General features: G+C 51.7%; 11 protein-coding genes, 4 long non-coding RNA genes and 1 pseudogene across 23 annotated transcripts in view; 5 read left to right on the plus strand and 11 right to left on the minus strand.

The window, feature by feature from the left end:
• Positions 1-2886: 2886 nt before the first annotated feature.
• Positions 2887-11097, minus strand: LOC117090091 (keratin, type II cuticular Hb1-like). Its single transcript, XM_033222001.1, has 6 exons — positions 10753-11097; positions 7948-8156; positions 6153-6213; positions 5013-5108; positions 4204-4368; positions 2887-3985 (listed from the first exon to the last, which is right to left on the minus strand). The coding sequence occupies exons 1-6, from the start codon at positions 10957-10959 to the stop codon at positions 3725-3727; spliced, it is 999 nt and encodes a 332-aa protein (XP_033077892.1). The 5' UTR covers positions 10960-11097; the 3' UTR covers positions 2887-3724.
• Positions 11098-32382: 21285 nt separating this feature from the next.
• On the plus strand, positions 32383-39428 carry KRT83 (keratin 83). The gene is made up of 9 exons (XM_033221997.1): positions 32383-32982; positions 34555-34763; positions 35769-35829; positions 35963-36058; positions 36715-36879; positions 37145-37270; positions 37625-37845; positions 38381-38412; positions 38911-39428. The coding sequence occupies exons 1-9, from the start codon at positions 32599-32601 to the stop codon at positions 39096-39098; spliced, it is 1482 nt and encodes a 493-aa protein (XP_033077888.1). The 5' UTR covers positions 32383-32598; the 3' UTR covers positions 39099-39428.
• Positions 39429-44897: 5469 nt separating this feature from the next.
• Positions 44898-51322, minus strand: LOC117090090 (keratin, type II cuticular Hb6). The gene is made up of 9 exons (XM_033221999.1): positions 50950-51322; positions 49953-50161; positions 49089-49149; positions 48235-48330; positions 47858-48022; positions 47470-47595; positions 46976-47196; positions 45795-45826; positions 44898-45656 (listed from the first exon to the last, which is right to left on the minus strand). The coding sequence occupies exons 1-9, from the start codon at positions 51316-51318 to the stop codon at positions 45475-45477; spliced, it is 1461 nt and encodes a 486-aa protein (XP_033077890.1). The 5' UTR covers positions 51319-51322; the 3' UTR covers positions 44898-45474.
• Positions 51323-61363: 10041 nt separating this feature from the next.
• On the plus strand, positions 61364-66981 carry LOC117090084 (keratin, type II cuticular Hb1). Its single transcript, XM_033221994.1, has 9 exons — positions 61364-61814; positions 62604-62812; positions 63616-63676; positions 64435-64530; positions 64743-64907; positions 65170-65295; positions 65569-65789; positions 66068-66099; positions 66399-66981. Exons 1-9 carry the CDS (start codon positions 61446-61448, stop codon positions 66635-66637), a joined length of 1518 nt encoding a protein of 505 aa, XP_033077885.1. The 5' UTR covers positions 61364-61445; the 3' UTR covers positions 66638-66981.
• A 17841-nt stretch (positions 66982-84822) lies between these two features.
• Positions 84823-87368, minus strand: LOC117090092 (annotated as a pseudogene).
• Positions 87369-95714: 8346 nt separating this feature from the next.
• LOC117090089 (keratin, type II cuticular Hb1-like) lies at positions 95715-104568 on the plus strand. The gene is made up of 9 exons (XM_033221998.1): positions 95715-96408; positions 98328-98536; positions 99182-99242; positions 100208-100303; positions 100808-100972; positions 101200-101325; positions 102071-102291; positions 102494-102525; positions 103928-104568. The coding sequence occupies exons 1-9, from the start codon at positions 96025-96027 to the stop codon at positions 104101-104103; spliced, it is 1470 nt and encodes a 489-aa protein (XP_033077889.1). The 5' UTR covers positions 95715-96024; the 3' UTR covers positions 104104-104568.
• A 1047-nt stretch (positions 104569-105615) lies between these two features.
• KRT7 (keratin 7) lies at positions 105616-120949 on the minus strand. The gene is made up of 9 exons (XM_033222002.1): positions 120017-120949; positions 118291-118502; positions 116076-116136; positions 114866-114961; positions 112852-113016; positions 111328-111453; positions 108932-109152; positions 106327-106361; positions 105616-105946 (listed from the first exon to the last, which is right to left on the minus strand). Exons 1-9 carry the CDS (start codon positions 120338-120340, stop codon positions 105777-105779), a joined length of 1410 nt encoding a protein of 469 aa, XP_033077893.1. The 5' UTR covers positions 120341-120949; the 3' UTR covers positions 105616-105776.
• A 279-nt stretch (positions 120950-121228) lies between these two features.
• On the plus strand, positions 121229-128785 carry LOC117090871 (methyltransferase-like protein 7A). Its single transcript, XM_033223484.1, is given in 4 exon segments — positions 121229-121260; positions 123897-124177; positions 124180-124574; positions 128780-128785. Coding segments are annotated over 4 exon segments (714 nt in total).
• Positions 128786-129830: 1045 nt separating this feature from the next.
• LOC117090094 lies at positions 129831-145300 on the minus strand. The gene is made up of 2 exons (XR_004439889.1): positions 144699-145300; positions 129831-130150 (listed from the first exon to the last, which is right to left on the minus strand). It is a non-coding gene; the product is annotated as an uncharacterized LOC117090094 (long non-coding RNA).
• Positions 145301-161619: 16319 nt separating this feature from the next.
• On the plus strand, positions 161620-184362 carry KRT80 (keratin 80). Of its 3 annotated transcripts, none has more exons than XM_033222005.1 (9): positions 161622-162135; positions 168315-168523; positions 172931-172991; positions 173287-173382; positions 180151-180315; positions 180745-180870; positions 181471-181691; positions 182173-182228; positions 182329-184362. In XM_033222005.1, exons 1-9 carry the CDS (start codon positions 161836-161838, stop codon positions 182361-182363), a joined length of 1269 nt encoding a protein of 422 aa, XP_033077896.1. In that variant the 5' UTR covers positions 161622-161835; the 3' UTR covers positions 182364-184362. The 3 variants fall into 3 exon arrangements, with proteins under 3 accessions (XP_033077894.1, XP_033077896.1, XP_033077895.1); XM_033222004.1 differs by having other exon boundaries at positions 161623-162135; positions 182364-184362; XM_033222003.1 differs by lacking the exon at positions 182173-182228 and having other exon boundaries at positions 161620-162135; positions 182364-184362.
• Positions 178095-181474, minus strand: LOC117090096. Its single transcript, XR_004439891.1, has 3 exons — positions 181203-181474; positions 180739-180891; positions 178095-180425 (listed from the first exon to the last, which is right to left on the minus strand). It is a non-coding gene; the product is annotated as an uncharacterized LOC117090096 (long non-coding RNA).
• Positions 184363-195373: 11011 nt separating the features above from the next.
• Positions 195374-202692, minus strand: LOC117091070. 2 transcript variants are annotated; one of them, XR_004440227.1, is made up of 4 exons: positions 202646-202692; positions 197840-197977; positions 197516-197680; positions 195374-195431 (listed from the first exon to the last, which is right to left on the minus strand). It is a non-coding gene; the product is annotated as an uncharacterized LOC117091070 (long non-coding RNA). The 2 variants fall into 2 exon arrangements; XR_004440226.1 differs by lacking the exon at positions 202646-202692 and having other exon boundaries at positions 197840-199213.
• A 34497-nt stretch (positions 202693-237189) lies between these two features.
• On the minus strand, positions 237190-245021 carry LOC117090097. The gene is made up of 3 exons (XR_004439892.1): positions 244938-245021; positions 241802-241898; positions 237190-237454 (listed from the first exon to the last, which is right to left on the minus strand). It is a non-coding gene; the product is annotated as an uncharacterized LOC117090097 (long non-coding RNA).
• A 493-nt stretch (positions 245022-245514) lies between these two features.
• SMIM41 (small integral membrane protein 41) lies at positions 245515-250538 on the minus strand. Its single transcript, XM_033222006.1, has 2 exons — positions 249549-250538; positions 245515-246861 (listed from the first exon to the last, which is right to left on the minus strand). Exon 1 carries the CDS (start codon positions 249947-249949, stop codon positions 249668-249670), a length of 282 nt encoding a protein of 93 aa, XP_033077897.1. The 5' UTR covers positions 249950-250538; the 3' UTR covers positions 245515-246861; positions 249549-249667.
• A 1728-nt stretch (positions 250539-252266) lies between these two features.
• ATG101 (autophagy related 101) lies at positions 252267-259742 on the minus strand. Of its 2 annotated transcripts, XM_033222007.1 has the most exons (4): positions 259458-259742; positions 259217-259346; positions 255819-256146; positions 252267-252975 (listed from the first exon to the last, which is right to left on the minus strand). In XM_033222007.1, the coding sequence occupies exons 3-4, from the start codon at positions 256068-256070 to the stop codon at positions 252571-252573; spliced, it is 657 nt and encodes a 218-aa protein (XP_033077898.1). In that variant the 5' UTR covers positions 256071-256146; positions 259217-259346; positions 259458-259742; the 3' UTR covers positions 252267-252570. The 2 variants fall into 2 exon arrangements, with proteins under 2 accessions (XP_033077898.1, XP_033077899.1); XM_033222008.1 differs by lacking the exons at positions 259217-259346; positions 259458-259742 and adding an exon at positions 256360-256370.
• A 10448-nt stretch (positions 259743-270190) lies between these two features.
• NR4A1 (nuclear receptor subfamily 4 group A member 1) overlaps positions 270191-279841 on the minus strand; it is a 25173-nt gene continuing 15522 nt past the window's right edge. For 3 of the 5 annotated variants that reach the window (XM_033222009.1, XM_033222012.1, XM_033222011.1), the window contains 6 exons: positions 274806-275683; positions 273858-273987; positions 273372-273523; positions 272757-272959; positions 272486-272664; positions 270191-271006 (listed from right to left, as the gene is read on the minus strand). In XM_033222009.1, the coding sequence (XP_033077900.1) occupies positions 270750-271006; positions 272486-272664; positions 272757-272959; positions 273372-273523; positions 273858-273987; positions 274806-275683 (1799 nt within the window). In that variant the 3' untranslated portion in view covers positions 270191-270749. Of the gene's footprint in view, positions 271007-272485; positions 272665-272756; positions 272960-273371; positions 273524-273857; positions 273988-274805; positions 275684-276752; positions 278383-278463; positions 278650-279841 lie in introns of those variants that run through there. The other 2 variants (XM_033222010.1, XM_033222013.1) reach the window with 2 other exon arrangements.

Consider the following 279841-nt stretch of genomic DNA (forward strand, 5'->3'; position numbering starts at 1 on the left):
GCAGGTGGATCACTTGAGCCCAGGAATTCGAGACTAGCCTGGCCAACACGGCGAAACACTGCTTCTACTAAAAATACAAACATTAGCCGGGCATGGTGGCAGGTACTTGTAGTCTCAGCTACTTGGGAGGCTGAGGCAGGAGAATCACTCAAATCCGGGAGGAGGAGGTTGCAGTGAGCCAAGATTGCACCACTGCACTCCAGCCTGGGCGACAGAGTGAGACTCTGTCTCAAAAAATATGTCTATATCATTTATAATGAGACATTTATGCCACTGCAGTGAGCTTTTTATAAACACTCCCTCCTCCCTCACACCTCTGCACTTTCTGTTCTGTCTCCCTTTTTGTAGCTTCCCACTTCAAACCTTTTTCCCCAGGAAAGCTCTACCCTGCCTCATTCTGTCCAGCTCAAAATACTTCTTCACTCATCTTTTGAGTGAGGATGTATGCATCTGGCTCGGTTTCCTGCCACTCAGTCTGGCATTGCCACAGCCTTAGGACTGTGCCCTTTCAAGGAACCCACAGTACCCGTGGTGGTGCCTGTAGAACCATAATGCTGGCGACAGCTATATCTGAGTTGAGTGGCTCTGGATGCTTTTGTTTTCTTATTTTCTGTGTTAGCAGCAATGAGCATTACTTAATGTAATTAAATTAAGTGTTTTAAATGCCAAGAGGAGGCAGTCTCTTAAAAGGTCAATGGCCACAGTACACATAGTACAATATGCTAAATCAACTTTAAAATCACATGTATTGGGGATGTGTACTAATAATTCTGATATATTAATCCATTCATTATTAGTATCACAATGAAAATCAGTGCAAGTGCCAGCTGCTCACTGAATGCTAGTGAGTGGGTTGGGGCCTTAAGTGTCCAAATGCAGAGAGAACTCCTGTGACTTCACCCGGAGCCCCGAGGAAGCTGACAGAAAAGTGTGTGTGCTTGAGTCAAGCATGGAGCAAGTCCAGCAGCGTGGCCAGGCTGCCCTCAGTGCCACTTCATGGAAGGTTTCTAAAGCCGACCAGGCCTATGAGTTCCCCCTCCACGGGGACAGCCTGGCCTGACCATCATCTCATGACGATCACCTCCTCCCACTGGGGCTTGCTATGTTCCATTAGAACTCACTTAATCCTGCAACAGCCTTACGGGTGGATTTTGTGATTATCTCAAAGCTGTGTTTTACAGCTGAAGACACTGGAGTATAAAGAGGTCACATACTATTAAGTGGTGGAACTGGGATTTGAACCCAGAGTGAGCTCATGGCCTGTGCTCTCCACCTCTATACTCTACTACCCAATCTATCCTCCCCGCCCTGAAGGGACCCAGCTAGAAGCTCTAATGATGTGGCCATCCCAAGTCCAGAGGCCCACGCAACCATCCCAGGTGTAAATACACATCACTCTGCCCTACACTGGCTTCACCTGCCCTCAATTCTTGGCTCAAATTGTCAGCACAGCTTCTCCTCAGCTGTTGAGAAGGTGGCCTCCTTCTCTGACAACTTCTCTGGGCCACTAACCCCAGGCCCTGGAGGACTGATGTATGTCTGTCTTGTCTTCCTCTGCAAGGACAGAACTTGTGCTGCTCATTTCTATTCCCTGGTCCTGAACACCAGGCTATCTAGGCTGATAGGATTCTTTTCACATCCCAAATCAAATGGCCTTTAACTAATTTTCTGAATGATTCCAGCTTTAAGAACCCACTGAAGCTGATTACAGAAACATCCTTTTAGCCAAGAGGGTAAAGTAGTGGCCTTGGAATGAGCTTCAGGTTACAGCCCGAGGGGCTGTGCAGGAGGGAGAAGAGCATCGTTGACCAGCCTGGAGACCGGTACATTTTAGCTGAGCCATTAACTGGCTGTGCTCTTAGGCAAGCCCCTTCCCCTCTCTGGTGTCAGTTTCCCTATCTGCAAAGTGGGGACGTGGTTGGAGTCCATGATTTCTAGAGTCTTTCCCAGTTTGAACATTCTCTTCCTGGAGGATTTCAGTCCAACTCTGAGTAGGGACGTGAAGGGACCCTGGAGCCCCCGTCCTCACCGGATCCCCTCGCCCTCCAGGAGTTTGCGATAAGTGGCGATCTCCATGTCCAGGCCCAGCTTGGAGTTCATCACCTCCTCGTACTCCTTGAGCAGGCAGGCCATGTCCTACTTGGCCTTCTGCAGGGCGCCCTCCAGCTCAGCCAGCTTGCAGAGAGCATTGCTGAGGGCTGCCTCACCCTGCTGCTCAGACTGGGCCACCGTGGCCTCCAGCTTGCAGCGCTGTGGGGATGGACAGAAGGGAAGGAGTTTGAAAAGGGTGCAGGTTGTGGGGACTCTGGTGGGTCTCAAGTGGCCTTGGTCATCCTATTTTATCTCCATTCAAAATGGTTAACTTTTGAATGTAATACTATTTAAAAGAAATACATCAATGGAAAATTAACTAGGCAGGGACATGGCCCATTTGGATTTTTTTTTTTCCTTTATTTTTGTACACTGTATCATAAAACTGATTTGAGTTTGGCAGGTGAGCCATTAGAGGGAGGAAATGTTAGCACTGAAATAGGAATGATCATTATTAGTGATATTACCTTATACTTGTATATACCGTTGTTCATTTACAAGGTACTTTCATAGATGTTATCTTATTTGACCTTCAAAGTTAATCTGCAAGCTTGCCACAACAGGCATTATTATTCCCATTATGCAAATGAAGAAATTAAGACTCCAAAAGGCTGTGACTTGCCCTAAGCTATGCAATTAATTAGCGCCAAGCTCAGGTATTCAAAGGCCACTGTGCAGGGTCTCACTCTTTGGCCTGCTGAGATCATCTTGCTGAAAGAAGCTCCCATGTGCAACAACTACCAACACGCTAATTACTGCCCCTCCCTTCACCCCACTTAAGAAAGCATATCAGAATCAAATGAACAAAAGCATTATTATTACGGGGACAACTTCGAATCTTCTCTAATTTCACATCTAAAAAGTAAACCATTCGCAGATTTCACTACTCAGCTCTTAACCACAACAAATTACTAGTGATACATCCTGCACAGTGATGAAGAACAGCAACTTAGAAGGGAGAAGACAGAGACTGAGCCAGCCATGTGTGGGAGCTCAGTGTCATGCTGGAGGTAGTATTACAAATCACTGGTGAAAGGATAGATTACATAATCTATTTTCTTACAATATGTAGAAAAGTTAATTTAGAACCCTACTCACTGTGTATACAAAAAAAAATAAAATAAAGTTCAGATGGATCACAGACCTAAATGCAAGAGGTAAAACTATAAAACTAATACGGGGGAGAAATTTAAGAGACTACCTCTATTACCTCAAAACCTTCTAAGTCTAAACCATTAAAGGAAGAACTTAAAATGGATTTGGGCACATCCAGCTTAAAGATTTGGGTTCAACAAAGGACAAACAGACAAGTGATAGACTGAGGGAAAGTTACTTGCAACATGTGTACTGACGAAGGCTTACAATCCAGATAGAATGGACAAAGGAATACTGCAAATCACCAAGAAAAAAGAAGGGAGCCACAATAGAAAAATGGGCAGATATATGAGTAGACAGTTCTTAGAAGGGGAATACAAATAACTAGTAAGTGTATGGGGAAAGATTTCCTATCACTGGTTAACCAAAGAAATGAAAATTAGAATAACAATTAGGTGCCAGTTTACACCTATCAGATCCACAAGAATTTGGAAGTTTGGTAATAGCAGGTGTTGGAACAGGAGCCCTTACATGCTGATTATAGTAGTGTACTCTGGCACAGTTCAAATACACGCCTCTCCAAAGATGATAGCAGTCCCTGAAGATAGAAGGGAAGCAGGAACCAGACAAGAAGCGGCAGGTGTATGGAGTGGGGTCTCAGCGCCCCCCCAACCTGCTGCTTGGCGTTCTCCACCTCTGCCGTCAGCCTCTGGATCATCCAGTCCAGCTCATTGAGCTCATCCTTTGTTCTGCGGAGGTTCTCACCCTGCTGGGTGACTGTGGCCTTCACCTCCTCGCACTGTGGGTTGAGAGGCAAACACGCAGAAACAATGGCTAGAGGCTGCTGTTCCCGACCCAATCAGCCAGCCTGCTGTTCCGCAGCTCTCCTGCCTTCTGGCCCTGCTCTACCCGGGACCACAGTGGCAGCCACAGAGTGCAGAAGTGTGTTTCCCAGAGAAACTCGAGGCTCACAGCTATCCTCCTGTCTCAGTGGGACAGTCCTGCCCTCCAGACTACCTTGGTTTGGTACCAGGTCTCGGCCTCCACCCGGCTGCGACTGGCAATATCATCATACTGAGCCTTGATCTTGGCCACAACCAAGTCCATGTTGAGCTCCTGGCTATTGTCCATCTTCACCACTACAGAAGTGTCAGAGATTTGTGATTGAGGGAGGTGGATTTCCTGTAGGAGACAGCAACCAGTGCCCTTAACTCCAAATCCCCTTCTGATCCTATCTCCTCAGGAAATTAAAAAAAAAAAAAAAGAAGTCTCAACTCTGAAATTAGAAAACTACCAGCAAGTCAGGAAAATTTTTAAACTGTAGTTCTAAGAGGAAAAGGCTGGAATTGGGACCGTGGCCTCGAAGCAATGTAACGTGGAATTCTACTAATACAGGGATCAACAGGGCTGGATTTATGTGCATGCCGCCACCCTGGGCCACCCCGCCTCGGGGCCTGAATAATCCAGATCAGCTGTAGCTCTGTGCACAAATCTAATCAGCCAGATCTTGGCCAGAGGTAGAGGCCTGGATTATCTGCTTGGGTTTTTACACTACCTGAATTAACAAATTAATTGTCAGATCTCCACTTCACGACGTGGGAATTAACCACATTATTTCAAATCATCTTAAAGGAAGGGCATCACCCACTTCCACCCGAACAAGATAAAAATCCCCTCTGGTCACAGAAGGGAAAATATCCGAGCCTAGGAAAGTCAAGAATGTACAGTTTTCCCTAGAACCCAGGAACCAGGACAGGCCACACTCAAAGGAAACCCTCCCCTCCCCCCTCTCTCACTTGCTCTTCCAAAGAGGGGGAGAGATTTACCTCCTCGTAGAGGGACTGCAGGAAGACTGGCTCCTCCCTCAGCAGCTCCACGTTGGCCTCCAGGTCCGCCTTGTGCAGATAGGCGCAGTCTACATCCTGGTGGAGACAGACACGAGAGGATGGGAAGTGACCTTTGTCCCCCTTGCTGTGCCCCTGAGCCACAGCACTCCTCAGTGGGCCCTGAGACCACCTCCTGGCCCACCTCTCTGCCTCTGGCCTGCCCCTGCCCAGCCACCCTGCACTTACAAGTCTAACCTAGACTTCTCATCTTCACCTTCAGGGACCCCCTAGAGGGACGGATCCTTTGTTATCTGCCAATGACATTACCTCCCATTGCATAAAAGAGACCACGTGTGGAAATGAAGTGGAAAGAGGTCTGAACCCCTCCAGAGCTGAGGACCTTGCCAAAGAAGGAAGCCTGATGTCACGGCCCAGAACGTCAGGCTGCTGCCTCCCAGCCAGACTGACCCACAGAGCACAAGCATGTGACAATCACAGAGCCTCTCTGTAGATTGTCCTCAGAGCCCAGGTCAGGAAACACCCAGCACTCAAATAGCTGACTCTCCTGCCTGGGACCAAGGCCAAGTCTTTATTGGCAGATCTGTCACCAGCCCCCTCTCCACTCTGTGATACTCACAAAAAAGGAGGCTGGCAAGCAAGCAATTGCTTGTTAAAGAACATTCACATGTGCTTTCACTCAGCAACATGAAACAAAAGGGAAACCATTCACAGTTTTATTTCTCTGGGCTTTTCCATCATCACCAATTGTGCTGAATGATGGCCACACTTTTAAATCATTGACAAGCTGAGAACCAGCCCCTAGTCTGGGATAACAGGTTGAGGCAATGCCCGCAAGAGAGAAACACATAATTAAAATTGAACATTTCAGCCAATCCGGTAGTTTAAAAAAAGCCAAGCAGGTGCATGGTGAAGTTTTCTTTTTATGAAGCCGCCATTGGCACCGTCTGGGTTCCTACATGGGCTCCAAGGTGGCCTCTGCGGCCAAACCCACCTTCTTGTTCCAGGGGCTCCAGTGCCTTAACACCAACAATTGGGCTGATGGGAACCTGACAGGGCCCACAGCATCAGAGCATCCAGTGTCCAGGATTTAATCCTTCCCATGTGAGCACAGTCACTCACCTTCTTCAGCATCATGAACTCGTTCCCAGCTGTGGCCCTCAGGACCAGCTCTTCTTCATACCTGAGGAGAGACAAGCCAGGTGGAAAGTCCTCTGGGACTGAGGACCTGGCCAGGCCAGAGCCCAGGTGTGCCAAACTCCCTGGTTTTCTCCTTTCTCTGTGCCTTTGGAGAGAGGCTTGGCCTCTCTGGACTTCTATTTCCTAGCCACAAAGAACCCATTGGAAGGACACTGGACTTGAAGTCCAGGTCCCTGGTATCTGGTCCCAGCTTAACTGAAGTTGCTGCAAAACCCGAGGCAAGTCATTTAATCTCTTTGTATCTTGGTCTAAATCACCTGAGGTGCAGTGAGGCACTTGGTAAACATTTGTGGAATTATTTAAAAACAGACCGATGTTCCACAGAGCCTTTAAATTCTGCACTGTACAAAACACAGAGCTCTATGAAGCCACCCGCATGAGGTTTTATTCCCTCTGCCCCAATATCCAAGGACTTGAATTCCTAGAAGCAACTTCTTGTTCGAGCCATTCCCCCACCCTCCTCCACCAGCCCAGCCCTCTTCCTCTTGCCTGTGAGACTACAGCCCTGGAGCAGCCCTGCCCCCCACAAGGAAGACCAGAATTCCCAGAGCATGGTTTTCATAACTTTTTTTTTTTTTTTGAAACGAAGTTTCACTCTTGTTGCCCAGGTTGGAGTGCAATGGCGCAATCTCAGCTCACTGCAACCACCAACTCCCGGGTTCAAGCGATTCTCCTGCCTCAGCCTCCCGAGTAGCTGGGATTACAGGCGTCCACCACCACACCCAGCTAAATTTTTTTTGTATTATTAGTAGAGACAGGGTTTCATCACGTTGGCTGGGCTGGTCTTGAACTCCTGACCTCAGGTGATCCACCTACCTCGGCCTCCCAAAGTGCTGGGATTACAGGCGTGAGCCACTGCACCCGGCCTGTTTTCATAACTTTTGAATTACACGGTCATTTGGGGCTACAGTAAGCACTCAGCTCTATAATTACCAGCCCGCACACCCCCAGAGTGGGAGACAGACCTTGATGCCTGCACACTGAGGATTGTGTCTACATTTGCTTCACCCCAAAGGAGGTGAGGACCCACTGCTGGGTCCAGCCAGATGGTAAAACCTGAACTTCCAAGAATCCCAAGGAGGGTTAGAATTACCAGGATTGATTGAGGTCAAAATCACCCTTCACTCTGTCTGTATCTACAAGGTAAGTACAGTGATCCAGTGAGTTTAGACTAGGTAATGGACAAGCCAAACAACTCAGGAAAACCCAGATTTATATTGGTATTTGAATTGTGGAGCCTTGCAGAACAAGAACCTGATGGTTTATCTGCAGAATAAATAAAGGAAGAGTCCAAGTTCGTCAGATACTTGGAATGGCTTCAGCCAGTTCATTTTCGGATATCTCTCCAGAGCCTTTCACTTTTCCCCCGTCCTAGCTCGGACTGCCGCGGGCTCCTCCTCTCCAGCCCTGCTGGCCTTGCTCCTCCTGTTTCATTTGTTCCTGTCTCTTCATGTCTGCGTCAGTCTGTGCCCTGATGTGTGTCCCATCCCTCCCAGACTGGGAACTCTTCTTCTCTATAAATATTTTCCCAGCCCCCAGCACAGGGCTGCAAGAGCTAGGAGCTGACATGAGACAAAGCAGATGGGTAAAGCAGAAGTGTCTGATAGCTCGTCAGGACAACCCTGGCCTTCAGCAATCTCGGCTTCTGGAGGAGTTGTGTGGTCTCAGCTAAGACCGACTCCACTGCCTAGAACCATCCCAGCCCTGTCATGCTCACTTCTTCTTGCAGCCCTGCAGAACCTCCTGCGTGCAGTTGAGCTCTGAGGCCAGCCTGCCGCTGTCAGCCTCCATGCACTCGGCCTCCCGCCGCAGAGTCGCAATGTAGTCCTGGAACAGGGGCTCCAGGTTGCTCTCGCAGCACTCGTGGTTCTGGTAGAACTGCAGCTTGGTCTCCAGCAGTTTGTTCTGCTGCTCCAGGAAGTGCACCTGCCATTCAGGAAGGAGGAAAGAGACTGAGGGGGAAGCCTGAGGGTAGGGTTTGCCTGGTCCCCCAGAGCTCTTTCTGCCCTTGAAGATGGCCCCTGCCCTGCAGCAGCCTGTGACCTTCCCCAGGAGGCCAAATTATTGGCAAAGTCTGAAAGTGCAGGTCACAGGTAGTCCCCAGGTAACTTCCCTCCACCCATCCCCCCTCCCAGAAAGAGCACACTATTTATAAACATTCATTTATTCTACACAGAATGAAATTGACATCTGATCCTGCAGAAATATTTCATACTATGCATAGTAGGCAAATAATGATCCCCCCCAAAGATGCCTGCACTAGAAGGATTTGAAACATGAGAAGGACTCAACTCGCTATTGTTGGCTTTGAAGATGAAGAGGGTGCCACAAGCCAAAGAATGTGGACAGCCTCTGGAAGCTGAGAACAACCTCCAGCAGCCAGCCAGCAAGAGAACAGGGACCTCAGTCCTGCAACAACAAGGACCTCAATTCTGCCAAAAGCCTGAATGTCCCTGGAAACAGATGCTTCCCTGGGGCCTCCAAAAAGAAATGCAGCCCTGCCGACACCTTAACATCAGTCTTTGAGGTAGTAAATTTGCGTTGTTTTAAGCTGCTAAGTTTGTGGGCATTTGTACAACAGCAATTTTAAAATGTACACACCATGACTCTTCCTCACTCTGATGCTGGGGCACTGAAGCCCAGGATGGGCGATCCCAGGCCAGGAATTAGGAGACCTCTCACTCTAACTCTGTCACCAACCACACCACTTCGCCTCATTCTCACTGAATTTCATTGTAAAACAAGACAGGAGAAATACATTAGCAGTGATACACAGGCAGCTGCAGGCCCTATCAGGCCCACAGATATGTCTTACTTGGCTTGCACATTGTTTTATAGAGATCTGATTAGTTGCCAACATTTAATAACTGAGTGGTTTCAAGTAAGAATCTGGATCTCTCTGACCCTCTTGACATACCAGAAGTTCTGGCACGGCTAGGTAGGCCTGTGGCTAGAGTGAGCAGTGGCTACTGCCCTTCTAGGTGGGCATGCCTCTCAAGTTTGGCTTCATTCATGTGACCACCCCCGTTGAAGTCTGCAGTTACCAGACCTAAAGCAGGTGATTTCTTCTCCGACCCTAACCTTTTGGGAGTACGAGCCTGGTACAAACCCTCAACTGTCTGACTGTCCATGCTTGTGGGACAAGGAACCAAAACTCTGATTATCTAAAAGGCATCTGCCTTGGTTTTTAACATGCAGACCCAGGTCATGGGACAGACCTCTGGCAGGATTAAACCCACCATATCAATGCACTTTGTAGTCTGGAGCACAATGCAGTTTGGAGCCTGCAGGAAGAAGGCTGAAGGGAAGAGGGTGGCCATCAGCAACACCAAGGGAGGGGAAAGCCAGCCTGATGCAGTGGTGTAAGTTCCTCTCTCCAGACCCAGAACGGACACCTCTCAACAGAGAGAGCAGCATTCATGGGTTACGCCCAAAGGCCACATGCAGAGACCCCTTTGAGCCTGCACTCTCAGGGCTCTCCCTGTGCTTTTGACCAAATTAGGAAAAGATGCCTCCAGCCCCTTGCCAGGGCCCACGGTTCTGACAGCAAAGCCTGGGCTGGATTCCAACCTCCCCTGCTCTTGCTAGGTGTCCTTGTGCAATGAATAACCTGCCTAACTCTATGGTCAGCTTCTTTGTGCCGATGGAAGGGAAGAGTAATCTGGACAGCCAGCGGTATGTTAACAATGGACGCCCAGCACCTCTGTGTACAGATACACCCTTTTCTGATGTAGCGTTGATCTGAGAGCAGAACTTCCACCCACCATCGCCCTGGTTTGTGCCTTCTTATGCAGTCCCAGGATGTAGATGTGCACACCATTCAGCCCTGGAAGACGAGCTTCTCCTCCTTTAAACTTTGGTGGCTGCCCTCCCCCAAAGACTGTGAGCTCCTAGGGAGGGCATCATTAGGTTAAAGGAAACCAGAGCTATACGCTCAACCCGGAGGACTCTGAAACTGCAGCATCAGAAAAGTACAATTCAACAGCCTCTCTCCGGACCATGCTTTAAGTTTCTCACTCACCGCCTTTAATCTATCCATGTGCTTCAGGGTATAAAGTGCCTCGGACAGAAGTTTTAAGGGTTCACAGCCTTCCTATCATGTCCCCTCCAAGGAGGAGCAGGAAAGGATCCTCTTACCCCTCTGCGTCCTGGCTCCTGCTCCGTGCTAGGGACGGCAGCATCTTCTCTAAGGGGGAGGTGAGACATGCGTAAGCAGAGCTGCCTGCTCTGCCCACACCTTCCTACTGTGTGCCGGTGATATCAGGAAGATGGACAGCGCACACACATCATGTTTGCTGCTTGCCTGTGAGCAGCAGCAGCAAACCCTCCTGTTCTATCTGGTGGTTTCAGATTCATTATTGCATTTGACTCACATGGCAACATTTGAAAGACCCTGATTCAGCCATGTTCTCAAGGCCACATGCTAGTCAGTGGCAGGAGAATTTGAACCACCCCATCATCAGGTTCCAAGTCCCTTTCCCCTTCCTAAACCACAGTCCCAGGAAACAACACACAGACCCACCTTGTCAATGAAGGCAGCAAACTTGTTGTTGAGACACTTGATCTGCTCCTTCTCCTCATGCTTCACACACTGGGCATTGGGGTCGATCTCTAGGTTGAGGAGTATGAGGAGGCTCTCGTTGATGGTGACAGATGTGATGTGAGGCGGTCTGAGCTTACAAAGGGCCCCTGCCCGTAGCCAAACCTGCCTCTGCTGTGTAGGAGCCATCCACAACTCACCGCGATCCGGGGAGACCACACTGTACACAGGATCTGACTGCCAAAGCCTCCCAGGCGCCTGTAGCCTAGCCCCCCAGGACTGCCCCCATGATGGGCCGTGGCACTGACACAGCTGCAATCCCCAGGCTTGGACACAATGGCAGAATGGGAGCTAAAGTTCTTGACCCTGCAGCCAGAGCTGATGCGGTAGGATTGGCTCGCCTTGCCTCTGCTCTGCGGGACAGTCCCCTGGTCTGAGGACTGAAGGATGACACGGTCTCACACTGGAGGCCTGTTATCGCCTTTTATTGGGCAGGGGACAGGCCTCCTGACAACATAAAAGGCAGAGAACGTTATTAATGCCATTTATGAGCATGGGAATCTCCCGCTAGGCAGACCTTGAGGGAAACTGAAATCTGCCTCTTTTAACAGGCATATCAAAGAGACCCTGCATCCCAATAAACCTGCCCCTGCCATTCAAACCTCACAGGCCTAGACACATCTATCAAGCCCCTAATTCCCCTCCAACCTGTGAGAGGACCAGGAATCTTCATCCCACCAGGCAAGTCAAGGCTTGGGCCAGCACATTCTTGAAACTCCAAGGGCCCTATGTCCCACGAAGGTCCCACCCAGCCCATCCTTTCAGGTTAGGCACTTGTGGGGCAAACCCTTCAAGCCTTCCCCTACGATTGCTGTTAGCTACAATTCGTCTTATAGGGTAGCCATTGGACTTTGTGTTGCCTCCCCTTGAAGGCAGAAGTCATGTCTATTCACCTTCATATCCCCTCTAGCAACTAGTACATACCAGGTGTGTTCAGGAGGGAGTGGCCAATATCTGCAGAGCATCTTTATCTAGTCCACAAACACTGACTGACCCTCCACTATGTGCCAGGCCCAGTCACTGGCCTCAGGAGCCGGCCTGGAGCAGATGCCTTCATTTGGCAGGCAAGGTCCCACCAGAACAGGCCCTCAACTACAGGCTGGGGGAAATAAAGCTAGGTGGACAGTTTGCCTGTGAAGAACCTGACCTCACTGGTGAGACAGAGGCAGGGAAGTGTCAAAGCCAGAGAAGGAAAGATGACCAGGTAAGGGGAACAGATAGCATGTTCTTAGCCTTCCTAGGAAGGTCACTTATAGCTGGCCAAAGGGTCACAGAGGAAGCAAGACCAAAGTCATGTTCCAGAGGATGGCAACGTCTTTAGGGAGAACAGAGGCGGGGGTGCAGAGTCTCCAGGCACAGCATAACCCTAACTCCTAGAGAAATTAAGCAGTGCATGAGATCCTTCACAAAGCAGGGCCCTCGGCCAGGGACTGCCCACCCCTGCTTCCCACCCCATCCTGTAGGGCACTTTCTGTGTCACACCAAGAACAGGATGGAAATGGGACTTAATGGGGAAAGTGCCTACCTTTTTATACAGCACAGCAGCAGTCTGGAGGCAATTATGCCAAACCGCCTCAGCCCCAGGCCCTTGAGTAGAGCTCTCTGTGCATGAAGACAAGAATAAAATATAATCTTCTGGAACTCTCTCTCAGAGAAAGAGGCTTCGGGAAGGGGCACAAGAAAAGAGCCAAACACCTCAGGAGAGAGTAGGAGTCTTCCTGGTCCCTTTCTCTCACACACATGCACATGCATACACATCTACATACACACACGTGCATGCATGCACACATTCCTCACAAGAGAAAGACACAGAGGACAGAGTCACATGCTAGGAGCAGAGTGTAAGGATGGACGCAGAGGGAGCAGGTTCCGGCCCAGCCCCAGGAAGCATCAGTCTGAGATGGGGGCCTTGTTTCTGCATCTGCAGCACGGAGCTCCAAGGGGAACCAAGACAGCAGAGGAGGCCTGGGGAGGCGCCCTATAAATTGAACTCTGTAAAGAAACAACGTCCTCCAGCCATTTGTTCTTTTGGCCATGTGGCTACCTCACCGCTTGCTGGCCGTGGAAGGACAATTCCCACACTAACCCTAACCCATGGGGAAGTTGAGTGTGTCTGAAGGTGAGAGGGCTTCTCCATGGTGGACACACTAAACAAGGGAAGCAAAATAGAAACCGGAATTCAAAGCTGATGCTCTGGAGGGGCCTGTCTGGTGCTGGTCTCTATTTGTTTCTTTCAGTCAACCAGCACTTTCTGAGCACCCACTATATGCCAGCCACCTTTAGATGAGCTGGGAATATACCAGTAAATAAAATAGACAAAAAACACATATTTCTGTGGGTTCACATTATAGTGGGAGAAGTGAATGGTAAACTCAGATAAATAAATTATATGTTAGATGGTGATAATTGTTACAGAAAGAAGAAAGAAACAGGTTAAGGGGAGTCAGGAGAGCTGGGAGAAAGAGTGGGTACAATTTCAACTGTGGTTAGAGTAAGCTCCACTGAGAAGGGGACGTTTAGACAAAGGTTTTAAGGGGGTAAGGGCAAGCCACATGTGCCGAGGAAGGAGCCTGTGCAAAGACCCACAGTGGGAACAAACAGGCCTGGTGTTCCCACCAAGAGCAAGGAGGCTGGTGTGGTTTTTGCAGTGAGAGTGAGGGAGTGAGTATGGGCATGGTCAGAGAGACACAGCGATGAGGGGTCTCCACACAGGTCATGGAAGGCCAGTGAGCTGTTGTAAGGACATCTGCTCCCACACAGAGTGTCATGTAGAGCCTTGGAAGGTTTTGTGCACAGGACTGACATGACCCTACTTGTTTAAATGATCGCTCTGACAGCTGCCTGGGAAACAGACTGTAGGCAACATGACAGTGAAAGGAGGGAGAAGGGTCAATCCTAGGAGATGGCAGAGGCTCCTGCCAGGGAGGAGGGCATGAGAATCCCTGGAGGGCGTGAGAGGTGGCCAGCTATGGATAGAATTTGAGGAAAGATTCAACTAGATTTCTTGACTTACTGGATTTGAGATGTGAGACAAGGGGAAGAGTCAAGAATGCCTCCACATTTTCTGGTAGGTTAAAGTTGTCTCTGCAACAAAGATAAGCAGTAGCACAGTGAGACAAGTGCCAAGGCAGGTGCCCCAAATGCTCATCGTGGCTTTGCCAACTCGTGCAGCCTGGCACAAGTCACCTACCCTCTCTGTTCCCCAGTGTTCTCAACTGTACAAGCAAGGGTTGGACCGGCTGACTTTCAACATTTCCTAAGGAAACCATGTGGTCTCCTTTCTGTTGGAAATCCTTGAGAGTCACCTTGGCATTTGTCCTCTTTCCAGGCTTAAGAATCAAGAGATCACTATTTATCCAAACTCAGAGTCCCGCTCTTGTTCCCTAAGTACCAAGATTTCCTTTTTGTTTTGTTTGTTTGTTTTGTGTGTGTGCTTACATTTTTAACCCAGTCTAATTGAGGAATAATTGTCATACAAAAAGCTATACACATTTAATCTATACAACTTAATGAATTTGGAGATATGTACACACCAGTGAAACAGTCACCATAATCTATGCGATAAACCTATCCATCATCTCCAAAAGTTTCCTTCTACCCTCTTGATTTACTATTTATTTATTTATTATGTGATAAGAACACTTAACATATGATCTACTCGCTGAGCAAATTTTTAAGTATACAATACAATATTTTTAACTATGGGCACTATGCTGTACAGTAGATCTCTTGGACTTATTCACCTTGTATAACCAACACTTTTTGGAGTTATACTGTTCTATTTTGAGCTGATAACTTCAATCACATGCAAAAACTCTTTGCTTGTACTCCCTCTCCCCAAAACTTTATGTCAGGATTCACTTCTTTTTATATTGTGTATCCATTAACCAATTTTATGGTCATAGGTTATTCCTCATACTTTTGTCTCTTAACTTTTATACTAGAGTTAAAAGTGATTTACATATTACCAATACAATATATTATTCTGTGTTTGTCTATATAGTTATCTTTACCAGTAAGATTTATATTTTTCTGTGCTTTCATGTTGCTGTTTAGCATCCTCTTGTTTCACTTTGAAGAACTCCTTTTAGCACTTATAAGGCAGGGCTAGTGGTAACAAACTGCCTCAGCTTTTGTTTGTCTGAGAAAGTATTTATCTTTCCTTTATTTTTAAAAGACAATTTTGTCCAATACAGACCTTTTTGGTTGGTGGCAAAGTAAAAACTTTTGCTTGGAGCAAAGTAAAAACTTTGCACACTTTGAGTATATCATCCCACTCTTTCTAGCTTGCAAAGTTTCTGCTGAGAAATCTGTTAATAGTCTTAGTCAGTGAAGAGGAAAGTTCCCTTTACAGTAATGAGTCATTTTTCTCTTGCTACTTTCAAAATTATCTTTTCGTCTTTGACTTTTGACAATTTAATTACAATGTATCTCAGCGTAGACCTCTCTAGTTTCAACTATTTAGGGTCTTTGGGTTTTATGAATCTGGATGTCCATTTTCCTCCCCACATTTGGAAAATTTTCAGCCATTATTTATTTCAGTAAATCTTTCATACATATTCTCTTTTCCTTCTAAAACTCCTATGATGTGTATATTGGTTTGCTTATGGTGTCCTGTAAAACTCCCACAGTTTTTGTCACTCTTTTTTTTTCTTTTTCTTTCGTTCCTCTGACTCGCTAACTTCAAATGACCTGTCTTTGAGTTTGTTGATTCATTCTTCTGCTTGGTTGGGTAGGTTGGTGAAGCTCTCTACTGAATTTTCAGTTCAGTGACTGTGTTCTCCAGCTCCAGAAATACTGTTCGGTTCTTATTTGTGGTTTCTATCTCTTTGTCGAACTTCTCATTTTATTCATGTGTTGCTTTCCTAATTTTGCTTAGTTGTCTATCTGTGTTCTCTTGTCATTCACGGAAATTCTTTAAAACTATTATTTTGGGCCAGGCATGGTGGCTCACACTTGTAATCCCAGCACTTTGGGAGGCTGAGGCAGGTGGGTCCCTGAGATCAGGAGTTTGAGACCAGCCTGACCAACATGATGAAACCCTATCTCTGCTAAAAATACAAAAATAAGCTGGGTGTGGTGGTGGGCACGTGTAATCCCAGCTACTCAGGAGGCTGAGGCAGGAGAATCACTTGAACCCAGGAGGTGGAGTTTGCAGTGAGCTGAGATTGCGCCGTTGCACTCCAGCCTGGGTGATAGAGCAAGACTCCATCTCAAATAAATAAAATAAATAAATAAATAAATAAACAAACAAATGCTATTATTTTGAATTATTTGTCAAGCAGATCGTAGATCTTCATTTCATTAGGATCAGTTCCTGGGGCTTTATTTTGTTCCTTTGATGGCATCATGTTTCTCTGATTTTTCATTATCTTTGTAGCTTTACATTGATGTCTGTGCATTGAAGAAGTAGTCACCTCTTCCAGTCTTTTTAGGCTGTATTTGGCAGGGAAAGCCCTTCAGCAGTCACCCCAGTCAGCCATCTGGGTGGGGCTGGTGCCAGAGTCTACAGGAGGGTGTGCTCAGTGCCAAGGTCCTCAGACAAGTGGGCCTGGTGCTACGGTCTGGAATCCATAAACAGACATAGTGATGGGGTCCTCAGGTGGGGCTAGTGCTGAGGTCCACAAACTGGCAGGTTTGGTGTCAAGGCCCATAGGCCAGGGTTTGTGGGCAGATAGGCCTAGAGCCAGGGTCTGCAGCTGAGTGGGCCTGGTGTTAGGATCTAGGATCCTCAGTTGGGCCTGGTGCCAGGGTCTACAGATGGGCCTAATGCCAGGGGCCAGAATCTATGGGTATATGGGCCTAATGCCAGGGTTTGTAGAAAAGTTAGAAGTTCACTTCACTCTCCCTTTCACAGCAGAACTCCCAGGCTGAGAGGATGTTTCTCTTTTCTCTCTCTCTCTCTCTCCCCGCTCTTTCTTTCTGCATTGTGCTATGTAAGCTTGGGAGAGGGGTGACATCGGTGAAGCTGTCCTTCTTACCCTTTTTCAATACACCTTACGTCTTTTCTTATTTCTTTGCTCTACACAGGTGCTATAATCTCTCACCTGGATTCTAGAGCTCTCATAAAGATATTTTTGTCCATAGAAGGTTGTTAAATTGGTATTTCTCTGGGGAGGTCAAGAGCTGGAACTATCCCACTATCCTGCTGACATCACTCTCCCAAGATTTCTGGTAGTTGTTCTCCATCATTTCTGCATGTTTTTTTGGTCCCCTTGAATGTGATATTATCTGAGCCCTAGGCCTCTAAGGCATCAAGATGAAGCCTCAATGTCATGCCTTTGACCTCTAGCTCACCACCTGACATTCTCCTGCTTTTCAAGAGTGACCATTTTCACTCTTATGAGGAAGAAAGAAGCAAGTCAGGCCCCGAGTGCTTTCCTTTGCTTCTTCTATTTGCTAATGTCACCCTCTCTTCCTCAACCAATAGACCTCCTCCTCACCTTGTGCCCCATTCCTCACCTGTGCATCCCTGAGCTGCTTCTGGTTTCAAGAATCACTTGCAGAAAATAAAAGTCAACTTACTTTGTTGTCTTTGGAATTGATATTATGTAGCCTGCCTTCAGGCTGTTATAAAGGTAGCCTTTTAAAATCTGGATTTAGGCCAGGCGCAGTGGCTCACACCTGTAATCCCAGCACTTTGGGAGACCTAGGTGGGTGGATCACCTGAGGTCAAGAGTTTGAGACCAGCCTGACCAACATGGAGAAACCCTATCTCTACCAAAAATACAAAAAATTAGTTGGGCGTGGTGGTGCATGCCTATAATCCCAGCTACTGGAGGCTGAGGCAGAAGAATCGCTTGAACCCGGGAGATGGAAGTTGTGATGAGCCGAGATTGCATCACTGCACTCCAGCCTGGGCAGCAAAAGAAAAACTCCGTCTTAAAAAAAAAAAATCTGGGTTCAAATAGCTCTCTCTTTAGCAACATTGATTTCTTTACATGCCTAGCTTTTTCCTTTTACATTAAAATTATTTATGAAAGTACCTGCAGAATTTTATTTTCTATTTCTTCCTAGGGTCTCTGTGTCTTACCAGTAATTTCTTGAAATTCAATTGTAAAACATACTTTTCTAGAGTTACAGTAAATATTCATATGTCCAAGAACACTATTCCATTGCTGTGATGGAAAAGCAAGGAACAAGGTCTCTTTCTCTTAGGTTTATCTATTGTCATGTCAGCAATTAGACCTTTTTGGACCAGGAAAGGACTTAGTCCCGTGGATTCCTCTGCCCTCTAGGAGATAAAACGGTTGGGGAGGGACCTCAATAATTGCAGGTGCTCTGTTCCTAACATATGTGTTCAGGTATCTGGCACGTATTCTGATACAGGAAATTCTTCATTCAACAATATTAAAGCCTTACAGTCTGTAGTTTTCAAAGCATCATCTCCATTCTCTGGTGAGGTAGTTTTCTGTGCAGTTTTGCTTCTTTTTCTCTTTCCTTTATCACCACTTAAATACTTCCTTCCTTGATTTCATAACATTTTCAAATGCCTTCTTCATAGTCTGTCCTTAAGTCATGAGTTCCACCCCAACAGCCTATGAATTTACAATTATCTCTTTTTGTTGACCTTCCATGTTAACCTGCTAATTCCCTATATTTGTCATGCTTTTTCAGGATTCAAGGAAGACCCATGTCTCAGCAATTTAGATGATGGGGGAATATGATGAGGCTAACTGAGGACATTAGAGAGAAAAGACATCTATCTCAGCAGTAGCATCAAGTTTCTTCTCCACGGTGTGCAAAGACTAATGGAAGAAGGCTTATCACTGTTCAGTATCAATGGCATCTCCAGTAGCCCACATGGGGTGTCATCTTCTCAGGAGCAGCTCCCCCTGCTTTCTTTGAGGGGGCTGTGCTTGTATATTCTCAAAGATAGAAAACTGGGTTGGGCTAGTATATCTGCATCTCATATGTAACACCCCTGTTAAGCAGAGTCTCCCATCAAGACTGGCTTTCTCCCTGGTATTCATGCTGGTCATGGTTACCTCTGGCCCAGTTTCTGGGCTAATCTTGCTAATCTTGTATCCAGGGTCACACAGCACAAAGCATGGCAGCTTTATATAGAGATAAGCATCTGAGAGCACTTTCCCCAGAAGGACCTAAGTGCAGGGCAGGAAGAATGTCCTGGATTACCAAATGCATTATTGTATTCACGTAGTGTAAACAAAGCTAGCTGCTGTTTAAAAAAAAAAAAAGTGTAATAGCCCAGGTGACAAATCATCAAAGGAGAATGGAGGATGGAAGCAGTCTGCTCTGATGGAGAAGAATTTATTATCATTGACATTGTTTAGAATTGCTGATGATTGGTGATAATGAAGACTAATTTTTAGTTTATTTATTATTGTTGTTAAGTTCTGTACAAAAAACTTACTCCTTATGGTCTATACCTAGGGTGGAACAATTCCACTGCCCCTGCACACAGTCCTATACACCACTGAACGGCTCAAACACAATAAAAGTTTATTCTTTGCTCACTTAACACTACTGAGAGTGTACACTTGTCCGTAGGGCAACTCTCTTCCAAATAGTCGTTGAGGAACAAAGTTCTGATGTTGCGATTCTTTACCTCACCTTGCAAGATAGAGCAAGCCTTTGAGCTGTAAGATGCTGGATAAACTGCCAAAGAAAAGCTAAGAATCTTCTATTCTAGGGACTGAGAGATGAATGCACCACATGGCCTTTCTCTTTTGCCTCCAGCTTAGGGATAGTTGGATTTTTTACTAACATCGGCAACATCATAAGGGTGTCCAAAAAAACAAAAACAAAAAACACAGATGGGTAGATCTCAGTTTGGATCTTCTGATGTGCTCAGCTCCTGAAGGAAAGCTGACAATTTTTGGCCATACTCCTCAGATGGGAAACCACCAGGACTGGAGGTCCCTGTCAACAGAGAACAAAACTACAAAGGCAGTCCCATTCATGGCCCACCCAAGCTGCCCCGCCTGGCATTCGTCTTTGGCAGCCAGCCTTTACTTAGTACCTACCTGAATGTGCCTGTTGATGGTATCATGGCCTTGCAAGCTGGTGCTCTGTGGCCTATAGGGGTGACATAGTGGTCACTGAGTGCCTATCTTCCTCCTCATCCATGAGTCCTTGGCCCAACCTCATCCACTCATCTCCATTCAATCCATATTACTTATCCAGTACCTATTTGTCACCACACTAGACACTGGTGAGACCAAGATAGACCACAGGGAGTCCCTGCCCTCATGTGGCTCACAGTTACCGGACAAGATGGAAAATCAAACATCTGCAGTACATTGTGATGAGTACTGTAACATCTTAATAGAGATGTGCAAAGATACCTGGCTCTGTTGAAAGGAAATGGCCCCCGAACCAAGTCTTGAGTTTCCAGACCCAGGGGATAACACGTACAAAGGTAGAGAGGCATGATCAAGAATGACCCTTGGAGAAGTGCAGTTGAGCATAGTTGGAACAAGGTGTTGTTCCCCGCAGCATGATGAGAAGTGAGGTCGGAAACAGGCCAGGCCAGGACACAGAGACCTGTGTACCACCCCTAGGAGTCTGGACTTTCTCCTGTCAACAGTGAAGAATTTTCAACTGGTAGTGACACACAGAAGTGGGTGGATCAGGATGAATGAATTGATGGATGGGTGAGAAGAAGGAGAGACTGGATGCATGGCCAGATGAACTAAGTAGTGGGGTGAAGAACAGATTGTGGAGCGTAATAAATTAAGCAGGAAATCCAGCTAACAAGCCAACACATGAAATGAAATGAAAAATTACATAGGCCTGAGCTAAGACAGTGTTGGAGGAAATGGAAAGAACCACAAGGTATCTAGAAGGCACATCAATTTATTGGATGTCAGGGTAGAGAAAAGAAGTGGTCCAGATGATGGTTCTCAGGTTGGCAGCTTGTGAGAGAGACTGGGAGGTGGTGCAATCTCACTGCATGGAGAGCAGGAGGAAATGCAGGCATGGTATTTGTGGATGAGTGTCCGAGCTCAGTTTTGGGTATGTCGAGGTTGAAATGCCTAGGGGACATTAAACGGAGAAATATAGAAAACACTAATTTGTATCAAGTATGTGTGAAGGGCAGAATGTGCTCAATGCTTTCCAGGCATTAGCTCGTTTAATCTTCCCTTAACCCAATGTGGGAGGGTGTCAGCTAGGATCAACTAGGCTATTTAGTGGCAAGAAACAGCCCAAAAATCTCAGTGGCTTAAAACAACAGTGCTTTGCTTCTGACTCATCCTTCACATCCACCATTGTTGCCTAAGGACTTTGCTTCTTAATAAACTTACTCCAGGTTCCTGGAACAGCCATGACGGAGCAACTACTCCCTGGAATTTTTCCAGTTGCTGTGGCAGAGGGACAGAGAGGTCTGGGGATCACACTGACAATGCAGCATCAGGACTGGAATAGCCTAGGAAGAGCTAGGCTATTTATCACTTTTGCTCACACTTCACTGACTAGAGCCAGTCACACCAAAGGGCAGGGAAAGGCAATCCTGCCACTTGTCTGGAAATGGGGAGACCTAGAACTATCTGGTGGCCAGGCTAACAACAGTCTCTGGAAGATGTAGTATTCTCACTCCAGAGGTCACTAAGCCTCAGCTAAATGGGTTGGTCACCAGCAGGTGAGTACAAGAGCCAGCTTGCCCAAGGCCAGTCTCCTAAACCCCACATCACTCTGGCTGACTGTCCAGAGGAAGCTGGATGTGACAGCACAGCACCTGGGCAAAGGGGAGTCCTCAGTTGCCACTATTCCCCATTTATGACAAGCACTCAACACGTCCCCCCGCAATAAGGATGACGGTTGTTGGCATTTGGAACCCCTCTGCAAAATGCTTTTCAACTGAGAGCTTGGTATTAAGTGAACTCTGCTTCCCTGGAGGTTGAACGTAAAGCCATCTTGCCATCTGTGTTAGTCCATTCTCACGCTGCTATGAAGAAATACCAGACACGGGGTAATTTACAAAGAAAAGCAGTTTAGTGATGATGAGCATTTTTTCACGTGTCTGTTGGCTGTATGAATGTCTTCTTTTGAGAAATGTCTGTTCATATCCTTTGCCCACTTTTTGATGGGGTTGTTTGTTTTTTTCTTGTAAATGTGTTTGAGTTCTTTGTAGATTCTGGATATTAGCCCTTTGTCAGATGAGTAGATTGCAAAAATTTTCTCCCATTCTGTAGGTTGCCTGTTCACTCTGATGGTAGTTTCTTTTGCTGTGCAGAAGCTCTTTAGTTTAATTAGATCCCATTTGTCAATTTTGGATTTTGCTGCCGTTGCTTTTGGTGTTTTAGACATGAAGTCCTTGCCCATGCCTATGTCCTGAATGGTATTACCTAGGTTTTCTTCTAGGGTTTTTATGGTATTAGGTCTAACATTTAAGTCTCTAATCCATCTTGAATTAATTTTCGTATAAGGAGTAAAGGAAAGGATCCAGTTTCAGCTTTCTACTTATGGCTAGCCAATTTTCCCAGCACCATTTATTAAATAGGGAATCCTTTCCCCATTTCTTGTTTCTCTCAGGTTTGTCAAAGATCAGATGGCTGTAGATGTGTGGTATTATTTCTGAGGACTCTGTTCTGTTCCATTGGTCTATATCTCTGTTTTGGTACCAGTACCATGCTGTTTTGGTTACTGTAGCCTTGTAGTATAGTTTGAAGTCAGGTAGCGTGATGCCTCCAGCTTTGTTCTTATGTCTTAGGATTGTCTTGGCAATACTGGCCATCAGAGAGACGCATATCAAAACCACAATGAGATACCATCTCACACCAGTTAGAATGGCAATCATTCAAAAGTCAGGAAACAACAGGTGCTGGAGAGGATGTGGAGAAATAGGAACACTTTTACACTGTTGGTGGGATTGTAAACTAGTTCAACCATTATGGAAAACAGTATGGTGATTTCTCAAGGATCTAGAACTAGATGTACCATATGACCCAGCCATCCCACTACTGGGCATATACCCAAAGGATTATAAATCATGCTGCTATAAAGACACATGCACACGTATGTTTATTGTGGGACTATTCACAATAGCAAAGACTTGGAATCAACCCAAATGTCCATCTGTGACAGACTGGATTAAGAAAATGTGGCACATATACACCATGGAATATTATGCAGCCATAAAAAAGGATGAGTTTGCATCCTTTGTAGGGACATGGATGCAGCTGGAAACCATCATTCTTAGCAAACTATCACAAGAACAGAAAACCAAACACCGCATATTCTCACTCATAGGTGGGAACTGAACAATGTGATCACTTGGACTCGGGAAGGGGAACATCACACATCGGGGCCTATCATGGGGAGGGGGGAGGGGGGAGGGATTGCAATGGGAGTTATACCTGATATAAATGACGAATTGATGGGTGCTGACGAGTTGATGGGTGCAGCACACCAACATGGCACAAGTATACATATGTAACAAACCTGCACGTTATGCACATGTACCCTAGAACTTAAAGTATAATAATAAATAAATAAATAAATAAATAATTTAAAAAAAAAAAAAAAAAGAAAAGCGGTTTAGTTGACTCACAGTTCCACATGGCTAGGGAGGCCGCAGGAAATTTACAATCATGGCAGAAGGCACCACTTCACAGGGCGGCAGGAAAGAGAATGAGTGCAAGCAGGGGAAATGCCAGACTCTTATAAAACCATCACATCTCATGAGAACTCATTATCACAAAAATAGCATGGGAGAAACTGCCCCACGATTCAATTTCCTCCCACCAGATTCCTCCCACAACATGTGGGGATTATGGGAACTGCAATTCAAGATGAGATTTGGGTGGGGACACAGACAAACCATATCACCATCCAAGGCACAGTTTTGTGTCAGGAATAAGCAGATAAGACAACAGAATGGCAAACACAAGCCAAATGCCCTTCTCTGGGCAGTACCCTCCCTGTATACAGTGTAAGTCAAATAAAAGCATCAAGATTGACCACAGCTCCTCCTGAGCTGGTTGAGAGGATTAAATGAGATAATTGTGCAATGTATTTAGCACAGTGAGTAACATATACTGTACTACATGCTCAATAAATGGTAACTTCTACTGTTATCTCCACCTTACAGTCTCACAGGCATCTGAAGCCAATGTGAACCTGAAAATATCACACACCATGGGGTCCTAATTTAGCATGGCTACAAATTATTCCACCCATCTCACTATCTCTGGTTTGCAGGACAAACTCAGGGTCATTGTGCAGGTCAGATGCAAAATGTCGTAATCAGTGAAGCGCTGCACCACAGTCCCCATCCTGCTGGCTGATGCAAAGATAAGGCAGCAACATAGCAAGGATAGAATGCCATTCCCAGTCCATAAAAGGAGAAACTTGCACAAGATGGTCTCTGAGAGCCCATGGGGGCTGCACCATGGTCCCTGCGACCCTGAGCCTCCAAGTAAACTTCACGTTATATCCAATGTACTTAATGCAGCCTGAAAGCCAGTAATTCACTTTAGAAATATTTTTGTCCCCACAGATGAGTTCTAAGTGAAACTTCATGTATTTAGTACCTTACAAAGTAACACCTGTTTCTCTCGTAATTCTAGATCAGCAGAAGGTCCCTGTCTGTGAATTAGAACCCTGCTTCTAAGATGCTTCCGAACTAAGTGAGACTGATAGCTGAGGGAGAGGACAGAGAGCCCAGGGCAAAATAAGAGCTTTGACCCAGGACAAGAAGAGGGAGGGCGCAGCTACACCTGAGGCAGCATGGAGGCAGAAGCAGTGTTTCTGGGGTGCAGAGTTCTGAGAAGAGGGTGTACATTACCAGGCCGAAGAAAGCAGGTATCTGAGGGAGCGGCTCAGAGTCTCCTACATCTGATGGGGAAGGAAGACACAGGCTCTTCTGATTTCTAGGGTGAATAAGTAGCCCTAAAATCCTATGGAGGGCTATGTACAATAAACTAGGATATTCGCTGTGGTACTCTGTGAGGAAGGGCAGAGAAGATGCATTTTTCCTGTGTTCCCCGATTTGCGGCCAAGGCCTAAAGCTGAGCACAAGAGGTTATCAGCATCCCTCCTCTTCTAAGAGAGCTGCACATACCTGGTCACCACCCTCTTAGCCATAGGCCCAAAAGATGGTCTCTGAGGACAACTGAGATGGAAGGGCCATCCAGCAGCATGGAGGGCAAGATGTGGCCATATGTTGCAAGGCAGCACCAGGGTAGGGGACCTTGTGAAATCAACCCTCCAACAGGCTTGTGGGCCACCACCTAAATTTAGAGGCAGCCACGGAGACTGCTGCCCTAACAAGCTATCACCTAGGCAGGGAGCCCTGCCTGACCGTCCCTCCCCTGACTCAATACATGCTGCAAATCTCAAAAGAGAAGGAAGGTGGAAATGTGTGATGAAAAGACCCCCATCCCACCAGGCCATGAGAGCCCTAAATATGCTAGTTTGGGCATGTGGGGAGGTGGCCTAGTTGGGGAGGCGGGCAGACAGAAGAGGTTTAAATAGAGCTTAAAACTGAAACCTTACAATGAATTTCAATTTTCTTAATTTCTGGAATAAGATGATGCCAATACTCAACAGTGATTGCAAATTATGGAATCCAGGTAAGTCTATTCCACTTTACTACAGCAGTTACTAAGTCCTCAAATTTAGTGACTTTAACAACCAAATTTGACTTACTTGGGGGCTGCAGTCCGAGCAGAGAGAGCTCATTGTGTCTGTTCTAAGGAGCTCCTGCACCCTCAGGCAGCACCCACAGACTCACAGCGTCCGGAGCAGTGGCCACCCTTCCCCTGCTGCTCAGACCCCATGAGGGGAAGAGTGGCCAGTCCCAGCCCCTCACTGATTCCAGAGGACACTGCTGGCCCTGATAGCACCCAGAGGGGTGTCCCACGCACCCAGATCCCTGAAAGCCTGCACTGTGAGGGCTCCTGAGGAGAGCAGGATGGGTGTGTATCTCAGGGGAGTGGGTGGGCTGCAGGGTGGAGAGGACTTGGGAAGCGCTGAGCAAGGCTTTTGGGGGACCAGGTTAATGTGTGGGGCATAACCAGAGAGGCAGAGGGTGATCAACAAGCTCAAGCACGGGGCTTGGCTTAGGGTTCCACATAAGGCCCATTTCAGGTTGCCCAGCCTAGCTAGAGCCTCCCTGTTCTGGAGGGATCCAGCAGGAGTGGTACAGCATGGAGGGTGGGGTGGCACAAGATGCCCTCCAGGACTACCCCCTCCAATCATTCAGAAGGCTTGCGGGAGGAGTGTCAGAGATGAACAGGAAGAAAACCGTGGCCCAGAAATGCTTGTCATTACCCTGGAACTGGGGCTCACCCAGCTGCATCACACCTGCATGATGTGCATCCATTTCATAGAGCAAAGCCCTGAGTTCTGTGGCTCAGAGAAGCCGTGTGAGTCACAGCTCTGCTGCAGAGCGTGCCTTAGAAAAGATGTCCTGGACTGCCAGGATTGCCACAATGTTCCCACCGGAGGGCACCCTAGCCTGGCATCAGGAGGTACCCAGTGCTGCCACCTAGGAAAACCCTTTTCCTACAAGAAGCCCTCCTACATTGATCAGCGTGGAGTGTGACTTTCCTGGCTCTTCCCTGCCTGGATTTTTTTCACTTTCCCAGGGGCTTCCCTACATGTGCTCAGCACTTGGCCGTGTACCCCTCCCTGGGCAGCCCACTGCCACCACCCCAGACATTAACTTTCTAAACAGATATTTTGAGCCAGTCTTCCCTCCTCCAGCCCATTATATGCCTTCGCAGCTTTAGTTCCCAAAAGCTCCACTTTCAAGATGCATCTCCCCAGGCACCAAAGGCTCAGCAGAAGACATCTGAAGGCTCCTGGGCCTGATTTTCAGGCTGGCCCCAGCAAAGCTCTCTCGCTCTCTAACTAATCTGCTAGGGTGCCTCCAACTTCCTTCTGCTACACATAATGCCACAGTAAATAGCCTGTTCTTTGCCTAAGGGCTGCTGTCATATGTGGGGTTGGGTTTCTCTCGGGAGTGCGAGTGCTGGGTCATTTACACATTTACACATGCCTGAATTCATTGAACAACTCTACGTTGCTTTCCAGAATATCTACAACAGTGCACGATCCCAACCACAGTGCCAGAGGGCTCTCATCCTCCCACCCCTCCACATCCACCTTTCTGATCTTTGCCATTCTGATGGTACAAACACATCTCGTGGCCTGATCTGCATCTTTCTAAGGACTAAGGACAGTTGTCATTTCTTCATATTCCTACTAGCCATTTGGGCTTTCCCTTTGATGAACTGTCTGTTCAGATCCCTGACTAGTTTTCTACTGGATTTCCTTTCTTTTACTTGTGGATTTGCAGGCATTCCTTACATATATAGACGTTTCTTATACACACACACACACACACACACACACACACACGTGTATAAGGAATTTCTCTACATATAAAACTTCTCCCAGGCTATCAACTACCAACTAATTTTTTCTATGCAGTCTTTCACTAAACTGGAATTTTTCATTTCAATGTGGTCATGTTGATCCATTTTTTACCTGTTGGTCTTGATTTTTAAGGTTTGCTTAAGAAATCTTTCCCCATCCATAAGTAAGGACATTCTCCTACATGGCCTTCTGCTTGCCTTTTAGCTTTATCTCTCCTGGCCTTTAATTCATCCGAGGCTTCCCATGGGACATGGTATAAACTAGACTCCAGCTCTATGCTTTCCATATGGTGTGTCTATTTTTTTACAAATCTCACCGACTGAAAAAATGGCCCTTTGCTTGTTGCAACCCTCATTAAATACCAAGCTTTACTGATGGGAAGAGGCCTGTTGTGAGTGTCTGTGCTGCTCCATTAGTCTATTGGCATATTGCTGCACACTTTATTATTACTATTTTATCTCGAGTCCTCAGACTCCTCTTTGCTTTCCTTTTTCATAACTGGCTTTGCTATAAATAAACTTTACTCTTTCAGAAAAAAATTAATTTTATCAAGTTCCTCAAAACAAATCCAGCTGGAATTTTTGTTGGGTTTGCATTGAATTTGCCAACTAACTTAGGGGCAATTTATAACTTTAGAATGCTAGGTCAAAGTATTCCTGGATATAGTATAATTCCATTTAATCAGATTTTCTCGGTTTTTTATTATTATTATAGAGTTTTATATTGTTCTCCTACAGATCTTGTGCATATTTTATAAAGTTATGTAATACTTTATTGTTTTTAATCTCTCTTAGGAATGGTATCTTTTTTGAGATGCAGTTTCAATCTTGTCACCCAGGCTGGAGTGCAATGGCACGATCTCGGCTCACTGCAACCTTCGCCTCCCGGGTTCAAGCGATTCTCCTGCCTCAACCTCCTGAGTTGCTGGAACTACAAATGTGCCCAGCTAATTTTTTTTGTATTTTCAGTAGGGACAGGGTTTCACCATGTTGGCCAGGCTTGTCCTGAACTCCTGACCTCAAGTGATCTGCATGCCTCAGCCTCCCAATATGCTGGGATTACAGGCATGAGCCATTGTGCCCAGCCATATTTTCTATATATTTTCTGATTAGCTGTCACTGATAAAGAAAAGCACTTTTGATTTTTGTAAGTTCACTTTGTAACTAGCAGCACTGCTCAACTTTTCCTGTTACTTCTACCCTGTATTGGTTGACTGTGTTGGGTTTTCTACACAACTGATCCCATTGTCTGAAAATAATGCCAGTTCTATCTCTTCTGTTACAATTCTTACACACATTTCTTTTCTTGGCCAGGAATTCTAGTCCTTTACAGCATAGCCTCGAGAATGGACACCTTTGTCTTGCTCTCAGTCTTCACTGGTATGTGCCTCAAGTTCATCCTTTAGGTGTGACATCCTCTAAGCTTCAACCGCGGTATCCACCGCCCTGTGAACACGTCTGTGCTCTTCTTCAATTCACTGCCTAGCATTGCCTCCACCCTTCTGACCTTTCCAAACCCCTCTATCCTTCAAATCCCAGCTCAAGTCTGACTTTTCCTACAAAGCCTCTGACTGCTCCAGGCCAAAGCAAGCTCCCACTCCAAGGAAGAGGAGCCTTGAAGAACTGCTTCATCCAAAATACAACTTGTGCATACTTACAAATCTGCCCAACTACACTGTTGGATCCTTGGACAGGGGCCGTGTATTAAATCCCTCTCCTTCCTCTTCAATACAGAGAAGTTGCTTAGTAAATAGTAGTGAGTATGTGAAGGTGCCATATCTTATCAGCTCTGGAGGTGTGTTGTGAGTTCAAGGACAGAAGGCAAAACTGGAGGTATTAAAGAATTCTTCCTGCCTGGAGCAGGAAGCCGCATGCAGCTTCTGCCCTCCTGGATTGCATGCCTTCCGTGGGCTTCACATGCACTCCCCTCCCCAGGTCATCTTCACAAAGGCCCAAAAGGCCAGTATTAGAATCCTCATTTTTCAGATGAAGACACAAGGCTTACAGAGATTAGCTAATGTGTCACACACACACATAGTGACTGAAATGAGAGCTGCAGCCACATTTCCAGGACTCCCAGATCTAACGACTTCACTGCAGCAGGCTTCCCATGGAAACGTCACTTCCACAACCATGTCAGCAACCTGTGGCCAGGCACGCCTGGAGAAGACCGGAACAGTCCCCTTTGACTCAACGATTTCACCTCCAGGAATTTGTTTTAAGGAAATTACTAGACATGTGCCCAAAGATGTGTTTGTTAATGTTCATCTCAGAGTTGTTTATCAAAAACCCATTAAGAAGGGACAAAAACTGTGAAGGAACATGGATATTAAGGCAAGAAAGAAGTGACAAAAGTCAGAGCACCAGGGTATCAGAAACCTAGCAGACAGGCAGGCAGCCACCAGAAAAACACACAGGAATAAGGCCAGGGGGTTGCACCCCAAGAGATGCAGGTGGGAATCTGAGGACGAGATCAACAGGTCAAGCGGTCGTTCCTTCAGGCCAACCCAAGCCAGGTGTGAAGGGCAGGCACAGAGTCCAGGTCCTGGTGATTGAAACAGCCTGTGGCTCTGCCGGACCCTTTATGGGCCCATGGTTAGGGCAGGAACCAATCACAGCCTGGAGCCCAGGAGGGAGGAGGCAGCCTGGGGATTTGGGTGTTGCTGTCTCTTTGTCAGCTTCCTGTCTAAGTCTGTTTTCAAGGGACTCCTGGTCTGCAGTTCCCTTTGTTCTGAGCTGTTTACAAATAGATGCTCTAATTAAGGCTTTCTGAGGTGGCAATGATTGCCTTGTAAAACTGTTTTCTGCTTACCCAGGAATGGTACTCTGCATCTCACTAGCCGTGTACACTGTCCCTTTGCAAGGCTCTGCCAGGTGCCTGCAACCAAGACCCAGTCACCCTGTTAGCACAAAGTGAGGTGGGGGTGGCGCTTCCCACCACCAGGCACTCGCTCAGTCCTCCCAACCCCCAGCAAGCTGTGGATTGCCATTTATATTTCACAAGTAAGGACCCGGGGGAAAACGCCTGTGCCATGGCACAAAGCTAGTAAGAGACATAGTTGGGCTTCGAAACGTGTCTTTTTATCTCCAGGGTCCATGCTATCTTCAGCTCCAATCAGGGCAGGGGTGGGCATGGTCATGGCTCCCCCACCCCAAGGAGGTCATGTGTCTACACAGAGCCCCTCGGTGGAGGGGTGCAACACGATCCAAGCTTGCTGGATTGAGACAGATGAGCCAGGTCAGAAGACAGCAGCGCAGTTGCCAGCATGGTGATGGGGAAATGCTTCACAGAGGGTTCACTGCCCTGCAGTCCTCAGCATTTCACCAAGAAACAGATCCCCCATAATCATTGGATATGTGTAGAGAGCATTCCAGGTGCTCACTGGTTCCAGAGTGAGTGAAGAGCCTGGTCTTTCTTGGCTGTCTAGCATGTGTTTGACCCAACCAAGACTGAACATGACAGCACCAGCCAGCCCAGCCTCCCTCAAAGATGCCCCAAAAATCCCTCTAGCCACTCAGCTGCAATCAGCCACCTCCAGGCCCCCAGGTACCCCCAGGCTGTGCTCCCCTGGTGTGTCTTTCATACCAGGATCCCCTATCACACAGCCCACAGCCCCAGAGTTCCCACTCCAGACACAAGACTCTGGAAGGCAGTCCACAGGACCCAAGAAGAGGGGCTAAGAGAGCCTTTTTTTTGGATCCATGGCAGATGTCCAGCTCCTGAAGAGACTTCAACAGCACCATCACCTGCCCTCCCTCAGGCCCACAGAATATGGGCCCCTCTTCCTAGATCTCCACTCTGGGATATAACTGGCCCACTCACCCTGAGTGGGAGTGGGAAGGGCAAAAGATGAGAGTCCCAGGAGGGTTACTATTAGCCCAGACTGGGTCAGTGTTGGATTGTGGCTGGGTCAGGACACAGGTCCATCAGTGGAGTCCTCCTCATCCTCTCCTGACAAAAGCAGTCCAGAGATGTGTGTTTGGAAGTGTTGAGGGGCTCAGGTCTTTGGGTTAAGGCAAATCTCCTGGCTCGGTCCCACTGTCCATCCATGAAAGCCATTGCCTGTCCTCACCCAAAGGAACAAGGGCCCAAAGTAAGAGAGCTTGGCTTTGGGAACAGTTGCATGAGCTAGCACCCTTCTCTCACCCAGTACGTTCTCTGAGGTGAGACAGTGATCTCATTTAAGGACCCTGCTGACGTCCCTCACCTCCCGCAGCTTCCCTCCTTCCTGGTGATAACATACACCTCAAGACCCCATCACTGAGCTTCCCTGCTGGGACCCTAAAGAACATCAGTCAGCCTGGACATTGTGGGGGCCTTCCCCCAACCTACGGCTTCTCGTCTTTCCCCCTAGCCAAATATTGGCTCCCCTACATGCATGCTACCTCCAAGCACCCCAGGTCTCTGCAGGATTTCCAGGACCTAGCACAGTGGCTAGTGTCTAGTTGGTGGGCACCAAATAAGTATTTCCTGAATAAATGAATACACATAGTTTAGTCTGCAAATCAGAGCCGGACTCTTTTCTGGTCATCTCTCAACCCTATACTACCCCACCCCAATCCTCCTCAAGCCCAGGTCCCCACTCTCCTCCATGAAGCCTTCCCTGCTCAGTCCCTGGAGCTCTGAGGTATTCCACACTCCCCACTCCCGATCCCATCAGCAATGACACCTGGAACTCTGAAGTATAGCCCCGGCTCTGACCAGAACTCTCTGAATCCGTTTCTTCCATGTCTCAGATAGTGTCCCTGCACTAGGAATACCCAAAGTGCAAAGACCATGCCCTTCTACCACCCCTAAATCTCTACCCCCACTCCCATCCCTGCCCAGGCTCTGGGCAGGAATAGGATAGGAGAGGCCAATCTTGACAACGAGGAAAGGAACCTGCCTTTGAGATGAAGACAGGAAAGCCTACGGCAAGAGGTTGTCTGGGAGGCAGCCTCCTCCTTGGGACAGGCCAGCAACTCCACCCCAGGGCTGGGCCGTGGGTCCAGGGCCCACAGCCCAGCTCTGCCCTTTCAGAACAGGGTTCAGGGAGCAGGCTTCACCCCCGTCACTGCACCCATTCCCCTAGCTTGGAGGTGGAATGCGGCTGATGCTTTCAGGAGCCCCTCTCCGGCTCCACAGCAGTTCCAATGGGAGGGGCAGGAGCAAGGAGTAAGCTTGTAAAGGGCTTTGAAGATGAAACAGGGCCGGTGGCCAGGGATTGTTGATGCAGCCACACTGAAGAGGCAAGCAAGGTTCTAGCTTAAGAGGCCAGGGTGATGCCAAGCCAATAAAATTCAGCTATTGTCTCTTTGCTCCCTCTTTTAACGCCAGCTGCTCCTGGCACATAAAAGGGCTTGCCATCTGCCAGGGAGCACGGGACCTTGGCTCTATCCTCCGCCATCTTCTCCACTGTTCAGACACTTCCTAACCTCCATCATGACCTGTGGCTTCGTCTCCATGGGCTGTGGTTTCCGCCCTGGAAACTTCAGCTGCGTCTCCGCCTGCGGACCCCGGCCCGGCCGCTGCTGCATCACCGCCGCCCCCTACCGTGGCATCTCCTGCTACCGCGGCCTCTCCCGGGGCTTCGGCAGCCACAGCGTGTGCGGCGGCTTCCGCGCCGGCTCCTGTGGACACAGCTTCGGCTATCGCTCCGGGGGCGTGTGCGGACCCAGCCCCCCATGCATCACCACCGTGTCCGTCAACGAGAGCCTCCTCACGCCCCTCAACCTGGAGATCGACCCCAACGCACAGTGCGTGAAGCAGGAGGAGAAGGAGCAGATCAAGTGCCTTAACAGCAGGTTCGCGGCCTTCATCGACAAGGTGGGTGTCCTGGATCACACCCTTCCTGAACCCCTACTCATGTTCAGGACTCAGGCTGGGCACTGACAGGGAAGTCAAAAGCAAGAACTTGCCCACAGAAGTTCCCAGGCCAAAGGGAAAGGTAGTCATATTTCTAGGACACAGACAGAAAACAAAAATAGGGCCAGGAGCTGCCAGACTGATGGGGGAGATTAACTGAAAACACAAAAGCAGAAGGAGAGGCAGAGCCTTCCCTACTGAGTGATAATATCACCTAGTGAGCAAAGGATCACTCTGTGGGCGCTCAGGGCATTTGAAGCCAAATAACTGCTTAAATGCCAAGGAGGTGCTCTCTCCATCAAGGCAGGGCTAGTAAGTGTAGTGCTGGAAGACTGTCTGGAAGTGGGTCTCATGCATGGCACAGAGCTCTTTCTATACCACACAGTGATTTGGCCACTGAGCAGGGGCTAGAGTAATTTGTCCAAGCCACTGCTCCTGGGGTTCAGGATCCCGGGGTGAGCAAGAGACATGGTCCTCGTCCTCATGGGCTTTAAGGGGAGGCAGGCAGTGCAGAGTCTGGATTTGGTTGAACTCATCTGTGGAGTCAGTGTCCAACTCGAGTCTGCAGCCACCTTCCCCACTGAATCCAGGCAACCACCTTGTGGCAGTGATGTGAGAGACCTGGAGAAAAGGCTCTGACTAGGAAGATGTTCTGGGGTTGGAAAAAGCCCTCCAGAGCCAAAACCTCAAGAGAGAAGTCACACTAGAGAGATGCCCAACAGAAAGGATTGGGAAAAAAAAAAAATCTGGAATTTCTAATAGCATGAGAGACCAAGAACAGCATAAGATAGGACTTACTAAGGGTGTGGCCAAGTTATTAGACAAAAATGCTGAGGGGAGTAGTGGGCCAACCTCGTGGCTGGGAGAGGAATGTGAAATTTTCCTGTAATTATCAAAGTGAGAGAAGGCGCCCCCTGCAGAGCAGAAGATGAGAGTTTGAGCCCTTCTCTGCCACTGTGAGCTCTCAGGCAGTCAGGGAACCTCCTTGGCCTCCAGTTCCTCATCAGTAAAATGAGGGAGTTGGAGCATAGGACATTCCTATTCTCATATTCCAGGTGACTATTATTCTAATTGCATTGTTGTTATAGGGTTTGAATAATAACAGTCTGCCTTTCTAAAAAGGTCCACCTGGCTTGGTGTGATTGAGCAGCAGCAAGCGTTCAGTGTGGGGTTCCTTTCTGTTAAAGGGTTCTTTTAATCCTCATAGTAAGGTGAGCTTTAACCTCCCTACTCTACAGAGGGAGTGAGTGCTTTATCCAGGGGCACATTGTTAACAAGTGGCAGCAGAATCTGGACTCCAAGCATTTTCCATGACACCAGGTAAACTGACTTAGAAGAGATTAACTCCCAGGAAGAGCTTCTAGGTGGTGAACTGGTGAAGCCCTGGTGGTGTTTTTGAGAGAGATGACATAACCCCTTCCAGGGAAGACTCTGGGTCAGAGAGTTGGGGGCTTTCAGGCCCTGGTGCTGGGAACCCCTCTTGCCCTATGATGCTGCAAGAAGAGGTTCTTAGGTTCTGCCTCTGGGTGGCAGGTGCGCTTCCTGGAGCAGCAGAACAAGCTGCTGGAGACAAAGCTGCAGTTCTTCCAGAACCGCGAGTGCTGCCAGAGCAACCTGGAGCCCCTGTTCGAGGGCTACATCGAGACTCTGCGGCGGGAGGCCGAGTGCGTGGAGGCCGACAGTGGGAGGCTGGCCTCAGAGCTCAACCATGTGCAGGAGGTGCTGGAGGGCTACAAGAAGAAGTGAGTGAGGGCAGGAGGGATGCTGGGCACAGGAAAGAGCATGGTGGCAGCTCCCTGAGTCCGGAGGAGTGTCCAGTCTGCAGCTGGCATCTCTGCCTGAGAGTGGAGAGGAACCTGTACCCCCTGCTCGAGACACAGGGATCCCTTGGGTGTGGGGGATGGAGGCTCAGCTTGTCTTTCCACCAGCAGATCAGGAAAACAATGCTCTCTCCCTTTCTCCATTCATTTTTCACAAAAACTTGTATTCCTTGGTTCCTTTGAGACCAGATCTCAAAGTCCTGGATATGTGTCTTCCTAAGTTTGCTCTCTCACTCAGCTAACACAATCTGATCACCTACCACACGCCAGCACATTGTGCTGGTGCTAGTGACGCAGGGCCACGCAATCCACACAGTGCAGGTCCTTGTGGAGCCTGCAGTCTGCTGGAAGGCAGGCACGACAGAGTTATAAATCTAGCCCTTCAGCTACAAAGTGTGATATATGATATGAAGAATACGCACTGGATCCTCAGAAGGAATCTGTTTTGAGGGGTGGCCAGCTTCCTTCAGTAACATTCTCTCCAATGGACTCCCCAGGCCCAGCATATCCCTCCCTCCCTATCTTTTGAGCTGCCTCCCACAGCTCAGGCCAGGAGTGGAGAGACAGAGTGAGGATCCCACCACCTGCTGCTGAGTGAGGGTAGGGGAGGGCTCGAAGGAAGAGAAGATGGAGACCTGGGTGAGAAAAATAGCACCTCGCACTCCCCAGCCACACTCATTCACACACTCAGCTTCCAGATTCCTGTCCTCCCAACCTCCGACAAAACAGGGGATTGAGTGCTTCAGTTCTCGAGTGCATCCCAGTAGGCCTGGGCCAGCAGCCTGGTTCCTCCAGAGCCCCACCCATTTCACTTGGGGGCAGGAGATGAGCAGGGGGAGGTCTAGGAAGGAGGCTCCTTTGCACACATGCTTATGGCCAAGATCAAGAGCTGTTCAGACAAGGTCCTGTTCTCCCTCCTCACCTCAGGTATGAAGAAGAAGTCGCACTTCGAGCCACAGCAGAGAACCAGTTTGTGGCTCTAAAGAAGGTGAGTGAAGCCCAGCTGGCACTGAGCTCGCCCTGAGTCCCACCACCCATCCTCTTTGTCCTGCCACACGGCAGCCAGGTCCTCAGAGCCCTCTGACGAGAGCCGGCCTCACAGCCCCTTCTACCCCACACAGGATGTGGACTGCGCCTACCTCCGCAAGTCAGACCTGGAGGCCAACGTGGAGGCCCTGATCCAGGAGATCGACTTCCTGAGGCGGCTGTACGAGGAGGTGAGGGGCTCTCAGTCATGGTGGGCACAGATCCCCCCATGGGATCCCCCACCCCCTGCCCAGACACCCACAGGCATGAACCAGGCCTGCTGACATATGAACCCAGGCTCACGGCTGGAGGCTTGGCAGGGAGCAAGGAGAGGGAAGGAGCAGGGAGGCAAAGGGATGGAGAACCAAAAAGGAACAAATTTAGTAAGGGGCAGGAGAGTGAGCACCCCAGACAACTGTGCCTTGGGAAGCTGCCCTGCGTCCTTCCCCTGAGTCAGTGGACTGCAGCGTAGACCACACACAGCATCAGACAGACTTGAACCCATTGCTCTGGCCCAGGACTTTCTCTGGCAGCAATAGCCTTCCTTCATGGGGCTGGTCTAGGAGAAGGGAAAGAGGCCCCCATACGGGGACTGAGCCCCTGGAAAGCATCTGGACCATGCTGGCTGCACATGGGCCTAAATAATTCCAAAAGCAAGCAGTTGAGAAACGGTTGTGTTTTCCTCTAAAGAGATTTCCTATTTGTGCAGAAAGTTATGCGACTTCATCAGGTTCGTTTCTCCAAACATGAGAGGTTTGCTCCCAATGAGCCAAAAGGATGATAGGCATCCAGGAATTAGGAGGAGCCAGGGTAAGTGAGTTGTCTTTCCTTTCCCCACCTCCTGCAGGAGATCCGCGTTCTCCAGTCCCACATCTCAGACACCTCCGTGGTTGTCAAGCTGGACAACAGCCGGGACCTGAACATGGACTGCATCGTTGCCGAGATCAAGGCACAGTATGACGACATCGCCACCCGCAGCCGGGCCGAGGCCGAGTCCTGGTACCGCAGCAAGGTAAGCGGCACGGGACTCCTGCCTACTAGACATGGCAGTGGGAGGGATGCGGGGTATCTAGTAGAAAAGGCTTCTTTGTCTGGGGATTCCGATCCCTAAGGATGGTAACAGAAAAGCCAATAGCTCTCAGGTTGGGGTGGCAAGGCAGGACTGCCACATGTGGTTGCACAGGCCGAGCACTGCACAATCAGTGCGATTGTCTGTGCTGTCCCGAATGAATGGGATGTCTCATCCTGAGCCTCCTGAACATCTCTGCTTCCTGCAGTGTGAAGAGATGAAGGCCACGGTGATCAGGCATGGGGAGACCCTGCGCCGCACTAAGGAGGAGATCAATGAGCTAAACCGCATGATCCAGAGGCTGACGGCCGAGGTGGAGAATGCCAAGTGCCAGGTATGGGAACCCGGCCCATCTCTCAGTGTAGGAAGAGACTGGAGTTAGCCCTCAGCAGAGGGATTTGAATTAGATTCTGGAAAAGTCTTCCCAGTGCAGTCTCAGGGTGACAGAGTAAGATGAGGGGTCTACTGAGATATTTCTGATTGTCTTGGCCAAGGTGTGTGTGAGTATCTGTGTGTGGGGTGTGTGTGTGTGTGTGTGTGTGTGTGTGTGTGTTATAAGTGAGGAGGGAAGAAAGATTTAGGAAGCTGATTGGGGAGACAGTATTTTAAGATAGAAGTTGAATGATCCTATTGGAGATTGGCTGGGATTTCAGGAAACTAAACTTCACTTTCTCCTCTCCATACCCAGAACTCCAAGCTGGAGGCTGCAGTGGCCCAGTCTGAGCAGCAGGGTGAGGCAGCCCTCAGTGACGCCCGCTGCAAGCTGGCCGAGCTGGAGGGCGCCCTGCAGAAGGCCAAGCAGGACATGGCCTGCCTGATCAGGGAGTACCAGGAGGTGATGAACTCCAAGCTGGGCCTGGACATTGAGATCGCCACCTACAGGCGCCTGCTGGAGGGCGAGGAGCAGAGGTGGGTCCAGCCCAGCCCTAAGCACTCCACTTGCATAGACCTGCCCACCTTTGATTTGTCCCTATCTCAGTCTCAGTGCCCAGGCGACATTCTTGCCTCTATGGATCCCAGATCCATATCTTCAAGTTGTCTCATTCTCAACTCTTCCGATGTCTGGTTTCTAGGACATCACCTATTCCAGGGCAGGGTTGCTGGCCAAACTCCACCCCTGACCTCATCTTCCCAAGAGGGCCTTCCCCTTCTGAAGGTTGAGCCTATCCAGACCTGACAAATATGGTTGTTCAGGTTGTTCACTGCACAAAGACAAATGACAGCTGACAGACAAATGAGAGCTGAAATCCAACCATACTCTGCTTGCTAAATAGTGTGACCTGACATTGCTTCTGCCAGAAAGGCAACTTTTTCTAAGTTGCACAAGGGCATAAATGTAGGTCAGAAATAGCCCTGAGATGACCCATGTCGGCACCTAGGGGAGATTCGATGACCTCATTCTGACTTCTTTCATCTTCCCCTTCCTTACTTTTTCCCCACTCAGGCTGTGTGAAGGTGTTGAAGCTGTGAATGTCTGTAAGTATCTTGAACCCTGAAAAGGAAAATGTAGACTGGGGACAAAGGACTTCTTGACTACGAGTATATGCAGAGACTTCGGGGGGAGTGTTTCCAATAATTCCCCCAGTAAAGAGGATAGATTGGTCATGCGACAAGAGAGACTAAGGTTAGCTCGCAGAAAGAACCTCACAGCATCTATGTGTTAGGGAGGGGAAAAATAATAAGATGTCACTGCAAGAAGGGACCTCAGATGTCACTCATAACCTTCACCCTGTATAGGTGAGAAAGCTGAGGCCCAGATAGAGGAAGGGACTCCCCAAGGCCACAAGGCAGAACCAGGACCAGAACCCTGGTCTGCTGGCTCCCAGGCTAGGGTTCCCTCCACACCTTCAGAATAGAACTGGAGGTTCCTCGCATCCTTCCCTGGATGGCCGACACATCAGACAGACCAAAGGAAGCTGGTTGGATGGGACAGCCACCAGCAGGGGTCTCTTGACCCAGCCCTTGTTCCCACAGGTGTCAGCAGCTCCCGGGGTGGGGTTGTGTGCGGGGACCTCTGTGTGTCCGGCTCCCGGCCGGTGACAGGCAGCGTCTGCAGCGCCCCCTGCAACGGGAACCTGGTGGTGAGCACCGGCTTGTGCAAGCCCTGTGGCCAGCTGAACACCACCTGCGGAGGGGGCTCATGCGGCCCGGGGAGGTGTTAAGTGGCCCAAAAGAGAGCCAGGGGAGCCCCTTTCGCCTGCCAGATGTGCCACTGCCCAACCCTCAACTGAAAACAGCAGCACATCGCTGGCTTTTCCCCTTGTGTTCTGAGAATACACCATCAGCTCATTCCTGCCAGCGGCTCCTCCCTACCTCTCATCCCACTGGAAAGGGGCCTGCCGCTGGGGAATAGACCCATTCCTTCCCCTGTCTCAGCCTTCTGCCCCTCCCGGGGAGAAGGGCCTTCCTTCCCTGGAAGGAGCACTGTGAGACTGTTCCCCCTGCCTCTCTGGCCTCTTGTCTCCCCTTTTCCAATAAACTTGGGGACCTGCTTTCTTGCCGTAATGTCTTGCTTCCTGGGGCCCACCCACACCCACCAACTGGTGAGCACCCCAGCCTGATGATATGGCCTGAAGACTAGAGTCGTTCTGGCCAGTTCTCAGTCTGGACACCGATAGGGCCCCATCCCCAGATGGTTCTGTCATCTCCTGAACAGGCAGTGCCGACTGTGCTCACAGCACCTTCTACCTGTCACACCTATCAGTCTGGATGGCGTGGGGTTTTGCTCTTCCAACTGGCTCTGCAGGTGACCGAGGAGGCCAGAGGATCAGCTGGAAGGCAGTGCACGTGCATGCGCATGCACATGTTTATATGTGTGCACGTGTATGCGTGCTTGTGTGCGTGTTTGAGTTTTGCCCCCTTCTTGCATACACAGTCCCCACTTTCTTTTCCTAGCATATCTTCACTCTGCCCCCCAGCCATCCTACCACATAGGTACCATAACAGCAACTGCCAAAAGTGCCAGCAGCCACCCTCGGGGGCCACCCTTTGTCAGTCTGGACCCCACCCCATGGCCACATCCTCCTCATGCTGCCCACCAAACAGGGAAAGGTGAGAGCCTTGGAACTTGCCCCTGGCCCACCCTTCCCCCATGCACACACCTCCTCAGAACCTGGCAGCCTTCTCCACAGCTGACATGAGGACACCATCTACTCACTCCCTCAACTGCCCCACTCGCTGCCCTCATCTGAGATACCTCACAGCTTCAACCCCAAGGCTAAGAGGCTCTTCTGCCTGCTGCTTGGCCCAATCTCTCCTGTCCTCCACTTGGAAAGCTCTGGAGAGCTCTGGAAGACTTTGAGAAGCCCCTCACCCCACCCTCAAGGAATCAGAGCTGGAACAGTCCTCGCAAGGCTGCAGCCCACCTCCAGTGTCGTGCATTGCCTTCCTTGCTGGCCCTCTTCATTCCTCCCCTTCACCCAGCCCCTGGCCTTTCCCACCCATCTCACCAGGATGTCCTTGGAGGACCCACTCCCTTCCGTTGCTCCCCCTGGAATCTCCAGCCCCGCCAGGGTCCTTTAGCCTTCACCCAAGCTCCAGGGGCTGCCCAGTGCCTTCTCTCCCTCCCACTTCCCAATTCCTGAGCCTCGGGCCTTTCACCTCCTTGTCTCCCAGGCCAGGCTCTCAGCTCCTCCCAGGCAGTTCTGCTCACTGACTTACACCTCACCCTGCACCTTGTCTCAAACATCCAACTACCCCAGGGCCTTTTCCCACCTCTCTGCACTCTCCCTAGGCAGTCACATCAGTCTCTCACCTTCAGCTACCACCCACAGTTAATGTCCTCCCTGGTTAAAATCCCCCACCTGGGCTTCAGAGCCCTGATGATTCTCCTTCTACCCTCCCTCCTCGGCTTAAACCCACCAGCTCCAATTCCTACAAGACAACTCCACTTGTCAGTTTTAGAGATGCTTCGAACTCAGCACACCTTTCAGCTTAACTCATTGCTTCCCACCCTCTCAACTGGAGTCTCCTCCAGTCTCTCTTACCAAGATCATCAACACAGTTGCCCAAACCAGAACCTATGATTTATCCGTGCCTGTACCCTTAATATTCATTAAGCCCCAAGGACTTCTTTTACTGCCACCTAAATACCTCTCCATGCCCCTCTTTCCTCTCTCCCTACTGCTGCCAGCACACCCAGCCACCACCATTTTGCCTAGAATCCTGTTCTCTCTTCCATGCCCCACCTCACAGCAGCCAAAGAGACCTTCATCAAACACAAGGCTGTGCTTTCAGTGGGTCACCACTGTCCCCGGAACAAAGTCCAGACTTAAACACAGTGTACCATCCCCTGTATGTCTAGCTCTGACTGATCGCTCAGTGCCTGTCACAGCTTCCTATTCCTCATTGCCCCCCACCTTTCTCCCCTACACTGACTCAAGATGCCCTGAACACCTGTCAAGTGAGGGGTTGGACAAGAGGCCTTCCAGGGGCCTTTTCAGTTCTGCCTTTCTTGGAAAGGAGCTCTGATTTCTGCTCTGGGGCTTAACACTCCCTTCTCGGGGGTTAAGGAGGATACTGTAAGGACTGCCAGCCTCGGGAACTCATGGAGGTGCCACCTGGGGGAACCCAGAGGCTCCATGCCTCTGGTGGTGACTCATCTCCCTTCCATCCAACCAGCTCAAGGGGCTAGACAAGATTGTTGGAGAGTCTGGTCTTGAGTCCCTGATCCCCATCTTCTCCACCACCACTGCCACCTCTCCACCAAGGAGGGAGTGGCTATGAAGAACCCTGAGCCTTGGTGCTGGGAGAAAAAGAGAATCACAGCCAGAGGATTGTTAAGCAGGCAAAGCTGATTATTTCCTAAAGGAGGTAATATTGAAGCTGAGACCTAAAGGAAAATCAGGAGCTCATTATTCCAACAACAAATCATTATTGAGCTCCTGCTGTGTAGCAGGTATTGTTACACAAGCTTGGGTTCCTATAAGCAAAGAAAATAGTTAAAGATGCTTGTCCCTGCAAAGCTTACATTTGAAAGCAAGAGGCCGGGCGCGGTGGCTCAAGCCTGTAATCCCAGCACTTTGGGAGGCCGAAACTGACGGATCACGAGGTCAGGAGATCAAGACCATCCTGGCTAACACGGTGAAACCCCGTCTCTACTAAAAATACAAAAAATTAGCCAGGCGAGGTCGCGGGCGCCTGTAGTCCCAGCTACTTGCGAGGCTGAGGCAGGAGAATGGCGTGAACCCGGGAGGCGGAGCTTACAGTGAGCTGAGATCCGGCCACTGCACTCCAGCCTGGGTGACAGAGCGAGACTCCGTCTCAGAAAAAAAAAAAAAAGAAAGCAAGAAGTGAACTGAAGTAAGGAGTTAACCAGGAGGAGAGACGTGCTCCAGACATGGAGAATAGTATGTGAGACATAGAGATGGAGCTGGAAATGGAGCATGGGGCCATCCAGGAGCTCTGATGCGTCAGGAAGGCCGCTAAGGAGAGTGGGGGCTGCTCTCCAATGCCTCTAAAAGCTGAAAATGAGCACATCGTTTCTACATCCTCCTCCACGGCCCCTCCTACCCCAGCTCCAACTCCACTCCATGAAAACGTTCTTCACCCAAGGATGTTTCTCATTCCTCCTTCCTTCCAGGCACTTTTCCCATCCTCTTGCAGAGGTAGATGCTATGGGCCAATTCATGAGGCCTTCCATGCTTCACAGAGAGCCAGCTGCCTCTTCTCCGGAAGCTTCCTGCTGGCTGCTGAGGAATGTGAGCTAACTGGATGGTGGATCCCTCTGTGCTGACAAGCCTGAGATAGGGCCAGTGTGGTAGTGCCAGTACGCAGAGTAACAGTGCTGTGACATCCACCCTTCTCTGCACACCAGCTGAAGCTCTCATTCACTCAGTGGGCTGCTGCTATCACCTGCCTTTATCAAGTGGGTAAACTACCAGAGGCTCCAAAAGCTGAAGGAGCTTGGCCACACACTCCTGCTGACAAAAGCTAGGATGCCAAACCTCCAGCTCCCAGTATTTCCTACCAGCCCATTCTGCCCCTGCTATTCAGAGGCTAGGAATGCTGCACTGTTATGATGTCATGATGATAGTAATAACAACAAGAGCAGTCATAAACACTAATTGTTTAGTATCTGTTATATGCCACACTATACCCCAAACTTATTTGTGTTGTGTTACTTAATCTTCCTGTGGTAGCTGTCTTCAGAGATGAGCCCCCAACAGCTCCTCCCTCTCTGTGCATGGCACTGCTCATATCAAAGGTGGAGTCTGTTTTTCCTCCCCTTGATCCTGGGCTGGCCGCATGACTGCTTTGACCAATAGAATCTGATGGAAAGCACCTTCTGCAGCTTCCGTGCCCAGGAGGCCTTAAAGGGATTGGAGCACATAGGGAAGAACAGAGGCCCCGGCCATCAGCTCCTGAACCCTTGACCAGAGCTAGCTCCAAATGCCAACCGTACAAGTGAAGCCATCCTGGACCTTTCAGCAGGGCCAGAGCCCCAGTCAATGATATGAAGCAGAAGACTTACCCGGGCAATTCATACAACTATGAAAATTATTGTTGTTTTAAGCCACTAAATTTGGGGATGTGTTGTTACATAGCAATAAGTGGAGGGCAAGTTGGTACCTGGCAGAGAGATGCTGCTGAAACAAAACTCAAAACCTGTGACATTGACTTTGGGCCCAGGCATCAGGCAGAGCCTAAATGTGCTCAAGGAGACAATTAGTGAAAGCAGGATAGCCATCTCTGGATGCCGAAGAAAAGGCCTGGGGGTAGGGACTGCCCCTTATGGCTGCAGCTCCTGTGGTCTTTAGAGTTCTTGCTTTTTACTGGGCAATCTCTGTTATCGTTAATAATGCTTTATGTTAAACTTTCTCTGTTCAAATTATTATTTTCTGATTGGACCCTGACTGATACACCGTGGCCAATCACGTCAGCTGAACTCCCAGCTGGTGGCCAGCACCAAGTCCAGCCATGTGAGATTTTGGCCATATTGGGCCTTTCAGACATTCTAACCCTCCAAACAGCATTATGTAAAGTAGAACTGCTTAGTAAGCCCACAGAAGCCTGAGGCATGACAAAGCATTGATGTTTTAAGCCTCTCCATTTGGGTGACTTGTTATGTGTAATAGATATCTGAAACACCTCCCTACGGCCCAGTAGATATCATCATCCCACTCTAAATTTGAAGGAACTTAAAGCTCAGTGAGGCTTAGTGATTTGCCTACAGTTACAGACTAGTAAATGACTGAACTGGCACTCAAAGGGCATTAACATAGCCCTTTCAAACACAATCCCACGTAGGGAGCTAGAAGGATCTTAGGAATACTGTCCAATCTCTCCATTCCACAGCCAAGGCAGCTGAAGAGTAGGGGCTGGAAGCAATTTGCCCAAAGTCACACGTGGCAAATGGCCACTGAGGCTCGGAATGAGAAGCCCAGTTCTCCTGACTCTCAACCCAAAGCTCTTTCTCCCCACACAGTGCTTCTCTCACATACTTCCTTTCTCTCAAATACCTTCCTTCCATTCTCACCTGTCTTTTTCCCCATGAACTTTCCCCTCCAGGAAGGCCTTGGGGTGGAGGCAGCAGGTGATCACCCTGGTTGAGAACCCCTAGAAAACATATGGCCACATCTAGAGACATTTTTAGTTGTCACAAGAGGGTGGTGGAGGACCCTTGGCATCTAGCTGATTGAGGCCAGAGATGCTACTAAACGTCCTACCAAATGCACGCAACAGCCCTAAAACAAAGAATGACCCAGCCTACACACTGTCAATAGTGCTGAAGTTGAGAAATCCTGGTCTAGAGAAACCCATGATCCCATAAGACTCCCTGGCTCCCTGAGTCTTCTCTCATTTTCCCCAAGGCCTGGGCTGCTCAAGGACAGATGGGCGGCACCTACGGTGGTCATTTTCAGCTACGGAAAAATAGTGGATAAACAGGTCCTGAGGCGTTCTGGCAGGGAGCCCCTACCACGGGAGGGTCCTGGCATTTTCAAGACTCTGAGACACTAGGCTTGATGCGCTACAATGAGTTTATTGGAAACACAGAGTGAAACAAAGACCAAGGAGAAGGCAGCAGAGTCATTAGTTTTTCAGAAGCTCTTAAGGGCATCCCCCTAAGGGAGTTGCTCTCCCCAGACGTGGGCCTGTCCCTGGCAGAGTCACAGAACCACCATCCAGGGTCAGCGTCTCCATTCCACAGGCAGAAGCGCATGGGCAGAGTCCCAGGTCGTGCAGACAGGGACATTCCCGGGCCTTCCCCGTTCCTCCAAGCTTTGGGGAAGAGGTCAGGCAAGACCAATGCATACAGCAAAAAAAACAGAAGGTAGGCAGAAGAAAAGGATGAATCCTCCGGACAACAAATTGACTACCAGGAAAGGCTAGAGAGAGAGAGACCACGGCGCTGGCCGGGCCTCCCCGGACTCCTGCGACCAGGGATGGCTCCCAGAGCGGAGCGGTGGGGAGGGCACTTAGAGTGCACGAAGCTGGCGGCGGCTCTTGGGAGGCCGGCCAGGGCGGCGCGTTCCGGCGGCCCGAGGACTGGCTGAGTGGAGAGTGATGGCTACAGGCGCTGGCGGAGGCCGCAGCCTCCTAGCACCTCTTACAGCTGCCGCCGCAGGCGCCGATCCCGATGGAGGGGGCGCAAGCGTTAGTGGTGCCCACCACCACGTTGCTGTTGCTGGGGACGCTGCTGACTCTGGTGGAGACAACAGGGGCAGTAGTGGAGGCACAGAGATCGCCACAGACGACGCCACCGCGGGAGCTGCTGACGCCTGCAGGGAGAAGAGACGGAGGCCTGCCTCAGGCGCAGCCGCTGCCTGAGTGGGTGGCTTGCTGTGATCCCACGCGCCCTTTCCCCAGAGGCTCCTAGACCCGCCCTGCGGGAGGAGGGGACGGACCCCACTACTTACAGACATTCACCGAGCCAACGCCCTCACACAGCCTGCGGGGAGAGAAGGGCAGAGGTCAGTGCCTCAGAAAAGGCGCTGGGCCCCCGCGACTGAGGTGGAGGGGATACATCTGTGGCCCTCCATCTGGGCACTAGCCAAAGGGAGGGGGCAAGAAATGCTCTCAGCCAGGAGCCAGCATAGCCCGGGGTCACTGTGAGGGTCTGGAGACAGAAGGCCTGTAAGTGCCTCGCTCTCCACCGCTCCTGAGCTGTGCAACCCCAACTTCAGCCAGCCTCAGCCTAGGCTTCCTCATCAGGAAAATCTACTTCGTAGATCTCTTATGAGGAATGAATCAAATAAGAGGCATCCAGTGCTTAGAGCCTGGCTCATAGCCCTTAAGAGCTATTAGCTGCCACTGCCTGGAAGTTGGCTCTGACTGAATTGCAGGTGCATTTGAGGGAAGCAGATTTAACTTCTGAAATCCAGTCTGATTGGTGTCATTAGATTATAGGAGTCAGGGGGATAGACTTTTTTGTCTATTCCTTTCCCCATCACCTAAAAACAATGCCTGGCTCAATACAAAACTGTTGGATAAACTAATGGGATTTTAGAATAGGCTCAGAGACTGCCCACCACTGTTGTCTCATCCAGCAGATGGAAAGGCTGAGGCCCAGAGGGAGGACATGTCCAATGACAAGGCAGGGCTGTCACCCCAAACACTCATTTCCACCCAGCCCACATTTCCCTCCCACATAGCTTCGTGAGTTGATGCTGTCATCTATCTGAAGCTGTCCTTATGGGATGCATCTGAACTCCCAGGTCTGGAGCTGGGGCCAGGGCCAGACTAGGAAAAACAGAAGAAATCCTGAGAGGCACATGCAGCTACAGCTGGAAGGGAAGGAGCATTACCCAGGCAAGCTGGCCCCAAGCCTTAACTAGGCTTCTCAGTAACAGGAATATCTGCTACCAGATTACTAGATCTCAACTGAGATTAACAAGACCGCAATTTCAGATCAGTGCCTAGGTGAACATGAGGGACTCAAGCAGGGCTAGATCATACTTAAAGGACTTACACAAATTACCTATCTGGTTGCAGGGTGGGGAGGTTAAGAAACAAAACTTGAGTGCTGCCAGGAGTGTGAAGACAGGGCACGCTGAGAACCCTGGCAGGGCTGGGAAAGGGAAAGGTCTATGGGACCCACCTCTGCTCCTCGCCCTCCAGCAGGCGCCTGTAGGTGGCGATCTCAATGTCCAGGCCCAGCTTGGAGTTCATCACCTCCTGGTACTCCCTGATCAGGCAGGCCATGTCCTGCTTGGCCTTCTGCAGGGCGCCCTCCAGCTCGGCCAGCTTGCAGCGCGCGTCGCTGAGGGCCGCCTCACCCTGCTGCTCAGACTGGGCCACCGCGGCCTCCAGCTTGGAGTTCTGAAGACAACAGAGAGAACAAGGTAGATCAGAATCCCTGGGTCTCTCTGATGCTTACCTGGATGACACCATGCTCCCCACCAAGCTGGGAGCACCCCAGAACAGAGCCTCTCGCCTTCATCACCTGGGACTCACTGAGAGACCACAACCAGGGACTCTACATGGACAAAGGGGCTGGAGAATGAATGCTGAGATCCAGATAGGGCACACATAGGCTATGTGACAATGGTTAGGCCCTCGGTCTCTCTGACCTTGGGCACAGATGCCCCATACCTGGCACTTGGCGTTCTCCACCTCGGCCGTCAGCCTCTGGATCATGCGGTTCAGCTCGTTGATCTCCTCCTTGGTGCGGCGCAGGGTCTCCCCATGCCTGATCACCGTGGCCTTCATCTCCTCACACTGGGGGAAGTAGAGATGCTCATGAGGCTCAGGGTGGGACTTCGCATCCATTCAGGGCACCACGGATGATTGTGCAGGTTGTACAGTGCTCAGCCTGTGCAACCACACATGGCAGTCCTGCCCTGCCACCCTAACCTCAGAGTGGCAGCCATCTCTTCTCATCCCCAGGGACCAGCGTCCCCAGAAAAGGAAGCCTATTTAATAGATACCTCACATCCCTCCCACTGCCATGTCTAGCAGGCAGGTGTCCTGTGCCACTCACCTTGCTGCGGTACCAGGACTCGGCCTCGGCCCGGCTGCGGGTGACAATGTCGTCGTACTGTGCCTTGATCTCAGCGACGATGCAGTCCATGTTCAGGTCCCGGCTGTTGTCCAGCTTGACAACCACGGAGGTGTCTGAGATATGGGACTGGAGAATGCGGATCTCCTGCAGGAGGTGGGGGCAGTGACTTTAGTTGAGAACACAGCCCCACCCACCATGTCCTGACTCCACCTTCTCAGGCTTTCTCTGGTCCCCAGCCCTGCCCCCTCACACAGCCTCAGGGACTGCAACCTCTACCCACATCGTGTCCAATACTCCCACCCCCAACTCTCCTCTCTGCTGGCTGCCAGGTCTCTGCCTGGCCCCTGGGCCCGCACCTCCTCATACAGCCGCCTCAGGAAGTCGATCTCCTGGATCAGGGCCTCCACGTTGGCCTCCAGGTCTGACTTGCGGAGGTAGGCGCAGTCCACATCCTGCAAAGGTGGGGAGTGTTGGAGCTCAGAGGACCCTGGTAATGTAGCCCCCAGACTCGTCTCTCTGCCCATCCATTCCATGCAGCCAGGGGAAAGCAGTCCCCAGTGTCCCATTCCCATGCCTCTCCTTCCCTTCTGCCCTTCCTGGGATGAGCTGGCATCCTCTGCCCCTTTGAGGACACATCCTGTTTGCTTTGGGCATGACTCACCAGCCTTTCACCCCTCCTTGCCCTCCTGTCTCTCCCTTCTCCCCTCTCCTGCTCCAGGAAGCCTGCCCAGACTGACCCCCTGCTCTCACACCTTGACCCTTTCCTGTCCTTCAGTAGTGCTCCAAGAACCCAGTTCCTGCTCCTGGTTCTGCTCCATCCTCTCTTAGGCCCTAGGATTGTGTCTGTGCCTCAAGGTCAGACTCCCCAAAATGCTAGACAGACTGCACTGTCTCTCAGCAGAGACATTGTATCTGCTATGGCTCCAGGGGACTCAGCAACAGACCACAACCTCTGGAGCAGAGCAGGACACACAGAGGACAGTGCAGCCATCCCCTCGCCCAAGGCAGGTGCTGGTAGATGTTCCAAGGTCATTGCCCTTTGACAAGACCCTGGATACTCCATCCAATGACCTGCACCTGGGCAGTCCTATCCTGCTGTGGAAAGGTCATTGTGCTCCACACTGAGGTTGAGACCCCCTGTGTCTCCCCAGGAAGAGCCTGTCATTCTGAGATCCCACAGATCTGTGCTTCTCAATCCTGTGTCACTTGCCTTCTTCAGAGCCACAAACTCGTTCTCAGCTGTTGCTCTCAGAGAAACCTCCTCCTCATACCTGAGGCAGAGCAGAGGGCAGAGAGGGGAGGTCAGGGCAAGGCAGGTCTTTGCAGAGCCCCCATCACATCACACTTCATCACAGCCATGGGGACAGTACTAGAAACACCCCCCACAGCCCGGGCCTGGCAAGCTAGCTGAGTCCTTTCCGGTTGGATGTGGGATGTCTCTGGGATTGTCTCTCCACTTTGAACTGGGGAGGAAGAGGGCTCACCTGGTACCTCCCAGTCCTGTTCCCAAAGGGTCTCTGAGGTCCCCCAGGAGGCAAATAGGACTCAGCCCCCAACCCCATCCTGGGAGTAAACAGCATATCCTCCTGGGGCCTGTAGCCCCAGCCTCCCTTCACTGGTATGAATCCCAGCTCAGGTGTGGGGACTCCTGGACCCGCAGACCCTCAGAACTTAGAACCGAAGGCAGTGGGAACACCCAGAGCCCTAGACCTGTCACTCGTGAGAGACCCTGGGCTCACATCTGACAGGTGCTACAGGTGTCGGGGCTGAGGGTCAGGAGAGAAGGCCTGGACCCTGCAGAGGCTTCCTCCCCACCGAGCGCAGGGGAGAGCTGCTGGGTGATGTGGCTCAGGGAAGAGAAGGCTGGAGTGGGATAGAGACAGGTAGTGGGAGTCACAGCCCTCCTCTTACACAGGTGTCTGGGCAAAGATTCCACAAATGAAAAGACCCCGCCACCCTCGGTCAACCTAGTGGTCATGGCCACTCACCCTACCTGGGAGTTCGTATTGTCTGATCCAGTGTATTTAACCTAAACCCCATTCCTGTGCCCAGCATCCCTCCTGCCCTCACTCACTTCTTCTTGTAGCCCTCCAGCACCTCCTGCACGTGGTTGAGCTCTGAGGCCAGCCTCCCACTGTCAGCCTCCACGCACTCGGCCTCCCGCCGCAGAGTCTCGATGTAGCCCTCAAAGAGGGGCTCCAGGTTGCTCTGGCAACACTCGCGGTTCTGGAAGAACTGCAGCTTTGTCTCCAGCAGCTTGTTCTGCTGCTCCAGGAAGCGCACCTGCCATTCAGGGTGGGAAGGAGGGACAGATGGCTTCTGGTGCCCCCAAAGACAGCTCTGGGGACCTGGTGGAGGAGGGATAGTTTAAAGGAAATCCCCAAATCTGGAGCTTATCTGAGATTGAGTAGAGGTGGACTGTGGGAGACAGACAATTTCTGGATTTCCTGGTCATGACCTATGTCTAGATTTCCCACTCAGGAATGGAGCAAGGGCTGGGTGGTGTCAGTGCCTGCTCTCTGGGGAGCTGAGTGACCCCAAGCAGATGAACACAAGTGGAGGCTCCGCTCCTCACTCTGAAGCCAGGTGAGGCAGCATCCCTCACAGGCAGAGTACCCAGGTTCAGATCACAGATGGGATTTCTGGGGACGGTGCCAAGGAGAGGGTGTCTAAATTGAATCATCATCTGGAAGGGAGCTCAGCTGTCCCAGCTCTTCCCCTATGTCATCTGGAAGTCAGTGCACCCTACTTTCTCACCCTGGGGCTGCCCAAACCCCTCTGAGTTCAGCAGCAGTGGTCACATGTCCCCCACCCCCAAATCCCTGATGTCTAGCTTGTGCCCCAGAGCAGCCTGGCCACGCTTTTCCTCCACAAGCTCACCCTATCTGAACTGTCAGCTGAGTCTGCGTCTTGAGTGCCTGTGTGTTGTGTCTGTGTGTCTGAGTGCCTCTCCCATCAGACTGGGATCTCAGGCAGGCAGAGGTCTTTCTGACTCTGACTCCATCCTCAGTGCCCAGCCCTGGCTGTGTAGGTAGTGGGAGTTCAGGAAGGGTGTGATCCAGGACACCCACCTTGTCGATGAAGGCCGCGAACCTGCTGTTGAGGGATTTGATCTGCTCTTTCTCCTCCTGCTTCACGCACTGCGCGTTGGGGTCGATCTCCAGGTTGAGGGGTGTGAGGAGGCTCTCGTTGACCGACACGGTGGTGATGCATGGGGGGCTGGGCCCACACACGCCCCCAGAGCGGTAGCCGAAGCTGCGTCCGCAGGAGCCGGCCCTATAGCCTCCGCACACGCTGTGGCTGCCAAAGCCCCCAGTGAGGCCGCGGTAGCAGGAGATGCCACGGTAGGGGGCAGCGGTGATGCAGCAGCGGCCAGGCCGGGGCCCGCAGGCCGAGATGCAGCTGAAGGCGCGGCCACCAAATCCTGATCCGCAGGTCATGGTTCTCCTGGACGTTTGGGTTGCAGAGGACGGGTAAGGGGACCTGGAGTCCTGATGGAAACTCCAATGTGCTCCTCAGGGCACCACAGCCCTATTTATGCGCAGATTCTGAAGAGGCTTGGCTGTGAAGACGGTGTTGGGGCAATTTGTGCTTTATGGGCTTGGGTGGTTAGCCGGGTCCAACGCCTGTCTAGAATGTGCTTTAATGGTGGAGTGGCCTGCATCCTCTTCTTTGTAAAGGATGTCAGCCTTGGGCTCTAGGGGGAGTCAGCATGTTTCATCTTCAAAGTGTCTTGCCAGCAGGGCATTCCTTCATCTGCAGGTATCGGGGAGGGAAGGGGAAGGCAGAGGAGAGGACGAGAAGGAGGAGCAGGGCCTGGCAAGGGGAGGAGAAGGGAGGCCAGGTGCTGGGAGAAACTGGGAGGAGGAGACCTGTGTGTTAAGTGTGATGTGGGGAGAGGGGTTTCAGGAAAGGCTGAGGCATTCATAAATACCATCCCTCATTTCCATCCCAGCTGTGGCTCAAGTGCTCCTGAAACACAAATCTGGATTTCCCCGTCTCCAGATTTTTCAGTTGGCCGCTGAAAACCGTCTCACTTTCCTACTATGGGAACAATCAGCAGATTATGAAATATTTGTCTTTTATCTTTCTTATGATGAGGGCTTTGAAACATTGAGAAAAATTGGAATAATACAACATGCATGTATTGATGCTCCACCTAGTTACCCCGATTCAACAGTTAACATTATATCATATTTGCTTTCACAGTTGCCCAATTATCTGAGTGGCAGAAAGCATGGCATGTAACCCTTAAATACATTAGTAGGAATTTCTTAAGAATAAGTACTATTTTCTTATGCAGGAAAACTAACAATAATTCCAAAGCACCACTTACTATTCATCTCAGATTTAATTTTCCTAACTGTCCTAAGAATTTTAAAACTAGATTTTACATAATTTAATTTGTGGCTCTTGCCCTTATATTTTCTATAAACTAGAAATTAAATCTTGAGCTGGGATGTCCAATTTGGTAGACAATAGGCAGATGTGGCTACTTTAAGTTCGTAAAAATTAAATAAGTTAAAAATCTAGTTATTCAGTTGCACAGTCCACATTTTGAGACCTCAGCAGTTACCTGTAAGTGGTGCCTACCTTATTAGACAGTGCAAATAAAGAACACTTCTTTATTATTTATTTTTATTTGATTTATTGGTTATTTTCACATAAAATTTTGTTGGACAGCACTGGGCTAGAGGCTGGATTAGGTTTAAATTAAACATTGTTGGGTAGAATATCTCATAAAAGATGCTGTATAACTCTTATTATGTCACCCTAGGAAGCATGAAATATCAGATTGGTGATGCTAAATTGAATCACAGCTGGACGCGGTGGCTCACATCTGTAATCCCAGCACTTTGGGAGGCCAAGGCGGGTGGATCACCTGAGATCAGGAGTTCAAGACCAGCCGCAGTGGAGGAGTTTAAGACCAGAGATGGTGAAACCCCATCTCTACTACAAATACAAAAATTAGCCCAGTATGGTGGCACGTGCTTGTATTCCCAGCTACTCGGGAGGCTGAGGCAGGAGAATCTCTTGAACCCGGGAGATGGAGGTTGGATCACTTGAGTACATTTCCCCCTGTATTTGGAAAAACTGTGTAGAGAATTAGAATTAGAAAGAACTGTGTAGAGAAACATAGATCCTGGTTTGATAATAATATGTTTCTTTTCCATTGGTCACTTACTATGTGATCATCATTATATATCATAAATGATCTCTAATTCTCACATCAATCATATGAAGTATGTACCATTATCCCCATTTTACAGACGAGGAAACCAAGGGTCAGGGAGGTTAAATAACTTGCCCAAAGTCTCCCAGCCGGTAAGTGATGGAGCCAGGAGTTGCAATGCCTTCTTACCTATAAGCTGTGACAACCCCTTGACTTCCTAATCCTTGGATAAGTTCAAGAGAGTAGCGAAAGTTGTTTAGAGGGGAATATCTGTGAATTTAGGGTGGGGGAGAGTCTATCTAAGGAAGACAGGCAGAGTCAGAGTGGGTTGGGATGGTTAGAACCATGAGGGGCCCTTTAGGGACATGTGGCACATGATGATGTGAGGCTATTTGGGGGCTGGGAAGGAGTATGAGTTAGATGTGCAGCACCCCGTGGCTAAGAATTGAAGGACGGGATGGAAAACATCAGTTTTAGTTATTTGCATACCTCTGGTACATGACAATACTTTGATAGATTGTACTATGTTCTACTTACCCAATGAACCACCTCCACTCCAATAGGACAGGTCCTAGAAAAATTAGCTCATAAAGTACAGAGGTTTGCATTAAATTGAGGAGAAGAAAAGGGAAGTGAAATGACCTGGCTTGTAGCCCCCTGGAGCTGCTGTTCTTCAAGGGCAAAGGCAGAAAGAGTAGCCTTAGGGAATGAGAACAGGTAGGATTGATGGGAAAAGAGAGGAGAGGAAAAAAATAGAAGAGAATAGGGCTCAGGGTATCTGTGCAAAACATTCAGAGTGTGGCCTTGTGACAGGACAAATGTGGGAGGTCACAGACTGTGTTGAGCTATCTGGTCACCCTAGAGAAGAGTATGGCACTGCTATCCCTTTGTGAGTTCAGGGCAGCTGGGCCAGCACTTCTGAAGCTCTTTGTACCCTCATCTGCAATTCTGGGCACTGCCCACAATTGCGTAATGATGTCCCCAGCAAACCAGCGGTTGGATGTCCTGAGGAGCACTGTGAGTCAAAGTACTTCTCATCCACACTTCACCTTTTCTACCAGTATAACTCCTTATAAAAACGACATGTATAAACACAAGCTAATTACTAATGGCTGGTCCTTACTAAGCAATTTTAAAGATGTAAGAAGCAATTTAAAACAAGGTATGAAAAATTCAAACGTTGACACCATTTCATTGAACTTCAGGAATTAATTGCTGCTAATTTTTGAAGACCTAAAAATACTTGTTTTCTTCAGAGTAAAAAAACCTTGTCATGGGGAAGGGAGGAGGGGAGGGAAGATGGCAGAGAGGAGGGGAGGGAAGATGGCAGAATCTCCATTCTATGGTCTTGGCTCTGGCAAGGTAAAGAGGAAAGATTTTAACTTTATGGAGGTAACAATTATTTTTATTGTGAAATATTTCAACACAAAAAAATGTATAGGTGGTTAGATCTGTACCAATACCTACCGCTTACAGGAAAAAATAGAACATGTGTATATTTCAGGAGCTTCCTATGCACCTTGTTCTGATTGTACCCTACTCCTTCCTGGCCTAGGGTGACTCCTCTCCTGCATTCTGTGTTTAATTATTCCCTTGCTTTTCTTACAATTTTAGAACCAATGTACTCATCTTGCAATGATATATTGTTTTTTTTTTCCAGCTTTTGAACTTCACATAAATGGACTCATGTTGCATGGATCCTTGTGCACCTGGTTTCTTTCATTAAATGTTGCTTCCTGTAGCTGTCCTGTGATCATTTTCACTGTGGATTTCACTCATTGCATGGCTATACCACAGTTTATTTGCCTTTCTACCTCAATAACTGCACGGTTGTTTTCAGAGTTCTGTAGATTGAGCAGAGCTGCTATGAACATCCTTTCCCATGTCTTCTGGTATATTTATGCAAGAGTTTTTCTGGGGTATGTGGCTATTTTTTTAAAAGTATATAAGTAGTAAGTGTTTCATGTAGAAAACTATTTTATGACTATTCTTCCAAACTTAATAATAACATCTTTTGATGTTCATCTTACACCATGCTAGATTCTATTTTAAGAGTCCAGCATGCATTAACTCATTTAATTTTTACAGTTACCCTTTGAGGTTGGTGTTATTATTCTCATTTTATAGATGAGGACATTGAGGTATAGGGAGGTTAAGGTTCAGGTTGTGTGTTAGTAGAAGAGCTTGCACCCAGAGCCTGTGTGTCTGATCCCAAAGGAAGGGATGCGTTTGTCCCATTGCACTCCCTTCTGTACTCCATCGACCATCAGTAATAAGTAGCTGGTGTTTGTACATAACATACAAACACAAATACTCATCTTGCCCCATGCCCTCTGCAGGGCCCTGGAGGTTGCTGTCAGGGTTCATGGCCAGAGGGTATAGGAGAGCTCACCCTTGTTCTTGGCGAGCTTCCAGTATTAAGAGAAAAGCTGGACACATACCCAGATCATGAACAAAAATGCAAACCCTGCAACACATCAATGTGTACAAAAGTTTTCTTTGTGGATATATTCCAAGGGCTTGGCACATAGTAGGTGCTCAATAAATATTTGTTGAATGAATGAAAAGAATACCAGCTGCATATTAAGTGCTGAGGAATGGAGCCATCAAAGCTTGGTGGTTTATTGTGCAAAGCTTTGTGGTAGGATAGGGTGGGGACACAAGAAGCAGATGATGTGGTCATTCCTGGGGATGGGGGTGGAGACAGGTGACCTTCCTTGCTGGGGCCTGAAGGAAGAATGAAGTGAGTGAGATGTGTCCTTAACCCAAGCAAAGTCCTTGGCTTGGGTTATAAGGGGGTGGTAGGGAAAGTCGGTCAATGAGAGCAAGGATCTTGAAGGCCTTGGGGCAGACTAGAGACCAGGGGCCAGACTGGAGAAGGAAAGAAAAAAGCGAATCAGAGGAGATTTCTAGGAAAAGAGGCAGAAAGAAATACTTGGTCTTAGACTATTATTCTCAAGGGCAACTTAGAAGAAGAGAAGGAGAGTGCTGCATGGGTGGAGAAGAAAATGAGGGAGAGATCTTGGGAGATAATCAGGAAGAGGAGGAAACTGGAGGACAGTGGAGGAAAAGTGGGAGAAGATCTGGGGAGTATGGTGGAGGGGTCACTCCAGGGATGAAAGAGCAGAGGAAGAGGTGGATGGGGGAAGCAGCACAGCACCAAGGGGAAGTGTGTGTAGACCCACTGGAAGAGGTAGGCACCATAGCTCCAGATTTATAGTAATGAACCCTCACAGGGCAGGGACATGGGGCGAGGGAGATGCGGGTACTCAGCTGGTTAGTGGGATGAACGTCACCAGGATGGAGCTTTTGAGTCAGGCTCCAGTCCCACCCAGGCATCCCACAGGAGCCTTCTGGCCCTTTTCCAGTGGGACTCCTCTCTGGTGAGTTCTGATGTATAATTGGCCAGTGTCCTGGGCTCTCTTGGCTGAGAAGGCAGGGCTCTGACTTGGGCCTCTCCCCAATCACCCACCCAACTGGCCTGGGGTCAACTCCATTATCAACATCTCAACAGCCCAGGTGTTGTGTAAGCAGTCTCCCCACTACCCCTCAACTTCCTTCACTGGACCCTGGCCTGCATCTGCTTTCTATGAGTAGAAAGCATGAGCCAGCTGCAAGGTTAGTAAGGGCATGGCCCTCTGGACACCTGTAAATCCGGCATGCAGATGCTCTAGATGTAGAGTTCAAAGGCTGCCTTCCAGCCCACAGCTGTGTAGCAGAGTCTCAGGGATGACACTGTCCCTGCTTATGAGGGCTGTGCCTCAACTGGCTTTCTCCCTCTGTCTCCACTGTCACAGCATCTCAAGATCCTCTCCACTCCTGCAAGGGCCCACAGGATCACCTGTTGTCCACCCACTAGCCCTGTCTCATTGTCTCTCACTGTCTGAAATGCCTGCATGCACATCTCATCAACACTGTCTTGCCCGCCTTTTGCCTAAAGCTTGTCCTCACCCTTTCCAGGAAGCCTTTCTTGCCTTTCCCATCAGACTAGCTGCAATTGCACATTGTCCCAGAAAGGACACTGTCAGCAGTCATTGCATTCCTCAGTATCTGACAGTATGTCTGAAAAATAACCTTCTTTAGACTTCTGGCCTTCCTCATGAATTTGAATATGCTGTACCAGACTGGGAGCTCCAGAACCCATGTCTCCCTTCTCCTCTTAGTGCCTCCTTCCCTCCAAAATTAAGACAGGATTAAGCATAGAGTTAGGAAATATCAGTCACAAAATCCCTGAGTCCCCCAGCTGGAAAATGTTACCTACTCTAAGCGATCAACTATCTTGAGGAGTCTGCCTTATAATACCCTCCAGGGAGCAGAATGAACTGAAGGGAGCACTGAACAAGAACTTCCTAATGTTAAAACCACCTAATTTGCCCATTCTTTACAGGTGCCCCTGAAATAAAGGTCCACTTGGGCTAAAAGAAGAGACTCTGATCTCCAGATCTGAAGGTCTTTTGTTCACCTTATCTCCACAAAAATGGTGGCCACTGCAGAATAAGAAGTGTCTTTCTTTTACATAAAGCCTCCCTAAATGGAAGAGATAATGCAAGCTCCTTTAGAAAATAATGACTACTTGTCTCCTTCTGGGAAGTTCTTCCTCAACTCCAACTTCCATTTGTCCATCTGCAAAGAAAGCTTGCCTTCTCTTGTTCTCATTGGAGCACCATTGTACTTGGATGAATTATCAAGGCCATATCTCCCATCCTCAACCCCATGAAATCCTCTGGCTACTGACCAATCAGGAGGTTTTAGGATCAGGTGAAAATAAAGATGAGTGAGTGTGCCATCATTTGACTTATGACTGAGGATTTCTGATGGTCTGTTAAGTCCAAATAATAAATACACACTTATGAATTATTCACAGATTCAGAATTTTCAGATTATCCAAGCCTCTCTTCTCATCCAGTAGTATGGTTGCCCAAGGATTGGTGATGTGTTGCTTTGCAAAGAGAAGAGATTCTCATTGGACCTTCTCTGAGGCAATCAGGCTGGAGCAGAGCTGGAAGGAGGGGCATTTGTTTTGGTGTTCTTTTCAAGGACAAATGGAGTAACCATGGCCAAAGGTCTAAGATCCTCTGCCCCTTGGACTGGCTCCCATTGTAGAATACAGTAGATAACATTTATTGAGCATTTTCTATGTGCTGTTAAACATTGTCCATGCATTATTTCATTTAATCCTTCTACAAGTTCTTTAAGATAGGCAGAGTTAATGGAAACTGGACACAGATGGCTTAGGCATGTGGGTGAGTATATCCCATCAATGCTGTGGATATGTCAGCAGCAGCAGCAGCAGCAACAACAACAACAACTAATATGATTACACACTTAGAGTGTGCCAAGCTTAGTTCTAAGTGATTTACATGGATTAGCTCTTTTAATCTTTACAACAACTTTATGAGGTGGGAACTATTATTTTCTTCATTTTAGAAACCATGAAATGAGGTACATGGAGGTTTAGTAATTGCCTGAGTTTACACAGCTAGAGAGTGGCAGAGCTAGAATTCGAAACGAGGCAGTTTAGAATCTGAGTCTGTGTGCTTAACTAATATGCCATGTATTCAAACTTTTTATTTATTTATTTTTATGTTTTCTTTATATGGGTACATAATAGTTATACATATTTATGGGCTACATAAGATATTTTGAGATAAGCATAAAATGTGTACTGATCAAATCAGAGTACTTGGAATATCCATCATCTCAAACATTTATTATTTCTTTGTGTTGGGAACGTTCCAAACCTACTCCTTTAGTTATTTTGAAATACACAATAAATGATTAACTATAGTCATTCTATTGTGCTACTGAACACTAAATCTCATTTCTGTTATCTAACTTATTTTTGTATTCATTTACTAACACCTCTTTATCTTCCCCTCCCAATTACCCCTCCCGGCCTCTGGTAACCATCATTCTACTCTCTCTCTGATGAGATCAATTTTTTTAGCTCTCACATATGTGTAAGAACATCTGAAATTTGTCTTTCTGTGCCTGAATTATTTTCCCTAACAAAATTTCCTCCAGTTCCATTCATGTTGTTGCACATGGCAGGATTTCATTCCTTTTTATGGTTGAATAATATTCCGTAGTGTATCTGTAACATATTTTCTTTATTCATCCATTGATGGACACTTAGCTTGATTCCAAATCTTGGCTATAAAGAATAGCACTGCAATAAACATGGGAGTGCAGATATCTCTTTAATATATGAATTTTCTTTCTTTTGGAAGTTTACCTAGTAGTGGGATTGCTGGATCATCTGGTGGTTCTATTTTTAGCTTTTGGAGGACCCTCCATACTGTTTTCCATAGTGACTGTAGTAATTTACATCCCACCAGCAGCGTACAAGTGTTCCTCTTTCTCCACATCCTTGCCAGCATCCATTTTTTTTGTTTTTTTTTTTTGTAAAAGCCATTTTACCTGGCTTAAGATGATAATCTTATTGTGGTATTGATTTGTATTTCTTCGATGATACATTGAGCATTTTTAATATACCTGTTGGTATATGTCTTCTTTTGAGAAATGTCTATTCAGATCTTTTGCCCATTTTAAAATTGGATTATTTGGTTTACTTGCTATTGAGTTGTTTGAGTTCCTTACATATTGCAGCTACTAATTCCTTGTCAGTTGAATAGTTTGCAAATATTTCTTCCATTCTGTAGGTCATTTCTTCACCTTGTCGATTGTTTCCTTTGGTGTGCAGAAGTTCTTTTAGCTCGATGTGATACCATTTGTTCATTTTTTGCTTTGGTTGCCTTTGCTTTTGAGGTCTCAATCGAGAAATCTTTGTCCAGGTCAATGTCTTAAGCATTTCCTCAATGTTTTCTTCTAGTAGTTTCATAGTCTCAGGTCTTACATTTAAGTCTTTAATCCATTTTAATTTGGTTTTTGTATACAGTGAGAAATGGATATTTCAACTTTTCAGCTGCAACTGTAGTAAGAAATAATTTTACATAGTAACTGGGTATGCACATACATATACATATGCCATACAACTGAAATAAAAAGGGCATGTAACAAGTTATTCTGGTGACATATGGTGCAATTTACTATTTTCTGGTCTACTCTGCTCTATTTGATTTTCTCATAATCCATTTCATTAAAATAAAATTCTGGTTGGTTCAATTAGTGGGTCAGAACATGAATTCTGAATAAACACTGCCACTGAGCCCACCACCTCCTAATGATTGTAATGAAGCCCTTCTGCTCTGTGCTCTGGAGTCCACTGAGCATGTACACATCTCTGTAACTCTAAGGCAGTAGTAGGAGGGAAAGCCTTAACCTATTTCCCAGGAGAGTCAAGTGCCTTCCCCCAGATTACACAGGGGTGCTCAGGGCAGAGCCTTGGTTCCTACCCAGCCCTCGTGAGTTCAAGACCCACACTACTTATACTGGATGGATGGCACACACAAATATAGATTTGTTCTCTGGCACCTGCCAAAGGTACTGACAAACTTCCATGCAGGAGTTTCAAGGAGTATAGTGTGGAAAGCAGCAGGGACTCAGGGGATGATGGCAGGGGCTGGATGCTCTCCTCATGTGGCTCTACATGATCTCATATTCTGAGCCAGACACTATACAGATTCATAACAGGGTTAGGGTTAGGGTTAGGGTTAGGGTTAGGGTGTGTGTGTGAGTGTGTGTGTTAAAGAGAGAAGGGGGTTGTGAGTAGGAAGGCCAACATGCGAGTGCATTGTGTGTGAGTGTGTGTATGTGTGTGTGCACCAGAGAGTGGGAGAGAGAGAAAAACATGCTGATAGGTATAGATAAGGGATTTGGGAGTAGGCATGGAGGAATTGGGTTCCTGAGAAGGTGACTAAGTTAGAGATTCTGTAAACGTGGGACTTTTGGGGTTCAGAAACAAGCATCTCGTTCAGAGAAACCACCAAACGCCCCCCAAGTTCCACATCATGAGATTCCCCCTCCCAACATTCCTGGCTAGTCCTATCAGCACCACAGACAGCGGCATCGACAATGTCAAACCTGCAGGACAGAAAGAGCAGCAGCCCCGCCCCTTCCCTGCCATTCCAACCTGAGTCACTGCCCACTCCTTCGTCCAACGTCAGTTTCCTCAACTGTGTATTGGGAGGTTGAGGTGGGTGTGGCGGACGTGAGTTGGTCCTTTGAAGAGGAAAACTGCAGTTTAGGGCAAAGGATCATAAACATCTGGCTGCTTTTGGGCACCAATTAAGCACATTAAGTGAGGAGCGACAGCAGCTACACAACTCAAGCCCATAAAGCCTTCTAATTGCTTCGACCCACGTGGTCACAGTCTCCCTACTTATATAAAAGGCCTACAGAGGTGCAAGCAGTGAACGCCGGACGCCCCGAACACTGTACTCTCCATTCGGACGTCTCCATCCTCAGAACCTCCTCTCTTCCCCAAAAAGCACCATGACTTGCGGATCTTACTGTGGTGGCCGCGCCTTCAGCTGCATCTCGGCCTGCGGGCCCCGGCCTGGCCGCTGCTGCATCACCGCTGCCCCCTACCGTGGCATCTCCTGCTACCGCGGCCTCACTGGGGGCTTTGGCAGCCACAGCGTGTGCGGAGGCTATAGGGCCGGCTCCTGCGGACGCAGCTTCGGCTACCGCTCTGGGGGCGTGTGTGGGCCCAGCCCCCCATGCATCACCACCGTGTCGGTCAACGAGAGCCTCCTCACACCCCTCAACCTGGAGATCGACCCCAACGCGCAGTGCGTGAAGCAGGAGGAGAAAGAGCAGATCAAATCCCTCAACAGCAGGTTCGCGGCCTTCATCGACAAGGTGGGTGTCCTGGATCACACCCTTCCTGAACTCCCACTACCTACACAGCCAGGGCTGGGCACTGAGGATGGAGTCAGAGTCAGAAAGACCTCTGCCTGCCTGAGATCCCAGTCTGATGGGAGAGGCACTCAGACACACAGACACACACACACAGGCACTCAAGACGCAGACTCAGCTGACAGTTCAGATAGGGTGAGCTTGTGGAGGAAAAGCGTGGCCAGGCTGCTCTGGGGCACAAGCTAGACATCAGGGATTTGGGGGTGGGGGACATGTGACCACTGCTGCTGAACTCAGAGGGGTTTGGGCAGCCCCAGGGTGAGAAAGTAGGGTGCACTGACTTCCAGATGACATAGGGGAAGAGCTGGGACAGCTGAGCTCCCTTCCAGATGATGATTCAATTTAGACACCCTCTCCTTGGCACCGTCCCCAGAAATCCCATCTGTGATCTGAACCTGGGTACTCTGCCTGTGAGGGATGCTGCCTCACCTGGCTTCAGAGTGAGGAGCGGAGCCTCCACTTGTGTTCATCTGCTTGGGGTCACTCAGCTCCCCAGAGAGCAGGCACTGACACCACCCAGCCCTTGCTCCATTCCTGAGTGGGAAATCTAGACATAGGTCATGACCAGGAAATCCAGAAATTGTCTGTCTCCCACAGTCCACCTCTACTCAATCTCAGATAAGCTCCAGATTTGGGGATTTCCTTTAAACTATCCCTCCTCCACCAGGTCCCCAGAGCTGTCTTTGGGGGCACCAGAAGCCATCTGTCCCTCCTTCCCACCCTGAATGGCAGGTGCGCTTCCTGGAGCAGCAGAACAAGCTGCTGGAGACAAAGCTGCAGTTCTTCCAGAACCGCGAGTGTTGCCAGAGCAACCTGGAGCCCCTCTTTGAGGGCTACATCGAGACTCTGCGGCGGGAGGCCGAGTGCGTGGAGGCTGACAGTGGGAGGCTGGCCTCAGAGCTCAACCACGTGCAGGAGGTGCTGGAGGGCTACAAGAAGAAGTGAGTGAGGGCAGGAGGGATGCTGGGCACAGGAATGGGGTTTAGGTTAAATACACTGGATCAGACAATACGAACTCCCAGGTAGGGTGAGTGGCCATGACCACTAGGTTGACCGAGGGTGGCGGGGTCTTTTCATTTGTGGAATCTTTGCCCAGACACCTGTGTAAGAGGAGGGCTGTGACTCCCACTACCTGTCTCTATCCCACTCCAGCCTTCTCTTCCCTGAGCCACATCACCCAGCAGCTCTCCCCTGCGCTCGGTGGGGAGGAAGCCTCTGCAGGGTCCAGGCCTTCTCTCCTGACCCTCAGCCCCGACACCTGTAGCACCTGTCAGATGTGAGCCCAGGGTCTCTCACGAGTGACAGGTCTAGGGCTCTGGGTGTTCCCACTGCCTTCGGTTCTAAGTTCTGAGGGTCTGCGGGTCCAGGAGTCCCCACACCTGAGCTGGGATTCATACCAGTGAAGGGAGGCTGGGGCTACAGGCCCCAGGAGGATATGCTGTTTACTCCCAGGATGGGGTTGGGGGCTGAGTCCTATTTGCCTCCTGGGGGACCTCAGAGACCCTTTGGGAACAGGACTGGGAGGTACCAGGTGAGCCCTCTTCCTCCCCAGTTCAAAGTGGAGAGACAATCCCAGAGACATCCCACATCCAACCGGAAAGGACTCAGCTAGCTTGCCAGGCCCGGGCTGTGGGGGGTGTTTCTAGTACTGTCCCCATGGCTGTGATGAAGTGTGATGTGATGGGGGCTCTGCAAAGACCTGCCTTGCCCTGACCTCCCCTCTCTGCCCTCTGCTCTGCCTCAGGTATGAGGAGGAGGTTTCTCTGAGAGCAACAGCTGAGAACGAGTTTGTGGCTCTGAAGAAGGCAAGTGACACAGGATTGAGAAGCACAGATCTGTGGGATCTCAGAATGACAGGCTCTTCCTGGGGAGACACAGGGGGTCTCAACCTCAGTGTGGAGCACAATGACCTTTCCACAGCAGGATAGGACTGCCCAGGTGCAGGTCATTGGATGGAGTATCCAGGGTCTTGTCAAAGGGCAATGACCTTGGAACATCTACCAGCACCTGCCTTGGGCGAGGGGATGGCTGCACTGTCCTCTGTGTGTCCTGCTCTGCTCCAGAGGTTGTGGTCTGTTGCTGAGTCCCCTGGAGCCATAGCAGATACAATGTCTCTGCTGAGAGACAGTGCAGTCTGTCTAGCATTTTGGGGAGTCTGACCTTGAGGCACAGACACAATCCTAGGGCCTAAGAGAGGATGGAGCAGAACCAGGAGCAGGAACTGGGTTCTTGGAGCACTACTGAAGGACAGGAAAGGGTCAAGGTGTGAGAGCAGGGGGTCAGTCTGGGCAGGCTTCCTGGAGCAGGAGAGGGGAGAAGGGAGAGACAGGAGGGCAAGGAGGGGTGAAAGGCTGGTGAGTCATGCCCAAAGCAAACAGGATGTGTCCTCAAAGGGGCAGAGGATGCCAGCTCATCCCAGGAAGGGCAGAAGGGAAGGAGAGGCATGGGAATGGGACACTGGGGACTGCTTTCCCCTGGCTGCATGGAATGGATGGGCAGAGAGACGAGTCTGGGGGCTACATTACCAGGGTCCTCTGAGCTCCAACACTCCCCACCTTTGCAGGATGTGGACTGCGCCTACCTCCGCAAGTCAGACCTGGAGGCCAACGTGGAGGCCCTGATCCAGGAGATCGACTTCCTGAGGCGGCTGTATGAGGAGGTGCGGGCCCAGGGGCCAGGCAGAGACCTGGCAGCCAGCAGAGAGGAGAGTTGGGGGTGGGAGTATTGGACACGATGTGGGTAGAGGTTGCAGTCCCTGAGGCTGTGTGAGGGGGCAGGGCTGGGGACCAGAGAAAGCCTGAGAAGGTGGAGTCAGGACATGGTGGGTGGGGCTGTGTTCTCAACTAAAGTCACTGCCCCCACCTCCTGCAGGAGATCCGCATTCTCCAGTCCCATATCTCAGACACCTCCGTGGTTGTCAAGCTGGACAACAGCCGGGACCTGAACATGGACTGCATCGTCGCTGAGATCAAGGCACAGTACGACGACATTGTCACCCGCAGCCGGGCCGAGGCCGAGTCCTGGTACCGCAGCAAGGTGAGTGGCACAGGACACCTGCCTGCTAGACATGGCAGTGGGAGGGATGTGAGGTATCTATTAAATAGGCTTCCTTTTCTGGGGACGCTGGTCCCTGGGGATGAGAAGAGATGGCTGCCACTCTGAGGTTAGGGTGGCAGGGCAGGACTGCCATGTGTGGTTGCACAGGCTGAGCACTGTACAACCTGCACAATCATCCGTGGTGCCCTGAATGGATGCGAAGTCCCACCCTGAGCCTCATGAGCATCTCTACTTCCCCCAGTGTGAGGAGATGAAGGCCACGGTGATCAGGCATGGGGAGACCCTGCGCCGCACCAAGGAGGAGATCAACGAGCTGAACCGCATGATCCAGAGGCTGACGGCCGAGGTGGAGAACGCCAAGTGCCAGGTATGGGGCATCTGTGCCCAAGGTCAGAGAGACCGAGGGCCTAACCATTGTCACATAGCCTATGTGTGCCCTATCTGGATCTCAGCATTCATTCTCCAGCCCCTTTGTCCATGTAGAGTCCCTGGTTGTGGTCTCTCAGTGAGTCCCAGGTGATGAAGGCGAGAGGCTCTGTTCTGGGGTGCTCCCAGCTTGGTGGGGAGCATGGTGTCATCCAGGTAAGCATCAGAGAGACCCAGGGATTCTGATCTACCTTGTTCTCTCTGTTGTCTTCAGAACTCCAAGCTGGAGGCCGCGGTGGCCCAGTCTGAGCAGCAGGGTGAGGCGGCCCTCAGCGACGCGCGCTGCAAGCTGGCCGAGCTGGAGGGCGCCCTGCAGAAGGCCAAGCAGGACATGGCCTGCCTGATCAGGGAGTACCAGGAGGTGATGAACTCCAAGCTGGGCCTGGACATTGAGATCGCCACCTACAGGCGCCTGCTGGAGGGCGAGGAGCAGAGGTGGGCCCAACCAAGCCTGGCCCAGAGCCACCCTTCCCCATCCCTGGCACAAGCCTACCCTTGGCCTTGGCTGAGCAAAGGCCAGGGCTCCGGGGGGAAAAAAAAAATTATTATTATTCACTTCCGCTTTGGGGAGGGCTGGTGTGTGAGTTTGTCTGAGGCAAGGTTTTCTCTCAGACTCTGTTCTTAATCTACCAATTGTGGACACTACGACCTGGGGAGCTTTTTCAGCCACTCTCGGGCAGTTACTAATGTTGCTTTTTCTCTTTTGCCCTCAGGCTATGTGAAGGCGTTGGGGCTGTGAATGTCTGTGAGTATTTGGGGTCCGGTGTGGACAGATTTACTACCTCCCTGTGATGGAGGGCAGAGTTTGGAAAAAAGGAGTGTCACTGAGATTGAATGTAAAAGAGTGGGTTGGCATCACAACAGGAGGGATTTGGGGTCAGACACCTGAAAGACCCCATCTCTTGGACTAGATGGACCTACAATTGTGCACTAAAGATGCTTCTGACTTTTCATACCAGAGCTCAGGTCTTGGGCAGGGGCGGTGGTCAGGGAGGCAGGATGGCTTGCTCTCCAGAATTTTGATTCAGCCTTCGGGGTTCACAGGTGTCAGCAGCTCCCGGGGCGGGGTTGTGTGCGGGGACCTCTGCGTGTCAGGCTCCCGGCCAGTGACTGGCAGTGTCTGCAGTGCTCCGTGCAATGGGAACGTGGCGGTGAGCACCGGCTTGTGTGCACCCTGTGGCCAGTTGAACACCACCTGCGGAGTGGGTTCCTGCGGCGTGGGCTCCAGTGGTATCAGTTCCTTGGGTGTGGGGTCTTGCGGCAGCAGCTGCCGGAAATGTTAGGCACCCCAACTCAAGTCCCAGGCCCCAGGCATTTTTCCTGCCCTGCCTTGCTCGGCCCATCCAGTCCAGGCGCCTGGAGCAAGTGCTCAGCTACTTCTCCTGCACTTTGAAAGACCCCTCCCACTCCTGGCTTCGCATTTCTCTGTGTGATCCCCCACTTCTGGGCTCTGCCACCCCACAATGGGAAAGGCTACCCTAGAAAGAAGTCCCCTGGCACCCACAGGAAGGGGCCTCAGGAGCAGGAAGGGCCAGGACCAGAACCTTGCCCATGGCCACTGCCTTCCTGCCTCTCCCCTTCTTCCTCTGCCCTTGATCTGTGTTTCAATAAATTAATGTAGCCAACCTGGGTCTTGTCTGCATCTCTATTGCCCTCCTCAGGGGTCAGGGTTAGGGAGGGTCCCCAAAGTCACATGAAGCAGCGAAAGGCCCAGGCCAAGGGTCTCCAGTACAGTTCTCTATCCCTCGCCTCAGAGAAGGTTCAGATTTAGCCAGGAGTTGTGCTAGGCCCCTATTTGATGTGACTTTATCCACACAACCCTAATGATACACCTTGCAGATGAAGAAGCCAGAGTTCAGAGGCACTCAGTATTTGCAGCAGGGTCCCCCACTGAGTTGGGTGGTTCATCTGGGGTTTAAGCCCTGTGTGTGTCGCTAGTGCTCATTTCACTAAACTGCAGCTGTCTCCCAGAAAACATCTCATGCATATCTGGAAACTGATGGATCATGAAAATCAAATTCACCAATCACTCAAAGCTTGAGGCAACATCACCCATTGCTTTGACAGGGAAGACTCATGCCTGAGTAATTTATTGGAATTCTTTAAGGGGTGAACACATGAACATGATTTAAAGGTTCAAAAAGTCTTTGACGTTGGCTTTCTTTTTCTTTTAAATGGAGTCACTCTGGGGTTTTGGAGACCTGCCATAGCTAATACATTTCCTCAAAGACAGAAAACAGCACATAGCAAGATGATGTGGCATAGGGAGGGGACACAGACTCCAGCCAGACTGCCTGGGCCCCAAGCTGGGCCCTGGTCCTTCCTAGTTGAGTGGGGTTGGGCAATGTATTTACCCTCTCTGTGCCTGCTTCCACACCTCTAAAATGAGGATGATAGAAAGGGCAACTACCTCATAATTTGATGAGTGGATTAAAGGATTTCATATATGTAAAAGGCTTACATAGTGTATGCCACAAAATTATCACTCTATTTTTTATCATTAGTGTTATTCTTTTGCAGAATGTAAAGTAGAAGTCCCTCTAGGGATCAGGCCTCTTATGGCCAACCTCTTATTATACTTATATCTGTGATCAGAGATTGCAAGTACAGAGAGAAATCTCCGTGGTTACCAGGGCCATTCAGCTCCTTCATGCATGGAAGTATTCTCTTGACACTGATGAGGAAGGGGAAGGGGAAGATGACAGCTCAGCCCCACTATGGGCCAAGGTGGCTCCCTGAACATATATCTTTAGGCCAGGGTGAATCTCTACACTTCCAGTCCAAGGCCCAGAAAATGCAGCAGAAATGGGAGTCTCCCACCCCTACCCTTCTGGGCACTAGAAATGATTAAGAATATTAAGAGACCAGAAGTGAGTGGACTGAAAAAAAACAAAGTCTCTTGTAAAAGCTAGAATTGAACCAAGGTCTCTTAGCCACCTCTGATGGAATTCTGAGCAGGACAGAATCCCGGAAAGTTCCAGAATTTGTGATCAATCATTGCAACCAGCCCTCTATGCTGTGACATCACACAGCTCAGAAGCTGGCCCTAGGCCAGGTGCAGTGGCTCACACCTATAATCTCAACACTTTAGAAGGCCGAGGTGAAAAGGTTGCTTGAGCCCCAGAGTTAGAGATCAGCCCAGACAATATAGTGAGACTCTGTCTCTGAAAAATATAAAAACATTAGCTGGGCAAAGTGGTATGCACCTATAGTCCCAGCTACTCAGGAGGCTGAAGCAGGAGAGCTTGAGCCCAGGAGGTTGAGGCTGCACAGTGAGCCATGTTTGAGCCACCGCCTCCAGCGTGGGCAACAGAGCAAGATCATGTTTCAAAAAAATAAAAAAATGAGAAGCAGCAGCAGCAGCCCCTGTCAGAAGTCCAGACCTGAGACTCAAGCACCAGCTCCATCCCTCCCTAGTTCAGAAACCAACTGCAACTCCAGTCCTGATGGACTTCTCACCTCTCCCAACTTCAGCCCAACTGGGCCTTAGTGACCTGCCGTATTTCACTCCCTCACCCTACCTCTAGCTCTGACCCTCTCTCTCTTCCTTCCTACTCCAGTCCTACAACCCTCACCTCCCTCTAGGTTCCCATTCCTGCACAGGCTCAGGCAGAGGAGCAAGGCAGGAAGGAATCAAACACATAATTCCCCAGGTGCAGAATGGTGAAGAAAATGCAACATCTCACTGTGTGACCTTTAGCAAGTCAGTTCCCCTCTCTGGGCCTTAGTGTATCTGCTAGTGAAATAAAATGTTTGGGGCTGGGGGCCGGTGGCTGACGCCTGTAATCCCAGCACTTTGGGAGGCCGAGGCAGGTAGATCACCTGAGGTCAGGAGTTCAAGACCAGCCTGACCAACAGGAAGAAACCCCATCTCTACTGAAAATACAAAAAATTAGCCAGGCGTGGTGGTGCATGCCTGTAATTCCAGCTACTTGGGAGGCTGAGACAGGAGAATCACTTGAACCCGGGAGGCAGAGGTTGCAGTGAGCCAAGATGGCGCTATTGCACTCCAGCCTGGGCAACAAGAGCGAGACTATATCAAAAAAAAAAAGGCCAGGCGCGGTGGCTCAAGCCTGTAATCCCAGCACTTTGGGAGGCCGAGGCGGGCGGATCACAAGGTCAGGAGATCGAGACCATCCTGGCTAACACGGTGAAACCCCGTCTCTACTAAAAAGTACAAAAAACTAGCCGGGCGAGGTGGCGGGCGCCTGTAGTCCCAGCTACTCGGGAGGCTGAGGCAGGAGAATGGCGTGAACCCAGGAGGCGGAGCTTGCAGTGAGCCGAGATCCGGCCACTGCACTCCAGCCTGGGTGACAGAGCGAGACTCCGTCTCAAAAAAAAAAAAAAAAAAAAAGAAAGAAAGAAAGAAAATGCTTGGATTAGGTGGCTGCTAACATCCCTTACCAATTTAAAGCTCTATTATTCTTTTTTTCTTTCTTTTTTCTTTTTTTTTTGTGAGACAGAGTCTCGCCCTGTCACCCAGGCTGGAGTGCAATGGTATGGGCTCAGCTCACTGCAGCCTCCACCTTCCAAGTTCAAGCGATTCTCCTGCCTCAGCCTCCCGAGTAGCTGGGACTACAGGTGCCCACCACCACACCTGGCTAATTTTTGTATTTTTAGTAGTGATGGTGTTTCACCTTATTGGCCAGGCTGGTCTCAAACTCCTGACCTTGTGATCCGCCCGCCTCAGCCTCCCAAAGTGCTGGGATTACAGGCATCAGCCACCGCGCTCAGCCAACTGTGTTATTCTTTGGGAGAGGTGGGACAGGATTAGGGGCTAGAGGGAAATGGGGATTCCAGGTTTCATGCAACTGTGCAGTGTATGCGCATGTTGTTTGTGTATTCATTCATTCTGCATTGCTCAATGCCTAGAGGTAACTGTGAATGGAGCAATATGATAGCATCCAGGTACATGCACATTCCAGGCACCTATGTGGAAACGCATGTGTGAGAGAGATGGTGAGGGTTTCTAAATATGTGATTATACATGTGAACACGTGTGCATCTATGTGCTGAAAAGGGGAGATTTGTGGGTACATGTGGATGTGAGTGCATGTGGGTACATGGGTAGACCCATGTGTGCTGGTGAGGTAGGGGTCACCAATGGGGACTGGGGCTAAAGTGGGAGTAGTAATGGGCGATGCTGCTGGGAGTCAAACTAGGGAGGTCCCCCCTGGCTAAGGAGCCCTTGCTCTAACCCCTAGGCTTGCCTACTTAGTCCTCCTGCCCTACCATCACTCTCACTCCAGGTGGGGCAGAGGGAGGTCAGCCACCCTTAGACTTTGTAGAGCTTTCTTTAAAGGGGCTCAAAACTTGGCCAGGTACCATGCCTCACGCCTGTAATCTAGCACTTTGGGAGGCCGAGGTGGGCGGATCACAAGGTCAGGAGATCGAGACCTGGCTAACACGGTGAAACCTCATCTCTACTAAAAATACAAAAACAAAATTAGCCAGGCTTGGTGGCAGGTGCCTATAGTCCCAGCTATTTGGGAGGCTGAGGTGGGAGAATAGTGTGAAGCCAGGAGGCAGAGCTTGCAGTGAGCCGAGATAGCACCACCGCACTCCAGCCTGGACAACAAAGCGAGACTCCGTCTCAAAAAAAAAAAAAGCAGGGGGCGGGAGGCTCAAAAATCTTCTAAAGAATTCCAGTAAGTGAAATAATAGTTACACTTATATAACTTTCTATGCTTTAAGCACTTTACATGCAGCAGTATCTTTTCTCAAACAACCCTCTGAGAGTTACTATTATATTTTGCAGCTAACCTTTGGCTCAGAGGGACTAAGTAGGGAAGAAAATAAGGAAAAATAAAGCCAAGCACAGTGGCTCGCACCTGTAATCCCAGCACTTTGGGAGGCTGAGGCAGGAGGATTACTTGAGGCCAAGAGTTTGAGACCAGCCTGGGCAACAAGGTGAGACCCCATCTCTACAGACATTTTTTTTTTTAATTAGCAGAGTATGGAGGCATGCGACTGTAGTCCCAGCTACTAAGAATCACTTGAGTCCAGGAGGTCGAGGCTGCAGTGAGCTATAATCATGCCACTGTACTCTAGCCTGAGTGATAGAACAAGACTTCATATCTACAAAAGTAAATTTAAAATTAAATAAGAAGGAAAACATGAATCTTCACAATCTAGATCTAGAGGAGGGCAGGACTGAGGCCCAGAAACAGGTGAAGAGTTTGGTCAAGGTAAGAACAAGACTGGGAACAGGATCCAGGCCCTTCCTTCCTTACTCCAGGTTGGTCTGGTTGATCTCTTGCAGCTGAAATCACAGCAGGAAGGACTGCATTTAGACTCCACAAGAGACTTCCAAGGGGTTATGCAGAATGCAACATGCTAATGGTCAAAAACAGGGCCCGATACATCTCAGGACAGGACATACCAACCAGGACCATGGAGCCTCAACCTCATCACATCTACTCTGTGGCAGACCCTGGGAATGGATGAGACCTTCACGGCCCTCCAGGGGCTCAGATAGAGACATGACCACAGCTAAGTTAGCATCTGACATGTTCAAGTACGATGGAGTGTGAGGCAGGCATGGAGAGCCAACAGAGGACTCATGCCTTATGGTGACCTTCTGCTGAGAAGCAATGACTGAACCGAGGACAACCCTCCTCGCTTCAAAAGCCACCCCAACTCACAAAGCTTATAAATGGGCTGGAGAATGACTCTCCATAAATGCACTGGACAGTTTCCTCCCACCCCAGGCTGGAATGTGGCCCATGGCCAGGGGAGCCTCTCAGGGAATTAGTCTCCAAACCACAAACACTGCTTGTGACCCACATGGCCCTGGCCCAGGAAGAAACTCAAACCTGACCCCAAAGCCCTGGGGATCTTCTGGATTGACATCAGGCAAGTCCAGGTTCAGTATTTGCAAAGGGAAAATGTGAGTAACCAGTCCTGAATGACGCAGGTTGCAGAATGTACATCCTAGATCCTGCCTACAATTCCCATGAAGTTCCCTTGTTGACATGATCATCACAGCAGGAGCTGGAGAAAATTGGCCTTGAATAGTACAGAATATCATGATCCCCTTGCAAAATGCAAGGAGCACAGAGCTGGACTAAAGAATCTTGAAATGGTCTTCAGGCAGCTTGTGTGCATTTGCGAGTGTTGGCAGGTCAGTATTTATCAACCAGGACTGATGTGTGAGCCCAGTGGGGCCATGCCTCCTACCCCTCAGGAGGGTGGCAGCCTGGCAGCCAAGTTTCAGTCCCATTCCTCTTGCATGAGACTTTTCTGTTTACACAAGAAGAGGGCCTTTTGGATACCTGTCCTCCGGGCAGGCACCCAGAAGAACACAGCAGACACTCTGGCACTAGAGTGCCTTAAAAGGTAAAGCCCAGGCCTCTGGCCAATGACGCACTTTAGCCCCACCCAGGGACATAGAAAGCAGAAACTATTGTTGCATTGATGATGTAATTTCATGCAATAGAAAGGAATGTGGGCTCACTGTATAGAAGCTTCTTTTGGGCTTGTGTGGCAGGGAAAGAACCCAGAAACTCAGCCTTTATCTAGCCACCCCACTCCCCAGACTGGTCTATCTTCCAACCGCCAAAGTTCAATGCCTTGTAAAAACTTGGACCAACTTCCACCCTAGATCTGAAGTAGAGACACAGCCGGAGCCTCCATCTGATTTCACAGCCCACATTTTCCTCCACCCCAGTGTGTTGTTCCCCTGCCCGCCACCAGATCATATTAACAGAACTGGGTGGCCCAATTGTGTGTTAAACCAGAATCCAGGCTTGGGCCACCCAGCTATGTTCATATCTCTCCAGCCCCCCATCTGCAAGGGCCACCTGTCCTCAAGTGCCCCATCAGGGAGCTAGAAGGCACTGACCCAATCCTCATCCCACTCTTTTCTGTTTCTGCTCGGTTTCCTCATCTATGGCCCACCTTCCTACCCAGAACCTCATCTCCAGGAATCCTAGAGTGTCTTCCTCACCATCCTGTCCCCTGCACCAAGCACTATGAGACCATTCAGTAAGTACGTGTAGAGTGAATGGATGGATGGAGAACGGAATTCTCAGCTCTGCTGACTAGAAGCTATGGGCCCCGGCTAGACCCTTCTGCATGAATGAACCCTTTCTCTCGCTTTCCCCACGGACTCCGGGCTCCCCATCCTAAAGATCCTGGTTCTATAATATCGAATCACCATACACTTAAGTCACATAGACCCACACACCAGGAGGGGAGAAGGTTGCATCCTGGTATTGTTCTTGCCCTGACCCCTCCACCATAATAGCCAGGTTTGTCTGCGCTCTGGGAATGGCCTGGAGAATCCAGGTTTAAATGCCTGGCAGCTCAGACCACTGCACAACTTTTTATTGAAGAAAAGTCCCTGGAAAGAAGGGGAGGGGGCAGTTCAGAGGGGTAGGGTTCTTGGTCCAGGTAAGCTGGCCAACCGCCTCTACCCAGCGGCACCAGCGTCCAGGCCATCTGCACTGGGGATGGTCATAGTCCCATAAACTGTGCTCCAATGCCTCACGCCCCGGTGTGGGGGGCAAAAAGGAAAGATGATGTGGGGTCAGCTCTATGGGAGGGGGCATCTGAGACAAGAGGGCTAAGTCTTTAGGGCAGAAGCTGAGGGTTCCTTTTCTTCTCCGGAGCGAGGCCGGAAGGGTTCAACATCTGCGGGAGCCCCCGCAGCTGAAGCGCCCGACACAGCCACAGCCAGGGGAGCCGCGCAGAGCGCGTAGCCGCCGCCAGGGGCGCTGGTCTCCAGGGCGCCGGAGCCAGCTCGGGGCTGGAGCAGGCGGGCGGAGCCCGGGGCGGGGACCTGAGAAACGCAGGACGACTGTCCGAGGGAGGAAAGCCCTTGCGTACCCCAACCCCAAGCCCCAGAAGACAGACTTGCAGACATCTCCTCCAGCGGATAGATACACAGACCCTCCTCCCCACCAGGAGACAGATGTACAAACTCCTCCAAAGGAACAGGTACATAGACCCCTCCCCAAAGAACAGACCACAGGATCCCGTTCCCCACACACACAAACACAGAGTCACCCCCGAGAGAAGAAATAGCCCCCGACAAAAGAAGAGGCACAGAGGGAGCTGTCACAGACACAGGAACAGAAACACAGCCCTTCTGCCTTCTTAAGAGGAGGCATGCCAAGGTGTGGACGGGGAAGGAGGGAATAAGGAGAATAAGATAATAAGATCCGACCACGCCAGCCTACTGTTTACTTACTGATGCTCCCTGCCCCAAATCCCAGACCAAGCCTGTGGGAAGAAGGAGGAAGCAGGTGAGTCCATCCGTCTACTAGGTTTCGTATTCTGCATTCCCCAGGACACACACTCCTGACCCTCCCAGACAGCAGTCCTTCTGCCCTGCAAGCTCCCTGGCGCGCTCTGATCACTCCTGCCTTAAATTCATATAACTCACTTTTGTTGATGACTCTTTGGAGGAAAGAGAAGACCAAAAAAAAAAAAAAAAAACCTACATTTTCTTTGGCCTGACTTGATCTTGGAAGGTGAGACCGTGATGGGGACATTTGAAACCTCTAAATGAGACCCCAGAGCAGGTAGCTCCATCATCTGAAGATTAGCGTTCAAGCCTCACTGAATCACTCTACCTGTGTGTCCCTAAAGCTGTCACTTAACCTCTCTGAAACGTACTGTCCTCACCTGTAAAATGAGGATAATAGGACCTCCCCGCCAGGGTTCTGTGAGGTGTAAAGGAGGTGATCAATGCAATATGCCTAAGGCATGGGGAATCAGTTCCCCCTCCCTCCCCTCAGCCTGGTGACAGCCCTTGTCTCCCACCATTGTCTACTGAGTTGAAAGCCAAGCTCCACCTGGTCATGTAACCCCACCTTCCCCAGGGAAGAGGGGCAGAGTTGAGAAGAAGGCACTTCACACAGGGACCTTACTGCCACTGGCTAGGCCATGGTCCCTGCAGCTGTCTCCATGAACAAAGCGCCCCCTGGTCTCTGATACTGGGGTGGATGACTATGGGTCACCCCGTCCCAGGTGCCAAAAGTACACATCAGCTAGGACTTTTTGTTCAAAGGGCTGTACGATAGTGAGGAAAAACTAGCTCTAGAGGAACAAGTCCCTGGACCCCCAGGTCATCTCTCTCCACCCTTCCCTGGCTGATGAGGGTGGTGGCTGTCCCATGCCCCTGCACTCCTCACCGCAGCCACATCTGAAGCACTTCCCAGTTGACCTGTCACCTGCTCTCCTCACCCTCCAGCAGCTTGTGGTAGGGGGCAATCTCAAAGTTCAGGCCCCACTTGAGGCTCACCAGCTCCCGGTACTCACACAGCTGCTGTGTCACATCCTGCTTAGCTTGCTGCAGTGCAGCCTCTAACCAGGCCAGCTTGCCCTTAGCACTGCCAGAGCTACCCTCCTCCTGCAGAGCTGGTGGGTCCTTGGCTTCCCCTAGTTCACAGGGCCTGGGGGGTGAAGGGCAGACCAAGGACAGAAGGACATTCTTGGCCCTCACTCCTTTCCCCTTAAGGATCCAGACCTTTCTCTGAGGCTGCAGAGCCAATGAGGGATTGGAGATTGTCCAAGGTCTCAAGGAGTGAGCACACCTGTTCCAAAACTTGTGTTTGTGTGTCTGTATGACAAGATAAAAAGAACCTGCCCACCTATCTACTTTCAGGGTGAAGATTTGAAACCAGACATGTAGGATGGCTGAGAGAGAGCCTTTTCCATCTAGTATGGAGAAACTTCTAATATGAGCTAGGATCCAGGAAGCATCCGATGCTCTTTGGCATGTAATGCTGTGGTTATTGTTTCCTAAGGAAAACTAGCGAGAAGAATATCCATTTCTCACAGGAACCTAGAGTTTATAGTCTCCAGGAGGAAAAATATTAAGACCTTGGTGAAGTGTATTTGCTGCTTGGGAAACCAGAACAGCTGTGGCTGGTGGGAGCCTGAACCATGATGGCGCACCCACTCACTCTGCTCCCTTGGAACCTCAGCAGCTTATCCATTCTCAGAGTCACCCATTCCTGCACAAGGGAGATCTCTCTCTATGAATACCCTTCCGAGCCTGAGACACTCGCATCTGCAGAAAGCAAGAAAAGACCAGACACAGAAGCCCTTCCCTCCATGGAGCAAGGCCTGAGCCGGGGGGGTGTGAGAGGGCTAGGGGAGGGGTGAGGTAAGAGAGGAGGCTAAGAGAGAATGGGAGAAAGAAAGCATCCTGGGGGACCAGCTCCTTTCTAAGGCTCACAACTGCAAATGCCTGCAGAGGCCTGGCTGGAAGCATCAGAAGGTGAAGGCTAAGTATATATCAGAAGTACCCAGTTCCACAAAGACATCCGCCCTCCCCCATTTCCTGAAATCACCAGGACCTCTTTTACATTTTCAGACTTGCATTTCTCTACGTTAGCAACATTGACCTAGCACTTTTTCTCTTCTGCAAGGATAATAACATGCAGCCAAGGTGGAGATAAATGGCAAGGGAACCTCTGCCTCACACCCAAAGGATGGGATTGGGAGTGATGGGGACTGCGGTACACCAGGAAGCCTATACCGCATGTGAAGAAGAGAGAGATGATAGAGGCCTTTCTCCTCTAGCCAAATGTTACCATTTGAGAATCATAATTTAACATTGCCAGATCTTCACATTTTGAAAGAGAACCCGGAAAACTGGGTTTCTAGATAATATTTTGCAATTTCTGAAGACGGGCTCAAATTTAATACTAAGTGAGGAAAACAAAATACACACATAAAAATGAACATACACAAGTAAAAAGATAATAATGTACAAACAAGCATAAGTCTTCATACAGATTTACCTACATGTTCATTACTTACATAAAATGCACAGGGTCCTAGACAAAGGTAAGCATGATATATGCATGTAGCTGCCCTGCTGCGTGCTTAGACATTCACTAAGAGAAAGTGTAGCCATCTAATCCAAAGGGTAGGTGGGGAGGGGCAGTTGTCATAAATAATGGTCACCATCCCGCCACGCCACTCTGTTGCCCCCTACTCCCACCTCTCAGCTGACTCTCAGCGCTGCCCATCTCCACAGTCATCCGCTTGATGGCCTGATTAAGCCTGTTCAGATCCTCCCTGCTGGGCCTCACGCTCTGCATGTGTTTCTGCACAGTTGCCTTTAATTCCTCACACTGTGGAGTGGGCAGCAGAGGGGAGCTGTGGTCAGGAGGTGAGGAGGGCAGACAGGGCTGCCCATCCACCTGCTGTCACCAGTGGTCACCTAGCTTCTCTGGGCATCCCTTTCTCCATCTGTGAAACGGGAGTGATCATTTTTCCTATCCCCAAAGGTTGTTGAAAGAACACAGTGAGCTTGCCTGGTGCCCATGGGGCCAGAAGATGCCAAAGGAAGCCTGAATGCAGGCAGGAAGGGTAGCAACGCAGGACAGCGATCTGTTGAGGGGAGCTTTGGGACCAAGATCACGTAGGGTTTATCCCAGGAACAGGGACAGTTACTCTAGGAAACTGATTATTGTAGTTTACCAAATCTAACCATTTAAATTAGTACCAAAAAAATTAATGAAATTCAATATTTCCTAATTTAAAAAACACACTTTAAAATCTGGGATTAGGAAGAAATGTCCTTAACTTGAATGCCATTAATCAGAAACCAGGGACAGTGATCTAGATTCCAGCTTCTTCTCCAACCCCAAGGCTGCTAGGGGAAGTTCTGTCTATGAAGTCAGGGGACCCCTTCCCTTCTTGCACCTTGCCTCCATGTGCATTCAATACACAAACAGCCAGGGAACACTAACTCGTACCTGCACAGTGTCTGATGCTTTTCACAAGCTTTTACTCCACCATCTCACTGGGGCCTCACAACCACCCATGAAGTTGGCCAGATGGATGTGACTTTTCCCATTGTCTTTCCTCAGGCAAACTGGGGCGCATTCCATCCACCACGTGCAAGAGGGGAGTGAGTGACCCTGCCAGCCAACAGTTGAGTCAGACTGCATTTTAAGCCCGTGCTCTTTGCTCTCCACCAAGGTCATACACACCCCCTCAACCCAGAGAGCAAGAACTGTTCACACTAGCCCGTTGCAAACTTTCTTCTAGGGCAGATGGAGTGTGGGGGGACAGACCTCAAAACATCATCTCAATCTCTTCTGTGTTCCCACTGCCCCCCTTTTTCTGCTCCTGTTCCCAAAAGCTGTATGCCCAACAGATCTGGGTGGAGTCCAAGACACCTCATCCCTGTGTGACCAGGGAGCCATGTGTATGAGTCTCACCGTAGAGAAAGAGCTGTGGTCTCCTCCAAGCCTCTCTTGAGCACCAAAGCCCAGCTCCAACCCAAGAGTTACCAGAATCCTTGCCACTGAGGACTAGGGCCTCTTCTTCCTGGGGGCTCTGTGACCTCATCTCATTACAATCACAGAATTCTGCCCAGGAGGCCTCAGGGGCATAGGGTAGAAGGGGCCCATACTGTGACCCCAGATGGGAAAATGGAAGTTTCTGGGCTGAAGTGGAACTTAAAGGAAAGTGGAGGAGGGGAAGGCTACCTCAGATGAAGGAAATGTGTGGAGCTGAAGAGCTTAAGCTTATGGATGGGCACTGGGGAGCCACAGAGAGTGTTTGAGCAGGAGAGTGGCCTGACATGAGATGTGATTGTCTAGAAGCAGTATAGAAGATTGACAGGAGGGCAAGAAATTGGGACTGGGGATGCCAGTCCCAAGACTTGGTAGGAAATCTTGGGTAAGGCAATGATTTTAACCTGTAGGAGTGAGTAGGGGCTAGAGAACACAAGCTGCTGTCAGCATTTTCCTTTTGTTTTATAAATTTCTCATACATGCAACAGAGTATGCAAAACCTACATTTATTGATTTCAATAGCAACAATAATAAAACAAATCCTTGTGTACCCACCAGTACCTTCAAAGCCCCCTGCGGGATTTTTGCTAATCCATCTCTATTCATCTCTAACCCCATCTGATCCCCAAAGTAACCACTGTCCTGAGTTTTTATGTTGGTCATTCTCTTGCTTTTCTTTATTACTATGTCATATGTGTGTATCCCTAAACTAGTGTTGAGTTTTGCCTACCTTTAAGTTTTATATAAACAGAATTACACCTTGTACATTTCTATGACTTGCTTTTTCCTCCTCAACATTCTAGTTTTGAGATTCATCTTTTGATGCATGTAGTTTTATTTCTCAGTGCCGTATAGTATTCCAAAGTATGACTATATAGATAGATATAGATATACATATATATATGCATTTTCCTATAGGCAGCACATGTGTTTTTTGTTTTTGTTATAACAAACAATGCTGCCATGAACTTGCTTGTACATACGCACTGGTGGACCTCAGCAAAAGGCTCTTTGGGGTACTAGTTGTCAAACTGTTTTTTAACCTCAACTCTAAATAAGAAATATATGTTGTATCATGAATCACTATCTACATACAAATATACACACATCTACTGAAATAAGTTTCATGGAAAAATCATTTACTTCTACTACGTGTAAGGCAATCTGATCTAACCAATCACCTTAACACATTCTTTTACTTTCAACTTATGTCCTCATGTTTTCATGTTTTAAGTTTATTTCTTATAACTAGCATATTACTTTATTATTTAATAATAGAATGAAAATGAAATACTCATGAACCCACCTACTGATCCCAAAACCTTACTAGTAATTTACATTTAGCTCCATGCTCCTTCCCTACCCTGTCCTCTACTAACCACCCCAGAGGTAACCACTTCCCTAAAGTTGATAAAATTCCCTTGTTTTTTCTTAGTTTTATCATATACATGCATAAGCCTAAATATATATTTGTTTCAGTTTTTTGTTACTTTTTTATAAAAAGGGTGTCACACAGGGTCTTTCTTTATTCAACATTATGTAGCTAGTATTCCTCTGTTATCGTATTAGTATTCCATTCTTATAGTATTCCATTGTGTGACTATACCACACTTTAGGTACTTCTATTATTGTTTTGTTTTGTTTCTTTCTCTTACAAAGGTGGTGCTATGAAGATTTTTCTACACGTCCTCCGATGCACATATGTGAGGATTTGCATACAACTACAAACAGAACTTCTGACTCATAAGATGGTCACAATCTTATAAAGGTGTTAACTTTATAAGATAACATAAAATTATTTTCCAAAGTTATTATAACAATTCACATTTTGCTCAGCAATGTGGAAAAGATTCATATTCTCTTTAATGTGTCTTAATTTTTAACAATTAAATAATTCAATCTCATTTTTGGTGTTACTTTGTATTTTCATGATTACTGTTAAAGTTTAATATCTCTTTAAATGTCTATTACGTGTGTATTTCCTTTTCTTTTGCCTTTATTTTTCTATTGGGTTTTTGCCTTATTCTAAAGGACTATACGTGTTCTTTATATTTCTGAGTATTACTATTATATCACTTATATATATCACAAATATTATCAAGTTTACAGCTTATCTTTTCACTTTATCGCCCATTTTGAAAAATAAAGTTGATAGTTTTAATGTAATCTAATTTATCAGTCTTTTATGTTGAGTATTTTATGTGCCTTGTTTAAAAATCCTTCTCTACACCAAGGTCAGAAAAATATTCTCCAATATTTTCTTCTGAAACTCTTAAAGTTTTGCTTTTGACATTTGTAATTTAAATTAATTTGAAACTGATTTTGTGTATAAGAGAGAACGGGGACCTAATTTTATTTTTTACATCTGGTTAACCAATGCATAGTCCTTTTCACTACTGATCTGCCATACCTCTTCTATTGTACAACAAAATCATTGATTTATTTACAAATAAATTTAGGGCTATTTTGTTCCATTGGCCAGTTTGTCTATTCTTGTGTGGGTACTATACTTTCTCAATTACTATAACTCTATAATACATTATAATCCCTGAAAGAGAGAGTACCTATTTCTTCCTTTTCATCATTCCTTAGCTATTCTTGACCTTTGTTCTTCCCCATAAATTTTAGAATCGACTTGTTAAGAATTGTGTAAATCTTTGTTTGGAATTTGAGTGTAGTTGCATCAACTCTGTAGATCAGTTTAAGGATAATTAACATATTTATGATAGTAAAGCTTCCTATCCAAGAACATGGTATAGCTCTTCATTTAATTATGTCTTCTTTATCTTTTCTTTCCTATAACATTTTGTATAATGTTTATATTTCTCTAGGTGTAAGTCTTTCGCATATGTGTTAGATTTATTTCTAAATATCTTATGCATTTTAAATCATTGTTTGATCAACCTAATTGAGATATAATTTGCATACAATTGTATCTCAATAAAGTGCACACATTCTAAAAGTATAGTTCAACAAATTTTGACAGATGTATGCTCCAATCTAATCACCACTAAATGAATCTAGTTCATTATTTTTTGTTGCTGAATAATATTTTATTGTATGACTGTATCTCAATTTGTTTATCCATTCATCTACTAGTACACATTTGGGTTGTTTCCAATTTGGGGCTATTATAAATAAAGCTTCTATAAAATTCATGTACAAGTCTCCGTATAGATCTGCTTTTATTTCTTTTGAGCAAATACCCAGGAGTGGAATTGCTGCGTCATTTGATAAGTGCATGTTTAACTCCATAAGAAACTGTTCTCCAAAGCAGCTAAATCATTTTACGCTCCATGAAAGTTTCAGCTGATTCACACTTGGTATTGTCAGTCTATTAAAGTCTATTAAATTTTAGCCTTCTAAAGGTGGCAAGAAACAAGGAGGAAAAGAAGACCAGAGAAGGGAAGGGAAGAGCAAGACAGCAAGGGAAGGGGAAGGTTGGAAGATGGCTGGTGAGAGGCTATTCTCTTCGTGGGTTCAGTCGGGCCAGAATCCTCAAACAGGACATGCCCATGGGCTATGTGCCACTCCTCTCAACAGCCTTTCTCAGCTTGGGGACAGCAAGGGCCAAGGAAGAGGGATTCCCACACAACAAGAAGTAAGAAATGGGAAGAAGAGAACATGGATCAGAGTGGGTCAAGCAGTGGCGCCCCACCACCAGGCTGCACAAGGTCAAATAGGGCCAGCTGGGACCCTTGCAAGTGTGAGAGGCTGCACTGGGTGCATCCTCAAGCTCTGCCAACACTTTCTGCAGCTGCTGACACAGGCCCCATCCCACAGGAGCTGATGCCACAGATGCAGTTGGCCAAGAGGCCTCCACATGCAACCACACCAAGGAGCTGCTCACACCTACACAGGGACAGCAATGAGAAGTTAAACCCTTTGGTAGGGATGGGAGCTGGTCCCAAAAAGCCCCACCTCCAATCAGCACTGGCTTCCTACCAGTTAGGAGTCGCCAGGAGGATGGCTTCTGCTCACCTCCATCTCCAGGGGTGACGATGGCATTGCTTCCCTGTAGTCTGGGCCAGGGACTGACACCCTGACTAGGAGTAAGTCCGTCTTGGGGTTTAATCTCAATCCCTTCTTCCTTTCCTTTGTGTGTGTCTGTGTGTGTGTGTATGTGTGTGTGTGTGTGTGTGTGATAGAGTCTCACTCTGTCAACCAGGCTGGAGTGCAGTGGCACGATCTCAGCTCACTGCAACCTCCACCTCCCAGGTTCAAACAATTCTTATGCCCCAGCTTCCCAAGTAGCTAGGATTACAGGCAAGCACCATCATGCCTGGCTAATTTTTTGTATTTTTAGTAGAGATGGGTTTCACCATGTTGGCCAGGCTGGTCTCAAACTCCTGACCTCAAGTGACCCACCTGCCTCAGCCTCCCAAAGTACTGGCATTACAGGTGTGAGCCACTGCACCCAGCCTCAATCCCTTCTTTCCATAAATGTGAGCTCTTACTATATTGCCCAGGCTGGTCTTAAACTCCTAGACTCAAGCAATCCACCTGCCTCGGCCTCCCAAAGTTCTGGGATTACAAGGGTGAGCCACCATACTCAGCTGAGACCCTGTCTCAAAAAAAAAGAAAAAAAAAAAATCAGGACAACCTCAGGATCTACGACATGTGGATTTGATGACAGCTCATTCAATCCACATATATTTAAAGAAGATTATATGAATGTTTTAATCTAGTAAAGTGACTGACATCTTGAACATGGACAAGTATGTTTGGACAGTGAGAGAATAAGAGCTTCCTACCAAAGGGGAGAAATTATATTTTTCTTCAACCCACATAAATTTGTAGTTGAGACAGACTCCTGCAACAACAGACAGATTAACAAGAGAAAAACAAGCAAGTTTACCAACATGAACAGTGCACATCATTGAAGGAGAAAAGTAACAACCAGGGACTCTACCTGGACAAAGGGACTGGAGAATGAATGCTGAGATCCAGGTAAGGCACACACAGGCTATGTGGCTTATGTAGTCATTCATCAGTCCTCATGGGGGACTGGTTCCAAGATGCCTGCAAATATCAAAATCTGAAGATGTTCATGTCCCTTATATAAAATGGCATAGTATTTGCATTTAACCTGTACACATCATCCCATATACTTTAAATCATCTCCAGATTACTTGTAATATCCAATACAATGTAAATGCTATATGAATAGTTGTTATATTGTATTGTTCAGAGAGTCATGAAAAGAAAAAAAGTCTGTGCATGTTCAGTATAGTTTTTTTCCAAATATTTTCAACCTGCAGTTGGTTGAATCCACAGATTCAGAGGGCCAACTGTATATTCATCTTCAACAAGGAATAATCAATTTTAGAGAAATGACAAGACAAAGAAAAGCAGTTTAAGGCTTCCAAAGATGAGTAAAGGTGAGAAGGTAAATTTATGGGTAAACTAATGGAGTAAAGTCCACCCAGATTCCTCTGGCGCCACCTCTAAGCTCATAATGCTTGTAAGGAGAATTTCTATCTTGGCTTTAGGCAGAAAAGCGGAGAGGATAGAAAGACCTTTGTATTTGTAATTCTCTGTTCTGCTTTTAGGCAAACACAGGGAAAGCAGAGAGCTCCCCTGCATCTTGTTAATTGCTTTTAGCTTGATAAAATATTTATGTCAGGCCAGGCACAGTGGCTCACACCTGTAATCCCAACACTTTCGAAGGTCAAGGCTGGTGGATCACTTGAGCTCAGGAGTTCAAGACCAGCCTGGGCAACATGACGAAACCCCATCTGATATGGTTTTGTTGTGTCCCCAAGCAAATCTCATCTTGAATTGTAGTTCTATAATCTCTAGGTGTCATGGGAGGCACCTGGTGAGAAGTGATTGGATCACTGGGGCAGTACCCCACACGTGGTTCTCATGAAGATGAGTGAGTTCTTATGAGATCTGATGGTTTTATAAGCATCTGGCATCTCCCCTGCTGGCACTTCTACTTCCTGCTGCCTTGTGAAGAAGTTGCCTTGCTTCCCCTTCGCCTTCTGCCATGATTGTAAGTTTCCTGAGGTCTCCCCAGCCATGATGAACTATAAGTTGATTAAACCTTTTTCCTTTATAAATTACCTACTCTCAGGCATGTCTTTGGAGCAGCAAGAGAACGGACTAATACACTACCTCTACGAGAAAAAAAGAAAAAAATTAACCAGGTGTGGTGGTACACACCTATAGATCCAGCTACTCAGGAGGCTAAGGTGGGAGGATGGCTTGAGCCCAGGAGGTCAAGGCTGCAGTGAGCCATGATCGCACCACTGCACTCTAGCCTGGGTGACACAGTGAGACTCTGTCTCAAAAAAAAAAAAAGATAAATATTTATATTAAAGATATATAATTTGAGGTGATGCATTCTGGTTCCTCCACTATGGTGAGGATAATAAGACTGCCACTCTGACAAGTCTGGCATAAAGAATGATTCCACCCAAGACTTGTCGTTTGGCTCCCCCTTTATAGCTGTGTAGCTGTAAATGAATGGAACCACTTCTCCCTTGGTATCTCCACCCTCAGAGCTAAAAATTTCTTCCCACTGGCAAACCTCAGAGTCTCCCTTCAGGGCCAGAATTACTCACAGATATTCACAGCATGGATGCCATCACACAGCCTGGTGCAGGAGAGAAAATGTTAGCATTAGCACTGGGCATTAATTCCTGACAATGACACCAGAGTCCATGTGGTCACCAGCTCTGAACTCAGTCAAGCAAGGGGTCACCCAAGCCTCTCCCAGAAGATGAGAGGAAGGAAGACCTGGGTCTAGCACCCTCAAAGTCCCAGCATCGTCCCAACCCTGTTCCAAAAGAACACAAGTGCCAGGCTCTCCCAGATCCCCCGGGGAAGGGGAGCCTGTGAAAATGCAGCAGGACACACAAGAATTCTCCAACTGTCCCAATAACTCCGTACCAGGCTGACTCCCCGACCCCCACAGTCTCCCTAAGCCTCAGGTTTTTCATCTAATAGAAGAGACAAATATCTTCCTATTTGTCTTTCAGTGTGAGGCACCATTCCATCCTGGCCCCAACCAACAGTATCTTGAACCAGTTCCCACCAGCTCACAAGAGCTTGTTGTGCACATTTCTAGCCAATTCTACATGAAGTCAGAGCAACAGCCTGAAATCAGTCATGACAGAAGTATATACAACTCTGAAATCAGTAAGTGTTATAAATTAGGCCGTTGTTCATCTCAGAGAACAAGTTCTTGAACATTTACAGACAAACCATTGTCCCTAATAGATCATGCAAGGAGCCTATTGGAAATCGGCCTGTGGACCTCAACTAAGACGCCACTCCTTGGACTGCGCTCAATACTGGTAGAGGTCCTAAAAGGGTTCCAAGATGAAAACAGAAGTAGTAGTGAGGGCTGGGTAAGTGATGGTGCTAAAAAGTGGGGTGGGTTTATGCAGATGAGCTCTGGGCCCAGCTGTGCAGGTTGCACCCACCTTTGCTCCTCACCATCTAGAAGATGGCAAGAAGAGGCAGCCTTCACATCGGGGCCCAGCTTGGAGTTCATCACCTCCTGGTACTCCCTGATCAGGCAGGCCATGTCCTGCTTGACCTTCTACAGGGTGCCCTCCAGCTTGGCCAGCTTGCAGCAGTCATTGCTAAGGGCCACCTCACCCTGCTACTCAGACTGGGTCACCACCAGCTTGGAGTTCTGGGGGACAAGAAGAGAACAAGATAGGTTATGGTTTCTCTGTCCATATGCCCAGTCTGCCATTCAGCTGGGAGCACCTCAGAAACTGGGCCTCTTGCCTTCATCACCTGGGACTCCCTGACTGACCACAACCAGGGATTCTGCATGGACAAAGGGACTGGAGAATGAATGCTGAGATCCAGGTAGGGCACACATAGGCTGGGTGACAAAGGTTAGGCCATCAGTCTCTCTGGCCTTGGGCACAGATGCCCCATACCTGGCACTTGGCATTCTCCACCTCGGCCATCAGCCTCTGGATCATGCGGTTCAGCTCCTTGATCTCCGCCTTGCTGTGGCCCATAGTCTCCCTGTGCCTGATCACTGTGGCCTTCACCTCCCCGAACTGGGGGAAGCAGAGATGCTCATGAGACTCAGTGTGGGATATCCCATTCTTTAGGGATGATTGTGCAGGCTGTGCCTGTGCAGTTGCAGGCTCAGCCTGTGCAACCACACATGGCAGTCCTGCCCCGCCACTCCAACATGAGAGCTATTGGCCTACTATCCATAGGGATCAGAATCCCCAGACAAAATAAATCTATCTAATAGGTATCTCACATTCTGCCCTCCCAACTGCCACATCTAGCAGGCAGGTGCCACATCTGGCAGGCAACTGTGGTACCAAGACTCGGCCTCAGCCCAGCTGCGGGTGACAATGTTGTCATACTGTGCCTTGATCTCGGCAATGATGCAGTCCATGTTCAGGTTCTGGCTGTTGTCCACCTTGACAGCCACAGAAGTGTCTGAGATGTGGGATCGGAGAATGGAGATCCCCTGCAGGAGGTGGGGGCAGTGACTTAAGTTGAGAACATAGCTGTAATGTGAACAAACAGTTGCATTAGGGATGTTGCTGAAGTTGACCAATAGGTGGACTTTGTAGGTCATGTAAAGATTTGAGTTTGACATGACAGATACAACACTCCATCAAGTTACTCTCAGAAGGTTGGGCATGGTGGCCTGCTCCTATAATCTTATCACTTTGGGAGGCTGAGGCAGGCAGATCATCTGAAGTGAGGAGTTTGTGACCAGCATGGCCAACATGGTGAAATCCCGTCTCTACCAAAAAAATACAAAAATTAGCCAGTGTGGTGGTGCATGCCAGTAATCCCAGCTATTTGGGGGGCTGAGGCATGAGAACTGCTTGAACCCGGGAGACAGAAGTTGCAGTGAGCCAAGATCACACCACTGCACTCCAGCCTGGATAATAGAGACTCTGTCTCAAAAAAAAAAAAAAAGTTACTCTCAGAAGCTACTGATTGTGAAATTCGAATTACAACATTATCCTGCCAAGTGAATGAGGAAAGTGTAAGCAAGGAAAAATTTAAGGAAGGTAATAGTTGCATGGCGACTGAGAAGTCTTGATCCATGGTCTTGGGAAAGCTGTCCACATCTAGAATACTGTCTGCTTCTGGGAAGAAACTTCTCCTGTTGGCTTTATCTTAAGGTCTCCAATGGATGTGCAGTTCTAAGAGTCTGAATGGGCCCTTTTGAGTTGTGAGATGTAAACCCAAAGTTCAAGGCCCTGACGTTTTGCTGAAGAGTGGGTGATAAGAAGAACTTGGTATGGTCCCCTCCAATGGGGCTCCATGGCAGTCTTTCTCAGATATAGTCTCCAGATAACCTGATCTCTGGGTTCTAGGTTGTGAAGGGTTTAATTGTCCTCAGTGGATAGATCTTGAAAAGCTTCCTTTACCTGGGGAAAATATACTTTGGCATAATACATTAAAACCTTGCAGCATTTAGTTATGTCAGAGTTTAGGAGAGTAGAAAATAAATGAGGTTCTATTATTAGGGCATAGGCCTTCCAGTAACTATTTCATAAGGGATCAATCTACAATGTATTACAGCAGTGGTCCCTATTATGGAATTAGACTTCCAGACTCATTTGTTCTCACGATCTGTTTTACTTTAACCCAGTCATGTGATTCAAGAACCAAGACTAACGAGTATATTACAAGACAAGTTTGTACCAAAAGCCCAAACAGATTTTCTTGCAAATTGACTTATGTGCCAGGGTACTACAGCACTTTTTTTTTTTTTCCTGAGATGGAGTCTTGCTCTGTCGCCCAGGCTGGAGTGCAGTGGCACAACCTCAGCTCACTGCAACCTCTGCCTCCCAGATTCCAGCGATTCTCCTGCCTCAGCTTCCTGAGTACCTGGGATTACAGGTGCGTGTCACCACACCTAGGTAATTTTTGTATTTTTAGTAGAGACAGGGTTTCACCATGTTGGTCAGGCTGGTCTCAAACTCCTGACCTCATGATCCGCCTGCCTCAGCCTCCCAAAGTGCTGAGATTACAGGCGTGAGCCACCGTGCCTGGCAAGCACTCTTTTAACCTATAATAACTCTACCTCAGATCCTTGGCCAGAAACTGCTAATTCCAACATTCCTAGCTGGAATTAGGAATACATTCGTAGTAATGTATTCATGAACAATAGAACTGAAAAAAGGGTCTTGTGTGCACTCATGGGGTATACTTTTTTTGGGGAGTTGTAGCCAACCTTACGCTTGGGCAACCCTCATGCCTTGAAGGATGGAAAATGATGGACCAACGTAGGTTAGGAATTATAATGATACCTTTGTTGCTCCATAATCAGTCAGAAACAGAACACTGGTCTGCTCTTCCTAAACTGCTCTTCCTAAACATCATAGGTTAAAGAGAACATCCTCAGGAGACTTTAACCCTTCTGGATAAGCATGATATGTTAGATCCCTTTTTCCATAGCTTGGTGTAAACATGAATGATTTAAAATGTACCTCTTAAATCTTAGCAGATTCTACTGCAAAGGCTATGATTGCACAATAGACTTCAAATATTCTCGCTAAAGTTGTACTACATAATAGAATTGCTCTAGATTACCCACAGGCTGAACAGGGAGAAGTCTGTGCAATTGCCAACACTTCTGGTTACATGGAACTATATATATTATTTTAGAAAATTGAGAGACTGATCAAAAGTAGGAGAATTGTTAAACTAAATTTGACCTGAAGAAGTCTCCCTTTGAGTTTTTACATGATGACCCGCAATCCGACTTAGTAGGCAAACAAACTGAAACCTTGTTAGGGTCCACCCAACTGGACTGTTTCTCCCTCCCACAGACCTAAGCCCCAAAGGCCAAAAGTAAAACCCCCCAACCCAAACCCACCTGTAACTGTCTGATCAGAGCCAGCTGTTCCAGGATGCAGTCAAGACGTCTACCTTACACAACAGAACTGGCAAGAAAAACATCTACAGGAAGCAGTCAGACACCTGGCACAAAGGACCCCCTGCTCTGTTTTCTTTTTCCTTCACCCTAACCCAGTTCTACGCCCTATAAAACCTTGCAATAGCCTATAAGTGGGACTGCCTCCTCTGCTCTTGTCAGGAGGTAGCCTGGCAGGACTGACAGTAAATCAGCTTGCCTGAACTTGGTTCTATTGGCCTTATTCCTTTCTCGGCTGTCCTTCCAATTATCCCTTACAAATCTAACTTCAGAATTATCCTTTGTAACAAATAGCTGAGTCTCAGCCAATCACGGTAACTGAGCTTCAGTCAATCACAGGCAGCCAAATGTTCACAAACACCAGCTGTAAACAATCCAGCTGTTTCTGTACCTCACTTGTTTTCCATGTCCATAAGTATTGTGGGACCACAGTGCAGCCAGAGTTCCTCTGATCAGATCTAAGGGCTACTCAATTCTAAAATTGCATATAAAATCCAACTAAGATCTTTAAACTAAATTCGCTGAAGTTTTGAAATTTGGCATCTTTCTTCCACAAGCTCTCTGTATCTGAACTGTCAGGGTCTTTCTGGGCCTTGGGTTCCTGTGTCTGTCTGTCTGTCTGTCTGTCTGTCTGTCTGTGTGCCTCTCCCATCAGACTGGGAACTCAGGCAGGCAGAGATTTGCCTGGCTCTGATTCTTTCCTCAGTGCCCAGTCCTGGCTGTGCACATGGTGGGGGTTCAGGAAGGGTGTGATCCAGGACACCCACTTTGTGGAGGAAGACAGCAAACCTGCTGTTGAGGCACTTGATCTTCTTCTCCTCCTGCTTTATGCACTACGCAATTTCCACATCGAGGGGCATGAGGAGGCTCTCATTGACCAACACAATGGTGATGCAGGCAGTGCTGGGCCCACATGTGCTGCCAGAGTCGTAGCTGAATCTGTGTCCACAGGAATCAGTGCCAAAGCCCCCAGTGAGGCCACGGTAGCAGGCGCTGGCCGTAATGCAGCAGCAACCAGACCAGGGCCCACAGGGCAAGATGCAGCTGAGAGCTGGGTCATACCCATATCTCTGAGTGGTTGCACAGGACCTGGATTTGCAGACTCCACTCGGGAGCCTAGGCAAGATAGTCTACAAGTCATGGTGACTCTCTGCTGGTGGACAAGAAGCCAGAGGAAGAAGAAAAGGACTCTGACCTCTCCCTCACTGCTAGCACCTTTTACAAACCTGGGCACCTGGGTCTGTCTGCCTCCCCACGTGGAGAGGCCATATTGTCACCTTTATGAGCATGGGACATTTCACAGTCATTTCTCCTCCCTCCTGGGGTAACATCATCAATACGGGACTTTGGAAAATCCTACACTCAGGCAATTCTGAAACGTTGGCAGCATTTCTTCCACAGCTGAGGGCTGACAGTGCCCAGGAGTCAAAGTCAACCAACACCTGTGAACTCCACACTTTGTGAGGTAATTGTGGAGCCGGGGGGAAGCCAGGTTGGGACACTTCCTTTCAGGTGGTTAGCTGAGCTCACAACCTCCCAGTTTTTCAGTTTGGGCCATCAGGTGAGCTGCAACCAGGGAAAAAGGACAGGCCATCCTCACTCCAGGTAGTGAGTCCTGGCTCCTTCAAGTGGAAGAGCCTTCCAGGTTCTCCCCAGGCAGGGCCCCAGGGTTGAGCCCTAAAGGCAGCCTGTGACACCCGCCTCCTAGCATGGCCAGTAGGAGATTGTGTCTACCTCTACCAAAACATGGAAGAGTCAACCACACAACCAAAAAAGTTTTGTCCAGCTCTTCTTGCCACAGGAGCCACGAAGTAGGTATGTGGGGGTTCAGTCAGGCTGATGGGAAAAATTTTAGTTATAATAGCAACAAAGCCTCTTGGAAGGCCTGAGAGTTGGCATAACTTCAGTCATCGATCTGGCTGAAGGCAGTCTAGTCCCTTTACCTTAAATTAAATAGATTAAAAGTAAATACAAAGGAATGTGGGGGAGTTTATCTAACTGGCTTATTTACTCATGTGGTCCTAAGACTAACCTTTGATCTACAAGGGTGCTTAATGGCTTTCTACTCGGGAGGTCCACAACATCAATCACCCTCTAGTGGTGTTGACTCAAGCCTTTGTCAATTAATCTTTACTGAATAAATGCAAGTCTCGCTGGCTAGTCTAGGCCATGGTCGCAACTGTTTACAGCACTCTCCAGGGAGTCTGTAAGCGACCCAGACTCTCAGCCAACCGACAAGCATAATATCTGCGTCAGTGCACATTATTCATCCATCATTGGGTCAGGGTCTGTGGGATAGACCCCAGCATGGGTGGATGTGTATAAGCATCTGGTTTGAGGGTTCCAAGTATCTGGATCCCTCTGCCTGCCCACCCACCTCCCTTCCTTCCCATGTGCCTTTAAGATTTCTCACCCCCACCCAACAGTGTCTCCCTCAACTCCACCAGAAGCACAGGGCCATGCTCTCCAGTCTCTTGCAAAGGCTTCCTCTTTATCAGAGGTACTCCTCAAGAGAGCTTCTCCCATCAGCTTTCAGACAGGCCCAAGGAGCCTAACTGAGACATGGGAGTGGAGGTCCCCAGCCAGGAGAGCATCAGTGTGTAGGAAGCCACAGCCTCCAGACCTGAAAGAGCAGGGCAGGGGGCTGGGGGGCTCTGGATGGTGACCAGGGCAGTGAAATAACAACAGTACCCAACAGTGACTAGAATGTACAGGCCACTTACTATACAGCAGGCAGCATGCTAGTGCTTTACACATACCTCACCTGATCCTTGCCACGTCCCTGGCAAGTTCTATTACCTCAGTTCTAGATACAAAAGAAACAGAGGCTCGGAGAGTTTGTGTGCAAGTTTTCACTCACATTGTAAGTGGCAGAGCCCAGCTGTGTCTGATTCCAGAGACAATTTTGATCACTATACCATAAAGAATGAAGAAATGTATTTCTGAAATGGACACACTGGTGTTCAAGATGTTTCATAACGAAGTTACCAGAAGAACACACACGCACATGTGCACACACACACACACTTTTACACATATACACTCTCTGTGTACTATCCCCATGTCCCGTTCACTCACACACCTCTGAGCATGACCCTCTGCAGGTCAAGAACCTCCAGCACTTCGCTTGATATTCTAAGCCCACCCTGCCCATCCACCATATCCACCGTGCGGCCTCAGCCAGCCTCCTTCCCCCTGCCCTTGCCAACCCCTATTTTTCAGCCAAAGCAGATGACGCACTATTCCCTTCACATCCTCTGGCCTCCCTTGCTTTGTGTCTTTGCTTACACCATTCCCTCTGCCTGAATCCTCCCCTCTCTCATCTCAGCACTTCCAAGTCCTCACCTTCTTCAGGCCAAACCAAAGTGTCATCTCCAAGGACCTTGCTCTGACCCCTGGTCCCAAGCTCCCATGGCATGGTGTTGCTCCACTATAGCCAGACCCCCTGCAGCTTTGCACTAGGGTCCTCTGTATGCATCCTGTGCTGTCTGAGGACTCCAGTCTCTCCTTCATGCTCTGAGCCTGGTTCCTGATGGGTATTCAGTAGATGTTTTCTTCCTGCCTTGAACTGGCCCCTGGGACCCACGGGGAGGTTAAAGAAAAGGCATGATAACCCAAACAGAACACTAGCTTTTCACTGATAGACTGGTATATTGGTGATAAAAGGGGCTGGGGGCGGGGGGGCTGTTTTCTAGAAGATCTGGCTGACTACGAAGAAGCCCTCCTCTTCCCTGGCACTTGTGACAACCAACCCTCTCTATGAAGAAGTATGTCCTTAATTGTTTCTGAAATTTCTCAGGCTTCAGCCTGTTTCTCTCCCCTGAGTTCCAAGAATAATAAAAGACCACAAGGGATCATGTTTCCCTGAGGCTGGGCCAGGGATTAGCATTAACATTGTGGAAGACCACTGTGATCTAGATGTCAAACCTCTCCCTTCCAGCCCCTTCACATTGTTTGCTTAGCGGGAACAATGCAGCCTGCAGCTCTTCTGTTTCTCTGGATTTTAAAAGCACGTAATTATCTGTGTGGACAAAGGCTGATTATTAGCATCCTCATTGATTGTAATAGCATAGAAAGTCTAGTCTATCCACCCACCAGAACCCAGAAAGGGATCCAAGCAAGAATCACGTAAGTGCCTTCATAAGTCTAATTTAAATCCTCCATGCTTCAGGGTAAGTCCAAATCCTCTCGTATCCTCTCATCCGGGAGACACCAAGGGAACACTCCTCCAATACTACTTATTCTCAAAAGAAAATTGGAATCGAAATACATAATCCTGAAGCCAAGCATTAGTCACACAGCTGGTGGCTGACACAGCAGGAGCACCATCATCTTGGACAAACACCGCCACTTTAAGTTCCAGCTCCCTTTCTAACCTCATGCATTTCAAGGAAATCACTTCTCTTCTAACTACAAGCAGACAGAAGGAGCAGGCACTAAAACACAGATAAGACAGCTCAGGCACAGAGGGAAGTAGGAGGAAAGTCTCATGGGTAACTGCCAAACTTCACCCTCATACAATGGGCCCCAGTAAAACAGTGGGCCTTAATAAGCATATTCCTTTCCCTTCAGGTGCACTAAGATAGAGAAGCTAAAAGCAGACTCGGGGGATATGCCTGAAGCTGCAGAAAGATGTTTGGGAACAGACACACAACTCCCCCTCCCAGATAAGCACAACAAAGACACAGAAGCAGTCCAAGCCTCTTATAATCTCTCCCACCCTGAATCCTTTAAAAAAAAAAAAAAAACTATTAGTCTTAGAGAGTGTGCCTCTGACCTAACTTGGCCAGACACCCCTCTCAGGCTTGTTTTCTCTAAAATAAACCTGTCTTGACTGGCAAGCCACCTTTCATGTTTCTTTCCTCTTCCTTTAATTCTTACACTGACTCCCAGCTGAAGCTGGGGCAAGGGCACAAGACTGCGGAGTTGGGATCCAACTTCTATAGAGGACTGAACTAAGGTTGGCCTTAAACTGCTGCAAAACAGACCAAGCCTGGGCCAAAGGAATCCAAGCCCATGAGAGTGCAGAAAAGACAGGAAAAGGGGTAAGAGGAAATGAGATGCCAGGTAGCTTAAAGCCAGGACTGGCTGTGATGACCTCTGGAGTTCTAAGACCTAATTACTGCTTTCACAATAATAACTCATATTTAAAAGCAAAGGAAGCTGAGGGTGATTTGCATGCTTCTCTTTAATGCTTGCTGCTGAGTGCACACTCCTGGTTTCCTCTGCCAATAATTGGACACATAATTAACCTCCTTTATAATGGATTATGGCCTTCTAGAGTTGGTGGCCATGACCAAGCCTCAGTTGAGGGGAAGGCCTTGGATCAGAAAGATTTCTCCAAGGGCCCAAAGCCTAGCAGTCTGTGCTCCTGCCACCAACAAAAACTCAACCCTCACTCAGCCCCCAAAGATTCAGACCCTGGGTAAGACCAGGCTGGAGGAGGGCTTGGAGGAGGGGTCGCCTTTCAGATTCTGACTCTGCCCCTCTATGGATCCTTCTATGTATGACCTTAAACAAGTCACTGGACCACCCTGAGCTCACACCTTCCCAATCAGGTAAATGGGCACAATGATACCAACCTCAGAAGGATGCCCTGGGAGCTAGAGGAAATAATATAGCATAAAAAGGCCTCAGCACAGTACTAGGCACATTGCAGGCACTCCATGAATACAACTCCCTTCCCCTCGCCCAAGCAGAGTGGAGAGGGGTACAGGAAGGAAGGACGCTTACAAGAAGAGGAGGTATGAGCTGAGTCCTGAGATAGAAGAGAAGAGAAAGGTTTTGCCCAAAGGGACACAGGATGAGATGATAAATTAACAATAGAATAAATAGAACAAATAATGAATAAATAAACAAACATTTACAGAGTTCTTATTAAGTGATAGGTAGGGCCCTAAAAGCCCTAATTTTTTAATTAAATGACCTAAAAGCTTTCTGGTCATTATCTCATTAGATCCTGGCCACAACTGTCAGTGCTTACTATTATTATCGCTATTTTGCCCGTGAGAAACTGAAGCTTAGAAAGGTTATTCAGCTGCCCAAGGTCATGACATGAACCTGCGGAACTGACTTCAGAGGCCCCACCCTCTCGACACACGCATACACTTGCCCCGCACACCGTGCAGAGATGCCAGATAACCCCGCTGGCAGGGGACCAGGGCTATGGGACTGGGACCGAAGCTGGGGCCGGATCCAAGAAGGCAACGCTTCGAGTCCCGGTGGAGGGGTGGACAGGCAGAGGGGTTCCACTCGCAACTGCCCGCAGCGCATGGGCAGCGGAGCTGACCAGGCGCTTCCTGGCCCCATAAAGCTCGGGCGGGAGGTGAACGCCGTTTTATGGAGGCGGCCGGGCGGCCCGGGCCGCTTTGATTCCCGGCTCCGCGAGGCGCAAGGGCCGAGCCCTCCACGCTCGTAAACGCCTTGGCCGCGAGCTCCCTCCCCGGGCCCGCGGGCCGCCATATAAGGCGCAGCGCGGGCTTGGGGTCCAGCCCCCCGCTCCTGCTGCCGCCGCACCATGTCCTGCCTCTCCTCCCGCCTCAGCACCCCCTGCGGGGTCCGCGCCTTCAGCTGCGTCTCCGCCTGCGGACCCCGGCCCGGCCGCTGCTGCATCACCGCCGCCCCCTACCGTGGCATCTCCTGCTACCGCGGCCTCTCCGGGGGCTTCGGCAGCCACAGCGTGTGCGGCGGCTTCCGCGCCGGCTCCTGCGGACGCAGCTTCCGCTACCGCTCTGGGGGTGTGTGTGGACCCAGCCCCCCATGCATCACCACCGTGTCGGTCAACGAGAGCCTCCTCACGCCCCTCAACCTGGAGATCGACCCCAACGCGCAGTGCGTGAAGCAGGAGGAGAAGGAGCAGATCAAGTGCCTCAACAGCAGGTTCGCGGCCTTCATTGACAAGGTGGGTGTCCTGGATCACACCCTTCCTGAACCTGGCGGTCCTGGGAGGACATGGAAATTCCCGGAGTGGTCTCTCTAGAAATGGGGAATGAGGGCGGCTGATATTTTATATAATTTTAGGCGGTGCCGGCCCATCGTATTAAATAACATTGAAACATCTGGTAAGAAAATACATCTTTAATGTCTGTTTCAATCCTTAAGATTAGGTGGGAAAAAAATCTCATTGGATGCTAATGTCTTTAGCATCTCTCTAATACTTGCTTCCCTCCTGCTTCTAATAAAGAGAGCAAGCCCCGGCTTCAGAACTGTCTAGGACAACTGTTTCTGCTGGAATTAAATGTTCTGTAATTTCCCTTTATGTATGCCTAGTGATGACGGTTTTACATCTCTAGTGGTAATATAAAGTTACTCTTTTAACCTGATACGTGTAAATGTTAATTGAATCAACTTATAGGTAAATTAGGAGTAAAATAGTATACGGGATGGCAAAATCCTGAATTCAGCCTTGAGTGTACACAGAAGAAAAAGGAGGCAGAGAGAGGTTGAAGGGCTGGTCCAAGGGCCCACAGAGAGTGGGTGCCCAAGCAGGGTTCCAAGCCCAGGCCCTCTCCAACTCTCCAGACCCTGGGCTAGAAGGTCCACAGCTTGGGACCCCAGCTCCCCCACTCCCTCTAGAAGGGGCTGGTTCACCTCAACAGGCACTGCACCCTGGAGAGGTGACCAAGAAGTGGCTCATGGAATGAACACTGGCCCAGGAGCAGGCAACCTGGCCTCCGTGCGCAGTTCCTCTACTGACACACTGTGTGGCACTGGGCAGAGGCTTCCCTTCTCCACCCCAGTGGCTTCCTCACCAGGGCTGTGTGTGGTGCAGCGTGTGAGCTGGCCATGACTCTGAAAGGGAAGATAGGGCCCAAGGTAGCCATGAGACCCCATAGCCAAGACCACCTAAAATTATCCCATGTAATATCAGCAGTCCCTGCTCCCCATGTCTGCAAGTTCCAACCTGGGAATTCCCAGCTGCACTCATGGAGCTGGATGAAAAGGACCCCAGGGCTTAAAGGCAGGGAGACATCTCAGCTCCAGCTCAAATGTATGAGAAGTGGAAAACTGGAAGCCAAGGTCCCTAGTTTGTTTGCTGACATCCTTTCTGGCCAGCACAATGTATTGTTGCCATGTGTTCCTCCCGTTTCAGTGAAATGCAGGAAAAGCGTATAAGCCTCACTGCCCTAGGGTCCCCACCCTCCCTGTTTTCCAAAACCTCCCCCCATTCACATTACCTGTCTGGCCCCCAGAGACATATGACACAGTGTCCAACATAAGAGTTTAGGCCACCTAGGACCATGCCCTGCACTCCCCGATGCCTCTTCAGGCCCCAGGCATCCTGCTTGGTAGGAGCCTAGCCTCTTTGACCTCCCCAGCTAGGAAGCCCTTCCCACGTTGACCACCTGTTCAATCAAACATTCACCAAGCCAAGGGCTGGCTATAAGGACATCAGTAAATAAGCCATAGGCCCTGCCCTGAGGGAGCTTATAGTGAAAGGCATTCTCCCTGCTCTATCCCTCCCAACACTGCTCTACATTCCTTTTCTCCAGGAAGTCTTCCCTAATTGTCACTACCCCCTACCCCTATCTGTCCTCCCCTAGCCTGACAGTAACCCAGCACAGCCCACAGGCCTCTCAGTTTCTCACTCATCCCATCCAGGCCCACCTGGACAGATCCTCACTTAGGCCTGAATAAGCAATTATGAAACAAGGATTCTCCAGCTGCATCCTCGGGACAGGAGAGGCCAGCAGGGGCCATGTGGTCTACCCCTTGCCTCTGCACATCTCACTGCCAGTTCTGTCTTGCCTCTGGCTGTTCCCCAAGGAGGGCTGGGGATATTGACTCCTCCCACTGACTTTCCTCCCACTTCCACACCAGGTGCGCTTCCTGGAGCAGCAGAACAAACTGCTGGAGACAAAGCTGCAGTTCTTCCAGAACCGTGAGTGCTGTGAGAGCAACCTGGAGCCCCTGTTTGAGGGCTACATTACAACTCTGCGGCGGGAGGCCGAGTGCGTGGAGGCCGACAGTGGGAGGCTGGCCTCGGAGCTCAACCACGTGCAGGAGGTGCTGGAGGGTTACAAGAAGAAGTGAGTGCAGTGGGAGGAGGGTTTGGAGAAACTAAGTGGGATTGAGTCAAAGTATGATAGATTTGGGTTAGACCACAAGAGGAACTTCCCAACAGGAAGAAAATAGTACAATAATCCTGTGGGGTGTGGGGAATTTCTTTTCTAGGCTGGGAGTTTAAACATTGGAGATTCTGAACTGCTCCAGTTGCTTCATCATTATGTATTTATTTCATTAATTCATCAAACATATTATTGATCATCTACTCAATGTTGTAGGTGCTATGTTGGGCCCTGAGTGGGAAAGGAGTAAGGAAGTAAGAAAGAGGAGAAAGGAGAGATTCCAGAACTGGGCAGGATTCCTGCCCCCCCACCCCCACCCCCCGCAAGGAGTTACAGCCCAGAAACAGAGAGGAGGTCTTTGAAAATGTGCAGAGCCCCCACCCTGACCCATATGAGGAATGAGAGTCTCTGAAATAGAAAGAGCTTTGAGTAACATGGGTTGGTTTGAATGCCCAGAAGAAAAGGATGGACAAGTTCCCTTTGGTCCAACATTTTTTTCATTCTTGTGACCACCTCCAAAAGATCCAGTTCCCGGAATGTGTTTGCCTGTGCCTTCATTCCCATTTGTTCCTCCCCAGATCTGAGCCTCATGTGTTTTGTCCCCAGGTATGAAGAAGAGGTGGCACTAAGGGCCACTGCTGAGAATGAATTTGTGGCCTTGAAGAAGGTGAGTGACCCCAGAATCCTTGTCCCCTCACTCAGAACTGAGGCCAGAGACAGAAGGGTCCTAGACCCAAAGGTTTGAGCTAGGAGGCCTTGACTAAAATCAGGCTCTCTGCAGTTCAGAGAGGTGGAGGGACTCCCTTAGAATCACACAGCCCAGCTTCTTTCTATTCCTTTCCACAGTGCTCCAGTGCTCCCTGGGTGCCTCTGGCAACAGAATATACTGCCTGCTTCAGGCAGTGCAATATTCTCCCCCATCTGAGGTTGCTCCCATATAGCCACCGGCTTTTCACCTCCTTCAGCCCTGCACCTGGCATAGAGTAGGCACCCTATAAATATTTGTGAGTGAAACAGCCTGTGAATTGTAGACAATGGCTGCATCCTCAAGCCAGCAACAACTCAGAACCACAGGCAGGGACAGTGACCATCATTCTTTGCTTCTTAGACTTGACTCTGTACAAGTGCCTGGACTCTCATTAGGCCCTTCCAGCCATCTCCATATGAGGAAAGCAGGGGTTATTGTGAGAAAATAAGGCGCAGAGGTTAAGGGGACTGCTCAGAGCCACACTGACTCGGAAGGGACAGAGTTGAGCCCTGAGCCCTCTTCTGACCACAGATCTAGATTATCTTCCATGAGATTCCAGAGCGGAGAGGGCTGGGGCATCATTAGAATTTACCCATTGTACACTAGATCCTAAATTTTTGTGACAGTGCATGGCATGGATTCTAGAGGAATCATTCCAGTGGGTACCAGAGGAAGTGGCTGCAAACCTCAGTATCCCCCTCCCTTACCACTCTTGACCCCACTACTAACTGCATAAGGGGCTTTGCCATAGCATGATACCAGGCACTGGCATGAGCATGTACAGAGGGTTTCCAGGGAAGCTGCCCAGCCTGATGGGGTAGGAAAAAAACAAGGGTTCTGAATTGTCTCCCAGTGCAACTCCCGTGCCATCTTCTCCCCTTTAGGATGTGGACTGTGCCTACTTGCGCAAATCAGACCTGGAGGCCAATGTGGAGGCCCTGACCCAGGAGATCGACTTCCTGAGGCGGCTGTATGAGGAGGTGCGGGGTCACAGAGCAGCAGGGCAGCAAGGAGGATATGAGTTAGACATTGGAAAAGACTTGTCACAATTCAGCTTCTAACCCCATGGTGGGACAAGGGGAGAAACCCCAGGCAGGTTCACCATGAGCAGGTGAAGAAGTGTGGCTTGACTTCCCACTGCTATGCCCCAGGCAAGCTGGTGTTCCTGGTTACTAAAGTGACAATTGCCACAAGGTGGTAAACTCTGGTCCTAGACCCAAAGGTTCAAGCTGGAAGGTCCTGATTAAAATCAGGCACTGGGCCTCAGACATGGACTCTCTACCTCCAAGTCCTCTAGGCTTCAGGACTCTGGGCTTGAGGAGTCTTGAGAGGGTCCCGGGGTTGAGGTGGAAGACTGTAACTGGGAGAGTGGAGCTTCAGACAGTGAGGAAGCCGGGAAAGGGGACAGGGGATGATGATGAGGGTGGGCTACCAAGAGTAGGGCTCTGGTCTAAGAAGCTCTTGCCACTTGCCCTCTCCTGCAGGAGATCCGCGTTCTTCAGTCGCACATCTCAGACACCTCAGTGGTCGTCAAGATGGACAACAGCCGAGACCTGAACATGCACTGTGTCGTCGCTGAGATCAAGGCTCAGTATGATGACATTGCCACCCGCAGCCGGGCCGAGGCCGAGTCCTGGTACCGCAGCAAGGTGAGTGGCACAGGACACCTGCCTGCTAGACATGGCAGTCGGAGGGATGCAAGGTATCTATTAAATAGACTTCCTTTTCTGGGGATTCTGGTCCCTACAGATGTTGGGGTGGCAGGGCAGGACTGCCATGTGTGGTTGCTCAGGCTGAGCACTGCATAATCATCCGTGGTGTCCTGAACGGATGGGAGGTCTCACCCTAAGCCTCATGAGCATCTCTACTTCGCCAGTGCGAGGAAATGAAGGCCACAGTGATCAGACATGGGGAGACCCTGCGCCGCACCAAGGAGGAGATCAACGAGCTGAACCGCATGATCCAGAGGCTGACAGCCGAAGTGGAGAACGCCAAATGCCAGGTGTGGGAGCCCAGCCCACTCCTCAGTGTAGGAAGAGAGTGGGGTTAGCCCTCAGCAGAGGGATTTGGGTTAGACTCCTTGCCAATGTGTGGGGACAAGGGCAAACACCCAGCATGAGGATGGACAGCCTCCTCCATGGAAAATGTTCTCCATTCTCGCTGAATGGAGGCATTGGGGCAATATGGAGGGAATGAGGTGACAAGGGCTTTCCTGCTTCCAAGGGCAGAGTAGGGCAGAGGAAATAGCACCAGTCTAAGGGGCAGGAAATCTGGGCTCTCAAACCAGCTCTCCCACTAGCTTGCCATGAGACTTGAGAAAGGCATTTAACCTCTCTAGTCTGTTGCTCTAGATCAGTGATCGCACATTCAAACATCAGCGGGGTTGGTAAATGAGCAAAGCAAGCAAGCTGTTCCCAAGGCACTTGGGTATGATCAGGATTATGGCAAACTGGAAAGCACAAAGGGCAGGGCTAGGCAAATCCAACTGAGGCAGGCCATGCAGAAATGTGGGTCCAGTATGGCCAGATCCTCTGATCTTTTGAAAAAAGCCAGGAATTTCAATTATTGTGTTAAATTTCCAAAATTGAAGACACCGTGCAAACATGCCTGGGAGCACTAATTTGCAGCCCCTGGCCTAACAAATAGATAAGGCCTCTTCTTCCTCTGCTAGTCAGTGGTCAGTGGTTACCTGGTCTCTGACCCTGAAGCCAGAACAGAGATCCTTAATAACCCAACTTGCCTCCCAGAACTCCAAGCTGGAGGCCGCGGTGGCCCAGTCTGAGCAGCAGGGTGAGGCGGCCCTCAGTGATGCCCGCTGCAAGCTGGCCGAGTTGGAGGGCGCCCTGCAGAAGGCCAAGCAGGACATGGCCTGCCTGATCAGGGAGTACCAGGAGGTGATGAACTCCAAGCTGGGCCTGGACATCGAGATCGCCACCTACAGGCGCCTGCTGGAGGGCGAGGAACAGAGGTGAGGACCACAGCTGTGGGAAGGGTGTCCCCTCAGTTTCCCCCAGGCAGTGCTGCGGTGTTTCAACACCCAGGAGCATGTCTGCATATTATTTACTTGGAATGTGCCTCAACGCTAATTGGAGGAGAGAATTTGCAGGTTAACAGATTTCACCAGTTTTGCTCCCCACAACTAATTTCTGTCTTTTTGCTTTCCCTACAAGGTTGTGTGAGGGCGTTGGTGCTGTAAATGTCTGTAAGTAATCCATTTTGTGGGTCCTGAAATAAAAGCCTGGGATTCTGGGCAGGCAAACTTTTTCTTCAAGCTTCAGATAGTAAAAACTCTAGGCTCGTGGGCCATGCAGTCTCTGCCTCAACTGCTCCACTCTGTTGTTGTCATGTAAAGCAGCCACAGCCAAAGGCAATACTTAAAGGAAGGGGTATGACTGGGTTCCAAGAAAACTTGATTGACACACAGGAAGCCTGCATGTGGCCATAGTTTGCAGACTCCAAAAGGAAAGACAGAGTTGGGCAGTGAGTGCTTATAGTAACTTAATTAGCTACAGTCATGCACCACAGAAGGACTTTCAGGTCAAAGATGGATGGAATATAGGACAGTAGTCCCATTAGATTATAATACCATATTTTTACTCTACTTTCCTATGTTCAGATACACAAATACCTACCATGGTGTTACCGTTGCCTTCAGTCTTCAGTACAGTCACATGCTGTACAGATTTGTAGCCTAGAAGCAGTCGGCTATGCTATAGAGTAAATTTGTTGAACCTGCGACCAGAAGGCTGCATACAGCCCAGGATGGCTCTGAATGTGGCCCAGCACAAATTTGTAAACTTTCTTAAAACTTATGAGATTTTTTTGTGTGTGATTTTTTAAAGCTCATCAGCTACCATTAGTGTTAGTGTATTTTATGTGTGGCCCAAGACAATTCTTCTTCTTCCAGTGTGGCCCAGGGAAGCCAAAAGACTGGACACCCTTGGGGCCTGGGTGTGGTGGCTTACGCCTGTAATCCCAGTACTTTGGGAGGCCAAGGCGAGTGGATCATTTGAGGTCAGGAGTTTGAGACCAGCCTAGCCAACATGGTGAAACCCCATCTCTGCTAAAAAAGTAAAAAATTAGCCTGGCGTGGTGATAAGCACCTGTAATCCCAGCTACTAGGGAGGCTGAGGCAGGAGAATCGCTTAAACCCAGGAGGCAGAGGTTGCAGTGAGCCGAGATCGTGCCACTGCACTCCAGTCTGGGCGATAGAGAAAGATGGAGTCTCTCTATTTTATAAAATAAAATAAAATAAATAAAATAAAATAAAAAGATTGGCCACCCTTGCCATAGAGCCCGGGTGTGTAGTAGGCTACACCATCTAGGTTTGTGTCTGTGCACTCCATGATGTTCGCACAATGACAAAATCATTTAATGCTGTATTTCTCAGAACCTGTCTCTGTTGTGAAGCGAAGCATGGCTGTGTCTGCCTCTAGAGAGGACCTGGGCTAACAGTGTATCAAGAACGCTAGAGGCTAAGACTGCAGGAAGGAGTGCCCATGTGAGGGTGTTGAGGGGAGGGGATAGAAACAGAGGGGAGAAGCTCTGAGCAGAAGGGGCCTCTGGCCGCCAGGAGATTGAGCCCTGTGCTCCCCCTCCGGCAGGTGTCAGCAGCTCCCGCGGCGGGGTCGTGTGCGGGGACCTGTGCGTATCGGGCTCTCGGCCGGTGACCGGCAGCGTCTGCAGTGCCCCGTGCAGCGGGAACGTGGCGGTGAGCACTGGCCTGTGTGCGCCCTGCGGCCAGAACTGCGGCAGCAGCCGCTCCGTGCGCTTCGCCTGAGCGCCCCGCTTTGTACCGACGCCGCCACCACGCCAGCAGAAGTCCCAGCCTCCTGAGACAGGCCGGAGCTCCCAGGGTCCCCAGACGAGGGGAAGGAGGGCTTCGGGGCCCAGCCTCCTCACAGGCCCCCACGCCGCGCTTTCCCGCCTCGCATCCCCTCCCGCTAGTCCCTTCACTGCTTCCGGGAGCACAGGGCTCCTACCCGCAGCTCTCCCCACCTCCGCATCTAAAGGACTGTCCTCGCAGCCCTAGGCAAAGACTCGGGTCCGGAGGCCTGGATGCCTATGGCTTCTGAGGGACACATGGGCCTGGAGCCCCTTGGTGTGGACTTGCTGTGCCTTCTAATCCACTGTCTTCTAATACACGTGTGGGACAGGCCCCCTCTCCCGCCTGGCTGCCTGGCTCCCTCCTTCTCCCCTGTGCTTGTCTCAGCATTTCCATTAAAGCTCCTAGTCATATGCAATGCGCCCTGAGAGTCTCTTTTTCTTCTTGCCCACTTCGTCTTCTTAGTCAGGCGAGAGGGCCTGGATCTCCTGACACCTTGGGTGGGAACTTCATCACTGTGGCTGCTGGTCCACTTCTTTCACTTTCCACCCCAGCCCCCACCTCAGCATTTGAAAGTTCCCTGACCGTAGGGTCAAATATACAGACTTCCTCTCAGAAGCCAACACATCCCAGATAGCTCCTCCACCCAAACCACCACCATCACTCCCTGGGGTCCCAGACACACAGACCTCCCTGCGGCTCCACAGTACTCATCATATGTGCTGCTGCCCATCAGGGACACATTTCCCCATGCATAGGCCCTGCCACAGAACACCTGCCACACTGACATATAGAGGCCCCCATCAAGCCCTGACTTAACACAGATGTCCTTCCCCACTCCCATGGATCCAGAAACAAACCCATCTCTCCGTTAAGGTCCTAGGCACAGACCTGTTACCAGGGATCTAGACTCTAGGACCCTCCTCCCATGCACACACACACCTCCTCCCCCAGCCACCACCCCCACAGAATTCAAGATGCAGAGGACCTCTCCAGGGCCCCAGGGCCTGGCTGACCATGAGCCTGGCAGACCCAGCACCAGGAAGGGCTGAGGACGGCTGGCATGAAAGTTGGCTGGGCCACCCGAAACTGGGACCTGGGGCAGCTGAACGTCTGTGACCTCCTCACAAAAAGAATGTGTTCTGGCAGCTCTGGGCATGAGGGGAGGGAGGCAAACAGCCTTTCTACCCCCTTAGCAGGACAGCACTCCAAGGCCCAAATGCTGGCAGAGCCTGCATTTCCCCATGGCTCTTCTGAGTTCCTCAGGAGAATCTTTGGATCAGCCCCAGCCCTGGAGGCCAAGGCTCACACTAGGTAAGCATCCTGCTCCTTAGAGCAGCACCCCATCCCACCATGTGCCTTCTCAGTCTCCTGCACAAAAGGCTTCCTAGTCACCAGGGAAACCCTGCCTTCTCTAGTCCCGTGTTTCCCCCTGCCCAGCCTCATGAAGCCAGGATAACAGGCACGTGGATCACTCAGGCCTCAGAATGAGGGTGCTTTATTGGAAGCTATTCTGACATCACTTTCCAGACTGTCTCATGGTCTTGGGACCGGGCATGGGAGGCAGGAATGGGAATCTTCTTGTGACTGTGGGCGGTAGCTGGAGGAATGGAGTGGTGGGAGGCAGCTCAGCTGCGGGCACTCCTGCGACTGGTGGATGTGGTCCGGATTGAGTAAGCCTTCAGGGGCCCAGGACCCGCACTGCTGGAGAAGCTCAGGGCATTACTGCCCATGGTTCCCCCGAGGGTCAGCCCGATGCCACCACCATTGCTACTGCCACCAGTGGAATTCACCACAGCTGGGAAAGAAAAGAGGAGGGCTCTCTTCAGTGTGAGGCTCCCTACCAGGGACCCCATCCCTTCACTGCACCCCACCCTCCTGTCCCAGCTGCCCCTCTCCCTCACCCCTTCCCCACCCCCATGGGCCAACCCAGAAGGAGCGTCTAACAGGGGTAGGGCTGCTCCCCAAGTGATCCCGGCCCCACCCTGCCCTCTTGTACTGCTTCCCAGGCCATTGAGCCGGGCGGTATGTGCTCCAGGGGACCTGCCAGACCCTGCAGAAAGGAAGGAGGTTCCTGGCCCCTCCAGCAGGGCCCTGGGCCAGTCTGCCATTCTCTAGACCCAGCCTCGTCTGAACAGCACAAAGGATGCTTCCCACGGGCTGCAGTCAAGGACTTACAGATATTCACGGCTCCCACTCCATCTCCGGCCAACCTGGGGGCAGAGGACAGACAGTGAGGACAGCGCTTTCCTAGCGTGGGAGGGAAGCGCTCTCAGCTCCCTATCCTTCCAGGCCCCAAGGAGGATCACTGATTTTTCCTTCTTGCCCCACACTTCCAGCCTGCCTTCAGCCTTGTAAAAGGAGCGAGGAGGCATGCAGGAAGGGAGTGTTCACTTTGGCCCTTCTGTCCACTGGCCACATGATCCCAGGCAATGTCTCGGGGCCTCCATTTCCCACCTATGCCTTGGGCCCAACTACAGGACCAAATTCATGGGCTTGTTTGTGAGGATTAAATGACATAATCTGTCTAAAGCCCTGAGCACCTGGGATTCGGTGAATGGTAGCTGTGTGTATCATTTATGTAGATGGTTACCTTTCCTCACCATATCATAAAATCCTAAAGGTGTCTGTGGCCTATTGATACTTTTATCCCCAGTATGAGGCCTGGAAAAGTCATTGCTTAATATATGTCAAAATAATTAGTGGATCATTGACTGACTAAATGGGGCTCCAGCCAGGACTAAGGAAGGAGCAGGGAGTGGGGGTGGCTTTAAGCAGCCATTGGGGCTGAAACAGGTCTTGCAGTAGAAATTAAAAATCCATTCGAGACAGCTGGCTGTTTGTTTTATGACTCACAGCCCCGTTGTCACCAAATCCTTGGCCTTGGGGATCAGTTTGCTCTGTGGGGGCAGGGAGGACCTCACTTTAGTAGAGGGAATAAAGGGAGCCTCGCTGGCCTCTGTGGCCCCAAGCCCAGGAAGCAGGCAGAGCAAAGCCTGAGGGAAAGAGACAGGTTTGCTGAAAGCTTCCAGGGGGCTTGCTTAAATGGCCCCTGCTTGTGCTGGGAGTTGCTGGCACTTGTGGGTGGGGAGAGGGAGCCAGGTTGCAGTCAGGCAGCAACTCTAAGAATTTCTGGTACAATGCCTAAAGAACTCAGACGGAAGAGGCCTGAATGTCCAAGGCTCTAGTGACCTGTGTGACTTTTCTCATTCTAAATAAGTGGGTGTGTTTTTGGTAGCTTTGTATTCTTAAAGTAGGCCTCCCAGTTTGAATGAGTTTCTGGACCACAACTCTGATAAGTTAAGGGATAAAAGCAAGGTATCTACCTCCATATTCCCCCAGGGCTGGGGGAACCATATCCTCTCAGTGTACCTGAATCTAAGCCTGGTTATAGCAGCTCAGACTGAGATTAAGCTTTCGGAAGAGGATGCCTCTGCATGCTGTGTGACCTGGGGCACACTACTGACCCATTTCTGAGCTTCAGTCCCCTTTTCTTCCCCTAGGAGGAAGCCAGATCAGGTACCACTCTAAGAGTCCCCCACCTCTGACTTCTATGACGACAGAAGGCCCAGGGTATGGGTTCTAAAGAATGTGGGGGCCCTGTGCCCCATGAGAGAGGTGGAAGCAGAGAGAGGCATCTTGGCTGGAGCTCCCTGTGCCCAGATCAGCTTCTGTGTTCCCAGAGGCCTTTGGTGTTCAATTCTTCTTCCCACAAAGAAGACTGGGTGCTAACCCAGGGAGAAGGCGGGTCAGTGGCAGGGGCAAAGCCCCTTCCTCCTCCTCTCCGCCTCCTACTCATACCCTGCAGCCCTGTGTCTCCTCTCCGCCTCCCAGCACCCAGGCCCCCGGCCCTAGCACCCCGGCCCTCGACCCGAGCACCCCTTCACTCCCCAGTCCCTTCCCCGCTGCTCCATTCATCCTCCATCATGTCTCTGTCTGGCCCCTCAGGAATAATACTCAGAAAAGAAAAAGTTCTTGTATACATTCAGCATTTTACAAATGCAAGTTATTTGTCTCTGGGGGTTTCCTTTGTGGATGTTTTCTGTCCTCCACCCTCTGCACCTCCCTGAGGGCAGAAACATGTCCTACATATTCTCTATCGCCATGGTGTCTTATAACAAGCCAAGAATGAAGAGGTTGAGTTCTAACCCAACAATACATACATGAAGGCCCAGCTGCATGGACAGAGGTGTCATGTGGTTCATGAAGAATGTGCTATCAGACTCACCCATTGCAGCCTCCTCTCTGACTACAAGCGAGTCTGCAAATATCTCTGGGGACAAACAAAATTATCCTCCTCCACCACAGTCAGTTAACACCACATGATGTAGCACTTAGTTCTGTAGTGAGAAGCAGCTTGGCATCCTAGAAGATCCTTGGAGCAGGAATCAGCACACCCTGACTGCACACTGGCCCTGTTCCCTCAATTAATGAAACTCAACCACAGCTTTCCCCTCTGGAGACTAAGGAATCAATCATCTCTGACCTGACTACCTGAATGTGTGCTGAGGATCAAATACGATAACCCTAAGAAGCCACACACACAACGGGGCTGTTATCATTTCAATCTGCCTCCTGAGCTTCACACTCCATGGTCTTTCCTTCCGGAAGGTCATCTCATTGAAGGCAAAGAGGCAAGCCTCAGCTCTGTGTTCCCTGCATCCCCACACCCAGTGCCCTGCAGAGGAGGGGCACACAGGAAATGCTTGTAAATGGATGAATGTCAAGCCCCAGACCCCACGGAGCCCTAGAAGGATCCCCTTTCCAGCTTCCTTGTCCTCACCGGCTCTCCTCGCCCTCCAGCAGTTTGCGGTAGGTGGCGATCTCGATGTCCAGGGCCAGCTTCACGCTCATGAGTTCCTGGTACTCACGCAGCTGCCGCACCATATCCTGCTTGGCCCGCTGCAGGGCGGCTTCCAGCTCCTCCTGCTTGGCACGAGCATCCTTGAGTGCCAGCTCCCCACGCTCCTCAGCCTCAGCAATGGCGGCCTCCAACTTGGCACGCTGTGGGCAGCAGTGCAGCTATCAGCTGGGGCTCACCAGTCTGCCTTCCTGCCTACCCATCCTGCAGTGAGCACCCGGGCAACTTGCTTAAGGTGGCTTCATTGGCACCACCTACTCCCCCAAGTACCAGAGAATCCCAAGGGTTGAACACATCGGTTTGGATATCCAATGCCTATGTTCCAGTTCTGGCTCTGCCACTTACTAGCTATGTGACCATGGATGAACCAATCCTGCTAAGCCAAAGTCCCCTCTTTTCTGAAAGTACAATAATCACAGTGTTTGCCTCATCAGGAGATTTTGAGGATGAAATGAGATAGTATACAACATGTCCTTGGCACAATGTCTAGCACACAGCAAGTTCTTAATAAATGCTATTGTGATCATTTTTAATGAATGCTATTATGATTTTCAAACCCCCAGTCCCCCAGCCCCAGCCCCCAGCTGCAGGAGCTCTAAGACCATGGGATCTTAATTGAGTCCCCAGATGTCAGGCAGCTAAGAAAGACCAGAAACCACCTATAAAATAGGAACCAGTTGAAAGCAGGCCCAAAACAGAAGGGCCTGGAGCAGACAGACCCTCCTAGATGCCCCCAGATGCCATGAGATGCATGACTCACAGTCCCTAGGTTTGGTCAGGGATGCTCTGGTTCTAGACCTGTGCCTGCCTGGAGTAGCTGCCACTTCCTCTCTGGCCTTAGAATGCCCTCTGCTTTGGGCTCAGCCCCCATGGCCAGGAGCCTGAATAGTCGCAGGCCTCATTTTGTTTAGCTCAGAGAGCCACCATCCCTGTCCCCTGGGCAAGGACTTCTCTCCCTTCTCACCGGCCATTCTCTGTCCTCAGACCCTCTTCCCTCAGCAGAAGCAGCCTGCCTCTCTGCCAGAGACCACATTCCCCAGGAGGCCCTCTGACGCTCTGCCCCTCAGCTGTGGCTCAGTGCCCTGCCTTGTCACACTGGTGCCCCCAGAGTTAAGGCCATCCCCACTGCCTCCGGAGACCCCTTGTAGCTCCCCCTGATGCCCCTCAGTGGTGGTAGACACCTGGCCCTAGGCCTGGATCTGTCCTGTTGTGTGAGAGGAGAACTGGATGTGGTAGAGGCTGCAGTGTTTGGGAAACCACCATTTGTTATTCTGTGCCTCCCCTCCTGGCCTGGAAGCTGGCCCACTTCATGGGGTGACTAGTGGCCCTGCCTCTGTGCCACAAGGCAGCCTCTGCCCTCCTATAAACAGGCCCACAGGGCTCCAAGGGGAGGACATTTCTGGGTAAATCACCCGCGTATTCCCCGGACCCACAGCTCATCTGGAAATCAGCTTTCCGAAGCTTTCACATGTGTAGCCTTCCCCCTCTCTCCACTGCAGACACCTGCACAGGCTGAGCTGCCCTGGCCACACCCTACTCAGCCAGGGCTGGGGGCCCTTCCCCCATCAACACCTCCAACCCCAGCTTCCAGCAAAGCTCATCCTCCCAGGCAGTCTCTCATCTGAGACCCGTGCCCCTGCCATGTGCCAGGTGCTGGAAGAGAGGAGCAGTGAACCAGACAGACAGGCTGCCGATAGAGGGGCTGGGTGTTTGAGGCTGCTGTCTCTGAAAAGGGGTCTTTTCCTAAACCCCAGGGAGGAGAAAGGAACAACCATGGACAGAGCTGGGAGAACCACCTTCCAGGGGGAGGCAACGCCAAGTGCAAAGGCCCTGAAGCATGACCATGCTTGGCAAATGCAAGACACAGGAAGTAGGTTACATGGCCAGAGCAGAGTGAGGGGAGTCATGGAAAGTGAGGTTGGGGTGGGAAAGGGCCATGTGAGCCATTATAACGTCTTCTGCTGGCCTCTGTCCCTGCAATGAACGATGAGCTCCCAGGGACAGCACCCTGCACCCAGAACCAGGTGCAATCAGAGTGCTCAGTATCAATGCGGAACCAGTGGTGGCTTTCCTCTGGCCAGTCAGCCTGAGTCTCCCTCCACATGCTCTGTGCACATCCAGGACCCTTCTCCCATCAGCCCATGCCAGGACCTGGGGAAGAACATTCTGTCCTAGAGATCTCACAAGGGGGTCTGAAACAGTGGCACCAACTTTGGCCGGGAGAGGGGAAACCTCCTGCTCCGCATCCTGAGTTTGGCCTCAGCTGGCCACCCCTGCATGCCCCAAGCAGCAGGGGGAGCCAGGAGGGCTTGTCCCACCTGGTTCTTAATGTTGTCGATCTCAGCCTGCAGCCTCTGGATGGCCCGGTTCATCTCTGAAATCTCGTTCCGGGTATTCCGGAGGTCGTCCCCATGCTTCCCAGCTTGGGCCTGGAGGGTCTCAAACTGGAAGGGCCATACAAAAAGTTATGGTAGGAAGTGGGCAGAGAGTACAGGTAACTAACTCATCCCTCTCCCCACCCAAGGAAGGCCCCTGCCAACTTATATTTTCAGGGAAGGACCATCTGACTCCCATCAACCTTTGCCTGATGCCAGGAGACCAGACAGCAGTGTGAGGAAGGGATTCATTCTCCTCCCAGCCAGCCAGGGAGGATAGACAAGGCTCCGCAGGCCCATCCCCATGGACCCCGGGGCTCCTCCACTCCCATCATGTCCTTCTGCTGGAGAATCACTGAGAGTTTGAGAGTCTCACCTGTTCAACACCCAGAACACCCATTTCATAGGTGAGAAGAGTGAGTCTCGGAGAAGAGAAAGCACCACCCAGGGATCACACAGCCTATCAGTGGTGGAATGAGGGCCTGAACCCAGGTCTCCTTGTTGGCATACATGTGTTCTCGCCCATGCACCATGAATGACTCCCTATCTCTGCAGGGGCAGACCTCTCAATCCTTGCCTCGGGATCCCTTCTTCAGGAACACTGGTTAACCCCAGCACCCACTCCTGCTACCTCAGCCCCTGCACCATCAACTGTCCTGCCACCATGGAGTAGATGTGATGATTAAGCTTCCCAGGTCTAGAGCCCTCGCATTCAGGATCTAGTCCCTGCTCTTCCATCTACTAGCTGCATGCAGTTGCAAATTACTAAACTTCTCTGTGCCTCAATTTCCTCATCTTTAAATGGGGTTAATAGGCCGGGTTCGGTGGCTCACGCCTGTAATCCCAGCACTTTGGGAGGCCGAGACAGGTGGATCACCTGAGGTCAGGAGTTTGAAACCAGCCTGTCCAATATGGTGAAACCTCGTCTCTACTAAAAATACAAAAAAAAATTACCCAGGCATGATGGCGCACACCTGTAATCCCAGCTACTCAGGAGGCTGAGGCACGAGGATCACTTGAACCAGGGAGGCAGAGGCTGCAGTGAGCCAAGATCACACCACTGCACTCCAGCCTGGATGACAGAGCAAGACTCCATCTCAAAAAATAAAAATAAAATAAATAAATTAAAACAAAATAAAACAAAATGGGGGTAATATTGATGCCTATCTAATAGGGCTGTTCTGTGGATTACATGAGTCAATAGTGGCAAAACATTTGAAAATTGCCTAGTACTGTGTAAGTACTTGCCATATTTTAGCTATTATAATGATTAATCCATATCTGTTTCCTCTGCCCTGTCCTCCCATCTTGGGATTTCCTCCAGGGCAAAGCACCACAGATTTAAACCACTGGTGCCTGCCAAAACAGTGGGACCCAGGCCCTGAAGACTTGAGACAAGTTGAGGAGTAAGGGAAGCTGCCACCAAGGACCCTGGCAGGAGGAAGTATGCCCCCGGTGGCCTCACACCTTGGTCTGGTACCAGGCCTCAGCCTCAGCCCGGCTGCATTTGGCCATCTCCTCATACTGCGCCTTGACCTCAGCAATGATGTTGTCCAGGTCCAGAGAGCGACTGTTGTCCATGGACAGCACCACAGATGTGTCGGAGATCTGGGACTGCAGCTCCGTCAACTCCTGTAGGGACCAGACAGGACATCAGGACTTAGGGCAGGATCCTATGCCCACGCCCACCCTGGGATTCCCCACTCACAAATGAAAGAAAAGAGAGAACAGCCTGGAGTGGGCTGAGTCACCAGGCAGCAAGGGGGCCCAGACCCAGCACACATTAAGTTATTTCATTCTGTCCACCCTTGGCTCCCTGAGAGCCCATTAGCAGTGTCTCAAACGAGAATCAGGCAGGGTTAAAGGGGATAAGGAAAGGGACAGTGTCGTGCGCTGTGCCGACTTCTTACTGTGAGGTTCTATAGGCACATGAGCTCTATTGTGAGGGAGGCCATGGGGAATGGATGAAATTATCATATTCCACCCTGCTACAGGATACTCTGCAGTCTGTACACTGATATACACACACACACACACACACACACCACACACACACAGAGGTGTATTTACACATAAATAAACTAAACTTTCACCATGGTACATGTGTGTTTACATATAAATAAATCATGTGATAGACACAAGAAGACCTGAGATTAGAAGTGCCTGAAGCAAGCCTCAAAGAAACATCCCCTGAAATTAACAAATGTATGGACATTTGCTCTGAGGGGCTGATAAAGACTGGACGCTCTGGCAAAGACTAAACTGAAGAACTGGTCTGTAATTAACCTCACAAGCTAATTATGCCCAGACTAGCCTCTGCCAGGTGACTGGCCGCCCTACCTTCTGCCTAAAGCCAGAGACTCACACTGATGAGAGTGGAGAGGTTTTTAAATCCCCTTGAAAAAAAACAGCTGGAAACCTCGGAGGACAAGGGTGAGAGGGAGAGAATGAGAAGGGAAGGCAGGACATTAGAGTGGTGAGTTGGCAGGCAGCTACCACCCAGCCCCTCTGGGAGTAAATGCTCAGGCACTCCAGTCTCTCTTGACTTGGGCTCCCCTGCTGGCCCCACCTAGCCCACCTTTGAACCCTGTCCCTGGAGTCCCCTGACCTCCTCCCGGTTCCTTTCAGTCCCACCCAATCCCCCTACCTTGGAAATGCTGCAATCATCCCATGTCTCTCCAAGGTCAATCCTGATTGACTCACCCCCACCTCCTCCCGAACCCTTAGCCCATCCTGAATTCCTGAGTCCAGAAAGGATAAAGGGCAGGATAAATCCTCCCAGTCCCTGATGAAGGAAATAATACATATAATGGTCCATTTCCAAGACAAAGTGCCTTAAATTGGCTTAGGTCAGCAAACTACAGAAGAAATAGGATATACTAGCCCTCTGCTTGAATAGCCAATGCCTGCTTGTCGGCCCCTCAGCTTCTCTTGCCCTCACCTGAACCAAAGAAGTTTAGTCTAAGATGAAGGTTTACTAGCCTGCAAAATGACTCACTTTGTCTGTTCTTATCAGCCTGCCCAGCTACTTAGGTCATAAGTCAAATACTTAAAGAGCCCTTGAGCTGACTAGGATTGCAATGCATTGTGGGCTGCAACAAAACGCAGCAAGCCAACCCTAAAAAAAACACCTAAAGCCCCAACCCAACAACCAATAGGTGATGTCCAGGAAGATTCTAACCCCATAGCATTCAGCCTGTGAGGAACTGAGGGAGGGACCTGTGCACTAGGGGATAAATTGCTTGTTGTGGCTGTGCTGGGCGTACCTGCCCATCAGACACCCATCTTGCAAGACTGTCATTAAAAGTGTCACTTTCGCTGTTCTCCAGGTCTCTGAGTCCATTCTTTGGGTTTGGACGGTTGAGTTTGTTTCTCACACTGACACATACCTGGACTGGCCCAGAGGCAGGGGGTTGGACCAAATGTCTTCCTGGTTAGAATGGGTAGGATAAGACATGTCACCCAGCCCCGTGGTCCTCACCATCTCATTGAGGGTCCTGAGGAAGTTGATCTCATCATTCAGGGCATCCACCTTGGCCTCCAGCTCCACCTTGCTCATGTAGGCAGCATCCACATCCTGGGGGTTGGGGCAAGATGGGGCAGAGGGAGACCACGTCCTCAGTACAGGGAACATTTAGCAGGGGTGGGAGTAGTCCTGCCCTACCCAACCCACAGGCCAAACACTACCTCCCTACCCAGAAACAGAGTTTCTCCAGCTGCCTGACATGGTCACAGCAGGAAGCTTGCCCTGCTGCCCCTCCAGACTGCATGGCGGGCATCAGCACGGGTATCCCAGAGCAGCTGAAGCCCCAAGCTAGCACTTGACGAGTTCCTAAAGACCTAGATGGTTTCAACACCCCCCTAGCTCCACCTACTAACCGTGTAACCTGGAAAAAATCACTTCAACTCTGGGAATTCAACTTTTCATCAGTCAGTAGCAGAACACAAAGTCATTCAGATTCCCAGCCCCTCTCCCAGAGATGGAAAATCTCCAGGCTATGTGTTTAATTTGCAGCATGGTAACTATGATGCAGTTGGGCCTCAAATAACACCCCAGGTGAAGATGGTGTCTGGGCCTCTTCCAGCTGCACTTTCCCGAGGTTAAACTCCTATGGACAGGCCTCACTTTTACTCATCCCTGAATCTCCAAGGGCCCAGCTCCCAGGGGCAAGTTGCACTTCTGTGGTTTGGCCTGGAACACCAACTGCTCAGTGTTTTGAAGAGAATCTTAAAGAGCATATAGACAAGACCCCTAAGATACTTCTAAGGCCTTCCAACATTGCACATCTTCAGGAACAGAGAGCTCATGCTGGCTGGAGGCAGCTCATTGCATTCATTCAGCAAACATTTCAGGCCAGCCAAGCACCACCTTTGTGATGAAAATGTTCTGTCTTGAATAGAGTACTTCCTTATTCAGCATCAAAATCTCCCTCTATAACCTCCATCCTTTGCTCTTAGTTCTAACCCCTAGAGGCCTAGAAATGAGTCACCCCCCCGCCCCCCACACACACACGCACACACACGCACACACGCACATGCACCCACAGGACAGGCTGTGCAGACTTCCTCTTGGACAGCTCAGGCAGGTCTTGGCCAGAGGTCCCCATGGGCTGCTCAGGTGAGAGGACCCTGTGGTCCTTTGTCCCACATGTTTTCAGACAACCCGCCTCCAGCCTGTCTTCTCCACTCACCTTCTTCAGCACCACAAACTCATTCTCAGCAGCTGCGCGGCGGTTAATTTCATCTTCATACCTGCAGTAGAGGAGGGCCTGGTGTTGGTACAGCTTTGCCTCCACGCTCCCCCAGCCATATCCAGCTGTGAAATCTGCCCTGCCTCCCTTCCCCTACTCTTTAAAGACACACCTGAAAAAACAGGTGTCAGCTACAAAATCAAATTTCCCTGACTTCCACGTGGCCAGTCCCAGGGCTTTGAGTCTTGGCATTGGGGATTGTTGGTGGGGCACATAGGAAACATGTGAGTGACAGCACAGAAGCTGCATGTCCTGGGAGAAAGAAAGCGAATAATAATAGTCATATGCATGGACTGTGTTCTATGGGTTGTGCACATATTATGTGCTTTCTGTGCACGAGCTCATTTCATCCTCACAGCAAACCTGTAATGATGGTACTCTGGTTATCAGAGAAGGGAACAGAGAGGCACGAACAGAGAGAAGGGAACACGGAGAGGCAGCATAATCTGCCCAGGTCACTAAGCTGCTAAGTGGCACAGCCCAGACTTGAACCCTGGCAGCTCATTCCATGCATGCCCTAATCACTACCTAATCCCACCCTCAGGGGCAAAGAAGGAGTCTGAAGGGGAGGAACCTTGTAGAATCAGGATGAGGGATACACAAAGTCGTGAAAGAACCAGGTCCCACCTAGATGATCCAGTCCCCATCCTTCCTCCCACAGCTCCTGTCACTCTTCCTCCCAAGGAGCCACTCCTGGCCCTTAGGAGGACCTGAGCAAACAAGGCACAGAGGAAGAGACCACACTGGCCTAATCTAATGCTTATGTTGAGACTCAAAAAAGGATGTTGGAAACAAGAGTTCCAAGAGCTGCTGGGAGCAGTAGGGGCAACCTGGGGTGGAGAGCAGGACATCCAGGTAGGCCAAGCCCCTTCAGGAGCCCAGACTCAGGGTGGGAGGTGCCCATACTCTCAAAGTTACACTTCCTCAAGCCCTATAGAAGCTGTAGAAATATCTGCAAGGATTCCTGTCCATCCCTGCCTCGGCGGTGCACAGCCAGGTCCAAAGGGTGCACAGATCAGAACTCCCTGAGTGGCTGCACACAGGGACCCTCCCTGTACCCCTTCCCCAGACCCCCTTCCAGTTCCTGTTTCAGTCCCAGCCTGGATCTCAGGCTGGCTCCACAGGAAGGTGCTCTGAGGGTTTGGGGTGGGGGGAGTTTTGGGGGGGCAGCAGGTGTGCACACATGCATACACACACGTGTTAGTCCTAACAAGAGGGGCTGAATGGTAGCCCCAGGCCTTCCCTACTCTGCACCTGTCTGGTTCCACCTGCTATGGGACTAATCCTGTTGACTTTTGCCCTAGGGAAGTGGGGATGTGGGGGGGCACTCAACAAAGACCTTGTTTGCTCTCCTCCAGTCACAGCCAATGTACCTGCTCCTGCTTAGTCACATAGCCACAGGCGGGGACAGAACTCACTCACTGCCCCACTGCCCCTCAGGTGTGCCAGGGTGGGGCTGGCCTGAGCTTCAGGCTTTTGTTTCTATTCAATGAGAAAAGAGCACAGCGAGCACCTCAAAGGCCTGTCCTCAAAAGCCCCAGTCCCAGCCTTCCTGGGCCTCCTTCTGGCTCCTACCATGACCAGATCCACCCTCAGCCTCTGCAGCCCTCCCATGGCTCACGATAACCATTTTCCCTCCCTGCTTCTTTCCTTCCCAAGTTGGCTCCGTGTCCCCTCCTAGGAGTCAGGGACCTAAAATTCAAGTCCCAGCTCTCCCAGTGACCTTTGCTGTGTGAGTTCAACCAAGTTCCAAAATTTCTCTGGTCTCTAATTCCTCACCTGAACAAAAGAGAGTTGTTCTAGAATAATCTGTGAAGGTCATGCCAGTTCTGAAGCACCCCTGTCAGAAGACACTTTCTGCCCTACTCTCTCTCGGGGCCTTGGTCAGGCACCCACAGGAGACAGTGCAGGTCAGGGCTGGGCTGAGACATTTCACTGGGACTGAGTCAGAGGAAAAGACCAGAATGATTTGGAAACAGCCCCCAGGGACAAAGAGGAGTGAGGAAAAGTAGGAAATGCATTGGTCAAGACTGGCCCCTCAGGGAGTTATTGGACTGAGCAGTTGCATGCTGACTCCTGAAGCAGGGGGACTTGCACAGGGTCAGCTGATGAGGTCCAGGGCAGGGGTTTTCACACGCAGCACTGGGGGCATTACTTATTCTTGAAGTCCTCCACCACATCCTGCATGCTCCGCAGCTCCGCCTCCAGGCGGCCCCCATCCACCTGCAGCGCCTCGAGCTGCCCCCGAAGGCCAGCGATCTGGGCCTCAAAGACGTCTGGGAGGCGGCTGCTCTTGGCCGACTTCTGCTCCTGCAGCAGCGTCCACTTGGTCTCCAGCAGCTTGTTCTGCTGCTCCAGAAACCGCACCTAGCAAGGGCGAGAAGGAGGAAACTCAAGAGGAGCCGGAGTGTGCCACCCACAGCGGGACTGAGGAGCATTGTCTCTAGCCACTTAGCAGAGCCTTGCTCTCCCTGGCTGTTTCCCTGCCTGGGGCCACCAGCCCTCTCCCTTTGGACTCCAAATCAAGTGTCCTACAGAGTGATCCAGGAAGCAGGTCTGCCTGGTGCACGGATGTGCCCCGTGGTTGACTCTCGACGAATGTGCTCTAGGGCCTCGCCTCCACTTCACTCCCCATCGCATTACAGGTGGTGTTCTCAACCTCCCTCTCTGAAGGGCCACCTCTTCCTGTCAATGGATCATGAAGATGACCAGGCCCAGCCCTCCCTTTGGTCTGGGACCTCTTCTCTTCCTTCCTCAGTATCCTTTCTCTCCTTCCCCTTTCTCCAGCAAGGCCTCAGGACAGTCAATCCATTGGTAAAATGACCCCAGCCTGGAGTCCACAAAGGCTCTTAAGGAGTAGCTGGTATGATTAGGGGTGGGAGGCAATAGAGGCCTCTGCAAAACCAGCAGCTCAGGGCTCCAGGCCCTGTGGACCACAGAGAGTAAGACGTGCGGCTCAACACGTGGGGGAAACTGGGCCTGAAGCAGCTTGGGGAGGCCCCTACAAAATCTAAAAAACAGGTCTGGGTGAATGGTGAAGGAAAGGAGGACATGAGGGATGGGGGTGGTGTGGGAGTAAACTTGGTCGAAGCCTGAGGAAGCCAGAACAGCCCAGCAGGGCCAGCCCTGAGTTCCTGGCTTTGGCCGCACTCCTCCCAAACCCACCAGTCAAGTCTGTCCCTTGACCCCTCCAGAGGCCCTTGTGTGACGGAGTCCAACAGCCAGGAAAAATATCTCCAAAATGGCCCCTTTTCGAGGCCCCTCTCTGCCACTCCCTGCCCCCAACTGGGCCATCTTCAAGGGCAGGTGTAACCTCTCCTCCTGCCACCTAAGGGAGGCTGGAGGACCAGGCAGGTGGGGGCGGGGCGAGGCGGGAGCCTCCCTCACTGTAGCCCTAATCTCCAGCATCCGCATCCGCATCAGCATCTGAACAAGACTGGGTCTTCCCCGCTGGGAAGGGCGTGCCACCCAACTCCATTCCTGACTCCACACGGTCCCCTCTCAGGGAAAGGGTCCCAGAGAGAGAACTCCTGGCCTAGGCCTCTGGAACTCCTAGCCAGAGGCAAAACTTGTCCAGGGGACCCGCAGGCAGCCAGCGAGGGCAGCCCTGCGGCACTCAGGCCCGCACTCCCGGAGGAAAGGGAGGGGCAGCTGGGCAGCTTGCTGGAAGGGAGGGCTTGGAAACCGAGGGGATAAAATAGCCACGGGGTTCATGCGGAGAAGGAAGGACCCCCAGATCGTGCCCCCAACACTAGCTGAAAGACAGAAGGGCGGCAGTGCTCCCAGCGCCTCGCCCGCGCGCAGGCAGGGCTAGTTAGGGCGGCTGGTGTGGTCTGGAGCGCGGCTCGAGGCGAGGCGAGGCGAGGTCCAGTCCCGCTCACCTTGTCGATGAAGGAGGCAAACTTGTTGTTGAGGGTCTTGATCTGCTCGCGCTCCTCCTGGCGCACCCGCTGGAGGGAGGGGTCGGCGTCCAGCCGCAGCGGGGCCAGCAGGCTCTGGTTGATGGTGACCTCGCGGATGCCGGCGCCCACCGGGCCCCCATAGGCGGAGCGCACGGCCACGCGCGGCCGCGAGGCGCCCAAGCCGTAGAGGCTGCTGCTGCCAAGGCCGCCGGGGCGCGCGGAGCTCAGGCGCACCTGGGCGCCGCGGCCCGTAAAGGCGGCTGAGCGGGAGGTGAATACCGGGGAGCTGAAGTGAATGGACATGGTGGCTGGGCCGGGATGGACCTAGCGGCGGGCTAGGAGGAGCGCGCACTCGCTGACCTCAGGGACTCTCTGCGCCTTTTATCCGCCGGCGCAGGCGGCGGGGCTTCCACAGGTAGGGGCGGGGCTAGCCGCGGGCCACCCTTCTCTGCTGCCAGGCCCCTCCTGGAGCCGCCCTCCGCCATCTGCCCGCCCGCTCCGCCAAAGCCCAGACTTTCAATCCAAGCAGGAATGGTCCGGAGTGGGCAGGAGCGCCATCCCTAGACGGCCGCAGAGAACAGCGGGGGACCACAGTTCCAGCCCATCAGAAAAGGGTTCAGTGAGGGAAGGCTTCCCGGAGGAGGATGCTTGGAGACGGGGTGAAGAACAGAGATCCCTGATGCCGGAGCAGTGGCAAGAGACTGGGGGAAGAGGTGGGCAGAAAAGTTCCAACCCTGGAGTCAACGCCCAGACGCCCGTCCAGGCTGCTGAAGCCAGAAAGGCATTCCTTACCGCTCTCCCTAAAACCGATCCAGCTCCTCCTTGAGAGATCAGCTCACTTGTTCGGGAGTCTGACCCCTCCTGGCCCAGCTAGTTTCCCTGGCTGCGTTCCCTCCTACTTCATTTCCCAAAGAAACTAAGCTGAGAGGGCCACGACCGCACTTCTGGCTCCTCCCCTCCCCACTCCAGTAGGCATCGGAAACCCAGGGGCCTTGGGAATGATTACCCTGGACGCTCACCTCCCGGACCCTCTACTCATATTCCTGCCCATTTATTTTATGCGTCCCTGTAGAGGAAGGGGACATTCGTGTGTATTTGTGACACTTTGTGGATGTGTGTACACTTCTGTGTGTACACGCCTGCAGGCCTTTGGGCTCTGCTGTGCTCACACCCCCAGGCATATGCACGCGCATGTCTGAGCCTGCTTACACAGATGGGGGTCTGTGCGTCCATCCTAGGCGAGGGGGCAGCTGTGGTTACACAATGGCACACATTTGCAAGCCTGCCTGAGTGTGTGTGCTTCTATTAGCACTCAACTCTCCTCCCGCTCCCCCCACCATTTTCCTATTTGAAAGTCCTCAGCTCTCATTATCTTTCTCCCATGAAGCCACCACCAAACAATTCCCAGCAGTTTCAAACCCAGTCAAGAGGGGTAAGCCTCTGGTGCTGGCACAGGGAATACGCGACAAAGCCTGAGTGCTAGCCTCACTTCCCAGTAGGGCCAATCACGCTTGCCACACCCTGTTCTCAGGCCTGGCTTCCGTCTGCCCTTAGCCCACCTCTAACCCCTCCCAATAAGCTGGCCAGATTCCTCACCTCAGACCAAGCCCTTGGGGGAGACGAGGGTGGGGATGGAATGTCCTTCCTGGTTGGCCATTTCAGTTAAAGCACAAGGACTTCCAGCGAGGCTAAAGAATGTCACCCCTTCTCAGTGATCTTAGTGGAGGCTCACCAGCCTCCCTCCCTGTCTCCCCTCCCGGCCCTAGCCTTTGGTGTTGGGTCAGCTCAGGCCAGAGGCAGAGGGGTGCCCAAGGAGACCTGCTGTGGTATCGGCTCTGGAGCATGTATGTGTGTGTGAGGCGAGAGAGATTCGACCTGGAATTGTGCCTGGTTGTAGCTTGAAGAGCATACGGATTAGCTGGCCCTGTGATATTTGCATTCATAGGAATCTCACTGCCCTCCTTCCCCAACACCCAAGCAGGCAAAGAGACCAATTGTTTAATTTAAACACATACACACACACACACACACACACACACACACACACACACACACGGGCGCGCGCGCGCGCGCGCACACACACACTCCAACTTCCTTACCCCTCAGGGCTCATCTTCAACTCTGTTTTCACCACTGCCTCTCACACCAATGCCTGCCTTCCCACACCTCCCCGAACAAGTTCTGCCTCTGGCCCTCTCATCTGTCCCCACCTCCAGCCCCCTACAGGATCTGCAATCTGGAGGCTGTGCCCACCCAGGCCAGGAGTTCCTGCATTCGCTTCTCTCCTAAAGCCTGGCTGGGAAATCTTTGTCAGGACACTGTTGCTGCCTTGAGGCCCTGAACATGTCACTGCCCTTCCCTGGGTCATGGATTTTTCACCCAAGATGAAATTCCCAGATTCCATACTTAGAGAGGGCTGGGGAGGACAACGGGAAGGAGAAAAGGTCTCTGGACTTTTCAGGTTCACATCTGGGGTTGAGGGTGGGTGACCACTTTGAGCAACATTTCCCCATTCCAGGGCCTGCCTGACATTCACCCCTTGGCCTCTCCTCCCCTCCCTGAAGCATTCCAGGCCATTCCAGCCCTGACCAGTCTCCTCCTGCCTCTCCATTCACAGGCCAGCACTAGGAGCCCACTCGGTGCCAGGTGGAGCATGCAAACATCCCCTGAAGGGCTTCCCAAAGTGCTGTCAACCCAAGAGGCTGCAGATAAGATTCCTGCCCACAAGAGTTCACAGCTCAGCCATCCATCCAGCTTCTGTCTCCACCCCACCCGGCCTTTGTTGGCCTCACCAAGACCACCTTAGGAAATCCTGGGCAGAATCGTGAGGTGAATTAATCCCACAGTCTTTCCTCGTTGGTCACCTGCCTGCCCCAAATGCACGCTCCTGTCTCCGTAGCACTCTGTCACACACACACACACCCACTGTCTTCCCACCACCCTCCTAGCTGTCCCACCTCACGCTCTAGAACCGAGCTATGAACTCAAAGCAGCCCCAGGTCATCCACATTACCTGGCTCTGCTAAACCTGCCCTAGACACCTCTGTGCCTGCGGTCCCTGCTACTCCTTTCCCAGAGAGGAGGCATTCTGTTTGGCTCCTTGCTGCATTTAGGGAACTATTACTCATTGTCTATCCCCTAAAAACACGTCCTCTGACTCATAAAGAAAAAAAACTAATTTTTTCATTATCTTGGAATTCAAATTGGAATGTGGTATATTTGTGAAAAAATAGAAACATCCTAAATGCCTGTCAATAGAGAAGTGATTAATGAATTGACTAATTCATTTAATCCAGTGAATTGACCCTTCACTGGAATGCTATTGGTTGAAAAGAAAATCCTTTATACACTGATTGAGTTTTTAACCTTTATATATTGATTGCACAGATCACTGTGATTCTAAAAATCCTGTGGGCTCCTGCCATCCAGCTCCACCACTCCTGCCTCTCTCCCCTGAGGCTGATCCCTGCCAGCCCCACAGCCACCTCCTGACCTGACTCCCTTCATGCTCACTCTGGTACCCAGGTTCTGCTTCCTCTCCACCCTGAGCTCCCTCATTCTCAGTGCAAATGACCCACCCAGCATCTTACCCTTTGAATTTCTTGAGCTCCTCAATTCTTTCACTGCATGCTTTTTCTCTTGCCTACACCTGAGGTCACACTCAAGATCCTAAACTGCAGGACCATTGATAACAACTCTCACTGTCATTGATGGATTCCTCAGCTACACCAGCACCCCAGTACCCCAGTCCTGAAGTTGGCTGTTCCGTTTTCTCCCCACCTACCACCCTCCTTTCGCCTTTCTTTCCAGCTTGGGCTCCCTGACCATTACCCTCACGCTCTGACCCCTGACTCTTCAGTCCCCACCTGGATAAATCTCCAGCCCTATTCAGCCTAAACCTTGGAATCCTCTCCTCGAACTCTAGCCTGCAGAGCATTAGTGGAGAAAGTCACATCCTCGAGATTGGGTGTGACCACCAATGCAGTCCCCAGCTCAGCGGCATCCACTTTGCCACTGGGCACTGCTCCCTGCCTTTGGTCAGCAGTGTCTCCTGGGCCTCCTGGTTGCTGGCCATTGACATCCTAGCATTTCCCATGTACCTGCTGAACTTTATGGGCTTGTAGAACTGGATGTGCAAAAATGGTTCCCCTACTTCTTGGCAAGGTTCACTGTGATGTACAAAGAACAGAGGGCAAGCAAGAAGCGGGAGCTCTTTGGCAACCTGCAGGAGTTTGCGGGCCCCTCCGGGAAGCTCTCCCTGCTGGAGGTGGGCTGTGGCACAGGGGCCAACTTCAGGTTCTACCCACCTGGGTGCAGGGTGACCTGTATTGACCCCAACCCCAACTTTGAGAAGTGTTTGATCAAGAGCATTGCAGAGAACTCACACCTGCAGTTTGAGTGCTTTGTGGTAGCTGCCGGGGAGAACGTGCACCAGGTGGCCGATGGCTCTGTGGACATGCTGGTCTGCACCCTAGTGCTGTGCTCTGTGGAGAACCAGGAGCAGAGTCTCTGCGAGGTGTGCAGGGTGTTGAGACCGGTGAGTGGGTTGGGGTGGTGTGCTAAGCTGGATGGAGCATCAGGCTGCATCCGGACACCTGTGGGCTCAGGCACAGCTCACACTGAGGGCAACCTTAGACAAGTCATTTTACTCATTTGTTTATTCATTATTTATTCAACAGACATTTCAAGAGATTTTAAGAGTGCTGACTACGTGCAGCAACAGTTTTCCTGGAGTGGGAAAATTAGTCTCAGAGGGCTTAAATGAGTTATGCAAAGACACATGGTTCACAAAAACGGCAGACACACAGCTAAACTGAGGCACCTTAATTTCTAGGCCAGAGACTTCACCATGCTGCTCCATTGGTGGCTTTCAACCTGGTGTCTTCTAAATCCCATCACAAAGTCCGGTTTTCTAAAAATGAGGATTACAAATCCCCTATAGTGCATGCCAGAACAGCTCCCTTTCCTAACAAATAAGAGCTTATAAGTACTCAGATATCCATCTTTATTGGCATCATATGTTATTCAGTTCTTATTCTGGGCCCTCACAAAATCACCTACATGCCATTCTCTAGCCCTTTTCCCTAGTAACAGTCATTAGTCATTGTTTCTGGGTAGTGGGGAAAGCATACAGGGAAAGAATGTAAGAAATGTAAGAAAGGCGTTTCGCCAGACATTGCTTATGGAACCACAGGGTATCTTTGAACACCATTTACTTTACAATGTTTCTTACTTCATTGATTATAATTATAAGGGCAATTAATCAACGCAGCCTCGTCATTAAGAAGAATTGAAAATTAAAGAACACTGGCCAGGTGTGATGGCTCATCCCTGTAATCCCAGCACTTCGGGAGGCCAAGGCAGGCAATTGCTTGAGCTCAGGAGTTCAAGACCAGCCCGGGCAACATGGCAAAACCCTGTGTCTTCAAAATACATCCAAGAAGAAGAAGGAGAAGGAGAAGGACAAGGAGAAGGAGAAGGAGAAGAAGGGGGAGGGGGAGGAGGAGAGTAGCTGGGCGTGGTAGTGCGTGCCTGTAGTCCCAGTTACAGTTACATGGGAGGCTGAGGAGAGGGGATCTCTTGAGCCTAGAAGGCAGAAGTTGCAGTGAACCGAGACTGTGTCTCTGCACTCCAGCATGGAGACAGAGTGAGACCTATTACTAATAGGTCTTTCAAGTTGTACTTGAACCCATATTTCACCATCATCATACCAAAAGCATAGAGTAACTTAATCGCCTCAATTTAGATCACACCTATAGCACCTTTTATTTCCCCATCCTCATCCCCACAATCCCTCTATCTCAAATCCTGGATTTGGTGGAAATAACCTATCATTTTAGTTTCAAACTATTCCAAGGGTTTTTCTTCCTTGTCTTCTCTTTCAAAAACTCTTTCTAATTTATAATAGTTTAAATCACTTTATTGTCATTCATTTATTTACTACACATTCCACTAGATTTATTGGTCTCCACTGTTTCTTGTGCTATTTGTCTTCCCCTATTGTGAGTTTTAAATTGTTTTGCTCACTTGATTTTCAAATTTAAGTTTCAATTGCCTAGACTACCTTCTTTGATAGTTTCCTTAGAAATGGTCAATGGGGATATATTTGTACATCCGAAAATGTCTGTCTTTGCCCCTCACACTTAAATAATATTTTGGCCAAGATTCTTAGATCTGAGAACTTTCCCCAGAAATTGTGAGTATTGTTCCATGGTCCTTGGTCTTCCCAAATTGCAGAAGATGCCTTCAGTGACCTTCTGATTCTCTTTCCTCTTCAGGTAACTGATTTTGTTCTTGGTTGTTTTTACATCTGGAATTTTTAAGGATTATTTTCTTTTGAAGTTCCTTTGAAGTTCAGAAATTTCACCAGCATATGATTAGGTACGTGTCTTGTTTTTGTTACTATTTCTAGGCACTCAAAGAATGCTTTTGAGCTCAATATTCAAGTCTTCTTTAGGTCAGAGAAGTTTTCTTGTCTTGTTTCTTTCTTTATTGGCTCTACTCCATTTGTTCCTTTCTCTTCTTCTGGAGCAAATATTATTCAGATACAAGATCTCCTAGCTTTAGCATCACTGCTCTTCTCACTCATTATTTCCATTTCTTTATGCTTTTGTTTTGTGTTGCAACATAGTTTCTCCATTTGACCTTCTAGATGACCTCCCCCATGGCCCAGCAGTATTTATTCTTTTTACTTCTGCTGTTGAATTTTAAGTTTAAGATTTCTTTTTAATTGCCAAAACCTTATTCTTATTTCCATATCATTTCTTAGTAGTATGCTGCTGGATGCCTATGGAGGTTATATTTGGTGCTGTAGATTGTTTTAAAGTTCTATTTTCTTGGCCGGGCACAGTGGCTCACGCCTGTAATCCCATCACTTTGGGAGGCCGAGGCGGGCAGATCACCTGAGATCAGGAGTTCGAGACCAGGCTGGCCAACGTGGTGAAACTCTGTCTCTACTAAAAATACAAAAAATGAGCTGGGCGGCCGGGCGCGGTGGCTCAAGCCTGTAATCCCAGCACTTTGGGAGGCCGAGACGGGCGGATCACGAGGTCAGGAGATCGAGACCATCCTGGCTAAAACGGTGAAACCCCGTCTCTACTAAAAACTACAAAAAACTAGCCGGGCGACGTGGCGGTGCCTGTAGTCCCAGCTACCCGGGGAGCTGAGGCAGGAGAATGGCGTGAACCCGGGAGGCGGAGCTTGCAGTGAGCTGAGATCCGACCACAGCACTCCAGCCTGGGTGACAGAGCGAGACTCCATCTCAAAAAAAAAAAAAAAGAAAAAAAGAAAAAAAAAATGAGCTGGGCATGGTGGCACATGCCTGTACTCCCAGCTACTCTGGAGGCTGAGGCACAAGAACCACTTGAACGCAGCAGGCAGAGGTTGCAGTGAGCCAAGATCACACCATTGCACTCCAGCCCGGGCAAAAACAGTGAAACTCCATCTCAGAAAACAAAAACAAACAAAAAATGTTCTATTTTCTTTGTTCTGTTGTCCTCAGTAGTAGGCACCTGTTTGATTGTTGGTTCCCTCCTTCAAGCTGGCAGCACTCTGAAGAGTGAGGAGAGCCCCCAAATTTTCTTGCTGTTACAGGTATTAACGGATGACAGCGCTCTTCTCCCAGCTCAGGTAAACAAAGTGAGTCCCCCTCTATAGTGGGCAGCCAGTGTCAGTAGATTTTATGGCCAGGGTTGGACCCTTCTCTTGTCCTGAGAGAGTGGATCAACCCAGCTCAATAATTCAGAGGATCTTGGCTCTGCTAGACAAACAAGCTTCCCTCAAGGCCTTTGGGTCCAGGGTTCTAGGAACTCAAAGCTTCTGATGCAACTGCTTTGGGCTCTAGCAAAAGACCAAACTTCCCCATCCACCATCATTTAACTGATTAGCTTTTTATACTATTGACTGATTATCCCAGCAGCACAATGAGGGAAGGAAAAAAAAAGTCACCCTTCTCCACTTCAGCCACCACTTTCCAGTATGCTCCAGAGATAGATACATGTTGATACAGATATATACATTTTTATCAAAGCTATACATGCTGGCTGGGCATGGTGGCTCATGCCTGTAATCCTAACGCTTTAGGAGTCCAAGGCAGAAAGATCACTTGAGTCCAGGAGTTCAAGACCAGCCTGAGCAACATAGTGAGACCCTGTCTCTGCAAAAAACAAAAAAAAAAAAAAAATTTTTTTTAAAGCAAAGTGGCATGCACCTGTAGTCCTAGCTACTCAGAAGACTGAAGTGGGAGGATCGCTTGAACCCAGGAGACAAAGGCTCCAGGGAGCCATGATTGTACTTTTGCGCTTCAGCCTGGATAACAGAATGAGACCTTGTTTCAAAAACAAAACAAAAACAAATTTATAGTTGTGTGATTTAAAGAAGCAAACCATTAGACTTATTATGAAAAATAACAGCTCTTACTTACACACAATATCTGCTCCCCAATGGCAACCACATTCAAGTTTTGGCCTTCTATTTTAAATTTTATATCTGTATCTCTAAATAACATATTTATACTGCTACTTCTCAACTTTTCAGGTTTGAGCATTAACTATTGACTTCTCACTCTGAAAAGTAAGAATTTACCTCTCTTTAACACCATCCCAGGGCCACCATATTTCCCATCTCCCCTCATCCTGATAGAATTATTTCATTAATTGATACTCAGAGCAAAGAGGTATAGTATACTTCATTTAGTTTTGGGACCATTCAATCAATATGCTTCCCTACTTTCGCTTTTCCCAGATTTAATGAATCATTCCAGAATCTCCCTCATTGATAAATTGATAGAACATGTCAATGATTCTATCAATTTCATCATCTGGAGCCATTTTTCCCAAAGTCTCTCCCTGTTCCCACCTGGACTGGGTGCTCTCTAGACCTGATGCACTGCTCTCACCTTGGTGCCTCCCATCACCATCGTGAGGCTAGGATTTGTCTCTTGCTGGGGACTTTCTGTCTCCTACATTCTATCTCCTCCTTAGTTTACTTTCTAGTTTTGGTAGCTTTCTGAGGTTTGTGAGGAAAACGTGTTGAGAAAGTACATGTCTGAACTTTTTTATTCTCAAGACTAATTCATAATTTTGGCAGCTGTGGAATTCTGAGTTGTAAAATGTTTGCCCTCACTAGTTTAAGGGTATCCATTGCCTTCTAGCCACCAGTATCGCTGCTGAGAAGTCTGAAACCATCTGATTCTAGATTTCTTATGTGAAATCTTCTCCCCCGAACCATATGTTTGTTGAATCTTCCCTGTCCCAGTGAAATGACTTGATCTTTTGGAGATTTAGTGGGCTATTGCATTAATAAGCTCATATCTTTCAGTTCTGGAAATTTGCTCAGGCTATTTCTTTGAGTTTTCTTCCTTTACATTCTTTCTGTTTTCTCTTTCTGGAACTCTCCTTATTCAGTGCTGGAACTAACTCCTGAACTGGGTCTCTGATTTTCTAATCTTTGCTCTCCCGTTTCCTAGCGCTTTGTCCTTTTTCTCTACTCTCTAGATTTCTTTCATATTCTCTTCAAAGCTTTTTACTAAATTTTTCATTTCTGCTATCATTGTTTTAACTTCCTAGGGCTCATCATGTTTTCTGACTACACCTTTTTTATTGCATTCTACTCTTGTTTCCAGGATGAAATATCTTCTTTTTCTCTCTGAGGATATTAACAGAAGAGAGAATATTGGTATTAATTAATATCAATTATTTTTATTTATTTTTACTTTATTTAAATAAAATGTTAATACATATTCATTTTTAAAATAATATTTTTCTTTTAATATTTCCATCTTTCCTTTAGTCTCTGCTCCTAATGTTTTATTTTTTTATTTTTTGGATTGTTGTTGTTGTTATTTGTGATCTGAGTTCCAATTTTTGTGTGAGAGGCTCTTCTCCAATGACTAGTGACCCATGGATGATTCACATTTCAAGGGGTGTCACTAAAGGCTGGTTGGTCACTCCATAAGCTTGAATGAGGCATGTCCACCTTGACGAACTAGTTAAACTGTTCACATGGAGAAGTCACAATGCCAGTGTTTTGGGGTTTTTCCTTTCCAGCTGGTCATGCACAGAAAAGAATCTTCCAAATTGCTGCCTGGAATGTGCAAGCTTGGCTTCCAGCATTCTGGAAACAAAATGAGAAAAGAAGACAGAGGGGTCTCAGCATTCAGTTGTAAACCTTCACTTACTCTTATCTTTTTAGTAGGTGTCTATACCCTAAATAGGACGTACCGGACCTTGTTACAAAGACCCTCTATCTAGCCATCTCCAGAGAATAAACCTCTGCTGAAGTGAGGAGGGACAGAATTTGGCTATTCTGAGTGGGGTAGGGGATCCCAAGTTTGAATGGCTTATTAAACAGACTTCAACCAAACCTCAAAGATTTTTAAAAATCAACTTTATTATTGATTTAAAGTTGATTTAAAATCAACTTTACAATTTCCTCATGTCTCTGTGTACACTGTTAAATAAAACAAAATAACGCATGTGGTTACCACAAGGGCCTCAGCAACTCGGGGGCTCAAGGCCTGTCCTTTATCAGTCAGGTTCAATGAGGAGACAATACCCACACTAGTTATTTGAACAGAGTAAAGAATTATTAACTAAGGCTGGCACGATGGCTCACATCTCTAATCCCAGCACTTTGGGAGGCAGAGGCAGGTGGATCACTTGAGCCCAGGAGTTTGAGACCAGCCCAGGCAACACTGCAAAACTCCATCTTTACAAAAATTGTAAAAACTTGTCAGGTGTGGTAGTGTACATCTATAATTCCAGCTACTCAGAAGACAGAGTCAGAAGGATGGCTTGAGCCCAGAGGTTGCAGTGAACTAAGATCATGCCACTGCACTCCAGACTTGGTGACGAGTGAGACCCTGTCTCAAAAAATAAATACATAAATAGAATTATTAACTAGGTTTAGAGTTGTTGACTGGGTAAGTGAAAGAGTAACTAGCTATAAAATATCACAGAACTAGCAGAAGTAGCTACCATAGCTAGGGCTGAGGTGACAGAGGGAAGAAGTTAGAGGTTACGAAAACTTGGAAACTTAGAGGAGGAGCCCCTGAAACTCAGACTTTTAAGGAGGAAGCCCTGCTTGGCAGGTGCTAAAAGCAAGGTCCTGTGGGCCTGGGACCCAGAGCTCTGAGACAGGGGTAGTACAGTAGCCGTACCAGACTGGCTGGTGCTGGCATCTCTGAGTAGGAGGGCACAATGAGGCTGATTCTCCAAGTGTAGGGAAAACTGCCAATCGGACGGCAGGGTGAAGACACACTGCTCACAAGAACAGCAAACAGACGGGACGCCCGCAGAAAGCAACGCCTTGAGTCTCCCTCTGGCGCCCCCTATCTGCACATCCCAGGCAGGAGCCAGTTGACAAGGCATACGTGAGCCACAGAGTCGGCTCCAGCACCCCAAAGCTGAGAGTCTGAGTGTGGGTTTGGAGCAAAGAGACAGTAACTTAGTAACTGTCACACTCATCAGCCGGCAATGCCACCTACTCTGCATCACATTTTCCCTGAGCTGATGAGACCTACCCTTTTTTTGGCATTTGCACCCGTATCACCAAGGCTTCTCCAGCACAGCCCCTGAAACCATCAGCTGAGTGAGTCATGGGTTAAAGTAATTGAAACGCCCTGGTTTTGGCTTTCTGAGTGAGTCGTATAATACAAACACCTCTGTATCTTCCATTCCTACCATCATTCCTGGTATACAGCAGGTACCCTTTAAATGTTTCTTGAATAAAGCCAAGCCTGTATTCAACCATGTGCCAATTAAACCAAGATACTGTGCCTGAAAAAGCATCAACTATTTTTTAAAATAATAATATGCTATTACGGTTTAGGTCTGGCATTCAAATTAGGGCAACCCTTTAGAAAAACAGTTTGGTTAAGAGCTGTATCCATGAAGATGTTAATCATGGTATTATTTATAGAGTGACAGAAAGTAGCTCATGTGTTCTACAACAGAGGCGTGGTTAAGTTGTGATACCATCTCTCACTAGCATAATATGTCTGCATGTAAAATCAGAGTTATGGGAATAGTGTTGTACTATCAAAAAAGTACTTATGCTTGGGGAGGATGGATACCACAATGGGTAGAGCAGAGATTTCAGAGTCAAAGATATCCAGGTTCCAATCCTAGCTCTATTGCTTATCCAAAGTGCAACTGAGACTCCCAGAGCCTTGGTTTCTTTATCTGTAGTGTCAGGAAAATGCCTACTTCCCAGGATTATGTTAAGGATTTAATGAGAAAGAGAAAACAATTTATACAGATCTTGGTGCATGCCAGGTATTTCGTAAGTAATAAATGTTTTTATTGTCTTAAGTAAACATGCAGAATGGAAAGAGGTAGCAACATTACACTTACAATTATGCTTAAAAGAAAAACAGGTGCACTGGAGGAAAAAACCAAAAGGAAATGCATTTAAATACTAAACAATGGTTGTACTGAGGGCTGGAATTATGATTGACTCCCTTTCTCTGTTTTCCAAATTACATCATAATCCAATATATATATATTGGGTCTCTGCCCCCAGCACCTGACACAGAGCTCCTAAACCCTTGTAATACCCTGAGTGACAGGGGTGCTAGCAGCACCTTTTGTTCTAATATTTAGTCTTCAACCCCTGTTCCTGACACAGAGCTCCTAATTTCCTGGACACTAGGAGTGGAGTTTTTGTTCTAATGAACTGACTGCCAGTGGGCTCCTGGATAGCATCAGGATAGGGGCTGGTCATAAGAAAGGTCAATGTCTGATTAGAAGCTTGGAACTTTCGGCCCCCTCCCCTATGCTCTGGGGAGGAGAGTGAGGCTAAAGATTGAGCAATAATCGTTAATGCTTATGCGATGAAGCGTCCATAAAAATCCCTAAGCTACGAGGTAGGAGAGCTTTCAGGTTGGAGAATGCATCCACTTGCCAGGACAGTGGTGCATCGCAGCTCCATGGGGACAGAAGCTCCTGCACTCAGGACACGTCCAGACCTTGTCCTATTTCCTCTTCATCTGGCTATTCGTGTCTATCTTCTATAATCTCCTCTGTGATAAACCAGTAAATCTAAAGAAAGTGTTTCTGAGTTCTGTGAGCCATTAGAGTAAATTACTGAACCTAAGGAGGGGTTGTGGGAACCCTGGATTTGTAGCCAAACTAGACAGAGGTGTGGGCACCCAGTACTTGCGATGGGCATCTGAAATGGGGGCAGTCTTGTGGGACTGAGACTTTAACCTGCAGGCTCTCCCCTACCCTGGGTAGTTAGTGTTCAAACTAAATTAAATTGTAGGACACCCAGTTGGTGTCTGCAGAGAACTGGAGAATTGTGTAGAAAATGCACACATTTGCTGTCAGAAGTGTTGTGCATAGAGAAATGGTTTTCCTTTGCAGACATTATTCATGAAACTCGGTACTTTAATAATGGCAAAACAGGCCGGGCACGGTGGCTCATGCCTGTAATCCCAGCTCTTTGGGAGGCTGAGGCAGGCGGATCACTTGAGCTCAGGAGTTTGAGACTGGCTTGGAGGAACATAGCAAAACCCAGTCTCCACAGAAAAAAAATAAATAAATAACTGGGCATGGTGGCATGAGCTTGTGGTCCCAGCTACTGGGAGGCTAAGACAGGAGAATCGTTTGAGCTTGGGAGGCAGAGGTTACAGTGAGCCGAGATCATGCCACTGCACTCCAGCCTGGGTAATAGAAGTGAAACCTTGTCTCAAAAAAAAAATGGCAAAATGTATCATTTTTAAGAAAAAGTTAGGAGCAAAACATTCCAAAGATCAGGAAAAGTCATGATTCATTGGTCCACAAAAAGTCCAAAGAGCTGCCTGCCTGCCTGAATAATTTAGTCCCAAAGCTGTTAGATGGGGCCGGGAAGGCAGGCATTGTGCCAGGGCAGCAGCGGGGAGGTTTTTTGTCCCAGTATAGACAAGGGCACTTGTGCCGGCAGTGGTGCCTACACGGAGAGACTGATTATACACACAGGTATGATGGAAGACACTCTTCTCACTAAAGGAGAAAGGATTTATAAGTATGGTAAGGGAGGAACTGCATGAACCATGTGATCATGGGTTTGGTATCGGAGATTTCAGTGTGGCTCAAGGCCTTCAAGATAGACAGGCAGATGGATAGATGGATGGATGGATGGATAGATTGATAGATAGATAGATAGATGATAGATAGATAGATAGATAAAATATATACAGATTTAAATTGTGTAGATGCATATTTACATAAACACATATACAGATATGTACATATATTTGCTAACTCCACTGATGATCTTATTTCCTATAGAATATTGTTTATTCAACCAGTAGATTATATTTTTCATTAAAGGTCTCATTATTTCCATGTTGCTCACCACCCAAACAAGCCTTAGAGTTGCTGGTTTCAAATATTAAAGCTTAAAGGAAACATCCTTCCCCTGACTCCGGTCCAAGAATCACTGACAAACGGGCCAACTCTCGAAAGCAGTGAGGAGAGCTAGTGCCCGGCTCTCAGTTTCCATACCCCTCTCCACCAAGAGAAACGACTGTTCCTTGGAAAAATGGCCAGTACCACGGGTGGGCCAGGGAAAGCACAAGATGAGCCAGGAACACCTTGTTTTAGAAAGCAAGGAAATGCCTAAAGAATGGAGGGGGTATCGCAAAAGGACACAGAAGCCTGCTGAACGGGTGACCCCTTGGCCAAGCGGGGAGATTTTCAGCACCAAAATAAATAATGAGGCCAGGTGCTGTCATCCCAGCACTTTGGGATACCAAGGCAGGAAGATCACTTGAGGCCAAGAGTTCAAGGCCAGCCTGGGCAACATAACAAGACCCTGTCTTTAAAAAAAAAAATGAGCCCGGCATGGTGGGGCACACCTGAAGTCCCAGGTACTTGGGAGGCTGAGACAGGAGGATTGCTTGGACCCAAGAGTTCGAGGTTACAGTGAGTTATGATCATACCACTGTACCCCAGCCTAGGTAACAGAGCAAGACCCTATCTCAAAAATAAATTAACAAAAATAAATTAAAAATTAATAAAATAAAACGAAAATAAATCATGAGTAAAATAGGAATCCCTGAGTCTAGACTAATATAAATAAAAATATGAATAAATAAATGTAGAGAAGAGAAAGAGCTTTTTGTTTTTCTGTACAGAAGATGCCAACTGATAAACGCAGAAGTAATAGTGGACTTGGCAACTATCACAGTAATAATTAGGCCAAGAAACATCAATGATGCTAACACCAGTGGGAGGAAGTTTGATGAAGATCAAGATACTTACATAGTCTCAAAGGATCTCTCCATAAAGTGCTTTTTAATTACAAAGAGGAAAAACGTAAGTTACCTTGGAGAAGCCTGGCAGACACCATCTTAATCAAGCTATCAAAGTTAACATCACCGGTAATGGAACACATTAAGATGGTGCAGGGCCTGACCGGATGCTGTAGGAAGAACACAGCATGGCTTCTGTGATTTTCCTACCAGAAATGCAGAATCAGAATCTATTCATGAAGAAACATCACACAAACCCCAATTGAGGGACGTTCTACAAAACTCAAGTGCCAAGGTCATGGAAATCAAGACGCAGGAACTCTTTCAGATTCGAGAACGCTAACCAGACATGACAGTCGCACGCAACCATGCCTGACTCTGAACTGGAACCTTTTGCTCTAAAGGACCTCACCGGGACAACTGGGAAAAACAAATGGGGTCTGAGGACTTGATGGCAGTAACGTATTGAGATGAAATCCGTGGTGTTAATGGCTGTGTTGTGGTTATGTGAGAGTGAGAATGTCCTTGTTTGAGGAAATACACATTAAACTATTCAGGAGTGAGGGGTCATCAGGCCAGCAACTTACTCTCAAATGATACAGAAAAAAAAAAAGTTACTTGTACTATTCTTGCAACTTTTTCATAAGTTAAAAATTATTTCGAAGGGGAAGAAAAAGTCCCAAAACTTCATTCTGGCTGTGGCCGAAAGCTCTGAGTCTTTCTTTATCTCACTAAAGGCAAAGGTTGCAGTCAGTTCAGGTGGCCAAACCTGTTCATCCTGACTGTCTTGGGGCAGCCTGCCAGGCGTGGGCAGACAAACACCTCCCTGTGCAGGGGTTCAGGCCTGAGGCTGGCCAGGGAGGGCTGGATGCTGGCTGTGGGCCAAGGCTCCAGTGAGGAACCTCAGCAGTAAGCACTCCAGGAGAAGGTCGGTCGCCTGTGGCCTCTGGGGCTTGGGATAGGAAGTGAAGCAAACCTGGACTTTTCCTACCCTCTACTGGGACCAAGACCTTCCCATCAGGCCCTGAAGGCTCAGAGAAGGAGGAGACTGGGGAAGGGAGGAGGGGAGAGGAAGAGAGGAGTGCCTTTGCTCTGGTATTGTCACATTATATATATATATATATATATAATGTGTGTGTGTATATATGTGTATATATGGCCCTCTATGCCATTTCCCCTTCACTGTTTCCCCAGCAGGGGTGGCAGGGGCCTAGCTGGTGCAGTTGCCAGTGGAACCAGGAGAGGACTGCCTTAGGAACCAGTGTTCAGTGGCCTGTCACTAAGGGTTTCTGAGGTTTGTTTTTCCCACAGCAAAGCTGCTGCTTCACTTTTTGCATATTTTAACAGGTTTGATGTTTTCCCTGGGATAGTCCTACAGATTTCAAAAATGGAAAAGCAGTAAGCATTTGCTGATGCATATCTTCTCCATGCAACTGTGAGCTGCTAAAGGCAAACACTGTGCAAACTCGCTTTTCTGTCCACTCCCTCCCAGTGCCTAATAAGGGTCGGTCCACAGCAGGTGCTCAATGAATGCTTTGCTTCTCTGTCCAGGGGTGTGTGTGTGTGTGTGTGTGTGTGTGTGTTCCCACACTGCCTTTTTCTGCATATCTGGGAAGCAAAGAGATAAGTCCCATCACCACACCACTTCCCTCCATGTTTCAGCCTGCAAAGGCTCTCTCTGAGGCACCTAATTCCTAAATAAGGTCGTTAATGTGTTTGACTGTTTAAAGTGGCATGCTTTGCTCCTGAGAGATGGATAAGCCATCGTTATCTGCCGTAAGAAACAAGAGAGACAATGGCTCCTAGAGATAAGGAGCCGGGCACTGGGCATATGCCTGGTATGGCTGAAACATTGACTTTTGCATAGCGCAGAGAAGCTTGTCCCCACCCCACCCCACTCATGAGCACTGTCCATTGTACTGAACGGTCACAGTTTACAGCAACAGCGGATGATGGACCCCTGCTCAAGAGTCAGAGGTGTAGGAAAGAGGGTTAAAAGAGGAATTTCCACTCCTCAGATGTTCTCCAAAGCCTGGTGGAAAGCGCATCTGGGTCCTCACTGGTGACTGCTAAGATCTAGATCAAGAACAGAGGCTCTCAGGAAATCAGAGATGGGCTCTGGGCTGGCAAGCTAGATTCAGGAGCTCTCATGGAGGTGATGGGGGTCCCCAGTTGATGGAGGTTCTGTCCCCAGAAGTAGCAGCAAAAGCAGCTGTGAAGGCAATGCCTTTGGGGGCTTGCTGGCCCTTTTCAGGCTGTGCTGTCTGAAAAGCATCTACGCATCGTACAGCCCACGTCAACAACATTTCGGCCCACAGAGCCAGAATGCTTCATTCAGCCCCAGGGCCTTATCTTCTGAGATCCAGTTACTAGTATCATGATAAGGTGGCAGCCAGATGCCTGTCTGATCCTGTCTGGGTCCGGCATCTGACCCCAATGTGACCTCCCTCCTCTCCCACCTGGGCCTGAGTCATGCTTCCAGAACAGGAACTCGAGGATCTCTGCTGCCCAGCCAGAGCTGACTCGTGGCTGGTCCAGGGGTTGCTCTGGAAGGGGCTCAGGGCAGCTGTCCGCTCTCAGGGAGGAGACACCTGTCATTTCCTAAGCATCTACCATGTGCCGGGCACCAGGCGCACCTCTGAATTTCTTTGGTATAATTAACTTGTAGGGGATTTCTGATCTTTCCTAGAAAGGAGAAAAGTGAGGATCAGGCAGAAGTGAATTCAAAGGCCAATCTCATAGCATTGAGCACAGCCATCCACTCACCCTCAGTGCACTCCCTGGGGCCAGCTAGCACCACCCCTGGGAACTGCAGTTTCTTTTTTAAATAAAAAAATAAAATAAAGATTGGGCAAGGCGCGGTGGCTCACACCTGTAATCCCAACACTTTGGGAGGCTGAGGCAGGTGGATCACTTGAGATCAGGAGTTGTAGACCAGCCTGGCCAACATGGTGAAACCCCATTCTTACTAAAAAATACAAAAAATCAGCTGGGTGTGGTGGCACAATCCCATAATCCCAGCTACTTGGGAGCTGAGGCATGAGAATCGCTTGAACCCAGGAGGCAGAGGTTGCAGTGGGCCGAGATCGTGTCACTGCACTCCAGCCTCAGCGACAGAGTGAGACTCTGTCTCAAAAAAAAAAAGTGTAGAAACAGGGTCTCACTATGTTGCCAAGGCTGGTCTCCAACTCCTCAACTCAAGCAATCTTCCTGCCTCAGCTTCCCAAAGCTCTAAGATTACAGATGTGAGCTACCTCACCCAGCCTCACCGTTTCTTCATTCATTCCTCCAACCCACATTTTTCAAGGGCTTTCTCCCTTCTGCTTCATGGCCAGTCGATCCCAGAGGGCAGAGTTCGGGAGGCCCACTAGCTCTCCTGAAGGAGCCAGGCTTGGCTGGGAAAGGGGGCACTTGGACCCCAAGTCCACCAAGGCAGAAACAGGTATCCCTACTCTCTGCAACCCTCTCTGAGCCAGGGGGTGGGGCTAGTGTGGCCTCGGTGGCTGCAGAGGGTCTCTGGCCTGGACTGCAGCATGGTCCTGGCAGCACACTCCTGCACCCAGCAGGTGCTTTGGGAGGCATCCTTGCTATCCCCTGGCATCAGCCCTACAGTGGGTAAGCAGGTGAGGTGGCAGTAGCAATAAGATTACCTCTCATTCCTGTGGTTTCAGGTGCCTGACTGATGTCAGGCCTGAGTGAGGTGGCAGCGGGGAGCAGGAGGTCACTGTGTCTGGGGCCTGAATGGGGGCTGAGGCTTTTCCTTAAAAGCTCATAAATTACTAAATATGTCCCCTTTCAGCACAGCCACACCCTGGGCCTGGGAGGATGCATCTCCTCATGTAGACACAGACAGCTTCCCTCAGGCCCTGCTCACTGCTCACACGTGCCTTTAGGGCACCACAGACCTTTTGGGGGCGAGGGTGGTCTCATATCCCTCACACGTGCAGTGAATATACATGTGTGCACATAACTCACACAGGCAGATAGTCTTTCTGGGGCACACAGGTGCATGCTACAAGCAGCCTTGTGCAAGTGCCCACAGCCCCCTCCCACCTCACACATGTCCACGTGGCTTCATGCTATTCCCATGCTCACTGGTGTCCCCAGGCACAGACAAGCACACACTTGGCAGGGCACTTAAGCTTCTCCAAGTATGCAGGAAAACATATGACTTTGTGCTATCGCACATGCTCCCAAATGTACACACTCACAAATATGCAAAGTCTGCAGGAGCCTGAATTCCATCACACACCTGCACACCCATGTGCACTCAGCACTCACACATACACCGCAGTTCCCAGGGGTGGTGCGCACTCAAGGCAGGAGGTACACACTCAAATCATGCACACCCCCAGACACACACGTGCATGCATGAACAACAGACTATGCTCAGGTGTCCACACAGCGTTCACATGCTCATGTCCACCAGTAGACATACAAGTGGGACATTCAGGACATCAGGAGTGAGAGTACAGCAGGCAGGGAACTGCAGCTGGCAGGATGCTGCAATCCCCAGTCTCACCTCTGGGAGCCACTGTCGGGTCTGCAGCCAAGCCCTGGGTTTGGAAGGGCAGGAGCCTGCCTGAGGCACAATCCCACTGGGCTGAGCCAACAGGCAGCACAGCTCAGGCTGGACCCAGCCAGCCTCAAGGAGGGAAGAGAGGGGCATCGTGGTAGCACTGGACTCCCTGCAGGGTATGGGATGAACTCTGCTCCTCAGATGGGCAGGGGCTGCAAGAAGAAAGAATGGGCAGCTTGAACTCAGGGAGGTGGGTCTGTGGTGGGGTAAGTGGATGGAATAGAACCGGAGGGTGGAGGAGGAGATGGGAAATGGAAGGGCAGGGGGTTAAGGAAGAAATAAAGGAGACAGAGGGAAGGACTGTGGGGAGGGAGACGAAAAGGTTGAGGACAGGAGGGGAGTGAGAGAGAAAAGAAGAAGAGAAGAAAAAGTGAGGAGAGAAGAGGGGCCAGGCGTGAACAGAGCAGTTCAGGGGTGTGAGGAAGGAGGTAGAGGGATGGGCATGCCCTGCACGACCAGCCACCTAGCCTCCCTGTCCTGCCAGCTCCATCCCCCGTCAGGAAAGACAGGCCAAGGCTCTGCTGCACTGTGCCCCTTCCCTTCTCCAGACCCAGGATCTTAGCATCCCTGGATTTTGACATCCAAAAGGCAGGGCTCAACTTACCCCACATGGAAGGCAGTGACTCACATAGATGAGCCTGCTAGAGCGCCTTTTCCAGGAGCAGAGATCCACCAGGGCAGACGGGGGCTGCTTTCCCCTCTCCTGGGGCTGGCTGGAACACCCTCCTCTTACCCCAACTCACAGTGATCCCCAGAGGGGGAGGCAATGGGGTGGTGCACTCTCCTCTAGCACCTGCCACCTGCCTAACACCCACATGGGGACAGCTTCCAACCAGATGCAAGTGGCAGACAAATGTATCCCAGGAGAGCAGGTGGGGGAGGCTGAGACGGGAATGGGCACCCCTCATCTCCCACAGGCTCAGCGGCTCCCTCAGGATATGGAGAAAGCTGGGAACCCTGAGACAGAACTGGAAGTTCTTGTTGCCTAAATCTCTCCTGGCCTGCTGCACATGGAACCCATTTCTTCCCATTCAAGGCTCTGCAGAGGCAGAAGATGAACAGTAAAATGCAAAGATCTGGTGACCTTCAGAGCTGGGTGAGTCCTGGGGTCCTCACCCCATTATGCCTAAGCTACTACCCTGTATTCCCTGTCCTCCCAGCCTTAAGGGTTCTGGTCCCACTATGCAGGGGTGGCTCAAAAGCCCACTGAGCTGCAAGGGTCTGAGAGCACCCCATGTCACAGAGGAGGGGAGGCAGCCTTAGACCTGGGATCTTGTTTGCAGCTCTATCATGGACACTCTCCTAGAACTCCCCAGTCCCTCCACCTCCTCCTGAAGTACTCCAAGAGCTGGTCAACACCGAGAGCCCACCTCAGGCTGTGGCATGGCTCTTCGGGGGGCCTGGTGGGTCATGGGCTTACCTCTCCCAGTTCCTGTGTCCCGTAACTCAGGGCCCAGATGCAGACACTGTGACTGTTCACTAATCAGATAAATAAGTGTGTAGGAGAAAGGCCTTGCCTGCTCTATTCTTCAGATGAGAACACTGAGGCTCTGCGAGGCTGCAAGTCTTTCTGAGGGCCAGTGGAGCAGACCACCCTGGGAGGCCTAAAGGAAGTGCTGGCGGAGCTGAAGCCGCAGTTCTCCTGCCTGGTCTTCCAGTCCAGCCCTCCACCTCACCCTTCCCCCTCCCTCAGCCCTGCCCTGGGCTCCAAACCCTGACCTGATGGAGTCTCACCTGGGCAGGCCCACCTCAGACTGCCTGCTGCAGACCCACACACCCCATCCCCTTCTCCCTCCGCAGGAGCATGCCCCGGCCATCACTCCCCTGCTCCATGAAACCCAAAGGCAGACCCCCCGCAATCCTCCCCATTCCCATAGCATTGCAGCCCCTGCATCTGACCACATCCCTCTCTGCTTAAAACTCTTCAACAGCTCCCAGCTTCCCCTGGGACAGAAAGCTCACTCCTCATGTCGGCATTCAAGAGCCCCGCGTACTTTTCTGGCTTCATCTCCAGCCACCGTCACCCCCCACCACCACCTCCACCCGACCGTCTTAACACCCTGGTCTGCTCTCCAAACACACAACCGCTTGCATGTCCCTGGTTCAGCCTGCAGGGCCAGCTACGTCTCACCCCCACAAAACTTCACATGGCCATTCTAGAGAGGCCAAGTGCACCCCTCAGAGCTCCTGTAGCCCCCAGGCTTCCTCCCTTCCTGGTGCGTATCCTCTGTGTGCTTGTCTGAACCCCCTCTAAACTGTAACCTCTCTGCAGGCAGGGGCCCAGCCAACCTTGCCAAATGATTACCCTTTGCACCCAGCACACCCCTGAACACCTGAAATACTGTCTAATATTAGGCTCTAATTATTTCATTGATAGTGTAGTCTGGTTCCCCGTTCCATCCGCATGAACCGAGGAGACACTCAGTCGGGGCTGGGGGAAGCTGTCAGTCAAGTTCCCCTCAGCTTTCACCTCTGTGCTCTCTCTCTGGGGGATGGGCCTGTCCCCACCATGGGGTTCCCCAGCAGCGGTAGGCCCACCGCAGTGCCTGAGGCCCCAGGGACTATCCCTGGGAGAATTGGCTTAACATCTTGTCAACACCAACCTCCCCAAGCTCCTTAATCACTTCAGACATTACACAACCGATGGGTGATCAATAGGACCTGAGACCTTCCCCATCCCCTCTCCACCTGCCTACAGGTCCCTGGGGCCTCTGCAGAACCACCCAGAAGCCCCAAAGTGTGACATCACCCGTTCAACAGTCTTTCCCACTCCCATCACTTCCCAAAACAGCCAGAGCAAGAAGATGATGCATGTGAGCCCTGCCCTTGGGAAGCCTCCAGGTTGGGAAACGAGGAATGAGCCTGACACCCAGGGCCCAGAGAGACCCAGGACAGAGGCAGGCCAGGAGGCAGACACGTGCTGCTGGATGATGACGACAGCACCAGTAATCACGACTACTCCTTATTAAGTACTTACTAAGTGCAAGACTCCAAGCTAAGCAATTAATAGATCTTTTCTTGTTTAATCCTTACCATAATTCCATAGGGTGACTATAATCCTTAATTTATAGTTTGAAAAAGGAGGCTCAGAGAGATCTAGCAATGTGTGCAGCATCACACAGCTAGTCAGTGGGAGAGCTGGAATTTCAATCCAGATCTGCCAGCTCCAAAGCCAGTGCCCTTTCTACCCCACTTCAAGCTCTAGGTGGGGGTTTGTTACTTCCCTTACAAAAAGCCTCATGGGAGCCCCATTACCAATAACATAAGCTCCCCACAGCTGAGACTCCCCCGGGTGACCCCTGCCTGCCTTCTCACCATTGCTCCCAGCACACCACCATCACACCTTAGATTTTAACACTGCCGTTTTTGAAGTTTACCCCTCTGAGTCTTGGCTTCTGCTGTTTACTCAGGCTCAAATCCAGCCCCACTTTACAGATGACAAAACAGAGAACTAAGAATGTTAAGTAACTAGCCCAAGGTCACGCAGCTAGAAAGCAATTGAGCCTGGTTAGAGCTCAGGTCATTAGAGCATCAATTAATCAAGCATTAATTTGTGTTACAGACAATTAGAGAATGAGAATTAGCAGGACATGTCGCTAATGGTGCAGAAGAAGTTAGGGGAGAGGAATCAGGCAGGTTCCAGAGTGAAGGAGGGCCAGGCTAGGCCTTGAGAAATGGGCAGGCTCTGAATGTGTGTTCTTGAAAGGGGAGGGCAAGAGAAAAGTACAAAGATGACAGCAAAGAGAGGGAGAGAGGAAGGGAGAGGGGGTTGTCAAAATTAGGGAGAGAATGTGGCATGGTGAACAGAGCTGTGACTGGGAGTCAGGAGACCCAGCTGTGTCCCCTCAACTTCCTGTGTGATCTTGGGCAAGGAAGGCCCTTCCCTCTCTGGGGGGTGCCTTGTCTATCAGTGAAGGATAGATGCACCTAGGTGGCCTCTGGGGTCCCACCTGGCCCTGACATCCCAGGAATTTTTGTGTTGCCATTGGACCTTGAAACACAGAATCTGACCCCAGACCCCTGACACGTGGTATAGGCTTGGACAGCAAGGGCAGACGGGGCCAGCAGCTAACATGACACCTGACAGGGAGCACCCAAGGGCTATCCCCATCCACACCCAGTCACTCATGCGCCCCTTCTCCCCCTGCATCCGTGCTACTAAGCATGTGTGGATTCGCTGCAGTGGATCCAATCCTGTGGAAGCTAGAACGCAGCAGGGGCCAAAGAGTCATACACTCAAGGAAAGGCAAAGGGAATGGAGGTCCTTAGAGAAGGGGCAAAGAAAAATTCCTGAAAGTAAGGGTGGAGGTTTTCAGATTGGAATACATGGTCTGCCAAATTGGAGGACATTTGAGGAAAAAGAATGGTCCCCAATCAAGACAGCACTGCACCCAAACATAAAGTACCTTCCAGACCATCAGCAAAGGGAACAGTCCTGTCTCAGGGGCCTGTGCTCACAACAACAGACGCTGCTGGAGAGCTCAGAGCCCGTGGAGGCAGAAGATGCCTCACTAGAGACTGTGGACACATATCTGGGCACACACACAGGCATGCACACACAGGTGCTCGCACACAAGCCTGAACAGAGACCCCACCGTGGGCCGTCCATCCTCCCACTTCCCAGTTGAGCCCGGTAAGCAGCTCTCCCTCTCCAGGAAACACACCCCTCATGTGCTGATGACATGCAGCACTGGAAGTCAGAACGTCTTGCTGTCTCACCTCGCTCCCTCTTGCTGCAGTTCTGATGTGCTTGCTTCTTTTCTGACTCAAGAGATGCCAAACAGAAACAGGCCCACCCACTTCTGCATCCTGACTTTCGCCTTCTGGAACATGAACTCAGCTCTTACCTTTCCTACCTGTTTGACCTCCAGACCCGTGTCTTATTCACAACGGAATGCCAAATGATGGATGATGGGCACTCGGGAGCCCACATGATCCTCCAGTGGCCAGCCTCACTGTGCCCTCCAGATTTATCCCACAGCTAGAAGTTCAGGGCAAGCACCAGCTCCTCTGCTGACTGGCTGCAAAAGCTCGGGCTGAGTTTCTGTGTTCTACAAGGTTACGGTGAAGATTACATGAGAACTGCCTGCAAAGCACTTAGCACAGAGCAGGGCACAGAGTAAGCTCTCGATGATGAATAATACACTTATTAATATTCGTCCCTAATTTTAACTCCCTCTGCCCTTATCCCACATCCCACAGCTTGAGTAGGAAGTCCTTTTTGAAGTCTAATCTCAAGCCTTCATGCCACGGATTGGGCGAAGTTTCCACCTTAATTGGAGTCCGGGGACTGAGGTGGAAAAGGCAGAACTGGCTGATTGGAGAAGCCACGTCCCTGCAAGGGGCCAGGAGGGAGATTACAGAGGCGCCAGGCCCAGAGCTCCAGCATGCACCTGCCGCCGCTCCAGGGGAGATCGGGGTCCTGCCAATTTACCCCGCCCCATGATCTCATGGCTGTGTGTGCCAGGCACTGGCTCAGGGAGCGGGTACTGACAGCAGGGCCTGGGCAAGAAGCCCAAGACAAGAAGACGGGAAGGCTGTGGAGAGCCAACAACAGGGCTGTCCCCATGGGGCTCAGACACGAGTTTCCTCCCACCTCCACGTGTGACCTTTAGCTAGTGACTCACCATCTCTGTCCCTCCTTCCAGGCCCTTCCATGCTCCCCAGTAGCCTCCCTGCGCTGCCCCCTCACGCCAAAAGACAATGGGTGAGGGGAGGGGAGGCTCTCCTCCTCGCCAGGGGCCATTCCCTCCCCTGCATCTCTTTCTGCTGACCCTGAACAGGACACCCTTGCTTTAAAGCACGGGAAGTTCGTTGGCCAGGAGACAGGTGGCCAAATGCTGTCACTCCTGAGGCTGACGCAGGCATGCAAGTAAATGCCAGCTGTAAAGGGCCTGTAATCCCCAAAGAGATGCCTCTCTCTCTCTCTGTTTCAGGGTGTCCGTAGAGATCACACAGACCTTGAGTTAATCCCAATCCCAAGTTCTCCTGTGTCTTGACCCTCAACCTCTCCTTCCCCAGCCAATTCCTGGATATGTCTCTCCCCAAATTATCCCCTCCCCTCACCCCAAAATCCACCACTGGGGGTCCAAAGACCCTCCCCTGAGCCTGGCTGGACAGACTGCAGCTTCTGGAACACAGCATGGCAGGCCTGGCTGGCAGTCCCGGGGAAGGAGCCGTCTGGTCCTGCTGGACCACCAGGGCCTCCCTTTGCCTCCTGATTACAGGAAGAGGCCTCCACATGGCCCAGAGCTCTGCCCTCAGGGTGCTCTCTCTGCTCCCAGTCTCACTGTCTGCTCTCAGACTTTCAGCTCCAGCGCAGCCAGACACATGTGCCTCCTTGTCCCCACCAAGGATCTCCCCGAGTAGGTTCCACCCCTTCCAGCTTCCCGGTCCCACCCCTTCCAGCTTTCTGGCTCTGCTTCCTGGCCTACCCTTCCTACAGGGAGCCACCTGGGCTCTGCCTGTCTCTCCCTCTGCAGTCACCACCCCAGCCCTAGAGTCCAGGTGCCCCTGCTGCTCCCACCTCAGACCTTGGCCTGAGAGACACCAGCCTTCCCCACCCTCAGGGAATTCCTCAAAAATCAAAAACCTCATAACATGGGTCCATCCACCATACATACACACACACACACACACACAACACACACATACACATGCTCTATGCTCTGTCCTCCCCTCCAAACTCCTGGCCCCTCCCTCCCTCTCTGTAAGGAAACTGGGGAGACCGAAATCCCCTCCAGCCCAGGAGCTCTATGAATCTGAGGTTTCTCTCCACAGCCTCAGGTCGGGGCTCCCGCCCCAGATGCAGCCAAGTCTGGAGGCAGGCTGACCACAGGGCACACACCCTCCTGACTGGCCTCTGGCTCCTGAGGAGGGGGGCAGCTGGCCTTGGTAACATTCCCCACTCCACTTTCCAGAATCTCCCTCAGCCCCACCTCGGTAGAAGTTGCACTCCCCTCTTTTCTCTCCCCAGCATCTCACAGAGAAGACACTTGGGTGGGCCACAGGCCAAAACTGGGCCAAAACCCTGGAGAGGAGGACCTGGCTCAAGGCCATATCACATTTCCATGTCATTTTCCAGTGGCACCAACTGAGCTGGACAGGCATGTGACTGGACAATCCCCACCCAGGAGGCAGGGCAAATTCCCAGAGTACCAGGTCACTGAGCCGTCTCTGGGGTAGGGCTCCCAAGGACTGGCTGGTTCTGGAATGATGCCACTGGGATGCCAGATGCCAGCTGCTCCCCCTGCCTGCCCCAGCCTCAAAGAAAGCCTTGTCCCTCCCAGACCATCACACATTGCCTGCTCTTGGAAGCCTTACCTGGTCAACCCCACCCAACTTTTACCACTTACTACACCACTTACTTCGCATACCCACAGCACTTCGATCACAAGTTACTCTGTGCTCATTTGCCCTTGTTTACGTGTTACTTTGCAGATGTTCTCACAGAGCTACACATGCCATGATCAACACTAGTTGCGAGAGTCTCCAGTGTTCATTAAGCCTATTTTGCTGGAGGATTAGTCCCTGCCCTTAAAGAGTGCCAAAGAAGACTTTGGAATCTAAGTCACATCGCCCCTGCTGCAATTTTTTTCCTCTTGATAATCAAGCAATCTCACTGATAAAATTCTCAACAAGGGGCAGCTCTCCCCATGAGCAAGTTATTGCCTTGATTGCCAGGGAGGCCCCAGCTAAGGTTATACTGGGAAAGGAATCTCTGCGAGTACCTGTAAGAGGTCAGCTTCTCCTCAAAGCAAGCCTCTCCAGCTGGTGTACTGCAAACCCTTCCAAGACCAGGTTCCCCTCTCCTGGCCTCTAGAACCTGCCTGTGTGCCAGTGCTGTGTCCCCAGTAACACACATGAGTCTCTCCCTCAGAAGCCACAGAAAGATGCAGAGAGAGACCAACCTGGGATTGATTCTCAGCTCTAGCACTTACTAATTGTGCAGACGTAACTGCTCTGGACCTCAGCTTTGCTATCTATAAAATGAGAACCATTTTATAGATATGAACACTTCAGGAGAGTCATAAAGATTGAAGTTGATCTGTGCTGTGCCTGGCACAGAGGCCTCCCTCAGTAAATGGCAGCCATTGCTATTGGGGTGCCCCTACACCCCTTGCCCCTGCCCACCACTGGCTTTCACTTAGGCCCACACTGAGGGTGTGGCTGTTGTGTTGGGGGAAGGAAAGAAAGACCATGCCTGGGTTGCAGGGCCCCCACCCCCAAATGGTCTGCTTTTGTGGGAAGCCTTTTCTGATGCCTTCACTCTACCCCTGGGCTGATTGACTAAGTGTCCAGCACCACGAGGAAAGAAGCAGGGTTCAGGGAAAGCTTGCTTCAGCCCTGTAACTCATCCAGGCCTAGGTCCAGATGAGAGGCATGCCTGGGAGGTCTTCCCTTGTACCCTTGCCTGTCCTGCAGCACCCTCCAGCCTGCAGGCCACTCCTGGGTGGCACAGCACCTTGGATGTCAAGTGTGGGCCTTCCCGGGCACAGGGCAGGAGGGGGCACTTCTGTGGGTTGTTGGCGGCAGGAAGGGATGTGTCTCCCGCTGGATCTGGGTTCTCCCATTTTGGGGCCTAACCATGCCAGGACAGTGCACATAGGCACTTAGTGTGAATTTCATGATGGAGCAGAGGAGGAGCAAGGCAAAACCAGGGAGTCCCCAGGCCCCTGCTTCTGCCCTGCCCAGAGACAGTGGAGCAGGTGTCTCCAGCTTCTTAATCTCAATGCACAGTAAGAAATATATTTAACAGTAACCAACAGACACATACATTTACAAAACAATACTCTGTATTGCACTGGGATGGTTTTCTATCCCCACGACCCTCTAGTGAGTCACAGATGAGTCTGAGAAATCCCGCTATAAGTAACGTAAGCAAGCCACAGTCCCTGGCTGGCAAGTGAGGGAGTGCCCCACCAGGACAGGGACACTGAGGTAGCAATGAAAACAGCCAGTGCAACCACTCCTTCCTTTTCCCCCTGCTCAGCCCCTCATGGGTGAGGAGAGAAGCGGCCAAGCCGAGGACTCCATGAGAAAGATGCCGGAGCTGCCCCACTCTGCAGCAGGGGCTTCCCCTGGATTCTCACTAATCCTCTCGACAGCCATGAGCACCAGCAGTTATCTGTTCCGTTTTGGAGAGGGGGCAATGCAGGCTCAGAGGCTTTAAAAAGATGTACTATGTGCTTGCTGTGTGCCGGCAATGTTCTGAATGGTTTATATAACACACAGCGCTTATCTAGTCCCCAGAGCAGCCCTAGGCAGCTGGTACCGCTGCATTGACACTTGGCAGAGGAGGACACCGCAGCTCCCCCAGGCCCCCGCTCAAGGTCTCATGGCCAATTGCAGACCTGCATTTCTCAACCTGGAACAACTTTAAGAAGTCCCTCCTGCCCCAGGCAGAGTCCTAGGCTTCCCTGCAGATCCAGGTAAACTTCGGGTAGGAGGAGGCCTGCCTGTAAGAGGGGAACATCAGTGGGAGGGAGCAGACTGAAAGCTAGAAGAGAATATGAATGAGCAGCTGTGGCTGTGGGCTCACAGAAAGGGGGCAGCACCCTCGCCCAACTCTCCTCCTGAATCCAGAGGCTATTTTAGTTTAATGTTGATCATAAAAGAAATATTGATGGTGTGGCTGAATCAGGCTCCATGGTGGCCTCCATGCAGGTAGCCTGCTCTGGACCCTGTGGTTCCCTGGCTGCTCCAGATGCCCTCACTCCTCAAGGTCAGCTGCAGACCAGAGCCTCCTAGGCACAGAGAGCCCTGCTCAGAAGGGACATCTCCATTCGCAGAGGTGAGAGGGCCTGCGAGTTTCATGGTGGAAAGGCAAAACCCTGTCTTTGGGACCTGATGTGGATCTGGCTGCCAGGGTCCAGGGTCACCTGTGGGGAGGGGCAGCAGCCCCCCACCTTTGCCGGAGACAGAGGGCAGGGCCAGACCTCGGGCTTCCCGCCCAGGATGCCATCAGCCAGCTGAAATTCCAGCCCACGCCGGCACCCCAGGGCTGTTGGGGAGGGGCGGGATTTATGACTTCCCCACCCCCCGCAACACCCCAATGGGAAATGTGTTGAGTTGGTCAACATCTCTCTGGTCACAGGGCCAGTGCTCCTGAGGCTCCTCAATGATGGGGCAGGAGCCGGGTCATTAGGCAGGGGAGACTGTCATTAGTGCGGGTGATGCCACCACCGCTCAGACAATGGCAAACAGTCATTAGCGGCTGTGTCACAGGGGTGAGGCAATGCTGGCTGGCTGGGGGTGGCACTTCCCCAGCCACACACTCACACATACACACATGTTCACACACAAGGAGGAAGCAGACATGCTGAAGCACTCATTCCCACAAGGACATCTAGAGACACACACATCCACACGTGGGGGCATGGGTGGGTGTGTCTGTACACTCACATGCTCACATGTCCACATGGATTCACACGCAGGGTGTGAGGAGGCATGCGCTCCCATGTGTTACACAGTCACATACAGGAGCATGAGCAGACAGGCACCTTTGCACACTCGCATGTTCACGCAAAGGAATGAGTGAGCACAGGGCACAGAGACACATGTTCAAACACAGTACAACAAATTCACACAGGCACACTCGCGTTTCCACACTCACACGCAGGGGCTGAGGGACACATTGCCCAGAGAGGGCCACAGTGTCTGGGACACCCCCACCCACACACACCCCAGGGGCAGGGCCCTCGGATCCTCCCCACGCCAGGCACCCAGACACCCCCTACCCTGAGATAGACACACAGAGCCTCAGGGGCCCCTGAGGAGAGACCCAAAGACACCCCCTCATCCCACCCACTCCCTGCTTCAAATGATGCAGCAGCCAGGAAGGAAAAACCCAGTGAAGTGAGGAGGCAGCCAGGCTGCATGGACCTCGACAGAGGCCATGTCGGCTGTGCCGCCGCAGGGCTCTCCACACTCCCAGCCCTGACGGCCAGCACAAACCTGCTCCCAATATGAACCCCCAAGAAATGGGCTGCTGTAGGCGTGTTCTCTGCCTGCTTCCCTGTGGGAGAGGGACAGGAAGCGGGAGGCTGGAGTTGGAGGAGGAGGGGGAGAAGAGCAACTGAAACTCAGACCGTGGCCCTGGGTTGAATTTTCTCTCCCGTCCTCACTAGGCTTTCCCCCGCCAAGCCGTGGAGCCGCCCTTCAGAAAACACAGGCAGGGAGTGGGAAGAGAGGCAGAGAAAGTGGCGGGCACAGCCACACCAGGCCAAGAGAGTAGCCTGGAACCCAGCCCTCTGCTCTGGGTTCAACGTCTAGCTCCACCACTTACCCGCTGGTAGCATTAGCTTCCTGTGGCTGCTGTAACAGATTTCCATGAATTTAGGGGCTCCACGCAACACAACTGTATTTCTTTATTTAAATAAATCTTACTGGCCGGGCATGGTAGCTCATGCCTCTAATCCTAGCACTTTGGGAGGCTGAGGTGGGAGGATCACTTGAGGTCAGGAGTTCAAGACCAGCTGGGCAATATGGTGAAACTCCATCTCTACTAAAAATACAAAACTTAGCCAGGTGTGGTGGCACGTGCCCGTAGTCCCAGCTACTCAGGAGGCTGACGCATGAGAATCACTTGAACCCAGAAGGCAGAGGCTACAGTGAGCCAAGATCTCACCACTGCACTCCAGCCTGGGCGACAGAGTGAGACCCTATCTCTAAATAAATGAATAAATAGATAGATAAATCTTACTTACTACTGCAGCTCTGGAGGCCAGAAGTTCAAAACGGTCTCACTGGCTGAAATCAAGGTGCGGTGGGGCTGCATTCCCCCCGGAGACTCCACAGGGGAACCCATTTTCCTGCCCTTTCCAGCTTCCCATGGCTGCCCACGTTCCTGGGCTCCCTTCCATCTCCCTCACACCGCCTCAGTCCCCTGCCTCCCTCGTCCAGTTTAAAGGACCCTCGCGATGACACTGGGCCCACACAGATAATCAGGATAGTCTCTCCGCCACGAGATCCTTAATCCCATCTGCAAAGTCCCTTCTGCCATGTAAGGGAACATGTTCACGGGTTCTGGGGATTAGGATGTGGACATCTTTGGGAGGCTGTTATTCTGCCCACACTGGGACAAGTCATTTAAGCTCTCAGAGTCTCAGCATCTTCAACTGTAAGCTGAAAATAACTCCTCCACACGGGTGGCCATGGGATTTGGAAAGCCACGTGAGTCCTCAAAGCACCGCGCCTCTCACCCGGGCCACCTCAATCAGCTGCACTGCCCTCTCCAGCTTGGGCTTCCTGAGGACGGCTTTGAAGCAGTGTGCGCCAGGAGGGGGTTAGGAGGGACCCCTGAGCCAGTGAGGGGGTCCGTGTGGACTTGGGCAGGGGTCGGCAGTTGGGGTAAGGACTGGGAGGTGCAGGTGTCCATGGGGGTTCCCTGGATCTGGGCGGCAATGAGCCTGTGGTGAGGGGAGCCACCCTGAGCTGAGGACACACAGCTGCAGTGACCCAGCACTCAGTCTCCTGAAATGGGCTGCTGTAGGCATGTTTCTCTGCCCGCCTCTCTGTGGGAGAGGGACAGGAAGCTGGAGGCTGGAGTTGGAGGAGGAGGGGGAGGAGAGCAACTGAAACCCAGCCCCTGGCCCTGGATGGAATCTTCTCTCCTGTCCTCACCAGGCTTTCCCCGGCCAAGTTGTGGAGCCGCCCTTCAGAAAACACAGCGGGTGCTGCTCCTGTTTATTCCTGCCCTCCCCTCCCTCATCTACTGCCATCTGTTTGCAGGGCCTCAAGGCCAATGGGCAGGCAGAGGCCCCAGACCAGCCTGCTATTACCCTGGTAAGTGCAGACTACAGAATGATGACCCAGCAGATAAACCCCGCATAGAGGAATCGCCTGCTGGAAAACAGTCATTAGCCCCCGATCCCACCCAGCACTGTTTGCCCTCTCAAGAGGTAGCCAGTGGCTGCTCAGAGGGGAGCTGGGGTCATTGGATTCCCACCAGCCGCCATGCTCCATCCAGTGGCCCAAGCGGGGGGGCTGATCCTGAGCCCATCTACGCCCACTGACCCAGTCCGCCCCCTCCCTCTGCTCCTCACCTCATCTCCATTGGCTGCCCGTCCCCAGCCCAGCCCAACCCCAGCTCTTATCCCACCCAACAGAGGGACAGCAAGGCCAGGGAGTGGCAGGGCATCTGGAGATGCTTATTTGGAAGTCTAACTAGTTCCCCTGAGCTTCAGCTGCTGCCTTTATCTGGCCTGATAATAGACCGAAACCATATTCTGCTCCCTGCTGAGCTATCTGTGAGCCTGCCAAGGTGGCAGCGGCACTCTAGGTGCTGAAGGATGAGGCGGGAAATCTGGGCGCAAACCCCATTCCTCTGCAAAATGGGAGTGCAACAGCCCCATGCCTGCCTGCTGGTGCTGAGGAGATGGCATTGGCCACATGAGCAAGCACTTGCTGTTATCCTAAGCACTGATGCTTCCTCCCTGAGACACGGTGGGCAGGGCTGGCCCCCGACTGGCCTTTCACAGACCAACTGCCTTGGAGACTCCCTGCCTGTCACTGCATCAAGGAATCCCCAACAGGTGCTGAAGGAAGCATACAGAAGGACAGGGAGGGGAAACACAGCTTCCTGCACTTCGTTGGTCTCTGATAAATAGCTGCTGAACATTTAACGTTCAGTCACGGAGCTCCTACTATATGCCAGGCACTGTGCTAAGTGCTGGAAATACCACACACCACAGTAGATGAAGCTGCCCTTCTCCAGATATGTCCTGAGCCTCCTAGACAGGCATTGAGGACCCCTGGATGGACAGAACATCCTTGCATGGCAGGCAGCCTGCAGGCTGGTGGCTCCCCGCCCTGTGTCAGCTGGAGCAGCGCTTAGCGCCACCCTGGGCTGCTGCCACCCTGGCAGGCCCACAGATCGCTCAGCAGGGAGCAGACTGTGGTTTCGGTCTATTATCGGGCCAGATAAAGGCAGCAGCTGAAGCTCAGGGGAGCTAGTTGGGTTTACAAATAAGCGTCTCCAGATGCCCTGCCACTCCCCAGCCTTGCTGTCCCTCTTTGTTCTTTTCTGAAAGCAGCCCCAGGGAGGAAGAAACCTCCTAAATAGCTGTATACAGGGTCAGGAGTGGAAGGGTGAGGAGGCTGCAACCAGCCGGCAGCTGGCCCAGAGGCAGGGATGGATGGGAAGAGACTCCAGAGCTCAGAAAGTGCTGGTCTCAGGGGCAGGGGGAATCCGGAATTGTGGAGTGAACACCCGTCACAACCCTGCCTCGCTTACCTTCATATTTGCACCACTGCTCAGCACGGGGACAGGCACCCAGTAGAGACTCAGAAATGCCCAAATAGCAGAGGTAAGTAAGACTGGCCAGTTTCTGCAGTGACCAGGATTCCAGGCATGGGAGACTAGGAGGAGAAGAAACAGGGTCCTCAGCCCTGTCTAATGGGGGAGAGAGGGAAGAGACCCTTGCCCAAGACAGCCACAGAGAAAGTGCTAATAATAGAGGGCGTGCTGTGTCTTAATTGAACAACTGTTTACTGCATACTTGCCATGTGCCGGTGGCAATACAACAGTGAACAACACAGCCGCTGCTGTGGTTGCTTTTGAAAACTGTCTTGCTCAAAGGACAGGTGAGGGGGCTTCCTGCAGGGAAGAAGCAGGCAGACGTGGCTGAGGGCCAGTGTGAAGCCCAGAGACAGAGGGAGGGAGCGGAGCAGCTGGGTGTTTGTCTGAGGCCTAAGAAATGAGGGCTGTAGGAACCTCTCTCGTGGCTCACAGCCAGGCACAGAGGGTGGCATGGAGAGTGGGCATGACAGGACCCCTGTTTCTGGGACCTGGCCTCTCCTCCTGGGAGATGACACAGATGCAAGGACGTGGTGTCTCCTGGGGAACCAAGACAGCCTGTGCTGCCCCTTGGCCCTCCCTGCAAGGAGTTGAGCAGCCGGAAGAAGTGAGGCTCTCCTGCCAGTTTCCCTTTGTGCAATCCTCCTTCCTGCTCCTCTCCACCCAGAAGCAGGCCTGGCAGCTGTGCCAAAATGCCACTGGCATGAACCAAGCACCCACACAGCGGGGCAGGGTCTAGGGTTCCCCAGGAAGGCTGGGCCTACCCTACACCTGGACCAGAGGAAACCTACCCACCCCAACATGCTCCATCCCTGTGTCCCACCTCCAAGGAGAGGGACCTGGGGGGCCTATGGCTTGGTTCCGCTCGGCCCCACATGCATGTCTGACAAAATTCTAGGCTTGGTGGGGCCTCTGCCATCTTGGGGAGGCTTCCTTTTGCTTCTTTGCTTTGCAAGAGGGACACTAATCTTTTCACCCCTCCAAGGCATTTGGCCATGACCAGACACTGGGCCAGAAGCTGAAGGAGCAGGAAGCCAGGCCTGGAGTCAAATGGCACTGGTCTGCCTGACCCCTCCAGGCAGAGGACCCAGTGTTGCAACTCATCCCAGTGAGCCCAGCACAGCCTAGCAAGGGTGGGGCAGGGGTCCCAAAGCTGGCTTCCGGAGATGGGGGGACACCCTGACCTCCTTCCACATCCCGCCTGGACTCTGTCACTCTACAGCATCCCAAAGCTCTTGCGGCTGTACCCGGTGTCGAAATCCAGTGTAACATGGGCGCTGGGAGGAAGGGTGGCCTTTTACTCATTCCAAAAAGAAATAGTTATCAAACACCTATGATGTCTGCCAGGCACCATGCCAGGCATTTTGACACTAGAGAAACAAAGCCACCACACAGTCCCTGTGCTCACAGAGCTGCGCAGGGGAGGCAGACACAAACATGTAAACACCAACAATAAATAATTACAAATTGGGCTGAGTGCTGCGAAGACGGGAAAGTGTAATTAGCCTGTGCCTACCTCTCCCTGGCCCCAGAGGCCTGGCCTCATTACAGAACACCCATACCTGCCCAACCTCCCAGCATGCTGCTTGGCCAGGGACCGTGGATCGCACTGGCAGCCAAGTACCCAGCAGAGTAAGAGGTTTCACTGCAGTTTGAGGACATTTGTTGAACTGAACTGGAAAAAAAAAAAAAAAAAAAAAAGAATATGTAGTACAACCTAATTGTACAGACCATTGAGGCCCAGTGAGGCCAAGCATTTGGCCCTAAACCACATAGCTGGTGAGTGGCAGAGCCCCAGACCAGAAACCAGGTCTCCTAAGTCCAGGCCCAGTGTTCCTGCCACATCCCAGGCTGCCCACTGGACAGTCTTGAACCCTTTCACAGCCCCCAGGAATCTGCAGCCTCCTGGCCCATCTCAGATGTCTGTTTTGCAGGTCAGCACTGTCCAATAGGACCGGATGTGATAATGGAATTGTTCTGTATCTGTGCTGTTCAACCCAATCACCTGACACCACTCAGCAGGTGCAGGGAAAGGTGGCCAGTGTGGTGGGGTCGGTGGGTGGGAGAATGGGCAGGGCTGTGGGAGAAAAAGGCACAGTGGAGGTGAGACCCTGCAAGGAAGAAGGATTGGGTTTGACATTTCAAGGAATCTTCCATCCCCAAAGCCACAAAGAGCCCCTGAAGGATACTCTGCACAGTAAGGACATGCCTTGATCAAAGCCTCTGTGGAACCCCAAGGGTGTCACTGCTCCTCTGAGCTCTACAGTACCTCTGACACTCCAGCAACACCAGCTGGAGTGGTCATTTATTCATTCAGTTGTCATTCTTTGTCAAAACCCCACACAAACAATTTCTCACACCCGTAGCTCATAATGCTGGCCCAGCCTGAAATACCCTTCCCCTCCCCTGCCTGGACAGCTCTTGTTCTTCCTTCAGGCCTGAGCTCACTGTGCCCATCTGGGAAGGCATCGTAGACACCCTCATGTGGGTCGGTGCCTCTTCCATGTCTCCATAGCCTGCCTGGCATGTGGAGGAGGCTTAATTTCTCTGTCTTTGCTATTGGTTCTCCTTTCTTGACCCCTCCCACACCTACACTTACATCCCCAATCCCCAGCTCTGGGACCCTCAGAAATTCTGACCACAGGCCGGGCACAGTGGCTCGTGCCTGTAATCCCGGCACTTTGGGAGGCCGAGGCAGGCAGATTGCTTGAGGTCAGGAGTTCAAGACCAGCCTGGTCAACATGGTGAAACCCTGTCTCTACCAAAAAATGCAAAAGTTAGCCAGGCACGGTGGCACGCACCAGTAATCCCAGCTACTCGGGAGGCTGAGGCGGGAGAACTGCTTGAACCCAGGAGGCGAAGCTTGCAATGAGCCGAGATCGCACCACTGCACTCAAGCCTGGGTGACAGAGTAAAATCCTGTTACAAAAAAAGGGGGGGGCCAGGTACAGTGGCTCACGCCTGTAATCCCAGCACTTTGGGAGGCCAAGGCAGACAGATCATGAGGTCAAGAGATCAAGACCATCTGGCCTTTGAAACTCCATCTTTACTGAAAAAAAAAAAAAAATTAGCTGGGGATGGTGGCATGCGCCTGTAGTCCCAGCTACTCAAAAGGCTGAGACAGGAGAATTGCTTGAACCCAGGAGGCAGAGGTTGCAGTGAGCCGAGATCATGCCACTGTACTCTAGCCTGGGTGACAGGGCGAGACTCCATCTCAAAAAAAAAAAAAAGAACTAATCACATAGCCACAGTCTGCCAAAGACTCTCAGTCCCCAGCCTAGGTCCTCCCACTCCCAGGACTTGGCCCCTGGACCAGCCCTGCTCAAAGGGAAGATCCAGAGTAAAAAGGCCAAGAGTTGCTAACTTCATAAGGGAGATGGCACTGACCCAGATCGTGACCATAGGTGGGGACATGCATTTAGGAGAGAAGATGGAAGATTGACAAGAACTTGAGCAGGCTCATCTGGGAAGGCTTCTTGGAGGAGTAGCCCTCCTTCCCATCGTGTCCTTCAGTAATACGAAGATTTTCCCCTGTAGATTCCAAACCCTTTGCTGGCTCCCCTGCCCAGAGAGTCCCTGTCTGTCTCCCCAAGAGTCACATCCTGCCCCAGAGCCTGACCCAGGCTAGGATGTGCCCACTGGAACATTCACCCAACAACTATATCTTGCCATCCAGCATCTCCAGAGACCTGCTGCTCCACATCCAGGAGGCCTCAGGCCAAATGGGGAGCAGGGCAAAGAGGAGGTGCTGAAACTATGACACAGGGATGCCATTCTCATAAGGACATCCAACTGGGCTACAGGGGCACAAACCCTGTTCCCTCTGCCTCCACCCGGGGCCGAAAGGAGGAGCTCCAGGCCAGGACTCTGAGTGGGCAGGTGACTCCAAGAGGGACAGGCAGACAGTAAGACAAGTGAGAGAGAGCACGACAATCGAAAACACAAAGGAGGCGGATGAGAATGCGAGGGAGACAGACCACAGGTTGGGTGGGACTGACGTGGAGAAGGAAATGGGAGGAGGAGAGAGAAAAAACAAGAAAACTCCCCCTCACTTCAAGACCAGTTCCAGGAGGCTCTGGCAGCCCAGTCTAAGCCTCTTCCCCATTCCTTGCCTCTAGCCAGCCCTTCCCCTCCTCTGCTCTTTCTCTGCCTCCTGGATCATCAGGATTTTGTCCTGTCACCAGTGACAGGGGACTAGGGTAAAGGGGATAGACTCAAGAGGCAGGAAAGGGAGACGCAGATTCCTGTCCCTGGACCATGTAAGGACTAGAAGGGCAGGGTTCCGGAATCCCAGAGGGTACAGGATACCCAGGTGTCATTTCTAGCTGGGGTTGTCCCGTCCTCACCTGAAGCCCCAGGCAGGTTTGTTTATTTGTATACCCAGGAGGGAGTTGGAGACTGCTTGGGTTCCTAAACATCCTCAGAGAGACTGAAACCTTCCCCTACTTTCCATCTCCCACCTCCCAACCCCTGCCAGGCCTCCTGCTTCCCTGGGTGGGGGTCCAAGGCCCCAGGTGGTTCAGACTCTGTACCAAGGCCAGGTGATGTCAGGCCCTCAGTGAGGGTGGAGGATGGCACTGGCTGGTACAGAGAGCCCTACTCAGAGACAGCAGCCTGGGCCAGGACCCCCCAGGGATGCTAGTTCCAGAGTAGAGGGAGTAGAGCGCCTCACTCCAACTGTCCAGGTTCCCATCCATCATAATCGGGTGACCTTAGACTAGGCACTCAAGCCCTCTGAGCTTCCTCCTCTGTCAATTGGAGTGATGAGAATTAAAGCATACACCTCAAGTGGTGGTTGTCGGGAGGATCGAAGGTGAGCTGGGGGAGGAAAGGAGACAAGGGGTGAGGAGGGGAGACGGAGCAGGTAGGGCTGGACTGTTTATGGAGTTTTGTTTATTTGGGGTTTTTTTGTGGCTGTTCCTGTTTGGCAGCCAGAGCAGTGACAGTCAAAGACATCTCTACCGACTGCACCCAAGGAAGACTGTCAGACCAGAAAGGAAGCAACAGGCAAGCCCCACCTACCTCCCCCAGCCCAGAGCCCCAGGCTAGCATGCCTTCCAGTCCTCTCCAAGGAGGTTAAGACATCCGCAAGGAAAGACCCCTGGCGTGGGGCCCCAGAGGCAAGCCCTGCAAAGCCAGCCGAGGAGCCAGGGACTTGGCAATTAACCAAGACCTGTCAACTCTCAGGAGCTGACTGAGGCCAGAGGAAGGAAGCAAGAAATAGATTTCAAGTGCACAGGCACTTGTGAGAAAAAGGCATTCATCTCCAAGAGAATTAGGTGGCAGGGCTGCCCTAAACTGTGCCCCAGACAGTAAGAAGGCAGCTTCATTCTCTAACCCACTACCCTTCCTAGGGGTCTTAAAACTTAGAGGCGGCCGGGCGCGGTGGCTCAAGCCTGTAATCCCAGCACTTTGGGAGGCCGAGACGGGCGGATCACGAGGTCAGGAGATCGAGACCATCCTGGCTAACACGGTGAAACCCCGTCTCTACTAAAAATACAAAAAACTAGCCGGGCGAGGTGGCGGCGCCTGTAGTCCCAGCTACTCGGGAGGCTGAGGCAGGAGAATGGCGTGAACCTGGGAGGCGGAGCTTGCAGTGAGCTGAGATCTGGCCACTGCACTCCAGCCTGGGTGACAGAGCAAGACTCCGTCTCAAAAAAAAAAAAAAAAAAAAAAACTTAGAGGCTCAGATTAAAGAGCTCCTCACCCCAACTGTCCAGGTTCCCATTCATCATAATCGTGCGGCCTTAGACTAGACACTCAAGCCCCCTGAGCCTCCTTCTCTGTCAATTAGGGTGATGAGAATTAAAGCGTCCACCTCAAGTGACGGTTGTCAAGAGGATTGAGGAGCTAATTCCTGCAAAGCATCTGGGACATACCTGATGGATCAGCTGTTGTTCCGGCCTTGGCAGAGCCCAGATGCCACTGCTGCCCCCTCCCTTCCCCACAGAGCACACAGGGGTGACAGGGTAGGGGGCAAGGTGCTGTGCTCAACCACATGCCATTCGGATACCAGACCAGAGTGAGGATGGTGGGAGGCCAAGGTGGTCCCGCATGTGGGTGTTGAGTGGGGAGGGCTGCGCACGTCAGTCACCTACCAGTGCCTTGCTACCCTACCCAGCACCGGATCCTGGGATCAGGCTCAGGATGGACCCGTAGCCTCTGGACAGGGTCCTGTGCCCTTGTGAGCCAGAAGTGCCCAGTGTGTGAGCAAGATGTCTGCCCTGGGAGGCGGAGGCCCAGGGTGGTGATGTGACTGGCAAATGGTTCTCCCTCTCAGGGGCTCTCTTCCTCTGGGCCCAGAGGGGGCTGCTACCCCTTCTGTTCTGACCATCTGCAACTCTCCCAGACACACTCCTCTCTCTGGCCCCTGCCACCCAGAGCAGGGGTGAGCCAGGTCCAGCAAAGACATGCAGAGCTAGCCACCAGGGCCAGAACATCAGGACCACCAGGCCAGGAAAGAAGATATGGGACTGGGAGAGCTGGTAACCCTCTGGGGTGGAAGAGTGGGGTCTCAGGAACTGTGGGAAGGTAGGGGTTCCCCTGGTCTGTGTGGGCCTCTGCTGCCCTGTCAGAGGCTCTGTGGTGGCAAAATGGCGTCTTTTCTGTTTCTACTTCACAGATGGTATAAAAGAGGTCAAAGGAGGCAGAGAAGAGAAAGAAGAATAGGGAGGAAAGAGTGTGAGGAAGGCAGGGATTCTCATTGCCCCAGAGCAGAGCTGCATTCGGCCATACCCATCCCCCCGCTAGACTCAGCGCCTGGAAGGTAGCACCATTGATTAAGGCCAACTTTGTCCCTTGTCCTCTACCATGTGCTTTGTACATGCTATCTCCCGTGAGATGGGTGTTTTCATCCCCACTTTACAAACGAAGACAAAAGTCAAGTAACGTGCCTGAGATCACATGAGTGGTAAGCAGTCCAGCTGAGTCTTGAACCAGGTCTCACATTTCCAATGCTGAGAGCTCCTTGGCCTTGACCATCTATGTCCTCCCAGCCTCTGAGACAGTGGGGTGTACATAGTAGGTCCTCAGTCAATGCCAGTTAAAGTGAAGGAAGGAAGGAAGGGAGAGGGGGCAGAAGGAAGGGGGAAGATAAGCCAGGGAGACTCTTGGCAGCTAGAAAATAAATCATAAGTGCTGTTTTCCAGTGCCAGGCTGGCACCGTGCCCAGGATAGCTGCCCTACACTCAGGAGCTCAAGGCCTATGCTTGCCTCATCTTTTCCAGAAGTATGTGAGCCCAGATACGTCAGCCTTCAGGTATGCAGTGAGGTCTGCGGTGAGGCGATCTCTCTTCTCTCCTTCCTCCTTGAATGGCCTTCCTTTTGCGAACTCCCCACCCCCAACCCACCCGGCCAGCCCAGCCTTGGCCCCCTCCCCAGAGCTAGGCCTGCTCTCTTGGGGACAGGGGGCTGTGGACCAGCCCCCTAAGCAATGCAGATCCCTGTGGGGAGGGAGACGTACATGCTGCTGGGGGAGGGGCGGGAGCACCACATCATCCAACAGGTTGGTCAGGCTGGGAGGCGTCCCGCCCTCCTGCAGCTAATGAGCACTGTGCGACAGGTGTCTGCTCCTCAGTCCCCAGCCTGCCCCAGCTGTGACCAGAGCAACCAGAGCCCGCCACCCGCTGCACTCCCAGGCTTACTCACTCAGCCCCCAGGCCCTCCTGCTTCCGGCCGGGGGCGCCATGGCCTGCCGCTCCTGCGTGGTTGGCTTCAGCAGCCTCAGCAGCTGTGAGGTGACCCCGGTGGGCAGCCCCCGGCCTGGAACCTCTGGATGGGACACCTGCGGGGCCCCTGGGCTGGGCTTCAGCTCCCGCAGCCTCACAGGCTGCTTGTCAGCTGGCACTATCTCCAAGGTGACTGTGAACCCCAGCCTGCTGGTGCCCCTGGACCTCAAATTGGACCCCGCTGTCCAGCAACAGAAGAACCAGGAGAAGGAGGAGATGAAGGCCCTCAATGATAAATTTGCCTCCCTGATTGGCAAGGTGAGCACAAGTAGGGGGTCCCAAACATGAAGGGCTGCCAGGCCCGGGCAGGAAGCCGAGCTCTGTGTTTCCCTGAGCATCGATCACCGCGCCCCACCCCTGCACCCAGCCAATGGGGAGATGGCACTGCTAACCCGGCAGCCTAGCTCTGAGCAGAGGCTGGGGGAGGGAAGTCCCTGATCCATCCTGGCATGTGGGGAGAAAGGGACCCCAGGATGGCCTTTGAGGCATGTCTTGATAACAACATGCTACATGACCTGGGGTCACCCACCACCTAGACAGGGACTGGGAAGGACCACCTAGTGTGCACCTAGGGGTGCCCTCTTGCAGGAATGGCTGATGGAGATGTACTCTGCAGTCCTACTCTGAGGCAGGTAGACAGGGGAGATGGCCTCCCAGGCTCCACGCTCCTGTTTATCCCTCAAGCCTCTGGTCCCACAGCATCTCTCTCAGCTGCCCCAGTCAGAAAAGCCAGCAGGATGGACGGGGCGTGTGGGGCTGCTGCCCAGACTGCCGCAAGTGAGGGTGCAGCTCGGGTGTCAGGAGATAGGAATGCAGGGGACGATGCCTCAAGTCAGAACAGGGTAGCCAGCTGGGCCTTCCTGCACCCTGCATCCCGCCTGACTGCAGGGAGTGTGGCCTCGGCATCACAACCCCACTTCCCAGACTCCACTGTCCATGGCCTGCAACAGGTCTGGGGTACTCATGTCCATCTCTGCTCCCAGGGCAAGGGAGCTCCCAAGGAAGTCCTATCCACTTCCCAAATCTGTTCTTTACTCATCTTCTCCAAGAAACTCCTCCTGACTTGCACCCTCCTGCACCCTCAAGAATAATCATGACAGTACCAGCTGCCATCAGTTAATTGCTTACTATGTGCCAGGCACTGTGCTGATGCTTTTCATGTTTATCTGTATTTCTCTCAACAACCTTATGGGAGAAGACAATTTTCTTCTGGGAATTTCTTCTGGGAAAGGAGAGGCCAGAGGAGGCAGGGAGGGAGCAAGGCCGACCTCCAGCAGAGGCTGCTGGCTGGGCTTCTTGCCTTCACGCACACATGGACAACAGAGCGGATGGAGAGGGAGGCAAGAGGCAGGACTGCCTGAGGTCATCCTGGGGAGAAATGGGAGAAGTCCATTTCACAGATAAGGCAAACTGTACATTTCTGACCCTCCCAGTAAACCAGAGGTCCTGCCTTCAGCCCCTGGCTCCGTCCTTGTCTGCTCTTGGCCTCTGATTCTGTGTTCCACTGCATGTTGCTGGTCTCTCCCATGAAGTGGGAGCTCACAGAGAGGGGCAGAGGGAAGAAAGTAACATGTATTGAGCATCTACTTGTGCCTCACCCTCTGGAGGAACTTTGCAAATGCAATGACATTCAAGCCACACGGCTACCCTGCAGTGGTTGTTATTTTCCTAACTGTGCAGATGAGGAAACTGAGGACCAGCAAGGCTAACTGCCTTCCCCAAGGTCACACAACCAACAAATGGTAGTTTGGATTTGAACTCAAGTCTGTTGAGACACGAAGTCAGTGGTCTCTGTGGTGGGAATCTTTTCTTTCCCTCTTCCATTCATGTGCCTAGACCAGAGTTTCATCATCCACACCTGGGGTACCCCTGGGTACCCAGAGGGGAAGGACCACTGTCCACTGAGGCAGAACATCCCTTCCCCCAGCCCTAGCTGCACAGAGTCCTGCATTGCTGGGCTGGTTCTCCCTCTAAGAGCAACCCAGCTGCCCTGGGGAGGCAGGTCTCTACAGAGCCACCTCCTCACCAAACCCAGTTTAATCCTTTAGAAGGAATGCCTCACTGAGCTATGTAATTTGGCTCAAATGGGTGATTTTTCTCCCTCAAACACCAGCACTGATATCACCCTGTGCCACTGCTATGGGGGTGGGGGGATGTAAGCCCAGGGAGGAGGCCCTCGGGGTTGGGGTCCTGTGCCCAGAGACCAGGGCAATGCCCTTGAAGTTCTTTAGCAGAATTGGAGCCTCCCAACCTTGACCTTGAGATGGGGTGCCCTTCAGGGTGGGACACAGGGAGCTGTGGGTACCGACTCTTTGGGGGCCCTGGTTGCAGGAGCTCTGCCCCAAGGGGCCCCAGCTGACCCTTCAACTCTATGAAGAAGATCTATTAGCCCCACCCTCCTTGCCTCCTTGTGGAGGCTGTGAGGGCCCAGACGGAAGCAGGCAGCGGTTAAGATGTAAAATCTGGAGTAGCATTGCCGGCTTTAAATCCCAGTCCACCACTGACCAGTTGTGTTATCTCGGGTAGATTATTTAATCTTTCTGTGCCTCAGCACACATTAGGTTAATGGGCTCATCAGAATCACATGGGAGAATTTTTGAAAAGCAGTTAGAACATACCCGGTACATGTTAAGTGCATTATAACTGTTAAATAAAAAATGAAATAAATGAGCCTGGCCCAGGGAGCAGCTAGAATCCAGTTAGCCCCTTCCAGGCAGGAGCCTGGAGAGGAGGTGGGGAGAGGCTCCCTGCCGGATAGAGGAGTGAAGGGACTCAGTGGGCAGGGGGTTCAACGCAGGGCTGTTGAGCAATGTATGGACACAGAGAAAGGCCCGGGGTGAGATGCCATGATCAGTGGGTAGGGGCTCTGGGCAAAGAGAGGAGAGGGGTGGGGGCCCTCTGAGGAACTGAGAAGAACCTGGGAGCAATGAGGAGGAGCAGAAACTCTCAGGAGGTGGCAGAGGCCCTGGAGCAGTGTGGTTTCTTCAACTTGCTGGCTGCATTTTCCTGGGCAAGTCATTTACCCTCTCTGTGCCCCAGATTCCTCTGCTCTGCTCTGCTCTGCTTTGCTCTGCCAGTGGCCCTGAGCTCATCCCAGTGGAATGACTGGTAAGGTCACAGTCATGAGATGAAGGGGGATGAGGAGAAGCAGCAGCAGCAGCAGGAGAGGCCAGGGGAGGCAGGGAGGGAGCAAGGCCGACCTCCAGCAGAGGCTGCTGGCTGGGCTTCTTGCCTTCACGCACACATGGACAACAGAGCGGATGGAGAGGGAGGCAAGAGGCAGGACTGCCTGAGGTCATCCTGGGGAGGCTGTAGAGAGGGAACCCATGAGCAGTGGTAAAATGCCCGGAGACAGAGGGATGGAGACAATGTCTTCACCGAGGCCTGTGTGACCTCTGGAAGAACTGAAGTCAGGCATCCCCCTGCCTATATGCAGAAAAGCACAAACCAGCCACTCCTGATGAGTCTGTGAGGCTCCCTGGCCAAAGCCAAGGTCTGGCTGAAGCCCGGGGATTCAACGGCCCCCGCTGAGGAACACTACCTGTGTGGCCCAGAGGCACTCCCCTATAAGCTGGGGACCTGCAGCCTCTAAGATGTCCGGCCTGTCTCCCTCCAGGAGTTCCAGCTTAGACTGCTCGGTTTCCCTACAAAACATGTCTCTCCCCTAACCTCAGCCCCAACCTGGCCCTACTTGTCAACTGGGCTTCAGTTTCTTCATCTGTAAAATGGAGAGGTCCCTGCTACAGCTGCTACTGTATGATCTAAGGGCAGAGGGCCAGGCAGAGCAGAGAGGAGGAATCAGAGGTGAAGACTCGACAGTCCCCCTGGGTTGGAGCAATTAACCTGGCACCTCTCAGGGCACCAGGATTATCAGCCCTCCCTAGGTCTTTGTTCCGAGAGGGAGGAGCCTTTCTGCAAGGAAGGTCCCAGGTGGAGGATGAGTTTCCATCCCCGCCCACAGAGACAACCAGAGACTCCCCTAAGGGCAGCAGAAAACAGGGGGCTGTCCCTAATCCCCTGAGACCACAAATGCCTTCTAGCTGGACTGGCTGGCCAAACACACACTATGTTCCAGCGAGCTAGTGCTGAAGCATAGGGAATTGAGGTTAGACAGTAGGAAGAACTTCCTGGTGTGAAGATTTATCTGCTGCTTATGGGTGGAGGAAGGAGCCTCACATCTCTCCTCTCACTCCACCCTCAGTGTAAACATGGAGCTCCTGCTTGTCAAAACGGAGGCAAGGTGGGGTGAACAGATACCTGCCCCCCCAACGCTCCCTCTCACACACACAAGGCAGGGCAGAAACCCTCTTGACCTCCATCCCTACTGAACCTGTTTGGCTGTGAGTACAGCAGAGAGCAGGATTAAGGTTGGCTTCAAGCAGAATCTACCAGTACAGATACGCAGGGGAATGGCAGCCCACAAACACCGTCAAACGCCATCATCCAGTATTCCCGCTGGCATTGTCTGTTGTGAATGTCGAAGGATCGTCAGAGCACTTCGGAGAAAACAAGGACACCCTGAAGAAGCAGAGCAGAGAGAGAGGGGCTGGCCCCACCTGACCCTTCGGGAGCCCACGAAGGTGCAGAGTAGGCAGTGGCTGTCAGATGGGGCTGTCTGGGAAGCTGGACCACCAAGTTGCTTTGTGACCCTGAAGAAGTCACTTGACACCCCTGGCCTCCATTGCCTCCTCTGTAAATGAAGGACCCAGCCCAGCTGATCCAAAAGGCTGCTGGCAGCTTTTTCAGGCTACGATTCTGGGAGCCTGGGCCAGCAGCACCGGCAGTGGCAGGAGAAGGCCCAGCTACTCACCTGTGACCATAGGGAGCCTCACTGGGCTGGTTATCACAACATCCTCATGACAAACAACCCACACTGACAGGAGCCAGGCCCCAGCCAGGCTTCCAACCTCCTGGCCTACCCTCATGGCCTATCCCTGGCACCAAGGGAGTAGAGGCCCCAAGGGGGAGCAGATGGCTCCCAGTGTGATGGGGAAAGTGGTGGGTCTGGACAAATGGGAAACAGGTAAACTGGGGGCCTTTCAAGATATGAGTCATGGAGGGCTTCCTGCAGGAGGGAGCTGGAAGAACAAATGGGGAGGAGGGGAGGGCCTGGTGATGGGAAGGAGAGTAGAGAGGACAGGCATGGGTGGGGAGGAGGGAGGCAGGAGGAGCCCCAGGCTGAGCTGGGCTGGACTGGGTTGAAGGAAGGAGACGACTGTGCAGGACCCTGCCAGCAAGAGGCATATGGGAGGCAGAATTTGAGAGGCGCAGCAGGGCTCAGAGCCCTTCCAGGGTTTCACTGCAAGGCAAAACTGTCCTTAACTGGAGGCAGAAGCCAGCCCACAAAGGGTAGCCGGGATCCCAGGGCCCACAGTGACTCCAGCAACATACAGGAGGCATGTGTCACAGTGGTTAAAAGGTTCTAAACCCAAAGTATTCCAGGCCTGGCTCTGCCACTTGCTAATTTTGTGACCTTGGGCGAGTTCCATCACCTCTGGTTTCCTCATCTGTAAAATGCAGCTTATAATAGTACCCAACCATGGGGGTGCTGCAGGATTTCATGGGTCAAGCATGTAGAGCAAGGCCTGGCACACAGCAGGAGCCACATGAGCACTCACTGTTGTTCCCATCCCAAAGCACATCCCCAGGTGTCCCCGCAGTCTCATGGGGAGAGTGGTGGTCAGGACAAAGGAGGAGCAGCTAAACTGAGGGCCTCGGTGCCAGAGGGAAGAGGGGAGTCTTTCAACATGAGGCACAGAGGACTTCCTGCAGGAGGGAGCTGGAAGAAACGATGGGGAGAGCAGAGGCCTGGTGATGGGAAGGAGAGTAGAGAGGACAGGCAGGGTGGGGAGCAGGCAGGGAGAGCCCCAGGCTGAGCTGGGCTGGACAGGGTGGAGGAAAGGAGAGGACCACTCAGATAGGTGTTATCACTCCTAACTTCTAGCTGGGGAAACTGAGGTTCAGAGAGGCTGCGTCGTTGAGAGGATGAGCACTTAACCACAGTACTAACCAGGCCCTACCCTGCTGAGTTTCCAAGACAAGATGAGACCACCCTTGTCATGGCGGGAAGGGGGCAGATGACACCCCATGTTCCCTGGGATCCCCCGCCCCAGCCCCAGGCAGACACGGAGAGCCTGTCGCATGCTTGGCACTCTCACACCCTCAACCCCCCTTCCTCTGCCAGCCCTGCCCTGCCCTCGCCTGGAAACCTTTGCTAATTGGCTCCACCTTGCTCTGATCCTGTCCTTATCTTACCATCTTCAGTTTTAACAATCAGTCATTGGAGGTGCGTTCTGCTGAGTGAGGGCCCTGGGTGGTGTGCACAGATGAGCTGCCACTTCCCAGGGAGTCCCCTGCGGGCTCTTGCTGGTCAGCCCGGGGCCTCAGCCCCCGACTGGTCCACACCTGACCCATTCACCGCCCTCCTGCCCTCCCAGGTGCAAGCCCTGGAACAGCGCAACCAGCTGCTGGAGACACGCTGGAGCTTCCTGCAGGGCCAGGACTCAGCCGTCTTCGACCTCGGGCATCTCTATGAGGAATACCAGGGCCGACTGCAAGAGGAGCTGCGCAAAGTGAGCCAGGAGCGGGGGCAGCTGGAGGCCAACCTGCTGCAGGTGCTGGAGAAGGTCGAGGAGTTTCGAATCAGGTACATAGAGCTCCATGGGAGCCATGAGCAAGGCCTGAGGGCTGGGAACAAGCTGTGCTAAGACGGGAGGCATTTAAGCCAGAGAAAGAGGGAAGATGTTCTGGAACATTTCTATACCTGAGACGTTTATTGAGGGACTGGTATGCGCCAGGCAATATTCTAAATACTGAGGATATGGCTGTGAACCTACAGCCGCCCCCTCCCTAATAGCGACCCTTACAACAAAGTGAATCGTGTGCTGGCTCCCAGCGAACCCCTGCGCCTGCTGGCCCTTGGGCATCATCATAACCCACACCCCTGCCTGGAGCAGCCGCCCCTTGCACCTGTGGACACACTTGCTCTTGCCCACACATTGCTCTGGCAATGGGAAATTATGTCACTAACTAGAACAGATGGGTTTCTGCTTTAGATGTGGCTTTAGAGTTTGATCTGGATTGGGCTGGAAAGGAGAGGAAAGCCACAGGGAAGCAGGCAGGGCATGGAAAGGGTGGGTTTTATTTGAATAGAGAAGCAATGCACGCCGGACATCAAGGTAGACTCGGAATCAGACAGATAAGGAAAACAGCCCCAGTATGCAAGGTGCCTTTACAACTGAGTGGGGTGGGCAGACAGACAGACAGCTGCTGGGCAGTATATTCGAGCATTTATGGGCCCCCGCTTGGGCATTAGACCAGGATGAGGTTTAATCTTCACCCTCCCCCGTCACTAGCTTTATGACCTCCAGTAAGTGGCTTAATATCTGAACCTCAGTTACTTCCTGTGCGAAGTGGGAATGATTATAGTCGATGCCAACCTAAGGTAGGTATCTAACCTAAGGAGGAAGTTGAGAGTGTGGCACGGTGACTGGCAGTTATAAATGGCAGCTTTTCTATCCTTAGAAGGCTGAAGTTCTCAGCACACAGCAGGTCTTTGACACAGATTTGCTGAACTGAGTTGGCCAGTCTAAAGGGGAAGGCTGGTCACATGGGCTGCTTAGAAGAGAGGTGACCCTCTCTGGTCAGGTAGTGGGCAGGGCTTCAGCAACAAGGAGTCTGAGGCAGAGGAGAGCGGCTGTGCCCCTGCACCCACCTCCTGGGTCTCCAGCCAGGGTGAGGTGAGGACAGGGCAGGCTGAACCCCTGGCCTCCCCTCCTGGTTTAGGACCCAGCCCCAAACCCTGCCAATCTGAGGTGAGACCTACAACCTCCAGAGCAGCTGACCAGGCAGGCTGGAGGGTGGAGAGCACCTGTCCCATCCGGGAGTCCAGAGACCTGAGCTGTCTGGACTCAGACAGCTCTGTCTAGATTCCAGAGGCTGAGTTTACCCAACGCCTCTCCCCAGCCCTGCCCTCCCAGGCCTAGGAAAACACACAGGGCAGCTGACCACCCGTCCCGAGAGGTCCAGCTTCCCAGCACCTGACCATGACCCGGCAGTCAGGGCAGTTCACTAGAATCTGTGACCCACTTCCCTGATCCCTAGTAGATCTTTGGCCCTCAAAGGATCAGAGCATGCCAGAGTTAGAGGAAGTCCTGGATCCTCCTTTTACAGGGAAGGAAACAGACCCAGAGAGGACAGGGCTTGTCCTCAGCTACACAGCCTTGCATGCTAAGTCCCATCCCTAACCCCAGCCAGCCACTGGGTAAGGCTGCTCCCACGAGCTCCGCCAGATCACGTCCATGGAAGCACTTTGTAACTGGAAGTCCTATACACACACTACCTGTTGTTTTAATCTGGCTCAACCCCCTCATTTGGCCTGCCGCCTGATTTCTATCCGCCTGCTACCTGACTGTACTGCTTAGGCTGAGCCTCTCTTCCTCTCTCTGGGTAGGGAACCCACCCGAGTTGGGAAGGAGAGACTGGGCAAACAGCCTAGCTGGAGGGCTTCTCAGTCTTCAGGCCAGAGCCAGGGGAGCTACAGCCTGGCTGTGCAGAGCCTAGGGCCCCCAGGAGCCAGGAGATGCCAGGCCAAGCCCCAGTAGGGAAGGGCTGTGCCCTGTCTCTACGGAGCCGATGAGATCAGCCTCACTCCCAGAAATAAACAAGTTGGCGGGGGGCGGTGCAGGTGTGACAAGCTAAAAAAGGCCTGAGAATGGGTTTGGGAATTGGTGGCTGACAGACTGGCAGAGGATTGGGAGTGGAATAGCGGACCTAAGCCTCTATGGGGATGGAGACTTCCGAAGGCTTTGAGGTAGCAGAAACCCCAAGGATCAGCAGTCTACCCCTCCTGTTTCCTAAGGACAAAACAGAGGCCCAGCAAGGGGAAGCAACTTGCCCAAGGCCACACAGCAAGTGACTCAGAGATGCCACATACAGCTGTGCAAACTGTGTGCTGCACAAGAGTGCATGATTCAGGCGGTGGATAGGGGTTGAAATCCAGCCAAGCAGCAGACCATGCAGGCTGGTACAAGGTCAAACAGCCCGTGAGGAAGGGGGCTTTTTTCTAACTGGCACAAAGCCTGGAGATGAAACAGTGTTGGCCTTAAGGGGACTGGCTCCAGACTGGAACCCATCGTCCAGCCTCAGCCCAATGTTCCCCACTGTCCTCTCCCCTGGGGCTCAGGGCTTGCTCCCACCCCACCAACAAAGCACACCTAGAGGTCCAGGGTCAAGGCAGACCTGGCCTAGCCAGAATACTGTGAGGACGGCCCCTCCAGTCCCCTTACTCCTGGTGTCCTTCTCTGCCAGGGGAGGTTTCCCAGGGCAGCTGCCAGGCCACTCGTCTCCCTCAGCTCACCCTGCTTATGTTCCCCCAGGCAGGGTGAGTGGCAGACAGCCGCCTGTGCTCTGCTGTGAGGCTTCCTGAGGCCAAAGCAGAGGGGCTGAGCCCCAGCAGGTGCTGCCCCCGCTGCAAGCACTCTGTGAATTGCCCCACTTAATTGTTACAGCATCACGTGATCACGGCTGCGGCACACAGGAACGCACACCAGGACACAGCTGGTTAGCAAGGAAGCCAGGATTTCAGCCCAAGTAGCCTGGCTCTAGTCCCCTTGCTTCATCAGCACGCTCCAGGAGCCCCCAGGCCTCTCTTGAGCCTCCATTTCCTCATCTATAAAATGAGACTAATGGGACTTCCCTAACTGGGTGCTCTGAGGGCCACAGGAGAGAGTGCAGGTGAAGAACTCAGCACTTGTCATTCCCCACTCAAGTCCCATTTAGTTCTCTCTGGGAATGCCTAGACAGCAGAACGTTCTCCCCAGCCTGCTCCTCTGCCCCGCCCCCAGGACCTATACCATCAGAGCCCCGAACAGACTCTTAGCAGCCAAGGCAGTGGCCAGGGAGGGTGTGGGCCCCTGGCACACTGAGACCAGAAACCCACGTGTCCTGCCGTTGGGTCCACACCCCCCAGCTCCTCGGGTGGGCTGGTGGGAAAGAAGGCATGAGGGGTGCCAGATACAGCCAGCTCAATGGGTGATGAGTGACGCGGCCCTGCTGGGAGGCCAGGGCCTGAGGTAGGCAGGCGGCTGTAATTAGAGCTGCCTGTGATTCAGGCATTTCCCGAATAGGAGGGAAAAAAACAGAAGCTGGTGAATCCCCACGACCACTGGGGCCAGCAAGAAGTCTGGAGCCAGCAGACACCCACCCCGGGGACTAAGACAAATGTCTTGACTGGAGGAAGAGGGTCGGGCCAGGGATCTGGGGGTCCCGTCCTCCCCATCCAGTGATGTCCTTGTTCCAAACACAAGGTGGGAGCGAGTAAGAAGTCCAAACCGAGAAAAGCGTTATTGTGCTTTGTTGAGTATGGCCTATGCGGCCTATAGCTGGCTGTCACTGCATCAGGAGTAGGTTTTGTCAGCCCCCTGTACACGTGGGCACACGCATACCCCTTAGAGGCAGGAAGCCAAGGGAGGAGGGGTGATGCAACTTGCCCAAAAACACACTGGGGGTCCAGCTGACAGCAAAGTTCACACTCTTCCCATCCTCCCTTTGGAGGGAACACAATGGGTTAGTGTCCTACCGGCTCACAAAGCAGAGGGGAGGTGGCTGGGGCTGCAGGGAAGGCATGGAGGTGGGAGAGGTGAGGTGTGAGCAGGATGCTCCCAGCGGACTTGATTGAACCTGAGATTGTCAGGGAAGGAGGTCGGGTAAAGATGAGGGGACAAAGTGCCAGGGTGAGGGGCTGCCCAATCAGGGAGGCCTCCTGGAGAGGGTTGGGTGTGGAGCAGGGCCAGGAAAGGACAGAAGCAGCTGGGAGAGGACGGGGTCATCAGGAGGGAGTGAGGAACTGGAAACCAATGCCGGGAGGTTGGGGGGAGAGAGAGAGAGAGGACTTGTCATAGAAGATGCAAGAGGGAGAAGGATGGGCTGCTTTTCTCTAACTGGCAAAGAGACCCCAAGTGGGATAGCAGAGACCCTGAGCCCCAACCAAGGGGAGTTCACCAGGCCCACGCCCCTACCACATCCAGCTGAGCAACACCTCTCTCCCTCCCAGGTATGAGGATGAGATCTCCAAGCGCACAGACATGGAGTTCACCTTTGTCCAGCTGAAGAAGGTAGCCTGCCCAGCCTGCCCCAGGGGCTCCTTCCTCATGGGCCCTGGGCCTTCTTTCCCTCCAGATATCCTATTCTCCTTTATGCCCAATCAAAGCCCTCAGAGGCTTAAGTCCCAGGACCAACAGACAGACAGGGAGATACCCCCATCCCCATCCAGCTCCTTTTTCGAGGCCCTGAGCCAGATCTCCTCTGGAATCACCCCCACTCTCACCCATGAGGCAGTCCCCCCAGCCCACTCCTGCCCGGGGACCCTCCATTCCCTCTCCCACCACTCACCACTGCTCCCAACCCCAGGACCTGGATGCAGAGTGTCTTCGTCGGACTGAACTGGAAACCAAGTTAAAAAGCCTGCAGAGCTTCGTGGAGTTGATGAAAACCATCTACGAGCAGGTGAGTGAGATGGGGCCAGTGTCCTGCCAAGCCCAGAGCTGGCTGGTCCATGGGTAAAGGACTCAGGGGAAGCACAGCCATTCAGTGGGGCATGGAGACTCCAACAGTCACTTACAATTTCCAGCCCCAGCATAATAATTTCCTAAACCCCTTCCTGTGATTATGTCAATAACCCTGCATGACCCCTGGCCATTCATCTCATGGAACATGGGCCAGTTCCCCAAAGGCCACCCTTTCTGGAAGAACTATATCTTTGTGTGCTAGAGTACTGAGGGCATGTGGGCGACCAGGTGCCTCAGACAAGGGTCAGGAGGCTGGCCTCAGGAGCATGGAACCCAGGGGCCTGGAACGAGCATTCTGACTGAACTGATCTCTCTCTCTAATTCCTGCAGCCTAAACCACAGCACCCACAGTGCTAACTGTGATAGGCCTGCCTTTCCCTCTTCCCAGTGTTTGGCTAATGACCTAGTAAATGGAGACAATGGAAACATTTGCATTTGTTTCCTAAGTCCTCAGTGGGGCCTAGTGTACAAGGGCCCAGAACAGCGTAGCATGTGTCAGCACAGCCATCAGATGGGCACGGCCGCCGGCTTCGGGACACCGCTCCTCCATGCCAGCTGCTGACCCCCAGGCACCCTTCAGGATATGAGTCCTCCTCTCCACACTGCTTCTTTCAGGGATGGGGAGGTTCAGGGGTGACACTCCTGGGCTAAAGTTCCTTCCACAGAGGTCTTCAGTTCAGCTAGGAGCAGGCAGCACCACTGTTGGGGATAACAGGGCTTGACCACCTAAGTGCTGCACACTGCTGGTGCCAAGCTATGGCAGTGCGGCTAAGGTCAAAGCCAAGATCAAAGTCACCACCACAACTTACAGATTCTGCTAAAATGGCCCTGTGATCTGCTGACCACAGCTTCATGGCTGCATCCTGTGGAAAGGAAGACCGGGCCTCATGGCCCTGTCATGGGCCACACTCCTTTCCGGCAGTCCCAGCCTCCAGCTGGGGCCTCCGTGGAACTGAGTCTTGTTTGTGGCCACGAGATGTAGCATAGCAGAGAGAACAGCAAATCCTTGGGAGCAGCAGGAAGGCAGCCCTCCAAGGCAGTCTGCTCTCCCCACAGCCCTGAAAAGCTTCCTGGCCCAAGCAAATCCCCCCACAGCCAGGCCAAGTGCTGTGGGGCTGACCAGGGCACCATGCCCACTGGCTGGGTGGGAATTGGGCTAGGGGCCCATCTGCCCAGGCTCACTGTGGGCTTGTGCAGCCCAGGCAGGCATCAGCAGGACCATCTCACATCTCCACTGGGCTGGATCTCTGCCATCCTTGGGCCTCCACCCACTCGTACCACCTCTGAGAGGCTGAGCCCATGGGTGGGTGCAGATTCTGCCGAGCCTAGGTGGAGTGCAGATTCTGAAACCCGAGCCCAGCGTTTCTCCACGTGCTCACTGATGTCTCGGCAAGCTCAGAGCTCAAGCTCTAAGCCAGGATGCAGGCCCTGCAGCTGTAGAGACATAACTGGAAGAAGGCTGGGCATAACCAGTGATATTCCTGAGCATTGCCCAGTCGTACCCCACAAGACTTCTTGGCCCCTGCCCCAGTAGCCAGGCCTGTAGGTTCCCTTTGGATTTTGCAGTCCTTGGGCCCCAATCCCAACTTGGCCTTTTTTTTTTTTTTTTTTTTACTATTTCTGTGACTTTAGGCAAGTCATTTCTCCTCTCTGTACCTTAGTGTCCTTATCCGCAGCATGGAAAGTGTAACACGACCAGCCTCATAGGGCTGTGAGAAGGACTCAGCCCACTCATTCATTTAACAAATGTTTATTGCATGCCTACCAAGTGCCAGGCACTGATACCACAGCCTGGGCAAGCTCCCTTCTCTCAAGGAGGGCATGAATTAGCTGAGAGAAGTCATAAGCAAGTCAGCAAATATCTGGACAAGATGGCTTTGCAGGGTGACAGATTCTGGGATGCAAAGAAACCGGGTGCTGCACTGGAGCTAGAGGGAGTGGAGAGCCTCAGAGCCCATGGGCAGGGCCTCTCAGAGGTGGTACCCTCCCCAAGAGTGGCAGAGATCCAGCCCAGTGGAGACTGGAGATGGCACAGAATTGCTATGCAAAGCCCCTAAGGCAGGAGGGAGCCTGGCAATTAAAGGAAAAGAAAGAAGCCTCTGGTCAGAGCACACGGGGCAGGGTGGGAGCCTTGGGTCAGAGAGCACCTCACAGGGTTGGCTCATGACTTGGACCTCATTCTGAGTGTGACAGGCAGCCTCCAGTGGGCACTGGGGCAGGGCGGCACACAGCGGGTTTCAGGTGTGGTTGTGCTATCCTGAGCCTGCCATGGAGAAGGGCCTGTGGTGAAGGCAGTAGGGGCCAGGGCACAACAGCAGTTATTATTACTTTTGGGAGCAAAAAGATGGGGTTGAAATTGGAGGTTTGCCTTTCTCTCCATACACTGCTGCAGGCTAAGAGGGCAATGCTGACTCTTTGCCAAAAATACTCCCCACACCAGAGGGTGTCTAACTCAGTGTTGTCTGATAGAAATGTGAACTGCATATGTAATTTTAAGTTTTCTAGTTGCCACATTTTAAAATAACAGAAAAAATAATTTTAATAATATATTTTGTTTAGCCCAATATATCCAAAATATAATTATTTCAACATCTACCTCATTGGACAGAGCAGCTCTGAGCAAAGACTGTGCCAGCCACGTCTGCCTCAGGTGGAAGAAAAACCTGGCAGAATACGAGTGGCCCAGGAGGCCCCGATACTCTAGTTTCAGCTTTGGAGCAGACACCAGATCAGAAATATAGGCCCACACCTGTGTCCCAGAAAACAGCCCTCTCCTCTCTCCAAAACACATGTGTGTGTGCACATACACGTGTGCACACACACACACGGCCAGGATACATTCTGAAAAGCCCTTCCCAGCCAACTGAGCAGGGGTTCATGGCCATGATCTGCTCAGACCTCATCTGCTGCAAACCCTCTGCCTCTCTCCTCCGGGTGCACAGGCTGGAAGGGTCCCCCACAGTTTCTGAGACACAGTACAGCTCCCAAGTGTGTTTGGGCCTGGCTGCATCCAGTTGGAATGCCACCTACCCCACCCCTACACTCTGGCTCCAGGGAGATTAGCTGTGGAATCTGCTGACAACCCCCTGCAGCCAGGCACACCTCGAGGGAGGCCCATCCCTGCAGAGAGAAGCCAGTGCTGCCTAAATTTTTGCATGGAGGCTGCCCCAAGACTAGGCTGCTCTGCCTCTGGACACTTCGTCCCAGCTTTATCACTATTACCAATTACCATAATAGAGAATCCTTAACTACTGTTTAGTGAGCACCTAATATATTCCAGACACTGTGCTAAGTACTTTCCAGTCTTAATCTCAGTTAACCCTCACGACAACCCTATGAAGTAGGGATAATAATTAAGACAGCACAGATTTTGAACAGCTGGGATTTGAATCCTGGCTCAGTAACTGTGGGAACTGGAGCAGGCTATTTTATCTCTATATGCCTCAATTTCCCCATCTATAAAATGGGGACAATAATAGCATCTACCTCACTGGGCTGTTGTGAGGATTTGTTTTGTTAACATGTCCTAAAATACTTAGAACAGTAACTGACACATGGTACGCATTCAATAAACATTAGCTGTTTTCAGCTCTATAATTAGATCCATTTTACAGATGAGAAAACCAAGGCTTAGACACATTTAAAAACTTGACCAGGGTTACTCAACTAATAAAAAGGGATTGGCCGGGCGCAGTGGCTCACGCCTGTAATCCCAACACTTTGGGAGGCCGAGGCGGGTGGATCACCTGAAGTCAAGAGTTCAAGACCAGCCTGACCAACATGGTAAAACCCTGTCTCTACTAAAAATACAAAATTAGCTGGGCATGGTGGTGCATGCCTATAATCCCAGCTACTTGGGAGGCTGAGGCAGGAGAACTGCTTTAACCCAGGAGGCAGAGGTTGCAGTGAGCCAAGATTGCACCATTGCACTGCAGCCTGGGCAACAAGAGTGAAACTCCATCTCAAAAAAAAAAAAAAAAGAAGTGATGGTATTCAGTGTGCAGAGCCATTAGCGCTACATTTTACTCTCCAACACTGTTACTCCATAAGAGTCACGATCTACCCTGACGTGGGGAACACAGTGAGGGTGCTCACACGCACAGCAGCCTCCTAAGGGAAGCCCTAAACTGTACTTCGGCTTAATTCTCAACCATTTGGAGGCTCACGTGCTCTCCAGGGGGCCCATCCCATGGGGCACCTCCACACCACACAAGCCAGCATTGTCATACTCTCTGCAGCCCGGCAGGGGCCTGCGTGTACGAACAGGTCTGTGGGTGTTCTGAATGCTCCATTTCCTGCTTTTGTTTACCAAGCTCCTGCTTAGCCTGCCTCGTTCCAGAAAATGTCTGACCAGTCTTTTCACCCTAACTGGGAAGTCCTACTGTAGTGCGTCCTCACAGTGCGCTGGTCTTTCCTGGGGCCATAATGAATGCCAAGTTAGGCCCTCGTGTAGAGAAGCACACTGGAGGGCTCTGTCTAGGGCCCCCCACCCCCACTGATGCCCACAATGTGTCAACCAAAACAGCCTCAAAGCTGCACCTCTGAAACTGTGCCCAGCCAAGCCCTAGCCAGGGTGCTGGTGCCACATGGGAAATGTCGGCTAGTGACTGGGGCAGGAGAGGTGGGACTATGGTAACAATTGATCTTATTCTGGCACGGGTCGGGCCATCAGCCTGCTTTTCCCAGAGATTTATATTTTCATTTGAAGATCAACCAAAACCCCCAGCAGGAGACAGGCAAGGGCAGCTGGCCACTGAGCTCAGGGTCCTGCCAGCTCCAGGGCAGAGACAGGCTGTCCCCCAGAGGGGCTTCCGAATGCCTGCCACTTCCCCACCATCCTTGTCACCACGAGGTACTGGAGGGCAGAGTCAGTTCCCAGACAGGCCTTTGCGGCTGCCCCCACAGCCCTAGCTGGCCCCTCATCCCTGTTGTCTACCGTTCAGAAGTCCAGCCTCTGCCTGAGACAGAAACCAAAGGCCTCAGCACAAACTCTCTGAGCAGAAAGAGGGACAGAGGATCAGGAGGGAGCCCAGAGTTAGGAACCAGGATCAGAACACAGTCAGGAGCTAAAAAGCTGAGCCTGGATGCCAGCAGGCATCCGGGTGTACCAGCCAGTTTTCAGGAAATATTGGGGCTGGAAGAGCATATTGAACATTGGCACAGGGTACAACAATCAAACCCAGGTGTGGGGACTCCGCAAGGCAGACAGCCGGTGTGTTCAATAAGAGCAATGGCAAAGAACAAAAAAGAGAGAAATGGAGATTACAAGAGACCTAGAGACACATGGACCAACTGCAGTATACAGGCCTTGTTTGGATCTTGAGTCAAACAAACACGTTTAAAAAATTACAAGGCGGTCAGCAAAATGGGAACGCTGACTGAAATTTGATGATTGAAATAGGGGTCAGGGTGGACTGTAAATGCCAGAAGGAGCATGATGTGTCTGTGCCCAACACCCACCTCCTGTCTGGCCCCCTCCCTGCCATCAACTCACTCGACACAATGCTCGGTTGACTCCCCTTGCTCCTCCTTCCCACAGGGAGGCCCTACCCTTTTCAGCATCTCCAGGGTAAGCAACCCAGGGCCCTTTGCAGCCTCTAGAGATCCCTGGTCCCACCTGCCTCCCTACACACCCCTGAGCATTCTGGCTAGAAAGCTGCAAGGCTGTGGGCAGGAGAGAAAGCTGCTCTGGGGCCAGAAAGACAATGAAAAAGGTGTCAGCCCCTTGTCTCCACACGCTAAAGGAGTGTCACAGCAGCAACAGCAGCAGGGGCTCTGTGGCCCACCCTGCCACTCACCACTGTCTCCACAACATCTTTGTGCCTCAGTTTCCTCCTCTGGGGCTGCAGCAATGCCAGCCTGGTGAGGATGTGTGGAAAGCGCTCAGCACACAGTCCAACCTGTAGGGAATTCCTCGGGGAATGGTGGGTTTTACCATTTCCAGAAGTCTCCAGGGATAGGGAGGAGATGGTGAAAATATTGTGGTCGCCCAGGCAATGTCCCTTGGCTAGAGAGGGAGCGGACAGTGAGTCTCCAGGGGGACCCTGAAGTCAGCACCGGAAGCTGCGCCCAGGCCCCTCACAGGCTGTTGGCTTTCAGTGGCGGGGGAAAGGGGAGTACAGGTTTGTCAGCCTCCAGCCCTCCCCAACCCTGGTCACTCACTTTCTTCCCTCCCAACATTTACCAAATGAACTGAGGCACTCCTTTCCCAGACACAGGGACTCAGAGATGAACACGGCTCTGCCAGGCTCACAGGGAGCTCCTTGCCCAGTGGGAGAGGCAGAGCTGCACCCCACAGCACAGGGATAATGAAACAGTGAACAGAGGGGCCCAACTCAGCCCCAGAGCCTGACTTCTCGGGCCCTTTCCCATCAGCCAGGAGGAGGCTATCCCTCCTGGAGAGAGGGCAGCAGGGCAGGCAGTGGGGAAGCTTGCGAGGTAGCTTTTAGAACCTACAGTCCCAGCCTGCCCTCCACTCAGAGGGGAGGACCGTGGGTGGGTGAGCAGTGGGCAGTGAGCTGCCTTCCGAGAGTCCTGGCTAGGGAGACATAGTAGGGAGGCATTCCGTCTTCCATCATCTCTCCAGAGGGACAGGAAGGGAGCAGCTCCACTCCATGCTCACCCCGGGGACAAAGGGACTGTGTGGGACTGAGGGTCCTTGTGCCCTCCCCACCAGCCCTGAGCCCCCACACCTGTGCCCGGCCAGGAGCTGAAGGATCTGGCAGCACAGGTGAAGGACGTGTCGGTGACTGTTGGCATGGACAGCCGCTGCCACATCGACCTGAGCGGCATCGTGGAGGAGGTGAAGGCCCAGTATGACGCCGTCGCGGCTCGCAGCCTGGAGGAGGCCGAGGCATACTCTCGGAGCCAGGTGGGGCTGACCATGCAGGGCAGGAGAAGCAGCCTGGACAGCTCTCAGGGTAGCAGGAAGGGCTAGACTGGTGATGGCTGAGGTTGCCTGCAGCTCTCTGTCCTGAGAGTCTATGAGAGAGGAATGGAGAAGAACAGGGGCGGGCGGGCAGGGGGAGACCACAGAAGCTGGTCTGTGCCCTCCAGGAGTTCGAGGTGGTGCTGTTATCAGCAATGCCAGGCCAGATGTGGGCATGGGGCTCAGCTAGGGCAGCCAGGAGGAGGCCACCTAGAAAGTGAGGTGGTAGGGGAAGCAGAGGGAGCCTGGCGTGGCGTGGTGGGCTGCAGAGTTGGAGATGGGACTGGGGGGTGCAAGAAAAAGCAGAGGCGGGTAACAGGTGCTGGGAATGGCACTGAGCCGCCCCTCACTGCGACCTCCACGTACCTCCAGCTGGAGGAGCAGGTCGCCCGCTCAGCCGAGTATGGGAGCAGCCTCCAGAGCAGCCGCAGCGAGATCGCGGACCTCAATGTACGCATCCAGAAGCTGCGGTCCCAGATCCTCTCTGTCAAGAGCCATGTGAGTATCTGGGGGACATGCCTGGGGGTGGGGAGGAGAGCAGGGAGACACAGTCATGTGTGCTAAATGACCCTGGGTGAGTCGCTTAGCACCTCTGTGCCTCAGTTTCCTCATCTGTCAAATGGGATAATAGTACAGCCTCCTAAAGTAATTATGAGGATCGTGTGAGCTCTACATACAAAAATACTCTATAAACTGATCAAGGCTGCTGGAACGTTAGAAAACCCCCGCACCACGCACACCCAGAGCCCACTCCCTCCCGGGAGCCCCCCACCAACTACACAGAGAAGAGGGAGTAGAGGCTTAAGTCCCAGCTTCCAGTCAGGGCAAACCTTCAGGACAGGTGCTGCCTCATAAGGACAGCCAGGACAGGCTCCTTTAGTGGCTTGTGGTGCTCTCTGCTGGCCTTGGGAAGGTGCCTCTTCGGGTCGAACTGAACTCCCTCTTGCTGCATGGCAACCAGTTACCTCATCCAGAAATGCCATTGCTCAGTCCAGCTCCCCACACCCAACCCCACCAAGGACAGAGATGACTCCTGGCCCTGGCCTGCTCCTCCTTCCCCTGCTCACAGGCCCTTTCCCTCTGTCCTCCTGGCTGCAGTGCCTGAAACTGGAGGAGAACATCAAGGCAGCTGAGGAGCAGGGTGAGCTGGCCTTCCAGGACGCCAAGACCAAGCTGGCCCAGCTGGAGGCCGCCCTGCAGCAGGCCAAGCAGGACATGGCGCGGCAGCTGCGCAAGTACCAGGAGCTGATGAATGTCAAGCTGGCCCTGGACATTGAGATCGCCACCTACAGGAAGCTGGTGGAGGGCGAGGAGGGCAGGTGAGAGCCAGGGCTGGTGAGGAAAGGCTGGAGGGGAAGGAGGGCTGGAGGCCCAGGCCTACACAAAGTCAGTTCTCCTTTCCAACATGATACAGTGAGCCTCGCAGCCCTAGTTAAGTCCTGACTCAGTCACTTACAAACTGGGACCTTGGCCCAGTTCATTTCATCCTGTTTTCCCATCTGGAAAGTGGGCTGATCATAAACATGGTTCACCTGTGGCAGGGATGATTCATGTGATTATGCATGCAAATGCCTGTCAAAACTCAGTGCTCAGTGCTATTAGCCATTTATGCCATGGAGAGGGGCCAGAGGTCCAGAGAGGACAAGCTGGCTAGCCAGGGCCACACAACAGAACAACCCCAGGGCTGGGAGTGACCACCAAGAACTACCCTCCACTTGCCAGCCCCCAGGGCAGTTTAAGCCACAGGCTCTCTTCACATCCCATCATATCCCTCTGCCACCCCCCATCCCTCACCCCCAGGATGGACTTGCCCTCAGCCACTGTGGTCAGCGCTGTGCAGTCCAGGTGCAAAACCGGTGAGTCCTCTTGCCCTGAGAACCCATGGTGGGGTGGGGGTGAGGGTGTAGGGGATCATGATCCTAAAGGCATCATTTTAAGTGGCTCCCAAACCTCCAGCCCCTTCCCTCCCCTACCCCTTATGTTCCCTGTAGCTGCCTCCAGGTCAGGCCTCTCCAAGGCCCCCTCCCGAAAGAAGAAGGGCAGCAAAGGCCCCGTGATCAAAATCACCGAAATGTCAGAGAAGTACTTCTCACAGGAGTCGGAGGTCTCAGAGTGAGGCGACGGGACCCCAGGAACCCCAGGGAACTCCGCTGCAGCAGAAGGGACTTAAGCTAGACTGAAGAAAGCAGCTTGGAGCCTCTAGGTTGGGAGGAGAGGCAAAATCTGATACTGAACTGAGAGGGGGGCTTCAAAACTGACCGCTGTTTTGTGGGCTGCCAGGGTGGGAGAGGAGCATCAGCAGCTGCTCAGAGCCACTCCGCTCCGTATCAGTATCTCACAGTCCCGTCCTTCCAACCTTCTGGCCAGAGGTTTTCCTGATGGGTGAGCTGGAATTAGGGGTCAGTTTTGTCTCCACCTCCTTGCTCCTCTGAGGCCCCTCCTCCAGCATTGGACTCTGCCAAGGCCCTTCTGACTCTTGCCCAATCCTTGACCTTGACTCCTATCTCAAGCCTTGCCTTGCCTCTGCCTCAGAACTGAGACTGGGACCAGCTCATCCACCTACGGGCAGGAGCTGAGGAGGACGGTGTGGGCCCTGTCCTGTATCTGGAGTTCCTGGGAAGGCTGGCTGCTGAAGACCCTCTTGGCTTTCCCATGCTCCTTGGGCTCCCCAGAGACCTGACAGTATTACAGAGTGAAGGGAGGAGGGGTCCTGGGTGTTGGGGACCTAAGCCTAGGCCCCAGAGATCAGCCCAAACACCTGCACCCCCCCCTCCTCCTATGGGTCCCTCCCAGTAGGCCACAGTCAGAACCGGACGGGCTGCCCCCAACCAGCTCCTAGCACCTTCTCCAGAAGCTATTCTTGCCATAATCAACTCCCTGGGAGTGGAAGCCAGATGGCAGCTTGAGATTAGGCAGGAGCATTAGATCTTCCTTTCACCTCCCTGCCATACTGGGGTCCTACCAGCCTGGGATCTGAGCTCTCTGCCCCCAGCCCAGGTTGTTCCCAGCCTAAACACCTGGTTTTGGTGCACCTAGCCCTGGAGACCCCTGGTCCCACCCCTGCCATGGAGCCCCAGGTCTACTTCCCAAGAATCTCACTTCTCAGGGCCTCTGTTCTCCTCTCCATTGGGCCAAATAGCCTTGCCCTCCCCTCCTTGGCATTCATGGAAGAGCCCAGGAACTCCCCACCCCGATGGAGTTAGAGCTCCTCCTTTCTTCTCACTCTGCCCCCCTCCTCCCTCCATGCCCATTTCCCCTGCCTCTGGCCGGCCAGCAAGAAGGCACAGTCCAGGCAAGTCGGGGAGCTTCGAAGCCCTTGAGGTCCAGCTGTGGGGCCCGAATGACAGCCTTACAAGGGCTCTACCAGAGAGGAAAATTCCACATTCCACCAGAAGACGGGGGTGCCGGCAGGCATACTCCTGTCTCCCCCTCTTGGCTCTCAATGCTGAGGCTTGCAGAGGCATCCCAGTGGCACCAGCCTCCCACTGCACAGCTTCCTTCCCGCCTTCTCTCTCATCTCCCCTCCCTGCCCCTCGCCTCACCTCCTCTTCTAGACTGCATTAGATTCATTCATCTCATTTTCCAGGACATGCTGGCCAGAGGTCTGGGCCCATCCCAGGCCTCAAGGCCCTCCAGGCCTGTGGAGAGCACTGGCGGGTTACTGACTCTCCGGCTATGGGAACTCAGATATTCTCATCCCCGAAGTCCCAAAAGAGGGTGCTGATTGGTGCTTTTCCTCAGGCTCTTCATTGGTTTCCAAGGGAGCAAATCCTCAGTAGGGATACAAGATATATAAAGTATATATTATTTTTTCATAACTTATGTGGCTTTTAACTTATTGCTTCCCTTCCTGTTTCTGCATGATCAGTCTGTATGTACTATCTGGATAGATAGCACACGCTCCAGCCACCTCACCTGATTGGCTATCTTGGGGCCATGTCCCCTTCTCGCTGCCACAGGATGAATAAAGTGTTGAGATTTGTCTATGGAGAAAGTTGTATGTCTGTTTTTTATCTCTTCTCTCAGGATCGGTCAGTCACTGGTCAATCAGGCTGACCATGGAACATTAGGAATTCTCCAATTAAGGGAGAAAAAGTCCAGGGACCTAGTTATATCTTCAGACCAGTGCAGCTTGGACACACAAAGGTCTCCTGTCTCACCGTCTGGTATGGTTTGGATGCTCGTCCCCTCCAAGTCTCATGTTGAAATGTAATTACCAGTGTTGGAAGTGGGGCCTGGTGGGAAGTATTTGGATCATGAGAGAGGATCCTTCATGAATGGCTCAGCACCATCCGCTTGGTAATGAGTGAGTTCTCACTCAATTCACATAGATGTGGTTGTTTAAAAGAGTCTGAGACCTCTCCCCTCTTTCTCGCCATGTGATATGCTGCTCCCCCTTCACCTTCCGCCTTTACTGTAAGCTTCCTGAGGCCCTCACCAGAAGCTGAGCAAATATTGGTGCCATGCCAGTACAGCCTGCAGAACTGTGAGCCAAAATAAATGTCTTTTCTTTATAAATTACTGAGTCTCAGGGATTTCTTTCTTTCTTTTGTGTGTGTGTGTGTGTGTGTGTCTGTGTGTCTGTGTGTCTGTGTGTGTGAGACAGAATCTTGCTCTATCATCCAGGCTGGAGTGCAGTGACCAGATCTCAGCTTACTACAACCTCCGCCTCCTGGGTTCAAGCAATTCTCCTGCCTCAGCCTCCTGAGTAGCTGGGATTACAGGCACCCGCCACCATGCCCAGCTAATTTTTTGTATTTTTAGTAGAGACGGGGTTTCACCATGTTGGTCAGGCTGGTCTCGAACTCCTGACCTCAAGTAATCTGCCCGCCTCAGCCTCCTGAAGTACTGGGATTACAGGTGTGAGCCACCACGCCCAGCCAGGGATTTCTTTATGGTGTGTTTAAGTGTGTTTAAGAACACACTATAAGCATAGCAAGGCCCCTAGGCTGACTAATACACTGCCCTGCCCCGAGACTACACCAACGTTGACCTATGTTCCCAGTGCCTCCTGACATATCCAGGCACCACACAGGCTGCTTTAGCCAGCACACATGCCAGGGATTCCCCAGTGGTGGCAGGTCTTCTTCTCAAGCACTTCTGCCCTACTGGGAATTGACACAGCCCAGAATGTATTCCGATGGGTATGGGCCCAATCCTGCCAAATCAAATCCCAAGTCAACGCATTAGGATTGAGGACCTCCTCCAAGCCCAGCCTTGTGCTAAGATTCCTCCAAGACAGGGGTCCACCCCTCCACCGCAAGAAGTTCACAGTCAGGCTGAGAGATGAGATATCCACCCAAGGTAGCCACCCTGGACTTCCTCGCCACATGCAGAAGTGGATGCTATCAAAGGTCAGGGAAGAGAAGGGTTTGTGGAGCAAATCAGGGAATCAGAACAGGCTGCTTAGAGGAAGGGGGACTTTTAGTGAACACAAAGGAACTCAGTTAGGAGACAGACGAAAGGAAGAACAGGTGTCTCAAAGGAAAGGAATAGCGGGAAGGGACGTGGAAGCATTTGTGTCCTGGCCCACCCACTCACAACAAGGAGACTTCAGGCAAATAGAGCATTGCTTTCCTATCTGTAAAATGGGGCACACCCCTTCCCTACTTAACTCACAGGGTGCTTGGGCATTTGATGAGGTGGCTATGTTTATTCCTTTCAGGAAAGCCACATCTCTTGCTTCCGGTACTCTGAACTAAAATAGCTCAACAATTGTAAAGGCTTAGTAGTGATGGTGTGATTATTACAGCAGACATTAAGGATTAAAGGTGACCAACTAATCAGGAGACTCAAATGCAAGCAAATAGACCTCGTGCTGGCTCAGCGCACAGCACAGCCAGGCCCCTGGGCTAAAGTTCAGAGGCTTGAGTTTATCCATTCCCCTGAAGACCCTGAAGGGCAGGCTCCACTCTCAAAACTCAGAAAAGACTGATAAGCCACATAACCGTCCAAGAGAGGCCTAGAGCTGAGACCAGCTCTCTCATTTTATCTTTGTTTTCTATTTTATTAATTTCTGAATTGGAGTTTGAATTTCTGAATATGAATATGAATTTCATAGTCAAGAATTTCATGAGGCCAGGAGGTGATGGCTATGCCTAAAATCCCAGCAATCCCAGGTGGCAAGCGCCTGTAGTCCTAGCTACTTGGGAGGCTGAGGCAAAAGGATCACTTGAGCCCAGGGATTGGAGGCTACAGTGAGCTATGATCGCGCCCATTGCACTCCAGCCTGGGCAACAGAGTGAGACCCCATCTCAAAAAATTTTTAAAAAAGAAAGAAATGAAAGAATTAGATGACATATTTGTTATTTCCTTCCTATTTTCTTTGAGTTTATTATTTTTATTGCTTTTCAGCTTCTTGAGTTAAATGCTTTAATTTTCTATCGTCTTTTTAAATCTAAGGTGCTTTGAAGACCATATATTTTCCTCTAAGTATCATTTGACTGCTTCCAGTCATTTTCATTTGTAGAATTTTTATTGTATAGTTAAAACGATTTGATTCTTTGACTCATAAGTTTTAAGAAACTTACGACCCACACATGGGTCCTTCATTTCACAAACATTTACTGAACACATACTTAGCCTGTGACTGGCCCTGCTCTGGACACATAGGGGGACATTAAATTCATCCAACATTTCTCTTTGTATCCTTGACTCCCCACTCCTCTACTTAAGCAGTGCTCCAGTCACCTGCTTTTGTGACTTTTATCCCCAGAAGACTCTAAACTCCTTGAGGGCAAAGATCATGTCCTACTGCCTTCCTAAGGCTTTACACAGTGCCTGCCACATAGTAGGTGTTCAATAAATGCAAAATGAATGAAAGGATGAATGAGCAATGTCCCTCCGCAGCCAAGATCTCTAGCCTAAAAGTCCTACGAAGGTGAAGACACATCTTCTTGACCTTTGGATCCCAGGTGCTGGTGCAATGCCTGGATATTGAAGGAACAGAGTGAGAGTGTGCAGGATGAATGAATAGACGGGAGAAGACAAGGGCTTCCCTACCCAAACAAGGAAACGCTCCTGCCCCTTTCAGGCTAGCAAAACCTAAACCGTTTCCGAAAGGCACAGAGTCTGATCCCTCTTCGCATACAAAACTACCTCCTCTCTCCTCCTTCCCACTCCTGCCCTCCCCAGTTGTTCAGTGAACCCCTGGCCAACAGCACCAGCCTTCCTCTGGCTGCAACAATAAGCCCCTGCACAGGTCTGGCTCTTTCTCCTGTCATCAGTGAGACTCAGAGTGGCCAAGCACTGTAACTCTGGTCACCAGGCAGGCGAAAGGCAGCACTGTGGTTGCCTGGAACGATTTCTTACCTGCAGACTGCCTGCCATGGGGGCAGAAAAAATGATCAAACCTAAGAGTTGGTGAGGCAGAGACTGAAACACAAAATGTAGGTGTGTTCAAGCAGGCACCCAAGAGGTGGTGCCCAGCCCAACTCCCCAGGCTCAGCCTAGATCAGAGCTCAGAGGCCTTGTGCCAGGACTGGCAAGTCAGTGCCCTGGTGGCTCTAGAGAAACCTCCAAGAAAGACCCGGGACCAGAGCCCAAGGCAGGCCCTGTGTGCTGCAGACTGACTGCACACGCCCCTCCTGCACCTTCTCCTCCTCTCTTCAGGCCTGCGGGAGAATAGCTGAGGGCTGGGATGGGGGCAGGGAAAGTTGTCCTTGTCCTCCAGAGCTGATGAGGGAGACCCACACAGAAGCAGAGAGACAGACACAACCAGAGCTCCCTGGGCAGAGCTGGAGACCTCAGAATCAGGGCCTGCAGAACAGCTGGGGAAGTTAGTCAAAGAGGGCTTCCTGGAGGAGGGGAGGAGGCTGCTGGGAAGGAGGGGTGATGGGGCTAGCAAAGAAGAAGGGAATGGAAACAACACAAGGGAGGGAAGTGGAAGGCATTTGCTCAGCCTTCAGTCTGGGGCTGTGAGTTACCAGACAGGAGCAGGGGAGACCTGAGTTGAGAATGAGGAAAACTTGGGAGCACACGTTGTAATGTGGGGTGACCCCTGAAGCCCCCACAAGGTGTAAGTCAACTGGTGCAGGGACTGCATCTTACTCGGCTGTGCCCCCCAATGTCTGGTAATGCACCAAGCATGCAGTCGGCACTTACTAAATGCTGGCTACATGCAGAGGCCTAAGTGGCCGGGAGCTGCAGCTGCAGAGGGACAAGAGGTGGGTCCATCGCAGAGGATGTTTCCAGCACCTACTCTGTGCTCCGACTTGTGGTCAGCTGTGGAGGGATGAGAGGTGGGTCCATGGCGGAGGAGGTTTTGAGCACCTACTCTGCGCTCTACCCTGTGGTCAGCACAGTGGGGCGGAAGGAGGGAATAAAGGCTGAAATGGGGTCCTCGCCCTCAAGCGCCTCTGAACTGATGTGGGGTAGCCAGGATCTGGCCCAGGGCTCCCTGTTGTACCCAAGTCCCTCCAGTTTTGGTCAGCCCTGTGCTGTGTGGGACCTGGGGCAAGTCATGTCCCTCTCTGGAGTTTCCTTCATCTGTAAATAAAGATGTTAGACTGAGTGACCCCGCAGATCCCTTCTAAACCAATACCATGAAATTCTGTTCAGCCTCCCTACCCACCTCAATTCCTTAGGCGATCCCTGCCCAGGAGGTAGCAGTGATCATCACTGAGACCATGGTCTGTAGAGCAAACCCTGGTTCCAGCTGTGTGGTCTTGGACAGCCTCCAGGAGATAAACAGCCTCTGTCTGCTTCGTAGGTTTGCTGTGAAGTTTTAAAGTGATGATACATGATAAAAGAATTTAGCAGCCTGTGCAGTGGCTCACACCTGTAATCCCAGCACTTTAGGAGGCCAAGGCGGATGGATCACTTGAGGTCAGGAGTTCAAGACCAGCCTGGCCAATATGGTGAAACCCCGTCTCTATTAAAACTACAAAAATCAGCCAAGCCTGGTGGCGTACGCATGTAGTCCCAGCTACTTGAGAGGCTGAGGTGGGAGAATCGCTTGAACCTGGGAGGCGGAGGTTGCAGTGAGCCGAGACTGCACCATTGCACTCCAGCCTGGTTGACAGAGCCAGACTCTGTCTCAAAAAAAAGAATTTAGCACAGTGCCTGGCACATGGTAAGTGCTTAATAATAACAAAATAATAAGCACACTAACTAAACTTTGAGAGATTTTCCCCTTTTCCCGTTATCCCCAGTCGGGTTGGAATCAGCCTGGCCCATGGGGCTTGACTTGAAGTGATCAGGCAAGTGTCCACACAGTCGGCCACCCCCACCTTCCCCCTTCCCCACAAGAGAGGTCAGGGCTCCAAGACCTGGCTCAGGGGAGCTGAGGACTGGAGAGGGTGAGGAAAGTGGCCCAGTGCCCCCTTCCTTTCTGGAACTGACTGCTCAGGCAGCATTCCGTTTGGGAAAGGTCAGCTCCTGCCCTGCCAGCCTGCACCACAGCAACCACTGCCCTCTGCTGGCCATGACTAGACCGTGCTCCTTCAGAGCCTGAGTGAGCCCTGAGGGCTCTCCCCTAGGGAGGGGAGGAGAGACAGCTGGGGCAGGAGCTAAACCCAGAACTCAGATCCCCACGCGCTCAGGCTCAAATTTCAGACTTAAACTCAGAATCCCCCAGGGCTGAGCCATCTCTTCTGCCCTGGCCTCCCCTCCCCAGTAGGTGCAGGCTCAGTGCCTTCCACAGAGCAGGCTGCCACAGCCCACAGGCCTCAGGGACCTTGATCCCACCTGGAATCCTCACCCCAACCCCTAGATCTGGCTCTTCCTCATCTTCCAAGTCTCAGCTCAAAAGTTTCCTCCTCACAGAGACCTTCCCTGATGCCCATCTCAGATAGCCCCCTCCTTCCTCCACAATACTCTTCATTTTTACTTATTATTGTGCTGTGCTCTTCATCATACTCAGCACAATCTACTTTCTGTTCAGTTGATGCTTTGTTCTCTAGTGAATCAGCTGGGGTCCAGTCAGGAAAAAAGAAGCCAAGCTAGCTATCTCAAACACAGGGGATTCAATGCGAGGAAATGACAGAGTGGCTATTGAAAGCTTCAAAGGCAAAGCGGGAAAGCTGCTGTGTTGTAGAAGTAAGTCAGTGGCCTACAAAACCTCCCCTAGAGGTAAAATAAGTGGCCTTACCCAAACTCAGGGGCACAGGCAAGGGCCCCAGGGGGCTAGTTCTTGGGCCTAGAGGAAGAGATTGGAGGGAGTACATTTTCCTTCTATTAGGAGCTGCTGGGACTTAAAGAACTGGGTACTTGTCCTGACAAGGCAGCCAAAGTCAGTGTGGGCTTTTAGAAGGTGGGTTGCACGTGTGCTCCAGGTGGGTAATGTGTAACAGGTCCCCTGCCAGAACCCCTCTATTCACAAACAATAAACACCCTTCCGTTACGTGCTAGCTTTCTTATAGTTTGAATTTTCTTTCTTTTTTGGAGACAGAGTCTGGCTCTGTCACCAAGGCTGGAGTGCATTGGCACGATCTTGGCTCACTACAACCTCTGCCTCCCGGGTTCAGGCGATTCTCCTGTGTCAGCCTCCTGAGTAGCTGGAATTACAGGCATGTGCCACCAGGCCTAGCTAATTTGTATATTTAGTAGAGATGGGGTTTCACCATGTTGGCCAGGCTGGTCTCGAACTCCTGACCTCAAGTGATCCGCCCTCCTCAGCCTCCCAAAGTGCTGGAATTACAGGCATAAGCCACCGCAACTGGCATTTAATTTTCTTCAAGGGGAGAAACCTACCCCTCCATGTCTCACCTCAGATATGTAAGTTTGGTAGATGTCCCCCAAACACTCAACTTCTGTCTTAACAAGAGCCAAAAAGAACCAGAATACCCCTACCCACTGCTGTGGTTTGAATGTGTCCCACAACAACCCCCAGTGCAACAGTGTTGAGAGGTGCGACCTCTAAGAGGTGATTCGGTCATTAGGCTCTGCCCTCATGCATGGATTGATGTGATGTGGGAGTGGGTTTGTTAGAAAAGCAGGTCTGGGCCGGGCACAGTGGTTCACGCCTGTAATCCCAACACTTTGGGAGGCTGAGGTGGGTGGATCGCAAGGTCAAGAAATCGAGACCATCCTGACCAACAAAGTGAAACCCCATCTCTACTAAAAATACAAAAATCAACGGGACGTGGTGGTGCGCACCTGTAGTCCCAGCTACTCGGAAGGCTGAGGCAGGAGAATCACTTGAAACAGGGAGGCAGAGGTTGCAGTGAGCTGAGGTTGTACCACTGCACTCCAACCTGGTGACAGAGTGAGACTCCATCCCAAAAAAAAAGAAAAAGAAAAGCAGTTCTTGCCCTCTCTTGCTGTCTCACACACTCTCACCATGTGATGCCTTCCCAGACACAGGCCATTGATCTCGGACTCCCCAGCCTCCAGGACTGTGAGACAAATAAACTTCTAATTGCTGATAAATTACCCCATCTGTAGTATTCTAACACCACAAAACAATCTAAGACAGGACACTGGTACCAAGAAGTGGGTCTGTTGTTATAATCAATGCCTGGAAATGTAGAAGTGGCTTTGGAACCAGGTAACAGGTAGAGGCTGGAAGAATTCAGGGGAGCAGGCAAAGGAAAACCCAGATTGCTATAAAAGGAGCATTAAGGGCATTCCAGTGAGGGTTCAGAAGAAGACAACAGCTGTAGAGGGAACCTAAATCTTCTTAGGGATTGCTTATGCGGTCATGATCAAAATGTTGGTAGAAATCTGGACAGAAAAGGCCAGTCTGATGAGGTCTTGGGGGAAAAGCAGACTATCTTACTGGAAAATAGAGTAAAGGCCATCCTATCAGAAAACAGAGTAACGGCCTTCCTTGCTCTGCAGTTGTAAAGAGCCTGGCAAAATTATGTTCATGCCCAAGGACTTTATGGAAGGCAGAACTTTAGAGTAATGGCCTAGGACATCCGGCAGGAGCAACAGTGCCACATGGCTTCTTTTGTCCACTTACAATAAAGTGGGAGAAGAGAGAATGACTCAAAGATGGAATTTATAATTTCAAAGAAAGCAGAACAGAAAGATTTGGAAAACTCTAAGCCTGGCCACTTAAAGAGTAAAAAAGCAGCCGTGCATGGTGGCTTATGCCTGTAATCCCAACACTTCGGGAGGCCGAGGCGGGTGGATCACGAGGCCAGGAGATCAAGACCATCCTGGCTAACACCATGAAACGCCGTCCCTACTAAAAAAAATACAAAAAATTAGCTGGAAGTGGTGGCACACACCTGTAATCCCAGCTACTCAGGAGGCTGAGGCAGGAGAATCACTTGAACCTGGGAGGCGGAGGTTGCAGTGAGCCAAGATTATGCCAATGCATTTCAGCCTGGGCAAGAGCGAGACTCTGTCTCAAAAAAAAAAAAGAATAGGCCAGGCGTGGTGGCTCACGCCTGTAATCCCAGCACTTTGGGAGGCCGAGGCAGGCAGATCACAAGGTCAGGAGATCGAGACCATCTTGGCTAACATGGTGAAACCCCATTTCTGCTAAAAATACAAAAAATTAGCCGGGTGAGTTGGCAGGCGCCTGTAGTCCCAGGTACTCGGGAGGCTTAGACAGGAGAATGGCGTGAACCCGGGAGTCGGAGCTTGCAGTGAGCTGAGATCGCACCACTGCACTCCAGCCTGGGTGATGAGCAAGACTCCATCTCAAAAAAAAACAAAAACAAAAAACAAAAAAAGAATTAAAAAAAGGATGTTTGGGGGAGAACACTAGGCATGTAGCCAAGTGACCTTTTGCTAAAGAGAGTAATATGGATAAAAGGAAGCCAGGTTCTATTCATCAAGACAATTGGGGGAATGAACCTGAAGGCATTTCAGAGATCTTCAAGGCAAACAAGGAGCTTGAGGGCAAGGTTTCCGGAGAGCTGCCCAAGGGAAATCGGCATTCACTGTCCCATCCACCTCAAGACTCTGCTCCCCGATTTCCAGTGCAGTCCCCTTGGCTGCCCCAGCCATGGCTCAAGCAGGCCCAGGTGCAGTTTGACCCTCCAGAAGGTACAAGCTGTAAACCTTGGTGGCATCCCTGTGATGCTAATTCTGCTGGTAGGCAGAATACAAAAACTGTGGGACCTTGGTGGCCTCCATCTAGATTTCAAATGATGTCATGGACAGTCTGAGGGCCCAGACAGAGATTTTCACAGGGGCAGAGCCGCCACAGAGAGTTCCTGCCAGGGATGCCTAGTGGAGCCATGGGAGTGAGGCCACCTCAGAGACCCCAGAACTGTAGACTACCAATGTGCCACCCCAGCATGGGAGAGCTGCTGCATGGGCTGAGTTCAGCAAAGCCATGGGAACTGGGCTGCCCAACACTTTGGGGGCCCAAATCCCTCAGTGTAGGAAGCACATGGAGAGAAAGATTATCCTGGAGTCAAGTTGTAATGTTGGCTGGGCATGGTGGCTCATGCCTGTGGTCCCAGCACTTTAGGAAGCCAAGGTAGGCAGATCACCTGAGGTCAAGAGTTCAAGACCAGCCTGGCCAACATGGCAAAATCCTGTCTCTACCAAAAATACAAAAATTAGCCAGGCGTGGTGGTGCGTGCCTCTAATCCCAGCTATCTGGGAGGCTGAGCTAGGAGACTCACTTGAACCCAGGAGGCGGAGGTTGCAGTGAGCTGAGATTATACCAGCCTAGGGAACAGAGCTAGACTCTATCTCAAAAAAAAAGATGTAATGTTGTCTGCCATGTTGGGTTTTGGAATTGCTTGGGGCCTATTACCCCCTGCCCCCTTTCTTCTTGTCTATTTCTCCCTTTGGGATGTGAACTTCTGTCCTATGCCTGTCCCACCGTTGTATTTTAGAAGTAGATCGCTTGTTTTTATGTCACAGGCTCACAGATGGAGGGGAATGTGCTTCAGGGTGAATGATACCTTCAGTCTCATCTATGCATGATTTAGATTTAGACTCTAGACTTTGTACTTCTGAGTTGATGCTGGAACAAGTTAAGACTTTCAGGGCCATTGGGATGGAATGAATGTATTTTGCATAGGAGAAGGACATGAATTTTAGGGGCCAGGGGTAGAATGCTATGGTTTGAGTAGGTCCCCCAAATTCATGTATTAGAGCTTAATTCCCAGTGCAGCATGTTGAGAGGCAGGACCTTTAAGAGGTGATTAGGTCATGGAGGCTCTACCCTCATGAATGAATTTATGTTACTGCACGAATAGGTTTGTTATAAAAGTGAGTTTGGCCTTCTCTTGTTCTCTGTCATGCACTGTATCGCCATGTGATGCCTTCTGCCATGTCATGATGCAGCATGAGGCCATCAGGCCATCACAAAATGCAGCCCCATGATCTTGGACTTCCCAGCCTCCAGAACCATGTGCCAAATAAACTTCTACTGTTTATAAAGTACCCAGTCTATAGTCTTCAGTTAAAGCAGTACAAAAGGGACTACGACATCCCCAGGCACCTAGCCCCCAAAGGTTATGCCAGCATCAACTCAACTGCAGCCTTTAAGTCGTGCCCCCAATCCCCAACCCATCATTAGCCCCCATCAGAAAGAGAGGCATGCCACTGCAGGGCCAGCACTCAACATTCACTTGACAAACATGCATTGACAAATATTTATTGATGATTACAATGTGCCAGGCACATTCTAGGCCCAGGGATACGGCAGTGAACAAATCTGCCCAAATCCCTGCCCACATGGAGTTTATGTTCTCATGGGAAGAAAAACACAAGGAAGAAATGTATTCATATAAAAGATGTGGTTGACTAGATGTTGATAAAAAGTGCTATGAAGAAAACTAAAGCAGAAAGAGCATAAGGAATGTTGAGAGTAGAGTGGTTAATAGGGAGGTCAGGAAAAGCCTCACTAAGAAAGGAACATTTTGGCTGGGCGCAGTAGCTCACGCCTGTAATCCCAGCATCTTGGCAGGCTGAGGCAGGTGGAACACCTGAGGTCAGGAGTTCAAGACCAGCCTGGCCAAAATGGTGAAACTCCGTCTCTACTAAAAGTACAAAAAATTACCTGAGTGTGGTGGCAGGTGCCTGTAGTCCCAGCTACTGAGGAGGATGAGGCAGGAGAATCACTTGAACCCAGGAGACAGAGGTTACAGTGAGCTGAGATTGAACCACTGCACTCCAGCCTGGGCGACAGAGTGAGACTCCATCTAAAAAAAAAAAAAAAAGGCCGGGCACAGTGGCTCAAGCCTGTAATCCCAGCACTTTGGGAGGCCGAGACGGGCGGATCACGAGGTCAGGAGATCGAGACCATCCTGGCTAACACGGTGAAACCCCGTCTCTACTAAAAAAAAAGATACAAGGCCGGGCGCGGTGGCTCAAGCCTGTAATCCCAGCACTTTGGGAGGCCGAGGCGGGCGGATCACAAGGTCAGGAGATCGAGACCATCCTGGCTAACACGGTGAACCCCGTCTCTACTAAAAAAAAGATACAAGGCCGGGCGCGGTGGCTCAAGCCTGTAATCCCAGCACTTTGGGAGGCCGAGGCGGGCGGATCACAAGGTCAGGAGATCGAGACCATCCTGGCTAACACGGTGAAACCCCGTCTCTACTAAAAAATACAAAAAACTAGCCGGGCGAGGTGGCGGGCGCCTGTAGTCCCAGCTACTCGGGAGGCTGAGGCAGGAGAATGGCGTGAACCCAGGAGGCGGAGCTTGCAGTGAGCTGAGATCTGGCCAGTGCACTCCAGCTTGGGTGACAGAGCGAGACTCCGTCTCAAAAAAAAAAAAAAAGATACAAAAAATTAGCCGGGCGAGATGGCGGGCACCTGTAGTCCCAGCTACTCGGGAGGCTGAGGCGAGAGAATGGCGTAAACCCGGGAGGCGGAGCTTGCAGTGAGCTGAGATCCAGCCACTGCACTCCAGCCTGGGCGACAGAGCAAGACTCCGTCTCAAAAAAAAAAAAAAAAAAAAACAGGAGATGAAGAAACAAGCCATGCAGAAGCCTGGGGAAGAGCATTCCAGGCAGAGGGAACAGCAAAGGCAAAGACCCAGCGGCAGAACCTGCCTATCATGTTTGAGGACTTGCAAAGAGGGATGAGGGGAGAGATGGGGGGTTTCAGCCTACACTGGGCCTCAGGGGCCGCTGTTGAACCTCAGCTTTGACTGAATGAGACGGAAGGTTTGGATCTGACCTCTGCAGTAAGAGGCAGGGGACCAGAACAGTACCATAATATCTGGACTTTTCCCAGCCTGCATTTGATAAGCAATGAAAGAGGAAAGGACCTTCCCTGCCAGTCTCTGCCTTTTATCCCATAATTTCCACTTCAAATAATCAAATGGGGGGTGTAGTGATCATTTTGTATCCCAAGTATCCTAAGATACTCCCCCCCCATTAGAATGTTAGCTCCCTAACAGTGGCAGGAGCCACTGGGTGTGACTTGATCATCACCGTATCCCCAGTGCCTTGCAATGGACCTGGCACTTAGTAGGTGCTTGGAGAACTGTGCAGACATACCAGTGATGGAGGCTCCAACAACCTCTCATAACCTCCAGAGTGACATTGTGTGTCAAGGCCTGAACTGGACACCTGGCAGACATTGCCCCATTCAGGAGAGCTCAGGTCACCCAGAGGCAGCTCTGGAGTCGGACCTCGAGCGTGCCTGACTCCAGAGTCCTTGCCTTCCTTCCCCTCCTCACCGTCACCAAGGGCCAGCACCCCCTGCCTCCAGAGGGACGTGTGGGCCTGTATGCTCACTCTCACCTCCCTCTGGCTCACTGGGCCCAGAGTGTTCTCAGAGGGTGAGGGATTGTCCCTGTCTCTGTCCTTCTGAGAGTCTGTGAGTCTGTTGGAGAGGGCCTGTCCCTCTGGGGAGGATGTGCATATCTGGCCCTCTGGGAGTCTGCCCCTCGTGTTGCAAAGTTCATGTTCCTCCACCCTTTCCCCACAGGTGGGTCTATGCTGGTGGTTCAGACCTACCCTCCCTACTCCCATCCCCACCTGCCTGGTCCATGGCTCCCCACCATCTGCAGGCTCTGAGCGCCCTCTGCTGACCACTGCCTCATCTGTACCTCCAAGCCCAATGGGGAGCCAGATACCTATGGCCCGGGGTCTGGGACAGTGCAAAGAGCAGTTCCTGGGGCTGGAATTTGGCCTTAGCCCTTCTCTCCAACACCTGTGAACCTCAGAGGAGGTTTAGCATTCCCATCTTGCCCCCTACGCCCAACCCTTCCATTCCCTCAGAGGATTGCCTGGTACAGAGATATGGGGACAGGGCACAAACATGTCCTCCCTACCTGGGTTTCCCTAGGTAGTGGGGCTGAGTCTTGAAAGAGGTGGGTAGGCCGAGCGTGGAGGCTCACGCCTGTAATGCCAGCACTTTTTGAGGTTGAGGTCAGAGGATCACTTGAGCTCAGGAGTTCGAGACCAATCTGAGTAATATAGTGAGAACTCATCTCTATCTAAAAATAAAAATAAAAAATAAGAAAGAGGTAAGTACAGGGTACAGGATCAGGCTCCTGCGAGGCCTCTACCCCGATTGGGGGGGCTGAAAAACACCTAGGCCTGCCTCCACCCCATCTGCCACCTTTCTGTTCAACACCCATCCCTGCCAATCCTACCTCTCTCCAAGTGTCCTTCCTTCAAAAATCTTCAGAAGTCCCTGTACTGCCAGCAAGGCCATCCCACATCCTGCTGTGACACTGACTCCGTGGGACCAACATGCAAATAGATTCCACACATGTGCCTGAGTCAGGAGCCTGAGAAGGGGACAGAGGCTGAGTGAACTGGAGTGAGGTCAGCCTTTGGAGATGACCACGTATACCCAGGGACATGGCTATCTGCAGACATGCACATGCATGTGCACAGCCTATGCATACACCTACTCATAAATGCAGGCACACTGTGCACAAGCATATGCTCTTATGCATATGTTCACATGTGCACACATACACACACATTTGTACACAATATATGTGCATTGTGCCAATGTAGGTGCACGTGGGCGTCTGTGCACACACCTGCATCCCTGGGCAGAAACAACCACACCTGCATGCAGATGTCCTCAACAGGCGCAGGCCAACTCAGGCCCACCATCAAAGCACACATCCGCACACGTGCGTACACACAGCCCTCGATCAGTGCTCACATGCACACATGTCCACAGGTGCCAGGAGTATAACTGGACTGAAGTCAGACAGACTTCAATTTGAACCCTGGCCTGGCTTTAACACTCAGTTGCTCTGTGACCCTGGGCATCTGCAACTTTCAGAGCCTCAGTGTCCCCACCTATAAAACTGGGTAATAAGGATGTCTGCCTACAGGGTTGGGAAGATTAAAGGACACAATACATGAAGCAGAACTGCGACACAGCAAGTGCTCAGCAAGTGCTCGCTGGCAGAACCCCAGCCTCAGACCTGTATATAACTGTGACTATAAAGTAATGAGAAGGGCCCCCTCTGGGGCATGAGTCCCCCAGCACAGGCACAGAGAGAGAGAGAGAGAGAGAGAGAGACTGCTCTGTGTTTCTGCTGTTTACAAAGCTGCCTAGCTACGAACTGAGATCAGGAGCACATGGGCTCACCTGGGAGCCCCACCCGTCCTCCCCAGCCTGTCGCAACAGGGCCTGGCGGGGAATCCTTCATTCCTCCTCCTCTTGGCTACAGACTTTAGGGGTACAAAGTGGAGACCTTGGAGACCTACTTCCCCCAGGTCCCCCCACAGGCTTTGCCCTGCTGCAGTGGATTGTGGCTGCTTTAAGGTGCTCCCTGAGATTGGGGGAGCCTGGGGTCCCCCTGGAGGCTCTCCAGCGTGACTGACAGTCCTCTCCCCAGCTCCATCCCCCTACAAGCCCATGGCCTCCCTCTGGTGGAGGGAGGCCCACAGCGTCCCACCGCATACTGTCCGCATGACCTCCTGGAAAAAGGAAGATGGCCAGTGTCCTCCTATCCTGAGGATGCTAAATCCCCTTGCAAAACCCTGCCCTGACAGGCCACTGCCACCCCACCCCTATGGCCACCCCAGTGCCTGAGCATTGAGGGAGAGGAGTTCCCTGTCCTGTACTCAGAGTGGAGAATAACTTGAGCTGATAAGCTAACTCTGAAGACCTTCCAGGGGATCAAGGATAGCCACATGTCCCCACGTAGTTTCAAGGTCAACCTTCGAAAGTGTAGCTTTCCGGCTGGGTGCAGTTGCTCACGCCTGTAATCCCAGCAACTTGGGAGGCCGAGGCAGGTGGATCACCTGAGGTCAGGAATTCAAGACTAGCCTGGCCAATATGGCGAAACTCTGTCTCTACTAAAAATACAAAAAATTAGCCAGATGTGGTGGCCCACACCTGTAATCCCAGTTACTTGGGAGGCTGAAGCAGAATAGTTTGAACCCAGGAAGTGGAGGCTGCAGTGAGCCGAGATCGCACCACGGCACTCCAGCCTGGGTGACAAAGTGAGATTCCATCTCAAAAAAAAAAAAAAAAAAACAGTGTAGCTTTTAGCTGGGAGCAGCTCATGCCTGTGTGTGATCCTAACACTTTGTGAGGCCAAGGCAAGTGGATGGCTTTGAGCACAGGAGTTCAAGACCAGCCTGGGCAACATGGTGAAATGCCATCTCTACAAAAAATACAAAAATTAGCCGGACATGGTGACATGTGCCTGTAGTCCCAGCTACTTAGGAGACTGAGGTGGGAGGATGGCTTGAGGCTGGGAGGCAGAGGTTGTAGTGAGTGGATATCGTGCCACTGCACTCCATCCTGGGTGACAGAATGACACCCTGTCCCAAAAAAGAAAAGGAAATGTAGCTTTCAGACACCAAACACTCAACCTATCAAGCCTCAAAAGGCGAATATGGGTCCCTTCCCCTTGCCTGACCTTACCCCAAGCAGAAGAGAAACACAAACTTGTGCCTGTTCTGGTACTGCCTGGCTTGGCCTCTCCTACCTGATGTCTCTGAGGGGAAGTTGGAGCACGTTAGAGCTTGGAGGAATAGCAGAAATTGCTGCCATACTTAGCAGACAATGATCCCCTTCCTTTAGTCCTCTGAAAACTAAACTGGCCAAAAAGTAGCTGGTAGAGCCCAGGTAGGCCCATCCCCTCCCATTTCCCTCCAAAATAGGTCAGGGCCACCTCATACCAGGTTTGGTGATATAGTGGGTAGCACAGGCACCCTTCAGGGGTTGACATACTAAAACCACGAATGTCACCTACCCCCTCATTTTACAGATGGAGAAACTGAGGCCCAGAGAGAGGAAGGGCCTTGCTCTAAGCCACACAGCCTGTCGACCAACACAGCAGGACTTTAAACCAGGAGCTGGACCTCCCGACCCCTCCCCACTGTTTCTGGAGATGGTCAGGACTCCAGGTGATCCCTGCACTCTGAGCATTGCCCTGTGTCCTGGCACTGCCCCACTGGTGGAGAAGAAAGGGAAAGAGGGGATACACCAGTGGAAACAGCTGATGCCCTCTGTCAGGGAGCAGGCTGAGGGGGACCTACCCCAGGGCTGAGCCTGAGAGTTGGTGGGATTTACATCGCCCAGACAAGGTCCCTTCTGGAACTTCCAAGCCTAGACCATGGCCAGGAGAGTGTCACTGGTGTGGCCACAGCCAGACTTTGGCTTGGGAAGGAGACCTGAACATATTCTGAGACCCCATACCCTCTCTACTACCATGACTTTGCCACTTCAAACCACTCAAAAAATGTGGACATAGGGAAATGGGAAAAGAGCACTAGGCTGGGAGTCAAGGGCCCTGGTTCTCATCCTGCTTCTGCCGCTAACTTGTTGGAGGAACTTGAGCCTCAGTTTACCCATGTGTCAGACAGAAATGAAGTTCGTACTCCCCTCCTCACACCACCCTCCTATGCTGCCAGAGCCTGACCTTCATGGCCTCCATCTCTCCCTCCACATGCCAGGAATGTGCTTCCCACTCCCCTCTCTGTCCTGGCCTTGCGGGTCAAGGGCAGGGTCAGCAGAGGCTGAGGGGTGAGCCACTCTCCAGCCCCTTCCAGGCTCCCCATGGCCCCAGCTTCCCCTCAGAGACACCAGGCAGGGGAGGACAGGCCAGGCAGTACCAGAACAGGCCAAAGTTTGTGTTTCCTTCTCAGCCTCCCACCTTCTACCCACCCACCTAGCCTGGGAGCCACAGGCAGCCATGGGATGGAGCTGGGGCCCCAAGAAGCCCCTTCCTGAGGAGCCTTGCCCTGGTGGGCTGCCAGTCTGATGAGGGAGATATCTGCCTGACGTCAGTCATAAGCCTTACCTACTGGTCAACACTACAGTGCTTCGAAGTAGGATCATCACTCTCTGTTTTGTTTTACTGGGATTTTGCGTTGTATTAGAGACGGGGTCACAGTATGCACAAGCTGGAGTGGAACTCTTGAGCTCAAAGGATCCTGGTGTCTGAGCCTCCCGGGTAGCTAGGACTACAGGTATCACTCTCTTAACAGATGAAGAAACCGAGGCCCAACCAGGACTCCAGCACAGGCCAGGACAGGCAGTAAGCCAATGATGCTGGGACTAGGGGTCTGGTCCCCCAGACACCCACCTACAGGGCAGGTGTGTCTCACGCTGCCCTGGGTTCCTCCCGTGGAGGGTCCCCGAACCCCAAACCCAGGCACTTGGGGCCTGTCCCCCGCGGAGGTTCCCTCCCCGACCACACGCCCGCGCCGCGCCCACCCTCAGGTGCCCGGCGTGGGGTGAGCAGGGTGGGGTGCCAGGTCCCTGGGCGGGGCTCAGAAACTTCTGTTTCCGCAGCGCCGACACCTGGTGTCCGCCCGCCCGCCCGCCCGCAGGCCAACATGCCCGGGCAGGAAGGCCGCTCAGGGCTGCCCGGACGCGACAGGACGGAACGGGACGGGATGGGACGGGACACTGGAGGCGCCGCCACATCTGAGCCCCTCCGCCTTCGGGACGCCCCGCCTGGGGCAGGGGAGGGGAGTCTCCCAAAGCCAGTCGGGCACCGCCCCCTGCCGGCTACCGCGGGCTTCTGCAGGCCCCGAGCAGGCCACGGGTGAAGGCGGCGCGGCGTCCACCCAGCTGCCAGCCCTAGGGAGCCTCTCACGTCCCGCCACCCCCATCAGTCACTCATGAAACACTTCCCGCCTGTGCCTGAGGCGCAGTGGGGGGTCTTGGAGCTGGACACAGCCAGAGCCTTGCAGAGGCCTCGCCCTCCACTCTCTGATCTTCTGACCTGCCAAGGCTCTGAGCCACACCACCCGACAGAACACACCAGCCACGGCCTCCGCACAACCAGCAGCTAGGCTGGAGAAGCGGCCTCCAGTTTCTGGACTCTTCTTGCCCAAGAGGTGGACAGAGCCGGAGCCTCCTCTTTCTGACTCAGCATCTCCAGCACCCCTCCAAGCCCACCTGTCCTGCTACCCCTGACGCCCACTCCTCCTGCCCACAACTCAGCCAGGGTCCCCCACCTGCAACTTACCCAGTCCTCCTTGCCTTACCTAGGCTAAGACCCCTCAAAATAACAGCATGGTACTTACTATGTGCAACACTGTTCTTCCTGCTTTATCACATTTCATCGACCTGCCCACAACATACCCTGCACAGCCCCTGCCACCCACACTTGTCACGTATATGCACACACACACACACACCCGTTGGTGCCTGTCGGTAACTCCATGTTCCTGGGACTGGGCTTCTGCAGATCTTTCTGGGCCTCCTTGCCACGGGCAGCTGTGCTTCAGAACCTCGGGCACGGTCTGTTGCTCCCTGGGCCGGAGCCTCCCCTTCCCCACTACTGAATTCCCAAGGAGCTCAGGCAGTTCCTTGGGGAGTAGATGCTGGGGAAGGAACACGGTCTCAAGTCCCAGCCACCACATACTGCTGTGTGGCCCAAGGCAGCACATGTCCCTCTCTGGGCCCTCAGTCCCTGAATTGGTTGGAAGAGCCCATTTCTAAGACCCACATCAGACCTGCCCATCTGGGGTTCAGGGCGGGCCTGGGCTAACTCACTTTAAAATGTGCTCTCCTTTCCCAGGGTCATAGGACTTTGTATCCGGTAAGTGATCACTAACAGTTGTGCACAGACTGTAACTCTGCTCTCAGGCCTTCTCTGATCCCAGGCCCTGGGAGAAGCCACACCCTCTGCCTCCCATGCCCTGGCCCTCCTGGCTTCTAGAACCTTCTCATGAATCCTGGTCCAGGCCTAAAGAAGCCACATCAGTGACCCAGAGGGGGTGGTGATCTGAAGAGACCCTACAGTCCCCTCTTCTCTTTAACCCCCTCCAGGGCCTAGCATCTGCCTACAGGCCGGGAGAAAAAGGTAGTCTAAGTTTACATGTGGTGTTCAGATGTCCCCAGGTAAAGCATTGTGAACCAAAGGTCCCAGTGGGTTGGACCCACAGGGTCTGCTCTGGAATTTCCATTTGGAAAGTCAGGAAAAATCAGCTGACCATGGTTCTCAGCATGTGTTTGAAGGGCTGCTGGCCTGGGAAGAGGGTGGAGACCTGTGTGTGTCCTTCCCCAGAATAGAGGTTGACGGGAGGTAGGTGTCAGTTCCGTGTGGGAAGAATTAGAGCTTCCCACAGTGGTTGGTGCCATGATGAGGTAGTGAGTTCCCCATTGTGGAAGTTCAAGCTCTTAAATACGTAATGAGCACCAACTAGTGTCAGGCACTGGCAGAGGCACTGGGGACACAGGCTGGCAGGGGACACAGAGAGGATGCGAGGACCAACTAAGATGCAGAATCAAGGCGGGGGGAAGCAGGCAGTGCTTCCTGGAGAGGAGCATGCGTGAGGTGTGGAAAGCCAGGACAGGCCAGTGGGCTGGCGAAGGAGAACAGAGGTCATCCCCAATGGGGGCTCAGCATGGAGCCTCAGTTTGCTCAAACCCCACAGATAGGGACAAACAGGAGAGAACTAGGGCCCTGTAGCTCTGACCTCCAACTTACTGTGGCCTGAGCACTGGGCAGTCTGCTCCCTCCAGAGGACAGGGCAAAAAGAGAGGGTGCTTGAAACACAGCAGGAGAGACTGAAGCCAAGCAACAGGGAGAACTTCCTGCTAGGACTGCCTGGATTCCAAACTGGCATGACACTGGGGGACTCCGTGAGCCCCAGGGCTTTCAGGAGGGGGTACAGCCACAGGAACTTGGAAGTGAAGGGTCCTTTGTGCACTTGGCCAGGGGAGCACAAAAAGCCTCTGAGAGCCTCTCCATGCAGGGGAGTCTGGGAACGGGAGAGGGCAGCTGTGCATGGCAGCCATGCTCACGTGTCTGGCCTTGTTTTCTTCACACAGCAGAAGCTGCCTTGTCAGCCCTCTTGGAAAACCTCTGTGCAATTGCTATGCTAGGAATGGGCAAGCCAGAAGGCTCCGTGGGACAGAGGCGGAGGGAAGGAAGGCCCACAGCAGGGATCCTCCATGAGGCAGAGGCTTGGAACCTGTCCCAACCCTGTCTCCCCTGGCTGGGCCAGACACACAGGGAATAGGGAAAGAAGGCAGCCTCTGGCCAGGACCGGGGGCAGGAGGAGGGGAAGGATCCTGGGCTCTTGGCCAAACTGGGCTCCACAGTGGGAGTCTGGACTAGACATTATCCAAGGACGCCCCCAGCTCCAATCTTCCCAGGACCGACAGAAATGAGACAGGCTCCCTTCCCTTACTGTGCTGACCAGGGGTCCCGGGCAGAGAGCACCGGCCATGCTGTGAAACCTCACTTGCCAAAGTGTCCTGTAGACAAGAGTCAAACCACATAATGCTTAAAAGACACTTTGGAAATGTGGAGTCAGGGTTTTTATCTCCAAAGCCAAGTTCCAACAGCACAAGAAGATGCAAAACATGTACCTACGGCCTGGCCTGGGGGCTTTGGGGCCGGCACTAGTTGACGGCTGGAAATGGAGGCATTTCTGGCAGAGAAACAGATCTAAGGGGGCAGCGCCAGCTTCCTCAGGCCCTGTCTCTACAAGGTCCCATTGCTGTAAGTAGCCAAGCCAAGCAGGTTGCCCTGCCTGGAGAACTGACTGACCTGCCCTGGAGCCCCGCTTCCCTGGAACAGAGACGGGGAGCCCCATAGGCAAGCTCTGGGTTTGGAGCAAGGGGGCTGAGACTACACCCTTGGAGACAGGTGCAACCTGGCCCCATGTTTGTAAGTGGAGGGACACCCTATGGGGTTAAGAAGCCTCAGGACAATTCAAAGTCCCTCACACAACTGCTGATTGTATAGAAGAGGAAGCTCAGGCTTGGGAAGGAGGGGTCACCTGGCCAAGGTCGCACAGCCCCCAAGCTGACGCTCATGAGGCTGCCCCTTCTGCCTCCTAGGTGGGAGGGCCAGGCTTCCCCGTGCCAGATGCCCCCACCCGAGTGTGGAGCAGGAAGCCGGAGCTCCATAGGGTGAGGGGGTGTGGGGTTGCTGGGCTCGGGCCAGGACTGAGATGCCACAGAAGCTGGTGTTCTGCCAGGGCGGGGCAGGCGGGCCTGGAGGTAGAGGCGGGCCTGGCCTCTCCCCACCTGGTAGAAAGCATTTCTTACCTAATAAGGTGCTTTCTTCTCTCTCTCAAACAGCTTCTGACAAAGCAGGATGGTGCAGGGGGTGGGGCCAACTCCTGGGGCCACACCCCACCTGCTCACCCCACTGTACCAGGCTAGGCCTTTCTGGGGGCAGCAGGGTCCGTAGCAGACCCTGGTCTACCTGAGAAAAGCAGGCGAGCTCCAGCTGGCCTCCAAGAATCCAAGCCTGGCCCAGGACGTAGGGCCCCCGTGTGCCCATCGTCACCCTTGTGGGAGGGGCCCGTCCACAGGCAGTTTAGAGCTCAGATTCCCCTAACCTGCACTGCTTCCCCCCTACAGCCGGTATAAGCCAAGCTGCCTCTCCTGTCCCATCCCACACACACTGATATGCACACACTTCCTGCGCTGTCCCTGGGGGCAGTGAGGCCTGGATCCCCCAAGTAGGGAGCTGCTCCTCAGGGCCCCAGGACCTCCCGCTGTTAGCCCAGAGAAAGCAGGTCAGGTACACTCCAGGGAGTCCAGCAGAGCCCTGTGTCTTCATCCTCAGAGACAGTGGAAGGGCCTGGGTGCCAGGCCCCATGCCTGGGAGGGACAGTGACACCATTCCCCATGGGAAAATCTGGCCCCAGTCCCTGTGGGCCCCTGCCTGACTGAGCAAGGGGTGGTGGAGAGGGAGTCCTAGTGATGAGCTGGACTGAAGTGGAGGGAGGGCCGGGGCCAGGCCACACAGAGCACCTGAGGAGGAGCGTCCCAGTGGGACACACGCTAGTCGGGTGACTCTAGACAACTATTAGCCACCCTGGTGTCCTCATCTGTAAAGTGGGAACAATGCACCTTCCTCTCAGAGCTGTTCCAAGGATCCAATGGGTGCACAGTTTGGACAGATGGTGCATGGCCACCTGCATATGCCCTTTATCAGGTAGCTGGGGAAGGTTCTGTGTACCCCTCAGGGTCTCCTGCTGTGCCTGCAGGTCCCCCTCCAGGCCTGAACCAGGGAGTGACCACGAAGAGAAGGAAGCCTTTCTCAGTAAACAGCTGAGTTTGCTCCAGGGCACAGGTCCCTTAGTCACCAAGGAGCTTCTTGGGAATGCCTCACAGCACCACCAAGGGAAAGGTGCCAGCGACAGCACCCACACCAGGGGCCTCACAGCACCACCAAGGGAAAGGCACCAGCGACAGCACCCACACCAGGGGGCCCCCCGCTCCCAGGGCGCTGTGTCCTGAGCTTCTGTGTGGTTCTCTGTGAATGTGGCCGTGTATGTCCCGCCAGCAGCTCGGCCGCACCCGGTGACTCAGGGCTGCAGCACGCAGCCTACCCGGCCAGTGGGAGAACAAAGCTGCCAGCTCAGAGCCTGGGCATCCAGACTGAGTCACACACAGGCACACCCAGCCAGGTGCCCCCACCCCTCCGGACCCACCCCAGCCTAGGGCTCAGGAGCCCCCCAACCCCTGCCGCAGTGAGGAAACCGAGATAGCCCCTCACACTGACTGGGCGTGCCCAGGTACGACCGGCCAAGCTGAGGAGCTGGGCCCGAGGAAGCCTGGAGGTCTCGCTGAGACCAGGAGCAGAAGCCCACAACTGGGCCGCCGACTCCAGCTCAGCACAGTAGCAGGAGACAGGCACCAGGATGGGGAGCATCAGGCCTGAGGCCCAGGAGCCCAGCTTCCCCACAGGGCTGGACTTGGAGGGAAACCAAGGTTTCCTTGGTAGAGGACCTTGGTGAGAGCCATGGGCTCTCACTGAGCTCTGCTTAAGACAATGCGGAGCAGCCCAGCCTCCCTGCCTAGACCTGGGAGTGAGGTTTGTGAGGAGAGGGGCCAGAGCATGTTCTGTTAAGTGCCCCAACACCACCAGCGCCTCAAAGAAGGTGCTAAGGTTCCCAGACAAGGACCCAGGGTGAGGCCGAGGCAGGAGGGCAGGCAGCAGCCAGGGGTGGAGACTCTGGATTCCCCAGCAGGGAGGAACCCCAAACCCCAGGCCCTTTCCATGTGAAATGAGGGCCCCTGCTTCGGCTGATACTCCAGCACTGGAGAGTCTGGGGCTCCACTGCAGGACGCCACCTCCTGGAGCCCCGGTCCAAACCCAGAGGGTGGCAGGGTCTGGCCACCAGCTGGGTCTCCAACCAAGGCCATAGCTGAGAGCAACCCTGCAAAAAGGGAGAAAAGGCCCATCAGGGACACCACAGGGCAGAACCAGCTGATCCTCAGACACCCTTAGCAGGCCCCGCACACCTGACCCTACCCCAGAAGCCCTCGTCCTGACCCAGCCTCACCAACCCCGAGCTGTGCCCGGTGCTAACTGCAAATGACCCTTACCCTCAGCCCTGAACCCATCCCTTCATCTGACATGGTACTAATCCCAACCCTAACCCCAAATCTGAACTGTGCCCCAAACTCTACTTTCTTCTCTATGCTTAAGCCCTACTCCATCCTCACAACTCAGCCCTAAACCAATCCCATCCTAAACCCAGCTCTGACCCTCACCCCTCTCAGATCATCTGTGTGCCCAAAATTCCATTGTCAGCCCTACCACCGCTCCAAAACCTAACCAGCCCTCCAAGCCTTGCCTTCCCAGGCCCTTTCTAATCCTCCTCCCCATTCCACAGCCCAGGAGCACCGCACACCTCTATCCTCTCCAGTAACCCTCCGCTGAGCCCCGCAGCCTCCACACTCTCCACAAACCCCACTTGTGCGCAGACAGCCCACATTGCGCCCACCCTGGCCCACTGTCCAGCCATCAGGAGCCTCTGCTGCACCAGGCTGTGCACACCCAGGCTGGGAGCTGACACGGAGGGACAGGGGCTGGAGACCTGACGTGTCCCCTACTAAGAATAGCAGACACTCTCCCAGCACCAGTGGCTTTATGACAGGACTGGTATGGGGTCATTCAGACTCAGGCCTGCTGGCCAGCCCCAGCCTGCCTGCCCTGCAGAGGTCGGGGACGGCTTAGAGCAGGCACTTCTGTGCCTTTCCAGCTCAGGGCTCCACTGCACACTCCCAAGCCCACTCCTCTCCCCCAGGCCCTGGCGCACCCCAGGCGCTCCTCAGGGGAGGGAGTCAAACCCAAGCCCCAGGCATGGGTTCTAACACGCCCAGGGGGCTCAGCTCCCCACTCACCCCACACCACTCGCTCTTGCCCCACCCCCAGAGCACCCCAGCCCCTGCCCTGCTCTAAAGGCCCAGCAGGCTGAATTGGAGACCCTCCACTCTCCTAGCCAGACTGGGAATGTCTGCGGTTGGAGGCGGGGGTGCAGGGCCTCTGGCTGGCCTCCCTCACCTGCCCTCAGGCCCAGGCTACATTCCCAGAAAGCCCAGACCTGCCACTCAGGGACACACAAGCTGAGCTCAGCACCCTCCTCCGCTTCCCAGGAAGCTGCTGAGACTCCTCCCTCAGCCTCAGCCTGAAGCCCTCGTGCTGCAGTCACTGTCAAAAGGCTCCAGGGACCCCTCTCAGGCAGGCCCAGGTGCCCCAGACTCACCAGGCCCACCCAGCCCTCTCTCACCCCCTCAGCCTTCAAGCCAAGGTGGCCTTGGTAGGTCCTTCCCTTGGCCTGCCACTGTCTTGTCAGAAGCCCCAGCCCATGGAGCAGGTGCCCCACGCCCCCACCATGGTGGGCAAGGAAGACCCAGAGAGGTCGTGGTGTGTCACTTATCACACAGTGGAGCTGGAACATAACTCTCACCCTGCAGCAGGCCTCCGCCAGCCTGGGGCTCACCCCTAGAAGCCCAGACAAGGGCAAGGGGAGTCTGAAGACAGTGGGAGCTGGGGAGAGGCAGGGGATCCAGGGATGGGTAAGGGCCAGGCCCCTGGGCCAGGGCGTCCCCAGATCTGTGCCAGGAAGTTCTTCTAGTCATCTAACCTCAATTCCCTACAATGCGTTCCAAGAGGAAAAGGAGATTCTCCTCCCAGTGAACCTCTCCCCTCCAGCTGCCATCCAGGCCCAGGCCCCGGCACCTCTTGTCCACTGACCACTCGGGCCCCTACCCCCACCCCAGCTGGTCTCCCTGGCTGGAGCCCTCCCCTCCACTATAGGCTCTTCACTAGCGGTCAAGGCCCCAGCACTCAGCCGTCCCACCCGGCAGCCTGATCCCAGCAGAGCCCACCACACCAGACCACTACTGCTGTCCAAAGGCCCCAGTTTCCACCTCCCTGGTATTGTAGGCCGCCCACAGCCTGGAGTGTACTCCCTGGTGAAATCCTGTCTTTCCTACAAGCAGAGCCCAGACCACCGTGTTCCGTGGTCTGATGGCCCTTTCCCCACCCCTGCCCCACAGCTTTGTGGTGGGCCTCTGCCACCCTCCAACCCTCCAGCTTCCTGAGGGCACAGCCTCTCTGGGTATAGCTCTTGCTGCCTGGCACAGCTGTGACACCACCATCCCTCCTGCCACTGTGTGGAGGCCAGGCCCTAGGTGCTTCCCACTGTTCTTAGAACAGTTCTGCAACATTGGTGTCCTTGTCCCCATTGTGCTTACAAGGACACCGAGGCTACAACCTTTTAGGGATGGACCAAGGTGAAGAGTGGGGATTACACCTCAAAGCTCGCCCTCCAAAGCAGCCTATTGAAGATCTGCCTCAAGTGGGTGACAAGGTGGGGTGCCCTGGGGAAGGGACTGGAGGGCAGACAGGGCCAGGCCCAGACTTTCACCTAAGTCCAAGGAATCCTACTGTGAGGTCCCCAGGCTCCACAGAACCCATACCATGACCTGTGTCCCCACCACACACACACAGCTAAGCTGCACGTACACACCTAGCTCCTGCACCCCCACACCTCGAGGCCCGCACCCACACACAGATGTGCTCCTCCCCACCCCCTCTTCTGGCCTCCACCACCCACGCCCAGACCTGTTGGGCAGGCTGAGCAGGCCCAGCCGCCAGGGGAGGCTCCAGAGCTCCCCGCCCCCACTTGGAGCCGGGATGCCGGGCTTCTGTGGGGCAGGAGCGCCCTCAGCTGACAGGTGTGGGACACACAGGAGACAAGGACCCAATCCAGGCCCCAGGCCAGGAAAAAAGAGTCCTCCGTGCCCCAGGCGCCCTGGCCACCCGCTGCTTCTAGACCTTACTGAGCACCCAGGCCCACATTAGAGGGCACGACCCAGGAGAAGAGGAAAGGGGAGGGCAGGCCTGGCACCACGCTAGCAAAAGCACAGTGGCCAGAGGCAGGGAGTGTGGCCGAAGTGTAGATGTCGCCTCGAGCTCAGTGAAGGAGGGGCCAGGGGCTGGAGATGAAGAAAGGATCTCATGCAACTCCCAGGTTTCTGGCACTGGCTGGATGGGGAGACCAAGGGACTGGGAAGGTGACTGAAGAGCTCGTCTCAGACATGCTGGGTCTGAGGGACCTGAGCAGCATCCTGGTGGAGGCCAGCAGGAGGAGGACGCTCACGTCTGAAGCTCTGGTGAGTCAAGGGACATGGCAGGGAAGCAGGGAGATTCCTTATGGCCTGCATAAGGCACATGCAATCCCAACCCTGTAGGTAACATCTGAATCCCCAGCACCGCTCCACAGAGAAACAGCAGAGCCCGGGGGTCTGCACTCTCTTACCCCTGTGCTTGCACTCATGCCCACAGGCTGCCTAGGCCCCAACTGGCTTCCCCCAGCCCTGCACCCACCTTTCCAGACCTGGCTGCCTCGCATGTCCTCCCGGAAGCCTTTCCCCCACGCCCCCTGGCTGCGTGAGGTGCTCCTTCTCTGTGCTGACCTCTAATGTGACTCTTTTCTTTCTCACTTTAAGAAATTTTCATTCTAGATGCTGCAGATCCTAAAATACTACTGTGGACAAAGCCCAGATCCCTCCTCTAGTAGGGCTTCCCTCTTGGCTGAGGAAGAAGGACCGTAAACCAGCAGAACACTGTGAGGGCCACTATGCGGTCAGGCAGCCCAGGCAGCCACCCAGGGCCCCGCTCTGCTGCCTGGGAGTTCTTAATAATTTTTAAATGAAAGTCCCCACATTTTCATTTTGCATTGAGACTACAAATTATGCAGCCAGTCTTAAAGACAGTATGTTAGGCAACAACTGCTATGGAGAGAAATAATACAGGAGAGAGGAATGGAGGAGCAGGAGGAGGGATCACACATTTAAATAGTGTAATCAGGGAAGGCTTCACTAGAAGGTAATGTCTCTGAAGACCTGAAGGAGACAAGAGAGCCAGCAATGTCGTCAAGGGTGGGAGCGGGTGATGGATGAAGAGAGCGTGATGGGAGGTGGGGGCTGAGAGCCTGAGAGGCTCACATTAAGACCTGGCTTTCCTTTACTTAGACCAGAAGATGCACATCATAGCATAGTGGGGCACATAGCAAAGTGACGTGACCTGATTAAGGATTCAGCAGGACCTCTGCTGCAGGGTCAAGGGCAGAGGCCAGGAGATCACCTTAACATGTACTTGAAATCACCTTTCTGTCTCCCAATAGGCCTGTTGGACTGAGGCAGGGAGGAGGAGTGGAAGCATTGGAGGGGATACCCAAGTGTCTGGTCTGGGCAACCAGGAGGGCAGAGGAGCCACTCAAACGAATCCAGAGACCATCAGAAGACAGAGTGAGCAGAGTGAATGATGGGGAGACGAGGGGCCCACGGATGGCAACTTTCACCCGGAAGCTGACCACAGACCCTGCCAAAGTCAAAGACCCACCCACAGACACCTACACCCCACCCCACATTGAAGCCCGACCATTCCTACATATTGACAGGAGGATAAAGGCCTAGAGCTGCCTCTCACCTTCTCCTCCTCTCTGGAATCAGGGCACCTTCTCCTCCCGATTCCCTCAGATCTTCCCACCCCTTCCCATCTCTCTCACAACCTCAGGAAGCATGACAGCTCCTGCAATAGAGAATTAGCATTTCACTCACAGAGGGGACCTCCAGATAGGACAGCACTGCTCAGTCCAGCCTGAAACCAGGGTCTCCTCTGCAGCATCTGGTGTGGCAAGTGCACTCTGCTTGTGCACCGCCAGTGCCCAGCAACTCACTTCCTCACCGGGAAGCCCCTTTCATTCTTGAACAGCTCAGATTGCAAATCTGCCTACCCATGGAGCTCTCTCTAAGTCCCTGCCTGGTCTCCATGGAAGACACATGGAATGCAGCGACTCCTCCTTCATGTGATGGGGCAGGGTGGAGAGAGAACTAGCTTTTGAAGCACCTGCTTTGTTCCAGGCCCCTGGGACACAGGTATCAACAGTCAGCTATGGTCTCTGCCCTCAGGGGAGAGAGGGTACTCTCTCAGATAGATCACTACAATGCAAATGAAAAAAGAAAAGAGGCCAGTTGCGGTGGCTCACGCCTGTAATCCCAGCACTTTGGGAGGCTGAGGCAGGTGGATCACTTGAGGTCAGGAGTTTAAAGCCAGCCTAGTCAGCATGGTGAAACCCCGTCTCTACGAAAAATACAAAAATTAGCCGGGCATGGTGGTACACGTCTGTAATCCCAGCTAGTCAGGAGGCTGAGGTGGGAGAATCACTTGAACCCAGGAGGCAGAGGTTGCAGTGAGCTGAGAGCACACCACTGCACTCCAGCCTAGGCTACAGATCAAGACTCCATCTCAAGAAGAAAAAAAAAAGAATATTGAACTTTATTGAGCAATGACCATGTAATATGCACTGTTCTAAGCACTTTATATAAGGCAAATTATTTCATTATTCCCAAAGCCCTAGATAGGTTGGGTTCTGTTATTCTCTTCACATACGCAACCAGCCCAGTCATGCAGAATGTGAACTCTGGAGCCATGCTCAGAGGAGCAGGCAGCTGAAATTAGCACATAGCTCTGCCGGTTTTAAGTCTGGGCCAGAGTTTCACTTTTCAATTTAAAGCATTTCTCTCTTCCATCATCTCCAAAATACAAAAAGCCTCTTTTCCCCAGAACACCTGGACCAGGTGGGAAGCGGCACAGTCCAGCAGTGCCATCTAGGGACAGAAGCGTGCACTGCAGAGGTTTCAGTGCTGTGGCACCGGGCCCTGAGGCAGAGACCCAGAATCCCCAGCGCCATCCATCTCCCCACTATGGGGTGCCGTTCAATGCTGCACATTTGATCTGCTTCCAAAAGTTACCGGTCAGAAGACAGCCGCCTGCAGAGCGGTGCCGCTAAAACTCTGTTGTTTGTTCAAGGGTCCCATCTCATTTTTGGTATGAACGCAGGTGACCTTAAGAGTTCTGAAACCCGGCCGGGCGCAGTGGCTCACGCCTGTAATCCCAACACTCTGGGAGGCTGAGGCGGGTGGATCACTTGACGTCAGGAGTTCAAGAGCAGCCTAGACAACGCAGTGAGACCCCCGTCTCTACTACAAATACAAAAATTAGCCGGGCGTGCTGGTGCATGCCGGTAATCCCAGCTACTCAGGAGGCTGAGGCAGGAGAATCGCTTGAATCCAGGAGACGGAGGTCACAGTGAGCCAAGATCGCCCGGCTGTACTCCGGGCCCCACTGCACTCCGGCCTGGGCTCCGCTCCAAAAAAAAAAAAAAGTTAGGCCGGGCGCGGTGGCTCACGCCTGTAATCCCAGCACTTTGGGAGGCCGAGACGGGCAGATCATGAGGTCAGGAGATCGAGACCATTCTGGCAGACAAGGTGAAAACCCGTCTCTACTAAAAAATACAAAAAAACTAGCCGGGCGAGGTGGCGGGCGCCTGTAGTCCCAGCTACTCTGGAGGCTGAGGCAGGAGAATGGCATGAACCCCGGAAGCGGAGCTTGCAGTGAGCCGAGATCGCGCCACTGCACTCCAGCCTGGGCGACAGAGCGAGACTCCGTCTCAAAAAAAAAAAAAAAAAAGTCTTCTGAAACCCAGTGGTTTAGCAGAAGGACTCATACAGTCCCTGAGCAGCTAAGTTGTACCTGTTTCTGGTGTCAGGCAAACTTGAAACAGTGACTTTATCAAGACCCCGAAAGGTAGAGGGTGTCCACCCACCATGCTGGCAACACTCTTCCTTAAGCTGGGTGGTGGATACATAGATATGCATTTTATTAAACTTTGTACATATTTATAGATATGAAATATATTGTTTAAAGTGTATTAATTCTTTAAGACAAACTTTCCTTTTCAGACCAACTCTGTATCATGCATTTGAACGGAGCACCCACAGGGAACCACAAACAGCCCTGGAAGAGAAGCCCACAGGGAAAGCTCAACTTATGGCTCTGCAACACCCACCAGCCAATCAAATCGGCCCAGAGAGCAGATCAGGAAGTTGTGTGCACCTCCAGCCTTAGAACTCTGCCCGTGGAGCTGCTGGAATTCAGTGTACAGAGCTGCATAGGGTAGTTTATTCATTTGAAAAATAATTAGTAAACACCTACTACATGCTAAGCCCTGTGTGAGCTGCTGGGAATCCAAGAGTGAGTTGGAAGTGTCTCCTGCCAACAGAGCATGACCTCTGTGTTGGAAATGAGTCCTGCCCATAGACAGCAACAGACAAGATAGAAAGTGGGAGGGTCGTAGGGGAGACATGGGGGATCACTTCCACCTGGGTGATGTTGATAAGTAATTGATAGGTATTTTCGTGCACACATAGATAACATAGATGAGAGGTATAGGGTGAAAGGTCTCCCCTGAGCTCCAGACTCTTATCCCCACCTGCCTACTCACATCTCCACTGAAATTCCTCATGGACATTTCAAAGTTAACATGTCAAATAAGACTCTTGTTTCTCCCTTTCATTTACTTTGGGAGGGATGTCCTGCCATTCACCTTGATCACTGGACCCTGAGAGTTTTACCAATTTCATAGTCCTCTGAATCTTTCTAGAGTTTTTTTGTTTGTTTGTTTGTGTTGAGACCGAGTCTCACTCTGTCGCCCAGTCTGGAGTGCAATGGCGCAATCTCATCTCAGTGCAACTTCCACCCACCTGGTTCAAGCGATGCTCCTGCCTCAGCCTCCTAAGTAGCCGGGATTACAGGTGCCCACCACCACCCCCAGCTATTTTTTGTGTTTTTAGTAGAGATGGGGTTTCGACATGTTGACCAGGCTAGTCTTGAACTCCTTACCTCAGGTGATCCGCCTCCCTCAGCCTCCCAAAATGTTGAGATTACAGGCGTGAGCCCCCATACCCGGCCAGTCTTTGTAGAGTTTATCTCCCACCAACAGAAGCACACATGTCTTGCCTCCAGAGAACTAGCCACTTCTTGCTCATCAGACCCTATTAGCACAATATCATCCATGCGACAGATAAATAGAACATCTGCAGATGTCCAGAGAATCTGGATCTCTTCCAACTCATATGACAGACCAGGTGTGGTGGCTCACACCTGTAATCCCAGCACTTTGGGATGCTGAGGTAGATGGATTGCTTGAGCCCAGGAGTTTGAGAACAGCCAGGGCAATATGGCAAGACCTCGTCTCTATAAAAATTTTTTAAAATTAGCGGGTGTGATGGTGCATGCCTGTAGTCAGAGCTACTGGGGAGGCTGAGGCAAGAAGATCACTTGAGCCCAGGAGGTAGAAGCTACAGTGAGCCATGTTCATGCCACTGCACTCCAGCCTGAGCACAGAAGAAGACCCAGTCACAAAAAAAATCATATGACAGCATGCAGGAGATTTAATATGACCTTGGAGCAAAGCTGCAAATTATTTTACTGCCCAGTTCATATGAATGTGAACTGTCTTATGATCCTCTTCTCTGATTGGAATAGAGAAGAACGCATCTGCCAAGTCCATGCTTGTATATTAAATGTCTGAGGCTGTGTTGATCTTCTCTAGCAAAGACACCACATCCAGATGGCAGTTGCAACTGGGGCTTCTACTTGGTCAAGTATGTGGTAGTCTACTTCCACCCTCCAGATTCTGTCTGGTTTCTGCTAAGACCACATGGGGGAATTAAATGGAGATGTGAAGGGGACCACCACCTCTGCATTTTTTCAGTGATTAAGGATAACACTAATGGCCATTCCCCCAGGATGAAATATTGTTTTGACTTTCACTCTTGGCTGAGGGGTGGTGGGGAGGGGCAGTTTCAGAGGTTTCCACTTGGCCTTTCCCACTCTGATAGCCCTACCCCACAGGCCAAGGACCTAAGGTGGGGGTTGCACTCCCTCTTGATCCCAATTATACATCTCAGGATCAAGGAAATGTCCACTGGGTGTATGTGATTAACTTTAAGCCATTTTAAGTTCAGACCTTGGCTAGGACACCTTATTACCCAGCCCCTACTTGTCCCCCGATATATCATCTATTGTTGTGTAACGAATAACTCCAAAACTTAGCAGCCTAGAACCAAAAACATTTATCCTCTCATAATTTCTGTGGATCTGAAATTTAGGCATGGTTTAGCAGCTGGTTCTAGCTCTGGATCTTTTATGAGTTTGCAGTTAAGCTGGTGGTAAGGCTTGACAGAGGATCCATTTCTGAGATGGCTCATGCACGTGGCTGCAAGCAAAAGGCCTCACGTCCTGCACCTACCCACGTGAACCTCTCCTCGGGCTACTCACTTGACCTCATGATATGGCAGCTGGCTTCCTCCAAAAAGACTGATATAAGAGAGGACAGAAAAGAAGTCAGGATGCCTTTTATGAACCAGTCCAGGAGTTAGCGAACTCCAGCCTGCTGGCCAAATCTGGTCACACCCATTCCTTTACATATTGTTTACAGCTGCTTTCACACTACAATGGCATAGTTGAGTAATCAATTGCAACAGAACCCATATCGCCTACAAAGCCAAGAATATTTACTCTCTGGCCCTTTTCAGCAAAAGTGTGCCAACCCCTCATCTAGCGTTGGAGGTGACAGGCCTTCCCTTCTGCCATAATCTATTCTTGAGAAGTGAGTCACTAGGTCCAACCCACCCTCGAGGGAAGGGTAACTAAGCTCGTCTCTTGAAGGGAGACGCTTCGAAACCCCCACACATCACTCTAACCGTGATGCTTCTTGTTCCTGGGTGTCGAGCTCAACTCAGGCTCCATGTCTAAAAGCCCTTGAATGTTTGGCTACTACCATTTCCCCCATCTACAGTTTCTCCAAGCAAATGGCCACAGGTCCCTTTGGGAAAGGACTGGGGAAATCAATCCTGTTAATGCTGTTGTGGTGATGCAGGTTCCTTCCTCACAGAGACCCAACCTCCTCTTCATTCTCTTCCTCTGCTTCCATGTCCAGAAACCAGACAAGGGGTCATAACTGCCCAGTCTTATGGTCATCCATCCTTGGTTTCTCCTGATGGCACGAGTTGGGTAGTTTCTGGATTGGCTCCTCATCTAATTTGCCCCTAGGAACACTGTATTCTATTAACCATCTCCTAGCTCTGTAGGTTAGGTTTCCTTGGCTGCAACCCTGTGCTCATTACAATCATCACGAGAGATGATGGACAGTGTCTATGGACAGGGTCCTATCCTCCTTCAGCCCACCCCACCCCTCCCTGTGCAATCACTGAGGCTGGTCTCTAAAAGCCCCTCCTACCACCAGTCTGGCATGAGGAGAGCCTCCCCACATGTTTAGGGGGTCTGTGCCCCTCTCTCCAGCCCATTTCTTTTGCCTCGGTTGTAAATGATGTGTGCTCTGGTCCTGCCCCAAGAACGTATCAGGATAATCTCCTGGCCATACACACCATATCCCCTCCAGCATGCCACACTCCCAGAGCCTTTTATTCCCCTCCTCTACTCTCTGCCACAGCAAGGCTGGCTTTGCAACTTCACTTCGTGCAATCTGTCTCTTCTGGGCTTCTAGGTTCCATTCTAGTAGTAAGTTGACCTCATCTCCCAGAGTCCTTGCCAGGGGGTGAAACCCTGTCTCTCAGGAGTGTGCTGCCAAATCAGTAAGCTCCTCCGCAGCCAGCCTCACTGCACCAGCCTCTCTGGTTGTTTTGTTTGTTTTTTTTTTTTTTCTGTCAGTGGTGCTCACCACCCTCACCTATCACCACCCTCACCTATCACCACCCTCACCTATCACCACCCTCACCTATCAACACCATGCATTCTCAGCACACGCTGTTCCCTCTGCCTAGAATGCTCTTCCCTCCCCCACTGACTCTCCAGTTAACTCCTCGAGCCTCCGATCCACGAAGGCCACATATCACTTCCGCACAGACACATTTCCAGTTCCCTGTGCTGCGGACTAAGTCTCAGCCTCTCCCTTGTAGCCTTTGTTGCAGTTTTTCATCATTTGAGGGATTGGCCGACTAATGTCTGTAGGACCTTGCCAGACTGTAGGCCCTGTGCGGGCAGGAACTCTTCATCATTGTACTCTCAGTGCCTCACAAAGCATCTGGCACATAATATGTGCTCATAAAAGGTTTGTTAAAAAGAAGAAATGAGAGGCCGGGCGCGATGGCTCACGCCTGTAATCCCAGCACTTTGGAAGGCCAATGCGGGTGGATCACGAGGTCAGGAGATCGAGACCATCCTGGCCAACATGGTGAAACCCTGTCTCTACTAAAAATACAAAAAAAATTAGCCGAGCGTGGTGGCGGGCGCCTGTAGTCCCAGCTACTTGGAAGGCTGAGGCCGGAGAATGGCATGAACCCAGGAGGCGGAGCTTGCAGTAAGCCGAGATTGCTCCCCTGCACTCCAGCCTGGGCAACAGAGCGAGACTCCGTCTCAAAAAAAAAAGAAGAAGAAGAAGAAATGAGGCCGGGCAGGGTGGCTCATGCCTGTAATCCCCTCACTTTGGGAGGCCAAGGTGGGCAGATCACGAGGTCAGGAAATCGAGACCATCTTGGCTAACATGGTGAAACTACATCTCTACTAAAAATACAAAAAATTAGCCGGGCGTGGTGGCAGGCGCCTGTAGTCCCAGCTACTCCGGAGGCTGAGGCAGGAGAATGGCGTGAACCCGGGAGGCGGAGCTTGCAGTGAGCCAAGATCGCCACTGCACTGCAGCCTGGGCAACAGAGCAAGACTCCATCTCAATGAAAAAAGAGAAGAAGAAGAGAAGAAGAAGAAAGAAGAAGAAGAAAGGAAGAAGAAGAAGAAGAAGAAGAAGAAGAAGAGAGGAGGAGGAGGAGGAGAGGAGGAGGAAGAGGAAGAAGGGGAGGAGGAGGAGGAGGAAGAAGAACAAGAGGAGGAAGAGGAAGAGGAAAGAAGAAGAAGAATCAATGAACCAATCAACAGCTGAATGGCTGTTCTGGCCAAAGCACAGAAGTCACAGCTGGAGGCAGACAGCAAAAGGGAAGCTGGCAGGGAGGAGGCCTAGGGCTGCCTGGACTCCTGAGCTCTCTGGGAGAAAGTGGCCTTCCAGGGCTTGTTTGCAGAGAGGCTGGAAGAGAGAGACATCTGTGCAGGGCCACCTGAGACTCACAGTAGGAGCCAGGGAGGTGATTGTCATGGTGTTGGAACTCGGCAGGTGTGTGAGGAGCACGCCAAGGACTGTGGACTGAGCCCAGCACTTGGATTCAGCTCCTTCCTTCCCAGGACCCCTAGTGGGATGCCAGATGGCGGAGACCCTCCTCCCCAGAAAGAAGTGAGCAACTCCTCTCAGCCTCTCTCTTGTGTGTGTGTGTATGATTTGTTTACTTTTAACTTTTTTGTTAAGTATAACACATGTACAGAAAATATATACGTACATATACATGCATTCACAAAAACTAAAAGTGCTCAGTAAATCATAATAAAGCAAATACCTGCTTAATCCCCACCCAGGTGAAGAAAGAGAACTGTTACCACCCCACTAACCTCTCTCATGCCTACCCCTCTATCTCCACACTAGAAATTTCTTTTCTCTTTTTTTTTTTTTTTTTTGAGACAGGATCTCGCTCTGTCACCCAGGCTGGAGTGCGGTGGCAGGATCTCAGCTCACTGCAACCTCTATCCCCTGGGTTCAAGTGATTCTTGTGCCTCAGCCTCCTGAGTAGCTGGATTACAGGAGTGCATCATCACACCTGGCTAATTTTTGTATTTTTAGTAGAGATGGGGTTTTGCCATGTTGGTTAGGCTGGTCTCAAACTCCTGGCCTCAAGTGATCCACCCACCTCAGCCTCCCAAAGTGCTGGGATTACAGGCTTGAGCCACCATGCCTGGCCTACCACACTGTAAATATCTAATGTTATACTTTAGTTCTGCCTGATTTTGAACTTAATCTAACTAGAACCATACAGTATTCTTTCTTTCGTGTCTGATTTCTGTTATTCATCTTGTTAAATGTCTCCAAATCCTTATCAACACTGTATTAACGCTTATGGAGCTAGAGGTCTTCATAATACTTGCTCATCCTCCCCGTCCATAACAAGCATAATACAAGCTCATATTTGTTGAGCACTTACTAAGTACCATGCTCTATTCTCTATTCTCATGCTTTGCATGCATTTCTGGTAGTTCATAGATTCTCATTGCTGTGTAGAATTCCATTGTCTACATACACCATAATTTAGGTACACTTTTTTTTTTTTTTTTGAGACGGAGTCATGCTCTGCCGGCCAGGCTGGAGTGCAGTGGCATGATCTTGACTCACTGCAAGCTCCACTTCCCGGTTCACGCCATTCTCCTGCCTCAGCCTCCCGAGTAGCTGGGACTACAGGCGCCCGCCACCTCGCCCGGCTAGTTTTTTGTATTTTTAGTAGAGACAGGTTTTCACTGTGTTAGCCAGGATGGTCTCAATCTCCTGACCTCGTAATCCACCTGCCTCGGCCTCCTAAAGTGCTGGGATTGCAGGCGTGATACCGGGCCGGGCCTTATGTATACATTTTACTGTTGATGGGCACTTGGGTTGTTTCCATTCTGGATATTACAAATAAAGTTACTATGAACACCCTTGACCATATCTCTTGGTGCTCACATGTATGCATTGCTGTTGGGCATAAGCCTGGGATATAGGATATGAGAATCTTCATATTTGATACTTAATGTCAAAATAGTTTCCAAAGTATCTCTACCAATTTGTGTAACCCTCAGCAATGTATAAGAAATTCTGCTTCTCCAACAATGTAGTCTTTTTTGTTTTAGCCATGCTGACGGAGATGTAGAGCTAGCTGTCCCATTGTAGGGCTTTTGTCTGTTCGTTTGTTTGTTGTTTTTGTTTTGAGACAGTGTCGCTGTGTCACCCAAGCTGGAGTGCAGTGGCACAATCTCGGCTCACTGCAGCCTCTGCCTCCCAGGTTCAAGCAATTCTCTGCCTCAGCCTCCTGAGTAGCTGAGATGACAGGCGCCCACTACCATGCCCAGTTAATTTTTGTATTTTTAGTAGAGACAGGGTTTCGCCATGTTGGCCAGCTCCTGCCCTCAAGTGATTCACCCTCCTCAGCCTCCCAAAGTGCTGGGATTACAGGTGGGAGCCACCGCCCCTGGCTTCATTGTGGTTTTATTTTGCGTTTCCTTGGTAACTGGTGAGGGTGAACAACTTTTCATCCTTATTGGTTATTTGGGTATTATCCTTTGTAATGTGCCTGTTCAAATCTCTCAGATTTTCCTAGTGGGCTGTCTAACTTTGTCTTACTGATGTATAACAGTTCATTTTTATAGCTTTATTGAGAAATTGATACAGCAAAAAAAAAACCTGCCCATGTTTAACGTATGCAATTTGATGAGTTTGGACATATACATACACTGTGATACCATCACCACAATCAAAATAAACATTCATCACTTCAAATGTTTCCTAGTGTTCCTTCCTCTCAGCTTCTCTTGATCGTCTCCCCACTCTCTTTCTCCCACCTTCCCCCTGTGATCTCAGAGGTCCCAGCATCTCTGATCTTCAGAGCTCCTGCTTGCATCTCACATCCAAATAATAATAGTCCAACAGTCACAGGTGGTTAAGAAGAGATCCGGCCTTTGCCGGGCCCTCCCTAAAATCCTCTGGGACCATTTCTGAAGAAATTGTCCCATTGCCAGTCTGTCCTCACATAGAAGGGCCAGGCTACCTTCTTATGGGCCTGGGCCCACCCTCAATCAACGTTGCCCCAGGCTCTCAAAACCAGACAGTCAGCGTATACTCAATTCAGACCTGCCTCAAAAGGGATCAAGAAGGTCCCCAGGGATGCCTCTCTGCCCACAGTGAGGATGACCTCAGACATGCCCATGCCAAGCAGCTGAGGCTCCACCCTGAATTCCTCCATTCCGGTGAATCCCAATCTCCACCTTCAGTGAGATAAAACACAGCTGGCAGTTTTACATCAGGGCTTACTACCCCCACCGTCTGCCTTCTAGGTTTTGTTGGGTTTCCAAATCCTTATCAACACTTATGGAGCTAAAGGTCTCCATAATACTCACCCCCTCCCCCTAATCCTTCCTCCATCCATAACAAGCATAATGCAAGCTCATGTGTATTGAGCACTTAGTAAGTGCCAACCTCTATTCTCACCCTTTGCATGCATTAATTTAAACATCCAACCCTTCCAACAACCCATATAACAGTAACTATTACTACGCTGATGCACAGAGAGGTTAAGTGACTCCTCCAGGGTCACACAGTTTCTGATGGTGGAGCTGCAATCAGTGCCCAGATTCCCGGTCTCTCTGCACCCGGAACTGCTGCAGAGGCCTCTACCGCAAGCTCAGGGCTTGCTGCCTGGCTTCTCTTACAACATTGCTCTGCTTCCTTCTTGTGGAGACAGTCTTGTAAACCCTCCCTTTCTGCCCCGGCTGCTGGGAAACTAGAGACAATGTCGATACTCAAGCACAGCAATGGTACCACCCCTCATGGCCACCAGGTCTGCTTCTTCCCTCGTTTTCTATTTTATCAGTAATGATAGACTGAGAATGTAGGAGGCAACATCCTTCAAAGATGTTAAATGCTAGGCTACAGAAAACAGAGATTGTAAAAGGCAGAACTGAGCGGCAACAGATGCCACGATTACAGACGTCTCGAGGCAGCCAAGGCGGAAGAAGAAATCTGACCCATTACTATCTGCAGGAAGCAGACTGTTTGCTCTGCAGGGACAAAGTTTTCTCCTTACAATACTTTCTCATAAAATTTGCTCACTTGAGCCTTCCTGTAAGGAACGCTGAGTGATGCGATGGATTGGCTATGTCCTGAAAAATCACTTTTGCAGCAAAAGGAAAGCATACTTCATGTGACTGTTGACCAACGCAGAGGACACCACGCCAACAACCCTCAGGGATGCAGAGTCCTCCAGAAGAGAGGCCAGCGTGGTCCAAGGACACAGTCTCCCAGGGCAGAGGGTCTGGTCAGGACCAGAACTCGGAGTACCCGGCAGCCGGCTGGACAGCTCAGCCCTTCAAAGCCCTGCTCTGAACACCCTCTACCCACTTTTGTTTGCCCAGGAACTGGTTGCCCCTTGAGTCCAGAGACTGGTTGTCCCTTGAGAGCAGGGACATATCTTTCTATCTCTGTAACTCAGCCCCTGCCCCACCCTCAACAGCTGAGATGACTGGAAAAGGTAGGTGGGTGGATGACTGAGGCGGGTCCCTCCATCAAAAGAAGTGGCAGACTCTTCTTTTGTCACCTAGCTTCTGTAGAAGTCATGGAGCCCTAATTGTAGTTGGGCACGTGGCTTCCCATGTTGCTTCCCGGCACCCCTTGCGATTGGGAGAGTCACACACCTGAGTCCTGAGCAACAAGAGGCGAGTAGAAGTGATAACCTGAGCACACCCTCTCCCTGCCTTGTCCCCTCTCTCTGGCTGGAACACAGAGGTGGTGGTGGCTGGCCATCTCAGATCAAACTTGTCCATCAACCTTCAGAGCAACCAGATGAAAGAGCCTGAGGCACTGGCCTTGTGCAGCTGCTGTTCCAGCCCTGAAAGTCTCCTGCCAAGACAGTTATGTGAGAGAAGTCCAAGCTTCCATGTTGTTTAAACCACTGTTGTTTTGAGTCTCTAATGCAACAGACAAGTCTATAGATGAGCTCATGTCCTGGGAGCTACCAATGAAATGCCACTGCCTTCCTCCAGGGCCACCTGGCCGGCACCTGAGCACTGTGTCTAACTGCATGTCTTCCTGGCACAGTCTCCACTACCAACACTCCCAGACGGAGAATAGCCCCCAACAAGGACTTAACACCATCCCTGTTTTACAGATGGGGAAACCGAAGCTCGGAGGAATGGCCAAATCTGCCTGAGGGCTCAATAGCAATGGTTGGTGGAGCCAGTCCCAAATCCAGGCATGCCAGTTGCACAGTGTTTGCTCCCCTGAGAGAGCTGGGTCCTGTTGTTCACCTGCTCAACCAAGCAGAGACTGCTTGCCCAATTAGCAGTGGAGGCCCTATTTGTGGGGAAATGCCTGGATAAGCCTGTCTGGAGGCCAGGCCAGCACCTAAAGTCTGCAGCACAGGCTGTGACCAGGCATCAAAGGGAAGCTCCTTTGCATTATAAAGGGAGAAACAGTGGGGATGGGGTGTTGGGGGCTGGAAGGGAGGGGGAAGGGGGGAAGGGAAGACTGGTGAGAACAATGGCGGGAGGCTGCCTTCCCCACCTCTCAGTGAGGTCTTCTTAAACATCACAAACCACTGCAGTCTTGGGATTTCTGCGGAGCTGGGGGAAGACACTGAGCCTTGTGATACGGTCCACTTGTGACCCAGCTGCCACATGAGGGTGGCACACACAGTGGAGGGGAAGTGAGCCACACATTTGACAGATTTCAGAAAGTGCATCTGGGAATGTGAATCTAACAGGGGCCGGGCCCCACCACAACCCACTGATGTTGGAGTCAGCAACCAGCCCACAGCAGGGCTCTTGCAGGGACAGTGACCCCACGTTGCACTGAGGTGCTGCTGTGTTTTGAACGACCTCCAACATCATGGCCTACAACAGCCATCACTGTATTATGTTTCAGAGTCTGGGGAGGTCAGGGGTTTGGAACTGGGTGTGGGGTGTGACGGAGTGAAGCCTGGAGCCTCAGCTGGGAGCACTGGAATGGCTGGGGGTGACTGGGACGGCTGGGTTGGACTCACTGCTCCAGCTTCTTCACTCCCATATCTGGACAGCACCATGGCTCAGCGAGGACTGTTAACTGAAGCACCTCCAGAGCACCTCCCCATGGCTTCTCATAGCTTAGCAGTGAGGTTCTCAGAGGGAGTGTCAGAGAGGGACACCCGAAGAACAGCATTTCGAGATACCCAGGCCAAAGCTGCCTGGCCTTTAATGACCTGCCCTTAGAAGTCATGTGGCCTTCCGGCACGGTGGCTCACGCCTGTAATCCGAGCACTTTGGGAGTCTGAGGTGGGTGGATCACTTGAAGCCAGGAGTTCAAGACCAGCCTGGCCAACATGGCAAAACCCCATCTCTACTAAAAATACAAAAATTAGCCAGGCATGGTGGCGGGCACCTGTAGTCCCAGCTACTTGAGAGGCTCAAGCAGGAGAATCACTTGAACCTGGGAGGCAGAGGTTGCACTGAGCTGAGATCGCGCCACTGCATGCCAACCTGGGTGACAGAGAGAGACTCTGTCTCAAAAAAATGGAAGGGCCAGGCGTGGTGGCTCACGCCTGTAATTCCAACACTTTGGGAGGCCGAGACAGGCGGATCACAGCATCAGGAGATCGAGATCATCCTGGCTAACACGGTGAAACCCCATCTCTACTAAAAATACAAAAACTTAGCCTGGTGTGGCAGCGTGCATCTGTAGTCCCAGCTACTCGGGAGGCTGAGGCAGGAGAATGGCGTGAACCTGGGAGGCGGAGCTTGCAGTGAGCCGAGATTGTGCCACTGCACTCCAGCCTGGACAACAGAGCGAGATTCTCTAAAAAAAAAAAAAAAAAAAAAACAGAAGAAGTCACATGGCCTTGCATCCCCTATGCTCTATTGGTGGCAGCAGTCACAAGCCTCCCCAGTTTCAAAGGGTGGAGACATAGACCCTACTTCTGTGGAAGGAGTGTCAAAGAATGCGGGAGCTTGTTTTAAACTGCCATGCTCCATAACGCCATAAGCGATGCCCTCTTGAGGTCCCTCAGCCAGTTCAGGTCTATGATTTCAGGGTGTCCTAACATCAAAAAATAACTCCCCTCCCCACAGCTGATGCTTGGAATTCCCAGAGAGAGATCAAAGGCTTCGATCTGGAGGGGACTTTTGTTCTAAAGCAGCTCCTCCTAACCCCTCTCCCACCACCCTTGAGAAGTACTGGGCCCTGACGCCCCTTCTGCCTCCACGTCAGTGGGCTCACCAGGCCTCTGCAGGAAGCAGCTGTGGCTGAGGGAGGATGGAGCACCTGGGCCATTGTGTTTTTACCAAAAGTCCACCCTAACAGGATCCTGGGAAGAGTGAGGAGAGAAGGAGAGTCTAAGGTCCTGAAGGTCAACTCAGTCAGTGTTACCATTTAGCCAGAGGCTGCTCCTCCCAGGAGCTTCTGCTTCACGACCCAACTCCACTTTCCCCTCCCGCCTCCCACTGCCTTCCATCACACAGGGCTCCATCCAGCCCTGCCCCTCTGGGGTTCCTCCTACTTCCTACCGCCAATCCACTGTGACCCTCCCTTTTACAGCCAATGGTCCCAAAGATCTGTTTAGAAGTAGATTCAACTCCTGTTTTATCCATCCAAGCCAGCTTTTGCTGTGTGCCTACTGCATCAGCAGTGCAGAAACAAACCATTCTAGGTGAAAAAAAAGTAGGGGCGAGTGGAGCACAGGAAATCAGGTGCTTGTAAAATCACGGGAGTGGGTGGTGGGTGGCAGCTGGAGAGGCAGGAGGCTCCCAGTGGGGCTGCTGAGCTCAAGGACACACCCACCCACCACCACATTGCCATCTGTGGATCAATAATTGCTGCACTGCCGCTGCCTCCACAACTGCCAGGACACCCAGGACACTCATGACCAGACACTGGAACACAGAGTCCAAAGGCCACAGCCACTTTCTACAACCCTGCTGGTCAGCAGAAGCAGCAGCAGGAAGATGGCCTTCACCATGCCAAATCCTGCTGAGCACTGTCTGTTAGAGGCGCCCAGTGTGCTCTAGCTGCAGGGAGTTTGGGAAGTGCATTTGGCTTTCTCATCTCAGCAGTCCAGAAAGACATGTAGAAGGAGGAAGGACGGATGCTGAGGGCTGGGACACAGTGCCCAGCACACATGAAGGAACCTCATCTGTGCTCCTGGAGCTCCTGGGAAGGACCCTGGGAAGCTGGAACCCTCCTTTTCTTCCCAGGGTAGGGTTGGCAGAATTCTCTGTTCTCTGGGCACCATCAGAAGACCTGGTCTCTGGGACCGGGCGCGGTGGCTCAAGCCTGTAATCCCAGCACTTTGGGAGGCCGAGACGGGCGGATCACGAGGTCAGGAGATCGAGACCATCCTGGCTAACACGGTGAAACCCCGTCTCTACTAAAAATACAAAAACTAGCTGGGCGAGGTGGCGGGCGCCTGTAGTCCCAGCTACTCGGGAGGCTGAGGCAGGAGAATGGCGTAAACCCGGGAGGCGGAGCTTGCAGTGAGCTGAGATCGGCCACTGCACTCCAGTCCGGGAGACAGAGCGAGACTCCGCCTCAAAAAAAAAAAAAAAAAAAGAAGACCTGGTCTCTGTCACCACTGCTTATGTCCTCTGGTTTATTTATCCCGCTGTTGTTTCGTCACCTCTAGAGCGGTAGATTGCCCCATAAATCTCCTGGCTACTCAACAGGCTGACACCTTCTCCGCTGCAAAGTGGAAGAAATGAGTGCCACGGGCTCCCATTGCCACTGCATCCCTTAAATCTCCGGAGGACATGTTTACCAGTCATGCACATTTCTTTACTGACATGTTTGAGCAATTTCAAGGGGAATTATTCCTCTTCTGAGAGAAAACTGTTAAAGTCCCAACTGACTTGGACTTTCCCTTGAGTTTCACGTAAAAATGTACCTAAAGATCCCAGACCGTCCCAAGGAAGTGACTCCCTACCCACAGTATCCCCACTCCAGCTGCTCTCGGGGTCCCCCCACCTCCCAGCAACTCCCTCCTTCTCTCCCTGCCCATCAGGAAACCACCTTGCTCCCAGCCTCCTTCCCCTTCACCTTCCTTCATCACCAGCGTCAGATCTGAGTCCTGCAGTCCTAAATAGCACCCTAAGCCTCAGCAAGGGGAGGGTAGAAGAAGAAGAAGAGGCAACTCCTTGCTGCCAGCCCTCAGCAGCACCGTGGGAGGGGGCTTGGAGGGAGAGGTGGTTGGGGTCCTGGGGCCACAGTGAACTGAATCCTGGCATTTGGTTCCTTCTCAGGACTCCCACTAGAGGGCGCGACAGTCCCGCCGGTTCCTTCCCAGGTGGCTCCAGCTGCGACGGACATCAGAGCATCTTCCCGGGACTAGAAGTTCAGACTAATGAGATTGAGAAAAGAGCATTTCCACATTTGCAAGGCGCCTGTGCTGCTCCAGAGGTCCCCACTGTTCTATCCAGAATCCTTTTTTGCTTCCTGGTCCCCAGGGCCTGCTGGAACCAGAATGCGAGAAGGGCTCTGCGTGGTTGGCCTTCCTGGACTCACAGCTTCCCTGTGAAGAACCTAGCGGGCTCTGCAACACGCTGGCCACCCTTTCAGAGTGCTTGAGAGCTTATACGGGTTATGTTTAAGCTGAGACAGGCCCCCAGCCACCCACAGCACGGGTAAGGGAGCATGGGCGGGGGACCCTCGGGTGAAGTGTTCCAGGCCATAGGCCCAGCCTCTGCCAGGGCCCTGAGGTTGGTGAGGACAGCATGCTCAGAGGAGATGGAGGCTAGTGCAGCTGGAGCTGGGGGGACGGTGGGTGTAGGGGGACGGTGGGTGGGGACCACCACCTCCCCAGACTTCTCCATTAAGTAGCTGTGGGCAGAGACTGTTCCTCCGTGAGGCTGGAGGAGGGAAAGAATGGGGGTGCCTCTCGGATTTTCACCCACTCCTACATGAGGGGGTTGCTGCTGCCTCCCGGCTAACCACCTCTGGGAAAGTTGACAGATCCTCCCCAGCAACCGGCCACTCCTCCTTTTCTTCCTAGCCAACTGTCAGAGGTGTGTGAACCACAGCAACTCCATCTTGAATAGGGGCTGGGTAAAATGAGGCTGAGACCTACTGGGCTGCATACCCAGATGGTTAAGGCGTTCTGAGTCACAGGATGAGATAGGAGATCAGTACAAGATACAAGTTGTTCAAGATCTTGATTATAAAACAGGTTGCAGTAAAGGAGCCGGTCAAAACCCACCAAAACCAAGGCGTCCTCACAGCTATACTGCCACAAGTGCCATGACGGTTTACAAATGCCATGGCAACGACAGGAATTTACCCTGTATGGTTTAAAAAGGGGAGGCATGAATAATCCACCCCTTGTTTAGCACATAGTCAAGAAATAACCATAAAAATGGGCAACCATCAGCCCTTGGGGCTGCTCTGCCTATGGAGTAGCCATTTTTTTATTCCTTTACTTTCCTGATAAACTTGCTCTCACTTTACTGTATGGATTCACCTTGAATTCTTTCTTGTGCAAGATCCTGGAACCCTCTCTTGGGTTCTGGATTGGGACCCCTTTCCGGTAACACAACCACTCCTCCTTTCCTTGGTAACATCCCTAATTTTATTTCCGGTGTACACACCTCCCCAAGCGATCCACGTCTTTGTTGGGAACTGACTCTTCCGTGGGCTCTAGGTTGGGCATACAAGGTTGTACCCATGGAGTCTCTCTCTGTCGCCCAGGCTGGAGTGCTGTGGCGCGATCTCAGCTCATTGCAAGCTCCGCCTCCCGGGTTCACGCCATTCTCCCACCTCAGCCTCCTGAGTAGCTGGGTCTACAGGCTCCTGCCACCGTGGCCGGCTAATTTTTTTTTTTCTTTTTGTATCTTTAGTAGAAACGGGGTTTCACCGTGGTCTCCATCTCCTGACCTCATGATCTGCCCGCCTTGGCCTCCCAAAGTGCTGGGATTACAGGCGTGACCCACCGCGCCCGGCCTGCTGTAGGCTTCTTAGTTGCTTCCTCGCCCTCCTGGGAGAGCTTCCCAAAGCCTCCCCCTCCCGCCAGGGACCTGCACCAGGTAGCCCAGGCCCTGGGAGCGGCTATACTCTTGGGGCCACACGGGGGCGCCAGCCTCAGGCGACTGCACCACTCCCTCCTGGAACAGGAGACCCCAACACCCCAGAGCGCAGTCAAACGCCCTGCACTGGCCAGTTACTCCAACTGATAAGCCCCCTTCCTGCTTAGCCCCAAGTGAATGAGGTGCTTCCTTGCAAATGAAAGTCTGCTGCCAACCCTGAGTCACTTCTCAAGATGCGGGCTCCCGTCAGCTCCCCAACTTCAGCCCCAACCCTGGGTCCCGCCTCCTGAGCTAGGCCTGGAGAGTGCAGACAGGAAGGAAGCGCAGCTGGACCTCACCCGGAGATGGGGACAGATTATCAGCAGCGTGAGAAGTGCTACAGGGAGCCCTCAAGGGCATCCCGCGTGTGCGGGTGATGCAGGCAGGTGCATGGGGGAGGGTGGGGTGCTACCAAACCCCAAATGAGCCCTGTTGGAACTGAGCCTGGGGTGAGCAGGTAAACAAGGTGTCGGGAGGCGAGCCAAGCATCAGGGCCAAGGGCCCCGGAGCATGAAGGTAGAGACAGCCAGGCGGGAGTAGCTGGAGAGGGTGCACGTGAGGACAAACAGGAGGAGGGGCAACAGGAGAGTAAGGTGGTGACAAGGGTGGGGAGGTAACATGGACCAAGGAGACTGGACTCCTGTGGGAGGGAAATGACCCTCAGGGCGGGCTTAGGCAAAGTAAACATGATCACAGGGCAACGTGCTCCCACAGGACTTTATGCAGTAAGGAAGTGTGGCTATTGAGCCCTTGAAATAATGTGGCTAGTAAGATGCAGGAACTAATTTTTAAACATTATTTACTTTTAATTAATTCTTTTTTTTTTTTTTCTGAGATAGAGTCTTGCCCTATCACCCAGGCTGGAGTGCAGTGGTGCAATCTTAGCTCATTGCAACCTCCACCTCCTGGGTTTAAGCTATTCTCCAGCCTCAGTCTCCCGAATAGCTGGGACTACAGGCAGGTGACACCACTCCTGGCTAAATTTTGTATCTTTAGTAGAGACGGGGTTTCACTATGTTGGCCAGGCTAGTTTCGAACTCCTGACCTCAGGTGATCCACCACCTCAGCCTCCCAAAGTGCTGGGATTACAGGTGTGAGCTACCAAGCCTGGTCCCTTTTAATTAATTCAAATGTAAATAGCTACACCAGTTAGGAGGCTGTGAAGATGGTCCAGGTGAGAGAGGGTAGGGGCCTGAAGCTGGTGGCAAATAAATGGGGAGGGCATGGACCCTGGGATTGTCAGGGCACTGGCTTTTTAATATTTAACTTAACCACTCAGCTGGTACTGAAACAGTTGTTATGGAGGCCTGTGCTCGTGAGAACTAGCATGCCACAAGTGAGCAGAGCCAGGAAATCACGGAGATCCACTGAAAGAGGGAAAGGAAGGCTCAGGGCCTCGGAGGTCTCCTGGGGGTCTGGCTGGGGCAACAGGGTGCTTGTGTGTCATCACTAAGAACAGGAACCCATGATGAATCAGCTTGGAGATGACAAGTGCAGTTTTGAACACATGGAAACTGAGAGGCCTCAGGACATCCCAGTGGAAGCATCTGATAGGCTGTTCTGTGTAAGGCTCTGATACTCAGGAGGGAACTGAAACTGAAGACAGCTCTGTCAGTCATCAGAGGTCAGAAACTGGCAGCCCAAAGGCCAGCTTCAGGTCACAGATGGAGGTTTAGACTGGCTGACACCATTGATTTCTTATGGAGCCTTTTTTTTTTTTTTTTTTTTTTTTAAGATTAAGCTCTATCGTTCAGGGTGGAGTGCAGTGGCACGATCTCAGTTCACTGCAACCTCCACCTCCCAGGTTCAAGTGATTCTCCTGCCTCAGCCTCCCGAGGTGCTGGGATTACAGGTGCGTACCACCATGCACGGCTAATTTTTGTATTTTTTTTAGTAGAGACAGGGTCTCACCATGTTGGCCAGTCTGGTCCTGAACTTCCGACCTCAGGTGATCCACCCGTGTTGGCCTCCCAAAGTGCTGGGATTACAGGCATGAGCCACTGCGCCCAGCCTAATTTTTGTATTTTTAGTGGAGACAGGGTTTCACCATGTTAGCCAGGCTGGTCTCAAACTCCTGACCTCAAGTGATCTATCCGCCTCAACCTCCTAAAGTGCTAGGATTACAGGCGTGAGCCACAGAGCCCGGCCAGAGGCTACATTTTTAGATTAGCAGAATTTATGTAAAAATCTGGATTTCCATCTCCTCTTGAAAACTGAGAATATCTGACGATATTGGGCCTGAATTTCCTCATGCGACAGTCATCTAGAGTTGCCTAGCAGCCCCTCCTCAGGCCGGCACCCAGCCAGCAGACACCACTAGTGGGCAGTGCATTTGCCCACTCCAAGTAGATGTGGCAAAAGAGACTTGCCACCCCTGTAATCCCAGGGCTTTGGGAGGTCAAGGCAGGAGGATGGCTTGAGGCCAGGAGCTTGAGACCAGCATGGACAATATAGCAAGACCCCATCCCTACAAAAAATGTTGTTGCCCAGGCATGTTGGTGCTCATTTCTAGCCCCAGCTATTTGGGAGGCTGAGGCAGGAGGATCACTTGAGCCTAGGAGGTCGAGGCTGGGACAAGCTATGATTGCACTGCTGCACTCTAGCCTGGGCAACATAAAAAAACTGCCATCTCTACAAACAGTTATTTTTTTAATAGCTGGACACGGTAGCATGCACCTGTAGACCCAGGTACTCAAGACACTGAGGTGGGAGGCTCGCCTAAGCCCAGGTCTCCAAGGTTGCAGTAAGCTATGATTGTGACACTGTACTCCAGCCTGGGTCACAGAGCCAGACTGTCTCTAAAAACAATTTTTAAAAATATAAAAAAAGGCCAGGCGCGGTGGCTCAAGCCTGTAATCCCAGCACTTTGGGAGGCCGAGACGGGCGGATCACGAGGTCAGGAGATCGAGACCATCCTGGCTAATACGGTGAAACCCTGTCTCTACTTAAAATACAAAAAACTAGCCGGCAACGAGGCGGGCGCCTGTAGTCCCAGCTACTCGGGAGGCTGAGGCAGGAGAATGGCGTAAACCCGGGAGGCGGAGCTTGCAGTGAGCTGAGATCCGGCCACTGCACTCCAGCCTGGGTGGCAGAGCAAGACTCCGTCTCAAAAAAAAAAAAAAAATATATATATATATATATAGATAGATAGATAGATAGATAGATAGATACTTACAACAACCCCCACACACATAGTCACAGGCCCCTTTATGGTGTGACTTTGGGCACTCCTCTCAGCAAAAGGTGCAGTCTACTTAGCATGAAGTACAGCAAATGGAAAAACTTAAAAAAAAAAAAAAAAAAAAAGCAGGTGCGGTGGCTCACGCCTGTATTTCCCAGCACTTTGGGAAGCCGAAGCGGACGGATCATGAGGTCAGGAGATCGAGACCATCCTGGCGAACGCGGTGAAACCCCGTCTCTACTAAAAATACAAAAAATTAGCTGGGCTTGGTCCGGGGTGGACACCTGTAGTCCCAGCTACTCAGGAGGCTGAGGCAGGAGAACAGCGTGAACCCGGGAGGCTGAGCTTGCAGTGAGCCGAGATCACGCCACTGCTCTCCAAGCGCAGGTGGGAGGAGGCCAAGCGCAGTGGCTCATGCCTGTAATCCCAGCACTTTGGGAGACCAAGGAGAGTGGATCACTTGAGCCCAGGAGTTCAAGAACAGCCTGGGCAACATAGTGACACCCCATCTCTACAAAAAATAATTTTTAATTAGGTGGGTGTGATGGCACATGCCTGTAGTCCCAGCTACTCCAGAGGCTGAGGCAGGAGGATTGCTTGAACCTAGAAGGCAGAGGTTGCAGTGAGCCAAGATCCCCAGCACCATGTTGAAGACACTCAAGCTAGACTTTAAAATGAGAGACCCAGAGGAGAGACAGAAGCTCCACTAAGTCCAGAGAACACCTGCACTGACTGACAACAGAGGGGGCAAGGACAGCAAAGAGCGCTACAGAGGCCAAGAGGTGACAGCACTGCAGGAGGGAGGAGCAGTCAATGGTCAGCCGCAAGTGCCTTTGGAGGCCAAGCCATAGCTTGACCAACATCCCAGGGCATACAAAGGCACAGGTTACCTGGATGTGTGTGGAAGAGTTTCCCTCTTTGAGTGAGCCTTAACCCAACAAGAACAAAGCTTTGTGTTGGCCGGGCACAGTGCTCTGGCCTATAATCCCAGCACTTTGGAAGGCCGAGGCAGGCAGATCACCTGAGGTCAGGAGTTCGAGACCAGCCTGGCAAACATGATGAAACCCTGTCTCTACTAAAAAAATACACCAAAAAATTAGCTGGCCGTGGCAGTGCACGCCTGTAGTCCTCGCTACTCAGGAGACTGAAGCAGGAGAATCACTTGAACTTGGGAGGCAGAGGTTTCAGTGAACTGAGATTGTGCCACTGCACTCCAGCCTGGGTGACAGTGAACTGAGATTGTGCCACTGCACTCCAGCCTAGGTGACAGAGCAAGACGCTGTCTCAAAAAAAAAAAAAAAAATTCAAAAAGCTTTGTGGGAATTGTTCAAGTTAGATTTTTCTTTCTCTCTCTTTTTTTTTTTTTGGAGATGGAGTCTTGCTCTGTCGCCCAGTCTGGAGTGCAGTGGCACAATCTCAGCTCACTGCAACTTCTGCCTTCCAAGTTCGAGCAATTCTCGTGCCTCAGCCTGCTGAGTAGCTGGGAATACAGGTGTCCACCACCATGCCCGGCTAATTCTTGTACTTTTAGTAGAGACAGGGTTTCACCATGTTGGCCAGGCTGTTCTCGAACTCCTGACCTCAAGTGATCCACCTGCCTCAGTCTCCCAAAGTGCTAGGATTATAGGTGTGAGCCACCGCACCCTACCCAGCCAGATTTTTCCAAAAGGGTTGCTTTTGTTGAATGATAATCCAGTTGAATAAAGAATCTGTCCCTTTCCATTATGTTAGTCCAGCAATAGAGCCAACATGACAATCTTCAGCCATAACCACAGAAGCCAGCATTACAACTCAGAAGCTAAAGTTCCAAATGTATAACATGATAAAAACATACCAAGACAAGCTTGATTAATTTAGTAAAACATTGGCCGGGCGCGGTGGCTCAAGCCTGTAATCCCAGCACTTTGGGAGGCCGAGACGGGCAGATCACGAGGTCAGGAGATCGAGACCATCCTGGCTAATACGCTGAAACCCCATCTCTACTAAAAATACAAAAAAAAACTAGCCGGGCGAGGTGGCTGGCGCCTGTAGTCCCAGCTACTCGGGAGGCTGAGGCAGGAGAATGGCGTAAACCCAGGAGGCAGAGCTTGCAGTGAGCTGAGATCTGGCCACTGCACTCCAGTCCGGGCGACAGAGCGAGACTCCGTCTCAAAAAAAAAAAAAAAAAAAAAAAATTTAGTAAAACATTACCAGTCTCTTGGCCAATACAGCCAACTTCCCAGCAGAAACAGCGAGTCAGGCCTTTAGGCTCCCTGGGCTTGGCCCGGAATCCCCATACCTCAGCCAATGGCCCAGGCTACTGACCCCAGTCTCTGGGTCAGTTCATTTTAGACAACAGGGTTGCTGGGCTGCCACAGAGATCAGCAAACAAAATAGTTCACCTGCAAGGAACAGGCCTTCCTTGTGACAACTATGCTGCAGGAAAACCAGCCAAGTTGCCGGAACCACAGAGTACAACAAAGTTTGGGTAAAATAGTTGTGGCAAATGAAATTCTGGGGCTACGTTTCCGTCCTGTGTGAAATTATTGAACATCCTTGGCCATCACTCCCTGTAGAGGTTTGTTTCATGTAAGTTGTAGTTCCAAACTGTGTGGGGCTTTTTGTTTGTTGTTTGTTGTGTTGTTGAGACGGGGTCTTGCTCTGTCACCAGGCTGGAGTGCAGTGGTAAGATCTCAGCTCACTACAGCCTCTGCCTCCTGGGTTCGAGTGATTCTCCTGCCTTAACCTCTAGAGTAGCTGGGACTACAGGTGTGCTCCACCACGCCCGGCTAATCTTTTTTTTTTTTTTTTTTTTTTATTTTAGTAGAGACGGGGTTTCACCATGTTGGCCAGGATGGTCTCGATCTTCTGACCTCATGATCTGCCCGCCTCAGCCTCCCAAAGTGTTGGGATTACAGGCATGAGCCACCATGCCCTGCCCAAAATGTGTGTTCTCTAAAACACTCTTTAAAAGAGTTTTTAAAAAACTACTTTACTAAAAAAACTAAATTTATGTTTAGTAACATGGCATTACGATCCTTGGAAATAAAATTAATTTTAGGCTGTTGTCCTGACAAAGCAAAGGAAATGCATCTAAAGTGGCATGGTTTTGTTTTGTGTTTTTTTTGTTGTTGTTGTTGTTTGTTTGTTGTTTTTTCTAAAATTTTTGTACTCTTCCAAAAAGAAGGTTTTAGAATGTTTCCCAAAGCATGTCTGTTGGAATGGTGGTCCCATGAGATGCTCCTTTAAAAAAAAAGGAAGTAAAAGAATTATTTGGCCAAATCTGCTTTGAAATCCTCTCTCTCTCTTTTAGATTCATCCCGCTATTGGCATAGTAATGCCTCTTTAAAGAACTACAATAAAGAAGCCTGTTTATCTTTGCTTAAAACAAAATCCTCAAGTTATTAACCACTCTTTTTTCAAGTAACACCCACAAAAGTCCCTTGGTGCTAGAGGACCTTGAAACCCACTGAAAGAAACACCACCTTGGTCTCTGGGGGAGGAGAAGTGGGACGTAACTCCCTGCTTTCTGACAAATGGTTTTGAAATATTCATCATTTCTCTAAAATGACAAAGGATGAAATATTGTTTCTACTTTTAATTCATTTCTCCTACAATTCTTGTAACATTTAGTTTGTAACAAAGACATTTTAAAGAAAAAGATACATTCAAAATCGGGAACCAGCAGGCAGCAAAGCTTCCATTCACCAGCCACCTGTGCATTTGAAGTGGTTGAGTCTGCTCCCAATGTGTTCATAGCCTCTGGAACACCCTCGCAGGTACAAGAGCATGCCGTTCAAATTTTCAACCAGTTACATGGCCATGTCCCTCTCCATCCCGCCTGCACACTGGGAGAAAATGCAAATCCATGAAGAGTGGTATTTAAAGAATTGACAGCCTTGAAAACATTTTGGAATTATTTGATTTCCTCACAAAACTTCATTATTGCTAAATCCAAAAGATGAGCATGACAATATCTGTAAGTCTACCAACTGTCCTCCTTAAACTTTGCTGTTAACACTTCTCTAAATCTTCTGTTCACGCCAGCAGCATATCATATGACCAACTCTAATATGCCTCCGTTAGATTCTAGGACATTTCTGGGAGTTTATACATTTTTGTTTGAGAAAGTTAAGGAGCTATCATACAATTACAGTTCCCCCCTCCTCCCTACTCTATGATCAAAGGAAAAATTTAAGGGGCAGTGCCCCTTGTTCCATAACATATTTCCCCATGGTTCTCCATGTGTAGTGCAAAACAGCAGAAATCCCCATCCTAACAGAGTTGGCATTTGAGCAGATGGCTTGGGCAAGGAAGTTCCCAGTTAATATAGCGGCTCTATCATGCAAACCAGTCCAAGAAGGAGACACAGCCACCTTGAGCCAAATTGTTTTGCAAGGAATGGGTTCAAAGTCAAGAAAAGAGGAGAGTTCACCACATAGACTGTCAGCTTCAACAAAGAGTAGCTCTCATAGGGGTGAATGGGTTTGGGTTGCTCAAGAAGAGAGAGAGTCCAAAGATGGAGCTGGAGCTTGAGTTGAAGCCCCCAGGAGCTCCCCAGGCAGAAAGAGCAGAGGCTCAGGCTGAGGACAGCTCCCTGAATGGCCACCTGAAACCTGAAACCGTGGAGCAAAAACATCAGGGAACTCTATATGGTGGAAAGGAGATAGCCAGATGTGGCGGTGCACATCTGTAGTCCCAGCTACTGGGGAGGCTGAAATAGGAGGACCACTTGAGCCCAGGAGTATGAGACTAGAATGAGCCGTGATTGCGCCACTGCACTCCAGCCTGGTGAAAGAGTAATACCCTGTTTTAATAAGAACAAAATAACAAAAATAAAAACAAGAAAGGAGAGAGTTGGCTAAGCTTCATCACCTTGGTGGGTTTGGAACCCTTACTTGATCCTTCACTAAAGTACATCTTGGGCGTCCAGTGAGGTTTCGTGTGTATTGGGAGGATGGTGAGGATGGGAGCCAGGTATGGGACCTGTATTCAAGAAGAAGCTGCCCCACACACTGGCCATCTATGGATTTCCAGCCAATAAGCATGTGCAGCCATCTATGGATTTCCAGCCAACAAGCATGTGCAGCCATCTATGGATTTCCAGCCAACAAGCATGTGCAGCCATCTATGGATTTCCAACAACAACTGAGAACTCAAGAGACAGGCTGCCCAGTCTTTCCTCTCTCCCAGAGAATGAAGAGGCCTCCATCATTTCAGGTTGATGCTCTGGTTTGGATAGAGCACACTCTTCCTGAGTGGCTTCCTGAGAAAATGTGCAAGACAAGTCCATTTTCTGGCTCTCCATGGAAGACCCACTTCACCTGCAGCCTCTCTGTGTTCTCATCAGTGCTCCCTTGCTCACTCACTGCAGCTCCTGGACTTCCCCGCGGTTCCCCGACCACAGCAGGCATGCTTCTTTCTCTGGGTCTCAGCACTTGTTCCATGACCTGGAGTGCTTCCCCCCTGCCCCCTCCCTACTCTCTCTATTGCCCACTCTCATTCAGGTCTTTGCTCAAATAACTTTCTTGGCCGGGTGCAGTGGCTCATGCCTGTAATCCCAACACTTTGGGAGGCCGAGGCGGGTGGGTCACTTGAGTTCAGGAGTTTGAGACCAGCCTGACTCAGCCTGACCAACACGGTGAAACCCCGTCTCTACAAGAAATATAAAAACTTAGCCATGTGTGGTGGTCACACACCTGTAATCCCAGCTACTCAGGAGGCTGAGGCAGGAGAATCACTTGAACCTGGGAGGTGGAGGTTGTAGTGAGCCAAGATCATGCCATCACACTCCAGCCTGGGCAACAGAGCAAGACTCTGTCTCAAAAATAAATAAATAAATAAATAAACAAACACCTTCTTGGCAACACTTTCCCTGATAATTCCATTTAAAATTCCAGCCTTTCCCCTGCCCTCTCCATGCACCGTCCCTGCTTTGCTTTGCTCCATAGGTTGAACTGTGTCCCCCCCCAAAAAGATGTGCTAAAGTCCTAACCCTGAGCACTTCAGGATGTGACCTTATCTGGAAGTAGGATCATTGCAGATGTAATTAGTTAAATTAAGATGAGGTCATACTGGACTGGGGTGGGCCTCCAAATCCAAAAGAACTGGTGTCTTCATAAGAAATTTGGAGACAGAGACATGGGAAGAACACCATGTGATGGGACAGAGCCGGGCTGTGCAGCTGCAAGCCAAGGGACGCCAGATATTTCCAGCCACCACCAGTGGTCACCACTGGAAGCGAGGCGGAGGCAAGGAAGGATTCTCCTGCAGGTTTTTGTTTGTTTGTTTGTTTGTTTGATTTTTTTGAAGGCAGGAGTCTTGCTCTGTCGCCCAGGTTGGAGTGCACGGCACAATTATGGCTCACTGCAGCCTCAACCTTCCAGGCTCAAGTGAGTCTCTTGTCTCAGCCTCCAGAGTAGCAGGCATGCACTACCATGCCCAGCTAATTTTTTAATGTTTTTGTAGAGATGGGGGAGGGGGTCTCACTATGTTGCCCAGGCTGGTCTTGAACTCCTGGACTCAAGTGATCCTCCTACCTCAACCTACCAAAGTGCTGGGATTACAGGTGTGAGTCACCACACCCGACCACCCTACAGGTTTCAGAGGGAGCATGGCCCTGTCAGCACCTGGATTTCCTAATTCTGGCCTCCAGAACTATCAGAGAATAAATTTCTGCTGTTTCAAGCCACCCAGTTTGTGGTATTTGGTAGGGCAGCCCCAGGAGTTAATACACCATCTGACAGGCTCTATTTTTGAATTGTGTGGTTTATCATCTGTCTCACCTCACAAGAAAGCAGGCAGCACACAGGGAATTCCACCAGTTTCGTTCTCTTGGTGCCTAGAGCAGTGCCTGGCACGCAGTACAAGCTTTACAAGCAGTGGCGGCTGGATGAGTGAGGGGTGAATGGTTGGAGCCTAGCATTCTTCCACGGCCACTGAAGACTCGGTGCCTGGCAGAAAGGTGGGCGCAGCATCCTCAACGGCCCAGAAGACTGGAGATTGTGGAGCACGTGAGGGACAGCAGTGAGAGATGCAGGAGCAGGGACTCAAGAGGGCAGCAGTTTAGGGGTCACAAGAAGACGCCATCCTATGAGCAGTGGACACCACATTGAGAGGGTGTGAAACAGGGACTGGACAGTGTGGCCGGACAGAACGCTCCTCTGCTAAACACGACTCTGACAACAGTGTGGAGGATGGGTGGGCTGAGAAGCCCCAAGGGACACAGGGACCAGGTGCAAGGCGAGGTGGTGGCCGGGGACATGAAATGAAGCTTTCCATCAGGCAGAAGGGACCATATTTGGTGACGCACTGGCTGTGGAGGGGAATCGGGGACAGCTGCTGGGGTGGAGAAACCATCCTCTAAGATGCAGAACCTGCCAGGGAGACGGCTCCCGAGGGAAGAACCTGGCTGTGGGTGTGCTCTGGCACCTTCCACAGTCCTTCTCTGTCCGCACTAGCCTCTTGGTGCCCCCTCAGACACACCAGGCTCATTCCCACCCCAGTAACTTCCCGCCCCTCTGGCAGGAACACTGTGCCCCAGATCTTCTCTGGCTGGAGTCACCTCACAGGTCAGGTCTCAGCTCAAGTGTCACCTCCTTGGAGAGGCTTTCCCTGGCCACCTTCATGAAAGTCCCCCACAGGTCTCCATCCCATCACCCTGCTGTCTTTCCATTGCAGCACAATCACTCTCTGCAGGCACCTCATGCATTTGCTCACAGGTGCACGGAAGGGCCTTCCCACCAGCAAGTACGTGAGCTCTCTGTCCCATGTACAACACGGTCTCCAGTGCCTGGGACAGTAGCTGCTCAAAAATATCTGTAGAATGGGTGGGAAGATTCACGTGGCCTTCAGGGGCCAGGTTAGGCTGGGGCTGCTGATTTCAGAGCCATGGGCAGAGAGATGGCAATTTCCATGCAGGGGAAGGGCAGGGAGCCCAGGGGAAGATCTAGGAGAGGGCCTGGAGGAACTTGGTTTTGAGAGAGGAAAGAGGAAACCCTGGTACAAGACTCTCAAGGAGAGAGGGGAGATGCCCCAAGGGCAGGCCTAGGAACTGACAGAGCCTGGATTCAACCCGGCAGGCACTCCAGAGCCCCAGTGTCCAGACACTAAGGTGCCCTTCATCTTGTTTGAGTGTTGCCAAGTGGGCATGATCACTATCTCATTTTCCTAAGGATGAAGAGGATTTAACTCACACAGCAAGCGGCAGACCCAGGGGAAAGCCCCAGCAGTGTTCTTCTGGAGCCCACAGTCTCATCCTCTCCTGTTGATGGCACCAGTCTGCTTCGGGAACTGCCACAGGAGGAGGAGAGCTGTGAGAAGGGGCCAGCCATAGCAGACGTGGCCGGGAGAGCAGCCTCTGGAGCAACCACCCAGGGGATCTGAAGACCTGGCCGTCAGCTTAGCTGGGGTGGAGGCCAGGATGAAGAGGATGGAGACATAAACAGGAGGCAAGGAAGTGGGGACGGCAAGCGTGGGTAACTCTTTGGAGAAGTTTGGCTGTAAAGACAAGTGAGACATAGGATAGTAACCGGAGGCGGCAGTGGGTGCAAAGAGCGCTATTTTAAGGTGGCAGAAACCGGAGTGTGCTTGGACGCGACAGCCAACAGAGGAGCAACTGAAGAACTGAGTTAAGGAGGAAGCGGGGCGGCTCAGCACCGGGGTGGAGGGGCTGCAGAGGCGGAGGCCCAGCCCTCCTCTGCCCACTTATTTTCCGTGGGAAGTAGAAGGAGAGGGCACCTGAGCAGAGTTGGGAGGTGGGAGGGTCAGGTTTGAAAGAGCAGGGAAGGCTTGCCGTCATGCAGCAGGGGAGACAGCTGGCTGCAGCGAGCGCCAGGCAGTGGGACCCAGTGACCATTCTCAGTGCCATCAGTCTGCTCAAGGGTGTGATACTCTTTGGGGGCACCCAGCAGCCTGGGTAAAAGTTCAAAGGATAGAGAGTTGCAGTCATCCAGGGATGAGGTTTCACCGAGACGGTTCTGTGGATGGAGTGAAGTTAGGACATGGGCAAGAGAGTGACTGAGGCAATGCACCAGGCAATCTACACTGGAAGTGGGGCAGCTGGGAAGGGGCTGAGGGTCAGGGAGGAAGCAGAGGTAAAAGAGGTCAAGGGACCAGAGTGACAATGTCGGAGTGAGCAGGTTGAAAGAGTAAAAGGTGTGGCCATAAAGCACAGCCTCTCAAGGAGGGCTCTGAGGGGCCACAGCTCTGAGCCGGGGCAGGTGAACACCCAGAGGTGGCCGGGCACGGTGGCTCAAGCCTGTAATCCCAGCACTTTGGGAGGCCGAGACGGGCGGATCACGAGGTCAGGAGATCGAGACCATCCTGGCTAATACGGTGAAACCCCGTCTCTACTAAAAAAATACAAAAAACTAGCCGGGCAACGAGGCGGGCGCCTGTAGTCCCAGCTACTCGGGAGGCTGAGGCAGGAGAATGGCGTGAACCCGGGAGGCGGAGCTTGCAGTGAGCTGAGAGCCGGCCACTGCACTCCAGCCTGGGCGGCAGAGCAAGACTCTGTCTCAAAAAAAAAAAAAGAACACCCAGAGGAGTGGTGTGGGCATGCGGCTGCAGCCTTGGCCTCTTGGCAGGACTCACAGAAGCCTCGCGGAAGTCAGCTGTGGCTGGGAAGGGCAGCCTGGCAGCTGTGGAGCAGGATGAAGATCCTTTTTGTGTGTTTGTTTTATTTTTTTATTGTCTTATTATGCCTAGGTGAGACAAGTGCCTGGGAAAGCATTCACACAGCATGAAGGAGTATATTCTAATAAGTCTGTTCCTCACCCTGCAGTGGGCTTGCAGACCAGAGGCAACCGCACCACCATCTTCCTCAGTGTGGAGCGTTTTTCAGAGCCTCAGGGGTAGTGGTGGGAGCAACTCAGTTGGGCAGAAGTCTTCCCCACTTCTTCCTTCCAAGGTTCCAGGCTTCAGGTCCCCTCCCAGCACCCCAGAACTGCTCAGGGTACGGAGGCCCCTGGCCAACCCCTCAGTTTCCGAAATCCTCTCTTCCTCAACTGCCAAGAGAGTCCATTCCTCGGGCTCCCTCCCCCATCCCTGAGTATTCCTTGTCTGCCCCTGCCTTTAAGTGGTGGTCCACCAGGGCTGCATCTTCCATCCCCTGCCTCCTCGCTTCATTCTGATGCATTCCTGCAGCTTCACTTTCCACCTCCAGCAGCATCAGGGCTCAGAACTCTCTCCGCTGAATTCCAGTCCTATACACTCCTTGTCCACCTGACAGCTCCCCTCCAACTCAAGGAGCCACAGCTGAGCTCGTCAGCTGCCTGTCTGCCCATGGCCCCATCGGCAGCGGACATGAGTTATCTCATGGCCACCCAGCATCTGTTCACCCCAGGATGGAACAGGCCCAGATTTGGTGCACAGACAGCCCCCTCTGCTTTGGACCCTGCAGTTTGTGGTATTCCCTCCACCTCTACCCCAACCCAAGTATGGTATGTTACCAAAGTCTAGAACATTCCATACTCTCAGCGTAGTACTGTTTCAGGGTTAGCACAGAGTCAAACAGGCCCAATAGCAGCAAACCCTGGGGTTTGACCCGAGTGACATGGGAGAAGACCTCCCTTTTTCCTGATAGGTTTGAACCTGAGAGGCTTTAAGCCAACGCCCTGCCTCACATGGAGGCCAGGAACACACACCATCAACACTCGCAGTGCATTTTCTTGGTGTCAGGTATGTGCCAAGCACCCTACATGTGTGGATCTCACTTTATCCTAACAAAACATGGCACCAGCTAGGCCCTATTTTCCCCCAACCTAAAGAGGAGGGAATTGAGCCACAGAGACGTTCAGGGCCTTGTCAGGCCATGCAGCTAATAACTACGGTGCCAGAATTCAAATCCAGACCACGTGACTCCAGAGTCCTTGCTCTCAACCACCAGGCTCTACTGCCAGAAGCTGACACAGGCAAGCAGAGCTATAGGAAGAGGGGAAACTGAGGCCTGCTCCCACCATGGAGCCCTGAATCATGCTGGACCTGCGTCCAGAACCACCCCTAGACTTTTCAGTTACATGGGCCAATATACTCCCTTCTGCCTGAGCCAAATATAGTTTGGGTTTTCTATAAAACCCAAAAAAGTTCTAACCAATAACACATCCTCTCAGTGGGTGGCACCACCGCACACACAGTATTCAGGCCAGAAACCAGAACATCGTCCTCCCCTCCTCCCTCTCCCTCATCCCTCACATCTAACCAGTGACCAAAGCTGGTGTCCCAGCCCTGGCCCTCTTCTTACCCCTGGTCCAGGCGACTATCATCATTTTTTTCTGGGTTTTGACAACAGCCTCCTTGCCTCCTTTCTATTTCTAGCCACCACAAACTTACCACCAAGTTCTTTAAGATCCAGATCTTAACGTGTCCCTTCCTGCATGAAACCCTCCAGACACCTCACTGCTCCTGGGGAAAGCTCCAACTCCTGCCCAGGCTGGCCCTACCCACCACCCTGGTCACACCTCCCTCACCCGCCCTGCCCCAGCCCCCCTGCTTCCGAAGCTTGCTGCTTCACACCTCCAAATCTCTGCCTGAGATGCTCTTGCTCCCTTCTTGCCAGGCGAATGCCCAGTGGCGATGCCACCTCCTCTGTGAGTTGTGCTTTGCTAATCCCAGCAGAGCTGTCACTCTCTGCTCTCGGCTCTGTCACTCTGGGCTCTTTTCATTGTCCATTTTAACTTCAGTTTTGTGAGCACCACTCTTTACTGGACTGTGAGCTCTTCAGGGGCAGGGGCTCTGTCTTGGTTTTTTTGTGGGTTTTTGTCGTCGTTGTTGTTTTGAGATGGAGTCTTGCTCTGTCACCCAGGCTGGACTTCAGTGGCAGGATCTCGGCTCACTGCAACCTCTGCATCCTGGATTCAAGCAATTCTCCCCATTATAGGCACGCACCACCACACCCAACTAATTTTTGTATTTTTAGTAGAGACGGGGTTTCACCATGTTCGTCAGGCTGGTCTCAAACTCCTGACCTCATACTCCACCCACCTCGGCCTCCCACAGTGTTGGGATTACAGGTGTGAGCCATCGCCGCCCAGCCCTGTCTTGTTTATTTCCTCATCCCCATGTCCCAGAGTATGCCTGGCACAGAGCAGTCACTCAGTAAATACTCATGGAAAAGAGAATAAAATGAGTGTTCCCAGGAATAGAGGGCTGGTTCTATACCTCTTCTCTCCTCTCTCTCCTCTTCTCTTCTCTTCTCTCTTCTCCTCTTCTCTTCTTCTCCTCTCTAGGGATGGTCAGGTTCAGGGAAAATAATTATGCCACAGGATGATTACTAGGCAGAAAGACTTTTTTCAATAAATAAGCATGTTACCAATTTGATCAATGACAAACCTATGATATTGTCACCTACATTTTATAAACAAAGAGACTGAGGTTTAGGAAGGTTTTGCAATCTAGAATTCCATGCACATGCTCACAAAACCCACTCTCATCTCAAAGCCAAGGCTCAGGCTGGACTCTGATGAGACAGATCCCAATAGTGACTGGTTGAATGAAGCGGTGCTCTTGCCCACACTGGCCACAGGGCGGCAGCCGAGTGCTGGCGTGAGGGTGGCTTTCCGCACCACTTCACACCCACCCTTGGAAGATGTGGATCTGAGGGTGCAAGGGGAAAAGCCACCACTGAGGAGAGGCCAGGGGACAGGGGCTGGGGTTGCTATATCTGCTAGAAACAGGTAAAACTGGAGGAGAGTTGGGGAACAAACCACTAATTCCTAGAGTCAAGGGCTGGAGACACAGACTGTAGACCTGAAGCTTGCATTACCAGCATATTTAATAACAGGCCACAGAAAGTGAGGCAGCATTCCTGGATTGTGGGGACACTGCAGGCCTGCAAATGGGTGGCACTGACTTGCAGCAGGGGCCGGTCACTGTCAGACCATTGCTGCCTCACACCAGACAGGACAGGTGCTGCACTCATGTCCTCAGAGGCCAGAAGGCAGGGGGCACAGCCAGCACCTGCCGCACCAGGCATCCAGGATGTGTGACCACTTCAGTGCCCAGGACATGCAGCAGGTCCCAAGCGGGCTGGGAGTGCAGGTCTCCCAAGTCCAGGCCCACCCGAGCACTTCCGGAGGTCCAGTGGAGCAGATCAGAGGCAGCGGCTGGGTGCAAGGATCCCAGGTTGAGGTCTCACCATAAGCCAGGTGTCTCCCAGTCTTTCATCTGCAGCAAGAATGGGCTGAAAGTGGCAGGGGACCCCCAGAGCGGCAGCAGAAGAGCTCTCTGGTTGGCAGATGATGCGGGGCTCAGGAATCTGTAGAGAGAGCCACCCCCGTCTTTGCTGGAGAGAGAGCTGTACTATGTGGAGACTGAGGAATGGATTCCATAAACCTCTCACAGCCTCTCCCAGTTTAGGGAAAATCTCAGGGGCTAGAGGAAGGTTAGGGCAAGATCTGAACCCACCAGTCGCTCCAGCCCTTCCCTTATGGATGGTGCAGGCTAAGTGAGCTGGCTAGGAGTCCAGTTGCCTGGCTTCTCTCCATGGCACTCAGACCTGCACCCATCCCCCACCTCTCACTCCCAGCTGGAGCCTGATGGGGTAACAGCAGCACCCAGTTCCCAATTTTCCACATTCTTTCCTGCCCACTCAGGCTGACAGCCTTGACCAGGGTCAGAGTTCCAAGGCAAACATCTCAGTCCTTTCCTGTAGGAACACTGAGGTCCCAGGCACACCCCACGCCCTGCCCTCCAAGCACTAGGCTCAGAAACAGCAACAGGAGGAAGGTGGATGAAGAAAGCCTTTGCCCCCACCTCTACACCCCTACCCCAGCCCTGTCCTGGGTGTCAGCAGACACGATGATGCTGGGGGTACAGCCCTTCCCAACACTAAATCACTCCACACCCTCACACCACGGGAACTTGAGCCCAAAGGCCAAACGGAAGGTCATCAGCCTTCGGCCCTGATCCCTCAGCTCTGACCGCTTGGATTTTTTTTCCATGGATGTTTATTCCAGCTGACCCTCTAAGCCCATCCCCCCTCAGGTTCAGGCCAGGAAAGCTGAGCCCAGCTGGCTGAGGAGCTGCTGCCGGCATCTGGAAGACTGCTCCCCACAGCAAGAAGGTAGGCAGGGCCCCAGGGAAGCAGGATGGGAAGGGGGCAGTGACACAGGGGTTTGGGGGTCCATCCCTGGTTCGCAAACGTATGAAGAGAGGCCGCGTTTTGCAGCAGCATCTCAAGAGTGATGAGAAAGCAGGGAAGGGAAGAGGACAGAGCAAGAGGGGCCCCAAGTGCCAGATGGGGCTTGAACTTGGAATCAGGGCCCAGGGTCTGCTTCCAGCTCTGTCATTAATGTGAGCATGTCACTTACTGTTCTCTGAGCTTCCCCACATTCCCAGTGATCTGGAGACCCTCTCTCCCATCTGGGAAAGGAGAGGAGTGTGGGGCCAGAGGGTGACAGGCAAGGCAGCTGGGTGAAACTGGGTATAATCAAGAGAGGAAGTTCCCACCATCTCCCCCAGCAAAGGTGGGGGGGAATGTCCCCTGGGCCCAACCCCCTGCTTGTGCCAGGTGCAGTAACAGACACACCACACACACCCCTCAGGGCGCTGGACAACCCTCCCTCCTAGGGGGCAGGGTGGGGGATGGGGGGGACCCTGAGGTGAGAAGTCGCTGGCTCAGCAAGGCCAGTGTGGCGCCGCTGCCCAGGATTAGCGCCAAATCCTGGGCTGCTGGGCAGGGATCACACGTCGTCGTCAGCTTCGCAGCTGCTTAGCTGCACCTGCCCGCATCCTCCCCCTGCCCCTCACAGGCACCCAGCCTGACTCCTTTCTCAGATGGAAACTGGGACCCTGCCCTACCCCAGATAAGCAGGGGAGGGGCTCCAGAATCAGGGAGGGGGCAAGAGAGGCTAAAGTCACCCCTGACAAACACACACTTCCACCTACAGAAACAAACCCCCAGGGGCTCCTAGGTGCAAACCTGAACAGAGGGAAGGAACAGAGAAGGCCTCTCCAGTCCCTGTGGCTGTCCCAGGTGGCTTTCACCTGTAGTTACCTTGTCCTCAGGCCATCCAGGCCCTTCCCTCCAGATGGCTCCTGTCCTTGGAAAGACAGAGCGAGACACCCAGACAGAGCCCCCACAGCTGGGAGTCCTCAGCCCTACTTCCTGGAGCAGCGCTTCTGAGGCCCCCCAGCTGTCAGGACCCTGCCATCCACACCCCTCAACACACACACACAAAGCTCCTTTGTCTGGGCTACATCTACTCCCCCACCCCTCACCCCCTCCCCCCTCCCCCGCCCCCCCCCCCGCCCCCACGACCTGAGCAGGGTCCAGGGAAGGGCCTTCCACACACCTCCCCATTCCCCAGGGCCACCCAGGCCCCTGGCTCTGCCCTCTAACATGACCACACTCCTCTCCCTGTCTCAAGAGGGAGGCCAGGCAAGGAATCTCCCACAAGCCGCCTTCCAGGGAAAAGGTTTCAGGCAGCTGAGGCCAAAGGCTGGCGCTGTCTTCCTATCTCCTCAGCCCCGTGGAGTAGGCAGTGCTGGGGCCCGCAGAGTTGGGCCTAGGACCTATAGGGGCCGGGGCAGATGCAGACCGTGGGGTTGAGGGTGGGGGCTAAGGAAGAAGCCCCCAAAGTACACTGTGGCCTCTAGACTCCCTCCTCTGTCATCATCCTGCCTCCACAACCACCCCACAGTTACACAGCAGCCTCTGTTCCTAGAAAAAGAGCTTAATGCTGGAACATTTAAGATGGGAGGAGGGGGCCAGAGCTGCAGGAGACACAATCCCGGGCGGGGCGGCCTCCTCCTGATTCCGCACACCTGGGTGGCTGCAGCCCCACCGGCCGGCCGTGGACTTACAGAGCTGGGAACCGGAGTCGCTGAAGAGCCCATTCCCCAGACAGATGCCTTGCTGCGCCCCAAGAAGCCTCCTCAGTAAGGAAGCTACTGTAGGCCCCCGGAGCCCCGCGCCCACACTCCCGCTACCCTCCCTCTCACCTGCGTGGGCGCGCCGCTTAGGGTAAGGGATTGCGACCGCAGCAGCCGTCGGGCATGCTCCGGACCGCTCGGAGTCAGGGGACGCCTGGAGGCTGCGACCTCCGAGCGCAGCTGGGCGCCTAGGAGTCGTCGTCGCCGTCCTCTCCGCTGGCACTGCCGGGCTCGGGCTCGCGGGACGCGCGCTGCTCGCGGGCCAGCAGCGCTGTCAGGCCCTGGGCGCGGAGGAGGAGGCCGCCGCCCAGGAACAGGACCCCGCAAAGCACCAGCAGGGACAGCACGCCAAGCACCGCCGCCTGCACCGCGAGCGGCCCCTCGGGGGGCTCCGGCGGCGACCCCGACTGGTTACAGCAGGAGCTCAGCCAGGCGGCCTGAGCCGCCGCGCCTGCCTGAGAGCCGTTCATGCTCCAGCGCCGGCTGCCCAGATGTGGCGGGATCGCCAGATGTGCGGGAGCCCAGACTGGCGGGCGGGCCGGCCGGAGGCTGCGTCGGGGGGAGGGAACCAAGGGGCGGACCCCAGGCGCCCTACGCCCCTACCCCTTGCGCAGAGCGCTCGGGCACTTCCTAGACAAAGAGCTCCAGCCGTTGTGGCTATGGCCCTTTCTCCACAGGCCCAGACTCGGGGCCCACCGTATTTCTTCTCATCCCCAAGGCCCACAGGCACCCCCATGCGAGTCCAGTCAGCCAAAACCAGAAGCCGTGTCCCCAAGAGTCCCTCCCCTTCGCAAAGTGGGCCAATAGGTACATCTGGGCAGAGCCCTGAGAAGATCCTCAGACCCCATCCCAGCTGCAGGCTGGGGTGCTGCCCCTCTGAGCAGGACACAAGACAAAGGTGATTGTCCCCATTCTTGAGTTTTTTGTCCCGAGACCCAAGTTCTATGGTGCTAGGTGGCCCAGGTGGCTGCTGAGCCAGAAGGCACATGGGCAGCCATAAGAGTGAGTTCCACCCTTCCTCGTCCATCATCCCCTTCAGAAGCCTCCTGGAGCTGGACAAGCAGGCCAATGCCTCCTGCACACTCCACAGCAGGGAGACATTCAGGTACAGCAGAGCAGAGCAGAGCAGAGCATGGGGAATTCAAGGCCCACCTCCACTCCTTTTCTCAGGCCCCATAGGCCAAGGAGAGTCACATTTACAGACCAATGGGAGAGCACAGATTTGATCCACCAGGACTCCAGTCCTGACTCTGGATAAATCAGTCCCCCACTTCAGAAAATCGCAATGCCATAAGGGTGGGGAATATTACTGTCCTGTCTACCAGGGTGGCCCATTGCCAGCTAGGTGTCCCACAGCCAAGCCAGGGTGGGAGAGTGAAGCAGAGTTCAGCTGCAGAAAAGCAGAAAGACTGGAAAAGCGGACAGAGAAGCAAGACCCTCCTGCCAGGTCTGTAGCTGGACCTGTAGCAATTCTTGTACAATTCTGTTGCAAATTCTGTAGCAAGCCTTGAGTCCTTTTAAAAGATAAAGTCACTGCCAGCCAACACCTGTACCAGTCCCCTCAGAAGGGATTAGATTAGCTAATGGCCGTCTGGTAGGAAAATAAGAAGAGTCCCCAGACTGCAGCAGGCCAAGTGGGGTGTCATATGCTATCAAGGACTTGCTAGAAATTGGCCTTCTTCAACTATAAACACCCCCTCCTGAGTCCTCCAACTCTCTGATGACCCAGAGATCAAGAGTAGAAACATCACATGGCCAAGGGTGATGGGAAATGGGAAAAGCGCATTCCAAGTGCAAACACTTCCTGGTCATCCTGACTACCTACACTGCTCCAGGACCAGGGACAAGATACCCCACTCCCACCCCATTTCTCCCTTAGCATCCCTCCCTACACATACCTCATTTAGTCTGGTTAGAACTGGCCCAGAAGCAGCCAAAAAGCATTGTAAAGCATGGACTGTATCGATGAGAGCATAGCACACAATGGGGGCTTAAGTATGCGGGTGTAGAAATGAATGTGAGTGATGGAGGCAATGGCCAGCCCAAGCTGGAAGAAGTGTCACCAGGTACCAGACTGTCTCAAGTTGGCCAATCTGTCTCCAGGCATGACCCACATCAAATGACCTTTCTGGTGCACATGGGGATCTGTGTGCTCTATGAAGACAGAGAAGGTACTCTCTGGGGCCACGGTGAAGCAAGACCAGACAACATGAAGGCCAGGGATGTCATAGCTTCCTTAGAAAAGGTGGAGATAACACGGGAACAGAAAACCAACATGTTCTCACATTACATGTTCTCACTTGTAAGTGGGAGCTACATGACGAGAACACATGGACACACAGAGGGGAACAACGCACACTGGGGCTTTGTGGAGGGTGGGAAGAGGGAGAGGATCAGAAAAATAACTAATGGGTACTAGGCTTAATACCTGGGTGATAAAATAATCTGCAAAACAAAAGTTTACAAAAAAAAAAAGAGGAAAGTGAGTTTGGAAGTGCTGAAATAGGGAGTCGATTGGTGGGGGGGGAAGGGAGGAGGAGCTCAGTCACATCCAAAAGCAACAGACCCTCACCCTACCATGGGATTGGCTATGGCCACATCTGGCTAACACCTGCTTTGTGTGAATAGCCAGTCAAGTGCAAAATCTGTCCATTTTAATACATCTTTAATCCCATCCACCCACCCCTCTCATCTTGGAGCAATGCCCTCAACACACACCTGTGTCCTCACAGGAGTGGCAGAAAGTATTAACACATCAGGGCAGAAACAAGAAAAGGGAGAGACGGCTCAGCCCAAACTCACGTTCTCAACTTTATTCCCCATCCCAGTGGTGGCTCTTCTGTACAGTGGAGAAAGAAAGAGGACCACACCAGGGCTATGGAGAGACAGTACAGGCAGGACTGAACCGTCAGCAAAGATTAAAAGGATGACCAGAGGCTGGCAACCACAAAACCAAGAAGCCAGCGGGGGCTGCCCCTTCCAAGTCTCACCAACGACCCCAAGCAGGCAGCAGAGCCAAAGGCCCAGTAGTACAATCCCCAAAAGCCAAGGTCTGGGAGCCATCAAGGAGCTCCCAGGGATCCGGCGAGGCTCAGAGGGCAAGGGTGTCTTTGATGAGCCTGCGCATAGTGGTGGTGACCGAGGTGCCCAGGGCATCAGTGATCTGGAAGGAGATCTTGTAGAGGTAGGGCTGCACGTCCCGCAAGCCTGTGTCAAACACGTTATCCACCTCCGACTGTGTGGGCATCTTGGGCAAGTACTCATGCCGATTCATCACCTCCACGATGTTGATGATCTTCTCGCAGAGTTTCTCACCCACCTTCTCCCGGCAGATCTGCCGCTCCTGCTCCGTGGCCAGGGCTACCACATGTACCTTGACCGTCCACACTTCCCATGGAATGCACTCATCTGAGAAAGGCCAGCGAGACTTCTTCTTCTGGTAGAACTCCAAGGACATCTGCCCCAGCCCATCACCACCAGAGTTGCGCAGCGCATCCTGGGGAAGAAGGGAACGAATGAGCATGCCAAGGCCTCTGAGTTCCCACCTGTGAGGGCCTGCTTCCCACAGCCCAGGGAATTATGCTCTCTTAGCTCTAGTCATCATCCAGGGATGGCAAGGAAACAAGACTGGGAGAGGGCAAACAGTCTGGGCGAAGTGACATAGCAAACTGCCAGCCTGAAATTGTGTAGTTCAAGCAAACCAGCAAAATCTGTCTCCAAGCCCAATGCCTCCAGCTTGGTGAAGAACTGATATTACAGGAATAACTACTGGTCTGCAGGCACGTATTCTGTGCCAGGAACTTAACATATACAATTCCACTGGCTCCTCCCAACAACCCCATGAGCTTTCACCAAGGCACGATGAGGCTTAGAGAAGTAAGGTAACTTGCAAGAGTCACATGCCTATGGATGGCTGGACCAGGGTTTGAATCCGGATTGTCTGATTTCCAAATCCTTGCTTTTCACCTTTACATTGCATTAAGGGCCTTCTCCTTCCACACCACCCCTTTAGCCCATATCCTTCAAAATGTTCTAATCACCTCATCAACATCTCCCTCTTCCCCTGTAAACTATTTGTCTTCTCCACTGCCAATGAAACATAATTCTTTCGATATTTCTTAAAGAGACTGGGTCTTACTCTGTCACCCAAGCTGGAGGGCAGTGGAGCAATCATGGCTCACTGCAGCCTCGGAATCCTGGGCTCAAGCGATCCATGTTAGCCTCCTGAGTAGCTGATACTACAGGCACACTTGGCTAATTTTTAATTTTTTTTTATTTTGTTAGAGATGGGGTATTGTCACATTATCCAGGCTGGTCTCGAACTCCTGGGCTCAAGCAATCCTCCTGCCTCAGCCTCCCAAAGCGCTGGGATTACAGTTGCAAGCCACTGCGCCCAGTTCACAGTCTCTTTTATGAGCACAGGAAGAGGGAACTGTAGAGCCCAGTGATCCTTGCTCAAAGAGGAAAACCAAGCAACAGAATGGGGAAGGGAAGTTGAAGGACAGACCAGACCTGGTGCTTCTCCCTCTTCTTCCCTGAGAAGCAAACAGGACCATCCAGTCCAATGATTCTGCCCTTGCCACCCCATGGGTGTGCGTGGCCCCATACTCCTCTTCGTAGGGCAGCCAGGACCCTGAAGCTCCTTTCTATCTGAGTTAATGCCAACCCAGAGGGTAAGGATGCCTGAAATCCTGAACCACACTCATCAGGGAAGAGGCTCTCCTTCATTGACAAACCAAGGTCAAGTAACCTTGAATGGCTATTTGTAATGTTTAATGTGTGCCAGGTTCTGTTCCAAACACTGGGCATATTTGACTTATTCAGTCCTTGCAGTGCACACACCCTTTGAGGCAGGTAGGATTACTATTCCAATTTTGAGTGGAACCACTAGCCCAAGGTCACACACTTGCTGGGTGCTAGAGTGCGGCTCCAAAGCCTATGCTCTTCACCACTCTGCTCCACCTGCCTCTTACGGACACCTGGAGGACAGAGAGCTGAAAGATGCTGCTGCTCTTGAGGGTGACTGGGAAACTGCTGATGAACTTGCCCTTTCTGGGTTTGGGGGGACAATGAGGGACAGCTTTCGCCTGACACTGGGCAATCCCCTGCAATGAGCACACAGTACTCAACACAGTGAAGTGCTCTGCAAGTATTTATGGAATGAAAGTCAGACACACAGCTCCCCTGTGTTCTAACCCCAGAGCAGATGCCTTTAGGCTCATGCCAGTAGTTCAAGACCAGCCTGGAGTTCAAGATCAGCCTGGGAAACACAGTGACACCCCATCTTTACAAAAAAAATTCTGTTTTTTGGAGACAGGGTCTTGCTCTGTCACCCATGCTGGAGTACAGTAGCGTGATCATGGCTCACTGCAGTCTCGAACTCCTAAGCTCAAGCAATCCTCCCACCTCAGCTGCTCAAGCACCTGGGACTACAGGCATGTGCCACCACATCCCACTAATTTTTGTATTTTTTGTACAGATGGAGTTTCGCCATGTTTCCGGGGCTGGTCTTGAGCTCCTGGGCTCAAGCAATCTGGTCACCTTAGCCTCCCAAAGTGCTGAGACCACAGGCGTAGCCACCAGGCCTGGCAAAAAAAATCGTCGAAAATTAGCCGGGCATGGTGGTAGTGGTGTACACCTGGGGTCCCAGCTGCTTGGAAGGCTGCAGTGGGAGGACTGCTCGAGCCCAGGAGTTCCAAGACTGGGGTGACACAGTGAGATTGTGTCTCAAAAAAAAAAAAAGGAAAAAAGAAAAATTATCATCACTACTTTAAAATTTAAAAGTACCCACTCAATGAAATGGTCAAACACTGTGACTCTCAACAAAGACCAGAGGAGAAACCACACTACCACTTCCACCTCCTGAGGTGACCAACAGCAGCAGCCGGCCATGTCCCTTCCACATCTTTCTTCCACCCAGACACACAATGCCACACCGCCAAAACGGACCTGTGGATGGCAGCCACCTGAGCCAAGCAAGCCACCCTGTGGGGGAAGTTTCATGTGGGAAAGGAAAAGTGGAAACAGAAGCAGAGAGAGCTGTAGCCAGAGAGAAGGTCAAGACCACAGAAGCAAGGATGGCCCCAGGGGACCTGGCTGCCAACACTGCTCAGCTTCCTGTTCTTCCTTCTCCCCCCAAGCACATTTATGAGTGTCTCCCTCCCTCACCACCATGCGCGCGCGCACACACGCCCTCCCCTGAAGAGGAGCTCTCAACATGCCTGTTTCTCAGAACCTGAAAGAACCCGATTCACACACTCAGGAAGAAGAGGCTGGTTCAACAGCAAGCTGGGGTGGAGGGCACCTGAGGCCCCGCCATCCGCTGTGCCACACCCTTACCTTGAACTCCCCGACAACCTTGCGCAGGGCACGATCCAGTTCCTCAGAAGAGACGCGCACGTAAGTGAAGTCGATGAAGTCACAGTCAACATCCTGGGTGCCCACGGTGCCAATGGAGTAGGTGCCCTCCTTCTTGTAGTGGAACTTGCCCGTGCTGCGGTGCAGAAGCACCGTGTGCAGCACAGCCAGCATGGCCTCCTCCACCTGCCGCCCCTCCACCGACACCTCCAGCACCTCCGAGCGACAGTTCATCCTGCACCCAGTAACCCACACCAAGGTGGGGAACAAGGATAAAGACAGGGGATCTTCACCCTACCCAAGGGCCACCCTGCAAGAGGAGCCCAGGTCAGAATGCCGACAAGACTAGTCCACATGTTATCTTTCACTTCCTTCTAGGCTCAGCCCGGCCTCTGCCTCCACTGGCCCTTCTCTGCATTTTGGCAGGACAGACTATCAGAGAATCATCAACTCTCAGGATCAGAAAGCGCAAGAGCTTCAAAGTTATCAGTCCAAATGACAGGCCGGGATTCCATTTTACAACCTTCAGTGTAGTTTACAGCAGATGCTCACTGTGCAACCTTTGTCAAGTACTAGACATCAAAGGCAAGCACAGCCCCTGCCCTCAGGCTGACAGAATGAAGGAAAAGCAGGCAACTAAACATTATCACCATGGAGAGAGTACAGGGTGGGACTAAGAAGTACAGAAAGACAAGTCTGATTTCCTCGGACCTTGAATGAACAGGTTAAGGCATTTGAACTCTGTCCTAAGAGCAGCGCACTGTGCCAAGATCAAATCTGTGCATCAGAAAAGTACCTCTGGGCCAGATGTGGTGGCTCACATTAATCCCAGTAATTTGGGAGGCCGAAGCAAATCACTGGAGCCAAAAGTTCAAGACCAGCCTGGGCAACATGATAAAACCCCATCTCTATGAAAAATACAAAAACTTAGCTGGGCCTGGTGGAAGGCGCCTGTAGTCCCAGCTACTTGAGGGGCTGAGGCAGGAGGATAACTTAAACATGGGAGGCTGAGGCTGCAGTGAGCTGAGATCATGCCACTGTGCTCCAGCCTGAGTGAAAAAGTGAGACCCTGTCTCAAAAATAAATAAATAACAAAGTAATAAAATAAATTCAAAAAAAAGAAAAGTACCTCTGACTAAAGGGCAAAGAATGGCTCTAAACTGTATTGGGGTCACAAACTACTCAGAGAAGTCAATGAAGCCATGAAGGCTGGGCTTTAAAAACATGACACACACACACATACTAAATCTCACCTATTTCTAGGGACACCCACATCCACAGACTCCAGGGTAAAAACTTGTGGATTTAAGGCACAAAGGCTGGGCAGGGAAGTCAGTTAAAGACCACTACAGTAGACGTACTTACAGAAGCAGCATAATCAGGTGTGGGGGTTTTTCATGCCCTACAGTCCTGGGTTTGAATCTCACCTCATCTACATCTTGCTCTGTGACTTTAAGCAAATCACTCAACCTCTCTGAACTTCTTATCTGTAAATGGGGATAGTAGTGAGAATTAAGGTAACACATGTAAAATACAGTAGAATAGTGGTTAAAAACGATGACTTGAAAGTCATACAACCTGGACTGGAACTCCAGGTCTGCCACTTGCTCCATGCTCATGATCTTGGGCAAGTTACTTAACACCTATCTGCCATATATACCAAAGAGATAATAATGGCTACCTTGAAAGGGTTGAGGGCTGAATGAGTTAGCATGTATAAAACACTAAAAGCAGTATCTGACAAGTAGTAAACATCCACTAAGTATTCATTAGGACATTGTTATTGCCAAGAGATGATGCAAGGCTATACAGCAGCAGTGGTACAGTGAGTGGGAAGGAGAGACAAGAGACTTGAGAACCAGAACATAGTAAATAACTAAATACATGCCCAGAGGGAGAGGGAACTTCAAGTTCCTTATAACTCAGAGTATTCAACTTGCAAACTTCCCCTGACAGGGAATTCACTAGCTCTCACAACAGCCACTCAATGTTCAGGAAGTTCTATTCAGTTATTTTGATTTATTTATTTATTTTATTCATGAGATGGGGTCTCACTCCATCACCCAGGCTGGAATACAGTGGCACAATCTCTGCTCATTGCAACTTCCGCCTCCCAGGCTCCCATCCCAGCCTCTCCAGCAGCTGGGAACACAGATGCACACCACCACACCTGGCTAATTTTTTCTATTTTTGGTAGAGAAAGGGTTTCGCCATGTTACCCAGGCTGGTCTCGAACTCCTGAGCTCAAGACATCCACCTGCCTCGGCCTCCCAAAGTGCTGGGATTACCGCACCCAGTCCAGTTATTCTTTCTACTGAAGAATCTGTCACTTAGTGCTTCAAACTACTTTTAGTTTTAGTTTTGGTACCCAAAGCCACATAAAGTCTCACCTCTTTTCCACAAGTGAGTTTTTATTTAGGGGTAGCTGTTCCACCACCCCCTCACCCTTTCTACAGGCTGAAGGTCCCCAGTCCTCAAAAACATGCCTGTTCCACATCACATCTTATCTGCATGGAATCCTGGCAGCTCTCTTCTAAGTGTATTTCACTCATCTGGTTGACAGACGGTGAAAATAAAAAAATATATTTCAGTTTGTGTCTGTCCCCTTTTAAACTGTTGCTCAGTACAGGATACAGGGCAACAGTCTGTGGACTGCACAGAGATCAGGCCAGCTCTGCCTCTCACCTGGCGATCAGCTCGCGTCTACCTGTACTATCACGCACCATCACGTTTTTTGTTTCTACCACTGCCTATATTCTACCACAGAATATAGGCAGACAATTCCTATATTCTGCTTATAGGGCAGAGACTATATTCCATTCATCACTATCATGGTAATTCCTAGTACTTTGTACAAAACAACTGCTCAATTCATCCCAACCCAGAAATTCCAGGTCCTTCCAGGGGTTGCTAGATTAGTTTCTCCTACATGCTTGGATCAAGAATGAAAAGGGCTCTCTTGCTCGTTTTGCCCTCCAGTTCCACTCCATCCAGCAATGTTCTTCCCATCTGGAGACTCCTGGCTCTGGTCTGGCTCCCTTTCTTCCACGACTTCTCCCTCTTGTGTCCCCCTCAATCGTTCATACAAGCCATACATCTCACTTGTGCCCCAAGCCTGGGCTCCTCCCTCACTCTACGTGCTATTTTAGGATCCACTCCTCCAAGAAGTCAGTCCTGACCAACCCCATTCTCCTTCCCACAGCAGCCACATTTGGTCTGTGAAAACCTTGTTGTCCCCTGCACCACACAGTGAGCAGCGAGCAGCAGGGCCCAACCAGAGTAGGGTCTGGAAAGTCTCGTCCCTCTGGTCCGCCCGAGTTGCAGAGGTTAACAGCTGACTTCTCAAGCTTGGTTGGAGCACAGGGTGAGCCAATTCCCACCTTGAGTGTAGAGTTTAGAGCACGGATTCTTCAAACTCGGCTCATGCACTTCCTCCTCCTCCTCACGCCCAGGTGCGACCTCCGCAGGTACGCGTCAACCTCTGCGCGGCGCTGAACCACAAGAGGCCGGCTAAAAGCAAAACCAGAAAGCTTACTTGGCTTCCTATCAAGAGACTCGGGACGGAGGCAGGAAGGAATTCCCGCCTGGGTCCCGTACCCCCCGCCACCACTACGAGCGAACCTCCACAGTCCACGTAATCAGGGAAGAGGGGACTCCTCGGGTGTCTCGGGGGCTGCGCCCCGCGCCCAGGCTGGCTGGACTCGGAAGCTGGAGGAGCGCCCCTGTTCCGCCGCCCCAGGGGATGCCCACGCCGGCACAGGAGAGGGGGGAGACGGTTAAAACAGCTCCCACCTCCCCCAACCCCCGTCCGCAACCAGCCTCTGAGATGCCACCACTCTCCCGGCAGGCTCCAGACCACCTGGGTGGGAGGCCAAGCCGGGACCGGAAGCCGCGCCGCCCCCCGCGCGCCGGGAGGCTCACCGGATCCCGTGGCCCCGGAGGGGGCACGTACCCGGCTGGCCGGGTCCTCGCATGCATGTAGCCGCCCACATCATCCACGTAGTCACAGGAGCACACACAGATAGTTATGTGTTGCTCTCTGTCTGGGGGCTGCTCTTTTCGTGGTTATGTCTTGGATTTTAAGATTTGATGGTGATGATGATCCCCCTTATGTGGACGAGTCCATTCAACCCACCACCGAGAACGCTGTGGTGTTTCAGCCGGGACAACTCACTTCCGCCATAGAGACTGGAGAGAAGGAGGAGCCCGATGGGCTCTCGGCCGCCTCCCTAGGCCGAGCGGAGTCATTGGCTGCGAGTCCGGCCCGGGGACGCAGACAGGGTGCCCAACTCAGTTCGGACTGAGAGGCCTGGAAGGAGCACCGATCCCCACAAGATGAGGGGCGTACCCCGTAGGGAGAGGTCCTGGAGATGAGCCCACACCGCTGTGCTGCAGGACGCCCAGCGGATGGCAAAACTTGAGTTTGTTCAATGTGCGTAACAGACAGGATCCCTGGCCCTCCACCCACACAGATGCTGGAGAAAGGGGCCTCATCTCTCAGTGTTGCCTTTATGCAGCAGCACTACTTGGTACTCCACGATGACCAATCTGGTGACAGTCCTTCGGAGGCTAGTAATTCGGCCATTACTTCTCTGCGTGACCCTTAACATCACTCATCCTTTCTGATGCTCTCTATAAACAGGGGGCTGTTGTGAGGATCACAGGAGATAAGTCATATGAAAGATTTTTGTGACCTGTAAAGTGTAATATGAATGCAAATGTATTTTTAGTGCTGTGTAACTTCCTGGAGCGCATTTGGTTATCTACGTAGATTGTAAGCCCAGAGCAGACAGGGGTTCGAGAGCTCCGTTAATGCACCCACCTCCAATAGCAGGCACTCTTAAGATGTTACTTGGTGTTTACCATGCTTGTTTTCTGGCCACTGGGGTGCCTCACGCCTGTGTTCCCAACACTTTGGGAGGCTGAGGACGGAGCATCACCTGAGGCCGGGAGTTCAAGACCAGCCCTGTCAACATAGTGAGACTCCCATCTTTAAAATAAAAATTTAAAAATTAGCTGGGCGTGTTGGCGTACCCCTGCAGTCCCAGCTACTTCAGAGGCTGAGGTGGAGGATCACTTGAGCCCAGGAGGTTGAAGCTGCAGTGAGCTATAATCATGCCGCTGCACTGCAGGCTGAATGATAAAACAAGATCCTGTCTCAAAAAAAAAAAAAAAAAAAAGTTGGGCATGGTAGCTCATGCCTGTAATCCCAGTACTTTGGGAGGCCGAGGCTGACGGATCACTTGAGGTCAGGAGTTTGAGACCAGCCTGGCCAACATGGTGAAATCTCATCTCTGCCAAAAATACAAAAAAAATTAGCCAGGTGTGGTGTCAGGCACCTGTTATCCCAGCTACTTGGGAGGCTGAGGCAGAAGAATTGCTTGAACCTGGGAGGTGGAGGTTGCAATGAGCTGAGATTGCACCACGGCATTCCAGCCTGGGCAACTGAGCAAGACCCTGTCTCAAAAAAAAAAAAAAAAAAAAAGCTCATTTTTCAAACACATGCTTTTATCTTCCAAAATGATAAAAGATAACATTTATTAGGTGGAATGGAAAGGTCATGATTTTAAATACCATATATATGTACATACAAATTTAAACCTGATACTAATCAATCCTGCAATATAGATGAGAAATTGGGCCAGGCATGGTGGCTCATGCTTGTAATCCCAGCACTTTGGGGGGCCGAGGTGGGTGGATCATTTGGGGTCATGAGTTCAAGACCAGCCTAACCAACATGGTGACACCCCGTCTCTACTAAAAAAAAAAAAAAAAAAATAGCCAGGCTTGGTGGCACATACCTGTAATGCCCACTACTCTGGAGGCTGAGGCAGGAGAATTGCTTGAACCGATGAGGCAGAGGTTGCAGTGAGCAGAGATCACACCACTGCACTCCAGCCTGGCGGAAGAGTGAGACTCCGTCTCAAAAAAAAAAACAGAAAAAAAGAAAAAGAAAGTGATTGGAGAGAGGTTAAGTAAGTGGCCCAAGGTCAGTCAGTAAATAACAGAGCCTTGAATTCAAATCCAAAACTCTTTACCACTACGGGAGCTCTCTTTCTGGCTGGCTTCCTTAGCCAACTCTCCCCTGTGTACCACCACTCTCCAATACACCCCCACCCACCAGTGGTGTCCTGACAAATGCTTCACACCTGCACTCTGGTAGGGGAAATGCCTTGATTTGTAGCATTTGCCCATTTTCTACCATAGGTGATTTCAAGCTACAAGACATCAATGAATGCGGAGTCCAGAATGGATGGATGATTGCATGTTGATCGTCAAGGTTAGAATCAGCCCTTGGGGGCCAGTGCCAGCTGGCTCCAGCACACCACTGTCACCACCTCAGCCTTAGGCTTCCTCCTCCCATTCAGTTCTTCCAAACCTGGCTGCACAAGCTCCTCCTCTGGCTGGCCTTTCCTCCATCATCTGTTCCCTATCTTCTTTCCTTCCTCCCCACAGTTCTGCCCTTTTTCAGCCCTTGCCTCGTATCCCAGGTGTAGGTGCCTCTCCTGGGAGAAAGAGAAAGCTGTCTGCCCTGCAGACCAGCAATATTTTCGGGAAGCTGCACAAAACCAGAAAGCAATGAGGAGGAAATATTGAGAGGGAAGGGTCTGTAAGGAGCTGAAAGAGAGGGACCAAGGGAGGTTGGAACCAGTCCTGGAGTGGAGGAGGTGCCAGAGCCCATCCCCAGAGACTGCCATTGAATAAGGGGAGTGACTGATCTCTCTGGCCATCCACACACTCCATCTCACAGCCCTTTGTGGCCACTAGCCTGACATCATCATCATCATCATCACCACCACCAATTATTGAGCCTTTACTAGGTACCATGCCAGCGCTCACAGACCCTATTGTGCTGATTTTGCCTACCATTCAAGGTAAATACAGTTCACCTCCCCAACACCCCACTTTCTGATTTACTGATGTTATAACTGAAGCCCAGTCATACATAGTGATGATAGTGGTTTGCTGTGATGCTTAATTTTATGTGTCAGCTTGACTGGGGACCAGGGTACCTAGACAGTTGGTTAAGTATGATTCTGGGTATGTCTGTGGGGTGTTCTGATGAGCCTAACATTGGAACTGGCAGACTGAGTGAAGCCAATTTCCCTTCCCGGTGTGGAGGGGCTTCATCCAATCAGTTGAAGGCCTAGTGGAAGCAAAAGGTTGAGCCTTCAGTGAGTAAACGGAATTCCTGCCTGACTGTCTTAGAACTGGGACATCAGTCTGTTCCTGCTTTCAGTCTCCAACTGCCTTCAGAGAGCTGCTTCTCCTGCGTCTCAAGACTGAAATGACACCATCAGCTTTCCTGACTTCAGATCTTAGGACTTGTCAGCTAGTTCCTTATAATAAATCCCTCTCGGCCGGTGTGGTGGCTCACGCCTGTAATCCCGACACTTTGGGAGGCCGAGGTAGGCAGATCATCCGAGGTTGGGAGTTCGAGACCAGCCTGACCAACATGGAGAAACCCTATCTCTACTAAAAATACAAAATTAGCCAGGTGTGGTGGCACATGCCTATAATCCTGGCTGCTCAGGAGGCTGAGGCAGGAGAATCACTTGAACCCGGGAGGCAGAGGTTGCGGTGAGCCAAGATCTTACCATTGCACTTCAGCCTGGGCAACAAGAGCGAAACTCCATCTCAATCAATCAATCAATCAATCCCTCTCTTTCTCCCGCCACATATATATAGAGGAGAAACTCTCACTGTATATAGTGTGTGTTTGTGTCTTTGTCCTACTGCTTGTGTTTCTCTGGAGAACCCTGACTAGTACATGCCCAAGGCCATGCAGCTGCTCTTTCCTCCTTCCACCAGTCTTTTCACTCACTTATGTGCCTACTCCAGCACTCACCCTTTCCATGGAGCCTTGCCTGCTGGACTGGGGAACATAAGAGAGGCTGAGTCTTCTCACCTCTTTATCTCACATGCTGACCCACACTTGCCTCTTCTTACCTCCCTGAATTCTTACAGGGAAATTCTCATTGCAACCCTGGGTCTCAGCCCCTCTGAGTAGTCCCATCATGGAGGGGAGGGAGTGGTTAAAAAACTGGGACTGTGTGGGATGAATTCTCTCATTCTATGCCCCACCTCTGATGATCAAGACGTAATCGTCTGTTCATTCATTCATGCCACACATGTGGAACTGTCCACATGCCAGGCCCTTGTAATACCTTGTGATGCCAAGGGAGACAAGTCACAGTTCTAGCCCTCCAGGAGCTCAGAGTCTTCAGATGAGGTGGACCAGGAGATACCTGTGGGTAAGAAAACCCAACAAGTGGTATGAAAGAAATGGCAGCAGGTTTTGTGGGGACCCAAGAGGGCCAGGATGGAGAGATGCTGGTTGCCTGGAATAGAAAGTGACACATTCAGGCCGGGTGCGGTGACTCACACCTGTAATCCCAGCACTTTGGGAGGCTGAGGCGTTGGATCACCTGAGGTCAGGAGTTCGAGACCAGCCTGGCCAACATGGTGAAACCCCATCTCTACTAAAAATACAAAAAGTAGGTGGGCCTGCTGGCACATGCCTGTAATCCCAGCTACTCAGGAGGCTGAGGCAGGAGAATGACTTGAAACTGGGAGGTGGAGGTTGCAGTCAGCCAAGATCATACCACTGCAGTCCAGTCTGGGCAACAGAGAAAGACTCTGTCTTGAAAAACAAAAAACAAACAAACAAAAAACAGAAAGCGACGTATTCAGGGTGAAGAGGAATCCCAAGCCCTGCTCTCATCAACTTGAGAAGTGACCAGGCACCAGGAGAAAACCAGGACAGCTTGAGAGAGCAGCAGGCAGCAACCTGAAGAGATGGCAGGGAAGGGGGCTGATCCAGGAAGAAGTGGGAATTATTCTAGGAAAGCTCCCTGGAGAAGAGGGAAGAAAAAAGCCAGGGGGCGCGGGGACAGAGAGTGGAAATTGAGGGTTCTGGGGTGAGAGAGGCAAGGATAGAGGGAGCAGACTTTTCAGCCAGAGCCCAGAGCCACAGCCGCCAAGCAGACAGGCAACTGGCTGAGACTCTCCGAGCCATGCCTGCAGCAAAGGCCTGTGGGGAGAACTTGAAGGCCAACCCAAGACCTTGGGAGTAGGCAGCTGGCTTCGCCTGGTGAGTGTGGCCTCAGATGGCCCCAACTCATCCTGGTGTGTGCCCAGGGGAGAGCTGAGCCCCAAAGCTGCCCCTGCAAGCCACCCCAGCTGCTCCAGCGCTGACCCCAGTGGCGTCACAGGGAGTGACTCAAGCCCCAGCAACAACAATGAGTGGGACTGACGTAGGCCAGGGTTCCTGCTGGGGGCCAGGCTGGCTGGAAAGCCAGCACCCTGCCTGCTGACCCTCTAGCCTGGACAGACTGCGGGGGTGAGGAGGACCAGCTGTCCTTCTCTGACATCTGCCCTCTGGATCGCAGGCAGGGGCTCTTCCACCTCTCACCCTTTCTGGGATGTCACTTCCAGTCCCCACCCTCCCTGACAGGGAAAATGTCTGGGCGGATGAAAGAGTGGCAGAGAGCGTGAGAAAGGGGCGCCTCCCAGCCCCAACCTGCCAACCTTACCAGGCAGCCTGGAGACCAGGACCAGGCCGGGCACAGCATGTGCGCTGTCTCTTCTCCTGAGGACCCAGGGATCTGTCCATGTTGGGGAAGGGTTGTGTGGTGTTTTTTTGTTTTTGTTTTTGTTTATTTTTTCTTCCAGAAAGGCCTGTGTTTGTCTGGCCAAGTTGGAGTAGGAGCCGGGCTTTATTTCTGTGCCTCCGTCCCTCGGGGGTGCGGGACTGTCTCTCCTTGCTGCAAGGTCTGTTCCTTTGGCAGGCCGTTCTGAGCATCTGTCATTCTTTAAGGAAGAGGATTCTGGGCGACTGTGCTTACGAAAGGTTAGGGGGCTGTTTATCCGCCCCTGGTAAGGCAGTCCCTGTATCTGCCTCTGGGGAGCTGTTTTTCTGTCCCTGCTTTCTTGTGGGGCAGGGGGCATCTCTGTATCTGTCCTCATGGTATCCCAGCTACCTGGGGCCCTGGGGTGGGGTCCAGGCTTCCTGCTTGGCTATGCCAAGGCTGGGCTCCCTGGTTGGAGGCCTCTTTCCTCTGATGTTCTCCAGGCTAGGAGTGCAGTGACAGTCAGCACCCTGCCCGCCTGGCTTGCGGCTGGGCACTGCTCCCTGCTAACGCAGCATGTACCAGGACAGGCCCCCCCGCACTCCCCTCCCTGTCCCAGCTGCCACCCCCAGCCCCTGTGGCCACGCCAGGCCTGATTTATGGTCCTGAGTTGGGACTGGACAGTGCCAGCGCCTGGGTCAGACCTTGAGGAGACCTCAAGTGGCACCCTTGGCCTGGCAGGGTCAGGGCCCAGGAGGAGATGAGGGGGAGCCAGGGTGCTGGGGAGGATGAACACAGCACAGGCCCAGGAGTGGCAGGCAGGAGGCGGAAACCAAGGCCAGGGCCTCCAGGGGCCCATAGGTTTCCCACCGGCTCCGAGTCCAGCTGGGGACCTGGAAATGTGCCTCCTGCCTTCAGAATGTCCCTGGCTTGTGTGGAAAAGGAGACATTGGGGGAGTGAAAAAGGCTTTTCCTCTGCTTTGCACGGACTCCTTCGTCTACCCACCATCGGAGGCTGGAGGTTTCAAAGTCCCACTGGCCAGCCTAGGCCAAACCAGACAGTCTCCAGCCTAGGGCCCAGGAAGAGGCCTGAGAGCCTGAAGCTGGAGCAGGGATGCAGGCAGAGATTTGGGGCAGAGACTGCAGCCCAGAGCTGAGCACTGGCTGCCCCAGGTAAGACGGAGCAGCTGCCCCCTGAACTATAAGACTGCAAGGCCAGGCCCCTGCAGGGCTGGATGCCAGATAGACAAAGCTCCCCACCCCCCCCAACTTTAACCTCATCTTCCAAGGAGACCCAATGGCCCTGGGGCTCTGCTGCAGCCAGGGACTTGTGAGAGAGGAGCTGGGGCTCATCCAGATATCTAAGCTGAAGCTCTCTTAGGATCCCAGGTCCAGCTCACACAAGGCTGCCCAGCACTGCCTCACCAGGGCATGACTCTGATGTGCCTGGCACAACTGCCTCATGGCTGCAAAAGGATGTCACTGCTGACTGTCCAGGGACCACACAGCGGCCACCTGCCTCTGATGAGTCTCTCTCAGGCTGCCCTCTGCAGCAGCAGAGCTGCCGCCACACAACTAAACATGCTGGGTGCTCAGAGCGGGCCATGTGGACAGGACACCCCATTACAGCATAGTCACCCATGACCTTCAGGAGCTTCTCACCTCCTGGAGGCTGATCCTTGCCACACCCCTCCATAACCAAGACCCGGTGGCTGGAACCCAGGTGTGGGGCAGCTTCCTCCACACTGGCCTCAGGGAAGGGCTACAAGCAGAGGCCCCCCGGAGTGCAGAGCTCCACCTCAGTCCCTAGACCTCAAAGCCACCCCTCCGCAGTCACAGTGGCACCTCAGGGCTGGGGAGGGGGCCAGGGACCTCTGGGCACTGGGCCCAGCGTGGGTGGGGTGGGGGAGACAGAGAGGCAGGCTTCCTGGGTCTCCGCGTGAGGACAAACAGCAGACTTTGAGGCCTCGGAAAATCCCGCCTGGGATTCCAGGCCCTGCCGGCGTCACTGCCTTTTGACTATTGTCCCCGTCGGAAATGGGCCCAGCCCCCGGCCAGCCTGGACAGAGCAGCCATTGTGAGGCCCCATCAGGCTCAATGCCCCCTTGTTTGCCCTCCCATCCCATAGCAAGAGTTGGAGGCCAGTTCTTCCAGTTGCTGAGTGAAAAGAAAGGGCCTGCCTCCGGGCTCCAGCCCTTGGGCGGGGCAGGGTGGGGCAGGGTGGGGCTGGAGGAACCAGCCCCCAACCCTGTACCCTAATTGCCAGGGTCCTGAAAAGGAACGACCGTCAATGGAGCTTCTTATTTTCGAGGCCCTGGGCAGGGAGACCTAGTGGTTAAGTAGCCAGACGCACCCAGCTCAGCTACTCACAAGCCAGGTGACCTTGGGAAAGTCATATCCTTCCTCTGAAATGAATTCTCCTCTTTTGTAAAAACAATAGCTAATATTTATTTGGTGCTTGCTGTGTGCCAGGCACCGTAAAAAACACTTTGTATGTATTCACTTCTGTAATCCTTATAGCAACTTTGAAAAATAGATTCAATTCGTTTTCTTATTTCTAGGTGAAAACACTGAGGCACAGAAAGGTTAACAAACTTGCCCCAAATCACACAGCTAGTAAGAGCTGGAGCCAAGATGTAAACCCAGGCCTTGGGCTCCAGGGTCCTTGCTTTCGCCACTCTCCCATGGTGCCCCCCATGAAGTGGGACTAGCCAGGCTGTCCTCATGGGATGGCACCTAGGGCTGGAAATCACAAGCATCTGATGAAAAGAATCTGCCAGCGTGGACCCTAATACCCGCTAACCTCATCCATAGATATGAAGATGCTCCCTTGGCCCCACTCCACCCCCAGCCCTGGCCCCTCCCTGAGCATCTGAGCAGCCCTCTTGACTTCCCCAGCGGCCTGTCCTGTCCCCACATCTGTCTCTGCTAAAGGCAGGGAGCTGGAGTCAAGTGACACAAAGGAGGACTCGGTCCAGCTGGCCAGCGGGAGATTTCCCAGGAAGCTCTGCTCCTAACCAGCCTCACCTCCCCACTGAACAGATGGGAAACTGAGGCTTGGTGAGGAGGAGGGCCTTCTCAGAGAGCAGCATGGAGTTGGAGGCAGGCTGCAAACAGAAGCCTACCTACTGATAGCCTCGTGTCATCAGGTGCGGGCACAGCTGACAAAGCGTCGCTCAGGGGTCTGGGGCTGGGTGGGGCGATGCCAGGGATACATGTTTGGAAGTCCACAGCACTGCTGAGAGCATGTCCCAGGGTCGGGGCCATGGTCTCCCTACCCCAGCCTCATGTGGACTCTTCAGCAGGCCTGAGGCTGGACTGTGCTCCCAGAACCCAAGTGAGGGCATGTGGATGGGGGCTCCGTGCAAGCTGTGGCTGGAGCACTGGGGAAGGCCCTTCTCACCCCTATCCACAGTCGAGAGCCCTATTCTGTCTGGCCCCATCCAGTAGGAGCTGCCCCTCAGCCAGCCAGTTCCCAAGGGCCATGGAGATGGAGATTTGGGGGTCCTGGGCCAAGGGCTATGAGGAACATGTGTGAGGGCACTGCCTTCAGGCCTCCTACTGGGTCCTAGAGAAGGAAACAGGCTGGGCGGGCACTGAGCACAAGAAGGGTGCCATGCCCTGCAGGGTGACCAACTCCCGTGGGCCTCAGGTTAGGTCCATCTGGGTCTGTTTCTTAAAAGGGTGGCCCCAGGCTACCTGCATTACAAGCACCTGGGTACTTGCTAAGACTGAAGTTTCGTGGGCCCCCTTGCCTCCCCAAATCTGAGTCTTTGGGGGTAGATCCTAGGAATCTGCATTTTAAGCCAGCTGACTAAACAACTGATGAGCCTGGGGGGTTGGAGGGCCTACATGGGGACACAGGCACAGGTAGGGACTTCTTGCCAAGAAGGTGAGGGCCACCAGATCCCTGGATCCTCTTGCTGGGGTGGCAGGAGAGTGGGGAGGAATGTTGAGAATGTTGAGAATGTTAAAATACTGAATACAGGCTGGCTCGGGGGCTCACGCCTGTAACCCCAGCACTTTGGGAGGCCGAGGCAGGCGGATCACGAGGTCAGATCGAGACCATCCTGGCAAACACGGTGAAACCCCCCCTCTCTATTAAAAATACAAAAAATTAGCCAGCCGTGGTGGCGGGCGCCTGTAGTCCCAGCTACTCGGGAGGCTGAGGCAGGAGAATGGTGTGAACCTGGGAGGCGGAGCTTGCAGTGAGCCGAGATCACGCCACTGCACTCCAGCCTGGGTGACAGAGCGAGACTCCGTCTCAAAAAAAAAAAAAAAAAAAAAAAAAAAAACACTGAATACAAGTTACTACCAATTTGGGCTTACTTAAACCCAGCCCATGCTAAACATTACACACACTCCTCTGATCCTAAAAGCTCTGTGAGGCTGGGTCTATTCCTGTTTTATGGATGTGGAAATCAATAATCAGAGAATAATGTGTCCAGATTAGGAATTGTGACAACCCTGAGATCTGCGGCTAAGTATATTGCTAGGGTCCTGCAATAACTGGGCTAGTCGGCCACTGCAGGCCCCTGCAATGAGCGAGGCACATCTAGTGGAGGCTTCCCATGTGTTAGAAATTAGTCTAAGTGCTTTGCATAACAACCTCATGGAGCAGGTGTCATTATTATCCACCTTTTACAAATAAGTACACTGAGGCCTGACAGCTCAGGCTGGTAACATCCAAGTTTCATCTTGAGCGACCCATCTCTTATGTAATGATGAGGTGTGTCTGGTGGGGGAGTGGGAAGTGAGCATCAGAGACAGACTGAATCCCAGTTCCAGCTACATGTCTATTTTTTATTCAATATATTAAATATATTAATCAGAAAAGTCACATACTATAAATCCAGGAAAATACACAAATATAAATGTCAGAATCTGTCATTTGTCTTCTTCCTACAGTGACAGTTTATGTACATGTGGAAGGAGGGTAGGAAGAGAGAGCCAGCAAGAGGCTGGAAAGGCTGCCCAGGTGGGTGGGGCCCATCCCTTCCTCCCAACCCCACTCCCACCTCAAGCTCTTTCTTCCTGTATTTACAGCAGCACTGGGCTTATTTACAGCACGGCACTATGTGTTAAAAACGGTTTATCTTACAAAAAACATAAAGGCCAGGGCCAGGCCGGGGGAATAAGACAAATCGTGGGGTCTCCCCCATGAATGCATCCCCCTCCCCAAGGGCTTGAGCTCCCTGCCAACCTCCTGGAGCAGGTGAGAAGGTGGAGTCATTCTGCAGCGCAGGCCCGGGCTTGGGGGTGCTCTGGGGGTCCGTGGACTAAAGGCACGTGGGGTGGCATATGAGAGTGCACATGTGCACACGTGTTCCCAGATGGGGGGTCAGAAGGGCAGCGTGTCCATGAAGATCTTGTCGATGATGGGTGGAGGGGGCACCAAGTCCTCCAACTTGAGGTAGAATATACGCTGCAGGCCCTGGGTGCACAGGGTCCGCAGCTCGGGCAGTTTGCCCAACAGACGTGACAGGCAGCTGGCTGGCTGGGGCTCGCCCGCCACAGCTGCCACGTGCTCCTTCAAGCAGCTGGCGATGCGGTTCTGCAGCTCCTCCACCCGCCGCGGCTCCTGCAGCCCATGCCGGTCTGTGGGGAGTGTACAGGATTAGCTGCACATCTGACAACCAGGCCCCCAAAGCCCCAGCCTCCCGCAGGCCCCTAAAACTGCTGCCCCGACCACCCCTCATGCTCTGCTGGCACTTCACAAAAGCGCGTTCACATGTTGGCCATTAGTAAGCATCGCCACAAGTCTGAGAGGCAGTAACCCTCATTATCCTCATACTCCAAGTGAGAACCCAAGGCCCAGGAGGCTAATGACTTACTTGCCCAGGGTCACAAATGGGAAATAAAATCCTAACTGAGGTTTTCCGGCTAGATCATTGGGTTTTTAAAATCTACACTGTTCTGAGAAACCCAGCCTCAGAACTCAACATTCCTCAGCCCAGAGTACCTCTGATTGTGTTCTACATAGTTGGGTCCCCTGTGCAATTTAAGCGAAAAAAGGAACGAGAGTGGATTCTTTCCTTTAAAAAACAGAGATCTGAAAACCTCTGCATTCAACACCAGATTCCATCCTGCAGAACTACATTTACATAAAGTCCAAAACAGGCACAGCCAATCTGATCTGCACTGTCAGAAGTCACAGTGAAGGGCTGGACGTGGTGGCTCATGCCTGTAATCCCAGCACTTTCGGAGGCTGAGGCAGGAGGAGAACTTGAGCCCAGGAGTTTGAGACCAGCCTGGGCAACATAGTGAGGTACTATCTTATTTTTTAAAATTTTTAAATAAAAAGTACTGGTTACCCTTGGGGAGGGCAAATGACTGGAAGGGGCATAATAATGGGTTCTGGGGGGCAGTTATGTGCTCTTTCTTGACCAAGGCGCTGGTTGGGTAAGTGCGGTTTATAAAAATTTACCATTTGTGTACTTTTCTATATGCAGCAAAATTAACAAGAAGGTTTTTAAAAAAAAGCCAATACCCTTGGCCGGGCGCAGTGGTTCACAACTGTAATCCCAGCACTTTGGGAGGCAGAAGTGGGAGGATCATGAGGTCAGGAGATCGAGACCATCCTGGCCAACATGGTGAAACCCTATCTCTACTAAAAATACAAAAAATTAGCCAGGCATGGTGGTAGGCGCCTGTAGTCCCAGCTACTCGGGAGGCTGAGGCAGGAGAATGGTGTGAACCTGGGAGGCGGAGCTTGCAGTGAGCCGAGATCACACCACTGAACTCCAGCCTGGGTGACAGAGCGAGACTCCGTCTCAAAACAACAACAACAACAACAAAAAACAAGCCAATACCCTAGGCCACATACATGACACCTGCAGTCTAGATCCTGGCAGTCTGGGACCAAAGGCTGTCTTGGGCTTTGGAGCTGGATGCAGCTGAGCCCATCTCCAATTCCTATGGTCCCTACTTTACTGTTGGTATGAGCCTGGGGCAGTGCAGGGGCCCAGAAAGTGCTAGATCCCAGCTCACCAAACTCCCTGGGACAGTGCCCTCCTGAGAACCAGTCAACTCCCTGACACCCACTCCCTTGGACCTGGTGTGGTACTGGTCACTCACCGGTGATGAGGACAAGAGCAGAGAGGCAGGCGAAGGCAGGGACATCGACAACCAAGCTGTGCAGGGACCTTGAGAAGGCCAGGATGCTGTCAATCCAGTCGCCGAAGCCACGAGCACACTGCAGCCGGTGTAGCACCAGGCCTGAGCAGAAGATGAGCTTGCCCTCTCCTGGCTTAGACCTGGCAGGCAGATGGGCACGAAGAGCGATCAGGGTGGTTCACAGGCAGGTGTATCAGGGAAAGGGGCTGGGCAGACAGTCGGCAGCTCTCACCTGTATGCCAGGCGGAGGATGAAGAGCTCCAGGAAGGCTGACTCTAGCAACAGGTCCTGGTCAGCTGGTGACAGCTCGGCAAAGCCAGGGATCTTCTCTGCCCACTTGCGGATGACCTCCAGAGAACCGGAGAGCAGGTCGTAGAACTGCTGTACATCCCCAGCATCTTCCTTCCCAAAGCGGGGCAGCATCAGCTCCTGGAACTAGGAGGATGGTCCAGTGGGGTCAGCACCCCAGGCAGGGTCCTGCACCCACTGCCACATACGGCTGTGTCAGACACTTGGATGCCAGATCCTGGGAGTGGGAGTGGATGTGAGATCCTGCCCAGGCTCTCGCTTGCCAAGTCTCACATACTAACCCAGGGCTGCAGCTGCCAACAGGACACATTTTTCTAATTGGCCACCTGCCTGAGGGGGTGCATTTTCCCATCTGGTCAGCCCAGAGGGAAAATTTGATCTTTGATCTGTCAAACTGGAGGGGGTAGCTTTTCTTTCTTTCTTTTTAAAACTTCCTTTCTCATTCTATCCTTCTGGAGGGGACAGCTCTCCTAACATGCACAAAGGCACTGCGTGTACTCATAGCCCTCTCCGAGGGAGGCATGGGGTGGGACCTCACCTTGGAGTAGTCCAGTTTGGCAGTGCTGGGCCCTGAGTCCAGGTGTGCACGGACCAGGGAAGTGAGGAGATTGGCAGGGGAGGCATCCGGAGGCTGCTTGGGTTTTGAAGGTAGCCGGCCCCGCCGCCCCTTCAGGCTGTCTGTTCGGACAACTGCAAAGGAACGGGTAGGGGTGAGGAAGGAAGAGATCTGAGGAAGGGCCCCTCAGCCCAAGCCGCGCACACCACTGCTGAGATGCGCCCCACCGAGTCCCTAGGACCCAGAGCCCCTGAGATCCAAGGTATCCTACAGGGACCTCCCCCTGCCACCACCCTCACAATCCAGGCAGGTGTAGGCTGCCTCCCTCCAAGTCCTGGGGTTCAGAGGTGGGATGGAAATAAGACGTGCCCTCCCCCGGGTCATCCAGGGCAGAAGCCTGGGGACCCTGCTGGTCCCACTCCAATCAAGCCTACCCTTGCCCCACTGGGCTGCACCCCAGCCACACACCTTCCTTCACCATGCCCACTGCCAGGCACTTCTGGAAGCGGCAGAACTGGCAGCGGTTTCGCCGCCTCTTGTCCACAGGGCAGTCCTTGTTAGCCAGGCAGATGTACTTGGCGTTTTTCTGCACTGTGCGCTGGGTGGGGGGGGCAACACGGAACAGGCTGTCAGAGTGTGGGGTGGGGAGGGGGGAGCCTAGGGGAGAGGACTGTCCAGATCCTGCTGCCACTGCAGACAAAAGCACTCTCTGTTCACAGCTATTTTTCTAACATTTGGGTGGCAAGGGAGGGAGATAGGGGGTTCGGGGGGAGAGAAAAGTCTTGAAGACATTGGGGGAGGTTTCTCCCTCTGAGGAAGACCCCAGGACACAATATCGGGGACCAGGGTGTCTCCGGCAGTCCAGACACCTGTATTTTTTCATGGGCTCTTGTCCGCCTGCCCTCTCCCTAGGGCAGACAGGAGAGGGCCAAAGGGCCGGGGGTGGGGACGGGAAGTGAAGCAGGCACCATCGCTGGGACAAACACACAGCCTGTTCCCAAGTCCACCCCTGGTCCTCAGGAACCAAACCCTCCGCCAGGATCCTTTCATCTCACGCCAGGAACGTGAGAGCGTGGGGGCACCCCTTCCCACTAGAACCTTGAGTTGGGGGAGGACAGGCAGAGAAAAACCAGAGGCTGGCCAGGCACCCCTGTAGCCCATATCTGCCCGTATCTCACCCCTCCCTCCAGCTCTGTGCAATCCCACGGGCCCCTGAGTGTCCTGTCAAATGAAAGCTTCCAGCCCTGGCATCTATGGGTCTCCAGGAAGGCGGCCCACCTGGCAGGGCTGACCCCGTCCTGCAGGACAGAACTTAGCTGGGAGGAGAATCCAGGGGGTGACCACAGGTCCCAATGGGATGAGAGGCCAGCCTCTCTCCATTTCCAACAAAAAGCCCCACCCGGGGCCACGCAGTACCTTGAAGAAGCCCTTGCAGCCCTCGCAGGTGCGGACACCATAATGCTGGCATGACGCGTTGTCCCCACACACAGCACAGCGGCCTTCACTTCCACCTGGGGCCCCGCTCCGGGTCTTGGTTGAGGTCACGGGTGCATCCAGTATCCCCGAGCCCTCAAGGTGTGGAGAAGTGGGTGCCAAACCTGGGAAGGCGGTCGGCATGGAATAGCTCTCTCCCTCCCCCAGCTGGTGGGTGGCCTGTGACGGGAACAACTTCAGGGGGCTCTGGGCCAGGCTGGGGCTGGGACCGGTGGGAGGACTGAAGGAAAAGAAGGCTGGAGGCTGTGGGGGCCCAGAGGCTTTGGGCAGCTGCTCTGTCCATGCCCGCAGGCCTTCATAAGTCTGGCTGGGCGAGAAGTGGCCGAATGAGCCATCCCAGGGAGAGAGCTGGGGCGGCTGGAAGCTGGGCGTGGACGGCGATGGGGCCGAGCAGGGGCTACCATAGTAGTCAGAGCCACTGGAGGACAGGGCCTCATCCACTGGGCCGCTCAGGGGGCCGGGGTAGCAGCCGTACACCTGGAAGTCCTCAAATTTGAAGGAGGCAGAGGCAGGGGAGGTGGCTGAGGATGAGGATGTGGAGGAGGCCGAGGAGGAGGCTGAGGAGCATGGTTGGACTGTTCCCGGCAGCTGGTAGAGGAAGGTGTCAAACTCTCCTGTGTAGCCGTCCATGAAGGTGCTGAAGCTGGGCAGGGCAGTGGGGGCAGCAGGGGCCGCCTCAGGGCTGGCCAGGTCCATGGTGGGCTTGATGAACTCAGGGGTCAGGGGGTCGCTTGCCAGGTGGTCACGGGGTCCTGGACTCGGTGCTGGTGTCCCATATTGGGCTTGGATACAGGGCATCTCTGGAGAGAGAGGAGACCCCAGGGAGGGAAAGGAGAGTCAGTGAGAGAAGCCTATAGCCTAGTCTCAAAGTATTTGGGCCCCAGAGCAGCAAGGTGGCAGGAACCCCAGCCTAAAGATGGGACAGAGGCACCAGGACCAGAGCACCCAGGAATCCTGACCCCTGGCCTGAGTACCGTCTCGACTTAGATGCCACAAAGCCCCTGGGCAGCGGCCCAGCATGAGTGGGCTCCGTTAGAAGGCCAGCCACACCCTAGTCAGCCTGGGAACCCTAGGGGAGGCATCCAGCCAGCATTTCTCTGCTGGAACAGGGGGAAGCTGTGTTCCTCCAGCCCCCTGACCCTCCTGCCCCCCCTGCCCGGGTAAGGCGTGGTGGGGGCTGGGAAAAGGGTGAGTGGGAGAGGCAGCTCAGCAAAGCCTCAGCCCAGCTCTCAGGAGCAGCTCCCTTGGTTGTTTCGCCAAACAGGCACTTCCTGGGAATACTCCCAGGCACATCCCAGCCTCTGCAAAGCCCCTTTTCTCCTCCCCTCGTAGTGCCTAGGAAGAAGGACATCGTGGAGATGGAAGAGGAGCTGGGAGTGAAAGCCCAGCTGCCTAAGAAGGCAGCCTAACGCAGAGGCCTTAGCCTGTCCCCCATTTCCACCCTAACCCTGTACACTGAGCAAAGGCAGCAGATTCCAAGCCCACCCCAATCCTGCCATCTGGGGCTGGGAAGCCACTCTGCACTGCCCAAGATGCTCCCAGAAGCAAAGAGGAAGGCAGCCTAGGCCTCCTCATCGGTAACCTGGCTCCAGACCTTTAAAGGCCATTTGCTGGGGACAGGGGAAGGGGGAGGAAGGAGACCACAGCCCCCTGGACTCCCAGGAGAATGGACCACAGTACCTAAAAAGAATGTTCTGCTGCCCCCAGTTATTTTAATAAGAGAACTGTGAGAGACCAGTAGAAGACTTAAGGTGGCTATGCAGGAAGGAGAAGCCTGCTGGTGGGTGGGTGGAAGACATTCTGCCCCTCCACTAAATCGGGGTCTGTGCCCTGAAGAATCCAGGGGCTCAGGCAAAGGGGGTTACACACCCCCAGTCCCGAGGAGCCTGAAGAGAGCCTGAACAGAGATAGCATCATTCAGGATGATCCTGACATGCACAGAATGGTCAACAAATAATGCAGAGGAGGCTCCAGGACAGCCTCCCTCCCAACCTCCATGTCTGGGGTCTGCATAACTCCGGCCTCACCAGTCAAGGAGGGAAGCTGGAGAAGAAATCAAGCAGGAACAGAGAGTACCATAATCAAGGGGTGCAGTGATGGGGGTAAAGGCTGTCACCACCTCCTGGCCAAGAGCCCAGGAAGTCCTCTCTGGTCCTAGCCTTTCTTCTAACTCCACGGGACCGAACAGGGCACCTCCACCCCTAGCCTGACATTCACATAACCAACCAAGACAACAGAGACCCTCGTAGCTTGGGCCCCACCCACCCAGTGGCACCAGTCCACAGGCATGCAGCACCCTGCAAGAGGTGAGGGTGGCCACATCTGCCTGCACTAGGACAGCCTGGGCAGGGATGGGCTGGGGGTGAAGGAGGAAAGACAGCAGTTGGGCAGAACTGGGCGTTCGTTCCTGCCTTATTCAAATCCTGTTTCTCCACCTGGACGTCCCACATCCGGATCAACCCCCATCAATCCCTCCCCCTTCATGCAGGTTCTTAACAACACAAGATACAACCTACATCTAGCCTCATGGGAAGGGGGAGCAGTCCCACAGGAGGAGGAAGAGGCGGGGTTGAAGGAGGGAGTGGGGAGAATCCGGCTTCAGGCAGGTCCTGGCAATAATGTGGCTCGCACCTGTTCTGCTGAACAAGCCTCAGGCTGCACCCTACCTGTAAGATCCAACAGGGACTACTGAGGGAGGGGGCATAGGGATGATCCGCATCTGGAGCTGGAATGGTTGGAAGGTATCCTCTAGGCAGCACTGCCCCAAGACTCCAACACTGGCAACCTCTATCCAGGATCCCCAAGGACAAGGGTTTCCACCTCTCTTTGTCTGTCTGTCTCTCTCACACATACACACACACACACACACACACACCACACACACACGTGATCCAAGCCCCAGCGAAATCAATCCTCCCTGTGCTTCCAGAGACCCTGCCCCTGACCCCAAGAAGCCTCCTTTATTCAATACAGAGCAAGCAACCCTCCACAGCTCAGTTACCAAGCCAGTCACTTCCTTCAGTGATCCGGAGGCTTCCTAACGCACCTCAGACAGAAAGTTCAGGGTGGGGAACCCCTGCCAACTCAGCCACAGCCTCTAAAGTGTTAAGAAAACAACTGGGGCACTGGGAGGGGGCTGACAGGCTGGGAGGAAGAAGAGCCTTTTGGAAACCCAGTCCCAGTTGGACTCGTATGGATCCCCAGCAGCACCAAAGCTCTGTGTACCTGTTCCCCCACGGTGTTTTGATCCCCATCCACACCCACCCAAGTTCAGAGCACTGTGCGCCCAGTTGGACACCCTAGGAGAAAAGCCAGCCGCCTGCTGGACAAGTCCCTACTCCTGGCACCAACCCCAACTCCCTGTGGCTTCCACCTTGCAGGCATTAACCTCCCCTACCTCCTACTCCGCACCCAGTAGTTTCCAGTTTGACCTGGGTTCTCATCCCGCTGCACTAGAGCTGCACACTACACCCACCCTCCTACATGCTGGCCCTGCAACATCCTTTCTGCCCGCGTGTACACCCATCTCCCTCATGCACCACCCCTAAAAACAGATGCACATTCCCCGAAGGGAACCTACCCGGCCGGCTCCCGCTGCCCCTGCCCGGACCGGCGCCCCGAGTCGCAGCCTGGTCCCTGGTCCCGCGTGCGCTCCCGAAGTTCTTCTGTGCACTCCCCCAACTTTCGCAGCCTCTGCCACTGGGACTCCCCGGGCGAGCCCGACCCTCCTCTTAAGTGCTCCGTGACGCACGGGGAGGGGCGGGGGCGCCACTGACGCAGGCCGCCCGGCGAGCTTTGGCCATACAAGGGCGCGGGGGGCGGTGCGGTTCCGGCGGGAGGCGGCCAGGGGGAGGCGCGGCCCGGGGAGCCCGAGGGGGCGGGGCGAGTAGGGGGGGGCCTGGAATGTCTGCGCGCGTGACGCACGCGGGGTTCCATTGACGCAGGGAGCGCGGATTGTTTGATCTATAAATAGGCTCCTCGCGCCCGCCGCGCCCGCTAAAAATAGCAACTCCCAGGCCCGCTAGGCTCCCCGCACCGGACCCGGGTCCCAGCTGGGGGCCCCCAGGTCCAAAATAACCAGCGGGAGGGCCAGAGCCCGAGAAGGGGCGCTGTAGAGACGCGGCCGTGGGGCTTCCCCAGACGAGGATCTCCTCACCCTCCAGCTGCTCCTGGGAGCCAACCGCGCCCGGTCCCTCTGGCTCCCTCCGAGCCCAGCCCCGCCTTTGCACCTTTCTGGAGCCCTAGGGTGTCGCTGCTGCCGCTGCTGGGCGGTCAGGACAGGCCGTGGGCTGGGATAGGCAACTTGGACACACCCTGGGGAGCCTGCGCCCTCACCTCAGCCCTCGGCGCAGCTAGTGCACAGGACGCGGCTTCCCCAGCAGGATCTCAGGCTGAGAGGCTGCCCCTGAGACGTCAAAGCCCCCTCTTAGTCCCTCCAGGCAGTCTCCCTACACAGGACCTTCCGGAGTGCAGGGGTTGGCCAGGCCCAAGCTCGGCCAACAGCTCCGGCTCCACAAACTGAACTTGGTTTCGCACCGCCCCCTCCCCAGCCCCTTACAGGGGGAGTGCACCCTAGTTGGGAAATTACCGAATTTCAGAACCGGGTGGAGCCTGAGAAATCTTTTCAAACTTGTGTCAACTCTTCCCCATTTTATAAATAAACAGGCTCAGAGAAATAATGGCACTTGCCGAAGGTCACACAGCCAAGTGGTGGCACACGGGTGGAACCCAGGGCACAGACTGCACTTCTAGGGATCTCTCCACGCCTCTTATCAATCCCCCTCCCCCTGTCCACATCAGGGAGCACCGACCCTCCCACCCCACCTCCAGCACCTCTGAGGAGGCAGCTCTGACCAGTAATCACCTGCCCGGTGGAGTGCGGAACAGCCCGCCAGGGCGCGGCTGGGCACAGACCAGGCTGCAGCCACCTGGAGCTTTTCCTGGTTTGGCCGTCACCC

Source organism: Trachypithecus francoisi, unplaced genomic scaffold (genome assembly GCF_009764315.1).
Source record: "Trachypithecus francoisi isolate TF-2019V2 unplaced genomic scaffold, Tfra_2.0 Lachesis_group11, whole genome shotgun sequence".
In the NCBI taxonomy this organism is placed as follows: domain Eukaryota; kingdom Metazoa; phylum Chordata; class Mammalia; order Primates; family Cercopithecidae; genus Trachypithecus; species Trachypithecus francoisi.

Excerpts from the sequence above, each read along its gene's own strand:
- LOC117090090 (XM_033221999.1), bottom strand. The coding sequence starts at position 51,318 with ATGACCTGCGGATCAGGATTTGGTGGCCGCGCCTTCAGCTGCATCTCG. Across the intron at positions 49,150-49,952 it reads CTGGAGGGCTACAAGAAGAA|GTATGAGGAGGAGGTTTCTC; the intron begins GTGAGTGAGGGC and ends GCTCTGCCTCAG. Across the intron at positions 48,331-49,088 it reads AGTTTGTGGCTCTGAAGAAG|GATGTGGACTGCGCCTACCT; the intron begins GCAAGTGACACA and ends CCACCTTTGCAG.
- ATG101 (XM_033222007.1), bottom strand. The coding sequence starts at position 256,070 with ATGAACTGTCGCTCGGAGGTGCTGGAGGTGTCGGTGGAGGGGCGGCAG. Across the intron at positions 252,976-255,818 it reads AGGTTGTCGGGGAGTTCAAG|GATGCGCTGCGCAACTCTGG; the intron begins GTAAGGGTGTGG and ends CTTCTTCCCCAG.
- KRT80 (XM_033222003.1), top strand. The coding sequence starts at position 161,836 with ATGGCCTGCCGCTCCTGCGTGGTTGGCTTCAGCAGCCTCAGCAGCTGT. Across the intron at positions 168,524-172,930 it reads GTCGAGGAGTTTCGAATCAG|GTATGAGGATGAGATCTCCA; the intron begins GTACATAGAGCT and ends TCTCCCTCCCAG. Across the intron at positions 173,383-180,150 it reads TGAAAACCATCTACGAGCAG|GAGCTGAAGGATCTGGCAGC; the intron begins GTGAGTGAGATG and ends GTGCCCGGCCAG.
- KRT7 (XM_033222002.1), bottom strand. The coding sequence starts at position 120,340 with ATGTCCATTCACTTCAGCTCCCCGGTATTCACCTCCCGCTCAGCCGCC. Across the intron at positions 113,017-114,865 it reads TCAGGACCCTCAATGAGATG|GAGTTGACGGAGCTGCAGTC; the intron begins GTGAGGACCACG and ends TGGTCCCTACAG. Across the intron at positions 109,153-111,327 it reads TCGACAACATTAAGAACCAG|CGTGCCAAGTTGGAGGCCGC; the intron begins GTGGGACAAGCC and ends TGCTGCCCACAG.
- LOC117090091 (XM_033222001.1), bottom strand. The coding sequence starts at position 10,959 with ATGGCTCCTACACAGCAGAGGCAGGTTTGGCTACGGGCAGGGGCCCTT. Across the intron at positions 6,214-7,947 it reads CTGCAGGGCTGCAAGAAGAA|GTATGAAGAAGAGCTGGTCC; the intron begins GTGAGCATGACA and ends GTCTCTCCTCAG. Across the intron at positions 3,986-4,203 it reads AGACCTGGTACCAAACCAAG|TGCGAGGAGGTGAAGGCCAC; the intron begins GTAGTCTGGAGG and ends CTCAACCCACAG.
- LOC117090089 (XM_033221998.1), top strand. The coding sequence starts at position 96,025 with ATGTCCTGCCTCTCCTCCCGCCTCAGCACCCCCTGCGGGGTCCGCGCC. Across the intron at positions 96,409-98,327 it reads TCGCGGCCTTCATTGACAAG|GTGCGCTTCCTGGAGCAGCA; the intron begins GTGGGTGTCCTG and ends CTTCCACACCAG. Across the intron at positions 100,304-100,807 it reads TGAGGCGGCTGTATGAGGAG|GAGATCCGCGTTCTTCAGTC; the intron begins GTGCGGGGTCAC and ends CCTCTCCTGCAG.
- LOC117090084 (XM_033221994.1), top strand. The coding sequence starts at position 61,446 with ATGACTTGCGGATCTTACTGTGGTGGCCGCGCCTTCAGCTGCATCTCG. Across the intron at positions 64,531-64,742 it reads TGAGGCGGCTGTATGAGGAG|GAGATCCGCATTCTCCAGTC; the intron begins GTGCGGGCCCAG and ends CACCTCCTGCAG. Across the intron at positions 66,100-66,398 it reads CGTTGGGGCTGTGAATGTCT|GTGTCAGCAGCTCCCGGGGC; the intron begins GTGAGTATTTGG and ends CGGGGTTCACAG.
- KRT83 (XM_033221997.1), top strand. The coding sequence starts at position 32,599 with ATGACCTGTGGCTTCGTCTCCATGGGCTGTGGTTTCCGCCCTGGAAAC. Across the intron at positions 32,983-34,554 it reads TCGCGGCCTTCATCGACAAG|GTGCGCTTCCTGGAGCAGCA; the intron begins GTGGGTGTCCTG and ends TCTGGGTGGCAG. Across the intron at positions 36,880-37,144 it reads AGTCCTGGTACCGCAGCAAG|TGTGAAGAGATGAAGGCCAC; the intron begins GTAAGCGGCACG and ends TGCTTCCTGCAG.
- SMIM41 (XM_033222006.1), bottom strand. The coding sequence starts at position 249,949 with ATGAACGGCTCTCAGGCAGGCGCGGCGGCTCAGGCCGCCTGGCTGAGC.